Source organism: Dama dama, chromosome 11 (assembly GCF_033118175.1).
Source record: "Dama dama isolate Ldn47 chromosome 11, ASM3311817v1, whole genome shotgun sequence".
Taxonomy (NCBI): Eukaryota; Metazoa; Chordata; class Mammalia; order Artiodactyla; family Cervidae; genus Dama; species Dama dama.
Window position 1 is genome coordinate 88,062,103 of NC_083691.1, and position 249,103 is coordinate 88,311,205.

The 249,103-nt window shown below is 38.3% G+C and overlaps 4 protein-coding genes, 1 long non-coding RNA gene and 3 other non-coding genes across 12 annotated transcripts; 3 read left to right on the forward strand and 5 right to left on the reverse strand.

Moving 5' to 3' along the window:
• Window positions 1-429: 429 nt before the first annotated feature.
• LOC133065026 (uncharacterized) lies at window positions 430-21,966 on the forward strand. The gene is made up of 3 exons (XR_009694812.1): window positions 430-1,259; window positions 12,635-12,730; window positions 21,891-21,966. It is a non-coding gene; the product is annotated as an uncharacterized LOC133065026 (long non-coding RNA).
• A 1,227-nt stretch (window positions 21,967-23,193) lies between these two features.
• Window positions 23,194-57,998, reverse strand: YIPF4 (Yip1 domain family member 4). The gene is made up of 6 exons (XM_061155643.1): window positions 57,691-57,998; window positions 37,756-37,909; window positions 35,669-35,840; window positions 32,977-33,054; window positions 27,581-27,694; window positions 23,194-24,369 (listed from the first exon to the last, which is right to left on the reverse strand). The coding sequence occupies exons 1-6, from the start codon at window positions 57,767-57,769 to the stop codon at window positions 24,232-24,234; spliced, it is 735 nt and encodes a 244-aa protein (XP_061011626.1). The 5' UTR covers window positions 57,770-57,998; the 3' UTR covers window positions 23,194-24,231.
• On the forward strand, window positions 28,216-28,345 carry LOC133065716 (small nucleolar RNA SNORA31). The gene has a single exon (XR_009694975.1). It is a non-coding gene; the product is annotated as a small nucleolar RNA SNORA31 (small nucleolar RNA).
• Window positions 41,096-41,166, reverse strand: TRNAG-UCC (transfer RNA glycine (anticodon UCC)). The gene has a single exon. It is a non-coding gene; the product is annotated as a tRNA-Gly (tRNA).
• A 19,561-nt stretch (window positions 57,999-77,559) lies between the features above and the next one.
• On the forward strand, window positions 77,560-124,942 carry NLRC4 (NLR family CARD domain containing 4). The gene is made up of 9 exons (XM_061155644.1): window positions 77,560-77,701; window positions 88,008-88,134; window positions 90,008-90,268; window positions 91,172-93,166; window positions 102,044-102,136; window positions 102,288-102,458; window positions 105,221-105,313; window positions 105,967-106,134; window positions 121,270-124,942. Coding segments are annotated over exons 2-9 (3,075 nt in total). The 5' UTR covers window positions 77,560-77,701; window positions 88,008-88,133; the 3' UTR covers window positions 121,563-124,942.
• Window positions 108,566-108,672, reverse strand: LOC133065653 (U6 spliceosomal RNA). Its single transcript, XR_009694925.1, has one exon. It is a non-coding gene; the product is annotated as a U6 spliceosomal RNA (small nuclear RNA).
• Window positions 124,943-127,928: 2,986 nt separating the features above from the next.
• SLC30A6 (solute carrier family 30 member 6) lies at window positions 127,929-170,386 on the reverse strand. 2 transcript variants are annotated; one of them, XM_061155645.1, is made up of 14 exons: window positions 170,248-170,386; window positions 166,078-166,164; window positions 161,015-161,099; window positions 159,996-160,038; window positions 158,516-158,581; window positions 152,510-152,590; window positions 151,980-152,015; window positions 151,183-151,277; window positions 148,926-148,974; window positions 148,495-148,614; window positions 145,426-145,528; window positions 144,466-144,513; window positions 143,022-143,090; window positions 127,929-128,475 (listed from the first exon to the last, which is right to left on the reverse strand). In XM_061155645.1, the coding sequence occupies exons 1-14, from the start codon at window positions 170,248-170,250 to the stop codon at window positions 127,975-127,977; spliced, it is 1,386 nt and encodes a 461-aa protein (XP_061011628.1). In that variant the 5' UTR covers window positions 170,251-170,386; the 3' UTR covers window positions 127,929-127,974. The 2 variants fall into 2 exon arrangements, with proteins under 2 accessions (XP_061011628.1, XP_061011629.1); XM_061155646.1 differs by lacking the exons at window positions 158,516-158,581; window positions 159,996-160,038; window positions 161,015-161,099; window positions 166,078-166,164; window positions 170,248-170,386 and having other exon boundaries at window positions 151,980-152,010; window positions 152,510-152,586.
• Window positions 170,387-180,974: 10,588 nt separating this feature from the next.
• On the reverse strand, window positions 180,975-231,387 carry SPAST (spastin). Of its 4 annotated transcripts, none has more exons than XM_061155648.1 (17): window positions 230,669-231,386; window positions 216,157-216,240; window positions 214,357-214,440; window positions 208,100-208,195; window positions 205,053-205,240; window positions 203,884-204,017; window positions 203,510-203,603; window positions 198,036-198,110; window positions 197,025-197,096; window positions 194,782-194,857; window positions 194,404-194,495; window positions 194,183-194,262; window positions 192,145-192,187; window positions 190,903-190,982; window positions 188,243-188,313; window positions 186,801-186,841; window positions 180,975-181,272 (listed from the first exon to the last, which is right to left on the reverse strand). In XM_061155648.1, the coding sequence occupies exons 1-17, from the start codon at window positions 231,075-231,077 to the stop codon at window positions 181,150-181,152; spliced, it is 1,842 nt and encodes a 613-aa protein (XP_061011631.1). In that variant the 5' UTR covers window positions 231,078-231,386; the 3' UTR covers window positions 180,975-181,149. The 4 variants fall into 4 exon arrangements, with proteins under 4 accessions (XP_061011631.1, XP_061011630.1, XP_061011633.1 ...); XM_061155647.1 differs by having other exon boundaries at window positions 216,157-216,243; window positions 230,669-231,385; XM_061155650.1 differs by lacking the exon at window positions 208,100-208,195 and having other exon boundaries at window positions 230,669-231,387.
• Between the last annotated feature and the right edge of the window lie 17,716 nt (window positions 231,388-249,103).

The following is a 249,103-nucleotide window of genomic DNA, read 5'->3' on the forward strand; positions in this document are numbered from 1 at the left end:
GAAAAGCCTCAATCTTTACCTAGTCCCAGGTCTGGAATCAATCCTATGCTAAACTGTATTTATAAGAAAAAATTAACATTTTAAGAAACAGTATTTTTAAAACATTAAAATATGCTTGAACTCTTAAGACCAAACAAAAGTTGACTCATGAACATTATTTCAAAAATAAAATATTTGGTTATAACTTAGGTCTTCTCTTTAAATAGTAACAATGATTGTGTCCACACACTTGAGTTAACCTATGTTATTGGAAAATATTGTTAAAATCAAGACAGTTTGACAAAATTAGTCAGACTCACACTTGATTTGGCAACTTTTACACTGCAAAATACATATTAGGTTTTTCCACATTACTTAGATTATTATTTCACCCAACAGAGAAACAATGATTGCTTCAAGTTATAGAATTCATAATACACCTACCTTTTAAAGAAGGATATTCATGCTTCTCTTGTAAGGAACCTATGAAAGAAACTGGAAGGTAAGCTCACAAGGGATGTACAACTAAAGCAGAAGAAATTCAAATGGGTGCATATCACTTATGTTTTTCAGAAAGGAAAACCAAGGAAATGTCCTAAATTAGAAAACAAGAAATCTTTGTGAAGATGTATCGAGGTATGCCAGCAAATCAAAGGCAAAAATCATGAACGATGAAGACCTGGAATACAAGACAGCAGGCAACTAAATGTCCAGTGAAGAACAAGGCCAGGATGCAGCGGAGCTGGAAGATATGTGTCTCCGCAGGGGCTGAGTCTGTCACCGGGCCCAAGGAACATGTATTCAAGGCTGAGAACAGAATGCCTCTCATGCTGTAGGTGTATAAACAAGGTACACAGTTCCTCTTTTCAGTAAGGAAAAAGAAAGTCAATATGAATTTGTAGGAAAGACAGGAAAACTTCACAAGAAAGCCACAGATTAGTTATGAAGCAAATTAAAATGTGGCTTGATCTTGAACAGCTGATGGGATTCAAGGAAAGGGACATTCTCTTAGGTTGCAGAGAGGTCAAAAAGTGGACTCAGGAAGGAGGAAATGTCCTAAAACAGCACCTGCTGCACTGAGTAATATTTACACAGTGATAACAAAGCAAATGTTGCTTACTGCCGTTCAAAGTTTAGAATCAGTTATAGACAAAACATTGCATATTTATTTATAGCTACAGAACAGAGTGTAGTTGTCGTTAACCTCAATGTCATAAAACTAAAAGAAAGCAAAAGTGAAGCTGACAGAGGCTGGGTGGAAGAAGAAGAGAAAATGAAAGGTGGGTGTGATAATGGTTTCACCTTACATACAGGGGAGACAAAAGCTATTTTTTTTTTTAAGCTGATAAACAAGACATGGGAGTTTATCTCAAATTATGAAGACTTCCAGTAGAATAACTAAAGATAATATAACTACTACAAAGGGAGAGAAGGAAGAGTAGCTTAAGTTAAGTCCTTATCTTTCAAAGGTAGGAGTATATATGTCTACAACTGATACAGCGAGAAATATTGACATAGGAATATTATTGAGTTATAAAGAAGACTGCCTGGAAAACAAAACAAAACGAATTGCCCCAGAAAAGTAATACTGGGATGAGTGGTGAAGGAAAGGTAGAGAGGGCTGTGATGTTTCATTATAAGTCCTCTCAGCTGGGTAATTTTTTTAACTAAATAGCATAAGAGATTTGCACAGAACGTGAACCATTAACAGGCTGAATTCTTAACCATGTTTTTAATATTATTTGAATTTTTTGTTTTTGATGACATTTCCTAATAAATGTCTTTATGACACTTAAAATCCTTTCATAATTTATGTAGAAGCTACACAAATTGGTTCTCTTTCATATTCAATCTCTACTGAATACTGACTTTTGTCCAATTTCCTACAATCTAGTGTATCTATAATCTTGTATAAAAAATCTCTCCTTGCAGCTTCAGACTGATTGGTGGTAACTACTTGCTCTGAGCTCTTTTAATAAGTAATAACTCCAGAGAAGCAGCCTGTATATATTCCTAATACTTTGTTCACTTGCATTTGAGTTTAGACGCCCCAAGTAAAACAATGGAAATGTATATAGAACTATTAGTTCTTACTTACATGATTTAATTATATCAAGATACATGAATTTAACTTGCTTTAATGTAGGCAAACTTTCCATTTTTGTTCATTTTGATGTTTTTGTTGAAATAACACCCCTCTCCTACATTTCATTTTCTTGACTCAAATATCAACGTACGGTCAAGATGGGAGAGAGAAACAACTAAGATGAATGTCTTTACTAAAATACCAATAAATTTGTCAAACTCTAAAAAAAAAAAAAAAAAAAAATCTCTCCTTTGCTATATTATGAGACAAGGGTAGGATATTTATGAAGCAGATAGTAACAAAGTTCTGGTCCAGTTTTTGTGCCTACAAAATTGATGGGAAAACCATAAAAAGACTCCTAGAATAGATTGCATAAACAAATATATATTGAGTACATATTACCTCCCAGGCACAAGGCTAGCTGATAATATACTGTATACTGTATCAAGACAAGACCAGAAGCATTATTCTTATTATCATTTTATCCGAAATTTTAGAAAATGTGTTCATTTAGTGCAGGATTTCTCAACTTTGGCACTATTGACATGTTGGACCACATAATTTGTTGTTGAGTCTCTGTCCTGTGCTTTGTAGATATTTAGCAGCATCCCTGGTTTCTACCATTAGAGGTCAATAATATGTCCTCCCCTCTCCCCTTCTTCCAATAATGACAACCAAAGCTGTCTCCAGATTTTGTACCTGGTTGAGAACCATTGGGTGTGATCACATTTTTAAAGAACTAAAATTTAATTTTAGAGATACTACTACTGTGTCAACCTTATTTCTTTTGTGATGAATTTGTCTTACATATTGTTTCATTACATTTGACTTGAGAAATATAGCCACAATGGACTTTGATTCTTAGATAAGTGTAATCTTTAACACTGCAGTTGAGTGGCATTTTCAACTAACTTATGAATAGCAAAACAAATATGACTTGCTATTTTTAGCTTAGGGAGTCTATCTTAAACCATACATGCTGGTACAACTGTGAAATCTAAGCTTTTAGGATTTCTCCTGAGTTAACCAGATGGCATGCTTATGGTCTGCCTACAAAATCTTTCCTTTCTTTTCCGATAAGCTATTTTTCACTTTCCACTTTAAGATCATATGCTTTTAGATTCTTTCCAAGTGAGAAAAAAAGTCCAGGCTACATTAGACACTAAAGTAAATTATCACAGGTCCTGAGATTCCTGGGACTTATAAATCTAAGGAAAATGTCACTATCTCCATGTTTTTTACCCTCACCTTGTTGTATCTTCATGTAACCTTAGCTTCTAATCTATCCTTACAGTAACAGCAAATGCACATATACTCCTTATTTGCCAGGCATCATTCTAAGCCCCTTCACATTTATTTAAATTGCTTTTCACCTTACTGAGGCATAACTGATATACAAAACTGCACGTATTTAAAGTATATGATTCGCTAAGTCTGCACATGTGTACAACCGTAAAACCATCACCACAATCAGAGCAATAAACATATCTATTGAACTAAAATGTTTTATTTTGACTTAATTTCAGACAGAAAAATTACAAGAACAGTACAAAGAGCTTACTGAATATCTTTCACCAAGATTCAGTGGTTGTTCCCACTTTACTACATTTGATTCTCTCTTCCCCCTCTCTATATGTGTGTGTGTCTATAGTATATATTTTTTTCCTCAACCACTTCAGAATGTTAAATTATGCCATTTTACCTCTAAATACCTCAGTGTAGTGTTTTTCCTAAAACCAAGGAAATTGACATTATTATGACATTATCTAATTTACATTCAGATCTCACCATTTGTCCTAAAAATGTCCTTTAAATCAGAAGAAAATACAAGATGAATATGTGCATTCAATTGCTATGCTTCTTTGTCATCCTTTAGTATGGCACAGTCTCAGTCTTTCTCTGCAGAGAATGACATTGACATTTTTGACAAGTACAGGCCACTGGTGTTGTGGATTGTTTTTCTTTGAATTTGTGTGATAATTCCTCATGGGAATTGGATGTATTTATAGACATTTATACATACATATCTGTGTGCATATACACACATGTATACATATACATATACAGGAATACCTCATCTTATTGCACTTCACATTATTGTGCCTCGCAAATAATACATCAAATTGAAAATTGAATCAATGAAGACATCAAATTGAAAGTTTGTGGCAACACTGCAGCAAGCAAATCTATCACCACCATTTTTCCAACAGCACTTGTTTACTTCATGTCTCTGTGCCACATTTTGGTAATTCTCATAACATTTCAAATACTTTCATTATTATTATATTTGTTATGGTGATATTTGATCAGTGATCTTTGATGTTACTATTGTAAAAATATTACAACTTGCTGAAGACTCAAATGATGGTTAGCATTTCTTCCAAGAAAGTATTTTTAAATTAAAGAATGTATATTGTTTTGAGACATAATACTATTGCACACAATAGGCTGCATTATAGGGTAAACATAACTTTTATATGCACTGGGAAACAAAAAAGTTTGTGTGGATCACTTTATTGCAGTATTCGCTTTATTGTGGTGGTCTAGGATCAAACCTGAAGTATTCCCAAGGTCTGTATTAATTCCCAATGTCTGTATTAATATTTGCTCAACGTTACAATCCTATGAAGCATCTACAACTTTTATTATTTTCATTTTACAGCCAAAGAAACTAAGGCACAGAAAACATTAAATAACTTGCTAAGAATCTTCCAGTCAAGTTAGAAGGCTGAGATTGGAACTTAGGCAGTCTGGTTGCAGGCTTACCCTCTAAGCATAACTATTCAAAGACAAAAGTTTTTCCAGGGTTGAGAAGGAAGTTTATCCAACATGATCTAAAATTTTTACTGAGTTCTTTGACTTTAATGTCATATCCCATTTATTACTTGGGGGAAAGTAAAGGATGTCCTGCTCATCTGGGAATCAAATCCGAGCAACAGACTTGACACACAATTGCTTCTTCACTCAGAAAACTAAAGGTGTGCAACTGCATACTTCCTGTGCCTGGTTCTCTCTTTCCTAAAGCTGAGTCTACCCCTTCAAGAATTTTTAGACCTTTATGGAAATAGGCTTCTGGTGAGCCTGCCCAGCTATCCAGTGGATGTGATCAGACTTCCTTTCAGGCTAAGCTGAGGTTCCACCTCCTGCTACTTATTCACACTTTAAAGTACTCATGCAAAGCAAGGAAATTAGTGTGTTTTTTAAACAGAGGATGAAGACGTCTGTGGGGTTTTTCCTCTTATATGGTCAAAGGAAATTTATTATTTTAAATGTAATCAAGAAATACCTCATGGTGGGATATCGGAAAGTTTTAAAAACCTATCCAGAGAATACCTGCTTTGCTCAAGATTATGTTGCTCTGAAGGAAGCAAAAATTCTAAGAATGACTTAAAAAGCCAAATTTAAGACTGTGAAGATACCAGTATGAATTTATCCTTGGAAGATTTTATAAAAGCAAAAAGAAGGTTGAATATAAATTTGACATATACCTTATGTCTAATTTTGGGAGTGGTATCATGAAAATTTTAAAAATTCATGTGATACGAAGGCCAGTGATTCTTAAAGGAAATACAAAGGGATAGGGAAGTTTTTACAAAGATATTCCAACAAAGTAAGTGCCAGTGATTCCACAAAGCAACCAAAGTGCCATGAATGCAACTCTCAGATGAACTCAGACAAACTCAAAAATCAAGGATGAATAAAAAATACAAGACAAAAAAAAAAAAAAAAAAAAATACAAGACAAACCCTAAGGATACTGTAGTAGGGCACACCACAAATGAGCTCTGTATATACATACCTTGAAACCTGACACATTGCAGGTTAGTGGGGATATGTTGAATTATTTACTAAATACTGCTTGGATAATTAGTTATCTATATAGAAAAAAATAATATTTGTTCCTACTTCACACCATAAGCAAAAATAAGTACCAGGAGAATTAAAGTCCTCAATATGAAAAGCAGAAATTTTACACACAGGTATGCTGAGGCTAGGGAGAATATCCTTCTGACTTTAGGACAGAAGAGTTGTTTGTTGTTGTTTTTTTCTTTAAACAAAATTAAAGCATATATGCAAGGAAATGACATTTGATCATGTTAAAGTTTAGAAACTGTACATCTAAAACATCCCCAAAGTAAAAAGACAAGCTGAAGACTGAAAGACTGTATTTGCAAATGCAAATAAATGACAAGGAATTAAGTTTCTTGAATACATAAAGAACTTGTACAAATTAATACAAGAAAGACAACCCAATATTGTAAAATAGTAATATCGAGAATAATAATGACATATGGTATTAACACATGAGTCTTTTACAGAAAGCTGAATAGTGAACAAATATATGAAAAGATGCTCCACTTCAATGATAATCAGGGATTCAAACCATGATCAGGTACAATTAGGTTGGAAGGTTAAGAATTCTGAGAATGTTAAACATTAATGAAGATGGGAAGCAAGAGAAAGTTTTGCTAAGAGTATGGTACTGTATTCACTTTGGAGAACAATTTGGAAGCTTATATTGAGCTAGAAGACGCATGTGCCCTCAGTCAGTCAAAATTCAGTAGTTCAGTCGTGTCCAACTCATTGCGACCCCATGGACTGCAGCACGCCAGGCTTCCCTGTCCATCACCAACTCCTGGAGTCTACTCAAGCTCATGTCCATTGCGTCGGTGATACAATCCAACCATCTCATTCTCTGTTGTCCCCTTCTCCGCCAGCCTTCAATCTTTCCCAGAATCAGGGTCTTTTCCAATGAGTTGGTCTTCACATCAGGTGGCCAAAGTATTGGAGTTTCAGCTTAAGCATCAGGACTGATTTCCTTTACGATGGACTGGTTGGATCTCCTTGCAGTCCAAGGGACACTCAAGAGTCTTATCCAAGACTACACTTCAAAAGCATCAATTCTTCGGCACTCAGCTTTCTATATAGGCCAACTCTCACATCCGGACATGACTACTGGAAAAACCACAGGTTTGATCAGATGGACCTTTGTTGGCAAAGCAATGTCTCTGCTTTTGAATATGCTGTCTAGGTTGGTCATAGTTTTTCTTCCAAGGAGCAAGCATCTTTTAATTTCATGGCTGCAGTCACCATCTGTAGTGATTTTGGACCCCCCAAAAATAAAGTCTCTCACTGTTTCCATTCTTTCCCCATCTATTTGCGTGTAGTGATGGGGCCAGATGCCATGATCTTAGTTTTCTGAATGATGAGTTTTAAGCCAACTTTTTGACTCTCTTCTTTCACTTTCATCAAGAGGCTCTTTAGTTCTTCTTCGCTTTCTGCCATAAAGGTGGTGTCGTCTGCATATCTGAGGTTATTGACATTTCTCCAGGCAATCTTGATTTTAGCTTGTGCTTTCTCCAGCCCAGCATTTCGCATGATGTACTCTACACATAAGTTAAATAAGCAGAGTGAAAAAAAAAAAAGCAAGCAGAGTGACAATATACAGCCTTGATGTACTCCTTTCCTGATTTGGAACCAGTCGCTGTTGTTTCATATCCAGTTCTGTCACTTCTTGACCTACATACAGATTTCTGAGGAGGCAGGTCAGGTGGTCTGGTATTCCCATCTCTTTGAGAATTTTCCAAAGTTTGTTGTGATCCACACAGTCAAAAGCTTCAGTGTAATCAATAAAGCAAAAGTAGATATTTTTCTGGAATTCTCTTGCTTTTTCAATGATTCAGGTGATGTTGGCAATTTGATCTCTGGTTCCTCTGCCTTTTCTAAAACCAGCTTGAACATCTGGAAGTTCACAGTTCATGTACTGTTGAAGCCTGGCTTGGAGAATTTTGAGCATTACGTTGCTAGCATGTGAGATAAGTGCAACTGTGCGGTAGTTTGAGCATTCTTTAGCATTGCCTTTCTTTGGGATTGGAATGACAACTGACCTTTTCCAGTCCTGTGGCCACTGCTGAGCTTTCCACATTTGCTGGCATATTGACTGCAGCACTTTCACAGCATCATCTTTCAGGATTTGAAATAGCTCAACTGGAATTCCATCACATCCACTAGCTTTGTTCGTAGTGATGCTTCCTAAGGCCCACTTGATTTTGCATTCCAGGATGTCTGGCTCTAGGTGAGTGATCACACCATCATGGTTATCTGGGTCATGAAGATCTTTTTTGTAGAGTTCTGTGTATTCTTGCCACTTCTTAATATCTTCTGCTTCTGTTAGGTCCATACCATTTCTGTCCTTTATTATGCTCATCTTTGCATGAAATGTTTCCTTAGTATCTCTAATTTTCTTGAAGAGATCTCTAGTCTTTCCCACTGTGCCCTGGGACATCCTAATTCTACTCCTATGTAAAATTTCCTTTAGAAAAATGTTATATGCACAATGCACTGAGAGAAAGAATGTGCATAGCACATCCTATGTAATAGCAAATATTTGGCAACAACCTAAATGCCCCATCCACTGGAGAATGGGAAATAAATACTATATGGTATATTCAGTTGAACGAATTCTCTAAAGCAGTGGAAATGAATAAAATTGACAGCTATCTGCATCCCCACATATGGAGAATGCAAAGAATATATAAATACTCCATTGACATAAAATTTTTAAACATACAAAGAAATCCTACATATATTGCTTAAGAATACACACACATACACACAGAGTTAAATTATAAGAAAAGACAAGGAAATGAAAAATCACCAAATTTAGGAGTTGGCATTTTTGTTGGGGGGATGAAATAAATTATTAGTAAATTTTATTTAAGTTCTTTATTTAACACAGGTGCTGATTTTATTAATCTGCATACTTTTTATAAGTTTGAAACTTTTTGTAGTATATTTAAAGATGAAACACCTTGGTCTTATTGTCCTGACTGTAGGCTCACCATGATACAAACATAATTCTTCATATGATAGAAATGTATTACCCCTTTTCCAATCAAGCTTTTTTTTTTAAAAAAAAAAGAATTTTTTATTTTAATTGGAGGCTAATTACTTTATAATATTGTGGTGGTTTTTGCCATACATTCACATGAATCGGCCATGGGTGTACATGTGTTCCCCATCCTGAACCCACCTCCCACCTCCCTCCCCATCCCATCCCTCAGGGTCATCCCAGTGCACCAGCCCTGAGCACCCTGTCTCTTGCATCGAACCTGTACTGGCAATCTATTTCACGTATGATAATATACATGTTTCAATCCTATTCTCTCAAATCACCCCACCCTCGCCTTCTCCCACAGAGTCCAAACGTCTGCTCTTTACATCTGTGTCTCTTTTGCTGTCTCGCATATAGAGTCATTGTTACCATCTTTCTAAATTCTATATATATGCATTAATATACTGTATTGGTGTTTTTCTTTCTGACTTACTGCACTCTGTATAACAGACTCCAATTTCATCTAATTAGAACTGACTCAAATGCATTCCTTCTTATAGCTGAGTAATATTCTATTGTGTATATGTACCACAGCTTTCTTATCCATTCATCTGCCGATGGACGTCTAGGTTGCTTCCATGTCCTAGCTATTGTAATCAGTGCTGTGATGAACATTGTGGTACACGTGTCTCTTTCAATTCTGGTTTCCTTGGTGTGTATGCCCAGCAGTGGGACTTCTGGGTCATATGGCAGTTCTATTTCCAGTTTTTTAAGGAACCTTCACACTGTTCTCCATAGTGGCTGTACTAGTTTGCATTCCCACCAACAGTGTAAGAGGGTTCCCTTTTCTCCACATCCTCTCCAGCATTTGTTTGTAGACTTTTTGATAGTAACCATTGTGACCAGTATGAGATTGTACCTCCTTGTGGTTTTGATTTGCATTTCTCTGATATTGAGTGATGTTGAGCATCTTTTCATGTCTTTGAGTAAACTCCAGGAGTTGGTGATGGACAGGAAGGCCTGGCATGCTGTGATTCATGGGGTCGCAGAGTCGGACACGACCGAGTGACTGAATTGAACTGAATTGAACTGAGCCATCTGTATGTCTTCTTTGGAGAACTGTCTGTTTAGTTCTTTGGCCCATTTTTTGATTGGGTCGTTTATTTTTCTGGTATTGAGATGCATGAGCTGTTCGTATATTTTTGAGATTAATTATCAGTTGCTTCATTTGCTGTCATTTTATCCCATTCTGAAGGCTGTCTTTTCACCTTGCTTATAGTTTCCTTCATTGTGCAAAAGCTTTTATGTTTAATTAGGTCCCATTTGCTTATTTTTACTTTTATTTCTTTTACTCTGGGAGTTGGGTCATAGAGGAGCTTGCTGTGATTTATGTCAAGAGTGTTTTGCTTATGTTTTCCTCTAGGAGTTTTATAGTTTCTGGCCTTAACTTTAGATTTTAACCCATTCTGTGTTTATTTTTGTGTATGGTGTTAGAAAGTGTTCTAGCTTCATTCTTTTCCAGGTGTTTGACCAGCTTTCCCAGCCCCACTTGTTAAAGAGATGGTCTTTTCTCCGTTGTATTTTTGCCTCCTTTGTCAAAGATAAGGTGTCCATAGGTGCATGGATTTATCTCTGGGCTATTTTATTACGTTGATCTATATTTCTGTCTTTGTACCAGTACCATACTTTCTTGATGACTGTAGCTTTGTAGCAGTCTGAAGTCAGGCAGGTTGATTTCTCCAGTTCCATTCTTCTTGGTCAAGATTGCTTTGGCTATTCGAGATTTTTTGTATTTCCATACAAATTGTGAAATTATTTGTTCTAGGTCTGTGAAAAATACTGTTGGTAGCCTGATAGGGATTGCACTGAATCTAAAGATTGCTTTGGGTAGTATACTCGTTTTCACAATATTGATTCTTCCAATTCTTCCAAACCATGAACATGGTATATTTCTCCATCTATTTGTGTCCTCTTTAATTTCTTTCATCAGTGTTTAAAAATTTTCTATATATAGTTCTTTTGTTTCTTTATGTCGATTTATTCCTAAGTATTTTATTCTTTTCATCGCAATGGTTAATGGGATTGTTTTCTTAATTTCTGTTTTCTTATTGTCAGTGTGTAGGAAAGGATTGTTGTGTATTAATTTTATACCCTGCAACTTTATTATATTCATTGATTATTTCTAATAATTTTATGGTGGTGTCTTTAGGGTTTTCTATGTATAGGATCATGTCATCTGCAAACAGATGATCATGTCATCTACTTCTTCTTTTCCAATCTGATTCCTTTTTTCTTCTTTGATTGCTGTAGCTAAAACTTCCAAAACTATGTTGAACAGTAGTGCTGAGAGTTGGTACAATTGTCTTGCTCCTGACTTTAGGGGAAATGCTTTCAATTTTTCACCACTGAGGATGTTTATTGGCATTTATCATATATGGCTTTTATTATGTTGAGGTATTCCAATCAGGCCTTTATGTTCTAGAATTTGGACTCTTCTCCACTGGGGTGTGTGCAGGAAGTGGGGAGGTTCTGTTGTGGCTCCTTCGGTGGCTGTCACGGGGAAAAAAATTCTTCCAGGGTTTTGTTGCAAAGGAATTAATTTGGGTTGGGAAGATCTCCTGGAGAAGGAAATGGCAACCCACTCCAATATTCTTGCCTGGAAAATCCCACAGAGGGAGGAGCATGGTCGGCTACAGTCCATGGGGTCACAAAGAGTCGGACACCACTGAGCGACTTCACTTTCACTTTCAAGAATGGAAGAAGGATGTGGGAAATACTGGTACTGGGATGGAAAAGAAGCAGTCTGATTAGAGAAAATGGAGGCATCCTGGGGACTAAGTTTGGGGGATTTTCTTAAGACATTTAGATGAATCTCTCTTGGGTGGTCATACCAGGATGGTCAAGGCTGGTGTAACTGCAGGGACCTTGAGAGCAAAGCATAAGTCTCTGTGTTGTGTCAGCCTATGATTAGAGCAGAAATGGCAGCGAGGGCATCTCGGTGGCCCTCACAGAGCAACAGGGCCTACTAGAGAAAGGTGTGCCACCCCCAGCCAGCAACAGCATCCATTAGAAGGTGTGGAAACAATGAAGCACACCCAACCTTGGCGTGAGATAAGGCCAAGGGTTCTTTTAGGATTCAATGAAGGGGTTAGGGAACCCAGTTTCCCACCCACATTGGAAGTTCTTTCGCTAGCCCTGAGGAAGCTCAGGTTAGATTTAACTTACTTTAGAAAAACAGAGAAATGTGATGTTTCTTGTAACTGAAATATTACACATTAATGTCAGAAAACTACCACACAGAATAAGACTAGAGACTATTAGGAACAGGTCCAAATCCAAAGAAGAGAGTTCGTTGTCAGTAGATAATTGGAAGCAAACAGCTAGGGAGTCTCTTTTTCCCTTCTTCTCAAGGTAAAAAAATAAAAAAATAACTTTCAAACTAATGGGCCAGAACAATGGTAAAACAAGGAAACTCAGGTTCCCCAGTAAGTGAGTAACAGAAGCATTAGATGAACCACGTTGAGTCATCAGTGTGATTCAGCTTCCAAGAAAGCAAACCTCACAGCAGACTGCACTGACAGCTTGGAGGGTCAGATCATCAGAGGGAGAAAAATACCACCGAGTGCCAGTTAGACCACAGCCAGATTTGAGGAATAGCCTGAAACTACTCATAAGTGAGTGAAATTAGTTTTCAGGTAACCATATTCCTTTTTTCTCCCCGCCCCCACTGTGCAGCACATGAGATCTCTGTTCCCCAACCAGGGATCGAAACTGTGCCTTCTATATCAGAAGCATGGAGTATTAACCACTGGACTGCAAGGGAAGTCCCAGGTAACCATATTCTGGAACAAGTTGTTTATATATATGAAAACTCACCTACAGAAAAACTTTCATTCCTTATGCTTTAAAAGGTTAAGTTTTATAAAACTATTTTCTCTTACACAGGTTTCTGAAATTCAATGAGCACTAAAGTATGCTTAGAACAAGATTATACAAAATTTACTCACATAAAACGTCCATGTTTTAAGACTATGTATGAGGAACAACAACAAACAATAAAGTGTATTAGGGTTCTCCAGAGAAACAGAATAGGAAATATGTGTTTGTATATAATATTTTGCTCTTAATAAAAAAAGATGCCAGAGTGTTCTCTAGTCCCTTCAGCCACATGAAGGTACAATGTGAAGTCTGAACACCAAGAAACAATAGTTCTTAGGGACAAACACTTTTAAAAGCATACGTATGGTCCTAAGAAACCCAGAAGTCTAGGGATACTTACTGTAACAACAAAAAAATGAATACATCCTAATGACCTCTGAGAAAGGGCTAAGTTGTATTGTAAATTCTACTTAACAGTAGCGATAATAAAATTCCTCTACAAATATTTTTCTTTTAAAATGTGAGGCCTAAATGCTCACTGACACATGCATTTAGACATATGTGTGTGTGTGTGTGTGTGTGTGTGTGTGTATGCAAGTAGATTTATTAAAAGGAATTAGCTCACAAGCTTATAAAGGCTGACAAGTCCCAAGATATGGAGGGTAAGCAGGCAAGTTGGAGACCCAGGAGAGACAAAGGTGCACCTCCAGTCCAAAGGCTAGCAGGCTCAATCGAGGAGTTCTGAATCGAAGGTCAGGAAAAAAAGAGATGTCCTAGCCAGAGGCAGCTGGGCAGGAGGAATTCTTACTGGGCCAGGGAGAGGAGGGGCCGCCGTTTTGTCCTCCTCAGGCCCTTAAGTCCACCCCCTTGCTGTGTTAAGTCGCTTCAGTCGTGTCCATCTCTTTGTGACACTATGGACTGTAGCCCACCAGGCTCTTCTGTCCACGGGATTCTCCAGGCAAGAATACTGAGTGGGTTGCCATGCCCTCCTCCAGGGGACCTTCCCAACTCAGGGATTGACCCTGAGTCTCCTGCATTGCAGGAGGATTCTTTACCGTTGGGCGACCAGGGAAGCCCCCCACCCACCTTAGGCAAGGCAATCTATTTTACTCAGTCTGTATTTAAATGTTAATCTCATCCAAACAATATTCTCACAGAAACACCCTAATATCTGGGCTCCACATGGCCCAGACAAGTTTACATATAAAGTTAACCATCACAGAAGGGAATACATCAATATGTTATCAATTAATTGGGCAGTAATACTTTCACTTGCACTGGCCTTCTATTTTGTTATTTCAAATGGCATATTTCTGTATTTTAATTATTTTTAAATTTTTTACTGAGTTATAATTAACAATCAAGGGAACTTCTCTGGTGGTCCAGGGTTAAGAATCTGCCTTCTAATGCAGGAGATGTGGGTTCAATCCCTGGTCAGGGAACTAAGATGCTACAGGGCAACTAAGTCCACACACACTACTACTGAGCTAAGTGCCACAACTCGAGAGAAGCCCACTTGCCACAATGATTCCGAGTGCCACAACTAAGACTCGATGCAGCCAAAAATCAATGAATACTAAAAAACAATTAACAATCAGTATCACATATATTTCGGTATTTCAAATAATTTCTGCTTCTTTTTCAAGTTTTTAGTTTCAATTACGTTTAGTTCCTGTCAAATTAGTTTATAAACCTCAATTAATAAAACACTGCTCTCTGGAGAACCTAAATAAAGAATTGATATCTTCACTAAATACTTCTAGTAAGGATAACTTTCTAAAAATATTTTCATATTCTAAATGTTTGTTCTGGTATCAAAATCTCTAATGAAGAAAATACACAAGGCTTGATAAAATTCCCAAATTACTTTTGTAGTTCTAGCACTAGATTGCTACTGAAACCAGAATATAATTCCAATTCTCATTATCACAATTTATCACAAATTCTAAGCTCTTCAGGTATTAACTCAGAAAAATTTTACCTTTATTTGCTATCACAAATTTATCACAAAATTACAGTTTACTGGGGAAATACTTAAAAGTGATTCATTTATTTACATATTTATAATATCATTTGGAGATATTTTAATTGTGTCTTTGGGCCAAATTATTAATCTGGAAATATAAAACTTTGGCTAAATTTCCAGATTTTTTCCCCAAGCTTTCCATAGTACTGGTTGTTCAAAATCCAGTAAAGTTTCTATATAGTTCTTATTGGAATTATTTTCCTTGAACATCTGTAATACATTTTGGTATCTTCTCCCAGATAATATCTTTAGGTCCACAGCATCTAAGTTATGATGTTTTGCCTCTTAAGTAAATTATGAAGACACTTTCACGTGTAACAAGTGAGGCTGTGCAGTAATGACCAAATTTTTTCTCTTCTGTTTTTGTCAGATAGTGAGACCATAAATCTAAATTGCAACAAGTCTGCATTGATTATGTTTTATTAATAATGTTTTGAGCCTAAAAATCCTCGATTGTACTTAACAACGTAGTAGATGTATTAACAATTTGAAGGTATTTAAAAGTACTTTTATTTGAGCAATTGAAACTCTTAGATAAAATTTTTAGAACGTCACTTGCAATAAATCATGTTTTCATTTCAGAAATGAAAATCATTTATTTTATATTCTTAGGCAATATCAAAAGATGTTTCAGGACGTTTTTAAGAAACATTTCAAGCTATAGTTCATTATCATGTTCTTCCAGTTTTAGAATATGAACATTTACAGAACTTAAAAGGAATGTTAAGAAGCTTATCAACATTTTGCTAACACTCATTCTGGGTGTTTTTTCTCCCTCCAGTTCACAACTGTAAACTCAAACACAATAACTTCACAGAAAGGTATAAATGTTACATATGTAGAGTTTGGTAAATTTTCATAAACTGAACACACACACACGAATAGCACCCAAATAAAGAAAGAGATCACAGAACATACCAGCATCCCAAAAGTCTCAATACCCATACCTTCTTTCAGTTATTTCCTTCCCACTTAAGAGTAACCAACATCCTGTTTTTGTACTTCACATAAATAGAATCACAAAGTATGTATTCTTTTGTGTCTGGTTTCTTTTGTTCAACATTAGCTCTTTGAGATAATCCATAATCTTACACATGGTTATACATCTTTCAATATTATTGTATTCTATTGTGTGACAACACCATAATTTGCCTATCTGGGTTGTTTCCAAGTTTGGATATTAGTAATGGCACAGCTGTGGACACTCATTGCTCAGACCAATATGGTAGGTACTAGCCAAATGTAGCTCTCTAAGTCAGCTCCTCAGTTGCACTAACCACATTTCAAGTGGTCAGTAGCTACAATGCTAGCAGCTACTGTATGGATAGCACAGAATAGAGCACTTGCATCATTGCTGCAAGTTCCACTTCATAGTGCTCAATCCACAAGTTGGTGAACATATGAAATTGCTGGGTCAAAAGTTATGCTTATGTTCCACATTAATGGAAGATAGCATCAAATAGTTTTAGAGTGCCCATTACTATTTTGTTATAAGTTCTTCTATTTTAAAATATTAAAACACTGTATTTACTTTTCATCTAATAATCATAATACACTAAACAGGAAAACCAAATTAAAAAAATTAAACTATTTAGAAGCAACAGATACTGTTAGAACATGGAATGATTCACAGGTAATGAACAAGGCAGGAACATTATTTACCATAACACAGCTCAAGTTAACAGATGTTGCAAATGTTTCTCAGATGTCATTACAACAAAAGGTCCATTATCAATGGCTATCAAAAAAGAACTAATTAATCTATTAATTTTAGTGCTATTGAAGTTATAGTAAAATAATCTACCACTGGTACAAATTTCAGTATTTTAACTGAGACAGCCATGCTGGTGTCTATCAGCTAAACATCAGATCTCCTCATAATCCCAACCAATTAACACCAGATATTATCAATCATCTCAAGTTTTGGCAAACGGAGGCCAATGTTGTTCAAACTGTATTTAACCATGAATGAATTTGTGCACCTGTACATATATATGTTGGTCTTTATCATTTCTCCCCTCTCTAGTTGCTCATTTACATTCCTTGTCCATTTCAAATTATCAATTTATAAATTCTTTTACTATTATACATTATATACTATGATTGCCCATATATATCCTTTGCCCACTGAAAGTTACTAATTGCCAAATGTTATTTTTATATTAAGGAAATTAGCCCTCTGTACACATAAGGCTTACAAATATTTCCTCCAAGTAGTAGTTTATCTTTTTCCTATAAAATTGTTTTAAATGCTATGTAGTCAAGTTTCTTAACCTTTTTTAGCTTTTGTGTTTTACGTCATGTCTGAAAGTCTTATCTTCTCAAATATCTTATCTTCTCAACTTCACATGTCGATTTTTCTCCTATTTAAAAAAATACTTGATATATCTTTTTACATACTCTAGCATAAGAAGTGGAGTCATTTTTTAAAGTGGCCTATAACGTTTTTGTTAGACACTGCTGGTTACCTACTTGGCACCCATTCTTCCTTTCGAACAGAACGTAACTACTTTGTTTAGGGCAGTAAATGTGCCTAGCTTAAAATACTTTCCCAGGCTCTCTTACAGCAAGGGGTGGCCAAGTGTTTCTGTTCTCTGCTGAGATTGAGAGTAAGTCACTGAATGTGGCTTCCAGAGATTTTTAAAGGCAACTTTGACTGACATGCTCCATTTGACCTCTTAACCTTCACTTTCTTCCTGATTGGAATCTAGATGTACTACCTAGAGGTGAAACAGCTATTTTGAGACAACATGGATGAAAGCCATCAACCAAAAAAATAGCAGAGTACAAAGACAGAAGGAACCTGAGTCCCTGGCGACATTAAGTTGCTGTTAGTCCTAGATTATACACCTTTGGATTGCTTATATGAGAAAAATAAACTCTTTGTTTACTGAAAGATCATAGGGTACAATCATACAGTATGACCGTACTGATCATAGGGTTGTTTCTTGCAAACAAATACATTTCTATCTGATGCATTATCTCATGTATACCAATTTGGCATGTGACTTTTATCCCATACTTTCTATATATAATTGAGTGTATTTCTGGAAACCCTAGTTTCATTCATCTAAATATAAATAAATTCAGTTTAATAGGTTTTATTGAATATGGGACAGTTTTATATGCTTTACATTAACTAGCTCACTTAAGCCTCACAACAGCCCTTTGAACCTTCACTATTTAATATTAACGTGTAACACTTGTAAGCCTAAAGCTAATGGTAGATTTTTAAAAATGAAATGGAAAAAGATCAAAAAGGAAAGAAAAAGATGTTTCAATTATCTATATGATGGACTGCAGCAGAAGGCAATCATCTATGTTGCCCTCTATGTGGCAACACTGGTGTTCCACACTGTCATGGAAAGAGCAAGTAGACTGATGGTTTGAAGACAAGCTCTTATTCCAATTCTGTTGGTCAACAGTGTTTGACAACCCTTCCTTAGACTTTAGTTTCCTCATCTGTACAATGAGGTATGATTACACTCAGCAGGTGATCTCTAAAGCTTTGCCTAACTTTAATAATCTATGAAAGACTAATAATTAAGCTACTGGTTTTGAAATTCACTGGATCCAAATTTGAATTTGGGATTCAATGACCATGCTCCTGTATTCATTCAACAGAAGTACTGGGAATACATTAACAAACATGTCAGAAAATGTCCCTGCCCCAGTGGAGCTTACATTATAGTGGAAGAATTAAAAAAAGAAATCGAGACACTTACCAAGTAGTAGTACTACAAATGAAATAAGCAATGATGTAATAAAGATTTAACTGGGGCATATAGCTGGAGTGTTACAAGATTCAGGGAAGATTCCTCTGAAGTATGGTTATGAAGTTTGTATAACATGAAGATAGTTATGGCATAATACATGAAAGAGAGTAAAATGTGAACTGGCAATTTAACTATGTTAAAACAATTACAAAAATTAAGGATGCCCTGTAACACACATATAGAAAAGCACATAAACCATACAGCTTAATTATCAAGATTCTTTCCAAACACAACTCTTCTCCCTCCTCAATAAGGGTAAAGCATTAAAACATTTTGGTGGTCACTTTCTTGCACACGGCTCTAATTATTTTCATTGCATAAAATCCCACTATATAATTGTACCTATTTTATGTTGATGGACATGCTATGTCCAATTTTTTGCTATTATGAATCATTTTAATATATTCTTGTTTTTTTGTGGCATTATGTACATGCATTTCTGTTGGGGATATATCAAGAGTAGGACTACAGACCTTGGCCATGGTATTAAAAGCACCATTATATCTAATCAAAAGCTCTAGCAACTACTAACTTCAGCCAAACGAGTTTTCATTTCCTTCTACTCACCTGCTATCCCCTCTGTCTGTAATAGTCTTCCCTTCCTTCTTTGCTTAGTTAACTTTTACTTACCCAAGGATTTCAGCTTAAATATTGCCTCCGGAAGGCTTTTCATGTCTAATTCCTCTGTCATATACTGTCTTGTCACCAAAGGCCCCTCTTTCTTCATTTGTTGCAACTGTTTTACAATTTGTTAAACTAATCACTTTACCTCTCAAAAATACTGGCTCATTAGGGTCATGTGCGGTCTCTGTTGCGCATCATTTATTCCTAAACCTAGTGTAAAACCTGGCACATAGAAAGGGGTCAATAAACACTTGGATATCTGTTCTCTCATCACATTCAGGGTACCCAATTCAAATGCCCTTTCTTCTGAATGTTTCATTCTTGAAGCTACAACCAGTACCATTCTTTGAAAATAAATCTATATTAGGCAAAAGTTTCCTAGGTCTCATTTAGCAAAAAAATTGAGTATGAAGTACTTAGCATGTAGGCCCATCATCATCAACAAAAATATTTTCAGTTTTCTATGGTGACACTACAGTTATCAGAGTGTAATTTAGCCTAAGGATTACAAAACATATGGGTTGTTTCATTATCAAATGCTGCACACAATTTAAGTGATATTTACACAGCAACTGATTAATTTCCACAAAAGTAGAAAGAATCACTATAAAATCAAGAAAAATGTAGAATTTCAATCACTTATCACTGAGCATTTATGAATAGCAGTAATCTTTTATGCCAGCTTTTCCTCTTTATTACCAGATGACAAATTTCTCCCATAATCAGTCATTCCTTGAAATTTCATTTGATCCTGTCTAAATACTTTAGTAAGCTGTTTTTGCTTGTTTGGTTTTTAATAAAAATTGCTCAGTAGCAACTATTATAGAAAAACTATTGCCTCCATTCTTGATAAATCAAATTTACTTATATTTCAAGTATTAATTTAACAAACTTATTACAGGTAGGAGAGCGTACTTTCCCTGCCCCATAAGCATTAATAATCTTTATATACTCTAATTACAAGTTAAATTCAAAATATTTCATTAAAATGTTTTTCATATTAATATCTAACTTAAATCTCAGTGACAGTATTAGTACATCACTGAACTGTTCAAAAAGGATGTTTAAAGAATTTTTTCCAAGCATTTGCAAATTGTAAACTAAACACCTTCAAAGTAAAAACTTATAGATATCTTGCTGAAAATTAGAAAAGTTGAAACCAGGGTAATCACCAATACAGAATGTAAAATAGGGAGTTATTTTACTAATGCCGTCTTAATTATTCTGACATTCTTTCCCTAAATTAACCTCCAAAGTGCAACATCAGCATATCAAAAGAATTCAAATGAGCAACCTAACCCTGTAAAATGTCTGACTCTTTGCAAGTCCATGGACAGTAGCCTGCCAGGCTCCATGGTCCTAGAATTTTCCAGGCAAAAATACTGGATGGGTAGCCATTCCCTCCTCCAGAGGCTCTTCCCAATCCAGGGATTGGACACAAGTCTCCTGCACTACAGACAGATTCTTTACCAACAGGGAAGCTCCAACCTAACTCTAAGCTTTATGTTTAATAATATACACCTTGCACAGGGAATATTCTCTTAACCATTTCTCTTTAGACAACTATACCCACTAAGGCACAGCAGAACCTAAAACTGTCATAAAGTATATAGAAAATCTGTTAAAAGAAAACGTATTTCACAAACAGAACTTTCTTCAGAAACTACAATGATTTCTAGTGACAAGATATAAGAATGTCTAGTATTGACTGATGTCAAAAATCATATTTTGAAATTTATTTAAAAAGTGACAGCAGATTCTCAAACATACAAACTACTGTCAGATTATACAAAGCAGGAACAGAACACTTGTAATTCTGTTTCTAAAGGGAAATTACCATGTGGTACTAGGTAAAGCCCAAGATGTAATACAAGGGTTCAATTAAAGAAACTTTTTATGAAAGAGGATAATAAGATACTTATTTCATGTGACTAAAATATCAGAGAAGAGTATCAGAGGATGATTTTTTAGCTCTATTAAGACTTCTTTCAGACTGCCATGAATTATGTTAACTCCAGTCTAAATCCCGTAATAGGGCCTTTTAAACACTCTCAGACACTCTACAGTTCCCCGCGATGTGTGTTGTTCTCCTTTGCAGCAAAGAACAAAACAAGAAACCTAACTTGTAAATTATATATATAAAACAAAACTGTATGGAAGTAAGACATCTTAGCAAAAATTATCAAACGTGTCACAATTTCCTAAAACTTAACACTAGCTAAAATATGTTTTACTGACAAGGTAAAAGATAAATAACAATCACCTTAAAATATTCAGTTTTGTTGAATATGAAAAACATTGTTTTTATTAGTTTGCAGAAGTATTATTTTATTCAATGTTTTATTACATTAGAATTTTTTAAATGAACTAAATTTTAAACAATATATAAACAAAATGTCTACCTCACATTTTAAGTCAATGTAAATTTTCACTAATTTAGAAATATTAATATATTAGTATTTAGGGAATTTTGGGAAATAGATTATATAATATATAAAACTGCCTTACAGACCTTAGAAATTAGCAAGTTTAGTAATGGTTCATAAAACTTTACAAATCTTCCTAGACTGTATTTTAATATAAACAAAATTATATAGAGATTTTTATTTATAATCAAAATTTCAATTATTTTATAATCAATTTAAAACAGAAGTAAATGTCTCTAATTCTTTTTTTTTTTTTTGAGGATTAACATTCATCAGGATTACTACGACTGGAGACACTTAAAACATGTATACACACATACAACTAGAAGAGATTATCTGGGTAATTCTGTTTTAAAAATACTAATGAACTAATAATTAGGTTGTAAATCATTATTTTAAATCAATATGACATAAAATATTTTTATATATAAATTCAAGCAGAGGACATTATGGTCAACTTACCATTATTATCTGTAACAGTACTATATCTTGTACAAATTTACAAATCATGTTTCAAACTGACAATCTGTTTTAAGTGCTTTGCTCATTAGCCCACGAAGACAGTGGCTGAGCTTGAAACATTATGAAACATTATAAATTGTTTTTATAACTGGACTAGGCCCAAGATTAAATGCTATTATTTTTAAATACCTTTTTGGAATGCAAGTACTTTATTTTATATCAATAATAAATAAGATTCATACAAGTGAACTTTCATTCACATATTAAAGAAATGATAGCTTAAAAAAAGTTTAAACCACTTTTGGATGGAGTTGGTCCTTAAATCACTTGACTTATTGCTGAGTAAAATTCTACTGCCTGGTATGGACCCCCAAGCTTTTTGGGGAAGATTCTAGGGTCAGCACTATGAACATCAAATATAATAATCTACCAAAACAAAGTACTGCTCTCAGAAACCCCTAAAGTATGACAAACGTTTACTTTGTAGTTGCTGCTTCTGTAGCTATAGATCCTTCCTTACTATTCTGTATCATTTTAGGTTTTAGAAGTTTTATCCCTCTGTTGCTTCTAGTCTGTTTTCCTAAACTTGTTTAAATAATCAGCATCATGTAATTTTTCCACATTATTCTGGCCTAAAGATAGCTCTATACTTCTCACTTCTGCAGCTTAAAGTTTTTGGGTTTTATTTTAGGTAGGGGAGAGGAGAGGAGAAAAGAATGAGAGATGGGCTTGATATCTTGCTAATTTGTAGGCTTATTTCAGAGTTGCTGGATATTTCCTGACACATTAGGTTGCTCAAGGAATATATCCCAAGAGGTGGCCACGTTACCATACTGAAGACAGCAGTTAATTCTTCCAGCTGAGACTAGAAAGGATAATATAATAATTTGCTAATAGTTATTAGGCATTTGGTATTTTATGGATATCAAATATTTCACCTACTTTACAAACTAACATTAATTAAAGGTACATCTAGAGTCTATGAAATTATTTGCATAAAATTTCACTAGTTGGAATTTCTTAGTATCTCCTCTTAGCAAATATTGTATGTTTAAGAGTACCTGATACTTGTTAAAATATCAAGTAATATAAGACAAGGTGTTATAAAACAAAACACACAGCTGGGAAGCATTTTATTTTTTTTCTATTTCATATAACATTGCTCGGGACCACAAGACTCTAAAGGTCTCTTTTCAGCAACTTTTACGGCTTAGAAGTGCCGCTTAAAAATATTTACTGATGCTATAAATATTATTGTTTTCCTATATACTGACAGTTTTAATAAATGCCATATCCATCAAATGCCATAAGCAGAAACTTGAAATCAGATGTTTAGAATTCAAAAGTGGTTTGTAAAAAAAAGCACACCCAAACAAACCAAATCTACATCAGCAACTGTTATAATTAGTTTTAGTTGTTGCTATTAAGAATTCCGATGTATGGCAGAAACCAGCATAATATTATAAAGCAAATATCTTGCAATAAAAAATTAAAAAACAAAAGAAAAAAGAATTCTTAACAAGGACATACTGCCAGAAGCATGTACGAGACTTTAAAAATTATATATAATTTAAGAGCAAATTTAATTTCATAAATAAGATTAAAGGCCAAATTAAAGAAAGTGGAAGCATCAGATTTAAAATATCTTAATTTTTAAGCTATTCAGAAATATATTTTGTGAGTAAGAATTACTTCATAAATATATATGTATAAATATAAATATATATCTACAGGATCTGCAATGCAGGAGAAAACTCTTTAAAGGAAAAAAATTGCACTTTTAGATCATCAGAATGTTATTATATTTACCCTTCAAGTGAAATATAATTACCATTCCAGGTGCTTTTGGCACAGATCTGTAGGTGAATATTGACACAATCTTAAAAACACAATGCTTTTATATTTTATTCACTGGAATATGAAGAATCAAACAGAATTCAGAATTCTGACCAAAAATATTCAGATAACTGCAATTGCTTAATTAAATACAAAAAAAAAATTGTTTTAAAAAGATCTGAAACTGCCTTTACATCTGAACATGTAAAATTTTACCGTCAACAGGGTTTTTTTTAATATCCTCAAGCAAGAATTTCCAGCCTACACAGAAATGTAACATTGTCTTTTTCTATTTGACTTAGATCACACCCCAGTATATAAGGACAAAAAATAAATGTATAATAAAAAGATTGGATAAATCAGGAGAGGCTTTTTGGTCTTGAATTCTTCACCCACTAACAATGAAGCAGCACTGTAGGCAGCCCAAAACACACCAAAGAGCTTAAAAAAAAAAAAAAAAAAAGACAAAAGGCAGCATATTAGCAAGGCAATTAACATTTTGAGTATCATAGAATAAAAATAACATTTGCAGTATTTTTTTTAAAACAACCCTGGAAACCAATTAGAGAAACAGCAAAACTTATTGAGAATGTTGAAAATTTATTAAGAATATTCAGCCTTGCTCTGTTCCTTGACATATGGAAATGACATAGGTTTTATGTTATCAAACTTGTCTAATTATCAGAATCACCTGGGGTGACTATGAGCTTCCTGGGATTCATTCCAGTTCTACTGAATCAGAATCTCTAACGGAAGAAGGGTCTAATTATCAGTCATTTTAACAAGTGTCCTGGATGATTTAAGACAAGGCAACTTTTGGAAAAACTATTACGGGGATGAGATGCTGATAGCTATTTGTTTCCTAAGAAAACTGATTCTGTAAAAAACATTCTTTTCTTCCAAGAAGTAGAAAAACTGATTAAGTGAAAATTTCACACAATACTTGTAAGTATCAAGTCATTTTCCCAGGACTAGGTAGAAATATAGTGTTATAAGGGAAGGAGGGAAAAAAAATGATAACATTTTGGTTTAGAGTATACTGTGCACCTACTTAAGTTTAAATTATATCCACTAGAAATTTATATAATACTTCTTAATGTAGTCACTGAAGGCATTTTATAGAATAAAATGAGAGAATAACTTCAAGGATAGAAATCAGGGAAATTATGATAGAAACACTTGGCACAGAGCAGGGTTTCTCAGCCTTGCACTAATCAAATTTCTGGGCTGGATAACTGTTGTGGGAAGTTGTGCTGTGCACTGCAGGATGTTTAGCAGTATCCCTGGCTTCTAGCCACTATATACTAGTGCCACCCCATCCCTCCCCATCTGTGACACTCAAAAATGTCTCCAGACATCGCCAAACGTCCCAGGGGACAAAACTGCCATCAGCTGAGAACCACTGATACAGAGGTAAAACATAAATAGACTGACTGAAAATTATTTGAGATGATCCAATTTTCTACTGCACTTTTTAAAACTAAATGCAAACAAACAAGATATTTTAATCTTACAAAAAAGCACAGAGAAATAAAATTATAATCAAATTCTATTTGTACATGATTATTAAATGTTTGTTGTGAATAAATGGTTAAGATTGATAAAATTACAGACATTTAATGTTAAAAAAAATAGTGCTTGTAAACTGCATTCCAATGCTAGAGTTAAAGGATGAGAATTCTCATTATTTATTTCATTCTTTCATTATTTCTCAACAGACTTTGGACTAAAACAAGAAACATGCAAAACAGATTGCTACACAAAGAAGATTTAAGTGATTAGGGAAAGAAATGTAGCAAAGAAAAGTCAAAGTTCACAAAATTTTTATCCTAAAATTTTAATGATATTAAAAAAAGACTCTTCTATTTTATAATAACACATTCACTTGTTGTATAAAGAATATTAAAGACCAATTTTGAGTTGAACTCAATGACTAAAAATAACCAGAGGACACAGTTTTAGCAGTTTGGGGAGTAGTCTCAGAAGCATTCAAACAATCTTTAACCCAAGTAAAACAACACACAGGCAGTGATCCTGAATGACTCAGTAAAGTGGCATGATCACTAAGACTAAATAATTAAATGTCAGCGTGGGTGGGGCTAGCTTCTACACTGCAAGACTTTCAACCTAACCACTAACAATGGCAATTTTTTAAAAAATTGGGATTAGAGGAATGAAAGTGCTTCTTCTTGGTTTCTGGAGTGTTCCAACAGTTGAAACATACAAAAATGTTCTCAAAATATTCATTTAATATTTATAATAATAACAGCTACAGTTTGAGTGCCTACTGTGTGTCAAGCACTATACTAGTCATTATTTATTCTTCAAAATCTTCATAACAAATCCGAAAAAGTAGTTGCTAAGTTTCCATTTTACAGAGGAGAATAAGAAAAGATATCTCCCCAAGGCGGACAGCAAGAGGCAAAACCAGGATTTGAATTCAGAACTGACTGGTTCTAAAACCCAACTCTTCTCAATATCCAAGGCTTATATGTCAGTGTTAGCCTGGAGTTACTCAATTCTAAAAAGAATAATTTTTTTTACACTGGAATTAGTAGTAAACTTTAAGTGAAACCAAAAATCATACGTAACTCTACTTAAGTGAGTCTACTTAAATACTCTAGTATTTAAATACTCTAATATGGAGACCATATAATGGTAGTTCTAGTATTGAAAGTAGTGGTCTTAAGAAGTTCTATTTTCCATAAGGAAAAAAATTACACTCACTGTGTAATATACATACATGTGTGAAAGTAGTCATTTTTTTTTTCCAAAGTGGTTCAAAATTAATAAATACCAAAATTTGCTATATCACTATTAATAGTGTTTAATATTATCAGTAAATGTTTAAAGTGGGTACATTTTTAATAAGTTTAACACAGCATAAAGAAGTCCTGATTTCTGCAACATAGAAAACTCAGTTTATTAGAACTATGTATATCTTACTTGATCAGTAATTTACTATTCAAATAGGAGTAACAATTATTAAATAAACATCTAGTGGAATTTCAAATAAATATAATGAATTCATTTTATAAGCATAGAAAAGAAACTTTTAACTTTAATTAAAAAAATTTTCTGAGTGTAATATCCTGAGGCCAGATTTGCTCTTTGTTCTTTATTCTACCCTAGATATACATTATAATTTCTGGCAATTAAAAGGGGAAAATAAATACAATTGGTAAAGTCAGTGAGTAAGATCACTGTTCCAAAATACTACTAACTGCTTGATATAAACAGTTATAGATTACAAGATTCTTTAGGCAGAAAACCAGTACAGTCAGCTCTTATTACCTGTGGGTTCTGCATCCACAGATTCAACCAACTGTGGACTGAAAATATTTGGGGAAAAAAAAAAAAAATTCCAGAAAGTTTCAAAAAGCCAAACCTGGACTGCAGACAACAATTTATATTGTATTAGGTATCATAAGTAATCTGGAGATAATTTAAAGTAGATGGCCTTCCATCTACTTTGGATAGGTTATATGTAAACACTACACAATTTTATACTGGGGACTTGAACATCTGAAGATTTTCGTGTCTGTGGTGGTGGGGGGGAGTGGCGATCCTGGAATCAATCTCCCACGGATATGCAGGGGTAATTGTAGACTTTCCTGACCGGAAAACAGTAAACTTAACACACACTACTTACTTTTATAAGTGTAGACACGACTTCAAATGATCCAACCACCAAAAGTATAGGGGCTATTACAATGAGAGGAAGTAATGAATATCCTATAACTCCAAGAACTTGGCCATATGCAACCTGTGAATTTTCAAAATTTTAAATAAATATCATAGAAATCAAGTTACTTACTTTAACCACTATTAAACATCATACAAACTTTGTTGTACTTACATAAACGTGAGAATTAAGAAAATCATAAAAGTATCCTGTAGTAGTAGTAATACTATCCCCATTATGAAGAAACTGATTCTTAGAGAGACAAAGGTCTTTGTTCAAGAAAGACACAGCTAGCTGGTTAGAATTCAAAGTAAGATCTAGGTCTTTTAACTTCCTCGACAACAGTCTTTTTTTTTTTTTTTTTTTTTAATTTTTTACTTTTTAGTTGAAGGATAATTGCTTTACAGAATTTTGTTGTTTTCTGTCAAACCTCAACATGAATCAGCTACAGGTGTATATACGTCCCCTGCATCCTGAACTTCCCTCCCATCTCCCTCCCCATCCCACCCCTCTAGTTAATAAAGAGCCCCTGTGTGAGTCAACAACAGTCTTAAATTACCAAAACAATTAGTGATGCCTATCTTCACATAAAAATTGTATGAGTGCATCCACTGATAGACCTGAACAATCTGCCGTTGTTCCTTTGTTTGCACTAGGATGCAAAAGCAACATCCCCGCGCTTTCTGTCTGTCTGTGTGTGTGACAGCTCGGATTGAATAGGGGAGTACATCTGAAGCCTAGAAACGTGAGCTACTTTCATGCCAGAAAGGTGTGTTAATGGGCTCTTAAAAAAAAAAAATTGTATGAGATTTTGTCTAGAATATAAGAAATAATACACAAACAAATGTCATTTTAAGTCCCTGTTAAAATTATTTTAAATTTCCATAAGCAGAGTAAAAAGTTACACAGATAAATGTTACTCTAAACTTATTCAAGAGTTGTAGGGTAAGATGGTGAATTGAACACATATCTAATACTATTCCTTCTCGAAACTCCACTAAAAGGGAAGAAAAAAGAGACTCCTTTTTGTAAGAGGCATAAACAGGAGGCGAGAAGATGGAACAACACCAACTTAATTTTGGAAATTGGAAAGTAGAAGAACAAGAGCTAAGAATCAGACTTGGAGATCTTTCCCCCAAGTGTGAGAAAAAGACTCAAGAGTTAGACATTTATCATTCAGTGTTCATAGAGTAAGCCTAATATGAGTCAGTACCCATATGATAACTTTGCCTGGCATCCCTTCTGCTTTACTCTCTCCACAAACAGCTGAATTCCAGAGTGCTACAATTCCTAGGTTTATGGTAATTCATAAAGTCTAATTTAATGGGGCAGTGATTCTCAAGGTGTGGCCCATGATATTGTGGGGGTCCAGGAGGCTCTTCGAAAAGACTGGACATCAAAACTATTTTTTATAATAGTGATAAAACATTATCTGCCTTTTAAATTAGGTTGATATTGATATTAATAGAACAAAAGCAATGGGTAAAACATTATGCTGCTTTATTATGCCAAGGTGGTATGAACTGTACTAATAGTAACTATGTTCTTTACTACCATACACAGAAAAGGAAAAAAACCCTCCTGTTTCACTTAAAAACATCCTTAATGAAGCAGTTAAAATGACTGATTTTATTAAGCCTCAACCTTTGAATATGCCTTTTTAATATTCTGTATAACAAAATGTGAAGTACACAGAAAGCATTTCTTCTACCTTGATTCAATGGTTATCCCAAGGAAAGCATTTGTACAACTGCTTAAGTGAAGAGTTGAATTAGATGCTTTATCCATGGAACACCATTCTTACGTGAAAGAACAAATGAAAAACAACTACAATTATTCAAGAGTACTGACAGGCAACATGACTGAAAATGAATGAAACAAGCCTGCTGCTTCAAGAAAAACAACTCGCAGTATTTCTTTCAAATTACTAAATGCTATCTCTCAAGCAAAAAGTAGAATTTTGGTAAACTTACATCCAACACTGTAATCTTGACACTTTCTGCTGAGATAGGTGATCTTAATGAACGTGGTTTTCTGATATCGTAGAATAAAACATGTCAACATTTGGAAGTTCTGCAAACCTCAGTGAACTAGTGTTCTCTAGATGATCATGCGTAAGTTAAAAGATCCACTCAAAATGAATTTCAGTGAAACAGAATATAAAAAGTTCACTAATATGGTTTGAGATTCCTCACAAAAAAACCTGAAGAAACTATTTCCTGTTGAGGGCACCCAAAGCTGGTACTCTGGGAATACCCAGAGGGAGAGGGTTGGGAGGGAGGTGGGGGTTGTGTTTAGGATGGGAGGGACACATGTAGAACCGTAGCTGATTCGTGCTGATGTATGGCAAAAACTATCACAATACTGTAAAGTAATTATCCTCCAATTAAAATAAATTAATTAATTGAAAAAAGTGATGGTATAGGTCAGACAACATGTCTGATTTTTGACAAGAAAAAAAAACTAAAATACTATTATATTATCTCTTGAACGTTAATGTAGTATCAGAATAGAATAACCACAATCATCAAAAAAAAAATGTGTTAAAATATCCCTCCTTTTCAAATTATATACCTGTATGAGGCCTTATTTTTTATATATACTTTATCTAAAGCAATATATCCTGTAACAATTGAATTCAGAAAGCAGATATCAGAATCCAGATTCCACTAACCCAGATAATAAAGCTACTTCCAAGAATGTGTAACAATGCCTTTCCCTCAATTTGTTTTAAAAAAGTTTTCTTTAAAATCCATTATTTATGTTCAAATGTATTTGATTTGCTTTTAGTTTTAAATGAATAAACACACATTTAAAATTTTTATTTTAATTTCTAACATGGTCATTTTGTTTGCTTTAACTTTTTTGGTCACAAAATGAGGCATGTTTATTCCTGGAAGTGTGGCATCTTAAGCACTGGGCCACCAGGGAAGTCCCCATGATAAATATTGGCAAATACAACCTACATTAAGCTCTATGGTTAAGTTCAGTTCAGTCACTCAGTCATGTCCGACTCTTTGCGACTCCATGGACTGCAGCATGCCAGGCCTCCCTGTCCATCACCAACTCCCAGAATTTACCCATATTCATGTCCATTGAGTCGGAGATGCCATCCAACCATCTCATCCTCTGTTGTCCCCTTCTCCTGCCTTCAATCTTTCCCAGCATCAGTGTATTTTAAATTGAGACAGCTCTTCCCTTCAGGTGGCCAAAGTACCAGAGTTTCAGCTTCAACATCAGTCCTTCCAATGAATATTCAGGACTGATCTCCTTTAGAATGGACTGGTTGGATCTCCTTGCAGTCCAAGGGACTCTCAAGAGTCTTCTCCAACACCACAGTTCAAAAGCACCAATTCTTCGGTGCTCAGCTTTCTCCACAGTCCAACTCTCACATCCATACATGACCACTGGAAAAACCATAGCGTTGACTAGATGGACCTTTGTTGGCAAAGTAATATCTCTGCTTTTTAATATGCTGTCTAGGTTGGTCAAAACTTTCCTTTCAAGGAGTAAGTGCCTTTCAATTTCATGGCTGCAGTCACCATCTGCAGTGATTTTGGAGCCCCAACAAAGAAAGTCAGCCACTGTTTCCCCATCTATTTGCAATGAAGTGATAGGACCGGATGCCATGATCTTAGTTTTCTAAATGTAGAGCTTTAAGCCAACTTTTTCACTCTCCTCTTTCACTTTCATCAAGAGGCTCTTTAGTTCTTCTTTGCTTTCTGCCATAAGGGTGGTGTCATCTGCATATCTGAGGTTATTGATATTTCTCCTGACAATCTTGATTCCAGCTTGTGCTTCCTCCAGCCCAGCATTTCTCATGATGTACTCTGAATATAAGTTAAATAAACAGAGTGACAATATACAGCCTTGACATACTCCTTTCCTGATTTGGAACCAGTCCATTGTTCCATGTCCAGCTCTAACTATTGCTTCCTGACCTGCATACAGATTTCTCAGGAGGCAGGTCAGGTGGTCGGGTATTCCCATCTCTTTCAGAATTTTCCACAGTTTATTGTGATCCACACAGTCAAAGGCTTTGGTATAGTCAATAAAGCAGAAGTAGATGTTTTTCTGGAACTCTCTTGCTTTTTCGATGATCCAGCGGATATTGGCAATTTGATCTCTGGTTCCTCTGCCTTTTCTAAAACCAGCTTGAAGAAGTTCATGGTTCACGCATTGTTGAAGCCTGGCTTGGAGAATTTTGAGCATTACTTTGCTAGCGTGTGAGATGAGTGCAATTGTGCAGTAGTTTGAGCATTCTTTGGCATTGCTTTTCTTTGGGATTGGAATGAAAACTGACCTTTTCCAGTCCTGTGGCCACTGCCGAGTTTTCCAAATTTGCTGGCATATTGAGTGTAGCACTTTCACAGCATCATCTTTCAGGATTTGAAATAGCTGAACTGGAATTCCATCACCTCCTAGCTTTGCTCCTAGTGATGCTTCCTAAGGCCCACTTGACTTCACATTCCAGGAAGTCTGGCTCTAGGTCAGTGATCACACCATTGTGATTATATGGGTGATGAAGATATTTTTTGTACAGTTCTTCTGTGTATTCTTGCTACCTCTTCTTAATATCTTCTGCTTCTGTAGAAGCATTTCTGTCCTTTATTGAGCCCATCTTTGCATGAAATGCTCCATTGGTATATCTAATTTTCCCGAAGAGATCTAGTCTTTCCCATTCTATTATTTTCCTCTAATTCTTTGCATTGATCACTCAGGAAGGCTTTCTTATCTCTCCTTGTATTCTTTGGAACTCTGTATTCAAATGGGTATATCTTTCCTTTTTGCTTCTCTTCTTTTCACAGCTATTTGTAGGACCTCCTCAGACAGCCATTTTGTTTTTTTGCATTTCTTTTTCTTGGGGATGGTCTTGATCCCTGTCTCCTGAACAATGTCATGAACCTCTGTCCTTAGTTCATCAGGCGCTCTGTCTATCAGATCTAGTCCCTCAAATCTATTTCTCACTTCCACCATATAATTGTAAGGGATTTGATTTAGGGCATACCTGAATGGTCTAGTGGTTTTCTCTACCTTCTTCAGTTTAAGTCTGAATTTGGCAATAAGCTCTATGGACCTGAGATAAAAAGTTTGAGGACTAAACAGAGAATAAATTGTATGCTTCCCTATAAAGCTCTAAGTTATTTATTAAAAAATAGGATTTTTTCTTTCTTCTTTCTCATAACATTTATAGGATATGCATAATACTAATACATAGATCACCTTGAAAGCAGCAGCATAAATTAAAAGCAGTTCTGGGGCAACAAACAATTACAATGAACATAGTTATTAATAGTATCTGCAATATCAAAAATAAAGCTTACCATAAAAAACAAAGACTATTTTCAAAATTAACTACTTACTTCTCCACCAAGAACTCTAGCCAGTAAGAAAATCGTTAGTGAACCAAATATCCAAATGGTTATAATCCATGAGACCACCTTAAGAGAAAAAAATTCATGCAATTAATATCTGTGTTACCAAATAAGCTGAAAATTTCCCATGAGCTCAATTCTCTACCATATAAGGTATTTTGGTATCACTGACTTTAGGTCATAGGAAGTTTGGGTTCCCAGGTATCTTCCCAAAACCTAGTAAGAATATAACATGTAATATAATTTTACATCCAAACTGAAAATTTAGTAATGATCAGTTGCTTAAGGAAACGTCAGTATTTTAAGATCTATGATAAAAGATGACTGCAGAAAGACATCAAAGTGTTGACTTTCAACTCCTGCTTTACAGCATTCCACATGGTAAATTTATCCATGAAACAAATTACTAATCTCAGGAGGTCTCTAAAATGTACATTAATTACCATTTATCCAAGTAATAGAATGCAGACAACACTTCAGACACTTTTAGCTCCTGAGACTGACATGATAATGATACATGCACACACTTCCACGCTCTGTCCGCGTGAGGGGTCTAGAAGTAAAGACGCCCCGTGGCAACGGAAGGAGACTAACTGCCCGGTTACGGTGCATGACGTGTGTCCTCAGTAGCATCAGATTCTCTGCAACCCCAGGGACTTGGAGCCCACCAGGCTCTACCGTCCATTGGATTTCCAGACAAGAATACTGGAATGAGTTGCCATTTCCTTTTCCAGGGGATCTTCCTGACACAGGGATTGAACCCATGTCTCTTACATCTCCTGCACGGGCAGGTGGATTCTTTACCACTAATGCCATCTGGGAAGCCCAGATACTTACTGGTTTCTAAATATCCCCCTATAAAAGGAACTAGGACTCCCTAGAGAAATGACTGATTCCAGGGCTGGGACAGAGAAAATCAAAGATGAGTCCAGAACGCACTGTGAAGTCAAGAAGAAAGGAAGCACTCAAAAAAGGATGGGAATATGTCAAGAGGATACCAAAGCTAACCTGAAGGACCTTCCAATAGCTAAAACTGCAACAATCTAAGCAATAAAATACATGATTATACTGGATTATAGTCCACAAAGTAAAATAAATATCTGTCCATACTGCCAAAGATAAATAAATAAGTAATGACAAAGAAAGAATAGCTGTTCCAAAGAGAACACTAACTAATACATGTGGAAGAAAGGAGGAAAATCATATTCAGTAAACAATATAGTAATAATTATTGAAAGATCCATCAATAGATGCTAAAATTCATGGGCTAAAACTTGATGAGAAACAGAGTGCTTGCATAGTCACAAAGTATCTCCATAAGATATTTATTATATTAAAAAGGGAAAAATAGCAACGTTACAGTGGAGGAATTGGGCAGATACCACCCCCTTACCTTACCAAGTGATCAATAATAATAGCACTGGTAATAAGACATATCAGTATCATGTAATGCCTGATAGTATGTAGAGAAGGGCACAATGTCACTTCTGTGATATTCTTGCCAAAAATGTATTACTTCAATCCAGCATGAGAAAATATTAAACAAATTCAAATTAAGAAACATTCTATGGAGGTAAGAATTTTCTGTTTTTAGCCTTAGAACCCTCCGTTCAAATGAAAGATTATATAGATAAATTCACTTAGAGATGATCTACATGAAGGGTTGATGGTAGGCAAGAGACCAGAACCCCCATTCAACTTCTTCAATGGTCCTTGTCTGCAACAGAATACTTGATATAAACCTATCCAAGGTAAGTATTAATAGGACTAGTCTTACATAACATTAAGGATTTTGCTATGGAGAGAATACTCTGAATTATCAAGTAAGCACAAATTTAATCACAAATGTACTTTAGGAAAGGAGGCAGAAGGGTATCTGACTACAGTAGAGAAGACGATGTGACAACGGAGATTACAGTGATGCAGCCAGAAGTCAAGGAATGTTGCAGCCTCTGACTTGGAAAGAGGCAAGCAACAGACTGTCCTGGAGCCTCCAGAGGAACCAGCCCTGCTGACATTTTGATTCTAGCCCTTTAACACTCAACTTGGATTTCTGACTTCGAGAACTGTCAAAGAATAAATCTGCATTGTGTTAAGTCACTAAACTTATAGAAATGTGTTAGAGAACAAATGGAAACTAATTTATTTCCAAATCACTCTGTGATAAAGAATTATTTTTTACTCACCTAAAGCCTTAAACTAAAGATGAGGGAGTGATGTGTACATGCTGTGTCTTGATAATACAGATAAGGCCTCTGAGAATGGGACATAGTATTATGTAAAAACTAATACTGATGGAATCCTGTCATCATTAAAAAGTTTATTTTAAAAAACAGAACTAAAAATGAATAAAAGATAAAAACGTGAGTATTGTTTCCAACTCTTTATTCTTATGGAAAACCAGAAAGGGCATGGGCAGCTGGGAACAGTCCCAACCACTTACCCACTTGCCATACAAACACTAATATTTTTCATGTGAATGACGATGTAGAATAGTTTGGAAGCCATTAATCCAAGGAACCTCCCACTTATTTAAGAACAGTTGTAGGGATGGACAAGTGAGAAACAATGGGTAAAGCTAAAGCATTTTTCATAATCAAGTACTACAGTTAATATTTGTTATTTTAAATTTTAAAACTCTTAAACTATTTAGAATTTGTGTAAAGGAAGATGTACTTACCCTAAACTGTCCATATAATGATATCATGGAAAAGAAAAGAACAACAGCCAGGGGACCCCAGAAGTCAGGATTGTCTCTCACCACTTGTCTATTAAAACCAAGTGATGGCATTGGCATCAAAACACATCGAATTTTGTAGTAAATATCCTTTAGATCAATATCCAATTCTTCCCTATAATTTTAAAATAAGAATTCTTAGAAGGCACATACTTTTGAATATTGAGCCAGTTGTAGAAGAATTTAAGAAAAGTTTAAATATAACAGTACAGTCTCCACAGGTCAACAAAACATTTGCATTTGAAGTACATTTCCAAGATGTACATTTTCAACATCTCTAAAGTTGGGATACATCTCACAATAGCTGGTGTCTTAACAACTGTTGTCAGTCTGGCGTGAGGCCAAGTGCTTCCAAGATCTGCTTTTCCTTTTGCCAGTCTCCTGGAGGCACTACCAATTTGAGACTTTAAATAAAATTCTTCTCTTGAGAATTTTTGGGACCATAGACTGCAATTCTACATTCTCATAGGAACTTTTTCTTCCAACGCTTTACCTATTGCCAAACAGACAAGCAAACTTCCTTGGTTTCTCTTTCTGCATGGTTGATTATTTCTCATTTATCCTTACACTACGGAGATAAGATAGCCCTTTAATGTTCTAGCTTTATGCTGTCTTAGCCACTTTTTCTCTTTTATTAATAAATGTAAAATAACTGCACCTTATAATCTATGACATCTTAGATTTGATGAAATTCAGTATAGTAACATTAAGAAACAATGTTTTTAGTACTTGATCTACCAATAATTACTACAGAGAATAACTTAGTAATGCCTTGATTTTACAACGCTATAGGTTCTTCTTAGGGGATAAGGAAATGGCAACCCACTCCAGTATTCTTGTCAAGAGAATCCCGTGGACAGAGGAGCCTGGTGGGCTGCTGTCCATAGGGTCGCACAGAGTCAGACACGACTGAAGCAACTTGGCACGCATGCATGCACTGGAGAGGGAAATGGTGATGCACTCCAGTGTTCTTGCCTGGAGAACCCCAGGGACAGAGGAGCCTGGTGGGATGCCATCTGTGGGGTCGCACAGAGTCAGACACGACTGAAGCGACTTAGCAGCAGCAGCAGGTTCTTCTTTCCAAACTGTTAAATTCTTCACTTCCCCCCCCCCCCCCCCAAGTGATACATGTACATGCTATTGATCTTTACGTGTGCTAAGTTGCCTCAGTCGTGTCTGACTCTGCGACCCTATGGACTGTAGCCTGCCAGGCTCCTCTGTCCAGGGGGATTCTCCAGGCAAGAAAACTGGAGTGAGTTGCCATGCCCTCCTCCAGGAGATCTTCCCAACCTACAGGATCCAATGGGTGTCTCTTACGTCTCCTGCAATTGGCAGGCGAGTTCTTTACTACTAGCACCACCTGGGAAGTTCAAGGGATACATAATCGCTTAAAAATCTTCAAGTACTATGAAGAAGGTGAAAGTATCCCTGCAGTCCTCCCAGGATTAGCTCGAAAATTGCTATACGGGAGAGAGTTTGGAGAGGTCATCTTTTTGGAATTCTTAATTTGTCTTAAACTGAACTTTCAATGAGTTAAAAATATTATTTCATTATTCCAGTTTTACTAATTACAGGTGACCTTGAACAATGTGGGGATTATGGGTGCCACCCTCCATCAAAAATACATGTATAATTTTGACTCCCCCAAAACTTAACTACTAATAGCCTGCTGTTGACCAGAAGACTTAGCAATTACATAAAAAGTTGATTAACACATATTCTGCACACCCTTATTTTATGCATTCATGATATTTCTAGGCTACTCAGTTCACCTGCGAGTTTCTTTGCACTACTGCAAATCTCAAAAAAATTTTCCAATACAAGTGCTGAAAATAATCCAAATATAAGTAGACCTACACAGTTCAAACCTCAGTTGTTCAAGGGTCAAATGTACTAGCAAAATTGAAAATAGCTAAAACTTTTGACCAAAAAAGTTAAGGTTTTCCATACCTGTCTTAAACAATATGAAAGAATATAATCATTTCACAGACCAGCTCTAAAATCCAAAAATATACATTATTTTTACATACAGGAGTGGCTTGTTATCTTCAGGGTCATCATCTTCAACTTCCAAAAGCCAGCCATATCCTCTTTGTCTCAGAAATGTAGTGGCTGTAGATTCTTTGATAACATCTCCACCAAGGTTTAACTTGACATCTGGGGGTGCTATTGAACCACTGAGATCTTAGGAGAAAAGACGACAAAACTATAAATTAAGGTAAAATGTGTGAATCCTAACCAACATAAGCAAATATCCAACTAAAAATTATCATTTAAAGATCTCTAAGTATGAACACCTGCTAGTGCATAGAATTTTCATATTTTATAGTTGATAATATTAAAAGCAAGACAACAAACACAAAATGGGAGTCACTTATGCTAAGTCCCATGTCACCAAACCAAAAATTAATTACAATTTTGGCTTCTCCCAGAAACAGAATCTTAAAACTAGTGAGTCAGAAATCACCTGGTCATCACGAGTGAGGTAATCTGACTGAAACACCCTGCAATCTCCTAAAGCAAAGTGACTTTGCCATAACTAACCCACTTCCAGCTAATACAACTTCCCTTCCCTGCTTCCTTCTGCTTAAAGTCTTTCATTTTGTACAGCCCCTCAAAGCTCCTTTCTATCTGCTAAATGGGATACTGCCAAATTCATGAATCATTGAATACAGCAATAAAATCTTTAAAAGTTACTCAGTTGAATTTATTTTTTCACCAATAGATACCTAAAAACCACTTAAATTTTTACAGGAAAATGAAAATCGGAGTAGTGAAGATGCATGAAAGATTTCACATCTAATAAGCTAACCTTGTACCAGAATCTAGACTTATTAACTCTAACTTTAAATTTTAAATGGAAGATATATTAAAAAATGTACTACAGGATATCATTTTCTTTTTGTTTGGTTTCGTACATTGGTTGGTTTGGTTTTGGCCACACCTCAAGGCTTGTAGTATCTTAGTTCCCCTACCAGAGACTGAACCCTGGCTCTGGAAGCAAAAGCATCAAGTCCTAATCACTGGACTACCAGGGATTTTGAATTTCCTTCATTATTATGTACATTTTGTGCTTCAGAACAAAGTGACTGCATAAATTCTTTTTAAAGGCACTACATATTTATATATGCAAACCAACAGATATTATTATTTGCTAAAGGAAAACGACAGATAATTTCTCCTACTTTTTCATGTATTTACTAATATTCTTTTTTTTTAATCATCAACTGTCTATGCTAAGTGCTTTATGTATTAATGCTTAGTCCTGGATAAATCTAAGTAGTAAGAGTTCCCTGATATTTCAGCTAACTTTTTTTCTTTATATAATCATACCACTTATCTTTAGTTTCAGCAATTCGGGGAAATTCTAAAAAGCAGTGAAGAGATCCTGTTTATCCACATTACAAAATAAATCCATTCACAGTCTGTACCAGTGCCTCAGAGGTTACAGATAATCACAGCAGTTACATGTATCACATGTTCTGGTCAAAAAAAAATGGGAATAGTGAAGGACTTGCTTGAGGTCATCAAGGAATTAACTGAAAAACACATTTGTAGGACCAAACAACATGCACAAGTAAACAACCATCAATGCTGCTACCTAGTCATAAGACTGGAGTGGTCCATCAGAAAACAATTTTGGCAACAGCAAGTCAGAACACTCAACATAGACTCTCCTTCCTTGGAGATCATATATAGTAAAAAGAAGAGCTTAATTTTGCACATTACCCTAAATTTTCTAGGTTAGCTTTTGAAAAATGCTAAAAAAATCTGACTTAAACTTTAATCACTGAGGGGCTCAATTATGGGAACAGTGTGGGGATTACAGGTGCCACCTTCCGTCAAAGATACATGTATAATTTTGACTCCCCCAAAACTTAACTACTAATAGCCTTGTTGACCAGATGACTTACCAATTACATAAAAAGTTGATTATGTTAATATCATATTCCGTACATCTACATATATTTTATGCATTCATGATATTTCTGGTTCTGACAATTCCTGCAACTATCTGGTTCTGACAACTCCAGCAATTAATTATAATAAAGCTTGTATTCCAAAGCTAAGTTCTAACTTAGCTACTAATTAATACAGCAAATTATTAATGCTTCTAGTCTCCAGTTTCCTATTCAAAGTTCTTTCCATGTTTAACATTATATGACTCTAAGAAGCTTTTAAATGGGAGTTTATTCAGCTAGAGATAAAATCCAAGTACTTTTGAATGCACTGTCCTTCTCTGCTTAGGCTTAAAAAATAGTCTCTGTAGATGCTGCCATAGAATCTTTTGATTAAAATACTCTCTCAAAATTACTTTCTGCTTCATCTTACTCTGAGATCAAGATGAGAGAGTTGAAACTTAACTAAAATTCTACTTCCAACAGGTACAAAGAGTGCTTTTTTTTTTTTTGCTTTAACAAGAGGAAGATTTAGATGAAGAAGTCATTAGTACAACAGTGACATGAAAGGTTTTGGAATTATGAGACAGGAAGGACCTTAACAACTGTTTCCTGGCCTCTTGGGAAGACTGCACTTAAAGTCCTTTTCTAAACCAAAAAAAGATATATAAATCCTAGAGCTAAGGAGTGCTGTGAGAAAGAATTGTATATGTTTAGTAGTTTTTCATAGCGTGGCTGCAGAGCCTCAAAAAGGCACCTTTAGCTTACAATTTGGTAGTGTTTTCCATTCTAGGCAATGTAGAAAAACATCATGGACACATAAAGGACAATGCTAGAAACAGCAGTTTGACACATCACTCAGTTCTCCCAAGATACAAGTAGATGTGAGTACAAAAATAGCAACAGCAAAGTTAAAAAAAAAAAAAAAATTCAGTAATTATCCTAAAACGTGAGCAAGCTAGCACATAAAAAACATCGGAAAACAATGAGAAATATTCCAAATCACTCCAGGAACACAGCTGTCTTGCATTAAACCAGAATAGAAACAAGCTAGCTTGATCAACTCCAGCATAGGTATCCAGAATTACAGGGCTTCCCCAGGTGGTGCTGGTGGTAAAGAATCTGCCTGTCAATGCAGGATACACAGGGACACGGGTTCGGGAAGACCCCCTGAAGTAGGCAATGCCACCCCATTCCAGTATTCTTGTCTGGAAAATTCTATGGGCATAAGAGCCTGGTGGACACTACAGTACATGGGGCTGCAAAGAGTTGGACTCAACTGAGTGAGTGAGCACATCTACCAGAATTATAATACACTCATTTTAAGTTAATTTTTCTTTGTTGTTGTTAGTCGCTAAGTCATGCCTGACTCTTTGCAACCCCATGGACTGTAGCCCATCAGGCTCCTCTGTCCATGGGATTTCCCAGCCAAGAATACTAGAGTGGGTGCCATTTCCTTCTTCAAAGGATCTTCCCAGCCCAGGGATCGAACCTGTGTCTCCTGCTTGGAAGGCAGATTCTTTACCACTGAGCCACCTGGGAAGCCCAAATTCTCTCTTACTACGCTGTAACATTCTTGTCATTTTCTAAGTAAAAAGACAACAAGGATAATAATAAATATAAGTGGATTTAAGAGGAAATGATCTTTGAAAGAAATCTCAAAAATGTTTCCTTTGCTTGTCTGGGCTCAGAATGAAGAAGAATATCAATACATTTCAAATTTTATTGAAAGCCACCTGGAAAAATGGCAGAACAAAACTTAATGGTAATTCTCCCTCCTTTTCAATTCAAGTTGAGTTGAGGAATCCTTTCTCTGAATCTTCTACTCAGCCTGAGAACTTTACTTTGAAGAATTTGGTCAGTGTAGTATGATGGTATACTCAGGATGAAATTTACTGCTGATCTGCCCCTACAAAAGTTCTAATTTTATGAAAGAAGAGTAAACTGCAACGAACATGAACATTTTGTTGGTACTTGCCAACTTCTTATATACGTGAATAAGCATTTTCTTACTTAACAAGCAACAAGAGCAAGGACAAAAAAATTACTCCATTTTATTTGAATGAAAATGAAATGAAATCCATGTGAGCTTAAATCTAAACCAGAATGGACTATCTGTGCAGCAAAATAAAACAAGCACATGTTTCACACTTAAGGGATAAGTTCCACTGTTCTATTTTAGTTATAAAAACATTTTAATGCATATATAGTCCAATGAAAGAGCTCAAGAAACCAAGCAAGTACGTAATGGTTTTATAATAGCTAGACTTCTCAAGTAGCTCAGTGCTGAAGAATCCACCTGTAATGCAAGAGAAAGGTTCGAACCCTGGGTTAGAAAGATGCCCTGGAGAAAGAAATGGGAACCACTCCATTACTCTTGCCTTGGAAATCCCACAGGCAGAAAGGCTGGCGGGCTACAGGCCACAGGGTGGCGAACAGTTGGGCACAACTTAGGGACAACAGCAACAGACCTATATTGGAGCTTGATTATGTTACTCCATAAGAAAAAATTTTAAAGACTTGTATAAAATTATGTCCTAGGTAATATTTTTATTCATATCATTTTGGTTTACGATTTTAGCAGCTTTACTATGTGATTTACTATCTGAGGCAAGAGTACTGGAGTGGGTTGCCATTTCCTTCTCCAGGGGATCTTCCCGACCCAGGGACTGAACCCAGGTCTCCTGCATTGCAGGCAGACGCTTTACCGTCTGAGCCACCAGGGAAGCTCTTACTATTTGATACTACTAGCTAATTTTCATATTGCACATAACATTAATTAAAATAAATTAAATCTCCTGAACCTGCCTTTAGAAAAATTAAATCTCATCTTGGCACAAACCAGTTGTTGTTGTTCAGTCACTCAGTTGTATCTGACTCTTTGTGACCCCAGAAAAAAAGACTGCACCCAAGTACTGTATTTTGGACTCTTTTTGTTGACTATGAGGGCTACTCCACTTCTTCCAAGGGATTCCTGCCCATAGTATAATGGTCATCTGAATTAAATTCACCCATTCCAGCCCATTATAGTTCACTGATTCCTAAAATGTCAATGTTCATGCTTACCATCTCCTGTTTGATCAATTCATTCATGAACCTAACATTCCGGGTTCCTATGCAATACTGTTCTTTATAGCATCAGACTTTACTTTCACCACCAAACACATCCAAAACTGGGCATTGCTTCTGCTTTGGCTCAGACTCTTTATTCCCTCTAGAGCTATTTCTCCACTCTTCTCCAATAGCATACTGGGCACCTACCAATCTGGGGAGTTCATCCTTCAGTGTCATATCAGCCTTTTCATACTGTTCATGGTGTTCTCAAGGCAAAAATGCTGAAGTGGTTTGCCATTCATTCCCTTCTCCAGTGGACCACGTTTCTGTTAGAAAAATCAATTATCTAACAGAAATTTATTTTATTTGCTTTATGAGTCTTTTAACTCTTACTTTAAAATAATTATAGATTCACAGGAAGTTGCAAAAAGGTTTTATGTACCCTTCACCCTGTTTTCCCCCAACGGTACCATTACATATACTATCAAAACCAGGACACCTATGGCTGATTCATATCAATGTATGACAAAACCCACTGAAATGTTGTGAAGTAATTAGCCTCCAACTAAAAAAAAATAAAAAAAATAAAAAAATAAAAAAAAAACAAAACCAGGACACTGACATTGATACAGTCAATAGAACTTCCTGATTTTACCAGTTTAAAGCACACTTATTTGTCTATGTATATGTGTGTATTTGTCGTTGCTGTTTAGTTGATAAGTCACGTACAACTTTTTTGCAAGTCGGACTTTCGCCACCAGGCTCCTCTGTCCATGGGATCTCCCAGGCAAGAATACTAGAGTGAGTTGCCATTTTCTTCTCCAGGGGATCTTCCCGACCCAGGGATCAAACCCACATCATCAGCACTGGCAGGCAGATTCTTTACCACTGAGCCACCAGGGAAGCCCTGTATGTGTGTACAGTTCTATGCAATTTTACCACATTTTAGATTTGTCTAATACCTTACAAATTTAAAATTTATGAAAATAAATGTCAATTTTTTAAAAAAGTAAATCTTGCATAACTACCTTCTTTTCCTAAGAAAGGTTGAGTCATTTTCAATTTTCAAACAGGAAAGAAAAGCTAATTCTTGCATCCATTGTATATCGTATACTGTGTTTCATGAGCATATTGTATAAAGGATATTTGTGATAATAGCTACATGAATATAATGTTTTTAAAAATCAAGCAGGAAATTTTTAAAAAGGAAAAACTAAAGATTCCTCTATCAACACTACTAAATTGTATTAGAGGTGATATCTTTTCTGGAGAGGGGGAATATTACACAAAGTAGGCTAGTTACCTTAACAGATTAACAGGAAATTACTGTTTACTCAAAAAGAGCATATTAATACAAAATACTGCATCATTATGCCTGCAAATTACTGATCACAATCATGTCCTAACAGTTGTACTGTTTTTATGGGGAGTGTCTTAGTCTGTTTAGGCTGCTAGAACAAAATAAAATAGACTTGTAAACAATAGAAATTTGTTTCTCACAATCCTGGAGGTTGGAAAATAAAGTCAAGGTGTCAGCACGTTCAGGTAAGGGCTCTCTTCTAGCTGGCTGACTTCTCCTTGTGCATCCACATGGCAGAAGTGGGTCTAGAGCTCTAGAATCTTTTTTACAAGAGCACAAATCTCATTCATGAGAGCTACATCCTCATGATCTCAGTACCTCCCAAAGGCTCCACTTACTAACATCATCACTGGGCATTAGAACTTAAACATTATGAATTTTGGGGGACACAACTCTTCAGACCATAATGACGTAGAAACACTGAGGAGGTTGAGCTCACAAGGCAATATACTGAGCCCAGTTCTCTTCTGTAGACTTTAATCAATTGTCAGCTTAACATGTTAGCTTAACACTGTAGCTATTTCAAAAGCATCTAAAACTCAATATTCCAAAAGTGAATTCTGGATATTTAAGGTTTTCTTCTAGCTTCTTATATCAGTGAATAGTACCACTGTCCGATCCAGCACTGTAAACCAGAAAGAAGTCTGATTATCCTTGACAGTTTCCTTCATTCACATGCTTCCCATACCATTCAACCACCACTAAATTTTATCACATTTATCTCTTAATATTTTTTGAACCTGCCCACTTTTCTCCATTTCTACCACCAGCGCCAATCTAATACAAACTATCATCTCCTGCCTGCGTGACTATAATGGTCTGCTAACTGCTCTCCCTAATTATCCTTCTTTCAATCCATTCTTACCTACAGCCAGAACAGTCTTTCTTAAATACAAATCTTTCACTCTCAGTCTAAAATCCTTCGGTGGCCTCCCATTGCTTTTTCAGCTAAATCTAATAATCTCCACATGCCCCATCTACTTCTTCAGAACAATTCTCTGTCTCCCTCCCCACCATGACCCTATGCTCCAGTCACATTAAGCCGCTCAGTTTTCTGAATGAACCAAGATCCCTTTAACCCTAGGGACTTTGTACCTGGTTGTTTCCTCCAACTTCAGATAATTAAATACCACCCATTCTTCAGTTCTTAGGTATACTTATTTAAGAAATTTTCCATGGTTTCCCTGACTAGATAAAATTCCTTTCACAGTCCCCTTGCCTCTTCCTTCACAGCACTTATTGTATATAATAATATATTTATTTGGTTAATGTCTCTAATTCTCTGATGGGATAAGCTAAGTGTGTTTGCTATCCTTTTGCTTTGAACACATTAACTCCAATACCTGTTACAGTACCTGGTCCATAGTAGGCAGCCAACAAATGTGTGCAGGTTGGATGGATTAATTAATGGAAAGGCAAATAGCTGCAGAGACCTTGAAAGAAAGTAATAAGAATATAAACTGAAAGTTGGGGGAAGAAGACCTTTATCATTCTGCAGTGTATTTTGGTAACACTGTAACCTGCAATGAAGACTTACAAGACCTTTTAGAACAAACACCCAAAAAAGATGTCCTTTTCATTATAGGGGACTGGGGTGCAAAAGTAGGAAGTCAAGAAACACCTGGAGTAACAGGCAAATTTGGCGTTGCAGTATGGAATGAAGCAGGGCAAAGGCTAATAAGAGTTTTGCCAAGAGAACGCCCTGGTCATAGCAAACACCCTCTTCCAACAACACAAGAGAAAACTCTACACATGGACATCACCAGATGGTCAACACCGAAATCAAACTGATTATATTCTTTGCAGCCAAAGATGGAGAAGCTCTATACAGTCAGCAAAAACAAGACCTGGAGCTGACTGTGGCTCAGATCATGAACTCCTTACTGCCAAATTCAGACTTAAACTGAAGAAAGTAGGGAAAACCACTAGACCATTCAGGTATGACCTAAATCAAATCCCTTATGACTATACAGTGGAAGTGAGAAATAGATTTAAGGGACTAGATCTGATAGACAGAGTGAGTGATGAACTATGGACGGAGGTTCGTGTCATTGTACAGGAGACAGGGATCAAGACCATCCCCATGGAAAAGAAATACAAAAAGGCAAAATGGTTGTTTGTGGAGGCCTTACAAATAGCTGTGAAACAAAGAGAAGCAAAAAGCAAAGGAGAAAAGGAAAGACATTCCCATTTGAATGCAGAGTTCCAAAGAACAGCCAGGAGAGATAAGAAAGCCTTCCTCAGCGATCAATGCAAAGAAATAGAGGGAAACAACAGAATGAGAAAGACTAGAGATCTCTTCAAGAAAATTAGAGATATCAAGGGCACATTTCATGCAAAAATGGGATCAAAAAGGACAGAAATGGTATGGACCTAACAGAAGCAGAAGATATTAAGAAGAGGTGGTAAGAATACACAGAAGAACTGTACAAAAAAGATATTCATGACCCAGATAATCACAATGGTATGATAACTAACCTAGAGCCAGACATCCTGGAATGTGAAGTCAACTGGGCCTTAGAAAGCATCACTACGAACAAAGCTAGTGGATGTGATGGAATTCCAGTTCAGCTATTTCAAATCCTGAAAGATGATGCTGTGAAAGTGCTACACTCAATATGTCAGCAAATGTGGAAAACTCAGCAGTGGCCACAGGACTGGAAAAGGTCAGTTTTCATTCCAATCTCTAAGAAAGGCAATCCCAAAGAATGCTAAAAGTACTGCACAATTGCACTCATCTCACACACTAGTAAAGTAATGCTCAAAATTCTCCAAGCCAGGCTTCAGCAATACGTGAACTGTGAACTTAGAGATGTTCAAGCTGGATTTAGAAAAGGCAGAGGAACCAGAGATCAAATTGCCAATATCCGCTGTATCACTGAAAAAGCAAAAGAGTTCCAGAAAAACATCTATTTCTGCTTTATTGACTATGCCAAAGCCTTCGACTGTGTGGATCACAATAATGGAAAATTCTGAAAGAGATGGATATACCAGACCACCTGACCTGCCTCTTGAGAAACCTGTATGCAGATCAGGAAGCAACAGTTAGAACTGGACATGGAACAACAGACTGGTTCCAAATAGGAAAAGGAGTACGTTAAGGCTGTATATTGTCACCCTGCTTATTTAACTTATATGCAGAGTACATCATGAGAAATGCTGGGCTGGAAGAAGCACAAGCTGGAATCAAGATGGCCGGGAGAAATATCAATAACCTCAGATATGCAGGTGATAGCACCCTTATGGCAGAGAGTGAAGAGGAACTAAAAAGCCTCCTGATGAAAGTGAAAGAGAAAGAGTGAAAAAGTTGGCTTAAAACTCAACATTCAGAAAACTAAGATCATGGCATCTGGTCCCATCACTTCATGGGAAATAGATAGGGAGACAGTGGAAACAGTGGCTGACTTTATTTGTTTGGGCTCCAAAATCACTGCAGATGGTGACTGCAGCCATGAAATTAAAAGATGCTTACTCCTTGGAAGGAAAGTGATGACCAACCTAGTTGGCATATTAAAAAGCAGAGACATTACTTTGCCAACAAAGGTCCGTCTAGTCAAGACTATGGTTTTTCCAGTGGTCATGTATGGCTGTGAGAGTTGGACTGTGAAGAAAGCTGAGTGCCAAAAAATTGATGCTTTTGAACTATGGTGTTGGAGAATACTCTTGAGAGTCCCTTGGACTGCAAGGAAATCCCACCAGTCCATCCTAAAGGAGATCAGTCCTGGGTGTTCAATGGAAGGACTGATGCTGAAGCTGAAACTCCAATACTTCGGCCACCTCACGTGAAGAGTTGACTCACTGGAAAAGACCCTGATGCTGGGAGGGATTGGGGGCAGGAGGAGAAGGGGACAACAGAGGATGAGATGGCTGGAAAGCATCACCGACTTGATGGGCTTGAGTTTGAGTAAACTCCGGGAGTCTGTGATGGAGAGGGAGGCCTGGCGTGCTGCGATTCATGGGGTCGCAAAGAGTCGGACACGACTGAGTGACTGAACTGAACTGTAACCTGCAATAACATGAAAAATAAAATATGTATCTAATGAACTGGAATGTATTAAATTAAAAAAAAATAAGACGCTATATCAAGAAAAGACATTAGGGTTTCCTGGTGGCTCAGTGGTAAAGAATCCACCTGCCAAAGCAGGAAATGGGTTTGATCCCCAGTCCAAGAAGATCCACATGCTGTGGAGCAACTAAGCTCATGTGCCACAACTACTGAGTCCACTTGCTGCAACTACTGAAGTGTGTGCGCCCTTGAGCCCACGCCCCATCAGGAGAAGCCACTGCAGCGAGAAGCCCATGCACCGTAACCAGACAGTAGCCCCTGCTCACAGCAACTAAAGCCCCTGCAACAACAAAGACCCAGCACAGGCAAAAAAAAGAACATTTTTTTTAAAAAGGAAGAGACATTAGAGGCTTTTTAATAAAGCAGATATACAAAATTATATTTGCACTCTGTAAACATAGTCCTTGGAGAAGGAAATGGCAACTTATTCCAGTATTCTTGCCTGGGAAGTTCTATGAACAGAGGAGCCTGGCAGGCTACAGTCCATGGGGTCGCACAGAGTCAGACATGAGTTAACGACTAAACAACAATAAACATAATCTTACCTGCACTATGTGAAAGTGAAGTTGCTCAGTCATGTCCAACTCTGTGCGACCCCATAGACTGTAGCCTACCAGGCTCCTCTGTCCATGGGATTTTCAAGGCAAGAGTACTGCAGTGGGGTGCCATTGCCTTCTCCAGGGGATCTTCCCAAACCAGGGATCGAAAGCGGGTCTCCTGCATTGCAGACAGACGCTTTACCATCTGAGCCCCCAGAGGACTGATTTAAGTGGGGAGAGGCTGAGGAGGAAGTACTGTCAGTAAAGAAAAGAAGAGAAATGGAAAGGACTTGAACTAAGGCAACGGAGCTATTCTGAAATAACTGGATGATCAACTGACTATGAGAAGGTGAAAGAGACACTAGAGACAAGATTCTGGACAAGAAACTTGCCAAAGACAAGACTTTGGCAAGAGGAACTACATCACAAACATTAAGTCATTTTCTCTTTATTATTGGCCTCATTTTCAACATTGGTTAAGCAATCCACCAGTAAATATTTATGGCTCACTTATTTCTATAAGCCTTGACAGTGATATAAAGAAGTAAGATACTTCAAAGAGTTTAAAATCCAATTGGTCATATATCCAAACAATGGACTACTATTCAGCCAGAAAAGGAATGAGTTACTGATACATACTATAACATGAACAAACGTTGAAAGCATTATGCTGAGTGAAAAAAAAAAAAAAGACACAAAAGGTCACATATTGTATTATTCCATTTACAAGAAATATCAACAATATGCAAATCTCTAGAGTCAGAAAGTACATTACGAGAAAAAAAAAGAAACTAGATTAGTGGTTGCCAGGGACTGGAACACAGGGAGGGAAAGGAGAGTAACTGAAAATGAATACAGGGTTTCTTTTTAGAGTGCTGAATGTGATACAAAATCCTACTAGTACTGTAAAACACACTCTTCCCTAGGTAAAACACAATGCCTACTGCCAACAGATCATAGGTGCCAGAAGAGTAAAGAGGCCTAAGTTATCAAAGAGGGGGTCAGGAGGGCTATGCGGAAGCAGACCCTAAATCTGGCATGAGAGGTAAGTGCATGAGCAGAGAAGGAATAAGAAATCATTCTAAAGATGGGAGAAAATATTTCCAGGTGATGTGACCAACAGAGTAAGCCTGTAAAACATACAAACAGTTCACACAACTCAACAATAGAAAAACAAACAACCCAATTGAAAAATGGGCAGAAGACCTTACCTGACATTTCTCCAAAGAAGACATACACATGGCCAGCAGGCACATGAAAAGATGCTCAACATCACTAATTATTAGAGAAATACAAATCAAAGCTACAATGACATACCACCTCACCATGGTCAGAATGGCCATCATTAAGAAGCCCACAAATAACAAATATTGGGGAGGGTGTGGAGAAAAGGTTACCCTCCTGGACTGTTTGCAGGAATGTAACCTGGTGCAGCTACTATGTGAAGCTTCCTCAGAAAACTAAAAACAGAATTACTATATGATCCAGCAATCTCATTCCTGGGCACATACCGGACAAAACTATATAATTCAAGAAGATTCATGCACCCCTATGTTCATAGCAGCACTATTCACAATAGCCAAAACATGGTAACGACAGAAACATCCATCAACAGAGGAATGAATAAAGAAGTGGTATATATATACCATGAAATACCACACAGCCATAAAAAAGAACGCAATAAAGCCATTTGCAGCAACATGGATGCAACTAGAGATTATCATACTAAATGAAGTAAGTCAGAAAGAGAAAGACAAATATACCATACATTATCACTCACATGTGGAATCTAAAACAGCACAAATGAACCTATCTACAAAACAGAAACTGACTCACAGACATAGAGAACAGACTTTCAGTTGCCAGGAAGGCAGCAGTAAGAGGAGGAAGGACTGGGAGTTTGGGATCAGCAAATATAAACTACTGTATATAGGATGGATCAGCAACAAGGTCCTATATACAGCACAGGGAACTATGTTCAGTCTTCTGTGATAAACCATAATGGAAGAGAATATTTGAAAAAGAATGTCTAATGTGTATAACTGAGTCACTGCGCTGCACAGGAGAGACTGGCAGAACACTGTGAAACAAACTATACTTCAATAAAAAAATAAAATTTAAAAAAAAGAAATCATCCCAAGGAAAAGAAAGGGCAGAGACAAAGGCATGAACACCCAAGGCTAATGAAAGGCACAGAGTTTTAAAACTGTGGAAGGTAAACTGGAGACAAAGTGTTAAGAAAGTATCAGGTTAAAAAAAAAAAAAACAATTTTTAAAAACTTGTCTTTATCTTATAGGTGTTTCTTTATGCATGCTCTGTGAAATCTGGATCCTATATGATGCCCTCTACAAAAAGCTTTTGATACTAAATTTGTAAAACCCTACATACTACAACTCCACTCAGATTTTCAGAACTAATACTGTCGTATTAAAGACTCTGGGCATTACCTTTCCCCTTTGGGAAACACTGCTGAGGATCTACCTGTAGATGATAGGAAACAAGTACAGGTCCAGCAAAGTGGTAAGGACTACTGGATGCTGAGGAAACAGGGAGTAACAGAGATAGTTTAGCTGTGAAAGTAATGAAAAGCAGGAGGAGTAGAGTTAATTAAAAATTCTGTCAATTAGGAGGGGACCTGTGAGTGATAACAGAGCTGGAAGAAACAAGAGGAGAAATATTAATTTAAAAAAATGCTAGAAAGAAAAACAAAGAGCAAGAAAAGCTCCAAAACAGGCAACAAGATACGGGAATAAAAGCATATAGAGGCTTATCCTAGGAAAGGAAGAAACTTTTCCTTTAAGATTTGGAAGAAAGATAGATGTCTTAATATAGATACAAAGATATTTAGGGGTGGAAAAACATGAGGGCAGTAAAATGGTTACTGCTGGTTCAGACCATCTTTTTTGCTAAGCTGTCTCTGTTCATCCCCTTTCCAACCACATGTTGGACTTCCGTTCAATTTGTGTTGGCTTCAGTTCTAGTCGCACAACAGCCTTATCTTAATCAAAAAGTATCCTATAGTCATCAAACATTTATTAAGTTCCTGCTATAAACCAGGCACTGTGCTAGGCAGTGAGTATGGTACTGGTAGACAGTAAAACACAGCTTCTAACTCCAAGGAGCTCAAGCTATAAATCAGCATTGTTTTAGGTCTGCGAAGATTGGGAAGTATAAAACACAGGGGCTCCCGTGCTCAGTCACGTCTGACTCCTTGCAGCCCAATGGACTGTAGCCTGTCAGACTTCTCTGTCCAGAGAATTTTCCAGGCAAGAATACTGGAGTGAAAAAAAAAAAAAGAATACTGGAGTGGGTTGCCATTTCCTACTCCAGGAGATCTTCTCAACCCAGGGATCAAACCCTTGCATCTCCTTCATTGGCAGGCAGATTCTTTACCACTGAGCCACCTGGGAAGCAACATACAGGTGCTGCCTCAGCCAATTACTGCCTTTGCAATAATCACAAGGCTGTGATCAAGGAAGAGGTTAAAACTGAAAAAAAAAGCTCAGGCTTAAACTGAAGAAAAGTAGGGAAAACCACTAGGCCAATCAGGTATGACCTACATCAAATCTCTTATGATTATACAGTGGAGGTGATTAAGATTCAAGGGATGAGATTTGAGAGACAAAGTGCCTGAAGAACCATGGACACAGATGCTTTACACTGTACAGGAGGCAGTGACTAACATGAACCCAAAGAAAAACAAACCCAAGGAGGCAAAGCGGTTGTCTGAGGAGGCTTTATACACAGCTGAGGAAAGAAGAGAAGCAAAAAGCAAGGGACAAATGGAAAGATATACCCAACTGAACACAGAGTTCCAGAGAACAGCAAGGAGAGATAAGGAGGCCTTCTTAAATGAACAATGCAAAGAAACAGAGGAAAACAACAGAATGGGAAAGACTACAGATCTCTTCAAGAAAACTGGAGATACCAAGGAAGCATTTCATGCAGGGATGAGCATGATAAAGGATAGAAACGGTAAGGAGCTAACAAGCAGAAGAGATTAAAAAGAAGTGACAAGAATACACAAAAAGAACTACACAAAAAGGTCTTAATGACCCAGATAACATGATGGTGTGGTCACTCACTTAGAGCCTGATATCCAGGAGTCAGAAGTCAAGTGGCCCTTAGGTAGCATTACTACAAACAAGGCTAGTGGAAGTGACAGAATTCCAGCTAAGCTATTTAAAAATCCTAAAAGATGACACTGTTAAAGTGCTGCATTCAATATGCCAGTAAATTTGGAAAATTCAGCAATGGCACAGGACTGGAAAAGGTCAGTTTTCATTCCAATCCCAAAGAAGGGCAGTATCAAATAATGTACAAACTACCAGATAATTGCACTCATTTTGCATGCTAATAAGGTTATACTCCAAATCGTTCAAGCTAGGCTTCAGCAGTACATGAACTGAGCACTTCCAGATGTACAAGCTGGATTTAGAAAAGGCAAAGGAACCAGAGATCAATTTGCCAACAACTACTGGATCATATAAAAAGCAAGGGAATTCCAGAAAAACATCTACTTGTGCTTCATTAACTATGATAAAGCCTTTGTGCGGATCACAACAAACTGGAAAATTCTCAGAGATGGGAATACCAGACCACCTTATCTGCCTCCTGAGAAGCCTGTATGCAAGTCAAGAAGCAACAGTTAGAAATGGACATGGAACAACAAACTGGTTCAAAATTGGGAAAGGAGTATGTCAAGACTATATATTGTCACCTTGCTTATTTAACTTATATGTAGAGTGCATCATCTGAAATGCCAGGCTGGATGAATCACAAGCCTGAATCAAGACTGCTGGGAGAAATATCAATAACCTCAGATATGCAGATGACACCATCCTACTCACAGAAAGGGAAGAGGAATTAAAGAGCCTCGATCAAAGTGAAAGAGGAGAGTGAAAAGGCTGGATTAAGATTCAACATTCAAAACACGATGATCATGGCATCTGGTCCCATCACTTCATGGCAAATAGGTGGGGAAAAAATGGAAACCGTGAGAGACTTTATTTTCTTGGGCTCCACAATCACTGCGGATGGTGAATGTAGCCGCGAAATTAAAAGACACTTGCTCCGTGGAGAAAAGCTATGACAAACTTACGTATTAAAAAGCAGAGACATCACTTTGCTGACAAAGTCTACACAATCCAAGCTATGGTTTTTCCAGAAGTCATGTACGGACATGAGAGATGGATCATAAAGAAGGCTGAGTGCCAAAGAATTGATGCTTTTGAACTGTGGTGTTGGAAAAGACTCTTGAAAGTCCCTTAGGCAGCAAGGAGATCAAACCAGTCCATCCTAAATGAGATCAGTCCTGGGTGTTCATTGGAAGGACTGATGTTGAAGCTAAAACTCCAATACTTTGGCCACCTGATACGAAGAGCCTACTCACTGAAAAAGACCCTGATGCTGGGAAAGATTGAGGGCAGGAGAAGAGGGCAACAGAGGATAAGATGGTTGGATGGCATCACCAACTCAATGGACATGAATCTGAGCAAACTCCAAGGGATAGTGAAAGACAGCGAAGCCTGGTGCGCTGCAGCGAGGTCTCAAAGAGTTGGACACGACTTAGTGACTGAACAACATCATAGTTTTTAAAGAATGTTCTTCCCTCTTTTCCTTTAAACTGTACGTGAAGAACTTTTCCCTGAAGAACTTTTCCTTTAAACTGTACCTCATCTTTCTCTGAAGACCTCCTTGATCCCTTCCTGCACTTAACCACTTCTACCTTTCAACCTTCTTTTTATAGTATTTATTACGTATGATGAATTTTTAAAAATCCCTTTCTTATTAAGCCATTTCTTGGTGTTAGGGACTTCCTCATATGCAGTCCCTCGCATACGGACATACTCCCTTCATTCTACATAAAAAAAAAAAACATTACTTATCTTTAAAAATTTGGCAAAATATTACCTCTATCAAATTGTCCCTGATCTTTCAGCTAAAAAAAATGTCCTCCTCTCCTGATTGATCTTTCATAATACTCTAAATCAGAGCTTCTCAAGCTTTAATGTGCTACATGAATCACTGAAGGATGATCTTGTCAAAATGTATATTATAATTAAGCAGATTATTCTGCATTACTAGTGCCCAGCAATGCCAATGCTGCTGGTCTGTGGAAATGAAAAAGGCAAAGAATCACTTATTTGTGTGATAAAAAATAAAGTCAAAGGGTTGCTTTAAAGACTTCTATATATTTCACGTGTGTAACAGTAACATGTGTATAACATGTGTATATCATTGTTGTTCAGTCGCTAAGTCATTTCTGACTCTTTTGTGACCCTGTGGACCCTGCCAGGCTCCTCTACACTCTCGCACTTATACACATGCATTTCCTTACTGCTTTAGGACGTAGGTTTACACCACAGACTTGAATATTCAGTCTGGATTTCATTATTCACTTATTTATTCATTTACTGGCCATACATAGCCTATGTTCTTTTAACTTGTACTTATGGACTCTGCTTTTACACACATTATCTTAAGTAGTTTTCACAATATTCTTATAAATGTGCTTTTCATTTCACTTATTTAATATAAGTTTATAGGAGCTATGTGATTTGGCCAATATCACATGGCTACTGCCAGAGTCAGAACTTTAACTGAAGTCTTCCAGTTCTAAATTCAGTAATTTTTTAGTTATACCATCCAGATGTGCTAAGTTTTGTAGTCAAAAATGTCAATGTCATATGAGACAAAAGAAAGCAGAAATCATTTATTCCTTCAACAAACAATTATGTTGTGATGTTTATATTCTGGGTTCTGTGCTAAGTACTGGATACAGAAAAGATTAGGGAAGTTTCTGAGTAACAGTTAAGCAAAGTTTCAGCAAGGAAGGAGTATTTGATTTCATCCTAGTATAAGGAAGAGAAACTGCATTCTAAGCATGAGGACCAGGATACACACATATATGGATACAAACACCAAGGCACATTTTAGAACAAAAAACATGTACAATTAGTGATGATAAGTATTAAGAGACCTGAGCAGAATCTAGGACAGTATACATGAAAACATCTGTAAGCTGAAAACATTCATGCTTAGACAAAAAACATAAAAAAGGAAAGCAAGAATTTACATGGCATGCTTAGGAACCAGAGAAGAGACCTGGTGTCACAGAGTGAATGTTTATGTTAGAGAACAACAAAAAATAATTGTGGGGCCAGTTGATAATGAAACTCAAAGCAGCAGCAACACTGCTAACAAGTACTTAGTATTTAACTCTGCCAGATGTACTAAGTGCTTTGCATTTGCAAAATGTTTGAGCGCTTGGATACCATCATTCTCGTTTTAAGTATAGGAAAACTGAGGTTAAGAGAGATTGAGTAATTTGCCCAATATCACATAGACAGTAATTGGGAAAGACACAATGGAAATCCAGGATTTTATACTTTATAAACACTATCCAGTTTACAAAAATACATGAAAGCTGCATCATGATTTAGTGTAAAGAAATCTGAGGAGACAGAACATTAGATCTTAATTCCAGATCCTGCATGGAGGTTATTGAACTTTTTTAAGCCTGGGGTTCCCTAAAACTCGGGAATAATAAAGCTCAGCAAGATTCTTAAAAAGATCAAACAAGTCATTTGCTTAAAATAGTCTGCATATTCCAACTGTATAAGGTTATACACATGAGAATATTATAATACACATCTATCTTTGTCTCTATTTCCCTGGATATATACAGAGTCTATACAATCTTGGAGGATATGTGGACAAGTTTGAATAAAACATGGATTTTACTTATTCCAGGTTTCTTGGTTTTATGTACGGAGTCAATGAATTAGTTTGCTATATTATTATCAAGATTTCTTCAGTGTGTTTAAGAAAGGTAATTCCTGGGGGAAGGGAGGATATGAAAACTATCAACACAGATACATGAGTTTGAACAAACAGGCTGTGATACTAAATGACATAATTTTTTCTTAAAGTCTGGGAAATTAAGGTCGCTTATTCCTCCCCAAGCACTAGGCTACCAAATGTAGATGTAACAAATTAAAATATTTTGGGTGGCCATATTTCACCAAATTCCCGAATTACATTTAAATGTATCAGCTATGTTCTCTAAAATTTTTGTTTTACATTTTAAATTATAGCCAAAAGTACAGTACTTTTTTTTTTAAAAAAATGCCACTCAAAAAACAAAAACGAGGAAAGCAAAACAGAAAAAGGGAAAGCAAGTTGCATTAACCAAATATTACAAAACTAGTCTTCTCGGGAAACACACTATGTCCTTCCCGAGGATGAAATGTCTACAATTAAGAAAAATTTATTTTTTTCATATTGTGCAGGTAAGTCTCGTCACTGGAAAATTACTGGTTAACAAAGTCTAACGAAAGGAGCAGAGAAAGATTTCTGATACAAAGAGTTTGGTAAAGTACACAGAAAAGGAGGAAAACAAATTCTCGCCTACTGTAGAAAAATCTCTCTCGCTTCCTCAAAACAGTATCTGGCGAAAATCTGGAGAACCTACAGGGAACTCTACGCTGGATTACAAGAAGTTTCAAACACATCTGGGTTTACTTCTCTGAACACTGTCAAATACCATGAAATTGGAGGAAAACTAGGGACGTAGGCAAAATACCAGATTCCATAAAAACCACGAACTCTTCGAGGGAGGTTAGTATTCGTAGCGCCGAATCTACGCAAAAGCTATATACTGATGAACAACCTCATTCTCATTCTTTGACACCGATCCCGGCCCAGCTAACCATTCGTTTCTGAGTTACAGCAAGTCATTTTAGAAATAAAATCTTGGGTCCCGTGGGTGCACTCGAGGTAGGTGAGTCCGCCAGATAAACCTGACACCAGATGGTGTGGGGAGGGCCAGAAGCTGACCCGAGTCACTTGGAAAGCTCCCCACGCCCCACCCTCGGCCACTCGGCCCTCTCGGAAGGCCCGGCGAACGCAGAGGCTCGAGTCACCCGTAGGTCAGCTTCCTGTCCGTACCCACCAGGCCACAATCACCTCGGCATCAAAAAGACCCTGCCGTGTCCGCCCGGCGTCCCCCGGGGTGGCGGGCCCTTCGGGGGCCCAGTCTCACCTTCCGCGTCAGCTGAGGAGACAAAGGTGAAGTCCCCGTTAGTGGGGGTATACGCCGGGGGCGGGCCCGGCGGCTGCATCTCGCGGCCCCTCCGAGCCCGCGGCGGAGGAGGCGACTGCGGCTGCGCCCAGGCCCTCAGGCGGCCGCGGCGCCGACCCGCACCCGCACCCTACGGTGGGACCCGGGAACCGGGAGATGCAGGCTGGGAGCAAGGCCCGAGACGAACGCAGCTAGCCACGGAGCTATCCCCAAAGGTCCCCACCGAAGCACCCTCGGTGGCGACCGCCCAGGAACCACGACGCCGGCGCCCTGACAGGACCATAACAGTGACAGCGCCCCTGTGATTGGCTCTTTGTAATCTGCTCTTCCATTGGCTCCCGGAGAAAGGTTCTGATTGGCTCTCCCTCTTGTTGATTGCGGAAGTTTACCCGGGACAGGAAGTTAATTTGTAATTCGTGGAAAACTCCGGCGTCTCACTTTTTTCATTTGTTTCGGTCAAGTCTCCTGCCTTCTGCTTTTCTTTATATTCTCTACTTTTGTTAACTGGGCGGGGTAAAATTTTTGAGAATTGGGAGTGTTTTTACAGGTCAGCCCTGGAATATCCCTAGATTCCCTTTCTTTTAGTCATTAATTGTATCTCCCTTCTTTCTGTTTTTAACATTTTAATTTTGTATTGGGGTATAGCCAGTTAACAGTGTTGTGGTAGTTTCAGGCGAACAACAAAGGGACTCAGCCATACACATACAAGTATCCATTCTCCCCCAATATCTTGACTTAAATTGTACATGGTCCCTAAGACTTACTTTTCTCATCTGTGAAATGAAGGGCTGGATTGGATACTTTAAAAAAAAAAAAAAAAGCTATAAATTTCCACTCAAACATTAGGGCTCTTGTCTACCACATTCCTCAGTGAGCGAGGCAATTTCAGGCAATTAAGCCTGAAAAGGTAAGGAAGGAGCACAGTTAGAAGAGCACCTAAATCTTCTGAATTCTAGTCCAGTTCTGTTTTCACAAGGTTCTGTCTGCTGATAAACTTGTTCAGTGGCTAAGTCATGCCCAACTCTTTAAAACCCCATGAACTGCAGCATGGCCAGGCTCCCCTGTTCTTCACAATCTCCCAGAGTTTGCTCACATTCACGTCCATTCAGTCTATGATGCTGTCTAACCAGCTCATTCTCTGCCACCCCTTTCACTTTTTGCCTTCAATCTTTCCCAGCATCAGGGTCTTTTCCAATGAGTCTGCTCTTCCCCTCAGGTGGCTAGGTATTGGAGCTTCAGCATCAGTCCTTCCAATGAATATTGAGGATTGACTTCTTTTAGGAGTGACTGGCTTGATCTTGCTGTCCAAGGGACACTCAAGAGTTCTGCAGCACCACAGTTCAAAAGCATCAATTCTTTGGCTCTCAGCCTTCTCTATGATCCAACTCTCACATCTGTACATGACTTCTGGAAAAACCATAGCTTTGACTGCATAGACCTTTGTCAGCAAAGTGATGTCTCTGTTTTTTAATATATTGTCTAGGTTTGTCATAGCTTTTCTTCCTCGGAGCAAGTGTCTTTTAATTTTGTGGCTGCAGTCACTTAATTTTGGGCTACAGTAATTTTGGAGCCCAAGAAAACTCCAATACTTTGGCTGCCTGATGCAAAGAACTGACTCATTAGAAAAGACCCTGATGGAAAGATTGAAGGCAGCAGGAGAAGGGGACGACAGAGGATGAGATGGTTGAATGGCATCACCAACTCGATGGACATGAGTTTGAGCAAGCTCTGAGAGTTGGTGATAGACAGGGAAGCCTGGCATGCTGCAGTTCATGGGGTCACAAAGAGTCGGACACGACTGAGCAACTGAACTGAAGAAAGTAAAATCTGCTTCCAGTTTTTCCTCATCTACTTGCCATGAGGTGATGGAACCAGATGCCATGATCTTTGTTTTCTGAATGTTGAATTTTAATCCAGCTTTTCCACTTTCCTTTTTCACCTTCGTCAAGAGGATCTTTAGTTCCTCTTCACTTTCTGCCATAAGTGTGGTGTCATCTGCATATCCAAGGTTGTTGATATTTCTCCAGGAAATCTTGATTCCAGCTTGTGAGTCATCCAGACTGGCGTTTTGCATGATGTACCCTGCATATAAGTTAAATAAGCAGGGTAATAATATACAGCTGTGATGTACTCCATTCCCAATTTTGAACCAGTTCGTTGTTCCATTTCTGGTATTAACTGTTGCTTCTTGACCTGCATACAGGTTTCTCAGGAGGCAGGTCAGGTGGTCTGGTATTCCCACCTCTTAAGAATTTTCCACAGTTTGTTGTGATCCACACAGTCAAAGACTTTAGCATAGCCAGTGAAGCAGTAGTAGATGTTTTTCTGGAATTCTCTTGCTTTTTGTATGATCCAACGGATGTTGGCAATTTGATCTCTGGTTCTTCTGCCTTTTCTAAATCCAGTTTGTACATCTGGAAGTTCTTGGTTCATGTACTGATGAAGCCAAGCTTGAAGGATTTTGAACATTACCTGTTAGTATGTGAAATGAGTGCAATTGTAGCTTGAACATTGTTTGGCATTGCCTTTCTTTGTGATTGGAATGAAAACTGACCTTTTCCAGCCCTGTGCCATTGGTGAATTTTCCAAATTTGGTGGCATTTTGAGTCCAGCACTTTAACAGCTTCATCTTTTAGGATTTGAAATAGCTCAGATGGAATTGCATCACCTCCACTAGTCTTGTTTGTAGTAATGCTTCCTAAGGCCCACTTGACTTCACACTTCAGGATGTTTGGCTCTAGCTGAGTGATCACACCATCGTGATTATCTGGGTCATGAAGATCTTTTTTGTACAGCTCTTCTGTGTATTCTTGCCAGCTCTTCTTAATCTCTTCTGCTTCTGTTAGATCCTTGCTGTTTCTGTCCTTTATTGTGCTCATCTTTGTAAGAAATGTTCCCTTGGTATCTCAAATTTTCTTGAAGGGATCTGTAGTCGTTCCCATTCTGTTGTTTCCCCCAATTTCTTTGCACTGTTTTTTTAAACAAGGGTTTCTTATCGCTCCTTTCCAATCTCTGGAGTTCTGCATTCAGTTGGGTATCTTTCTCTCTCTCCTTTGCTTTTCACTTCTCTTCTTTTCTCAGCTATTCCTAAGACCTCCTCTGATAACCATTTTGCCTTTCTGTGTTTCTTTTTCTTTGGAGTGGTTTTGGCCACTGCCTCCTATACAGTGTTACAAATCTCTCTCCAGTGTTCTTCAAGCACTCTATACAAGCCACATTAATGTGATGTCCAATTTTTGAGAGAAGTTTTGAGGGTATAATGAGGACAGAGTTTGAGAGAGAGAAATGATAGATCAGCAGTAGAGCAATGGGAAGTCATGGCCATTAATGTGTAAAAGGAAATACTGAAAAATTTCTCACAGGAGGTAACAATTAACTTGGTACTTAAAGGGTGTATAAAAATTTTTGACCACGGAGGTATGTGGGGCTGGCAGCCTAGGTCATCACATTTCAAAGGTCTGGAAACTAGAAGTCATTTACTTTACTTGGGGATTAGGTTACATGAGAGAGGATGGCTACAGATGTGATTGCATGAATATGTAAAGAAATAATGAACAATATTTCATGCTAAAAAATGTTTTATGAATGTGTCAGGGGAGCCCTTAAAGGAATTAGAGCAAAGGAGTGGCATATTAGATATTCTTGTTAGAATAATTACTTAAGATTTCCACAGTAGTGGATGCTTTGATTTGGGGAGCAGAGACTTGTATTAGACTTTAGCAGAAATATAATGTCTTGGACTAAGGTTGCAGATTGGGAATGGGGAAGAAGAAACACTGAGACATATGAAGGATTAAGAATCCACAAGGGATTCCTGGTGGTCCAGTGGATAGGAATCCACCTGCTGGTGTGGGGGACACAGGTTCAATCCCTGGCCTGGGAAGATTCCATATGCCTCAGAACAGCTAAGCCCGTGCACCACAACTACTGAACATGTATGCCATAATTTCTGAAACCCGAGTATCCTAGAGCCTATGCTCTGCAAGAGAGAAGCCACTGCAGTGAGAAACCAGTGCATCACAACTAGAGAATAGCCCCTGCTCTCTGTAACTTGAGAAAGCCTGTGCATAGCAACCAAAACTCAGAGCCGCGATGAATAAATAAATACTTTAAAAAGTAGGCATTTGAAAAAATAGCCACCTGTCTCAGTCTATGAAGATTGGCTCTGTGTCATGGCGGTCCTTCACTGATTAGCTGGTTGTGCTCTGAGCCTAGGGTCTTCACAGCTTGCTCCTTTCAGCATGGAGTCCTCACTGTCATTCTTACCAAGGTTAAATAGATTTTTCTTAAATGAATGCTTCTCCATTTGTTGTGTATCCTGAGAACAATTTCTACAGACTTTAAATAATTGGCTTTTCAAATAATTTTCTCCAACTAAACTGTGTTGTTTTTGGGGTGAGAGTGCTGAACTCTTTAGTCCACTTTGCCATAATTTTGTGTGCCCATCCTTTTAACTTTTCTGTATCTTCAAAGTCTAGATATGTCTTTTTGTAAATAGCATTTTTTTCCTAGAGTAACAACCTTAGCTTTTAAACTTGAGCATTGAGTCCATCTACGTTCATTGTAGTTACTGGTGCCTTGCTTTTATTATTTTTCCATCTTGTTTTGTGCTTTCTATTTGTCTGCCTTTTAAATTTAACTGTGTTTGGCTTCTCTTCTTTCTTTATTTTGATTATTTTCTCTCACTGTATTTTTTAGTTTTACTAGTTTAGACGTTATACTTTCTATTTTCTTATCAGTTGTAATGCACTTCTTTAAATGTTTTTTAAAAATTTATTCTTTTTCAAAATTTTATTTATTTTTTAATTGAAGGATAATGGCTTTACAGAATTTTGTTGTTTTCTGTCAAACCTCAACATGAATCAACCATCAGTTCAGTTCAGTTCAGTCGCTCAGTCATGTCCAACTCTTTGCGACCCCATGAATCGCAGCACGCCAGGCCTCCCTGTCCATCACCAACTCCCGGAGTTTACTCAAATTCATGTCCATCTAGTCGGTGATGCCATCCAGCCATCTCATCCTCTGTCGTCCCCTTCTCCTCCTGCCCCCAATCCCTCCCGGCATCAGGGTCGTTTCCATTGAGTCAACTCTTCACATGATGTGGCTAAAGTATTGGAGTGATGCCATGATCTTAGTTTTCTGTATGTTGAGCTTTAAGCCAACTTTTTCACTCTCCTCTTTCACTTTCATCAAGAGGCTTTTTAGTTCCTCTTCACTTTCTGCCATAAGGGCGGTGTCAACTCTTTGCATGAAGTAGCCAAAGTATTGGAGTTTCAGCTTCAGCATCAGTCCTTCCAATGAACACCCATCACTGATCTCCTTTAGGATGGACTGGTTGGATCTCCTTGCAGTCCAAGGGACTCTCAAGAGTCTTCTCCAACACCACAGTTCAAAAGCATCAATTCTTCGGCGCTCAGCTTTCTTCACAGTCCAACTCTCACATCCACACATGACCACTGGAAAAACCACTAGCTTTGTTTGTAGTGATGCTTTCTAAGGCCCATTTGACTTCACATTCCAGGATATCTGGCTCTAGGTGAGTGATCACACCATCGTGATTATCTGGGTCGTGAAGATCTTTTTTGTACATAGGTATACATATGTATACCTCCCCATCCCACCCCATAATAGCAAGTCAAACAACCAACAAGGGATTAATTTCCAAAATACACATGCAATGCACTTTTAACATGTGTACTTAACTTATCAGGCTTCCCTGGTGGCTCAGACAGTGAAGAACCCGAACTTAACTTATCACAGTCTAAAGTTAATCAATATTGTTACTCTCTGGAGATAATACAAAAACTCTAGACCACAATAACTTTGATAAGCCCCAAACAACTTGGAAACTACTTCTGTTATAGATTTTGGTTCTGCTTCATGCTACTTTTTTACTCCACAAAAATTGATATTATGTTTTATATTGTCAGTGTTTATTTAGATTCCTTCCCCCAAATTTAATTTTCTTTAATCACCATTAGTTCTTTCACCTCTGACTTTCTACTTTTTTCTGCCTGAAGTACATACTTTAAGATTTCCTTTATTGAAGATACAGTGGTGGAAGAATATGTGTTTTTATATACAGATGTCTTTATTTTCCTTCTATTTTAAAAAATATTTGTATTGGGAACATCATTGTGTGTGTGTGTGTGTGTGTGTGTTTATGCCACTTAAGTTGTTTCCGACTCTTCAGTCGTGTCTAACTCCACGGACTGTAGTCCACCAGGCTCCTCTGTCCATGGGATTCTCCAGGCAAGAATACTGGAGTGGGTTGCTATTTCCTCCTCCAGGTAACACCATTATGGGTCAACAGTTATTATTTCTTAGCACATATTTCTCAAAAGATATCCCCCTGTCTTTTGTTTTCTGGTTGCTATTGAGAAAACAGCTTCATTTCTTTGAAGGTGTTTTCTCTGTCTTCTTTGGTTGCTTTTAATATGCCTTTGCCTTTCTATATGCAGAGAATGGATATTGAAATGAGTATGGTATGCATTTCTTTTTGTTTATATTACTTAGAACTTATTGCATAACCTGAACCTCAACATTTTGTCTTCAGTTCTTGAAATTTTTAGTTATTATCTTTTCCAATATTGTTCCTACTCTATTCTCTCTCTCGTCTCCTGAAACTCCAATGGGATGTATAACCATGATGGAGAACATCTGCATGTTACTTACAGCTAATGGTTTCATTACTAAGTGCTGAGCCTGATGGTAAGCGTTACATTAAATCATTTAATCCTCATGACAACCTCCTTAAATAGATACTGTTATTTTACCTACCTAATGGATAATGACTATGAGGCAAAAAAGAGTTTATCACTTGTCAAAAATCACAGAAATACTAAGTGGCAGAACTAAGATATGAACAGAGGTCCTCTAACTTCAGAGACCCAGTCTCAGTCTTCTGAAACTGCCTGTATTTTGCTTCTCCTCAGAGTTCATTACTCTTCCTCTGACGTTTAAGGATTTCTTTGTTTTTGTTCTTTTTTTTTTTTTTTTTTGCTTTTTGTTTTTTTTTCCCCACACAGCTCCGGTTGTCAACTGAATTTGGCACCTTAGCAATCAGTTTGCAGTAGTTACAACAAAATTTAAGAGAGCAGTTTTTGATGTCATTACCCAGGTGCTGCAACACACTCAGTAATCATTTTGTCAATGAGGATATAATCCTAATAAATTATAGACATTCGTTTCTCCAGTCATGATTTTGGGCAGCTGAGGTCAGGATATTTGTGGACTATGATTCCTGTTTCAGGAATTCATGTCCTGTTTTGTTTCTTTAAATAATGGGTTTGTTGACCTTCAGAAGTGGTACACATGCTATATTTAATTTGCTTTTTTGACTTTCATGTTTTAAATATTGTTTAAGAGGCTAGGCTTCAGGCTAAAAAACTTTAGTTGTGATGTTTATTGAAATTAACTCAAACTTAAGTGGGATACTCACGAATTTTTTTGTTTTGTTTTGTCTTCTAGTTTATCACTCTTCATCTTATCTTAAAATTATTACATGCTTATTGGAGAAAATTATATAGAAAAATCATCCTGTTATATTACCTATAGAGGTAACCACTATTAATGTCTTAAACTCTGACAATACTTTTTGAAGTATTTATATATAAGTATATATTGTATTCCATAACTTTAACATTTTCTAATGTCACCATGTTTTTTCTATAACATTTTAATGTTGCCTTTTATTCATTTACTGGATATATTATAATTTATAAACTGTTTTCATTGACTTTCTTTCCAAATGTTCATAATGATAAAACAGCACCATGATAAACAACCATATAGCTGTACTTCTGTATTAATACATATTCATGAGTGTTTCCTTAGGATATATTTTTAAAGAGGAATAACTCAGATCAAAGAGTACGAATGTCTGAGGTTTTAAAATCCATATTTGTAAATTGTCTTCCAAGAGATAGTAACAAATTGTATCTCCATTGACACAGTAAAAGACTTTCCCTACCTTCATCCTTGTTATTAATACTGGACATAATATTTTTTGAAACATGCCAATTTGATGGATTTTTTTGTTTCAATTTTCTTTCTCTCTTTTTTTGACCACACCACAGAGCATGAGGAATTTTAGGTCTAACCAGGGATCTAACCTTTGCTCCCTGCAGTGTAAGTGTGGACCACTGGACCACCAAGGAAGTCCTGAAACTATCATCTTAATGATTTCAATTAAATTATGACACTTCAGAGTGATTGAAAAGTAGAATCTAAAGAGTGAGTCCAAGAGACACTTTAGATGTGAATGGAAGGGAATGTTTTCTATTTTGAGTTAATACTAGTGAGAGAAGAATGTGATACAACAAACTGTAGCATAAAGGCAAATAAATCCAAAGTGAAAGTGAAGTGAAGTCGCTCAGTCGTGTCTGACTCTTTGCAGCCCCATGGACTGTAGCCTACCAGGATCCTCCGTCCATTGGATTTTCCAGGCAAGAGCACTAGAGTGGGTTGCCATTTCCTTCTCCAGGGGATCCTCCCGACCCAGGGATTGAACCCGGGCTTCTTGCATTGTAGACAGACGCTTTACCTTCTGAGCCACCAGACCTCAGTCAGTTGTCATATTTATAACCAAGGAAGCATACGTTTATCCTCTTGAAGGGACAATGACTCCAGAAAAAATGAATTGAAAGTTCAAGATTTATTTAAGCATATCTGGTGCCAGTACGTACCAGTGCTAACTCATTTTTATCTTGGTAAATGACACCTTCATTCACTGAAGCCGGAAACTTGAATGTCATTATTGACTCCTCCCTTTCACTCACCCCTCAGGTCCCATCCGGTCTTGCTTGTTCTATATCTCAAATAGAGCTTGGAAGAAATTCTATTCATCTTCACTACTGCCACTCTTATTCAAGTTACTGATATCTCTCACATGGAAATCTTTGAACACTTCTTAACTGGTTTTACAATGCAGCAGCTAAAGTGATCTTTTAAAACAAGAACACCATCATGCCTCTCTCAGTGTAGAACCTTTTCATGGATTCCCACTGTATTTAGGATAAAATCCAAACTCTCTTACCTTCTCCTGCTTACCTCACTGGCCTCATCTCTGCACTCTCCCACTTGCAGTCAATCACCCTGGACTTTTTTCAACTCTCTGTGCTTGCTCTTCTCTACCTGCTCTTCTCTTCCTTGGCATTTTCAGGGCTGGTTCCATCCATTCTTGAGAACTCAGCTTAAATATCACCTTCCTAGATTCCTTGACTGCCATATTAGTCTCAATGATAGTACCCTGGCTATTTCTAGAACTTATCACAAATATGTCATTATGCTATTTATCTGCTCATTTATTTTAAATTATTTATTTATTTGGCTGTGTCTGGTCTTTGTGGTGGCATGTGAACTCTTAGTTGTGGCTTGTGAGATCTTGTTCCCTGACCAGGGATTGGACTCAGGCCCCCTGCATTGGGAGAACGAAGTCTTAGCCACTGGACCACCACCAGGGAGGTCCCTGTTCATTTACTTTTTTAAAGGGCAAATAAATGAAAGTGTAAATGAATGCAAAAACCAATTTAGATACCACTTTTCACCCATAGGATGGCTATAACAAAAAAGACAATAGCAAGCGTTGACAAAGATGTAGAGGAATTAGAACCATCATAACACCACTCTCATTATTTAAAGTAAAATATTGCCACTACTTTGGAAAACAGTCTTTCAGTTTCTCAAATGGTAAAACATAGATGTACTGTATGATTTAGCAATTTTACTCCTAGGTATATACCCAAGAGAAATGGAAACTTATGACCACACAAAAACTTGTTCACAAACATTTATAGCATCATTATGCATAATAGCCAAAAGTGGAAATAGTCTAAATGTTTATCAGTTGATGACTGGATAACTAAAGTTGGTATATCTATACAATGGAATATTATTTGGTAATAAAAAGTAATTAGTTAATGCTACAGCATAGATGAATCTTGAAAATACTAAGAGAAAGAAACCAGTCACAAAAGAATGCATATTATGATTCCAATTATGTGAAATATCCAGAATAGGGAAGTCTCCAGAGACAGAAAGTAGACTAGTGATTGCCTAGGGCTAGAGGGTGTAGGGGTTAGGGATGACAGCTAAAGAGTACAAGTTTTCCTTTTGTGTAATGAAAATGTTCTAAAATTGACTGTATGTTGCATAAGTGGGTATACAACATTAAGAATATACTAAAAGCTACTGAATTGTACACTTTAAATAAGCAAAGTGGGAAGTATTTGAATTATATCTCAATAAAAGCGGTTTAAAAAGATAACTGAATGACCTTGTGCAGAAAGTGAATAATATCCAATCTGTATGTGTGTGTTAGTTGCTCAGTCATGTCCAACTCTTTTGCAACCCCATAGACTGTAGCCCACCAGGCTCCTCTATCTGTGGAATTCTCCAGGCAAGAATACTAGAGTGGGTTGCCGTTCCCTTCTCTAGGGTATCTTCCTGACCAGGGATCGAACCCAGGTCTCCTGCATTGCGGGCGGATTCTTTACCGTCTGAGCCACCAGGGAAGCCCAGTTTATTTTTAGCAGTTACTAAAAGATTGAACTTAAGTTTTAACATATTTCTGTTTAAATCTTATTCTGCCACTTATTGGTTATATGACACTGGGGAAGTTACTCATCTGTAAATTGAGGATGATAATCATGTCGTAGGTGAGGGTTAAATGACATAACCTGTATAAAACAATTAGCAGAGTGGTTGGCACTTAGTAAACACTCAATATGTGTCGTGATAAAAAACATTCAGCAAACTAGGAACAAAAGAGTAGCTCCTCATTCTGATAAAGGACATATGTGGTAGGCAGAATAATGTCCCCCCGCAAGAAAGAGTCAGACATGACTTAGCGAGCAAACAACCAACAACAACAAAGATGTCCACATTCTAATACCCAGAACCTGTGAATACATTATGTTATGTGGCAAAGGAAAATTAAGATTGCAGATGGAATCTTTGCCATCTTGTGGTAACAAACTTAAATGTGACGGAGAAACACAAAGCATGAAAAAAACAAATGGTGAATTGAACTTCATAAAAATTAAAAATGGTTGAAGATTTTGTTAAGTCACTGAAAAAACACACCACAAACTGGGAGAAAATAGTCACAATCCATATATCTGACAAATGATTTGCCTGTAGAATAATTAAATTGTTACAGCTCGTCATTAAAAACATGGACAAAAGATTTGAACAGATGTTTTCCCAAAGAAGATATTCTTTTGATCAGTAAGCATATTAAAAGTACCCAACATTGTTAGTCACAGTGGAAATGTAAACTATAACCACAATGAGATGCTACTGCAGGCTCATTAACCAGCTACATTGAAAAAGACTGATATGGGACTTCCCTGGTGATCCAGTGGTTAAGAATCTGCCTTCCAATGCAGGAGACACAGGTTCAATCCCTGGTTGGGGAACTATTGACAAGATCCCACACGCTGCAAGGCAACAAAGCCCGCATGCCCTAGAGATCGTGCATCGAAATTAGAGAAGCCTGCATCCTGCTATGAAGATTCTGTGTGCCACAACTAATAACCACACAGCCAAATAAAAATAAATATTTTTTTAAAAAGAAAAAGACTGATAATACTAAGCACTGGAGAGGATGTGTCTGTGAAACTCTCATACACAAAAACAAACTTCAGTAGTTACTTATAAAGCTGAAAACATATCATTAACATGGGATCCATGAATTCTAAGTACTTACCTAAAGAAAACCTATGTCTATGCAAAGATTTGTATGAAATGTTCATAGCAGATTTATTTTAATTAATTTATTTTTTTGAAGGATAATTGCTTTACAGAATTTGTTGTTTTCTGTCAAACCTCAACATGAGTCAGCCATAGGTATACATGTCCCCTCCCTTTTGAACCCCCCTCCCGTCTCCCTCCCCATCCCACCCCTCTACGTTAATACAGAGCCCCTGTTTGAGTTCCCTGGGCCGTACAGCAAGTTCCCATGGCATCTATTTTACAAATGGTAATAGAAGTTTCCATGTTACTCTCTCCCTACATCTCACCCTCCCCTCCCTCCCCCACCTCCCGTGTTCATAAGTCTGTTCTCTGTGTCTGCTTCTCCATTGCTGCCCTGCAAGTAAATTCATCGGTACCACCTTTCTAGATTCCGCATATATGTGTAAGTATATGATATTTATCTTTCTTTTTCTGACTTCACTGTATAATAGGCTCTAGGTTCATCCACCTCATTAGAACTGACTCAAATGCTTTCCTTTTTATGGCTCAGTAACATTTCATTGTATTCCATAGCAGATTTATTCATAACAACCTAAAACTGGAAGCAACCCAAATGTCCATCAATAGATTAGTAGATAAATGGATAAGTTGTGATACAGTCATACAATGGGATAGCACTCAGCGTAAGAAGGAATGATCTACTGATACACATAAGGATATGAGTGAATTCCAAAGCCTGATGCTGAGTGATAAAAAACAGACACAAAAATGTATATACTTTATGATTCCATTCATATGAAATTCTAAATAAGAGAAATTATGATCTATAGTGACAAAAAGCAGATTGGTGGCTGTCTGGGACCAAAGAGGCTTGAGGGAAATTTTAGAGTGAGAAAAAGGTTCTCTGTTATGTTCGTGGTGGTCTTTATCAAGACTCATCAGCTGAACAACTTTAAATGGGCACAATTTCATGTATGTAAACTGTAAATCAATAAAGTTGATTTGTAAAAAAGAGGCTATATCACACAGGGAACTCTATTCAACATCTCATAATAAGCTATAGTGAAAAATAATCATATACATATATGTATAAATAAATCATTTTGCTGTACACCTAAAACCAATACAATGCTGTAAATCAACTGTACTTCAAAAAAAAAAAAAGAGGCAAAAGACTTGAACAGATAATTCATAAAATAAGGACTCAGAATTGTCAGCAAAGATGAAAAGAACTCAACTTGACTAATAATCTAAAGAAAGGCATAAGCAAGTAATAGTGAGATACCATTTTATATTAATAAAGATTAGCAAAGATTAAGTGAATGATAATGCAGTGCCCAATGTTACGGGTTATGAATGGTTCATCTCTCAATAGTTACATAGATATATCTTTTCTAAAAAACAATTTGACAAATTGTATATCATACATTCATATGCATGAATATATAGTGCATCATTCATACTCATTCATATATCATACATATCATGCATTCATGTCATAAGAATGATTTTATTGCACCCAGACTCTTGCATCTCCCCATACATAGTGAAGTGCTAAAACTCATTAATTTGAGCTGTCTGATTTTTCTCTTGACAAATTTTATTTTAAAATCTTTAAAAAGTGTATTTTCTTTGACACCAAATTTCTGTTTTTTAGAATTTGTTCTGGGAGTTCCCTGGAGGATCAGTGATTAGGCCTTGGCACTTTCATTGCTAGGGTCTGGGTTCAATCCCTGGTTGGGGAACTAAGATCCCGTAAGTCATGCAATGCATCCAAAAAAGAAAAAAGAATTTATTTTTTAAAATGTGCACATTGAGGACATTTATTAAAGATTAATAAATGTGTCCAGTTTGGACACAATTAAATGTCCAGGAGAATGGGTAAGGAAATTGTGGGACATCCATTAATAAAATGATACACTGAATCATCTTCTTATTTCATGATATGGAGGAAAATCTCAAAATTCTTCATGAAGCAAAAAAAATCTGTTTGTAAAACAATCTAGCATGATCCCAATTTGCATATGGTCCTAATATTATATAGATACAGAGATATAAGAAAATATAACTGAAAGGATAACATCTCAAAGTGCCAAATGATTATTATTGTGAGTGACATCTACTTTTTTCTATATTAAGCTTTTCTATGTTTTCCAAATTTTCTGAAATTAATATGTATTACTTTTTTAATTTAAAAATATTTTATAAGGATAAAAGCAGTTTACTTTCAAACAGTAAAAAATATATCTCCAAAAAAAAATATCTCATTCAGTGCTTGCTGTATTTTCTTCATTGAACCAAAGGTAATCATCTCATTAATTACATACAAAAATGCTTTTGCAAAATCAATTTTTTAAAAACAGAAAACAGTATGTTCACTTTTCAAACAAATAGCCTAAACTAGGACCACCCTCAATAAAATCTGATGGATGAATTATTTTAGATACTAACCAGTTATTTCTGCTCATTTTTCCCTCTCAAGAAGTTTCTCAGTGGTCCTGAGTCCACTGATCCAGAAATCTAGAGCCTTCGTGGTTGGGAGGGGGAAGCCCCTCCCATCCAGCTTCTGGAGGCTTCCAGCATTCAGGAAGTCTGAAGTTCCCAGCCTTCCGTGAGGAGATGGGAGAAGCAGAGAGAGACCCAGTGTATCAGGCAGGGGTGGAAAACATGCATTCAAAGGCTGAGATGTAAACTGCTGACTTGGAGCAATAGGAGGAAGGAACCACACTTTAGCAGTCTCCTGGCATCAGGCAACCAGACAGAATGCACATCAGGAAATGGAACTTAAACACCCACGAGCCAAGCACCACACTCAAGATGAGCGCAGCAGCGACATGCTCCATCAGAGGGACTGAGTGGAGAGGAGGGTTCTGATCCTCCTTATTGCTGTTAGAGTCAGAACTTAGAATACCTCCCAGAAAGGAGAGAGAGGAAAAAATATCAACAGGAGTTTTAAGTTGGAATATGACTAAATTATAGATCTGGATAGATTGAGGGTATATTGAACTGGAGAAGCTTACCTCCGAATGAATAGATTAGTCTACCATCAACTGAAATGGAGACTGTATCAGAACAGCAGCTTGATTTATACAGAAACAAAGTTTGCATATGTTCTCACCTGAATTTGTTAACTGTGAGATTCATCACTAAATCAAACAAAGGAAGGTAGAGTCATCATAGACTTGTTGCAAAATATTTCCACTGTAAAAATGGACTGAGTGTTTAGGCCTGTGCTTTACCTAAAGGAATTGTTATATGACTGAGGGTGGACTATCAGGTAAGCCTTGGCCCAGCTGTCTTCTGTACACTCTTGCTTCAATTTTTAAGTCAGCTGTAGTGGAAAAGTAATTGCAAATTGTTTATGGGACACTGATCAAATGTATTTACCCGGATGTCCTGCTTCCCGTACCCTTACCACTCTAACTCCCAGAATCATAAGTTAGATAGAAATCAGAACTAACTCAACTTCCCACATAAAGCAAATGCCAACCTCCTAGAGAACTGATGCCAATCAATTGCTAAGACAGTACTTTACAGGACAAGTACAACAGAACCCACTTCAGAGAGTTTAAGCAAAAAAAGGAATTTATTGAAGAGATCAGAAAACTAACAGAATCGTTAGGAGGGTGCAGAGAACCAGGACTGGAAGGCTGTGTAGGCAAGAACAGGTAAGTTCAGTGCTGGGTCACTTGGAAACCCTCCTGTCTCTCCCTCTGGACTCAGGCTCTGCAGGACAGAGGTGGAGCAACTCTGCCACTGCTTTCCCCAGGTGGATGCCTCTCTGCTGTTTCACCAGGATGGCTTTCAAACTGTAACCCCTTGGCGCTCCAATTGTAGTCTTATGTTGGCTTCCAATCAGCAGACCCCTGAGGGTAGGTGTGTCCACACTAACTTCAAGGAACACGGTGAACAAGGATTTCTGCAGACATTTGGACACAGTGTGGGAAGGTGAGGGTGGGATGATTTGAGAGGATAGCATTGAAACATATACATTACCGTATGTAAAAGAGATAGCCAGTGGGAGTTTGATGTATGACTCAAGGAACCCAAAGCCGGTGCTCTGCAACAACCTAGAGGGGTAGGAAGGCGAGGGAGGTGGGAAGGGGGTTCAGGAGGGAGGGGACATATGTACACCTAATGTCAGTTCATACTGGTCTATGGCCAAAACCATCACAATATTGTAAAGTAAGTATCCTCTAATTAAAATAAATAACTTTTCAAGGACTTCCCTGGTGGTCCAGTGTTTGGGAGTCTGCCTGCCATAGGAGTCTTGAGTTCAATCCCTGGTCCGGGAAATCCCATATGCCACAGAGCAACTAAGCCTGTGTGCCACAACTACCGGTCTCACGTTCCAGAGCCATGTTCCACAGCAAGAGAAGCCCCTGCAAGGAGAGGACCCCGCTCACTGCAACTAGAGAAACCCGCATGGAGCAGCGAAGACCCAGTACAGCCATAAATAAATAAATACACAAAATAGGTAGAATATTCAAAAAAAGAAAAAACTATTTAAGAAATATATATATATAAATTTTTTTTTTTTTTTAGAAAAAAGGGTTTCTGGCTTCTGCTTTGTGAAAAGTGAATGTCGCTCAATTGTGTCTGACTCTTTGTGGCCCCATAGACTATATAGTCCATGGAATTCTCCAGATCAGAACACTGGAGTGGGTAGACTTTCCCTCCTCCATGGGATCTTCCCTTATCCGGGGATTGAACCTAGGTCTCCTGCATTGCAGGCAGATTCTTTACCAGCTGAGCCACCAGGGAAGGATTTAGGAATAAGGATTTCATAATTTGGGAAACTCTTCAATTATTGGAAGGGTATTTTAAAATTCAAGGAGAATTACCCTAAAGAAGTACATTACCCTAAAGAAATATCTTTGGGCTTCTTGGCATTTTGAATGAGATTCTGATTCCTTGTAAACAGCATTTATTTGTCATAAACATCTGAGACCTGCTCCCTCTTCCCTAGGCCACGCCCCTGTGGGCATCTGAACACAGCTGAATCATACCTCCTTAAGGTATTTTTTCCTTTTTGCAAAATACCTCCAGCTATTTCAAATGTTAATTTTAGGAGAGGATTTCAGTTGCCTTGAAAATCAACAATCCGTCCTCCCACATTTAGTTTCTCTCACTAAAGCCTTTCTTATATTAGTGCATCTGAATTATTAGGCCAGTTGTAAGGAGAAAGGATGGGGAATTATAGATTTTTAAAAAGTAGTTTATGTGTATATATAAAACAGAGAATAATAGACACAATATACCCCTACTTCCTAAAGGAGTTAGTCAAGAAGTTTTGACTCTCCTTTTTAAGGCATACTAGGAAGTTACCAACGGAGAAGGAAATGGCAACCCACTCCAGTACTCTTGCCTGGAGAATCCCAGGGACAGTGGAGCCTGGTGGGCTGCCGTCTATGGGGTCGCACAGAGTTGGACACGACTGAAGTGACTTAGCAGCAGCAGCAGGAAGTTTACCAAACATGAGTTGGCATAGTAACTTCCCCTGCCACTGACTTTCTGGGCAAGAAGACTAGCAAAATTCTAGAACAATTAGAATTATGAGTCACAGGCCCTCAGGGAGAAAAGTATTGTGACTTTTCCTCTCCTTTCCCATTAAACTGAGAGTAAAAGACATGAGTATCTATAAATGTTTAAAGTCACAGAATAGCACGCAGGTGATATTGTCAGATACAGTAGCTCAGATGATGTTCAAAAAATCCTGGAGCAAGCTGGCTAGCCACCATTTTACTGCTAAGAAGCTTACCTGACCTGTTTTAGAAGCAAGATAAAACCCACACTTGAATTTAGTTCTTAGCTCCAGATCCCTGGGCATTTCCATTTTACCACACTCCCCAGAAGAATAAAGGTTGGGGAGAGACTGGGAAGAAAAGTAAAAGGGCAAGGGATATAGCTCTTGGAACTTATTCAGGATGTCAAAATTTCTTAGTATATTATCCCTTCTAAATCTGAGCTTCCCAGGTGTCACAATGGCAAAGAATTTACCTGCCAGTGTAGGAGATGCAAGAGACACGGGTTTGATCTTCTCTGGGCTGGGAAGATCCCCTGGAATAGGAAATGGCAACCCACTCCAGTATTTTTGCCTGGAAAATTCCATGGACAGAGGAGGCTGGCGGGCTACATTCCACGGGGTCACAAAGAGTCAGACACGACTGAGTGAGCACACCAGAGCATCCATCCTAAATGTACTGAAAACACCTGACTGCAAATCTGTTTGCGAAGGACAGTGACGAGGCCACATGGAGGTTGTGCTTGAATGAGGGTGGATATCATTTCGCTCATTTTACCATGATAAACCACAGCATTAGTCTCCTGTGGCTGCTGTAACAAAATACCACATGCTGGGTGGCTCTAAACAACAGAAATTTACTCTCTCACACTCTGGAGGCCAGATGTCCCAAATCCGCATCACTGGGCTGATACCAAGTTGTCAGCAGGACCACACTCCCTCCAGAGGCTTTAGAGGAAAATCCATTTTTTTGCCTCTTCTAGCTTCAGGTGGCTGCCAGCATTCCTTGACTCACAGCCGGTCCAATCGCTGTCTCCACGGTCACATTGTCTTTTCCTTTTCTGCCTGTTTTGAGTCTCCTTCTTCCTCTCTTTTATGTGGACACTTTTTTTAATTGCATTTAGTGCTTACCCAGATAATCCAGAGTTATCCTCCTATCTCAAGAGCCTTAACCGTATTTACAAAGATACAACATTTACAGATCCCAGGGATTAAGACTTGATACATTAATATTTGGATGGCCCACTACAATCACATTTCCACATTCCCTCTTTCTATCCTGTTTTACATCATTTGTTACTATAAAAGTAATAGGTGTTTGTTAAAGAAAATCAGAATATATGGATAAACAAAAGAAGAAAATTTTAAATTATCCCCAAGAGATAAGTACTGTTAATATTGTCGGTGCCTATCTTTATAGTTTTTCTCTGTGAACATACATTTCCACATAGATTTCATTAACAGTTCAAAAATCCAGGTTGATAGCACAGTCCCTGGTCTCACTTCAGAGAAACCCTTCTCATAAGTTGGGATACACTGCTGTTAATACTATAGAAAACCAAGAATGTTGAATTTATTTAGGGTAAAACTTCAATATCCCTCTATATCAGATAAGTTAAGTTAGAAAGCTCTTTTTGAAATAAGTTTTGTAACATAAAAAGTTCCTGATTGTGCCAAGGTAGGGGGAAGAGTATGCAAAAACAGCATTCTAAAGACAAGTGCTGGGGGAAATGTCTCCATTCCTGAGGCCTGGTGCAAACCTGCTTCCTGGAACTTGTGGTTACGAGCTCTTAATGTGTATGTACAAGTGGAAGCCAGTGGCTCTTCAAAGTCAGGAGGATGCTCTGAATACCATCGTGGAATGGATCAACAGTGGTGGTCCATTTGCTCTGTGTTAATCTTGCTCAGGACTCTGGTGACTAACAGTATGCATTTGCTAAAGTCTCCTGGAATCTGAGGGCTTCTCAGGTGGTGCTGGTGGTAAAGAAGCCACCTGCCAATGCAAGAGACATAAGAGACACGGGTTCCATCCCTGGGTCGGGAAGATCCCCTGGAGCAGGACACAGTAACCCACTCCAGTATTCTTGCCTGGGGAACCCTATGGATGGAGGAGCCTGGCAGGCTTCAGTCCATGGGGTCATACAGAGTTGGACACAACTGAAGCGACTTAGCACACATGCACTCTGGGACCCAAGGTATAGATGATAAGGATGAATTTGGCTGCGGTAGCAATAAACTTTAACTAACCAAACCAGCTCATTTCATTTCTCTTGCTTTCTGTCTTGGCTAATAATAAAAATTAATATACATTAAATGTTCAAAACATGTTGTTTTCATTTTAAGCTATAGAATAATAAACTAACAGCAACAGAACTCATGTTTTGTGAATAAACAGGGGAAAAAATGAGTAATTCCTTTCCTGATGTGAATTTCCAGCTTTGCATCTTTTAAGCTCATTTCACTTGTACTTAACACTCATTTTCTCTTTTTGAACTGGAAGTTCATACTGTGTCCAAACCATTCTTTCTATGCTTTGAAGAAAAAGAGGAACTTGTCAGTGTTTGCCCTTCTCTTACAATCCCCTTCAGGGAATGGAGAGACTTCAGACTTACAAGAACACTGGATTTTGCTATGAAACAGAAAGCAAATGAAAAGAAATTTTATTTTCATTTTTAGCCCATGATGAGAAACCTTCATTTTAAAAGTGTGTTTTGATCCACCAAGAAGAGGACAACCGGATTGCTCAGCCAGGTACTGTGGGGACAGAGAATGGGGTATTAAGTGGGTTTTGGAACCAAATATTGACATTTGGATTTACATTCTTTTAAAGTTTGTTTCTGCTGGGTATGAAGCCTTAAGTCTAAAGAGGGCAGTGTTGCATGGCTGGTTGGATTTGCCAGCAGGGAGACTTTAGGGGTCATGAGTCTGGTCTGCTGGGGTTTCATCCAGTTTTTCAAAACTGAGGTTTAAACTAATGTTAAGTCAGAGGGGTGCATCTATGTTTACTGTGAGACAAAGTGAGGGGAAGGACTTAGAAAATACTTTGGGGCTTTATAGATACGAAACCTACTCTCATTCATGAGACTTCTGCTAGAGTTGCAGAAGTTCAGAGCTGAAAAGGCGTGGGGGCACTGCTCAGTCCATCTACTCTCCTGAATTAGGAGAAAGCTGCTGTCTAGACAGAGAAGTGAAGGATGCTTAGAGGACCCCTGTTATTGATAGGGTCTTTACCGACTTTATCTCAGTTAATCCTTATGACCCTGGAGGAGAGAGGGGGAAAATGCAGAGAGAGGTCAAGTGACTTGCTGCAGATTATGCAATAATTGTCTAAAGAATTGTCTAAAGATGGCATAGAACCCCATTTCTTGTCACGGTTCTCTTAACAGTTCAGCGACTTTCTATAACACTAATTGTATTAGCCTGCTCTGGCTACCGTAACAAAATACCACAGACTGGGTGACTTAAACAACAGAAAGTTATTTTCTCACAATCCTGGAGGCCAGAAGTCCAAGGTAGACAGAATGTTGGCAGGTCTGGCTTCTAAGGCTGCTCTCTTAACTTGCAGATGGCTGCCTTCTCCCTGTGTCCTCCTACGATCTCTCCTTGGGGCATGCATCTCTCAGGTCTCTTTTTGTGTGTCCAAATCTACTCTTCTTATAAGGACACCAGGAAGATTAGAACTTCAACATATGGATTTCAGGGGGGTGGGGTGAACACAATTAAGCCTGTGACATTAACAGTAACAATAATCTGTGAGATTGCTGGAGTCTATTGGAGATCTCAGTACATTCTAGACTAGAGCCTTTTTACTGGAAAGGGAGACAGATAATACCCACTGATCATCTCTGTCCCAACTGCTTTCCTGTTTAATCTTATTTATTTGTTTATGACGGTGCTGGGTCTCTGTTGCTGCGTGGGCTTTTCTCTATTTGTGGTGAGGGGGGCTACTCTCCAGTTGCGGTACACTGGCTTCTCATTGCTACGGCTTCTCTTGTTGTAGAGCACAGGCTCTAGGGCTCTCCGGCTTCAGTAGATGAAGCACGTGGGCTCAGTAGTTGTGGCTCCCGGGATCTGGAGCACAGGCTCAATAGTTATGGCTTAGTTGCTCTACGGCATGTGGAATCTTCCTGCAACAGGGATCTAACCCGTGTCTCCTGTATTAGCAGGCAGATTTCAATTCACTGTACCATCAGGGAAGTCCTAACAGCTTTTTTCTAATTTTATCTATAAACTGTAGAATGCCGCATAGACATGAGTTTTATGGGTCCTGAGGAAATTCAGTTCTCTAAGGAACTCATGTAACCATTCTGAAGAAAATACCTATTTATAGAATTAGTCTAAATAATATTTTCCAAAGCACAAATATAGGAAAAGGACATCTTCTATGTAATTCAATTATTCTCTGACATTTTGCTTCAGGGTGAGGGCTGGGGGTGTTCAGAGCCATAGCCAGGGTCCAGGGGAGCCAGCTGGTCAGTCATTCTTTATGCTGGTGGGTAACAGATTTGATGACCTGAGCTTTGGACTACAGGCAGAGTTTATTCTTGAGAGAAATAAGTAACAGGTCAACAGTCTCTGACTAGGTTTTCTGATCTAGTCACAGACTTCTCTGTGGGTAGGAAGACTCTCCAGTATCCAAACTGAATATGAATTTTTAACATCTTCAAAATCAGCTCAGATTCCTGCCTGATGATCCATGTAAAGTTTTAATCACTTTTGCAGACAAGGTGAATGGATGGCTAACTTTGGGTCTAGTTTATTCTGTTTATATGTGAATATAAAAAACTTCTTGGCTCTTTCCTCTATCTTCTTCCTCTTTTTTCTGTTCTCACTTAAACTCTGACTGATTCAACGGAGGTCTGACCCATGCTTTCTTCCAAGGGGCATGCAGGAAGGGAAGGAAGAAACTACAGCAGCTGTTATCCTTTCTGTGTACCAGTCACTATCCCTTGATTGAGGATTCCCAGCCTGTCAGTGCTAGAGCTGGAATTTACCTCAATCGAGGCATCAAAATACAAATTAGGCCCTTGCTCACACTCAGGAGTTGTCCCAATCCTTGTTCTCAGGCTCTTTCCCCCATAGTTCTTACCTTGTGCAGTTTCCTCTGCCTAGAAACAGCCTTTCCCTTTTACAGCCTCATAACTTTCGTTTCCTTTAAGAACAATTCCAAACTCGCCCCCTCCAGGCATATTTAAAAATCCTTCCATGGAAGCCCTACTGGCCTTCAAAATTTCAGTTCAGTTCAGTTCAGTCGCTCTGTAGTGTCCGACTCTGCGACCCCATGAATCGCAGCACACCAGGCCTCCCTGTCTATCACCAACTCCTGGAGTTTACTCAAACCCATGTCCATCGAGTTGGTGATGCCATCCAACCATCTCATCCTCTGTCGTCCCCTTCTCCTCCTGCCCCCAATCCCTCACAGCATCAGGGTCTTTTCCGGTGAGTCAACTCTTCTCATGAGGTGGCCAAAATACTGGAGTTTCAGCTTCAGCATCAGTCCTTCCAATGAACACCCAGGACTGATCTCCTTTAGGATGGACTGGTTGGATCTCCTTGCAGTCCAAGGGACTCTCAAGAGTATTCTCCAACACCATAGTTCAAAAACATCAATTTTTCAGTGCTCAGATTTCTTTATAGTCCAACTCTCACATCCATACATAACCACAGGAAGAGCCATAGCCTTGACCAGATGGACCTTTGTTGGCAAAGTAATGTCTCTGCTTTTTAATATGCTATCTAGGTTGGTCATCACTTTCCTTCCAAGCAGTAAGCATCTTTTAATTTCATGTCTGCAGTCACCATCTGCAGTGATTTTGGAGCCCAAACAAATAAAGTCTGACACTGTTTCCACTGTCTCCCTATCTATTTCCCATGAAGTGATGGGACCGGATGCCATGATCTTCGTTTTCTGAATGTTGAGCTTTAATCCAACTTTTTCACTCTCCTCTTTCACTTTTATCAAGAAGCTTTTTAGTTCACCTTCACTTTCTGCCATAAGGGTGGTATCACATGCATATCTGAGGTTATTGATATTTCTCTCGGCAATCTTGATTCCAGCTTGTCCTATTTCCAGCCCAGTGTTTCTCATGATGTACTCTGCATATAAGTTAAATAAGCAGGGTGACAATATACAGCCTTGATGTACTCTTTTCCCGATTTGGAACCAGTCTGTTGTTTCATGTCCAGTTCTAACTGTTGCTTCCTGACCTTCATATAGGTTTCTCAAGAGGCAGGTCAGGTGGTCTGGTATTCCCATCTCTTTCAGAATTTTCCATTATTGTGATCCACACAGTCGAAGGCTTTGGCTTAGTCAATAAAGCAGAAATAGATGTTTCTCTGGAACTCTCTTGCTTTTTCAATGATCCAGTGGATGTTGGCAATTTGATCTCTGGTTCCTCTGCCTTTTCTAAAACCCCCTTGAACATCTGGAAGTTCACGGTTCATGTATTGCTGAAGCCTGGCTTGGAGAATTTTGAGCATTACTTCACTAGTGTGTGAGATGAGTGCAATGGTGTGGTAGTTTGAGCATTCTTTGGGATTGCCTTTCATTGGGATTGGAATGAAAACTGACCTTTTCCAGTCCTGTGGCCACTGCTGAGTTTTCCAAATTTGCTGGCATATTGAGTGTAGCACTTTCACAGCATCATCTTTTAGGATTTGAAATAGCTCAACTGGAATTCCATCACATCCACTAGCTTTGTTCATAATGATGCTTTCTAAGGCCCACTTGACTTCACATTCCAGGATGTCTGACTCTAGGTGAGTGATCACACCATTGTGATTATCTGGGTCGTGAATATCTTTTTTGTACAGTTCTTCTGTGTATTCTTACCACCTCTTCTTAATATCTTCTGCTTCTATTAGGTCCACACCATTTCTGTCCTTTATTGAACCCATCTTTGTGTGAAATATTCCCTTGATATCTCTAATTTTCTTGAAGAGATCTCTAGTCTTTCCCATTCTGTTGTTTCCCTCTATTTCTTTGCACTGATCGCTGAGGAAGGCTTTCTTTTCTCTCCTGGTTATTCTTTGGGACTCTGCATTCAAGTGGGAATATCTTTCCTTTTCTCCTTTGCTTTTCACTTCTCTTCTTTTCACAGCTATTTGTAAGGCCTACTCAGACAACCATTTTGCCTTTTTGCATTTCTTTTCCATGGGGATGGTCTTGATCTCTGTCTCCTGTACAATGTCACGAACCTCCATCCACAGTTCATCAGGCTCTTTATCAGATCTAGTCCCTTAAATCTATTTCTCACTTCCACTGTATATTCATAAGGGATTTGATTTAGGTCATACCTGAATGGTCTATTGGTTTTCCCCACTTTCTTCAGTTTAAGTCTGAATTTGGCAGTAAGGAGTTCATGATCAGAGACATAGTCAGCTTCTGGTCTTGTTTTTGCTGACTGTATAGAGCTTCTCCATCTTTGGCTGCAAAGAATATAATCAATCTGTTTTTGGTGTTGACCATCTGGTGATGTCCATGTGTAGAGTCTTCTCTTGTGTTGTTGGAAGAGGGTGTTTACTGACCAGTGCGTTCTCTTGGCAAAACTCTATTAGCCTTTGCCCTGCTTCATTCTGTACTGCAAGGCCAAATTTGCCTGTTACTTCAGGAGTTTCTTAACTTCCTACTTTTGCATCCCAGTCCCCTATAATGAAAAGGACATCTTTTTTGGGTATTAGTTCTAGAAGGTCTTGTAGGTCTTCATAGAACCACTGTCCAACTTCACCTTCTTCAGCATTACTGGTCAGGGCTTAGACTTGGATTACTGTGATATTGAATGGTTTGCCTTGGAAATGAACAGAGATCATTCTGTTGTTCCTGAGACTGCATCCAAGTACTGCATTTCGGACTCTTGTTGACTATGATGGCTACTCCATTTCTTCTAAGGGATTCTTGCCCACAGTTGTAGATATAATGGTCATCTGACTTAAATTTGCCCATTCCAGTCCATTTTAGTTTGCTGAGTCCTAAAATTTCGACATTGACTCTTGACATCTCCTGTTTGAACACTTCCAATTTGCCTTGATTCATGGACCTAACATTCCAGGTGCCTATGCAATATTGCTCTTTACACCATCAGAGCTTGCTTCCATCACCAGTCACATCCACAACTGGGTGTTGTTTTTGCTTTGGCTCCATCTCTTCATTCTTTCTCAAGTTAGTTCTCCACTGATCTCCAGCAGCATATTGGGCACCTACCGACCTAGGGAGTTCTCTCAGTGTCCTATCTTTTTGCCTTTTCATACTGTTCATGGGGTTCTCAAGGCAAGAATACTGAAGTGGCTTGCCATTCCCTTCTCCAGTGGACCATGTTTTGTCAGAGCTCTCCACCATAACCCATCCATCTGGTCATGGCCCTACTCGGCATGGTTCATAGTTTCTTTGAGTTAGACAAGGCTGTGGTCCATGTGATTAGATTGGTTAGTTTTCTGTGACTGTGGTTTTCAATCTGTCTGCCTGCCCTCAGTTGATATCATGACCTGCTAATGAGTTCAGCAGCTTGAAAAATTGTCCTCAAGGACTCTGTTTCATCCTTTGTAGTTTTTCTTGCTTCTCTCATCTCCGAAAGCCTCAGATGCTTGGCACCTCACCCAGATGCACTGGGGTCCAGTTCTTTGGTGTCCCATACATTAGTCATCTAAGAAGTTCCATCTTAATCTCGTTTATATGTCCAGTGATGAAAAGTTTGGCCCTAAGAGCATAACTATTTGCATCTTAGTGGGGTGTTCCTCACATATTTGACATTTAAACAAATCATTTCAGACACCTCCCTCCTTTATATAATTTAATTTTTAATAATAGTCATATGACAGGATTAATAGTAATGGCCAAAAGGACTCAGTGACAATTTTCTCTTTTTAAAAAATTTAATGTGGCAAAATACATGTAATATGATATTTACCATCTTAACCATTTTAAAAAAAACAGACATTGGATTTTATTTTATTTGTTTACTTTTTGGCCACGCCACATGGATTGTAGGGTCTTAGTTCCTGGAACCAATGCCCCAGCTGTGGAATCAGAGTCTTGAACACTGGATCGCCAGGGAACTCCCCTATCTTAACCATTTTTAAGTGTACAGTTCAGTAGCAGTTATGTATATTCACACTGTGATAGAACCTACAGAACTTTTGCATATTGCAAATTGAAATTGCCTCCTTTAAGCAAGAATGCCCCATTTCCACCCTTCCAACAGCTCCTGTCAACCACCATTCTACTTCCTGTTTCTGTGAATGTTTTGGCTACTCTAGACATTTCATGTCAGTTAAAGCACACAGTTTTCATCTTTTTATGACTATTTTATTTCAGTTAGCATCATGTCCTCAAATTTCAGCAATATTGTAGTTTATGACAGTAGCCTCCTTCCTTTCCTTGGGACAGGATAATCTCTAAGTACATCCATGTTGCTGCAAATGGCATAATTTCATTCTTTTTAATGTCTGAGTAATATTCCATTGTGTATATGTACTACAACTTCTCCATCCATTCCTCTGTTGATGGACATTTAGTTTGCTTAAACCTAGGAATATTATTCAGCCATAAAGAAGAATGAAATGATGCCATTTGAAGCAATATGAATGGATCTAGAGATTATCAGAGTAAGTGAAATAAGTCAGACAGAGAAAGACAAATATCGTAAGATATTACCCATATGTGGAATCTAATTTTTTAAAAAGAGATACAAATGAACTTATTTACAAAACAGAAACAGACTTACAGATAATGACAACAAACTTATGGTTACCAAAAGGGAAATGTCGGGGTAGGAGGGAGGGATAAACCAAGAGCTTGAGATGAACATACACACCAGAGGATCTTCCCAACCCAGGGATCAAACCCAGGTCTCCCACATTGCAAGCCGATTCTTTACTGTCTGAACCACCAGGGAAGTCCCAAACATTCAATTCACGCACTACTGTATGTAAGATATATAACCACAAGGACCTACCGCATAGCACAGGAGATTCTATTCAGTATTCTACGATAACTTGTATGAGAAAAGAATCTAAAAAAGAATGAATATGTGTATATGTATAACTGAATCACTTAGCTGTAGACCTGAAACACAACATTGAAAGTAAACTATACTCCAATAAAATTATAATATTTAAAAATAAATAAATAAAATATGATTCCAGGTTTCCGGCATCAGTCCCAGTGTTCTGTGTCTTGCATAGCCCTTTCTGCCCTGAGAAACAGAAGTCATATAACTTGTTTTCTACTATGCAGACTAGGGAGGATTCACAAGTCTGGTCTGGTGAGCTTCCAGGAAATAAATTTTAAGTGTTTATATAAAGTTTATTCACACTTTCTTGATCTAGAAGTTATATAGGAAACAGCAGAGAACTGAAATAAACCAAGCTCTGAAGAGAGGGAACTCTTTTTTTTTTTTTTTTTATTTCTGCCCTTCCCTTCTCCCTCCTCCCCTACCTGTGAGAGGGAACTCTTAAGTGTAGGCAGAAGGGTTGAACTGTGACACCCTGTAGCATCCACAACTTGGAAAACAGGAGGTTTGATTCTAGGACTTAGGTGATTTAGAAGCTGCATTACTATTAATGTTCGCCATCATTTCCTGTTTCTCTGTTCTGATTGCTTTTGCTATGTGATAAACTGCCCTAACTTGTCATGGTAAAAATAAAATAAAACAAAATAAAATTAATATGGGAATGCAAACAATTCTCAAAAAGAAAAAAATTGAAGAGTTTACACTACCTTTTTTCAACACTTACTATAAGGATACAGTAATCAAGACAGTGTGATATTGGCATAAGAACAGACATAAACCAGTGGAACAGAATAGAGTCCAGAAATAGATTCACAAATTCAATGGGTAAAAGATATTCTCAACCAATCATGATGGAAACACTGTATATCCCTATGGGAAAAAAGTGAAACTCAACTCCTTATCTCACATCATAACCAAGAAAATTATCTCACAGGGGATCAATGGGGATTTCCCTGGTGGTCTAGCAGTTAAGAGTCTGTCTGCCAGTGTAGGGGACACAGGTTCAATCCCTGGTCCAGGAAATAAAATCACACATGCTGTGGAGCACTGAAGCCCATGCACCACAAGTACTAAACCCCCAAACTCTGGAGCCCATGTGCCCCAGAAACAGAAGTCACCGCACCAAGAAGCCCACGGATCACAACTAGAGTGCAGCCGCCACTTGTTAAAACGAGGGAACACCCAGGTGCAGCAATGAAGACCCAATGCAGCCAAAAATAAGCAGACAAACAAATAAATGGGACATAAATAAAATCTAAACTGACAAAACCTCTAGAAGAAAATAGGTGAAAATCTTTGTAGCTCAGGATGAGAATGATTTTGCTGATAGGACACAAAAAGCATGAATCAAAGAGGAAAAAATTAGTAAGCTGGGCTTCATAAATATAAAAATGTTTTGCTTTTCAAAAGATGCAGAGGAATAAAAGGCAAACCACTGCACTAATCATATTTTTTATTTTCCGTATTTTATGGAAATAGAAACATGTGTCTATAAAGATACTTGTCCAGGAATGTTCACAGAAGCTTCATTCATGACAGCCAAAAACTGGAAACAAACCAAATGTCTATCAACTGAACTAATAGGTAAATAGATCTTTTCCAACGTGAAATACCACTCAGCCATTTAAAAAGGTCTGAACTATCAACACCTGCAAAAAATGAGGCAAATTTTAACAGCACAATAGTAAGTGAAAGGAGCCAGACACAAAAGTAACACTACAACTGTCCATTTACATGAACTTCTAGAACAGGCAGGGGGTTCCCAGGTGGCTCAGTGGCAAAAGAATCTGCCTGCCAATGCAGGAGACTCAGGAGAAGTGGGTTCCAACCTTGGGTCGGGAAGGTCCCCTGGAGGAGGAAATGGCCATCCATCCTAGTATTCTTGCCTGGAAAATCCGACAGACAGAGGATATCGGTGGGCTACAGCCCACAGGGTCGCAAAAAATTGGACACAACTGAGCACACATGTTGCCCTAATGGTCCGGTAGCAAGCGATGAGAATGAAGACAGAACACAAAATCTGGAGCAATGGGCCAAGGGACCTGCAGCCTCTATTGGACTGAGGTGTAGAGTCCACTCTGAGTCCAGATTTTACTCCTAATTGCAGATTACAAGACTTTCTTAGATGTTATCTTTCTCAAGACACTACACTGGCATAGCCCAGATCTCCTTGTTTTTACCCCAGGCCTTTCCCTTCTGGGCTAGTCTTGGGAACACTTAGCAAGTGTGAAGGCAGCATTCATGCCTGATGCTGACCCGGTGTTCCAAGGTCCATGCTTTCATAATCCCAGTCATATTCCCTTCTGGGTCTGGTCTTGGGGTATGTAACAAGGCGATTATTCTAAGAAAAAACATGAAAGATAATCATTAACACAGTTTCTTAATATATGCTGTTTTTCCAGGTGCTATTTCTGTGAAATTTCTCAAGGCTGTGAAAGTACGTTATTAGGAATTCCCACTACACACACACACATGTGCTAGAACAGGCAGAAGTAATTTATAGTTAAAGAAATCAGATCAGTGGTTGCTTTGATGGGGACTATAAAGAGGCACAAGGGAACTTTCTGCACTGATGGGAATTTTCTAAATCTTGACTGGGGAAAAATTAACTTTGGTGTATACATTTGTGAAAGTTCCTTGTATTTTATTGTGTGTGAAGTATACGTCAATGAGATTGATTTTTAAAACGAGGCCGTTTGGGGACTCCCCTGGTGATCCAGTGGTTAAGATTTGCCTTCCAGTGCAGGGAGTATGGGTTCAACCCCTGGTCAGGGAGCTAAGACCCCATATGCCTCAAGGCCAAGGAACCAAAACATAAAACAGAAATGATGTTGTAACAAATTCAGTAAAGACTATAAAAATGGTCCAAATAAAAAAAAATCTTAAAAAAAAATGAAGCAGTTTAATACTTAACTGGTACAGGAAGGTCTCAAAAACTTTAGCAAATGAAAAAAACAGATGTCAAACATTATGTAATCTGTGTTCTTGGTGTGGAAAAAAAGAAAAGGAAAGTGACATAGGTTGCTTCCTGATAGTTTCTGTCTTGTTAGTTTTACAGAATGAGGAGCCATTTTACAGAAAGAAGAGGATAATATTGGAGTCATATTTGATTTCTCCCTTTGGAAATAATACTGTCTTTTGAGATACAGAAAGCTGGGAAGTTTTTATTCAGAAAAAGTAAGTATACTAGAAATCAAATCTGCCTGATTACACAGTGTGCTTTCAAATATGGGTGGTATTGAATAGAAAAATCAATTTATGCCTCCCTTTGATCAGTTATATATGGAATTCCCATCATATATTCTTCTGTGATTTGGAGAATTCAGTTATAAATATGGTGGCCCGTGATAAATGGCAGAACCACAGATAAGCCACAAAGAGTGATGGTTTTAAAACATTGGTCCCCTGCCATCACCTGCTCAGGCTTGCCCTCCTGGTAAGACAGCACAGAGGTCTGTCAAGATTATTGTGAAGAAACATGGTGTAGATCTAAGTGGCAACAAAGATGTAACTCTTTCCACCCTGATGACCAGGTCCAGAGTACGCTGTCCAATGTAGATAGTAGCAAGTAGCCATATGTGTCTATTTAAAATGTGAATTTAAATAAACAAAAATTAAATAAAATTTAAAATTCAGTCACACAGTCACACAGTCATGCGAGCCACATTTCAACTGCTCAATATAGAACATGTGTATCATCTCAGAAGATGTGGTGACATTCCAGCTGAGGTTAGCAATAGGGATCAGCGACAGAGACAAGGTGGGCCTGGGATGGGACTCTGGAGGTCTGAGCGCCTGACAATGCAGTTCAGATCAGAGAGGCCTTGGGGTCTTTGGGAGCAGATATCCAATTGGATCTGTCAAGAAAGATATGAAAAGCAGGAGCAGCCTAGCCGGGGAGAAAAGTAATACAGACAATGTCTGAGAGTACGACACCAGAGAGACATTTCTCAGAGCTGGCAGGGGCTGCCTGGGAGAGTTAGATCTTGGCAAGTCAGACATGAGACAGCTTTTCCAGGGAACCTCACCACGAGAGATGAGCGTTTTGCAGTGATACTCTTCAGAAAACACCAAATTTCACCACAGATGAAATGCGCTACTCCTTTGAGTGATGGCAACAGAATAATGGCTAACAATAGTAGCTAACATTTATTGAGCTATTACTTTCTATGAAATACTATACATGAATTCTCATTACAACTTCATAAGTAACTTCTCAACTCCATTGTACAGATAAGGAACCGATGGTATACCGGAGCTGGTTCTTACTGTTTTATGAGACCTGATTGCTGAATGTTTATGCTTTATGCTAGCCAGCTGACATACACTGTTAGCTTGAAATTGGCCACAGTGGAAATATTTATAATGTGCACTTTGGTAGGTGCTATGGATCTGGGCCTTTACCCTCAGAGAGGCAGTGTTTTCAACAGTTCGCAGCGCAGCACTGAAGCCGGCAGATGCTTAGCAACTTGCCAAGGCTGCCCTGCTGGCTCAGATGGTAAAGAATCTGTCTGCCAATGCAGGATACCTGGGTTTGACTCCTGGGTTGGGAAGATTCCCTGGAGAGGGAAATGACTACCCACTCCAGTATTCTTGACTGGAGAATTCCATGGACAGAGGAGCCTGACCGGCTACAGTCCATGGGGTCACAAAGAGTCAGACTTGACTGAGCAACTAACGCTTTCACTTTCTCAAGGTTACACAGATGGTAGCAACTGGCAGATTGTATGCTAGTTTCCTTGTTTGAAATCCCAACATCTTACCCCTCTGACCTTACTCTTGTACAGTGAGGACAAGATTACTCACTTTACTTTGTTATCAGAGAATAAAACATCTTGTTCACCAAGGACTCTGATGTTAAGAATGAGGGGCTTTACAGAGCTCTTCTTGAAGGCCTGGAATTCAAGCATTCAGCATTCCCATAATTCAAGATAGGTCCAAAGAAGGTGGTGGTGGGGGGATGAATAACACTAATACTCTGGCAACATGATGCTAGTATACATATTTTGTATAAATGAATAAATATGTATATTTCCCCTCACTCCCTCAGTGAATTTCATAAAGGAGAACAGTCAAGTTCTCATTCAAAGGATGGGAATGACTGTGATAAAGCAAATTTTGGATGAGCTATTTGTATGGAATGTTATGAATTACGAAGAAGTAGATGTCATTTGCTGCGAGAACTTTGAGCAGGATGCTGCAAGAGCGGTCATTCACATGATTTTGAAGAAGGGTTCAGAAGCCTGTAACCTCTTTCTTAAATCCCTTGAAAAGTGGAACTATCCTCTGTTTCAGGAATTGCATGGACTAAGTAAGTATCAGTTTGCTTTTATATGTTCTACAAACAGAATAAACCATGAAGAAGATCCATAATCCCCACCACAGAGCCTCTGCTCTCTTCCCTTTTCATATTCCTGGGCTGTGAGCTTTGGTCACATTCAGGAAAAGCTCAGACACTCTCAGGAAAAACACTCCCACTAGATTACTTGATGGTGAAGCCAAATAAGAAACTCCCAAGGTCAGGGAATAAACGATTTAGCATAGTCTGACTTCAGAATCAAACTGGATAATGAAGGTACTTAAGTAGTCAATGCAGGGACTCACCTGGCAGTTCAGTGGTTAAGACCTCACACTTCCACTGCAAGGGGCACAGGTTCGATCCCTGGTCAGGGAACTAAGATCCGTCATGCCAAGTGCCCCCCACCCCTAAAAAAGGGAAGTCAATGCAGTAGTAGTTTTCAACACTCCTCAATCTGATGAGGACCATCTTTGGACAAGTGGCCCCGTGACTACCTACTCTGATCCAAGCACCATGCTAAAGAGAGCCTGAGTGACTAAAGAAGCATGAATCTGCTTTTCATGAAATATTAATCAAGGTTAACTCTTGATTTGCTGAGCATCACCCCAGACCATCATTCTAAGCCATTTCCCCACTAGTCTCATGCACTTTCCTTATCCCAAACACTGGCTCATCTCCTTTCCAAACAGCTGCTACAAAGTCTGGTGGTGGAAAGGAAGAAACAGAAGAGGAATGAAGGTAAAGGGTGACAGGGAAAAGCAGGAGTAAATGTCTGGAACCCTTTCTGCCAGTTCGGAACTGGGGAAGGAAATTAAAGTCAGATTCTCAGCACCACCCCTCCTTCCTCCTCCTGAACACTAAGCTCTGGGGAAACACAGAACTGGGTCCTCTTTAACCTCACCTCTTCTCTAACAGGTCTTTTTCATCAGATGTCAGAAGAAGACTTAGATGATTTTGCTAAGGAATTAAAGTACTTCTATCAGAGCCCATCTTTTCTCAACTTCTATCCCCTGGGTGAAGATATTGACATCATGTTTAATTTGAAAAGCACCTTCACAGAACCGGTGCTATGGAAGAAGGACCAACACCATCACCGCCTGGAGCAGCTGACACTGAGTGGCCTGCTGGACACTCTTCAGAGCCCCTGCATCATCGAAGGGGAATCGGGCAAAGGGAAGTCCACTCTGCTGCAGCGCATCGCCATGCTCTGGGCCTCAGGAGAGTGCCAGGCTCTCACCAAGTTCAAATTAGTCTTCTTTCTTCGTCTGAGCAGGGTCCAGGGTGGACTCTTCGAAACCCTGTGTGACCAACTCCTGGATATACCCGATGTGATCAGTAAGCAGACTTTCATGGCCAGGCTGCTGAAGTTGCGGCAGAGGGTTCTTTTTCTCCTTGATGGCTATAATGAATTCAAGGCCCAGAACTGCCCAGAAATTGAAGCCCTGATAAAGGAAAACCACCGCTTCAAGAATATGGTTATCGTCAGCACCACCACAGAGAGCCTGAGGTACATCCGGCAGTTTGGGGCACTGGTTGCCGAGGTGGGGGATATGACTGAGAGCAGTGCCCAGACTCTCATCCAGGAAGTGCTGAGAAAGGAGTTCGCTGAAGGCTTGTTGCTCCAAATTCAGAAATCCAGGTGCCTGAGGAATCTGATGAAGACCCCTCTGTTTGTGGTCATCACTTGTGCAATTCAGATGGGAAAAAGTGAGTTCCACTCTCACACACAAACCACGCTGTTCTGTGCCTTCTATGATCTGCTAATAAATAAAAACAGGCATAAACGTAAAGGGCTGGCTCCAAGTGAAGTCACTCAGAGCTTGGACCACTGTGGAGACCTAGCTCTGGAGGGTGTATTCTCCCGCAGGTTTGATTTCGAACCAGATGACTTGTCCAATGTGAACGAGGATGTCCTGCTGACAACAGGACTCCTCTGTAAATACACAGCTCAACGGTTCAAGCCAAAGTATAAATTCTTTCATCAGTCATTCCAGGAGTACACCGCAGGACGCAGACTCAGCAGTTTACTGACATCTGGAGAACCAGCGGAGGTGACCAAGGGGAATGGTCACCTGCAGAAAATGGTTTCCATTTCAGACATTACATCCAAGTACAGCAACCTGCTCCTGTACACGTGTGGCTCCTCTGCCGAAGCCACCCGGGCTGTTCTGAAACACTTGTCAGCAGTGTATCAACATGGCAGTCTCCTTGGACTTTCCGTCACCAAGAGGCCTCTCTGGAGGCAGGAATCCATGCAAAATACGAAAAGCACCACTGTGCAAGAAATTCTGAAAGCCATAAACATCAATTCCTTTACAGAGTGTGGAATCAACTTATTCCATGAGAGTATATCCACATCTAGCCTGAGCAAAGAATTTGAAGGTTTCTTTCGTGGTAAAAGCTTATATATCAACTCAGAGAATATCCCTGACTACTTATTTGACTTCTTTGAAGATTTGCCTAACTGTGCAAGTGCTCTGGATTTCGTTAAACTGGACTTCTATGGAGGGGCTGTGGCTTCGTGGGACAAAACCACAGAAGACATAAGCAGGACCCAGGATCAAGAGTTCTCAGGAACCTACATTCCCAGCAGGGCTGTGTCTTTGTTCTTCAACGGGAAGCAGGAGTTCAAGACCTTGGAAGTCACACTCCGGGATTTCTGCAAGTTGAGTAAGAAAGATATCAAATATCTGGAGAAAATATTCAGCTCAGCTACAAGCCTCAGGTTGCACATTAAGAGATGTGTTGGAATGGCTGGAAGCCTCAGTTCAGTCCTCACCACCTGTAAGACCATTCATTCCCTCATAGTGGAAGCCAGTCCCCTCACCCTAGAAGACGAGCAGCGTATCACATCTGTGACAAACCTGCAGACCTTGGGTATTCATGACCTACAGATTCAACCGCCACCAGGTATTATGAACACCAGCAGCTTAAGCTATAATCCAACCTGGTTATTTATTGCAGAAATATTAGCTATCATTTGTTTTGTTTGAAATTTTCCAATAGTTTTGACCAGGAGTCAGGACTTAGAAGGGAAGTGGGAGGGCTTGGGAGAGAGTTCCTTGCTGGGGGAAGGCTGTCAGGTCGGGAGACCCTAGGGTGGATTCCCAGAACTGAAGCCCTATAGTCTGACTGCATAGCTATGCGGCAGTGTGTATGGTGGTGTGTGAGTGTGCGTGTGTATGTAGGTGTGTGTGTGCATGTGTTTGTATACAGTAGGTTAAGCTTGTTTTCTGTGAACCCTCCATCTTGTCAGCATCTCTGTCTCATCCCAACACTCACTGCTTTCCTACCAAGTAGCACCTGTCCTTCTTTGAAGTCTGTGAGGAAAACCACCCATTAAATGATCACCTGCAGAAGCTAGTAGCCAGTCGTGTCAGCATATACCCAGTCCCACCTCCACCCCAAGCATCATTCATTTTGAAAGAAAATTTTGGGAACAGGTTTTGCCTAACATGAAGAAATTCGAGACATCAGACACAATACATACAGGGTAAATCTTTCTGGGTAAAGGGGAGTTTTTCCCAAATTCAAAATAACACTAAAGGTGAGGGTTACCTGTGTAGACCCTTACCTGTGTAGACCAGCCACACCTGTGTAGATCCCTCCTGTTGACCAGAGCAAGGGCTGCCGAGTTCTCTGTAGTTATGGGTCGACAGGAGCCTTGCTTTATGTGACTGTAATCTGTGATTGGTTTTCATCCACAAATGATTTTCCTTTTGGCTCTGCCTCACTTGTCACCATGTAGGGGACATTTTCTATCATCTTGAGAACCTAGAATCTTTTGTACAGATAAGCTTTGCAACCTTCTACTTAATACAAGAATCCCTTCTATAAGGTTCTGGATAGTTACTCAGACTATTAGACTACCTTCTGTGTTAGAAGGCTTATTGTCTCCTCTTGATGGCAATTCCTTTGTGCCAATTTGGCAAACTGGTCACTTACAGGCTGAATTTGATCTACATATAATTAAAAATTTCCTTTTTAATGTTAGCCAATATTTTGTTCTTAATATTTTAAATTTATTTTTTTAGTAAGATATTCACATGGTCCAAATTATAAAATAATCTATAATGAAAAGTCTCCTTCCTTTCCCTCTCCCCTCACAATGATTCTTTTCCTTGAAGGAGCTGTCACCATTTTGAAGTTGGGAGATGTCATATGAAAATACAGGATTCTCATTTCTCTTTAAAATTACAGACTTGACAATTGCACTTGGTTTCAACTGGCTAGAGCTTCATGATCTGATCCTATGCTCTTTGGACAAGACACATAATCTCCAGTAAGACACAGAGGTCACCTATTCTACTTCTTGTAATAACATCATCTCCCTCATCCTCTCTGACATTTGAGTGTGTAATCAGCACTTATTTTTTCTTACAGCTATGATCTAGTCACTACTGAAGAGCATGTAGGTTATTTTCAGCTTGGGCAATTATAAGTAAAGCTACTATAAACATTATTATGCAAGTTTTTATTTAAAAATAAGCTTTCAATTCACTTGGGTAAATACCTAGTGCTGGAACTGCTGAGCCATATGACAAGTGCTTGTTTAACTTTTGAAGAAACTTCCCAGCTATTTTCCACTGTGTACCTTTTACATTTTCAATAGCAATACATGAGAATTTTAGTTGTTCTGCATTCTCACTAGCACTTAGTATTCTTCCTATTTTTCTCTTTTGTTTCATTTTATAATTAAAAAAAAAAAGGAAACAACAATACCAAGTGCTGCTGAGGATATGGAGAAACTAGAACTCTATGCATAGTGTTATCTCATCAGAGTTGGCTGATAAAAGTTGAAAATTTTTCATGCGCTTATTTGCCAACTTAGTGAAATGTCTGTTCAAGTTTTTACTCATTCTTAATTGGGTTAATTTGTTTTCTTAGTGTTGCGTTTTAAGTGTTTTTTTTTAATACATTCTGCATACAAGTCCTTTGTCAGAAAAGTGATTTGAAAATATTTTCTCCAATCTGTAGTCTTTTCATTCTTTAAAAGTGCCTTTCATAGGACAAAAGTTTTATTGCAGTCCACTTTTTCTCTTTGTGAATCATGCTTTTGGTGGCATGTCTAAGAACACTTTGCATAACCCCAGGTCAACATGATTTTTTCCATATTTTCTTTTGAAGCTTTACATTTTACATTTAGATCTGTGATGCATTTTGAGTTAACATTTGTATAAAGTGTTAAGTTTAGATCAAGGTTCATTTTCTTCCCTATGGATATCCAGTTATTCTGTTTATTGAAATGACAATTCTATCATGTTTGAATAACCTTTTAATCTTTGCCCAAATTATTTGGCTATAGTTGTATGGGTATAATTCTGAATACTATTTTCAATTGATCTTTCATGTACCAATATCCATGCCTATTTTTTGTCAATACTCCATTGTCTTAGTAACTTTTGCTTATAGTAAGTCACAAAATTGGGTAGTATTATTTCTTCAAATTACTTTTTCTTTTTCTAAAAATTACAAAATATTCCAGTTCCTTTGTTCTTCCATATAAATTTTAGAATCACTTTTTTTTTTTTGGCTAGGCCTCATAGCCTGTGGGATCTTGGGATCTTAGTTCCTCAACCAGGGACTGAATCTGAGCCCTCAGTAGTGAAAACACAGAGTTCTAACCACTAGATCAGCAGTGAATTCCAAAGAATCACATTTATATTGTCAAAAATTCTTCCTGAGATCTTGGTTGGAATTACATTGATCTACAGACTAATTTGGGCCTCTCCACGTGGGACAAGTGGTAAAGAACATGCCTGTCAATACAGGAGACGTAAAGAGACACTGGTTCGATCCTTGGATCCAGAAGACCCCCTGGAGGAGGGCATGGAACCCACTTTAGTCTTTTTACCTGGAGAATTCCATGAACAGAGGAGCTTGGAGGGCTACAGTCCATAGCTTCATGAAGAGTCAGATATGACTGAGGTAACTTGGCACACACACGCATAGACTAATTTAGAGAGAACTGACATAATTTTTATGTTGAATATTTCAACCTATGACCATGGTTTCTCTTTCTATTTATTTAGATTTTTCTTAATTTTTTTTCATTATTTTGAACTTTTCACCATGTTGATCCTGTATATGTTTTATTAGATTTATACCTTTTACATTCTTTTGGAACTGTCGTAAATGGTATTTTAAAAAATCTGGTTACTGGGATTTCCCTGGCAGTCCAGTGACTAAGACCTCTTGCTCCCAATGCAAGGGGCCTGGGTTCAATCCCAGGTCATGGAACTAGATCCCAAGTGCCACAACTAGGAGTCTGCAGGCTGCAGTGAAGATCAAGATCCCTTGTGCTGCAACTAAGACCTGGTGAAGCCAATATAAATAAATAAATATCTTTTAAAAATCTGGTTACCAATTATTTATTGCTACTAGAGAAATTCAGTTCAGTTCAGTCACTCATTCGTGTCCAGCTATTTACGACCCCATGGACTGTAGCACAGCAGGCTTCCCTGTCCATCACCAACTCCCAAAGCTTGCTCAAACCCATGTCCATTGAGTCAGTGATGCTATCCAACCATCTCATCCTCTGTCATCCCCACCTCCTCCTACCTTCAATCTTTTCCAGCATCAGGGTCTTTTCAAATGAGTCAGCTCTTCACATCAGGTGGCCACGGTATGGAAGCTTCTGTTTCAGCATCAGTCCTTCCAATGAATATTCAGGACTGATTTCCTTTAGGATGGACTGGTTGGATCTCCTTGCAGTCCAAGGGACTTTCAAGAGTCTTATCCAACACCACAGTTCAAAAGCATCAATTCTTCAGCGCTCACCTTTCTTTATAGTCCAACTCTCACATCCATACATGACTACTGGAAAAACCAAAGCTTTCACTAGATGGATCTTTGTGGGCAAAGTTATGTCTCTGCTCTTTAATATGCTGTCTAGGTTGGTCATAGCTTTTCTTCCAAGGAGCAAGCATCTTTTAATTTCATGGCTACAGTCACCATTTGCAGTGATTTTAGACCCCCCCAAAATAAAGTCTGTCACTGTTTCCACTGTTTCCCCATCCATTTGCCATGAAGTGATGGGACCTGATGCCAAGATCTTTGTTTTCTGAATGTTGAGTTTTAAGCCAACTTTTTTGCTCTCCTCTTTCATTAGGAGGCTCTTTAGTTATTCTTCACTTTCTGCCATAAGGGTGGTGTCATCTGCCTATCTGAGGTTATTGATATTTCTCCTGGCATCTTGATTCCAGCTTGTGCTTCATCCAGTCCGGCATTTCACATGATGTACTCTGCATGTAAGTTAAATAAACAGGGTGACAATATATAGTCTTGACATACTCCTTTCCCAGTTTGGAGCCAGTTTGTTGTTCCATGTACAGTTCCAACTATTGCTTCTTGACCTGCATACAGATTTCTCAGGAGGCAGATAAGGTGGTCTGGTATTCCCATCTCTTTCAGAATTTTTCAGTTTGTTGTGATTCACACAGCCAAAGGCTTAGACATAATCAATAAAGCAGAAGTAGATGTTTTTCAGGAACTCTCTTGCTTTTTCAATGATCCAATGGATGTTGGCAATTTGATCTCTGCCATTCCTCTGGCTTTTCTAAATCCACTTGAACATCTGGAAGTTCACAGTTCACGTATTGCTGAAGACTGGCTTGGAGAATTTTGAGCATTACTTTACTAGCGTGTGAGATGAGTGCAATTGTGTGGTAGTTTGAGCATTCTTTGGCATTGCCCTTCTTTGGGATTGGAATGAAAACTGACCTTTTCCAGTCCTGTGGCCATGCTGCATTTTCCAAATTTGCTGGCATATTGAGTGCAGCACTTTCACAGCATCATCTTTTAGGATTTCAAATAGCTCAACTGGAATTCCATCACCTCCACTAGCTTTGTTCCTAGTGATACTTCCTAAGGCCCACTTGACTTCACATTCCAGGATGTCTGGCTTTAGGTGAGTGATCACACCATCATGATTATCTGGGTTGTGAAGATCTTTCTTGTACAGTTCTTCTGTGTGTTCTTGCCACCTCTTCTTAATATCTTCTGCTTCTGTTAGGTCCATACCATTTCTGTCCTTTATTGTTCCCATCTTTGCATGAAATGTTTCCTTGGTATCTCTAATTTTCTTGAAGAGATCTCTAGTCTTTTTCATTCTAGTGTTTTCCTCTATTTCTTTCCATTGATCACTGAGGATGGCTTTCTTATCTCTCCTTGCTATTCCTTGGAACTCTCCATTCAAATGGGTATCGTTTTCCTTTTCTCCTTTGCCTTTAGCTTCTCTTCTTTTCTCAACTATTTGTAAAGCCTCCTCAGATGACCATTTTGCCTTTTTGCATTTCTTTTTCTTGGGGATGGTCTTGATCACTGCCTCCTGTACAGTGTCACCAACCTCCATCCATAATTCTTCAGGCACTCTGCCTATCAGATCTAATCCCTTGAATCTAGTTGTCACTCCCACTGTATAATCATAAGGGATTTGATTTAGGTCATACCTGAATGGTCTAGTGGTTTTCCCCACTTTCTTCAATTTAAGTAAGTCTGAATTTGGCAATAAGGAGTTCATGATCTGAGGCACAGTCAGCTCCAAGTTTTGTTTTTGCTTACTGTTTAGAGCTTCTCCATCTTTGGCTTCAAAGAATATAATCAATCTGATTTTGGTATTGACCATCTGGTGATGTCCATGTGTAGAGTCTTCTCTTGTGTTGTTGGAAGAGGGTGTTTACTATGACCAGTGCGTTCTCTTGGCAAAACTCTATTAGCCTTTGCCCTGCTTCATTCTGTACGCCAAGGCCAAATTTGCCTGTTACTCCAGGTGTTGCTTAACTTCCTACTTTTGCATCCCAGTCCCCTATAATGAAAAGGACATCTTTTTTGGGTGTTAGTTCTAGAAGGTCATGTAGGTCTTCATAGAACCACTGTTCAACTTCAGCTTCTTCAGCATTACTGGTCAGGGCATAGACTTGGATCACTGTGATATTGAATGGTTTGCCTTGGAAACGAACAGAGATCATTCTGTCATTTTTGAGACTGCACCCAAGAACTGCATTTTAGACTCTTGCTGACTATGATGGCTACTCCATTTCTTCTAAGGGATTCTTGCCCACAGTGGTAGATATAATGGTCATCTGAGTTAAATTTGCCCATCCCAGTCCATTTTAGTTCACTGATTCCTAAAATGTCGATATTTACTCTTGCCCTCTCCTGTTGGACCGCTTCCAATTTACCCTGATTCATGGACTTTTAACATTCTAGGTTCCTATGCAATATTGCTCTTTACAGTATCAGACTTTACTTCCATCACCAGTCACATCCACAACTGGGCGTTGTTTTTGCTTTGGCTCCATCTCTTCATTCTTTCTGGAGTTATTTCTCCACTCTTCTCCAGTAGCATATTGGGCATCTACCGACCTGGGGAGTTCATCTTTCAGCGTCCTATCTTTTTGCTTTTTCATACTGTTCATGGGGTTCTCGAGGCAAGAGTACTGAAGTGGCTTGCCATTCCCTTCTCCAGTGGACCATGTTTTGTCAGAACTGTCCACCATGACCCATCCATATTGGGTGGCCCTATACAGCATGGCTCATAGTTTCATTGAGTTAGACAAGGCTGTGGTCCATGGGATCAGTTTGATTAGTTTTCTGTGATAGTGATTTTCATTCTGTCTGCCCTCTGACAGATAAGGATAAGAGGCTTATGGAAGCTTCCTGATGGGAGAGACTGACTGTGGGGGAAACTGGATTTTGTTATGATAGGCGGGGCCATGCTCAGTAAATCTTTAACCCAATTTTTCATTGATGGGCAGGGCTGTGTTCCCTCCCTGTTGTTTGACCTGAGACCAAACTATGCTGGAGGTAATGAAGATAATAGGGACCTCCTTCAAAGGTCCCATGCTCGCACTGCCACAGTCAGTGCCCCCCGACCCTGCAGCAGAAATACAATTGATTTTTGTGTGTGTTGATATTGTACTCTGTATCTATGATAAACTTATTTCATGTCCCCTCCAAAAAGAATATTTTTATTCCTTCCATTCCAATTTGTATACTTTTTATTTCATTGTCTTGTCTTATTGCATTGATTATGACTTGCAGTACATAGTGTTGAACAGAAGAGATGAGAGTGAACATCCTCCCTTGTTTCTGATCTTAGCGAGAAAGCATTCAGACTTTCACTATTTTAAGTATGACATTCATTAATTGTCATTTTTTGTTTTTTTTTAAGATGCTTTTTATCAGGTTGAGGAAGTTTCCTTCTATTCCTAGGTGGCTGAAAGTTTTTCTCATGAATAATTATTAGATTATGACAAATATTTTTGCTGTATCAATTTATATGATCATTTCATTTTTCTTATCTAGAATGTTAATATAGTGAATTACATGGGTTGATTTTCAAATATCAAAACAATCGTGCATTCCTGTATGAAGCTTACTTGGTGGTAGTATAATATTCTTTTTATGTATGGCTGGACTCCTTGGTAATATTTTGTTGTGAATTTTGGCTTCTGTGTTCATGAGTGATATTGCTTCAAAGTTTTTTTTGTTTTATTTTCTTGGTCTTGGTTTCATGCTGGTTAATGGTAGCTTCATAAAATGAGTTGGGAAGTGTTGCCTGTGTTTCTGTTTCCTGATAGTTATTGTATAGAATTGATGTTATTTCTTCTTTGAATGTTTAGTAGAATTTGCAAGTTAAATTATCCGTGCTTGAAGCTTTCTTTTTTGAGAAAAATTTAAATTACAAATTCAATGTCCTCAGTTACATAGGACTATTCAGGTTATTTACGTAATGTTGGATAAATTTTAGTAGCTTGGAGCTTTCAAGAAATTGTGTAAATTTCAATGCAAGTTTGATGTATGAAGCAGGGTACTCAAAGTCGGTGCTCTGGGATGAGGTGGGGAGGGAGGTAGGAGGCAGCTTCAGGACGGGGAGACACATGTGCACCCATGGATGATTCATATCGATGGACGGCAAAAGCCACCACAGTATTGTAAAGAAATTATCCTCCAATTAAAATAAATTAATTAACTAAAAAAAAGAAATTGTGTAGTTTTATCTGTAAAGATCCTATGGACAGAAGAGCCTGATGGGCTACAGTCCACGAGGTCACAAGAGTCAGACACGACTGAGCAACTAAAACACACACATCTGTGTTGTCAAATTTACGCATATTTTTCTCTGTTCTTTTAACATCTGTGATTTCTGTATTGTTATCTTCCTTTTCATTTCTGATATTGGTAATTTGTTTTTCTTCATTTTTTATTTATCAGTCTTGCTAGAAATTTATCAAATTTATTGACCTTTTCATGGATACAGCTTTCAATTTCCATTGATTTCCCCCTATTGTTTATCTGTTTGCAATTTTTTTTTATTTCTGCCCTTTATTATCACATTTGCTTCTTCTTCCATTGGGTTTATGTTGCCCTTCTCTGTCTCGTTTCTTAAGTAAGCTTAGGTTACTGATTTGAAAACTTTCCTTATTTCTAATATAAGTATTCAATGCTCTAAATCTTCCTTTAAGCAACTGTTAACCTGTGATTTTGATATATTTTAGTTTTTTAAAATATTTTTTCAAAATATTATCAAATTTTCCTTGAGACTTATTTGATGCTTGTATAGAAGTGTGTTGTTTAATTTCCATCTGTTTGGAGATTTCCCAGTTACCTTTCCAGTATAATTCCATTATATTGGGAAGGCATGCTTCCATCTTTGACCAAAAACTATATATTTGTGTTTCAGTTTCATGAACATTTCTTGCCCATGGTAGAACAAAATTCTTTTGATTGGTCATAGAAATCTAGTAAATGACAGCTGAACACCAATCCCTTTTCTTTTGGCAGGTGGTCTGACTGACAGTTTAGGTAATTTGAAGAAGCTTACGAAGCTCATACTGGATAATATTAAGATGAATGAAGAAGATGCTTTAAAACTAGGTCAGATTTTTGTTTTCTCTAATATTTTTATTAATATAAGTTTAATAATAAGAACAGTAAAGACTCTGATACCGACTGTGTTTATACAATGCAAGAAGAAGGCCTTTATGTACTTGGTGTCCTAATGCATTTCCTTTCCATTGGTTTGCAGCTGAAGGTCTGAGAAATCTGAAAAAGATGTGCTTACTTCGTTTGACCCACTTGTCTGATATAGGGGAAGGAATGGATTACATAGTCAAGTCTCTATCAGCCGAACCCTGTGACCTTAAAGAAATTCAATTAGTCTCCTGCTGCCTGTCAGGAAATGCTGTGAAAACCCTAGGTAACTGCTGCCTACATTAACTGAATGAAAACAGTATAAGAAAACTTGACATATGTTTATACTAAGACATGCTAAGTCTCTCAAATGGAAATTTAGTCTTTAGAGAAATTGGAAAAGATAATAAAGACTTCTAGGCAACATCTAAGCTATTTTTATGATCTTCTCTGTGACTGGAATGAAAATTTATTATGGATGAATAATAAGAGAGAATTTGGGGATAATTGAAGATGTCATTTTAAGAGAGGGTAAGTGAAAGTGAAAGTCACTCAGTTCAGTTGTGCCCATGGAATTCTGACCTGTGTCCAGGTCAGAATACTGGAGTGGGTAGCTGTTCCCTTCTCCAGGGGATCTTCCCAACCCAGGGATTGAACCCAGGTCTCCCGTACTGTGGTGGATTCTTTATCAGCTGAGCCACCAGGGAAGCCCAACAGAGGGTAAAGAGGAAGAAAATAAGAAATGAGTGATTGAAACTTGGCACATTCTGTTATATAATAACTGCTTAATAAAATTTTGATTGAATGGATAAATAAGTGATTGAGAAGCAGAGAGAGAAGGATTTTCTTAAATGTTCTCTGTCCTAATTCTTACCTATTGCCCTGTTAAGATGGAGGCAATATGCATCAGTATAAGAGCTGACTTTTGAGTTCCTGAAGGGTGTATATACCAAGTATGGAGAAACTTTTGCATATTTCCGGATAAACTAGATATGGTCAATTTAGTGTTTTTTTTAAATTTAGGATTTTGGGGAAAAGATGGTCTAACCCTTTAAAAAACAGAATAAACAACTGCTAAGAATCTGTAAACTTTCCTAAGAAAATCATGTATATGCCAATGTAAACCAAAAGTTAGAGAAACCTAGGGATTAGAAAAGGCCAAACAATGAGAAGCATAAGAATGAGGAGCACACTCCTTTACTTCTTCACTTGCCCTGGGGAGAGACAGGTTTAGAACTGAAAATAGCAGCTGTACCCTTTTTAAGAGGAGCTCTGCAGGTTTTAAAAAATTATTTATTCATTTAGGCTCTGTTGGGTCTTTGTTGCTGCTTGGGCTTTTCTCTATTTGCCATGAGCAGGGACTACTCTCCAGTTGCTTTCTGACTGAAGTGGCTTCTCCTGTTGAGGAGTACAAGCTCTAGGGAACACAGGTTTCAGTAGTTGTGGCTCCAAGGCCCTAGAGCACAGGCTTAGTAGCTGTGGTGCACGGGCTTAGTAGTTCTGTGACATGTGGAATCAGCCTGGACCAGGGATGGAATCTATGTCTCTTGCATGGGCAGGCAGATTCTTTACCACTGAGCCACCAGGGAAGTCCCAGGCTTTGTATTTTAAACCAAATCAGAGAAGATACTTTACTCTAAGAAAAGGGTTCATATGATTGATTAAAAATAATAATAGCTAATATTATAACAAGGGCATGTATTCATTAAAAAACTGACTAATTTCTTCTTCTTCTTCAGTCTAACGCTCTCCCAACTGAGCTATTACAGCCACTCGCTAAAAAACTGACTAATTTCTAAAGGGGATACTTCCAATCAGTCTTGATAGGAAAAACTTCAACTAAGTTAAACAACCATGATAAATACCTGAAATGAAGAAAAGAATTAAGCAGTTCTTCACTAGAATGATAGTGTCAGAAGAGTGTAATTTCGTCAGTTCTGTCTCGCCACAACAAAAGATTTGAAACAGTGGACCTGTGTTACAGCTCGGTTACAGCTCAGAGTTTTATTCAGCAAACAAAGGATAGTACACCCTCGAGGCGTGAAGGCAGGCAGACCCCAAAGGAGAGGCCCCACCTGTCTTGACTCCCTCTTTTTTACGTTTTTGTCTCCTCCCCTCTGAGCCTGCCATATGCAAATTAGGGCTAGCCAGGAAGGGGGCGTGTTTGTCTCACCTGAGGTTCTCACTCCAGTCCTCAAAATTTTCCTTTGTTCCCTTTTCATGGGCTTTTCCCTTTTTTTGTCTTTTAGCCACTGCCATTTTGGACTCCTTTTTCCTATTTTAACTGCCTAACAATGGCATTTATGATTAATGTTTACATGTAATATAGTTTCCCAAAATTTTAATCTCAATATATTTGTATTTTTGTTATTAAAATACATCTCTTATAGATAGCATGGAGTTGGGTCTTGCTTTAAAAAAGAAAATTTAGTTTTATTCATCTTTGTCTTTAATTGGAATGTTTAATCCAGTTAATATAATTATTCATATGAATAGATTTCCAGCTGCCATTTTGCTGTTTGTTTTCTGTTTTTCTCATCTGTCTTCTCTTAATTTCTAAGTTTTTGTTATTAGCATCACAACTATGACATTAACAAAATTATCTAAACTGAGTACACAAAGAACAGCTCATCTTATCTGGTTTTTGTTCCTTTGTTTCTCCTGCATGATAGGGTATTTAGAATTGTAAGCAACCTCAGAGTTTATCCATTTCAACTTCCTCATTCTAAAGATGAAGCTGCTGAAGGCTAGAAAAGCAGAGTGATTTTACTAAAATGACATAAAAACTATCTTCCAGGCTGCCTTAGGCTTTTGGTGAATTGAAGTTTTTTAGTCAGAACTTAGGACCAGGAAATATATGTGCATCAATCATATTTGTGGCAACTGGGGGTTAAATCTTTCCAGAGACTTTTTTGGGATAATTATATTAATCAAGTGAAATAATGATTTGTATGCTACCAACAAAGAAAACAAGGACTCAGAATTCTTCTAAGGATATTTTAAAATGCATTTATAGTCTTGTTTTGGATTGAAATTTCTTTTTTCCAGCTCAGAATCTTCATAACTTGGCCAGACTGAATATTCTTGATTTATCTGAAAATCATCTGGAAAAGGATGGAAAAGAAGCTCTTCATCAACTAAGTAAGAATGACAATTTAGCCAAAATCAAATACTCAAAAGGTCAGAAAAGCAGAGCCTGACTCCTGTAGTTTCTTTTATCCACATATGCCTTACTATGGACCATAGTGCAAGTGAAAGTCATTACATAAGTCAATGTAGCCCTTTTTTTAAACTACTCTTCAAGAATACAGGCCAATGGCTTTTGAGTTATCAGTTTTCCCATATCATTGCACCTGAGATTCCCACTTGCTTGCCTCCTTCCAGGGAGCTAGGGTCTGAGAGTGACATTCAAGACAAATTTGCTTAAGAAGTTAGTGATAAGATTTTTAAGCTGTGATAACAATTCTGTGATTATGTTAAAATAAAATAACATAGTACTTACTGTCTGAGATTTGCTTCAAAATAATATAAAAGGGAAGGATTTAATGACAATGAAGCAAGATTATCCATGATTTGGTGTTTGTTGAAAGTTGGCATATTAGTACATATAGTTTTATATATTTTTGTATATTCTTGAACACTTCCCATAAAAATGTTAACAAAAAAACAAGTAGATTCTTATTGCACACTGAGCAGGCTTCAGAGATAATAGTCATTCCTTCTCTCACATCCCTTCATCCTTTATCAATTTTGAGATGGATCCAGTTTCTGAAACTGCTCCCTGGTTCTTCAAGTTGACAGGCTGCACGTCTTAGAAGAGCTGACTGTTCTGATGCTGCCCTGGTGTGGTGATGTACGAGTCAGTCTGGCCAGACTGTTGGAGAAACTGGAGAGGGTTCCACAGCTCGTCAAGCTTGGGCTGAAAAACTGGAGACTCACAGATGCAGAGATTAGAATTCTAGGTAGGTATACACACAGAGCTAAAAGAAAGGAAGTTAGCCCTCACAAAGTTCTTCAGTTGGTTTGTTCTATTTAGTTAGTTAGCTAGCATCTGATTTGTTTATTTATTTGACTCCTCTTTTTTATACAAACATATTGAAAGAGTGTTCACACATGTTAAAGAGTAAAATGATTGAAGACACTGGCCTGTCTTCAAGCATTTCACCTAAAGTGTTTAAAGGAAAAACATTCACATTATCTGATAAGGTATATTATGTTAGGAATTGCTCTTCCTGGCCTTAACTATCTGAAATTCAGCAAGGCCCCTCCAATCTTGGGAAATATGTTTAAGTCACTTGTTGGGTATTCAAAACAAGTAAGGAAAAGAAAGAAAGAATGTGTTAGTCGTTCAGTCGTGCCCAATTCTTTGTGACCCCATGGACTGGAACCCCAGCCTCCTCTGTCCATGGAATTCTCCAGGTGAGAATACTGGAATGAATAGCCATCCCCTTCTCCAGGGGATCTTTCCAACCCAGGGATTGAACCTGCATCTCTTATGTCTCCTGCATTGCAGGCAGATTCTTTACCATCTGAGCCATCAGGGAAGCCCAAGTACAATTTTAATGTAAATGGGATCATGGAATACATTTAAGTAGCTGCAAAATAATCCAGGGACAAATACAGATACATAGATGACCAAAGACACAACAGCCTCAGGCAGCTGAAGTGTTCCGACACTCTCTGTCTTACTTATCAAGTCTGTGTAAAATGACTCCAAAACTTTGTGGCTTAAACCAACTATAAAACAAACAACTATAAACATTACCTCTCATTCCTGTGGGTCAGGGATTTGGAAGCAGCTTAGCTGGGTGGTTCTGGCTTTGTGTCATGAGGTTGCAGTACAGATGTTGACTGGGGCTGCTGGAAGCCTACTTCCAAGGTGGCTCCTCACTTGGTTGGCAGGTTCATGCTGGCTGTTGGATGCGGCATTAGTTTCTCATCCCTGGACCTCTCCATATACCGCTTGCATGTCCTCAGAACATGGCAGCTCACTCTCTCCAGAGCAAGAGATCCAAGAGAGAAATCAGTTAAATGTTGCAATACCCTTTAGGACCTAGCCTGGGAAGATCATTTCTGGGGTTGTCTCTGCTGTATCCTATGGTTACTCATGTCAGCCCAACCCAGTGTGGGAGGGGACAACATGAAAGGATGGATACTAGGAGGTGAGGATCATTGGAGCCAGCTTGAAGGCTGACTACTATATTACCTAAGGCAAAGGATTGGTGACAACAGCCTTGACTGCCTTCATTTCCCTCACAGATTGTCTCGAAAGTATTTATAGGATACACATCATACAACTTACCATTTTAACCATTTTAAAATCTACAGTTTTGTGGATTCACATTCTTAAGCAACCACCATCACCATCCATCTCTAGAACTTTTTCATTTTCCCTGGCTGAAACTCTGTACTCATTAAAGACTAACTCCCGCTTTTAAAAATTTCTCTTTAGAGATGTGTATGTCTTTAAGTCCTTAGGCTGCCCAAAGGTTCTGCAATTCTTTTTTTTTTTTTTTATTAGTTGGAGGCTAATTACTTCACAACATTTCAGTGGGTTTTGTCATATATTGATATGAATCAGCCATGGATTTACACGTATTCCCCATCCCGATCCCCCCTCCCACCTCCCTCTCCACCCAATTCCTCTGGGTCTTCCCAGTGCACCAGGCCCGAGCACTTGTCTCATGCATCCCACCTGGGCTGGTGATCTGTTTCACTATAGATAGTATACATGCTGTTCTTTTGAAATATCCCACCCTCACATTCTCCCACAGAGTTCAAAAGTCTGTTCTGTATTTCTGTGTCTCTCTTTCTGTTTTGCATATAGGGTTATCGTTACCATCTTTCTAAATTCCATATATATGTGTTAGTATGCTGTAATGTTCTTTATCTTTCTGGCTTACTCAACTCTGTATAAGGGGCTCCAGCTTCATCCATCTCATTAGGACTGGTTCAAATGAATTCTTTTTAACGGCTGAGTAATATTCCATGGTGTATATGTACCACTGCTTCTTTATCCATTCATCTGCTGATGGGCATCTAGGTTGCATCCATGACCTGGCTATTATAAACAGTGCTGCGATGAACATTGGGGTGCACGTGTCTCTTTCAGATCTGGTTTCCTCAGTGTGTATGCCCAGAAGTGGGATTGCTGGGTCATATGGCAGTTCTATTTCCAGTTTTTTAAGAAATCTCCACACTGTTTTCCATAGCGGCTGTACTAGTTTGCATTCCCACCAACAGTGTAAGAGGGTTCCCTTTTCTCCACACCCTCTCCAGCATTTATTGCTTGTAGACTTTCGGATAGCAGCCATCCTGACTGGCGTGTAATGGTACCTCATTGTGGTTTTGATTTGCATTTCTCTAATAATGAGTGATGTTGAGCATCTTTTCAAAAATATGGAACGCTTCACAAATTAGCGTGTCATCCTTGCGCAAGGGCCATGCTAATCTTCTCTGTATCATTCCAATTTTAGTATATGTGCTGCCGAAGCGAGCACTGCAATTCTTAATGGTGCTGAGATTCTGGGTCTTTCCTTCCCTTAATTCTTTTATTTATTTTTGGTTGCATTGGGTCTCTGCTGCTGTGCTTGGACTCTGGGGCTACTCTTGGTTGCAGTGCATGGGTTTCTCATCATGGTGGCTTGTCTTGTTGTGGGACACAGGGTCTAGGGCACAGAAGCTTCAGTAGTTGCAGCTTGCAGGTTTAGTTGCTCTGCAGCATGTGGGATCTTCCTGGAGCAGGGATTGAACTGTGTGCTCTGCATTGGCAGGCAGATTCTTAACCCCTGGACCACCAGGGAAGTCCTCTCCTTCCTTTAATTTCCGACTCCACTTCCATCTCCTCCACCCGCTCCCTTAATCATCAAATCATATCAGCCTGGGTGTCATTCTTTCGGGACCTTCTGCTATTCTGGGTGATATTGGAAGCAGGTGGGGTTTCTGTGACAGGCTAATTAGCTAATAAATAATCCTTCTCAGGTAACCTCATACCTAAAGCCAGTTGGAAAGGATATCTCTTTTCAAGGAGGCTGTTGGGGAGTGTGAAGAATCAGAATTACAGGTGAGGGAAGGCATTTTTAGGTAGAGACCCTTTGTCATCTTCCAAATCTGTAAGTAGGTAGTTGCTTAACTTGCCCACTTCTGAGGCTGACTATGGAGACCAGAGAAGGAGATGGTGTGGTGTGTTTACTAAGAACTAAGCTAAGGGAGTAATTTGCCATTTCACTTTAATAGCCTAGTGCCTAACAGCATCCATGTGTAAATGAGAAATATAACAGAAGAAAGACAGCTGACTCTTGGGAATTTACCTGTAATGATGTACCCCAAGATGCAAGTGAAAAAAATGACAAAATGAAGAACTAATTTATTCTCAAAGTGCTTTTAAAAAAGAATTTGTGGAATTGCCATTATATACCTAATAAAACATAACTATTATCCCTGTTTTATAGACACACAGAGACATGGAGTCTCCTTGGCAGTCCAGTGGTTAGGACTCTGCACTTCCTCTGCAGGGGCCCCTGGTTCCATCCCTGGTCGGGGAACTAAGACACCTCATGCCATGCAGCAAAGCCAGATTTTTTTAAAAAAAGAAGCAGAGCCATAAGAAGGTTGTTAGACCAAAGCAGGGATAAGGCTAGAGACAGAAGAGCTGATGAAAGGAGCGAGAGAGTGCAGGTGCTGGCGTGGCTCCTCTCCAGCCATTTCCTCCACCCCCCAAAGATGTAAGGGCTTCCCAGGTGGCTCAGTGGTGAAGAATCCGCCTGCCAATGAAGGACACCCAGGTTTGATCCCTGGGTCAGGAAGATCCCCTGGAGTAGGAAATGGCAACCCACTCCAGATACTTGCCTGGAAAATCCCATGGACAGAGGAGCCTGGTGGGCTACAGTCCTTGAGGTCACAAAGAGTCAGACACAACTGAGTGTGCACACGCATGCAGCTAGAGGTATAAAAAGCAGTCTGCTTGAATGTGAGGCATTAGCTGAAGAGTGAGCCAAGCATTCTCTGCCTTTGGCCTCTAGCCAGGTGATGAGACTGCTGTCTGTGAGTCCCCTCCAGAGGCTCCATCATTATGAATGGTTAAGTGAATTAGCTTTAGAGTCAGACAGACCTACCCATCCCTTCCACTTGATAGATATATGGCCTGCAGCAGCTTCAAGCTGCTGAATCTCGGTTTGCTCATCTGTCAAATGGGGATAATTACAATGCCTACCATATGAGAGGTTATTATAATCCATAACTGAGCTAATGAATAGTAAGAAGTTCAATACTGATTCACTATATATGCTCAATAAATGGTACTGTGATCATTATTCTCTGGCAGCTTCAACAGGAACCAGATGCTAGGGTCATCTTCCTTTAAAAAAGAACTTCTTCAGCCTGCTCACTTCTGATGGATAAGATCCTTCACAATAGAACCCCAACCCACATTCCTCTCCACCTTCATCTTCTGCATGCTTCCCCACCTATGTGAGGCTTCATCCTCATGAACCTCTTCCTAGTCCTACAAAATGCTTTTGTACATGCACTCCCTCTAGGAAGTCCTTCACCTCCTCTACAGTCCTTTAAGACATAGCTGATGTATCTCTTTCTTGGTGAAATAGTCTCCTTTTTAAAAAAAAATTATTTATTTTTCATTGGACGATAATTGCTTTATAATGTTGTGTTGGTTTCTGCCGTACAGCCACATAAATCAGCTACAGGTATACATATGTCCCCTCCTTCTTGAACCTCCCTCCCACTCCATCTCACCCCTCTAGGTTGTCACAGAGCACCAGGGTGAGTTTCCTGTGCTATACATCAGCTTCCCACTAGCTACTCTTGGTGAAGTAGTCTCCTTATGCTCTCTCTTCCGCACCCCTAAGAGTAACCTAGATGGTTGTTTTAAGCCTCTTGTCCAGCATCTTTCAAAATTTTTTGACTATGACCCACATTTTAAAAGTACATTTTATCTTGTTATCCAATGCACACATACACATACATTTTTATAGTATTTATATATACTTTAAAGTATCCTTAAAACACCTAAAAAAAAAGATGTGGTACATATATACAATAGAATATTAGCCATAAAAAAGCATGAAATGCCACTTGTAGCAACATGGATGGACCCTGACATGATCATGTGAAGTGAAGTAAGTCAGACAAAGAAAGACAAATTTTATATGACACCACTTATAAGTGGAATCTATAAAAATGATGTAAATACTTATTTACAGACTCTCAGTCATAGAAAAAAATCTACGGTTACCAAAGAAAACAGCAGGATTGGGGGCAGGCGGAGAATTAAATTGGAAGTTTGGGATTAACATAAACACACTACTATATATAAAATAGATGGGCAACAGGACCCACTGTACAACACAGGGGACTTTCAATATCTTACAATAACCTGTAAAGGAAAAGGATCTGAACAGGAAAAATATACATACAGGACTAAATCACTTTGGCATACACTTGAAACTAACATATTATAAATTAACTATACTTCAATTTAAAAAATGATTTAAAAAAACCTGCTCTAATCCATACGCTAGATCCAGGGCTTCTGTTTCCATGGTCCCTCCTGGCTCTGCATTTATTTTTGTGTGACTCTGGATCCATGTCAACTCACCCCTTGTGGCGTTCCTTTCCCTGTTCTCCAAGTTACTCAGATGGGGAGAATTCACTTATCCCTAACATCTACAAAAAGGTCCCAGTATAATTACAGATGTAGCAGATTTACTGAATGCTTATAAGTATTTGTAAAGGGTGGGCTTACATGATAGCTCTTAATAGCACTTAAGTTTAATATTGGCACTTCCCCTTTCTCCAATAGATGCAAGACCATTTCTGCCAATTCAGGCTCCAGTTGCCTGTCAGTTGCCCTGCCCTATTTCATCACCATCTCTTACAATTCCCGAACAATTAAAAAAGAATCCTTCTATGTTATTATGAAGAGTAATTCAATTACATTTAGCCCCCTAATATCAAACTCAGTTCGGGACCTTCCTTCACATTGTTGTTCAGTCGCTAAGTCCTGTCCAATCTTTTACCACACTGTGGACTGTCTGCCAGGCTCCTCTGTCCGTTGGATTTCCCAGGCAAGAATACTGGAGAGGGTTGCTAGTTTCTTCTCCAGGGGATCTTCCTGATCCAGGGATTGAGCCTGGGTCTCCTGCATTGACAGGAGGATTCCTTAGCACTGCGCTACCAGGGAAGCCCTTCCTTCACATAGCCAGACTAATGTGCTCCATGAATAACAGGCTTCACGTTCAGGTCTCTCCTCTTCCCCTCTACTACTGGGCTCTGTTAACAGCAGAGAGAAGAATAGATTTATTTCCTCCAGAATATGAATCATGTTAAAAGGCAGAAGCAGCCAAAATCAGGGTCCTTTTGGTTTTGTTTTTTAATTGATGTGTAACATACCCACAGAAAAGTGTACAAATCTTAAGTAGATAGCACAATGAATTTTCATAAGATTCACATACCCCTGTAACTAGTACCCAGATCAAGACATGGAAGATTAAAAAAATAAAAAGAAAGAAAGAAACAGAAGAGTCTCAGCTTTGTAGCTCCCTTCTCCCAGCTCCCTGACTTTCTAACATCATAGATTAGTCTTGGCTGCTTTTTAATTTTACATAAATGGATCATATACTATATATTCTTTTGAGTTTTCTTTGGTTCAATATCATGTGTGTGAAATTCATCCACATTATTATGTGTAGTCAAGATTCATTCATTCTCATTGCTGTAAAATCTACTGTGTGAACATACTTCAACTGTTTTTTTCCATTCTACTGTTGATGTGTGAGTAATTTTAGCTTTTGAATACTACAAATAGTGCTGCTATGAACACCCTTGTGTACATCTTTTGGTGAACATATGGGCACATTTCTGCTGGGTGTCTACACAGGAGTGGGTTTGGGTTACAGATAAAGCATATGTTAAGCTTTGGGCCTCGCTGGTGGCTCAGATGGTAGAGTCTGCCTGCAATGTTGGAGACCCAGGTTTGATCCCTGGGTTGGGAAGATCCCCTGGAGAAGGAAATGGCTACCTATTCCAGTATTCTTGCCCCAAGAGTACCATGGACAGAGGAACCTGGTGGGCCACAAACTGTTGGATGCAACTAACTTTCACTTTTCATATGTTCAGCTTTAATATACATGTCAGTCTTCCAATGTACTTATATTCAATTCAGGTTTAAAAAAAAACTGTGGTTTTCATTATTACACACAGATAGCCACTTATTTTTGTTAGAGCACTTACCATTTGAACTTAGATGATGTATTCATGTACCTATCTGCCCCACTAAACTGTGAGATCTTAGAGAACAGGGCTCAGACCATTAGACTTGGTATTGAGTGTATATCCCACATTCAATAAATATGTTGTATGAAAGAACAAAAGACCTTATAGCACCTCCACAATTTGCCATGAGATATAGGCTAGCTTGGGTTCTTAGAAAACCCATTATAGTAAATGCTGTTTTCTTATATATAAAATCATCCCCAAACTCCAAAATACATTTGTATGATTTCACAAACTCTTTATGATATCTGAACCAACCAATTCTTCAAGCCTCTAGTGTAAGTTTCTTGACTCTGGTCCATAATACTTCTCCTGGGTCAGAACTGGCTTTGGGATTCCCATCCCTAGTTAGTGATGGTATATGTGATGGATGAGACACAATATGTCTTGAGATGGGATAACAAAATGCAGGCTGGTAATAAGAGATGGGGAGTCTAAGGAAACATAGGCTACATAGGAAGCAGCAGGGAGGAAATATGTCATAGGAAGTGTTTAATGAAATATGTGGTAGATAAGATGTGCTGGAGACATAGGGAGCATTTTCAGAAAAGTACCTTTTTAGCAAGGGTTTTAGACACCTCCTGGTCCTAACTGAAACCTTGCTCTCCCCTACAGCTCTCTTAGTCACTTTTTATTCTCTTGATCTTTATGCCTCTCAGAATCCAAAAGGCAAGGTCAATTTCTCCTTGATTTTCACTCTTCCTTCCAGTCCACTCCTCCAACCTCATGAAGGATTCCTACTTCCATGTGGCTTAGGCCATTTAACTGAACTATGGCTTGTCCTTATTGCTATGAACTCTGAATTTATTGTCATCTTTTCTTATGCACTGAAGCCTTTGACAACCATCTTGCAGAATTCCTCACCCTCTAATTTTGGTCATCAACTAAGACTTCACTTCTTATGTGAAACTACTCAGCCAACACTCAGGAACCTCCTCTTTGGTCCTTCCCTTCTATTATCCTTCACCCATCTGTGAGGATGGAATTATCAGATTATGATAACTCCACTTAAAACTGTTCTACCTCTAAGATATTAAATTCAGACAATTCATTCTCAAACAGCCTTCTAAATTTCCATCTTAGTTACTTAGTGACTGACTCATCACCAGTTCATTTCATTTCACTGGGACGTCCAGTCCATTGAGCCCACTACCACTTACCTACTAAATAGCTCCTATTTATTTTGACTTTTCTTCCCACCTAGTTTAAATTCCATCCTTCAGCCTGCAAACGTTCTTGTCAAAATAGCTGAAACTCTTATGGCCCATAGTATGACAAGTCAATTTAGTCAATGACACTTAGTGATGGCCTGTGTGTGTGATAGATGCAAAAGTGAAATGAAGAAAGTATAATGAGAGATGGAGTTTCTAAATAAAGACTACTTAATAAGATGTAGGGAGAAAATGAGATGTGGAGGTGAGGTGTGAAATCAGATACAGTGGTTAGGGCATATTTGCTGGCAAAACTCAAAGCCTGGATTATCCTCAATTTTCCACTTGTTCTGTACCTATACTCAGACCACTGGGAAAAATCACACAGTTTGGCAGATAGGTACACTTCAGGTTTATAATGACAAGGTTCAATGAAAATACTAGAGAAAATGGTAAGAAAGCATTATATATTGAAACATAGCATGCAGCAAGAGCAGGGCTTGAGCAAAATGCTCATAGTCTTAAATACTTATATTAGAAGAGAAGAAAGGCTGAAAATTATTGTTTCTAATTTAAGAAGCCAGAAAAAGAGTAAACTCAAGGTAATAAACATAAGAATATAAATCAATGAAATAGAAGACAAAAATAAATTTAAAGAAAGATTAGTAAAGCTTAAAATGGTTCTTTAAAGAGTAACAAAGGAATAAAAATTAAGCAAAACTGATCAAGAAAAAGCAGAGCAACATAAATAATTTCATTAATCAAAGCGGAGACACAGGGACATGAATGTTTGTAGTGGCTTTATTCATATCACATATCTTATAAAGGACTACTATCTAGAATATATAAAGAACTCCTACAACTCATTGATAAAAAGACAACTGGATAGAGTTTAGAGAAGACAAAAATCTAAATAGGCATTTCTCCAAAGAAGATATATAATGGCTAATAAACATCAGAAAAAATGCTCAGTACCATTAGCCATCAAAGAAATGAAAACCAAAGCCACAGTGAAATGCCTCTTACCATCCACTAGCATGGTTACAATAAAAAAAAAAAAGGACAGGTAATAAAAAGTGTTGACAAGGACACAGAAAAATAGGAGCCCTCATATGCTGGTGGTTGGACTGTTTCCTACTTAGGAAAACATTCTGGCACCTCTTCAAAAGGTTAAACATAGAGTTACCAATTCCACCCTGAAGAATCCAAGAGAAATGAAAATATGTGTCCATACAAAAACATGCACAGCAATGTTCATTGCATATTTTATAATCCCAAAGTGGAAACAACCCAAGTGTCCATCACTACTAAGTGGATAAACAAAATGTTATATATCTACAAAATAGAGTAATATTCAGCCATAAAAAGAAATGAAGTATTAGAACACACTATAACATGGATGAACCTTGAAAATATCATACTAAGTGAAAGAAGCCAGTCACAAAAGACCATATATAGTATGATTACATTTATATGAAATGTCCAAAATGGGCAAATCCATAGTGACGAAAAGTGGATTAATGGTTGCCAATGTTGGGGGGTGGGGTGAGAATGACTGCTAATGCTGTGGAGTTCAGTTTTGGGGGTGATGAAGATGTCCTGGAATTAGATAGTGGTGTACAACTTTGTGGCTATACTAAAACCCATTATGTTGTTGCTGTTTAGTTGCCCAGTCATGTCTCTTGAGACCCAAATCCCATGGATTGGGACTTTTCAGGCAATAATACTGGAGTGGGTTGCCATTTCCTTTTTCCAGGGGATCTTCCCAACCCAGGAACTGAACCCGAGTCTCCTGCCCGCATCTCCTGCATTGCAGGTGGATTCTTTACTGCTGAGCCCTTGGGGATGCCCAAAACCCACTATAGTTACACTTTTAAAGGTTGAATTTTATGGTATGTATATTATATATCAAAAAGACCCTAAAAGTATATCCTAAGCAACTGTATTTATACAGTACTTGTCAAAACTGTATTTTAAAAAATACAAAAGAGTGACAAACTCTAAATCAGAACAGTAGTTTCTGTGGGTCAGCAGGGACAGATGTGCACAACAGCAGGATACCACATAATAGATCCAAGTTTTTATCCATGTTCTAATTCTCAGGTTAAGTGATAGATTCATGAGTGAATAGGTGAAATTTGTGATCTATCCAATTCTGAATAAACAATAAAACACAACCTGTCAACATTTCCTGACAATCTTACTGTGCCTCTGTATGCAGCTCTCTCTACATAAACAATTTTAAACTTTATTCTCCTTAATCCACGTCTTTATCTATTTCACAATGAATGTGATTTTCCCCTCTCTCTCTACTTTTCTTATTACATTATAGTAGGTCTCTCCCCTTTTAAGAGCAGTCTCTCTGCTCCAGCCTTGATTGAGATCCCATCCCTGCCGTCATCCCTGTTCAAGATCATTTCACCAATTATGCCCTTTTTTACTCTTTCCTATCAGTTTTTAAAGGTGCTCAAATCTCTCTCATTTTATATAGAACTCTTCCTGACTCCTATCTTCCTCCTATGACTATCATCCTCTCCCTCCTTCCCTTCAAGGCAAAAATTTATGAACCCTCAACACATCTCCACGATCTGACCATCCTCTGCTTCTTACTTATTGCAGCTGACTCTACAGACGTGCATATGACTTAATGGCTATTTCCCCAAAGTGTTTGACTTACCTATGTAAAAGTTGATGCTGAACACTCTCTCCTTTTCAAAATGTTCTCTTGACTTCCATGCTACCTTGGTTACTTCTCAGTCTCCTTTGCCATGGCAGTTCCTCCACACAGACGTTAAATGCTCCCAGTTTTTCTTAGAACCTGGTCCTAGGCTCTCCGCTCTTCTTCCTTAAAGATTACACTTCATCTTAAAGCTGTAATTGCCATGTTTCAATTTTGACTTCCCAAATTTTGTTTCTTCCTGATCAGCAATCTGGGACTGTTGAATAGGAATCATTGTGAGCTCAGGGATCTACTGCACCTATTCTCACTTACTTCTTTAGATGCCATAGTTTGATTTAGATGTTTGAGGCTGAACTCACAATCTAGCATGTTCTCAAAAAGACAGTCATCACATCTGAACTCCATTATCCAACTTTTTTTCTCAAAAAAAGAACCACCACAGACCATACTTATGTTCTAGCTCAGCGGTAAGTTCTGGGCCAAATCCTGCTGCCACATGGATCCTCAGAATTTTCCAAGTGTTCTGCTTTGCTTTCTACTTGTAATTTTTTAAAAAAAATAGCATCTTATTTTTATTGTGTTAGACACAGTAACTTTTTGGGATCTCTGAAAAAAACTAAATTTATGAAGTGTGTTTTTCCTGTTCCCTATGTTGCCTCATTTCTTGGGAGCTTTTTGTTCGACTTTTTGTCTGTCTTTAGTTCCTTGTTGGAGGCTGCTCTCAACTGTCTGGTATTCCTGAACTGTTCTCTTCACATTTTAGAGTGCGGAACAAGTCGGTAGGAAGCTCCCTGCACCTGAGGGAGGGGCTTAGGTTCACAGCGGGTGGTCAGGAAAGAAAAATAGCTTTTCCTGTGTAGGGCCTTTCCTTGGAGGCAGTTCAATTTTCCCTGAGAAGGATCCTTGTCTTTCTCCTGGAGTATATAAGCCCAGTTGCCACTGCTCTGCAAAGTGGGGCTGGGAGGCCTTTGTGTGTTCCCCGGGCACCCGGACCTACCATCTTCCATCTGGTTACTTCACCATGTATGTTTTCATACCATGTGTAAGCCCAGGGAGACAGAGACCATATGTCCTTTTATGTTATCCCCAGCACCCAGCACAACCCAGGGTACATGGTAGGCACTCAAAAACGTTTGTTGAATGAACAAATGGTAAGAGCTCTGTCACACTAGAGCTTGGTTTAGGTTGTAGGAACCCTTCAAGGATCAGAATCCTTCTACCCAGAGAATCTGAGATTCTGCCTGGAATTAGGATCAAGCCACTTGCATTCTCCACAACCCACATACAGTCTACAGAGCTAAATGTCACTGATTCCTTTTCTCTCAGCAGTCTGCTCCTCATGACGACAAAAACACCAGATTCAATGAACAAAATGCGTGCCCTTGTGGATTACATTACTTATTCTTGGTTTGTGTGCTTGTGCACATTCTGGTAATTATCCAAAAATCTAACTGATACCATTCTTTAAGCCTGGCAGGTAGCCTGTATAAATAGCTTACCCTTAGAGGGTGGGATGGGCTTGAAATTCTTCTTCATTTAAGTTCCTTTCAGGTGGTGCAATCTGTTCTGATAATTGAGAAGGAGAAATGAAGTTGCTTTTTGCAGGCAAAGGAGCTTTATATACAGACATGCTAACTGGCAACCAGTATTTTGACTGGGCACATACTTTGCTGGGAAGAACCTGGGAAAGAGGCAGAGGCAGAAAGGACTTGAGAATGAGGTATAAGAAGAGAAGAGAGAAAGCTACCTATGAGGAAGAAAGAAGGGCTCATTATGGGAAAGAGGAAGAAAGGAGAAAGTGAGGCCCCATGTATGAGAGAGGCTGGGCACAGGCTAAGCAGGTAAAGGAGACCCAGCCACACCTTGGCTTACAGAGCACAGAGCTATATTCCCCTCTCTTGTAACACTCAGGAGTGCGCAGTCCAGGCAGGTGAAGTGGCTTTGCTCTGTGCAGTCTTTCAGACCCAGAAACCTACATGTTCTTCATTCCTCCCTTTCTTAGGGTGTTTAACCTTTGACTTCATGGTAATGGCTAGGATATTTACCTTTCCATTGTAGGAGTTTTTTTTTTTTTTTTAATAATTTTAAACATTTATTTATTTACAGTTGTGCTGGGTCTTTGTTGCTACACAGGCTTTTCTCCAATTGCAGAGAGCGGGGGCTACTCTCTAGTTGCAGTAAGCATTCTTCTTGCAGTAGCTTCTCTTGTTGCGGAGCACAGACTACAGGGTGTGTGGACTCAGTATTTGTAGCTGGCAGGCTCTTGAGCACAGGCTCAACAGTGGTGGCGTATGGGCTTAGTTGCTCCGAGGCATGTGGGATCTGCCTGGACCAGGGATTGAAACCCTGTCTCCTGCATTGGCATGTGGATTCTGACCCACTGAGCCACCAGGACAGCCCTGTTCAGTTCAGTCGCTCAGTCGTGTCCAACCCTTTGCAACACCATGGACTGCAGCACGCCAGGTCTCCCTGTCCATCACCAACTCCCAGAGTTTATTCATGTCCACTGAGTCAGTGATGCCATCCAACCATCTCATCCTCTGTCATCCCCTTCTCTCACCTTCCATCTTTCCCAGCATCAGGGTCTTTTCCAATGAGTCAGTTCTTCCCATCAAGTGGCCAAAGTATTGGAGTTTCAGCTTCAGCATCAGTCCTTCCAATGAATAATCAGGAATGATCACCTTTAGGATGGACTGGTTGGAATGCTTGCAGTCCAAGGAACTCTTAAGAAAAGCATCAGCTCTTCAGTGCTCAGCTTTCTTTATAGTCCAACTCTCACATCCATACGTGACTACTGGAAAAACCATAGCTTTGACTAGACAGACCTTTGTTGGCAAAGTAATGTCTCTGCTTTTTAATATGCTGTCTAGGTTTGTCATAACTTTTATTCCAAGGAGCAAGCGTCTTTTAATTTCATGGCTGCAGTCATCATCTGCAGTGATTTTGGAGCCCCCCAAAATAGTCTCTGTTTCCATTGTTTCCCCATCTATTTGCCATGAACTGATGGGACCAGATGCCATGATCTGTTTTCTGAATGTTGAGGTTTAAGCCAACTTTTTCAGTCTCCTCTTTCACTTTCATCAAGAGGCTCTTTAGTTCTTCTTTGCTTTCTGCCATAAGGATGGTACCCTAAGGGCAGTCCCTGGAGGAGGTACTTTAGAGTGCCCTATTCTGTAAGGAAATTCCTGAAGTTTCCTGCTGCTGCTAAGTCGCTTCAATTGTGTCTGACTCTGTGTGACCCCGCAGACGGCATCCCACCAGGCTCCCCGTCCCTGGGATTCTCCAGGCAAGAACACTGGAGTGGTTTGCCACTTCCTTCTCCAATACATGAAAGTGAAAAGTGAAAGTGAAGTCGCTCAGTTGTGTCCGACTCTTAGCAACCCCATTGACTGCAGCCTACTAGGCTGCTCCGTCCATGAGATTTTCGAGGCAAGAATACTGGAGTGGTAGCCATTGCCTTCTCCACCTGAAGAGTTTAAAGAAGGTTTAAAATAACAACCCCAAAACTCTTTATCTTGAGATACTGAAGGAGTTTACTTACTCAAGTTTACACTTTGGAACATTTCATACCCAAAGAAACAATCATTAAGTAGCATATGCTTCTCCAGAAGAGGAAATGACCTAATGTTGCCAAAGTCTGACTCCAGTTTTGAAAATAGGTACTGAATATTTCAATTGTATCGCCCACATCTCAATTTTTACAATCTTCCATTTCTTGGAAAAGTCAGGAAAACAGAAAAAGTATATAATTCATTTATATTGGTTTGCTATAATTGGTATTTATCAGATTCCCTTATACTTTAGGAAAAATATAATTTGTAAATATAATGAACCAGGTTTATAATCACTTTTCTAACTACACAGAGAATTCTAATTTCTTTCTTAAGCAAAGCCCTGGTCCAAACATAGCCATTTCTCTAAAATTTAAAACAAAAATTTTTTTTCCAGTTAATGAATTTATTTCTGTTTTTATTCAGGTGTATTTTTTGAAAAGAATCCTCTGGAAAACTTCCAGCAGTTGGATTTGGCGGGAAATTGTGTGAGCAGCGATGGATGGCTTGCCTTCATGAGTGGATTTGAGAATCTTAAGCAACTGGTGTTTTTTGACTTCAGTACGAAAGGACTCTTACCTGATGCATCATTAGTCAGGAAACTTAGCCACGTGTTATCCAAACTAACTTTTCTGCAAGAGGTTCAGCTTATTGGGTGGCAACTTGATGACTATGATGTCAGTGTTCTTAAAGGTGCTTTTAAACTAGTAATTGCTTAAATAAAGGGTACCCTAAGCCTCTGAATGCTCTGGGGACTCCATTACTTTCAGCCTGGTGATTTAAAAATCTTTGCTCAAAAGAACTGCCCCAGGTGCCCTGCAGACTTATAAGTAAGAAATGTATGCTTACTGTTGTAACTGAGATGTTTGAATTGTTTCTTAAATTGCATGATTGCAATAAAGGCCTGGCTAATGAAAAAACGAAACAAAAAACTTTGCTCATATACTTCAAGAGTCTGAAAGTAAACAGCAATCCACTATATATCTAAATATTATCCTTCTCAACAGTGTCTGACTAACTCACACCCCTTCTAAACGTTTTCTTCTTTTACTGATATCAGGACGATGTGGGGCATCATCTTCTTAGCTGGCCTCGTCCATGGAAATCAACTTTCTTAATTTCATCACTCAAATAAAAAGGAGACAGAAAAGAGGAGGATGCCAGGAAAATGAGGCCAAAGAAGAGGAGGAAGTGGAAGGGAGTTTAAATTGATGACAGGTATAAATGGGTGAATTTAACTCTAATGACCATTATATACACTACTGTGGGCAAGAATCCCTTAGAAGACATGGAGTAACCATCACAGTCAAGAGTCTGAAATGCAGTACTTGAATGCAATCTCAAAAATGACAGAATGATCTCTGTTCGTTCCCAAGGCAAACCATTCAATATTACAGTAATCCAAGTCTATGCCCCGACCAGTAATGCTGAAGCTGAAGGTAAACGGTTCTATGAAGACTTACAAGACATTCTAGAACTAATACCCAAGAAAGATGTCCTTTCCATTATAGGGGACTGGAATGCAAAAGTAGGAAGTCAAGAAACAGCTGGAGTAACAGGCAAATTTTGTCTTGGAGTACAACATGAAGCAGGGCAAAGGCTAATAGAGTTTTGTGAAGAGAATGCACTGGTCATAGCAAATACCCTCTTCCAACAACACAAGAGAAGACTCTACACATGGACATCACCAGACAGTCTATACCAAAATCAGACTGATTATATTCTTTGCAGCCAAAGATGGAGAAGCTCTATACAGTCAGCAAAAACAAGACCAGGAGCTGACTGTGGCTCAAGTCATGAATTCCTTACTGCCAAATTCAGACTTAAATTGAAAAAAGTGGGGAAAACCACTAGACCATTCAGGTATGACCTAAATCAAATCCCTTACGATTATACAGGGGGAGTGACAACTAGATTCAAGGGATTAGATCTGACAGGCAGAGTGCCTGAAGAACTATGGATGGAGGTTGGTGACACTGTACAGGAGGCAGTGATCAAGACCAAGAAAAAGAAATGCAAAAAGGCAAAATAGTTGTCTGAGGAGGCCTTACAAATAGCTGAGAAAAGAAAAGCTAAAGGCAAAGAATAGGAAAGATATACTTACTTGAATGGAGAGTTCCAAAGAATAGCCAGGAGAGATAAGCAAGCCGTCCCCTGTGAGCAATCCAAAGAAACAGAGGAAAACAATAGAATGGGAAAGACTAGAGATCTCTTCAAGAAAATCAGAGATAACATAGGAACATTTCATGAAAGATGGGATCAATAAAGGACAGAAATGGTATGGACCTAACAGAAGCAGAAGATAGTAAAAAGAGGTGGCAAGAATACACAGAAGAACTATAAAAAAAAGATCTTCATGACCCAGATAATCACGATGGTGTGATCACTTATCTAGAGCCAGACATCCTGGAATGCAAAGTCAAGTGGGCCTTAGGAAGCATCACTACAAACAAAGCTAGTGGAGGTGATGGAATTCCAGCTGAGCTATTTCAAATCCTAAGATGATGCTGGGAAAGTGCTGCACTCAATATGCCAGCAAATTTGGAAAACTCAGCATGGCCACAGGACTGGAAAAGGTCAGTTTAAAGGCCATGCCAAAGAATGCTCAAACTACTGCACAACTGTACTCATCTCACACACTAGCAAAGTGATGCTCAAAATTCTCCAAGCCAGGCTTCAACAGTATGTGAACTGTGAACTTCCAGATGTTTGAGTTGGATTTAGAAAAGGCAGAGGAAGCAGAGATCAAATTGCCAACATCCAATGGATCATCAAAAAAGTGAGAGTTCCAGAAAAACATCTACTTCTGCATTATTGGCTATGCCAAAGTCTTTGACTGTGTGGGTCACAACAAACTGTGGAAAATTCCTAAGAGATGGGAATACCAGACCACCTGACCTGCCTCCTGAGAAATCTGTATGCAGGTCAAGAAGCAATAGTTTGAACAACTAGACATGGAACATCAGACTGGTTCCAAATCAGGAAATGTACTGGTTTCAGTACGTCAAGGCTGTACATTGTCACCCTGATTATATAACTTATATGCAGAGTATATCATGAGAAATGTTGGACTGCATGAAGCACAAGCTGGAATCAAAGAGTGCCAGGAGAAATATCAATAACCTCTGATATGCAGATGACACCACACTTATGGCAGAAAGCAAAGAACTAAAGAGCCTCCTGATGAAAGTGAAAAAGTTTGCTTAAAACTCAACATGCAGAAAACTAAGATCATGTCATCAGGTCTCATCACTTCATGGCAAACAGATGGGGAAACAATGGAAACAGTGAGAGACTTTATTTTTTGTGGGTACAAAATCACTACAGATGGTGACTGCAGTCATGAAATTAAAATACGCTTGCTCCTTGGAAGAAATGTTATGACCAACCTAGACAGCATATTAAAAATCAGAGATACTACTTTGCGAACAATAGTCCGTCTAGTCAAAGCTATGGTTTTTCCAATAGTCATGAATGGATGTGAGTTGGACTACAGAGAAAGCTGAGCACTGAAGAATTGATGCTTTTGAACTGTGGAGTTGGAGAAGACTGTTGAGAGTCCCTTGAACTGCAAGGAGGTCCAACTAGTCTCTCCTAAAGGAAATCAGTCCTGAATATTCATTGGAAGGACTGATGCTGAAGTTGAAACTCCACTACTTTGGCCACTTGATGTGAAGAACTGACTCATTTGAAAAGACCCTGAAGATGAGAAAGAATGAAGGCAGGAGAAGACAGAGGATGAGATGGTTGGACGGCATCACCGACTCAATGGACATGAGTTTGAGTAAACTCCGGGAGTTGGTGATGGAGAGGGAGATCTGGCATGCTGCAGTCCATGGGGTTGCAAAGAGTCAGACTTGACTGAGTGAATGAACTGAATTGATAAATGGTTCTGGTGTCTGGTCACTTTTATCAGCTACTTGAAGGGGACTCCTGTTCATCCTTATATTCCCTTCAGTCTCAAGAATAGCAGGTCACCAAAATTTATATACTCTATATGCACATTTACTTTGTACAGTGCATGGCATGTACTATACTCCTGACAAGCATTTGCTAAATATGATACAAAGTTACCAATAAATAGCTATTGAAAGAAACAGGCCAAAATTATTTAAAAGTAGAGAGAAAAGTCCATGTATGTTCTTTATTCAAATAGTTTAATTCAAACAATGTGGAATGTAAAAGTATTTTCTTGTATAAAAAGCAGATCAGGCTCCCCGCCCCCCCCCAAAAAATCAGCAATCTTTAGTTAAGCAAAAAATTGGCAGTTTATGAGTAGCTCAATCAGATGCTTGAATGAGTAGTTAAACCAGTTGCTGATACATGTATGCAATTCCATCTGTGACTTCAGAGATTAAATAAGAAAAAATGGATCCCATTCTTTTGTACCCCGTGAAAGGTAAGAGTACCTTGTCCTAATCTTTTCCCCAACACCTCCAAAAATAATCCTTCCTCACAAAGAAAGAAGTCTAAGAAAAATCTGTTTAAGCTAAACAGATTTAACTTGAGGCAACTCTGAAATACACAAAAACCAAATCTCAGCCTGTAGTTTACCCTCTGTTCTCATGGCACCTCAAATTAATGGCTTGGGTGTTGGCGTAGGTAACACTTGGCCTGTACGTTGAGGTAGTCACTAAAAAGAAATTCTGGGTACAGTATTCTATTTCACAAATGGATATATTTTCTGCAGATTTAGTAATACAGTTTTAGAGCTGACAGTTTAAAGATCAACTACTTCATCCCCACCCTAACTTTACAGATGAGAAACCTCAGAGGAGTTAAATGACTTACCCATGGTTATAAAACTACTCACACAATGGCAGCATCAGGACTGGAATCCAAATCTCTTGCCTTCCAGCCCAGTGTTTTCCCCCATTATAATACAGTAATTTCTCAAACAAGATTAATCACACTCGATGGAACTTGCTCTTAATCACAAACCATGGGTCAAGTTTTTAACTCAAACTTCCTTCTTGGTCTAGCTTCATGTAACTCTGTGGCAAGGTTTACCAGTCGGGCTACTAAATCTAGGCTTATGCTGGCCAAGTTTCTTATTTTCATATCCAGAACCAAAGGTTGGCAAATAAGACTTCTTCATATAATAATGCCTAGAGCAATGTCACCTGCAGCAGTTGGCATTATCAAATTTCAGTAAGTAGAGCCAACCCTTTGAGAACCCATATGCAACCTCTCAAGTAGTGTAGTCGCGTATCAAAGCACCTTTGGAAGGACAACAGAACAGATGTAACCTCTGAATGAGTGTTGAGGAAACAGGAATTTAACCTTGCACAGAACTGTGTTTAGTACCCGGGCACTTTAAAAATCCCATGGAGACGGAGAAGACATGCATAGCATGGTAGCACATACCTCTTAATCATCATTCAGTACAAGGCAGTTCTTCAGATTTCACGCATGACCCAAATTCACATTTAGCTGAGATCAATGGAGAAAAAATCACCCTGTAATAGTAGACCAATAATAGGTATAGTAATAGTTGGAGGACAAAACACAAATGTCAAGGAACAGGTTGCCTTATCCCATTTACGTTTCACTTTCCCCAGCAGTCAAGGTGGTGTGGGCTCTATTTCTTCAGCAGGTCAAATGCCTGAACAGGGCTGCAAATGTCAAAGACAATGATCAACTCCTCATCAAGCAAAAGTTACTTGGGACATGGTTACTTATTATCACAGCATGACTACAATTCTATTTGACAGAGATGGCTTCTTAGGTGTTTATTACTTCACTATAAAGAAACAGGAATTTGGGAGGGTTGCTTATATTTAAAAGAGGATGAGTTGATTGAAGAAAGTTGCAAACTTAAAAAAAAACAGCCAAAACACTTCTCTAGATATTTGCTGATGGCTGGAAATGTCACAAATCTCCAGGAGTACTGGATTCTAGAAAAGCTGAATCCACTCTCAAAATCCATTTTAAAAACCTAAGTATAAAATGCATGCTAAAACGAGAAAAAAAAAAATCATAGGTAATTTGTGACTGTTGCTTGTTATACTTTTTATAAGTAATACTGGCCATGTTGGAAAGTCCTTAACATTTGCATTTGGAAAATAATTTAAAAATAAAATAATCTACATGATTCTCACACATCATTATAAAAAATGTTAAAAATTCACTATTTTCAATAAAGCAGAACAAAGTAAGTTAGAAACTGCCTACTGCAGATCTAACCAATACTACATTCTATAACCTAAGGTGCACTAGGTTTTGGCAAAATTATATAATTTAAATTCAAATTGTTCATGCAACTTTGAAAAAAGGATCAAAAGTACTATGTATGGAATTCCACATATTTTGGTAATATATGTGATACTTTGTTAATAAAATGAAAAATTGAAGTCAACCAATAAAAAGGTGACAAAAAGGATAAAAATCTACCATTATGTCAGTATTTAATTAAACGTAAAACTGAAAACTGGGATTCCTTCACTGCATATCACTTAAGGATAAGATGTTTATTTAACCAAAACAAGACATTGTGAGAATGATGGGTCACTTACAAATGTATTGAAATTTTTAATGAGAAAAACTATTAAAAAACTGATAATTAAAATTTTTTAACTGTGCCAGACAGTAAAATATGTTTCAAAATTTCTGATAAAAATGTTTGCTTTTACTTTGCATACTGCAGGAGGCCCTCAAAGAAAAATGTAGCAATTGAGTTTGGAAAATCTATAAAAGAGACTTTTACTTTTAGAATAAACATTTTTTTCCTTTCCTAAAATGTGTACTCAAGAAGCATGTTTATAAATTTCACTGAAGAAAGCATTATATTTTTAATAATGTGACAAATCTACTCCATCAAGTGGTTCTCTTATAAAGGCAAAGTTATATCACACTGCAGTCAACTACAAAACCAAAGATAGCAAAATTCAAATTTAGAGAACACGCTTTTAAAGGAAGCCTATTTAAAGTCTGTAACATTTAAAAGGTTTTCACTGCCCCAAATATGTTTTACAAAAATATAGTTTCATTGGTTTCATGAAATGTGAACAAGCCTACTACTCTCTAACATTTAGAGTAAATGGTTGAACAGTCAATGCAAAGTGGATTACTAAATAAACTGAAACTCAAGGAGTCAGTATTTCTCATAAAAATAAATTAAATTACAGTACATCATGGTCTTGGTTGTCCAATTCTATTGTTAGTTCCATATCTACTTGGGATATTTGTAAAACCAGTCCTGAATCCTTGGGTTGCTCCAATGCCTGGAACTCCAAGTCCTTGATTAAGTACGCTGCTATAAGGTGCGTGTCCATGATTAAGACCTAAACCATAAGGTCTTGTTTGCGTATTTAGAAGAATAACCGGGCTCACATTTTTTCCAGGGGTGTTAAATGAAAATTCTGGAGGTGGACTACTAGGTTTAGCTGGAGTTGATGTGACGGGGTTTGAATCATCAGTACCCTTCAGAGGCGGCATTGGGATTACGTGATGATCTGAAAAGTTTAGGACATTGGCTGCAACAGGCCCAGACAGTAAGGCAGGCCTGATCCAATCATCCTTGAAAATCTGAACAGTCAGAGTAGATACAAGCGTGTACAGCCTGTTGGTCACATGAGCAAGAACCATTTGTTCATTGGCATCTCGTCGAATTCTCACGTGAACTGATCCAGCCTAAAAGGGACAAAATCATAAGAAAAAGACTGCTTAGAATTATACTACTGAAAATTCCATTAGAAACAAACATTTTATTGATATTCCTTGAAAACTACTTTAGTAGTAATTGTTGATGCAAAGAGTTAATAACGTAATTTATGACTCTAAATAAAATATAAATTAAAATATTAAAAAAAGAAAGAAATCCATATAGGAGGAAGGCAGGTACATAGCAATAGAAGGCAGAACACAAATGAAGTATATGGAAAAATGCACTGAAAGGGCAGAGAAGATAGCTATTAATTCCAGTTGAGGAAGACTTCAAAAGAAGATGGCATCTGATCTAGGTCTGGTGATTAAATGAAATCTCAAAAGGTAGAGACAGGCATTCTAAGCTGGGGCAATAGCAGTTGAAAACATGGCATGTTTGGGCAAGAATAAGCAACATTACCATATAAAAGAAGTACAGTATTTCAGGGGGCAGAAAAGGAATGAAAGAGAAAAGACAGGAAGCAAAGGGGAGGAAAGGAGGAAGCAAATAAGGAAAGGAAGAACGTAAAGAAGAAAGAAAGTTTAGGTAATAAAGTTAAAAAGAAAGGCTAGCTGTGGGGTTCTAAAAATCATGAATAAGGAGTTTTAGTTGCAGCAATCCAACAGAAGTAAGATTATCAGAGTTCAGAAAAATTACAGTTATGGATAACTGCTAATTATTTAGGAATTTACTAAAACAGTCTAGGTTAACAATGGAGAGGCCAAGATATAGTAGGACTACAGAGGGACAAATGATTTCATGATATTCCAGGGGTTAGAAGTGGGAGACTTCGATTTTCAACTGGATATAATAATGAATGAGGGAGATGAACTTATCAAAAGACAATCTCAAGGTTTCTAGCCTAGGTTACCAGGAGGATAAAGAGCCCAGGCAGTAGAATGATGGTCAGAAGTATGTTTCCTAACTTGATAAAATGGTCATTACACATTTTGCTTTCAAAAGATAATAAAATAGTAGGTACAATAATGATCCTATTTTGATTAAAACAAACAAAACAAAAATATCAAGAATGGTATCATATGATCATCTCAATAGAAGCAGAAAAAGCATTTGACAAAATTCAACATCCATTCATGATAAAAACTCTCGACAGAGTTGGCATAGAGGGAACAGACATCAGCACAGTGAGGGCCATTCGTGACAAACAGGAGGGCTTCCCCGGCGGGTCAGCGGTAAAGAATCCACCTGCCAGCGCAGGGCAGAGGAGATGTCGGTTCAGTCCCTGGGCCTGCAAGATCCCCTGGAGAAGGAAATGGCCACCCACTCCAAAATTCTTGCCTGGGAAATTCCATGAACAGAAGAGCCTGGTGAGCTCTAGTTCTCAGGGTTGTAAAGAGTCTGACATGACTGAGTGACTGAGTATGCACACATGCATGAACATACAACTAACATATTCAATGATGAAAAGCTAAAAGCTTTTCCTCTAAGATCAGGAACAAGATGAGGATGTCCACTCTTGCCACTTATATTTAACATAGTACTGTAAGTTCTAGCCACAGCAGTCAGAGGAGAGTAAGAATAAGAGGCATCCAAAATGGAAGAGAAGTAAAAGATAAGAGAAGACATGATAATATATATAGAAAATCCTAAAGAGTACACAAAAAACTATTAGAACTAATAAATGAATTCAAAGTTTCATGATACAAAACTAATATATAGAAATCTGCTGCATTTCTATACACTAAAATGAACTATCAAAAAGAAAAATCAAGAAAATTGTATTTACAATGGAATCTAAAAGAGCAAAATATCTAGGAATTAATTTAACCAAGAAGGTAAAAGACACGTACTCTGAAACTACAAGACTGATGAAAGAAACTAAACATGATACTAATAAATGGAAAGATAGTTTGTGTTCATGGACTGGATGAATTAATATTGCTAAAATGTCCACACTACGCAAAGCACATTCAGCCATGACATTTTTCACAGAACTAGAAGAAATAATCCCATATTTTATGTGGAACCACAAAAGACCCCAAATAGCCAAAGCAATCTTGAGAAAGAAGAACAAAGGTATTATGCCCCCTGCCTTCAAACTGTTAAGTAGGTAGAATAGGAAAAAGGAGTCCAAAATAGCAGTGGCCAAAAAACAAAGAAAGGAAAAAGCCCACAAAAATAGAACAAAGGAAGGTCCAAGGACAGGAGTGAGAACCTCAGGCGAAACAAACAGCCCTCCCAGCTAGCCCAATTTACATAGGGCAGGCTCAGCAGGAAGAGAAAAAAACCTAAAAACAGGGGCCAGAATTGAGCCCCTTTCTTCTTTTGGGTCAGCCCGCCCTCACACCTCAAGGATGTGTTTTCCTTTGCTTGCCAAATAAAACTGAGCTGTAGCCAAGCTGTAACATTGGTCCGCCATTTAAACTGAGCTATAACTGAGCTGAAATACAGGTATGCTGCTTCAAATTTTTGCTGTGGCGAGACAGAACCGAGGAAATTATATACTCCTCCAACATATCTGGCTCCATGACTTGGATTTAACTCGGCTGAAACAATCTTGGCTAGGCCCCCGCAAGGCAGAGGCCAAGCACAGCAGAAGCCCAACTTGGCGAAAGCTCACGTGATGGAAGCTGAACAGGAAGAAAACCCAGCACAGTGGCAGTGACAACAAGCCTAGGGTGCTGGAGACCAGGACAGCAAAAGTAAGCTCGGCAGAAAGATCACGCAGCTTAGTCTCAGATTTCAGAAGACCTCCGGTTAAGGTAGGAGGGCTTTGCTCTGATGGCTGGAAGGACATATGGCTAACAAAATCTAAATTCCTTTACAATCTCTAATTTCTTGTTTCCCAGAACACCATGAATGGCAGTGGGTGCAACTGAGGGACTCTGGCAGGGGCTAGTCCCAGTGTGTCCCAAAGGCTCTACTATCTGCTGCACCTTAGTAGCTGTTGCCTAAGCAGGTGGGGGTTCTTCTGTCCTTAATCTTTTTTGTGCCAAAGATCAGGCCAATGAAAACTGTGAACGGAGGTCAGGTATTTACCAGATTTTCCAGCAGGTTATGAAGGGGATTCCTCGGCATGTTTTCCCCACTGCTTTTTTCTCCCGTCCTTCAGCTCCTCTCTCCATCTATGCCACTGCTTACAAAGTATTGGGCAGTTCATCATCTTTCCATTTCTGAAAGTTGTGTTTGAAACTGTTTACCTAAGATTGGGACTCAAACCCACATGGCAGGGACTCTGTGCTATGCTTAGTCACTCAGTCATATCCGACTGGGACTTCAGTTCAGTTCAGTCGCTCAGTCGTGTCCGACTCTTTGCGACCCCATGAATCACAGCATGCCAGGCCCCCCTGTCCATCACCAACTTCTGGAGCTGCCCATCGAATTGGTGATGCCATCCAGCCATCTCATCTTCTGTCATCCCCTTCTCCTCCTGCCCCCAATCCCTCCCAGCATCAGGGTCTTTTCCAATGAGTCAACCCTTCGCATGAGGTGGCCAAAGTACTGGAGTTTCAGCTTCAGCATCAGTCCTTCCAATGAATACCCAGGACTGGGACTTAAGTTCAGCCAAAACCCAGGGTGCCTGGTTTCAGGACCTAATGAAGCTCAGGCTCTTGATGTCTCATTGCAAAAAATTCAGAGAAAGACACAGCAATAGGTAAGAGGTAGATTTGTTCTGATTAGAGAGATGCACAGTCCAGAGTGTGTGATTTCTTATGCTGAAGAGGGAGGATCATTCCAACAATTGGAGAACCATCCACTCCTTGGTCTCTTGATAGTGCCTTGGAACTGTCCTGGTGCCTCTGGGTGTGTCATTAAGCTTGCAGATTGAGAATCAAGGTTTAGTTAAATTTGACTTGTCTTGGACCTATTTAATTTTAATCGGTTTATGTTATGCCCTTGGGCTACCTCATTCTTTCACATTTGTACCCTGCCCCCTTCAATCCTGTTTCTTGCTCTTTTCCTGAGCCCTGTCTGCGCCCACAATGTTGTTTCTACTACCTTCGGGAGAGACAACCAGAAAATAGCCGGCCCTCGGGAGAGAAATACTATATAATATCTAATCCCTGTAGATAGTTAGGCCTTCATCTTCCATGTTTCCTACAAAATGTGCAACAGCAGCATCTCTCAGTGAAACTGCTATGGCAGTGACAGGCACACAATGCCAGCTAGAAGTCCATCTGTTGGTGGTATCCCTTCCAGGGCAACTGGGCTTCCAAGGATAGTGTCTGCCACTTTGGGAGTTAGCCCTGCAGGCCATTTGGGCCCAAATCCTTACCACCCTTGTCCTAAAGTTACAAACATAACCCCAGATCAAATCTACACTCCACTTTTATGTAACGTCTAGTCTATTGCCTCTTATCAATTTGTTCTTAAACCACTTACTAACTCCTACAGCCAGACTCTGCCCCCTTGTAGACAACATAGCTCCACCCCACTTATTATTAAAATACTCTTAATGCCCCTAACAGGTCAAGATAATTCACTCCTTTGTCATTACTTCTTTAATTACCTAAAGTTAGTCTATGACAATGAATGTTTACCATTGGAAACACCCTAAACAGCTCTTATGGAGGACTGAGGGAAGAAATCAGGGACTTACATTCCCTCAGAGCAATAAGAGGATAAGGTTCAACAGGTTCCCAGTTTCAGGGCACAGGCTTGGATTGCTTTACATCATGATATCTATTCCTATCTGTGGTGGACAAACCAGCAGTGAGTTCAGATTACAACCCCTTAATCCTACCTAGCACTGGTCACGCTGGAGACCTTGGGGATGCCCAAGCCCAGCTAGGTGTCCCAGGAGGTTGACCTACCTCGACCTGCCTACTAGGGATTTGGTCCTTGGGAGGTTATCACGCCTCAACCTGCTTGGGGATCCACCAGTTCAGGGGTCCCAGGAGGTTGACACGTCTTGACCTGCCCAGGGACCAAATTCTCGGGAGGCCAACCTGCCTTGACCTGCCCAGGAATTCAATCTCCTGGAGTCTGTCACAATTCAGCCTGCAGGGGATCTGCACCCTGACCTGAGGACACCCAGTTCTCAGGTTGCAACAATACTGAGTAGGACAGGCTTCAGAAAGACTGTCCCCTAAGGAAGTCCACCCATAAAAATAGAAGAAGGCCTATTAGTTTTTTGTTTTTTTTTTTTCTTTTCCTCTCTGTCATCACTGTCTTTCAGATGGAAAATAACCAATTCACTTCCCAACAGATGCCCTTGAGATGCATTCTTGATAAATGGAAGCTGTTCGAATCCTCAAACTCTAAGGAGAAGTCACTTAAAATTCTTTTGTGCCACTGAGTGGCCACGGTATCATCTGGGGGATAAGGAACACTGGCCTGAGGATGGGAGTTTAAATTACAATGCCATCCTGCAGCTAGACTTACTCTGCAAAAGATAAGGGAAATGGACAGAGATCCCCTATGTCCAAATTTCCTTCTGATTAAGAGATATGAAGGAACTCTGTGTTAAGTATGGGATTGTTGTATTGCCTAAAAGTGAGCCTACCAGGCAAATGGTGTTAGGCACAGACAACCAAGAGAAGGAAGCCCCCTGTGAAGGCTCACCTCCCAAGGCTCCCAAGTTGCCTGGTGCTCCTTCCTTCTATCCAAATGTGCCCCCATATCCGGGACCATCCCCTCCACAAAAGCCAACTTGAGTATGTCCCTTAGTTGAAACTGGAAAATTCAGGCCAGTCCAGGTTCATAAGCCCTTCTCTCTCTCAGATCAAGTAAGACCTGGGAAGCTATACTGATGACCCAATAAATATATAGATATATTGGAATGTGATACATTCCAACACATTACCTTGGCCTTTGACTTGACGTGGAAGGACATCACGGTCATATTTAGTCAAACTTTATCTGACCCTAAGTATGCTAGGGTCTTAAAGGAAGCCCAAAGGTATGCTACAGGGCTTCACATGTCAAGCGATAAATACACAGTGGGGGAAACTGTGGTTCCCTCTTCAGATCCTAATTGGAATTATAATGACCCTGAGCACAACTGGGAAAGGGATCATTTTCTGATCTGTGTAAACACAGGACTAAAAGCAGCCCAGCCAAAAGTAATCAGCTATGCCCAGGGGTCAGCAATAACTCAGGAGCCCAATAAGAATCCCACTTACCAATCTGGACTTAGACTCTTACGAGGGACAGGTGATTTTAAAGGACAAATTCCTGTCCCAGTGTGCATCAGACATCAGGATAAAGTTACAACAGCTACAGCAAGAGGACCCTGCTGCCTCTTTAGATGAGATGGTCCAGACTCCAGCCACCAGACTCTAGCCCCCAATACATTTTATAACAGAGAACAACAGGAGAGGGAGGCCAAGGCCCAGGAAAGGGAGAAAAGGAAAGAGACAAGGCATGCCCAGATGCTGGCTGCCCTCCAGGGAAGTCCTATGGCAAACCCCAAATCCTTAAAGGACAAGGCACAAGGCAAATGCCTAATCTGTAGACAGGCAGGACACTGGGCCAAAGAGTGTCCAAATCTTGACAAGTCTCCTAAAATGGCTTGCTACAAATGCCATCAATCGGTACATTGGGTGGCACACTGCCCTTGAAACCCAAGAGCCTCAAGGTCAAGTGCCAAGCTTTCCCTCATGGTAGTTCAACAGGACTGAAGCAGCCCACTCCAGCCAGCCCGCCTGTCACAGATAACCATCACGGGGCTGGAGCCAAGGGTGCAACTCGATGTGGCAGATAGGTCCGAGAATTTCTTGGTTGACACAGGGGCTACCTGCTCTGTCCTGACCTCCTACTCTGGAGCCTTCTCCTCCCAAACCTGTACCATTTTGGGTGCTACAGGAAAAACAATTACAAAAAGATTCACTCGAGCACTTCTTTGTTGATGGGATAGACAAATATTTTCCCACCAGTTTCTGGTGGTCCCTGAGTGTCCTAACCCCTTACTGGGAAGAGATATACTCACTAAACTGGGGACCACCTTTGTGATGGGAAGCTTTTCAGCCCCCGAGCCCTACAGCTTCTGGTTACTACTGAGGAACCCATTACACCCTCTCCAATAGGGAGAGACCAAAAACCATGGGAGGACAAACTTAACCACCAGGTGTGGGACCAGGGGACTCCTGGATGAGCCCACCAAGCTGAACTGGTCATCACTGTCCTCCGAGATCCCACTCGGTTTCCAAACCAGAAACAACACCATCTCAGAAGAGAAGCTCAGGATGGACTATAGCCTCTAACAAATAAATTCCTTGCCTGTGGGCTATCGGTCCCCACCAATTCACCATGTAACATTCCAATCCTCCCTGTAAAGAAAAAGGATGGGACCTGGCAAACAGTTCAAGATCTCCAGATCATAAATGAAGCTATAGCCCCCCTCCATCCCACAGTACCCAATCCCAATGTAATCTTGGGAGAAATCCCACCCAGTGCCAAGTGGTTTACAGTCTTGGATCTCAAGGATGAATTCTTTTGCATACCACTGCCTAAAGAATCCCAGTATCTTTTTGCCTTTGAGTGGGAACCTCCAGGAGAAAAATACCAACAGATGACTTGGACAGTATTACCTAAGGGGTTCAGAGACAGCCCCTACCTGTTTGGGCAGGCTCTTTGCTGGGATCTCCTAAATCTGGACCTGGGACTTAATGAGAAAATACTACAATATATAGATGACCTACTAATCTGCTCTCCAGATGAGGAAAATGCCCAACAACCTGCAATTCAGGTCCTAAACTTTTTGGCAGAGAGGGGATATAAAGTCTCCTGTGCTAAGGCACAGATGATTGAGACAAAGGTCACTTACCTGGGAGTTCAGATTACACATGGGTCCAAGAGGCTGTCCTCTGATCGAGTACAAGGAATCCTCCAGCGGCCCTCCCCCACAACTCGAAAACAACTGTAAGCTTTCCTGGGGCTAACTGGGTATTGTAGAATCTGAATACCCAACTATGGTTTAATTGCCCAGCCCTTATATGAAAGCTTGAAGGAACAGGATGATTCAATCCCACTGATATGGGGAACTCCTCAAAAGAAGGCACAGACTACACTAAAACAAGCCTTAACTCAAGCACCCACCTTGAGGTTGCCAGAGCTAGAAAAAGCATTCCAACTTTATGTCCACAAAAAAGAAGAGCCTTGGAGTGTTAACTAAAAGGTTGGGACCTGAGCCCCAGCCTGTAGCTTGCTTATTCAAGAGGCTTGAACCAACTGCCCGAGGCTGGCCTCCCTGCCTTCGAAATCTTGCAGCTATTGCAGTCCTGACAGAAGATACTTTAAAACTCTCTTCTGGGGGAGAACTAACTATTTTTACCAGCCACCAAGTGAAACAACTCTTGAATGGAAAAGACCATTTATGGATGTCTGATCAAAGGATTCTCAAATATCAAGTAATGCTGATGGAAAATCCAGGCCTGACTACATCCCCTTGTGAGATTCTTAACCCAGCTACCCTCCTACCTACCCCTGAGGACTCTCTCCCTTTTCACTCTTGCCTGGAAACATTGGACCACTAGACAAAACCCTGAGAGGGATTGTCAGAAGGTCCTCTGACCAATCTTGAGGAAATTTGGTACAGTGATGGAAGCAGCTTTGTCTTGGATGGAAAAAGAAGAGCTGGATATGCAGTAGTCTCCAATTTTGAGACCACAGAAGCCAAACCTTTGCTACCAGGTACTTCAGTCCAATTAGCTGAGCTCATGGCCCTGACTCGAGCTTTAGAGCTGGGAAAAGGAAAAAGAGGAGCCATTTACACTGAGTCCAAGTATGCCTTTCTGGTGCTACACGCACATGTTGCTGTTTGGAAAGAAAGAGGCCACTTGACCACCCAAGTATCCCCTATCAAATATGGTGATAAAATCCTTAGGCTCTTGGAGGCAGTCCATCTGCCCACTGATGTTTCAGTCTCCCACTGTAAAGTACACCAAAAAAGGGAGCACAGAAGTGGCATGAGGGAACCGAGCAGCTGATCAGGCAGCAAAGAGAGCAGCGTTACAGAACCATGACCTAATAGGAGTGGCCACCTTAGTTCCACAGACTAGTTTGCCAGAAAATCTTTCATATACTGAAGGTGAGATTCTTAAAGCTAAGAGTGAGGGCTTTCAAGAAGATCATATGGGGTGGTTCCAAAAGGAAGGACTCCTTTTTCTGTCTGGGAACCTCCAATGGAAGTTGGTTAACTCCTTACATGCCACCACTCATTTAGGAGAGAAGGTCCTCCAAAGATTACTAGAAAGGTCCTTCAGAGGAATAGGCCTCCAAACAACTGTAAGGCAAATGGGTCTCCTCTTGTCCCACTGGCCAATTAAACAACCCCCAAGGAGCTTGAAGACCCCAACTGGCCCAGCCTGTCTAACAGCATAGGACCTACCCAGCAAAGGAGTGGCAGGTGGACTTCACCTAGATGCCAGTTTTTCAAGGGTATAAATACCTACTAGTCATGATAGATACAGTCGCAGGTTGGATTAAAGGCTGAGGAGGTGGTAAAAAAAAAACTGCTCCATGAAATCATTCTGAGATTTGGCCTTCCCGGGTCATTACAAAGTGACAATAGGACATCATTTACTTCTAAGGTCACCCAAGGGGTCTCTAAAACATTGGGCATTACTTATTATCTCCATTGTGCCTGGGAGCCTCAGTCTTCAAGAAAAGTAGAGAGAGCCAACCAATTCTTAAAATCAGTGATAAAGATAACCCAGGAGACCTCCCTGGGATGGAAGGAGGCTTTACCAATAGCTCTACTCTGCACCCGTATTGCCCCTAAGGGACAGGTTGGTCTTAGTCCTTATGAGATGCTATATGGGAAACCTTCTGTTTATGTCAGTGACCTCCTCCTAGATCCAGAGGCTCAAATCCTCCAGTCTTATACCATGGCCATTGGGCAATTCCAACAAGATATATGTTTTGTGGGGTGTCAACCAGGACCCAAAAGATTCTAAAGAGTCACCACTAAATGCTCCAGGGACTCAAGTCCTAATTAAAGTCTGGAAAGGTGGGTCCCCAAAGGCTCAACTCCAGCCCACATGGAAGGGCCCCTACCCTGTAATACTTTCTATCCCCACAGCAGTCAAGGTACCAGGACATGACTCCTGGATTCAACTACTCACGAGTCAAGTCATGGAAGAAAACAGAAGAGGATGCTCAATATACCTGTGAGCCCCTGGGAGATCTCAGATACCTATTCAGGACTACAAATGAGGGTCAGTCTAATAAACACCCCCAAAATCAAGTTTCTGGGGATAAGATTTCTCAAGATAGTTCTAAAGAGCCAACACAGCTTGGCAGAGGATGTACTCCAAAAAAGACAGGAGATAGATCTCCTGATCCCTCAACAAGGAGGGAATTGAGCCATCTTGAATGAGACATATTGTTTCTGGGTAAATACCTCCAGCTAAGTTAAAGAAAGTCTCACAGTCCTCAGGAAAAACACAGTCCTCAAAAAAACATCTTGTACAGGATCTCAAAGAATGAGCTAGAGAGTTCTTGGGGTGGCTCCAATCTCTCTTTGGGGGCTCCTTCTCCCGGCGAGGGGGAATTTGGAGTTGGTTAATGCTCCTACTAATCCCTGTTATCACCATATTGATGCTGCTCATGATTGCTCCATGTATTATCAATTGTCTGACCCATTTTGTCTCTGCCCAGGTCAACAAGCTACAACATGTGGTGCCAGTTCAACAAGGATATATAAAACTACACCTGAGCATGGAAAACATCACTCACCCTTAGATGGATACTGCTATAAGGACGCTGAGACTTGAGACTAGTGAGAGGGGGAGGCCCAATGCCCCTCACCATCCCAGCTCAGCAGCAAGTGGCCAAAGAGACCTTGATGCCCCTATTCCCAAAGAACTGGGCCTCCCATCTCTTGGGGCAATGTTAGGTAGCTAGAATAGGAAAAAGGAGTCCAAAATAGTGGTGGCTAAAAGACAAAGAAAGGAAAAAGCCCGCAAAAATAGAACAAGGGAAGGTCTGAGGACCAGAGTGAGAACCTCAGGTGAAACAAACAGCCCTCCTGGCTAGCCCAATTTACATAGGGCAGGTTCAGCGGGAGGAGAAAGAAGATTAAAAAAGGAGCCAAAATTGAGACCCTCTCTTCTTTTGAGTTGGCCCATCCTCCCACCTCAAGGATGTATTTTCCTTTGCTTGCCAAATAAAACTGAGCTGTAACTGAGCAGTAACACTGGTCCACTGCTTCAAATTTTTGCTGTGGTGAGACAGAACCAAGGAAATTACACATTCTCCCGACAAAACTATACTACAAAAATTATAGTAATCAAAATAGTACAGTACTGGCACAAACCAGACACACAGATCAATGGAACAGAACAAAGAACCCAGAAATAGATCCACACACATAAGGTCAATTAGTCTACAATGAAGGAGGCAGAAAATACAAAGGGGAAGAGACAGCTCCTTCAACAAGTGGTGCTGGGAAAGCTGGATAGCTACATGCAAAAGAACAAAACTAGAACATTTTCCCGTACCATGTACACGAGTAAACTTAAGAAAACACAAGCAGTAATAAGCTCCTTGACATCAGCCTTTGCAGTATTTTTTTGATCTGTCTCTTCAGGCAAGGGCCACAGAAGCAAAAATAAGCAAATGGGACCTCATCAAACTAAAAAGCTTTTGCAGTGAAGGAAACCATCAAAGGCAGCCTACTGAATGGGAGAAGATACTTGCAAACAGTATGTCTGATGAAGACACAAAAGAATTCATTCAACTCAACAACAAAACCCCCCCACCCCCAATTAAAAAATGTCCTCGGGGGACTTCCCTGTGCTCCAGTGGTTAAAACTCTATGCTTCTACTGCACTGGGTATGGGTTTGATCCCTGGTTGGGGAGCTAAGATCCTGTATGCCGTACAGCACAGCTAAGAAAAAAAAAACAACTTATATATTAGAGGACTGATTAAATAAAAAATGATATATTCATATATTGTAAAATTCTGCAGTCATTATGAATTATGCTAGGATTCTTGAAAGACAGAAGTATTGGTAGCATTTTTTGAAATGCCCCGAATATTCCCATAAAAACAGAAACTAAGATAACACATTCAAAAACCTATGGACAACACCTACCCCCCCGCCCCCAAAAAAGAGAGATAACACAACACCCTAAGAAAACCCAAATACAAACTGTAAGACCTCTAAGGTATCAGCGTCTGTGGAGGAGGGACACAATAGGGCATCTGATTGACCTAAAAACCTCACAACAGGTAACTAGCTCTTCATGGAAATCTAGGGCAGTGAATTTGAGAAAGGCAGCTGGGAACTGGAAGGTGTTTCGCACATTTCAATACCAGATAAATAAACTGGGTCTGCAATAAGATAGGAAGAACTGGAGTAGTATGACCCTGTGAGCTCTCAAAAGTAACCAAGCAAAGCTCTCTTCCAGCACAAAGCCCCACATTAAGAAGAAACAGCTGGGAAGAGAATCTAAATTGAGCAGCAGAGTAGAAACAGGCTAAAGAAGGAACCAGGAGGACCAAAAAAAAAAAACTTTCATTTCACAGACTCATCAGAAGAGGGAGCTCTAGAACCATGATTTAGACACACTACCTTAAACCACTTTTTATTTTAAAATTCAGGAAAACGAATTTCACATAAAAAGGAGCAAAAGAAAAGAACTGAATCCAAACCCCACACATAGTTATTATAAGAAAAAAGGAGAATACAGAATAGATTATAAAAGATCGGAAAGATTTACCTACAAAACTGATGAGAACTATGACTTTCTTTTTCAGATCAATTTTTGAATTGATTAAGAAGAATATAAATCAAAATTAAAAAACTAGAAATGGAGTGGCAATTAGAAATACATGAAAAAAAATTTTTTTTCAGGGAATTCCCTAGTGGTCCAGTGGTTAGGACTTGGCCCTTTCACTGCTGTGGGTGTGGGTTCGATCTCTGGTCAGGGAACCAAGATCTGGCAAGTCGTGCAGCATGCCCACTCCCCTAATTTCTGAAACAAAGATTAAGCTAGAAAAGCAATAAACATACAGGTATATTATGAAAAAAAAAAAAGATAAAAAGAGAAGTTTTAAAAATCAAAGGAAATTGAGTTAACAAGTAACTGAAAGACAATAACAAATATGAAAGAAAGGTAAAGCTCCACCATGCTTATAATAGGCATTTCCAAAGAAGAAAATCAAAGCAAGAGAAGAGAATATTAAGAACTTTAATTAAAGAAAACTTTCTTGAAAATTCTAAAGAACTGTTTTTGAAATAATATTATAGAAAGATATATTGCATCCCTGAAATAACTGACCATCAACACCAAGACACATTCTATTAAAATTACTGGACTTAAAAAAAAATACTTTAGGCATACAGGTAAAAAGATCAAGCCACATATCAAGGGGAAAAAATTAGACTATGAGTCATCAGGGCTTATCACAGTAATGCCTTATGCCAGAGGTAAGAAACTCAAGAAAATAAAATATCTGCTCAGGATGTTACATCCAGCCAAATGATTTTCAATAATGTTCACAACTGTTTTCAACATGCAAAAATTCAGGGAATATTGTTTGCAAGGGCCTTTTTCCTGAAGAATTTACTAGAGAATGAGTTTTAGATATCCAAAATAATGAGTGAGAGAGGGGAAGAGAAGGGGAAGGGAGAGATGAAGTAACCATTTTTCCACTAAAAGAGTATAAGTCTGAACTATAGACTGCAATGTAGTGATATCATTGAGCTGTTGGACCAACCCTAATCTGCCTCTAAAATCTATGTTACAAAAGTCAAATCCTATTTTTTTTTATACTGGTACTGTAGAAGAGTAATATTCAATAACAAGGAGAACTGTTTATGATATATTAAGTGAAAAGAACAAATTATAAAACAGCATGACCTCATTTTCTAAAGAGTTTAAGTATGTAAGTATTAACACCAAAAAATCAATGGCAGTTTTCTTCGCATGATAGGATTATGGTTGTTTCAATTTTTTTTTCTGGGTACTTTCTTGACATAGGAATAAAATCATGCCATAACAGAATCTCTGGTAATGAGGTCAAAAGTGGATTAGAAAAAGATGGAATTTTATGCTGAAGCAGCTATTATTATAACTCTTTAAGATATTCAGCAAAAATCTCCAAAATCAGAACTGCAATAAAAAAGAAAGTAATTGCACATTTTAGTTTTACAACATTTTCATATTTAGGAATGCCTGACTATAGATTTTTCTCTTTTGAACAGCCCAGTATTAAGATCATTTAATTTGAAAGGAAAAAAATGAAGAAAAACATCCCTTAATTAATCTCAATTAGGCTACTGAACACATCTACATATTTTACTCTATTGAAAAGAAATGGGAATCAAAGGATCTATAAAAATTTTAAAGAAACACTTTTTTCAGTTTTAAAAATTATAAACTATGTTTTAAATTATAACTAAAGTAATATATATAGTCCATGGAATTCTCCAGGCCAAAATACCAGAGTGGGTAGCCTTTCTCTTCTTCAGGGGATCTTCCCAACCCAGGGATCGAACCCATGTCTCCCACATTGCAGGCAGATTCTTTACTAGCTGAGCCATGAGGGAGCTGGTAAAGAGACTAAAAATTATAAACTATGGTTTAAAATATAACTAAAGTAATACATAGAAAGCATACCAATGAGCCAAAACCTAGGGTCCAAAAATGCTCATTTCGGACTTCCAAAACTCCATCCAAGGTAGATACCTAATCAAAAACATAGAAATAGGGTTTTTGTATTTGACATATCCAAAACAACTCAGTCAAATTATGGACTTGCTCTACACATAGGAATGACATGGTCAAACCCTGCATGAAGACACTCATTAGCCAAAAGAAGTGCCATACCATTCACTCAAGATATCATTTCTTCTTGTTCCATACTGAGCCAGGGTCTTTTTTTCTTTTCCCAGTTTCTTATCTGCACCAACCTCTCTAGAAGTAGGTCTTTACTTTCCTCACCCACACCTTGTTCAACAGTGTGTAGTTCTTTTCATTTTATTAATACAGTATGTTTATATCTAGTACTTGAGTATCAGAATTACTGTCTTCTCAATCATTTTTTTCTCTGGATTCTCTTTCAATACATTTCTGTACAACACAGGATGTTATTTGGATTTGAACCAAAAGGAAATTCCAAGGACAATGTGTAGCCCATTGGTACAGTGGCATAGACTGAGTAGCTGAGACAAGTAGTCAACTACATTGATCAAAGTGGCCTCTGTGATAGTGACAACCAATAGTTTTACTTACTCTCAACATTCAAATAATTTGATTATCTCATTCCTTCATTAGTTAACAGGTGGAATTTTATAACAATACAGAATCAAAACTTACTATGTAGTGAAGCAATCACCATGTAAACATGGCCTCTGACTTAATCAAAATCCTAAGTTTGAATATGCTTTGTGTGTGTGCGTGCTCAGTCTTGTCCGACTCTTTGTGACCCCATGGACTATAGCCTCCTCCGTCAATGGAATTTCCCCAGCAAGAATGGAGTGGGTTGCCACTTCCTCCTCCAGGGGATCCTCCCGACCCAGGGATCAAAGCTGCATCTCCTGTGTCTCCTGCATTGGCAGTTGGATTCTTTACCACTGAGTCACCTGGGAAGCCCAGGTTTGAATATAGACTCATACAACTCAGGCTTCCCTGGTGGTTCAGTTGGTAAAGCATCTGCCTACAATGCGGGAGACCTGAGTTTGACCCCTGGGTCGGGAAGATCCTCTGGAGAAGGAAATGGCAACCCACTCCAGTACTCTTGCCTAGAAAATCCCATGGACAGAGGAGCGTGGTAGGCTCTAGTCCATGGGGTCACAAAGAGTTGGACACAACTGAGCTACTTCACTTTCATACAATTCATAGCTCTTTATAACAAACAGTGTGGTCTTTAGACAATTACCTTCTACATTTATTTCAAGTGAATCTGGCTCCCAGACTGAGCAAGTGGTCAAATTTCTCTATTTTTGTCACTATGTTACATAAACTTCCCTAAAATTCTAGAAAGAGCTTGAAATTATTTGTACCCACTCTTTGAATTCTCTAATCATAAATTAAAATGATTTTATTTATTATTTCATCTTACCTCTCTGATAAGTTTGTCCAACTGACCAATAACATGGGGTGGTGTTGTCTGGGGGGGGAAAAAAGTAAAATAGAACATGAATTCTAGAGAGAGAAAAAACTTTTGCAACAGTGATCCTGACAGTAAAAAAAAAAACCCATGCATTTTATACCAGCCTTGGCTTTGTTTCACAAGTGCCTTCACATGGTTTAGGAAAGAGAGGTTTCAACTGACTCACTTATAAAGCAACATCAGGAATCCACCCTGGCTTATTTCTAATCTTACAAAGAAGCTGCTATTTCTGTAACCAAATAAGCCTTAAAGAACCAACAAATCAACAAAAAAATCTTTAAGAAAGTAAACTTTGTATAAGACATAGCACTAGTAAACTATTTTATTGTTATTGTTGCTTCTGGAGAGGGAGATACAACCCATATGTTTTAGAAAAGATATGTGGAAAAGGCATAGGGAGAAGCACTGCCTATATATTCACCTGTCCTGGGAAACCATCTTTCTAGTCAGGTGCTGTCTACAGGTGTTCCTATTGTTTCAATAAGGAGTGATTTCTTGTTTTTTAAGTTTGAAATTTAGAAGTCTCACTAATTCAAGGACAGGAAATAAGAAAACAATCATAACTGGATTATATAATAGCCAAAATACATTTATGAGGGGGAAATAAGTATCTAAAGAGATTATAACTAATATTGTTTTTACTTGAAATATTATTCGAGACGTTTCTCATTTATGCTCTTGTCTTATATATAAATATATGAAGACTCATTTGTATCTATTTTGTACACCAATATAATTTCATCTGGTTCTTACTACACAAATTTCAGAGGTTATTGTTTGGCTTCATCTCCAACAGGACCCTCCAGTAGCTAAAAATTTCATAATCTGGCAGAAGAACACATTTATTTTTATAATTTGGTAAAAGAACATAGCTAATTTTAAGCATGCATACTGAAAGACGACCATTACCTGGAGTAATACTTTCCCACTGTACACGCTCATGGGATACATGGTGCCAAATGTCATCAGAGCAATGGCAATGGCTGACGCAGTGTCTACAGCAAAATAATTACTAAAAAGAAAAGACAATTCTAAATCTTAAATGTATCCTTCACTAGGCTTCCTACAATTTAATCCACCAAACTTTAATTATCTCAAGCAACAGGACTATTTTACCACAGCTGACCACTACTGCAATGAGAGCATCTCAAAGGAAAAAAGAAAGTTTTCAGAATCCTCTCTTGCCAAAGTTTAAGGGAAAATAACTAATAATTATGTTAATCAGTGTGAAGAGAGATGATGAAGAAAAATATATATTTCCCCACAATGTACTTTTAATCTACTTGTCAAGTGCAAATATGTCGTATATATTTATTTGCTGCAACAAATAAAAACCTTTAACTAGTAATTTCTTTTTTTTTTTGACTAGTAATTTCTGATAAAGACCAATGGAATTCATCTGTGATTCTATCAATTTGCTGTAAACATTAACTTTCCAATAATTAGTATTAAAAAATTTCAAATTCCCCAGGAATTTCATAAGATGAGACTCTTAAGAATTTGTGACAGTAAACACTGGGGCTGAAGGACAATAGCTCATCAGTAGTTCCCAGGTCTACTAACAAGAGAGACCAAAAACGCCGAAGGTTACAAGCTCATCATGTCCTCTTTTTCACTTTTTCCTATAAGCTGGGAATAGAAACACAAGTAAAGACATAGTTCCTGCCTTTGAAATGGAAGGAAACACCCATGTGAAAAAGACAAGAAACGACTTTGAGTACAAAGGAGAAGTCCTACAGGGTATCATGGCTGCACAAAGGAGTGGTGAGCCTACAGGGGTAGGATAATCCAGAAAGGCTAAATAAAAAAGAGGTGACATCTGATCTGAAACTTCAAAGATGGCCAAGATGATGGGGGCAAGATATTGTAGACAGTGAAAGCAGAATGTGCAAGGGCATGAAAACCCTAATGCAGTGAAGAAACTATGAACAGTTAAGTATAAGCAGATGGATGGCTAGTAAGGTTGGTAGAGGCTTCGTCATATTAACAACTTTTAATTTTGTTAAGTATACAAAGGAGAGGATTTTGAAACAGGAAAATATTATGTCTAGATTTGCAACTTTTAATGATCACTTCAGTAGCAAAATAGCAGGTAACTAAAGATGTGTGAGAAGAAAAATTTTGAGATCAGAAGACTATTCTAATTAGGTCAAGGAAATGATGATGAAGGCCTCAATTTAGGGAACAGAATGGGAAGAAGGGAAAGATAAAAATTAAAAGGAAAGATTAAAGAAGAGCAGGAGACAAGACTATCATTTACAACAGCCAAGACATGGAAACAACCTACATGCTTGTTGACAAATGGATAAAGTAAAAATGTGGCACATAGAAAGTGAAAGTGCAAGTCGCTCAGTTGTGTCTGACTCTCTGCGACCCCAAGGACTATACAGTCCACGTAATTCTCCAGGCCAGAATACCGGAGTGGGTAGCCTTTCCCTTCTTCAGGGATCAAACCCAGGTCTCCTGCACTGCAGGTGGATTCTTTACCAGCTGAGCCACGAGGGAAGCCCAAGAATAATGGAGTGGGTAGCCTATCCCTTCTCCAGCAGATCTTCCCAATCCAGAAATTAAACTGGGGTCTCCTGCATTGCAGGTGGATTCTTTACCAACTGAGCTATCGGGGACGCCCCATGTGGCATATATATATATACATAAATATGTACACTAATGGAATATTATTCAGTCATAAGAAGGAAATCCTGCCATTTCTGACATGGATGGACCTTGAGGACATTATGCTAAGTGAAATAAGCCAGATACAAAAGGACAGATACATATTATTTCATTTAAATCAAATACTCAGAATACTTCATAGCCACAGAAAGTGGAATAGTGGTTGCCAGGGGCTGGAAGGAGGCTGAATGGGTCAAAGTTATTTAATGGGTACAGGTTCAGCTGGGGAAGATAAAAAAGTTCTGTAGATGAATCATGATGATGGTTGTACAATAAAGTGAATGTACCAAATGCCTGTGAAAATACTAAACTGTATGTTTGAAAATGGCTAAAATGGTAAATCTTATTTTATGTATGTTTTTTGTACAATTTAAAAGTGGAAAGCAGGGCTTCCCTGGTGGTTCAGGGGTAAAGAATCTGTCTGCCGATGCAGGAGACATGGGTTTGACCCCTGATCCAGGGTGATCCCACATGCTGCAGAAGAACTAAGACCATGCACCGCAACTGCTGAGCCTATGAGCCGCAACTACTGAAGCCCGTGCACCCTAGAGCCCATGCGCCACAACAAGAGACGCCACTGCAATGAGGCCTGAGCACCACAACTAGGCCCCACTCACCACAACCAGAGAAAAGCCTACGAAGCAATAAAAACCCAGTGCAGCCATACGTAAATAAATAAAATTGAAATGAGAAAAAAAAAAGGCAGAATGCAGAGTAGCAAGTGAATGGTAGTAGCATTCACTCTCACAGGAAATACAGATAAAAGCAGTTTAGGGGATGGGGAAAACAGGTTCAGTCAAGGTGGACATGAACAGAAGATTGCTTTTTGGAATTCAATAGAGATCTGGGCTAGAAATAAAGTGAAGGAATCACACAAAGGTAGAAAAAGGCAAAAGGGTAGGGAGTCAAAGAATAATGTTATAGCATTAAACTTAAGCTTGCTAAAGACTGTTTCTTAATAGGTTTGCTTTTTAAAAAAAATCGGTTCACATCTACTCCTCTTTCCTCATTCAGCAACAGTAGCTGTGATTGATGTGTCTCTTACTCTCCTCTTCTCTGTTTCACTCATCTGGCCAGCAGAAGGGAATTTAAATAGCTTTTCCATCTGCATTATAGATTGTAGTGAAGATTTCTTATTGAATCCAATCCCCTTAATTTTTCAGATGAAGACACTTGAGGACAAGACTTGACCAAAGTAGCATAGGTCATAAACATGCTATAAACTTAATCATCATGCATCCTGATGCCCTTAAATATCAGGCCCCAGGAATGGAAATCCATTTGAGAGCAATAAAAAATACTTACTTAATTTCAATTAGCATATAAGTAATACAAAGAGCAAATGCTCCAGCAAGATCAATCAAAACAAATGGATTCATTCGGGGAAGGAAGATACTGCTAAGTCCTGGAATAATTCCACACACGCTAAGAAAAAACAAAAAGAGTATTCATTAGTAAAACTTATGTAATAATAACGAAAACTGTATGAAAGATGACTTGTATTTTAGTATCATAAATTGTTTAACAAAGAGGATTTGGGAACAAATCTCTCACTTGTAAAGTTCTCTTTTGTATCATCAATTAAAAAATAAGAAAAAGTGAAGGAAAAAGAAGAATCTGATCTGTGAGATTCATTTAGTAATCTCGGCAATGAATAATGTTAAGTTCCCATAACAGATGTGCTTCCTGTGCATTCCTTTAACAATATGTATTTTATGAAACCCCAAACATCTCACCTCCGACTAAGATCTGCAACATGCTCTTGAAGCCAACTCGTACTAGCAGCTTTAAAAAGAAAATACTTAAATTATCAAAATTACCAGAAACAATTATTAGATTACCAGAAACACTTGATTCTTAAATTTAAAAAATAAATTTCATGATGACTATGTAACACTACAAAGGGATACATTATATTTAGAACTTTTTTCTTTTTTATGCCTTTAGGATACTAAATGAAAAGTAGTTTCAACTACAGTACATAGCTGATCTGATGCAATCAATGAACTTACATATGTCATCGTTACTATTAATTTGAAGCTTTAAAGGCTTATTATACTGCAAAGCACAGCTTCCTAACCAGTGTGTTGAGAATGAGTTGCAGGTTCACCAATTACTAACTCTCTTAGCTCTCAGAGAGGCCAGGTATCTGGCTACATGCAGATGCCAGTCAGGGACTGACCCGGGACATGTAGCCTCCAGGTGCAAGCATACTCTTACATTTACCCCAGGGTGCTACAGAAATTCTCATTTATATGCACCATGATGTAGAAAAGATTGGCAAGCCATATAAAAAGTGGCCCAGAACAGCAGTTAAAGCAGACTCTGATGCCAGAATACCTGGCTTCAACCTCAACCCTGCCCTTGACTAGATATATAGCCTGAGACAAGTGACTAAATCTCCCAGTGCCTCAGTGTAAAGTGAGGAGAGTAAAATGATTTACCTTATATGGTTATAGGAGGAATTAAATGGGTTCTGTATAAATATTGAGCACAGTGCCTGGCAGAAAGTGCTTTAAACTATTTTTCACTCAAATTTCAACTCATGTTGTAAATCTTGATGTTTCTGCAAACTTTTATTTCCAGCTAATAAAAATACAAACTAGATGACTTTTCTGGAAATAAACCTGGCAAAATATATCAAACACTTAAACAAATACTGTATCTTTAACCCATTTATAATTCTTTCTCTGAGAAGATTAGAAATGCATACAAGAAATTTGATAGAAAAAAGGTGGTTACAGCTAAAAGGAAAAGTTGAAAATGTACAGTAGACTACTTTTTTAAAATATTCATGACAAAATGTTATGCAAGCATTCAAATATTATTTTTCAAAGATTATTTAATGACAGGCAATATTCAAGATGAAAAGTTGAATGAAAAAAGCCAAACATAAAATTTTTAACTGATCCAATTCTAAGTATGTAAAAAAATATACATATGTGCACAGAACAAAAAATAAAGGAACAAAACAGACATGTTAATAGACATTATCTCTGGCTCATGAGATTACCAGTACTGTTTCCTTCTTGTATCTTTCTGCTCTTCAGGGAAACATAGTTTCTAAATCTTTGTACCATCTTAAAATTTAAAGAATGAGTATAATAGTATTTTAATAAAGTTTTTTCAAAATAACTCTGATGATCATAAATATCATTATTTAATTTTCTAGTTTATGCAGTAATTCTTAAACTCTAATTCATAAAATACAACTCATACTTCATGACACTTAGGAAGTTGTTTAAGCTTGAATGGGTATTTCAGAAAGCTTTCTTCCCCTGGTTATCTTGCTATTCAAGTCAGTGCGACTTAAGACCTTCCCCTATTTTTTCTTCAAAGTGTAGGTGTGTGTACACAGCCCACTTTTGTTTTTACCTCAGTGTAAAGTGAGGTAAAACTCCTCCAGCCATCCAACAGTGGTTAACCTGGTGTGGGGGAGTAGGATTCCAAAACACTGAAATTAGTGAAAAATGTCAATAATTTAGACCACTAAAATGAAAAATTCTATCTGAACTTTTAAAGACTCGAAAGTAATTTATCAAAAGGACTAAAATTTGGTTACTTTCAAATAAATGCCCACCCATCATCGTCCCAGAGTGTTCCTGGGAACGAAGTTAATTAACAAAATACAATTATTTGCAATGAGCACATCAACTAGTCTATGTACACTGATGCTTCTAAAATGCGTTCTTAGGTAGTTTATACACTTAAAATTTCATTCATGTTATCTGGTAAATATAATTTTTTATCTCATGTAATTTAATATGTCAGTTCTGCTTGTTTTTAAGGAATATGTTAAAGCTTAAAAAGTTAGATTCTATTTCTTAATTTTCTGCTTCATAATTTTCTGAAGACTTTAGAACTTTAGGGGTAGGTAGTCCTCTTTTCCTCAGGATACACTTTCTCACTGATTTATGAATTAATGAAACAAACAAAAGACTTGTTGTTATGAGAAATTAATTGGATTTTTATTAATAGTAAACAAAAACATACCTTCAGAAACATAAGCAAAAGGTTTATTCCGAATTGAAAGCATTGTGAACAAGTTGAAGGAAAGAGCCACAAAAGTACCAACTAATAATCTTCCCCTAAAAAGAATAACACTGTTATTTTTTTCTTGGTAATATTAAACTGTAATTTCAGCATGTAGGGAGACTAGGAGATGAGGAAGCAGAGTGGTCTGCTTCAGTATTTGCAGATTCAGAATTTGAACTTGGTTTCTAGCTCTATGACCCATGTTCTGCATGGTTGCTCCATCTTACATGGGATCCCCATCCCTCCAAAAAAGACCCTTAGCATTAACAGTATCTTCTTACAGGTAATTGCTGTTATAAATTTTTAGAAATGCTACAGATATTTGGTTTATAGTCTGCTGGTTAAGTCAAACTGCCCTGAATGAAACTGATCAGAATAGGTCCACAGAGTTAGCAACTATGTTATAGATAATAACATTTCCATCTCTTCTAGAGATGGTATTAAAAGATTGGGGGGATCCAAATTATAGAAGACAAGACAGGGCTGGTTTAGCATGTTCACCTGGGTTTGGAAATACTGAGCGACCCGACATCACACTGGAGAGGCCTTTCTGTTCAGTATAAAAACGCAGGGGCTTGGGAACAGTTAAGGGTGAAAAGGAGGAGTCTTTGGATTTGGGGAGTTTGCTTTTGAAATATATATTATGACACTCTGAACTCTAGTATGGGCCAAAGTAATCACTATTTCATAATACACCAATTAATCACTGGGAATCACACTTAATAGTATGTTATATGTCAAAAGCAGAATCTTACGTGTGTATCTCGGGCTGCTCCAAAAAGCGTTCTGCGCTAAAAGAAAGAAATAATGTTAATGTATTAAATAGTCAAGTTTAAAAAGTTTATTAAATACATAATTAATCTAATAAATTCACAAAACTTTTGAATATGACCTGTTGATTACTAGTTGAAGTGACTTAGCAGCAGCAGCAGAAGCAGTGATGAGACAAGCAGACCCACAAATTATCCTCAAGGTGCAATGTCTAATCTTTCTCTAACAAACCTGCTTTTGGGTTTATACTAAGCATTAAAACATGTCTGACTGAATCTCTTCCTTTTAGTCACATCTACTTATGACTGGATTTAGTAGTATCAAAGGTAATAAAAGAAGGGTATAAAGAGGGAGAAAAGTCTGAAACATGAAAAAACTGTATTATCAAATCTCCAGCATTGCTCATATTAATTTGTATACCCTTTTAACCAGAATGTCTCACTGGATTCTTTCATAGTTCCAAAGGTAGCGGAGGTAGAATTTGCAGTGACAGTTAAATCATACACGAATGTACCTTTCTTTTAAAATAAAGAGAGCTCCCAACTGTGCCAAGACTGTGGAGGCAAATACAGCCAGGACTTCTAATCTTTCAAATCTGAAATTGGAAAATTAATTAAATTAGCATAATTTTTTCAATTCACAAACTAGCATCTCTAAAACACATTTACTCACTCACTACAATTCTAACTACGATAAGCCAAACACTGTTTAAAAAGTCTAGTTTCTAGAATGATAATAAACAGTGAGTATCTTAGATTTTAGAAAGAGTGCCTATTTATACAACATATATTCTCTATGGCTTTTATTCTCTAGAAATATTCATTATCATAATAACAGCTAACACTTAATTGACCCATCTTATGTTAGATACCAGTCAAAGTACTTAACACATTACCTCATCTAAATCCTTATGAGGGTTATTCTATCCACTTTAAAAAAATAAATAAGTAAGAGATAAAGAACTTGAAGCCCAAGAGGAACAGTAACTGTTTACAGTCATATAGCTAGCAAGTGCAAGAGTCAGAGAGTTTCAAACTCAGACACTTTGGCTCTAGCATTCATGACTTTAACCACTATTGACTCTTTTTTATTTCTTCTAGGTCCTTATTAAACATTTCTTGCATCTTCTCAATCTTTGTCTCCAGGCTATTTATCTGTAACTCCATTTTGTTTTAACCACTATTATAAAGAGGAGAGTGAAAAAGCTGGCTTGAAGCTCAACATTCAGAAAACTAAGATCATGGCATCCGGTCCCATCACTTCATGGCAAATAGATGGGGAAACAGTGGAAACAGTGGCAGACTTTATTTTTCTGGGCTCCAAAATCACTGCAGATGGTGAATGTAGCCATGAAATTAAAAGACGCTTACTCCTTGGAAGGAAAGTTATGACCAACCTAAATAGCATATTAAAAAGCAGACATTACTTTGCCAACAAAGGTCCATCTAGTCAAGACTATGGTTTTTTTCAGTGGTCATGTATGGATGTGAGAGTTGGACTATAAAGAAAGCTGAGCGCCGAAGAATTGATGTTTTTTTATTTTTTTATTTTTTCAGTGGGTTTTGTCATACATTGACATGAATCAGCAATAGATTTACACGTATTCCCCATCCCGATCCCCCCTCCCACCTCCCTCTCCACCCGATTCCTCTGGGTCTTCCCAGTGCACCAGGCCCGAGCACTTGTCTCATGCATCCCACCTGGGCTGGTGACCTGTTTCACCATAGATAATATACATGCTGTTAGAATTGATGTTTTGAAACTGTGGTGGTGGAGAAGACTCTTGAGAGTCCCTTGGACTGCAAGGAGATCCAACCAGTCCATCCTAAAGGAGATCAGTTCTGGGTGTTCACTGGAAGGACTGATGTTGAAGCTGAAACTCCAATACTTTGGCCACCTCATGCGAAGAGCTGACTCCTTAGAAAAGACCCTGATGCTGGGAAAGATTGAAGGCAGGAGGAAAAGTGGACGACGGAGGATGAGATGGTTGGATGGCATCACCGACTCAATTGACATGGGTTTGAGTAAACTCCAGGAGTTGGTGATGGACAGGGAGGTCTGGTGTGCTGCGGTTCATGGGGTCGCAAAGAGTCAGACATGACTGAGCGACTGAACTGAACTGATACTGCCTGTCACATCTACATATAATTGCAGTTAATTGAATATGTCTTATTATCCCTAAACTATCAGCTAGAGGCCATGGACTGCTGTCTTACTTATCTTGGTTTTTACCACTATACATAGTTTAATGGCATTCAACACTTGTAGCATGTACATACACTAAAATTTCTCAAGGAAATAATTATGTTCAGAAAAGATAATAAATAATTAAGGATGTTCATCACATTACTTTTTTCTCCTCAAATCAGCTGGTTTAATTCCAGGAGGTACAAAATTCAGGAAATAATAAAATAATTAAGGACATACATCACATTGTTATTGGTAATAAAAAAAATGTTGGAATCAACAAAAAACCATTATGTATTACTAAAAATATAACAAATGTATTTACTGACATGAAAGGAAGTAAATGAAAAAAAACAGGGTTATAGGAGAGTATGAAAAAACTATGTAAATGCAGCAACGTTATCTGTAGATATTGATAAGCTGACACTAAAGTGCACACATGGAAATAAAAGGTGAAGGAAAGCAAAGGTCTAAAGAACAAAGTAGGAAGATTTCCACTACAGTATACCACTACAAGATTTCAAACTACAGTAATTAACACAGGATAGAACTAATGCAAAGACAGACAAATACACCTTGAAGAGAAAGGAAAATCCAGACACAGACCAACATATACATGGTTACTTGATTAATGAAAAAGTAGCACATAAAAGCAATAAAAAACTTGATTCAATTAATGTTTTATCAAATTGAATAGCTGTATAGAAACCAATGTGCCTTGACCTCTACTTCAAACCATATACAAAAACCAAATTCTAGTTTGATTTTTAAGCCTATATGTGAAAGGTCAAATTGTAAAACTTCTAATGACAGGGAAGAGTATCTCATGATCTTGGGCTAAGATTTCTTGACAAGTACACAAAAAGTACTAACCATAAAGGAAAAGACTGATAAACTGAATTGATCATTGAAATTAAAAACTTTCCATGCATCAGAAGATAGCTTTAAGAGAATGAAAGAGAAAGAACTATGGATCAGTAAGAAAAAATAAGCAACCCAGTCTAAAAATGGATAAAACACTTTAACAAGCATTTCAGCAAAGGGGTAATCTGTATGGCTAATAAACATAAGAAAAAGTGTTCCAATATTCATCAAGAAAATAACTTAAACCTACAATGAGATACCATTGCACATCCTAGAATGGCCTTTAAAAACAGGCAATACCAACAGTTGGTAAGGACATAAAGCGACTGGAACTCAGATACACTGCCAGCGGAAATGTATACTGCCAGCAGAAATGCAAAACCACTCTGGAAAACTGCTTGGTATTATCCTATCTTCTAATGATGAATATATGCAAGTCCTATGACAGTAATTTCACTCAAAGACATATGCCCAATATAAATAAGCACCCGTGTATACCCAAAAAAAGTACAAAATGAGCATATGTAGTTTTACTCATAATAACAAAAAGCTAAAAATTACCTAAATTTCTTTCAATAGTTGAACATATAAATGAATGTTGGCATATTGGAATATTAGAGCAAAGAACAAGAATGAATTACTGCTATATGATGATACATATTACAATCCCATTTATATGATTTCAAAACTGGCAACAAAAATCTGCAATGACAGCAATCAGAATACTGGTTACTTTTGTCGGCGTTTGACTCTGACTCAACCTTAAGTCATTAATGTAGGCTTTGGGGGAATTTATAATGGTTTATATCATGATTCAGATAGTAGTTATACAAGTGTATTTATCTGTTAAAATTCATCGAACTGTACAAGGATATAAGAATAGAATAAGATAACAGCCAATGCTACCAAGAAATTTATATTTTAAAGGCGAAGACAAAAAGCCAAATAACTGATAAGTTCTATACAGAGAATTATAGTAGTCTGATGCGTAGTGTTAGTCACTCAGTCGTGTCCGACTGTCTGCAACCCCATGGACTGGGTTGCAGCCTGCCAGGCTCCTCTGTCCATGGAATTCTCCAGGCAAGAAGACTGGGAGTGGGTGGCCATTGCCTTTTCTAGGGGATCTTCCCAACCTAGGGATTGAACCTGGGCCTCCTGCATTGCAGGCAGAATCTTTACCGTCTGAGCCACCAGGGAAGTCCAGTCTGATGCGACAAGAGACTAACTAGGTAATCTATTTTAGAATTCATTTTAAATTGGGCCCAGTCACTTAATGATATTAGCACTTGGTAATATTAAGACTGGAATAACAAAACTGGGCTTATCTTGAAACAGGTGAAGAGCAACTCAAGGAAAGAGAAGAGTCTGTATAAAGATCCTAAAGCAAGAATAAGTTATATTCAAATTATAGACACAAAGACAGTGGTAACTTGAAAAGAAATTGGCTGGGTCTAAGTCATACAAAGCCTTTATAAGCAAGGGAAAGGAGTCAGGATTTTATTCTCAATATGATAGGAAACAACTGGATGGTTTTAAGGAGTAGAATGATAGCATGACTTAGGCTTAAAAAAAAAAACAAACATTGGTTGCTTCACAGAGAATGGGCTACAAGGGTTGGTAAAAGCAGAAGTATGCGGACTAGTTAGGATTAGGATGCAGGATGTTGATGAAGGCAAGAAATGAAGGTAGCTTGGTTAGGATGGTAGTACTAGAGATAGAAATGGGGGCAGAGGCAGATTCTGGATGTGTTTGTAAATTATCCTGACATAATCCCCTGATGGATAAATGTGGGTGATGAGAGAATAATTGAGGATTTTGCCTGAGCAACTAAGTGGCTGTGTTATTTACTAAGATGGGAAAAACTGCAGAGGAACAGATTTTGGGGAAAGAAAACAAAACAGGAAATTTAGCTTGAATTTAAGACATCAATTAGGCATCCATGTGAAGCTGTCATGAAAAGAACACTGACATGAGATAAATCTCAGTGCTGCAGAACTGAATTCTGGAATTACCAGATATAGATGATACTTCAAGCTATGCAACTGACTAATTATATTTAATTGCTCTCTCGTTTCCTATTCTCTAAGCAATGAGACCAAAATGGAAGCTGTCATGTCTTTATTAAACCTTGTATCCTGGCCATAGGAGCTGAACTAAAAAGACTAACATCTATACCAAGGTGGACAAACCAACAGCTCTTTCTCATGATTTTCGGAACTAGAGCTGGGGAAAAGTCCTTTCCTCTCTAGGAGGAAGGTGAGAAGGTTCCAAGTCTTGCTAGAAGTTATCATTGCAGCAGAGTGGAGAAAAGTGGTCTGAGAACCCGAACCTGACGTGCAGAGAAAAGCAGGCCACTGAGGTGAGAGAAAGACAATGTCCTGAGTGTCCCTATGCCAGCTCACCTCGGTCTTCCCACACTTTGAAAAAGTACATTATCATTTCCCCCGCAAATTAGTTTGAGTTGGATTTCTGTCATCACCAAAAGCCTGACTCAAGAGTTAAGATTTCCATATACAGATATCTATTCCTTACAAATGATTATCATAGTAACAGTCCAACTCTATCAAATTTCAGTGACACATAAATATCTTCATTTTGCATTAAAATTTCATGTTCATTCTGTCCTATTATTTAAGTAAATAAAACCTGATTTTGTTCAAAAGAATATAATCCCAATGAATGGTATGGAAAAGAAAGGTTAAGTCTGGTTCAGCAGTTTCTTCACCAAGGTTAAGTTTTTCTTTCTAGTTCTTTCCTTGACTCTGAAGGGAATTCATTTCTTTTCCTAATATAATAAAAAAATCCAGGACTTCCCTGGTGGTTCAGTGGCTAAGACTCCACACTCCCAATGCAGGTGCCCTGAGTTCAATCCCTGGTCAGGGAACTAGATCCCAAATACTGCAACTAAGACTTGGCACAGCTAAATAAATGAATAAATATTTTTTAAAAAAAATCCTCTGATATAAAAGATCACTTTCCAGCTTTCAGCAATTTCTAAACTAGAGACACAGAAATCTCAAAATCTTTGTCAGTTTGTTGCTGTCACAAATCTAATCTTATGATAAAAATACATCTCTACCACTGCATTAATGTGAAAATGTATCCCACTTACTTTAACATCTAGAAGATATATACATGAAAATCCTTTGTACTTTCTCTAACTGAAATAAAAAATTACCAAAGTATCAAAGACCTTAAAATGAACATTTTATGTTAAAATTTGTTTTGTAAAATAGCAAAGAACCTAATGTGAACATTTTACTTCAATATGATTTAAATTTAAACACCTATGTTTCTTATCTAGAATCCTCTTAGAAGATGCTTTTTAAAATCTACTTTTACTATTTATTACTATCACACTAAACAGGCAATGTTTATTTTCTAGAAATATTCAAGCTAGCTCTTTAGTAGTTTAACTACTAATTTTAATAGCAATAAGTTAGCAGAAAATAAAGTAAATTGAACTTACCCAAATGAATACGCAGGGCTAGGTTTCCTCATCATCACCCAGTAACTTATTAAACAAGTTATCAAACTAAGTAAAAAGGCAAATAAATTCAGCATTAGAACGAGAGCTAGAGGACATACAGAAAGAAATTTAGCTTTCAGAATACCTAAGTTGCTAAAAGTTAAGTGTTCACAGACTAATAAATTATTCTAATAATTTATAATCTAATCACAATAAACACCCTAACTGTGAGTTTTAACATGGGGAGAAACAGAAGTTATGATACACCATTAAGACAGTTAAATAGAATACTTTAAACTCATACTTCCTCTACTCAGTAAGTTATCCAACCTAAATGGTAACTAAGCCTGCAAAAAACAACGCAGTAACAATATTTACTTGATTCTAGGCATAAACATTTCAACTTTGATAAACTTTATTTAATCTATGTTAAAAGCTAAACTAAATATTAATAAGACCTTGACAATATTCTAGATGAGGTAAAGTTACGGTTGCTTTCCAAGTATAGTGGAAATTCACTCTAAAACAATTTACTACAGTGTGAAATTCAGGTAACAACTATCTGTTTTAGATCCATCAAGAAGATTTAGTTATGTGACTGATGAAAACCTATGGCACAGATATTGGAGACATCATTGTCCAAGCACTTTGCAATCTTTATTGGAAACATGGGGCTTTCCTGGTGGCTCAGACGGTAAAGAATCCGCCTACAATGCGGGAGACCTGGGTTTGATCTCGGGTTGGAAAGATCCTCTGGAGGAGGGTATGGCAAACCTCTCCAGTATTCTTGCCTGGAGAATCCCCATGGACAGAGGAGCCTGGCAGGCTACAGTCCATGGGGTCTCAAAGAGTCGCTCGGTCACGTCTGTACACACACACACGGGAAATACGAAAGGTCCCCAAAAGCAGGAGCCGACAGGCTGTCTCTCGATCTCACAATCACATACATGCTTTGCAGTTATTAATATCCCTCATTTCTTTTCCCATCTACATAGTTCCAGTGGGAACTGGTATGCTCTTATATGTTCCTGCTCCCTGGTCACAGCTGACTCATCTATAGGTAGGCAACTGACCTAATGTCTGGGTATTTTTCTGTTGCTATGTAAATGGGATATCTTCTTCCAGCATATCTTCTAATTGTGTTTATTTGTATACATGATCCATGTTGATAATTTTACTTATTTCACAGACTATTTTCCTTTACTTAAAACTTCATAAATTCAGTGCAATAAACTCTTCTTTTATTTTTATTGTTTTATTCAAAATAGGACATTTATACAGAAATGTGCATAAAGCACATATGTACATTTTTAACAAATAGAAAAAAAAAAAAAAAACACCCATGTAACCATGAATTAAGGTCAGGAGTAAAACAACGGGGAAGTCTTCAGACATCTCTCTCTTTTTTTTTAAATGAAGTATAGTTGATGACAAATTCTGTATAAGCTTCAAAACATTAAGGAGAGTTTTTAAAACTTACCTAAAAAGATCAAAAATGGTCAGGTAAGTATAGGCAGTTAAAGCTGCAAAACAACAGAAAGACTGATTAAAATGTTACTGAATCCATAGTTAGAAAATACAACAAATAATGATACATAAAAATATAAGAGGTTTTTAAAAACACAAGAAAGATATTAAGAGGTTTTACTTTTTAAGGAAAACTCAATAAACCTCAAAATCTTATTTATACACTATATAAATTGAAGAACTAATCTATCACACTAAAAATACCTCATAAAAAGATACATGCACCCAATGTTCACAGCAGCAGTATTTAAAGTAGCCAAGATATGGAAGCAACCCAAGTGTCCATCAACAGACACATATGCTGGAAGGAATACTACTCATCCATAAAAAAGAATGAATTTTGCCATTTGCAGCAACATGGATGAACCCTAGAGTATATTCTGCTTGGGGAAATAAGTCAGAGAAAGACAAATACTATACGGTATCACTTATATATGAAATCAAATGCATTCATATATAGCTTCCTCACCAAGGGAAGTCCCTATAGTGATTCTGAGTGGAGTGTAATCTATAAAAATACTGAATCACTATGCTGTTCACCTGGAACTAACATAATAACATAAATCAACTACATCTCAATCAAAAAATAGAAAGAAATCTCCGTTTTTCAAATAGATTTAAATTTTTTGAAGAAGCTCATTTTAAATAATTCCTAGCAATTGAACCAAATTTTATAGTTTACAAGGTACTTTTGGGGGACTTCCCTGGCAGTCCCGGTTAAGACTCCACATTGCCACTGCAGGGAGCAGGGGATCAACCCCTGGTTGGGGAATTAACATCCCACATGCCAAGCGACATGGCCAAAACAGAACATAACAAGATACTTTTGGAATACATTCCCTCATTGAAATCTTTAAAGTTATATTTCAGAATAATATATTCTATGTTAAGGAAGACATACCTTTATTTAAAATGAGAACAATAAAAGTGAAATTAACAATTAACCCTATAAAAATAAGAACAGTGACATACCTATACTGTTAGTGGAGCTGCACCACATTAGCAGGAAGCCAGTACATGTTAAGTTTATTGCACCAAAGAGCAATATCTTCCAGGACTGTGAAAAGGAAAACCATTCTTATTTGTGCAACACTGATACACTTCTTTGGGTCCACTCAAGTTTTGTGATTCATACTCTAATATTCAAAGGAATAAGTACAACCTGTTTTTAAAAACTGAAGGGTTCCAGTTTCTAAAACTTCCAAAAAAAATCATCCACCAAGTTATTATTATAATATATAAACCTAAAAGGATAATTTGAGAAGGGGAATTATTCAAGAGAAAAAAAAATTCTGACATATAAATTCTCAAATAGTTGAGAAAATACAATGACATTTGAATATAATTTTGACTCTATAAACATGTATATGGAAACTGATAAAACAAATGGGGCAAAATATAAAGCAACTGATGAATCTGAATAAAGGGTATAAGGGAATTCCTTATACTAATCTTATAACTTTTCTGTAAGTTTGCAATTACATCAAAATAAAGTTACCCTGCCCATCCACCCACCAAAAACAGAACAATGCTTGGTTATTTACCAAATAAGTCATAAGAAACAGGACTGCTAAAGAAGGAGATTACCACAGTATAGAAGTTCAAAGAAAAGGGAGGATTTGAGATACACCTTGGAACAGCTAGGATTTAGTCAGAGGAAGGAAGAATAGCATTCTAAATAAAGGAAGACGAGATCAAGTGAATTGTTTTTTACTTTGTTCTGCTCCAATCCCTACATAGGGAGACCAACACTTGTTTCAAAGTAGAGATGAAATAGTGGAAAGGTTGTTATTTGGAGATTTTAAGTTTAAATATATAATTGCTAAGGTCAAGTAAGGTATGGGATAGGATGGTTTTAGAATACAGATGAAAGTTGTAGGTCTAGAAAGGAAGACCACCACCAGAAGTGAGAAGGATAAGAAGGTAACTCAGGAGACAGAAATCATAAGGCAGAGAAGAAGAACAATTACCAGCATGAATTTATGGGAGACACCATTCTCAAACTTGCTCCTCAAGGAGGAGCAAAACCAGAAGAGCAGGTGACATGGGGATGTTAGAAACTTGAGAACTGATATGACAGGTTAACAGGATGAGGGGCTGTAAGCCTAATGAGGACATGACTGGACATGGGGCCTAGTCAGGACAGGGATTCAGTAACAGTCAGAAAGGCAGATAAAGCATGTAACACACGCTGTTCTAATGCAGAGTCAAGCTGTTAGTCAACAAACATTTGAGTATCTATTTTGTAACAGATACTATTTGAGGCACAGGAGATACAGCAATGAATGAAACATGGACCTTATAATCCAGGTGGGGTGACAGACAAGAAGCAAATATATAAAGTCAGGCGGTGATGAGTGCTAGGAAGAAAAAGCATAGTCAGAACACAGTCAGGGAAGATTAAAGAGCTGCTCTTCAGATAGGGTGATCAGAAAAGAGCTCTCTGATGAGATGACATGTCACCAGAAATCTGAAAGAGGCCAAGATGCTAAGCATCCAGACATCTCAGAGAGAAAGCAGGAACCACAGTGCAAATACTTTGAGATAAAAGAGGGGCTGAGGACAGCTAGACAAGAGAGGTGAGTGGAAGTCTGGGGCTACATTAAGTAGTGTCATGTATGCCGGGAAAAGAGCTGGGATGTATTCCAGGTGAGATGGAACAGTGACTTAGCTTTCATTTTAAAAAGCTCATTCAGCTTCTCAACCTAGAAAATACTGCACAGGGGCAAGGATGAAAGTAGGAAGACCATTCAGAATGTGCTTGCAATAAACCATGTGGGGAATGATGGTAGCTTTGAAGGCGGGTGTTAGAAGAGTCAGATTCTGGGTATTATGAGGATAGAGCTGGCAAGAATTACTTATAACACAGCTGTGAGGAGTGAAGGAAAGAGAGGGGTAAAGGTGACTCTAAGGTTTCTGGCCTGAGCCATGTGGTGAAGAAGTGATAGAAAATCAAAGTTCAGGTTTGATCTTAACTAAATTTGAGATGGCTATTAGATATTTGGGTGAAAATGTTGAGAAGGCCATTATATATAGGAATTGAAGGTAGGAAGAAGGTAGAGGCTGAAATATAAATACAGGGTCATCAGCATATGGTAGTGAAACTGTCACCAAGATGGAATGAGGCAAACAAGAGAGGCCAGAGTTCTGTAAGTCCTGGGACACTCCAAACTCAGAAGTCAGAAAGATGGGAGGAGAGGAACAAAGGAGACTTAAAAATAAAGACTAATAAGTAAGTGCCCCTCCCCCCCGCCAGGTGGCACTAGTGGTAAAGAACCTGCCTGCCAATGCAGGAGACATAAGAGACGTGGGTTCGATCCCTGGGTCAGGAAGATCCCCTGGAGGAGGGCACAGCAACCCACTCTAGTATTCTTGCTCAGAGAATCCCATGGATAGAGGAGCCTGGCAGGCTACAGTCCATGGGGTCACAAAGAGTCGGACATGACTGAGTGTCTAATACATTCACACTTCCAAGAAGTAAGCAAGAGGAGAAACAAGGGTGGCACTTCAGAGTTCAAGTGAATAAAATGCTTTAAGGAGGAAGACTGATTCAAATGCCATTGAAGGCCAAATAAGATGGGAAATGAGGATGACCATTGCTTTTGGCAACACAGAGGTTATCAGGTACTTGTAAAAGCAGTTTCTGTGGATAAGTGGGGACTAGAGTTAGGCTGGTTTTGCTTAACAGAAACAGGGAGAAGAGAAACTAAACAAAGACAGTAAAAACAATTCTAAACAGTTTTGCTTCAAAAGCAAGCAGAGAAAGGAAGCAGCAGCTGAGAGTGGTATTTATGGCACGTAATTATGATGCAAGAAGGAGAAAGATTAAAGAAGGAACAACAATGCAAGAGAAGAAAGAATGGTTCTAGGAACACTGGCTCTGAGTAAGGCAACAACGGAGGGACTGGCCTTATGGAGCAGATCAGACAGTTCATTCGAAGAAATGGGAGGGAAGGCAGAGTGTTGGCAGATGTGCTAGCAGATGTGCTAATGACAGGATGCAGAAGTTTTCTGATTTCGTCTTTTCCTTCAGAGAAACAGGAAGCAAGATCCAACAGGTTAGAGTGAGGATGAACAAGGTTTGGGGAGTTTGAGGATAGAAGTGAAAGAAAATGGTATAAAACTGTCATTTAAGAACGTGGGAAACTGAAAAAACTAGGATACAGTACGGGCAGCACTAATGGCATACTTGATCATGAACTTAAAATGAGACCAGGGGATTCTCTGGTGGACCAGTGGTTAACAATCTGTGCTTCCACTGAAGGGGGCACAGGTTCAGTCTCTGGTCGGGGAACTAAGATCCCACACGTGGCATGGCATGGCAAAAAAAAAAAATACAAAGTAAGACCAGACAGTACGGTTTTGTGTTTAAGGCTACACTCAGTTGCTTTCATGAGGTACAGAGTAGACTGGACTTAATAAAGTTAAGGATTTACCAATAAAGTATGATAGACAGAAGATGGGAACAAAGGAGTTGAAGGCATGTGCAAGAAAATGAAAATGATAAACCAGAGAATCTAAATTGATCAGCAAGCAACTGACGATGGGATGTGAAAAACAGTGAAAACGCAGCAGAGTCAATGAACTGGAGGTCCCAGCAAGAGACGGGGCCTGGGAAGACGAGAGATGGTGACTGATGAGTAAAATGCTTATAACTGAGACAATGGGAGGACAGTTATTGTGAAGGATAAAGTGTATGGCATGATCGGGCTTCCTTAGTGGCTCAGTGGTAAAGAATCTGCCTGCCAAGCAGGAGTCGCGGGTTCGATCCCTGAGTCAGGAAGATTCCCTGGAGAAGGAAACGGCAATCCACTCCAGTATTTTTGCCTGGGAAATGTCTTGGACATAGGCATATAGTGGGCTTCACAGGGTCACAGAAGTGTCGGACATGACTTAGTGGGGGAACAGCAGCAGCAGCATGGTGTGATCACGGCAGTGGACAGTTGAGAGGGACACAGGACAAGATTTGTGGTGAGGAACTGAGAGGTAAGGATCTTTCACATGAAATATGAAATCACTAAGAACTAAGGCAGGAGAAGTAATGAACAGCAGTGAGCCAGGTGTATCTCTTCAGATTTAAATTATGATAGAGGTTATCTGTATAATCCAGGTGTTCCTGTATCAGTTTTGTTCCTACTACCTATTCTGTGGTATACTGTGCTTCACTGAAGCGTACTTAAAGAACTCCCTGCTTACTTATGCAATAGAGTTGTTTTCCATCAATATTATAACTATCTGTTCTCAAGAGAGCATCCTAAATGGACTAGATACATAAGAAGTAGGTGAGTTAGTTCCCTACCCTTGCCTCTTGAAGTTTAACATCTAGAGGTGAGAATATTTCCAAATACTAGAATTACTGACATCTGATTATATCCCAAGGTTTTATAAACAGGAGATAAAAGGGTAAAAAACAAAGAAAAGAAGTCTTTAGTTTAGTATCACAAGACATGGTCAATATCATTGCTTCTGCTTATTATGTTATATAAAGCGAGCATTATTTAAAATTTTATTTTATACTTTTATTAAAAATGTGAGCAAGAGACACATAGTCACTACCCTCAAGGAACTTACAGTATAAATGAGACAGTAATGAGAACAATGAAAACAGAATAATAACTAGAAAGCCTACATGGGTGACCAAAATGGGTACCGATTGTTTATTTATAGTCTCAAAGTTTAACTTAAAGAGAAAACTTGTTTTCTGCCTTACATTCAAAATGAGAAAACATGGCTTCAGACCACATCCACTTAATTTGTTAAAAAACTAACAACATAAGGCAATCACCAATTTTTCTTCAAAACTCTTTAAAATCAGGAAAAAAAACTAATCGAAGTCGAGTTTCCTCCCAGGCATAACAACTGTATCCTAAAGTGCTGTGATTTTACATTAACAAATTACTTATCCAACAAAAAAAATGAAAACACTGTGATGAATTGAGAGTGATTTATATCTGCCTTAAAAATTACCTTTTTCAACTTTATAATATTGTTGATACAGTAATTAAAATTAGGATTAAGAAATAAAAATAACTTACCCTTCGATCAGCTGCTACAAGTCTAAATTCCTGTAATAACTTGCCAAAAAAAGATCTTTGTGGTTTTCTAAAGAGATGAATTGTCCCCTTTAAAGTAAACAAAAAGTATACAAATCAGCATTTAAGTACCTAAGCTTCTGCACTCCTATGATATAGTAAATCACAACTAACACTTCTTCAATGCTTGATACATGCCAAGCAATTATTCTAGACACTTTACATGTATTTATCTATTTAAGATTCACAATAACCTATGTGGTGGAAATAATTTTTAGTAAACTAAGTACACAATGCTAGTAACATCTGAGCAAGAATTCATAACCTAGGAATTTTAGCTCAGGACCAAAAACTCTGCTTTAAAATAGACTGCCTAGGCAATTTTGAACCAGCAAAGCAGTTTCCAAGTAGCTCTAATTTCCAAGAAATTATACCATTTACCTAATTGAAGCTTTATATAGGAAAAGTTTGGCAACTATTATTAGAGTGAAACCTCTGAGTTTCTCTCTTAGGCATTCAAAGTATGTGACATCCTAGCTAGCTTCCATGGTCCCTGCTAGTATGCAGTCCTAGCAGAGAAAGAACAGGGCAGTGGTGACCACAGGGGGATTTGCCACTCAAGTTCAGGAAACAATGTAAGAAAGCCTTACCATAAAGAAGAGCTCAACCACATATAGGAAATTAGCCTGAAAGTAAGGTAGTATCCAACATCAGTAGGAGAAAGTATGGGTTATTCAATAAATGGTATTTGGAAAAATGCAAAGATGGGTCCTTACTATACGTCTCAATCTAAGTTTTCAAATATAAAACAATAGAATGTTGAAGAAACTCATGGATGTATAATTTTATAACCTTGGATGTGGAGAAGACTTTTGTTAATAGGACATAAAATGAAGAAGTTTTAAAGGAAAAATACTGATACATTTTCTATATACTTTCAAGATGGAAATAATCTACCAAAAGAAAGAAAACCCTAGAAAAATAAACTGAAAATCTTTGTTACTACAAAGGTAAAGTAATTGTTCCTAGAGAAAAAATATCCTTCAAAATCTTCAATGGGTCATACGCAATAACTTGATTACTAAGTGCCATGCACTTGAATATTTGGATTTCAACTTTAACAAAACATTATCCTAGATGGTAAAGGCCACAATCACTAGATCATACGGCATTTCTATCTCATTAAAGTTGGCCAATTTGACTCAAACACTGACTTTTCACAAACAGCAGAGGAAATGGGAGTTAACAGATTAAAAATGTGAAGTTTCAGATCCAATTCAAGCAGAAGTATGATTTGCCTACAGTTATCATTTAGAAACATCTCAGTAGCTATAAAATGACATATTCCATTTCTTTAAGTTTGATGTGTTATTAGTTGCATTATGTTGAGACTCAGCAAAGGCAGAAAATAGGGTGAGTGCTAGAAATGTGGCATAACAAAAACAGCAAAATGTTGGTAACTGTGGAGGCCAGGTTAAGGCTACATGGGGACTTTATGATATTCTCCCTAATTTTCTGCATGTTTGAAAGTTTACACAATAAAAAGTTAAGATATACTTTAAAACGTAAAAATAAAGCACCAAGGAAAAGGTATTATCAATTTTGATACCCAAATAAAGATCAGTGTATGTGAATAACCGAAGGCTCTGCTAAGCCAATTCAGTTGAAAAGGAACAATATGTTATTTTTTTATCTGAGATATTAATAAATGTTAATGTTAACAAACATACTTTATTCTTAAAGAATTATGTGTGGGATATTTTGGTCCCAAAGACAAATTTTGCTTACTACTGGTATCCTTGAATATCTTCTAACTTCTAGCTCATTTAAAGTTATTTCAGTTACTTTAAGTTTCAGGTTAAGACAATCAATAAGGTTTCTAAAAGGCAGACATCCATTTCTGATGCCATTCTGATAGTGGAGGAACAATTACAAATACCCTAATCTTAATGTCACGCTTTCTAAAATTATATTGGCTCTCCACTGCTATCGGAATAAATACCAAATTTTACAACCTGGAACTCAATGTGTTCGGTGAGTTAGCCTGTTTCTTTCATTTTTTCTCTTGCTCAATTTCCACTATTGAGGAAACTGCTCTCCTCAGAAAAACGGCTCTCCTCAATTTCCACTATACTGGTATACTCCTTGTCTCATGATCATATCGATAATTCTAGAGTGAAAAGGTCAGACTGGTCTAACCCAGGCACTAATAGCCCTGTAGCACTTAGCAAGTTATCTGACCTCTCTGTTTCCTCACACAGAAGAGAGTAATGAACAGCAGACTAAGAGACTGGGATAAAGGGACAAAGTACTCAGTTCACTGGTTCACTTCCTGCAAGAAGCCATATTAGGTTATTTAAACGACAGTTGGTTTTTTTTTTTTAATGCCACTTGCTTTGTAATTCACCACAGGCTAGCCTTCATGTTGTCATCTTGCATGGTAAGTTCATTTTCAGTAACTTCACCAATGACAAGGGCTATATTTCCCAACATTTTCTAAGATAGCACTATGCTTTCCACATAATATGTTGTTAATAATAAATAATGGGCAATTTTTAAAATAAAACTTAAATGCTAATATTTCCCTTATTACTAACGTTTCAAACATAAAAATTTACTGCCAAGGTTACTTATTCATCATTCTGTGAAACAGATATTTATTGAAAACTTCCTCTGGGCCAGGCACTGTACAAAAGACTCTGGGAAATGACAGTGAATACATAGGTTCTGCTCTTAAAGAGCTTATAGCCTAGGAAGTGAGAAAGACAAGCAAGTAAATACACAGTCATAACACAGTCTGGTAAGGGCTACAGATGTCACTGGTAAAAAGCAGCCTCATAGGAGCCTAAAGGAGGCACTTAATAGGACCTTGAGACATGACAGAAAGGCTCAGGGAAGAGATTAAAGGACACCTAAGGGATGGAGAACGATTCTGGCAGATAGAACAGCATATATTAATTCAGTGCAAAGGTGTAATTCTTAGAGCACAATCCGCAAGCTGTTCAGGATAGCTGGAATATGGATATTCGTATGTATGCGTGAAAAAAACCTGCAAACGTAAGAAGCTAGGTTACAGATGTCTTTGCTTGCCATACTAAACAGGTCTTTAGCTTGTGGGCTAAAGAAAAAAAAAAAAGGAAGAATTTTAAGCAAGGGACTGATATGGTCAAGTTTCAGAAACTTAACTCTGCTACAGAGTGGTGAATGTTCTGACGTTGAACACAGAGGCTATTTGGTCAGCCAAAAGAATAAACTTTTACCTACTTTCTGCATGTTTAAAGGAAACATTACAGGAAATTTAGAAAATATTTAAGTAGATAAATAAGACATCTTCCCACCATATCCACTCAAGGAAAAAACGGAATGACAATGTTTAGACACAGAAACATGGTCGTTCTGTCATATACAGGCTATCAATAAGAGATCCATAAATTTTTCTGATAAAATGGTATGTACCTCTTTTGACACTGAAATCACAATCCACTGCTTACCCTTAGATAAAATTCAGAAAGCTATATACTTGATTTATGAAAGAATAAAATAACTAACTTGTCTAACAAAATTTAAACACCACATTGCTAAAGCCCTAAGGTATACTGGGATCTACAAACGCACCAAAAAAGCTGCAGAAAGAGCAACGACCGACACCTTGACTTTCGCCAATGTTTGGCCTTCTGAAAGTTGTGCTGTACCCGGCTATCTGCACTCAATAAAACGAATTTGGAGAGTGAGGCGTCAGCTTCAATAGCCTATTAATCATGCTGTTCATTAATGCAACGTTATCATCATTGCTGTAAGCATCACTAATACGGTCGTTGCTGCTGTGGACTTGTTTTCAGATCTTTTGTCGGTGTTGTGGTTACTGACACCAGCAAAGACTTTTATTTCTATATCAAGAATATCACGGCAGGGAGGAGTCATACACTCATCAGAGCCGAAATGTCGGTCTGGAGCGATGCCGGGGTCCCGAGAGGCAAAGGAACCGGGTGAGGGAGCGAGGGGGCATCAGAGCTCTGAGGGCACTCTCTCGGACGCTAGAGACTCCTTCCGGGGACCTCGAGCATAATTCTGACGAACCCGCCTCTGGGCAGCTGAAGCATTTCTAGGCCGCTTCGGAACCAGAGAGGATAAGAGGAATCACAAAAGAAACCCTCACGCCCCTGGCCAACTCACCATGATAAGGAGCGGCACAGCTCCCACCGGAAGACGCTCTGGGAGCTGGTAGTTCCCTGGAGCGGAAGGGGCGTGGACATCAGAGGCCGATTGGTTGCAAGCGACACGGGGGGCGGAAGTGCGTGCACTGGCCTCCTGGTCCAGCGCCCCACTTCCCGGCTGCCCCTGCGTTCTATAGAGGCGAAGGCGGCGGCTAGAGCGACTCTTCCAAGCTGGCGGAGGTCTTGGTGCAGATTTGCCAACTGAGGTCTTTAGGTTTAAGGAGCAATTTGTTTGTTTGTAACTAGAAAAATTTCTTTGAGTCCTGAAGCGCTTTGATCTATGTTGTGTTTTTTAATTTTTGCAATACCTTATGAAATAGGTAGCATTCCCATTTTTCAAGTGAGGAAACAGGATCGAGAAACTTACCCAGAGACATACTTAGTTTGCCAAAGTAGCTGTTGCTCAGGCCGACTAACGACAGAGTATTATGTGGTAATCCCTAAAATACTACTTAAATTATATAGGATTGATTTTACTTTAAAAAGGAAAATAAAACACATTGAAATATAATTCATTCAGCAAAAATTGAATATGGAACACGTGTGTATCAGGTACCGCTCTCATGAAAAGGATACTCTTTAAAAAAAAAAAAGAAAAGGATACTCTTGTTGTCGTGGTTAAGTAGCTAAGTCGTGTCTAACTCTTGCGACCCCATGGACTGTAGCCCGCCAGCCTCATCTGTCCATGTGATTTTCCAGGCAAGAATTACTGGAGTGGGTTGCCATTTCCTTCTCCAGATTCTCTAGTAAGAAGAGGCAAAACGATTAGGGAGGAGGAGATTGTTTAACTATATGGGTAAGTAGTGCCATTTAGAAAACAAGTAATAGTAGAGAGTAACTGAGTCACTGATTTTAAAAGGTAGTCACACACACACACACACACAAAAGGTAGTCACAGAAAGCTCTAAGAAGATTAAATTTGACTTTCAAATGACAAGTCTTTTTGTGAAGATTTTTGCAGGCAGGGTAAGTAGTGCAAAACTCAAGTAAGTGTGTTTTAAGAGCTGAAAGAAGGTAGTGTGTCTGGAGCGTTGTCCTTGAGGGGAAGAAATGAGAATATAGAAGTGGTAAATAGGGGCCAGATCAAGCAGAAATTTCTAATCAGGGTTAAAGAGCTTGCTTTTTTTTTTTTCCCTTGAGTGAGACAGGAAGCCAGGGGACAGTGTTTACAATGGAGTGGCCTGCTACATTTTGGCTGTAGTATGCATAATGGATTGTAGTTGGAAGATAACAGCTAACATTTATTAAAGCACTTATGTAGTGGGCACTAAGGACTTAAAGTGTATTAGCTCATTTAATCCTTATATTATCCTTTTGGGCTTACTCAGTAGCTCAGTTGGTAAACAAACCGTCTGCAAATACAGGAGAGCCCTGTTCAATTCCTGTGTTGGCAAGTTCCGCCGGAAAAGGGATAGATTGCCGACTCCAGGATTCTTGGGCTTCCTTGGTGGCTCAGATGGTAAAGAATCTGCTGCAGTGCGGGAAACCTGGGTTCGATTCCCAGGTTGGGAAGATTCCCCTGGAGGAGGGCATGGCAACCCACTCAGTATTCTTGCCTGGAGAATCCCCATAGATGGAGGAGCCTGGTGGGCTACAGTGCATGGGGTCACAAAGAGTCCAACAGGACTGAACTGCTAAGCACAGCATCCTTTTGATACAGGTACTGTTACTAGCTCTTGCTTGGAAAATTGTGTCAGGGTCAAACAACTCGGGTGGAACTGGAATTCTGTACAACCTAGTTTTAAAGCCTTACCAGCTATCCTGTACTTGCTACTCTTGGATAAGATTAGCATGGAGAAGGCAAATTAGAATATTACTGCTTCACTTACACTGAGCAATTCATTTTTGATTCTTGACGTTTCTTTCCAGTCTTTTGTATTTTAACAAAACTGAAATCAGACAGTACCTATTCTTTATAGTTTTCCTACTTCATGTGAGGATGTACTGTGACTTTTTCTCATGTCTTAATTTTTCTAGATTATAGTTTTAGTGCCTTAGAGGATTCAGTCATAGGCATGTGCCTTAATATCAATTGTGTGTATGTGTTGTGCACATGTGTGGATGTGCACAGTCACTGTCAAGTTTGACTCTGCAAACACATGACTGTAACCCACCAGGCTCCTCTCTCCATGGAATTTTCCAGGCAAGAATACTGGAGCAGGTTTGCCATTTCCTCCTCCAGGGATATTCCCTACCCAGAGATCAAACCCATGTCTCCTGCATTGGCAGGTGGACTCTTTATCACTGTGCTACCTGGGTATCAATATAGTTAACTAACTCCTTATTGATGAGTGTAACATGGTTTAGAGGTAGTAAAAAGAAATTTCTCAAGCTATTTTAAGGAGAAAAGAAGACTCTAGTACAGGGAATCGAGTAATTGGTATAAAATCATAGGAAACAACTACACAAAAGATCACAGTGAAACTGAAGACTTGAACAACTCTATATACCTAGTAGATCTAACACATGTCTGGAACACACCATCCAATTTCCATCTGGTGGAAATTAAAAGAAGCATATTCTTAGTCAATGGGACAAAGAAGAAATCACAAGAGAACTTCGAAAATCCATTGAAATGAACGAAAATTAAAACAACATACTGAAACTTATTGGATGCAGCAGAAGCAGTCCTTGGAAGGAAATTTATAGCTGTAAATGCCTATGTTGAAAAAATAAGAAAAATCTCAATAACCTAACCTTCCACTTTAAGAAACTAGAAAAAGAGCAAACTAAACTAAAAGCAAGCACAAAGAAGGAAATAAAGGGACTTTCCTGGCAGTCTAGTTGTTAAGACTCCATGCTATCTCTGAAGGGGCTGTAGGTTTGATCCCTGCTCAGGGGCACTAAGATCCCACATGCCATGTACCAAAGAAAACACAAAAAAGACACCTAAAAATATGGCAGGTTGAACAGACTAAGACAGTGGAGAACTTACAAGACAGGAGTGATATGTGTGCTCATTGCTTTTGGGGTGTAATTACTCCAAGGCTTTCTCAATGCAAAGAAATAGAGAATATGTGTATACACACACAGACACATATTTACATCTACATTTCTTCATCTGCTTTTGTATGTCTTAAATTATGAATTCATATTCTTAAATCCAATTCCAACCCAACCATACATGTTTCATTCTTTTGTATTCATAACTCCTCTCTGCAACAGTGAGAGACATGGTTCCAGTAGGGTTAATGTACATTGACTTGTTTGATCAAGTCTCCTGTATGTAAGCAGTTTGTCATCTGTGCTGACACCGTTCCCCCATATAACACCTCTCTATTCTTGAGAATTTATTCCTCATTCCAGATTGCCCCCACCCATATGAATGACTTCCTCAGAATAAGTGTCCATTATTTGTAGACATCCTCCTCATCCCACTTGGTCTATGACACCCCACATATGTTGCTTTTCCTCATTGCAAAGCCTGCCCTGAACGACGGTGTAAAAAAGAACTAAAATAGCAGGGCTGGGATTGCTATCCTTTGAAAGGCCTTGCCAATTTGGCCCATAGTTGGCATCTGGGAACTTGGATTTGGGGGAGGGTTCCCACTATTCCCTAACTGATAATGGTTCACTGTGCCTAACGGGGATAGGCCTAATGTTTTCACAGATGTCATAACAAAGCTGGAGGAATTAAGCACATCCTGTGTAACTCCATTGGGAGAGGACTCTTCGGAGCCAGTCTTTGGTTTCCTCTGGACTTTGCCCCATACTCTTGTTCCCTTTGCTGGGTGAGAGATGCACGATCATCAGTCTGCCTTAATACTATACAACTTTATGTACAATAACCTTCTTTCAACATAATTCGATTTACTGTCCTCTCCCATTCTTTGTGCTATTACTTTTATATACTTTACTTCTACATATATTATAAATATCACACACTGTAAGCTTTTTTTTTTTAAACAATTGATAGGTATTTAGAAACATAAAGGAAAACTTATCTTTTGTATTTACTGACAGATATATCATTTCCAGGTGTGACCTAAATCAAATCCATTAAGATTATACAGTGGAAGTGACAAATAGATTGAAAGGATTAGAACTGATAGATATGGATGGGGGTTCATATTACTCTACGGGAGTGAAAGCGAAGTGAAAGTGAAAGTCGCTTAGTTGGGTCTGACTCTTTGTGACCCCATGATACAGTCCATGAAATTCTCCAGGCCAGAATACTGTAGTGGGTAGCCTTTCCTTTTTCAGGAGATCTTCCTAACCCAGGAATCAAACCCAGGTCTCCTGCATAGAAGGCAGATTCTTTACCAGCTGAGCCACAAGGGAAACCCCATTGTATAGGAGGCAGTGATCAAAACCATCCCCAAGAAAAAGAAATGCAAAAACACAAAATGGTTGTCTGAGGAGGCCTTACAAATACCTGAGAAAAGAAGAGACGCGAAAGGCAAAGGCGAAAAGGAAAGATATATCCATCTGAATGCAGAGTTCCAAAGAATAGCAAGGAGAAATGAGAAAGCCTTCCTAAGTGATCAATGTGAAGAAATAGAGAAAAACAATAGAGTGGGAAAGAAGATCTCTTCAAGAATACCAGAGATAGCAAGGGAACATTTCATGCAAAGATGGGCACAATAAAGGACAGAAATGGTATGAACCTAACAGAGGCAGAAGATATTAAGAAGAGGTGGCAAGAATACACAGAAGAACTATACAAGAGATAATGACCCAGATAACCAGGATGGTGTGATCAGTCACCTAGAATCAGACATCCTGAAGTGCGAAGTCAAGTGGGCCTTAGGAAGCATCACTATGAGCAAGCTGGTGGAAGGTGATAGAATTCCAGCTGAGCTAGTTCAAATCCTGAAAGATGATGCTGTGAAAGTGCTGCACTCAATATGCCAGCATATTTGGAAAACTCAGCAGTGGCCACAGGACTGTAAAAGGTCAGTTTTCATTCCAATACCAAAGAATGTTCAAACTACCACACAATTTCACTCATTTCACATGCTAGCAAAGTAATGCTCAAAATTCTCCAAGTGAGGTTTCAATGTACATGAACCAAGAACTTCTCGATGTTCAAACTGGATTTAGAAAAGGCAGAGGAGCCAAAGATCAAATTGCCAACAGCCACTGGATCATAGAAAGAGCAAGCAAATTCCAGAAAAACATCTACTTCTGTTTCAATGACTATGCTAAAGCCTTTGACTGTGTGGATCACAACAAATTGTGGAAAATTCTTAAAGAGATGGGAATACCAGACCACCTTATCTGCCTCCTGAGAAACCTGTATACAGGTCAAGAAGCAACAGTTAGAACTGGACATGGAACAACAGACTGGTTCCAAATAGGAAAAGGAGTACGTCAAGGCTGTATATTGTCACCCTGCTTATTTAACTTATATGCAGAGTACATCATGCGAAATGCCAGGCTAGATGAAGCACAAGCTGGAATAAAGATTGCCAGGAGAAATATCAATAACCTCAGATATGTAGATGATACCACCCTTATGGCAGAAAGTGAAGAACTAAAGAGCCTCTTGATGAAGGTGAAAGAGGAGAGTGAAAAAAGCTGGCTTAAAACAACATTCAAAAAACTAAGATCATGGCATCTGGTCCCATCACTTCATGGCAAATAGATGGGGAAACAATGGAAACAGTGACAGACTTTATTTTTTTGGGTCCCCAAGTCACTGCAGATGGTGATTGCAGCCATGAAATTAAGACACTTACTCCTTGGAAGGAAAGTTATGACCAACCTAGATAGCATATTAAAAAGCAGACATTACTTTGCCAACAAAGGTCCGTCTAGTCAAGGCTATGGTTTTTCCAGTGGTCATGTATGGATGTGAGTTGGACTGCAAAGAAAGCTGAGCGCCGAAGAATTGATGCTTTTGAACTGTGGTGTTGGAGAAGACTCTTGAGAGTCCCTTGGACTGCAAGGAGATCCAACCAGTCCATCCCAAAGGAGATCAGTCCTGGGTGTTCATTGGAAGGACTGATGCTGAAGCTGAAATTCCAATACTTTGGCCACCTCATGGGAAGAGTTGACTCATTGGAAAAGACCCTGATGCTGGGAGGGATTGGGGGCAGGAAGAGAAGGGGACGACAGAGAATGAGATGGCTGGATGGCATCACCAACTTGATAGACATGAGTTTGAGTAAGCTCCGGGAGTTGGTGTTGGACAGGGAGGCCTGGTGTGCTGCGATTCATGGGGTCGCAGAGTCAGACATGACTGAGCGAGTAAACTGAACACAAAATTTTAGGTTAACTTTTATTTTTGCACTTATTTTTTAAATTGATGTATAGTTGAGTTCCAGAGTTGTTGATGAGATGGTTGGAGGGCACCACCAACTCAATGGACATGAGTTTGAGCAAACTCTGGGAGATGGTGAAGTACAGGGAAGCCTATTGTGCTGCAGTCCATGGGGTTGCAATGAATCAGACACGATTAATCAACTGAACAACATCATGTTTCAGGTGTATAGTCAAGTGATTTCAGTTATATATTCTTTCAGATTCTTTTTGATGATATGTTATTGTAAGATATTGAATATAGTTTCCTATGCTACACAGTAGGTCCAGTGTTCACCTTTTTTTTTACATAGTATTGTATAGTTTTTACACTTTAAAAATGTCACTCCATCATTTCCTGGATTCCATTGTTTCAAATGAAGTTATGCACCATTTTTGCTTTATTCAAGTGTAATTCCCTTTGCTGGCTGCTTTTGATATTTATTTTAATTGATTTGGTTTTGTGCATGTGTGTGTGTTTTGCAAAGGATGTACTCAGATGTGATCTTTGTTGAATTGATTCTGCTTGGAGTTCACTGAACTTCTTGGACCTGTAAGTTCATGTCTTACAACAATTTTGGGAAATCCCAGGCATTACTGCTTCAAATATTTCTGTTGCCCCATTCTCTGCCTGTACTGTCCTTTTGGATGTCAAAGTACATGTACATTAGACTGACTCTGTCCCACAGGTCTGAAATGTTTCTTTCTTTCTCTGTGCTCCACTTTGATAATTATATTAACTGCCTTCCTGTTTTCTTATCTCTGATGCACCCAGTTTACTGTTAAGCCCACCCAGTGATTTTTAAAATTTCAGACACTGTCATTCATTTCATAATTTATAATCACAGACTTTCTACTTGGTTTTCAGTTTCTATTTTTCTGCTAAGAATCCTATCTATTAATCCATCCTTTTCCCTTGTAACTTTTTTAATGTATTTTAAAGCTGTTAAGAAATAATTTTCTGTTAATTCCAAGGTAGTCATCTGTGTTTCTGCTTCTATAGATTTTCTGTTGATTATGGATCATATCATTTTTCTTTGTATGTTTATTATTTTTGCTGGGCTTTGTGAAATTGACATGTTGTAAAGGCTCTGGATCCTGTTTTAACAATGTTTCATTCTGGCTAGCTGTTAAATTACTAAAGAATAACCTTGATGTTGTGAAAGCCTGATTTTAAGCTTTGTTTCAGCGAGTTTCTTCTAGCTATGCCCAGAGTTCTAAAGTACAGCCCTTAGTTCTAGGATGGACTGTCCTTCCTCCTCAGCCATGGCCCTTTTCGGGTGTCAATGGAGAACCAGAAGTGTTTACTAAAACCCCTCTTATTGGAATCTGAATTTCAAACTCTATTCGTCCAGCAACTGCTACAACTACTCTTTGGATTTCAACTACTGCTTTCTCCTGGATTCTTCCTGACTGTCACACTGCACAGATGTAATTTCAGAATCCAACAAGCATTTGAAAAGAATTTGCAGGCAGATTTGGGGACTTAGATCTCTCCTTTTCAAAATTTCCCTCCCAATTTCAAACTGTTCTAGAAGCACAAAATGACTCCTCAGCCCATTAAGACTGTCACATGCTCCTTGAATTCTATTTCGAAGCACACTGCAGATGTTGCAAGTTGCTCTCATGGTGAAACCTAGTTAATGTGGATCTCTTCTACTATATGATCTTGTGTTGTTTTTGCCCATTTTTGACTGCTCTCTAGTCTTCTAATCACAGCTTTTTATATTTTGTTCAGAGTTTGTAATTGTTATTGGCAAGAGTCAGTTCAATACAAGCTACTCCTTCAATACCAGACTACAACCTCTGAAATCTCAAAAAGTTTCAAATAAATTAAAGGCAAAATAAAGTTTATAATTTATTTCCAATCCATTAGGATAAAAACCCACTTATGCAGCTGAATCTTTTAATTCATTTCTTCTGAAGAAAAGTACAAAAGACCAGAGTAAAACTGAGACAAGCATTTAAAGGAAAATCCTTTGACTCAAAGCCCAAAAACAAACTGTAAATGGTTCATTCTACCAAAAGAATTAGTTTTTGTACAAAATATAATGAATTTTACACTATAAACAAAGACTGCTGTATATTAAATTAGAGTTCTAGTATCTCCTTTTCCTCCAATTCTTTCCAAGCACAAAGCATATTTACAAGTCAGAAACCTAATAACCTCATTTGGCAGACTGTCTTAGAATAAGCTTTTACCCTTAAGATATCTGGAAAGATAGTACTGATTCTTTCCATTGGCTCAAAGTCCAGTACATCAGAAAGGTTTCATTTAGTCTACAAAACTCTGCCATAGTAACATGAAGAGCACACAAAGGTTCAAACATTACCTTTCACTAAATAATATGGTACAGAGCTCAGTGCACAACCTACAAGGTCACAATCTGAGTCTAATATTCTTTCGGAAATCCTCAGCAACTTCTATCTTTATTGAAAAAGATCAAACCAAAACCTTACACGTCCTACCATATAATTACTCTACTTTTATGGCCCTTCTATGAGAGAAACACAGCTTAAAATAAAACTTAGGTAATGTAAGTCAAAGAAAATTGTTCTCTAGCACTAAGTTCAATTTCAGACTTGATCAGGAAATTAACTTCCATACATGGATGTGCATACAGTAATATAATTTTGACTCAATGTTTATGACAATATTAATTTTTTATGTAACATGTGAGGTCTGTTATCTAAAACTTTTCCCAATAAATGAGCTACAATTAATGTATATAATATTATGACAATTTTAAAGGAGTTTGTAGTTTAAAAGTTGTAAGTTTAAAGCACGTGGACTTTTAATACAACCTACCAGTTATCAATAATCTTTTTCCAAATGAAAATTAAAAAATGAAATTTTATGAGCTTTATTGAAAATGTTTTAATTTGGGATGTTCACCATTCTTATCGTGTATATTTTCATCATCTTTCATTATCAGTATTTTATAATGGATACTATAATGTTTGAGACCTTAAAAAGATCCTACTCATGACCTAAAATATCACGGTTTTGGCTTAAAAATTTTTTTTCTGTTTATCTCAACCCTCATTTTTATTATCCCGGGAGTTCTATGATTAGAGGAGACATGATTTAAGTTATTGCTACAAACAGCATGTAATCATACATCTTCTATATTTAGATAAATCTTTAAGATAAGAAAGAGTGAAGTTAAGAAGAATGTACGTCTTCATTATAAAATTCTTATCCAGTGAGGGCAAGTTAACTTTAATATATTTTCTCAAAACCAAAGATATTTTTCCTAAAAAAGAAATATTTGTTACCACTATAAAATTATTCTTTCCACTCATGACATTTTACATAAAAGCACCAAAGACGATTTCTGTAAACAAACTTTTAACCAGTAAACTAATGGCAAATATCCATTTGCCTTTATTACAATATTTAGAAGGCCATGATATGAGTCTCTACTTCCTACAAGGACATTTTTATAACAAAAACCCACACATACAAACAAGAAATGGAATTACTGTACATTTTTGGGGAACAAAAGGCAGATTAACAGACTAAAACTTTTTAGTTAACAAAGTGAGCACAAGAAACCTATAAAATGTATGCAATGTATAAAAATTCAGTAATTTTTTAAAGTTTCATTGGAAGGATTAATAAAACATGGTAGATCCACTGGCTTGTAATTATCCTGTAAACAGTAAGAAAGTAATAAGCAATAAATTAGAAATGTCTTCATTCCCAGTATTTCCCTTCTCTTGCACAGGAACCACTTTCACAGTGGTTAAAATTGGCTTTCTTAAATATTAGAATAATTCTAGCAGAAAATAAATTCCATTAGGAATAAGTTAACAGTCTACAATAGATCTCTGACAAACATATTAGAAAAAAAATACTACAGGTCACAGGAGGACTGGTCTACATGTTGTATGATGACAGAGTACCTGAAAACTTCAAAATTTCTCCTCCTTTCACTAGATTTGTTTTGTTTTGTTACTATCGTATTGCTTTCCAAATTGTTTGGTAGAAAGGTAGTAGAAAAAATAAAAAGTGAAAAGAAAACATTTTTAATGTCTGTAGATGTATGAAGAAGAAAAAAAACCTTCAAAATTCTTTTTCCTACTACTGTTACATAGGAAAAAGTTTCATTTGGCACACAATTTGTAAAAAGAAAAAAAAAAACAACAACAGTGTTCGGCATTCCAATCACCCATAGTAAAGACAACAGTAGGAAATGAAAACAGGAAAAATGACTATTTTAAGAAAAGATGTCAGAAGACAAACCACCAAAGGCTCTTGTGTCTTCTACCATTCACTGTCTCTGGAATACTTTCATCTGCAACATAATATACAAATTACTATTTACATTACGATTATGTTGGTAAAGATGACCAGATTCCGTTTTTGTTGTGTTTTGACTTACAGTGCCCATTGGGATATCCGTGACCATCAAGGCAAGAAGGCCTTAAACAAAAATATTCCATTTGCATTGTATACTTTATTTAAATTTATTTTATGGTTCATCTTCTGGGGTGCACAAGTAATTGTAAGACTCTGAAAAGTCCTGTAAACTTAGGCAGACTTTCCGTAGCTGATAAAACTATTCATCGAAGATGTTATGTTTTTCTCTTGAAAAGTAAACATTCTGCAGGCTTACACAGTGGTATCTCCAAAGTCCTTGTTCCAACGTATGTATGCTTCTAAGGTTTGAGGGCTCACACTGCGTTTTATCTTTTTTAAGGATTCGGTGAAGTCAGATAATCGAATATTTCTCATCTAGATATAAAAAAAAAGCACACAATACAAATGATTATCACATATACAATAGCCGACCCAATGGTGGCTAAAATTTATGCTTTGTTTGTTAATGCTAAAATATATGTAGATGTATTCTTAGAAAATCATGCCAATCATCTTATTTTACATATTATTATATATTAGGCAAGTTTCCTATTTAAGAAATCCTACCAAATAATATACTTTCATTTCATGTGTTTGGCTTCTTAGGTATTAACATTTTAAGTCACAGTATTTTCCCACTATAAAAACAAAACACAATCATTACAGAAAACCAGACAAAATATTCACAATTAGAAACACAATCCCACTACTCAGATATACAACCACTATTTGGGTTATCTCCTTCCAATTTTTCTTCTGCATGGTTTCAGGAAATTTTACATTCTCAAGTCTCACTCACCACAAGCATACTCTAGCTAAATTCATGTTTCTCAGAAAAGGAAAAAGAGTTTACAAGATGCACATGGGACTCTGAAGGAAATATTGCTCTTAATACAACATGGAGGATGCTTATGTCTAAAATTTTATTATTATTGCTTTTAATACATTTTTGTATTAATTTGATATTATTTTCTGAGATTTTTAATTGGTTTTGAGAATATAGAGTAAAACAAAAATGAGTTAATAAATGAGTTAATAAATACCTAAGTTTTTAAAAGATAAAATGGAATCTGGCACAAAGTGGTCAATTAAAAATTATCACATATTTACATGTATATTTTGCCCCCAAATAAGAAGAACTGGAGACAAAACTTCAACTGATACTTATCAGTATTTTTTTAAATTTACATTTAAAAATTTATTTTAAATTTTATTTATTTATGGCTGCGCTGGGTCTTCAGTGGTGCGTGAGGGCTTTCTCTAATTACGGAGAGTAGGGGCTACTCTTGCAGGCCCTGGAGCATGCAGATTTCAGTAGTTGTGACACACAGGCTTAGTTGCTCCGCAGCATGTGGAATCTTCCTGGGCCAGGAATCGAACCCATGTCCTCTGCACTGGCAGATGGATTCTCATCCACTGCGCCACCTGGGAAGTCCTAAAATTTACTTTTAATTGGAGGATAACTGCTTTGTAATGTTGTTAGTTTCTGCCATACACCAACATGAATCAGCCACAGGTGTACATATGTCCCTCCTCTTGAACCTCCTTCCCACCTCCCAGCCCACCAAATCGAGCTCCCTGCGTCATACGGCGCATTCCCACTGGCTACCATTTACGTGTGGTAATGAATATGTTTCAGTGCTACCCTCTCAATTTGTCCCATCCTCTCCTTCCCCTGCTGTGGTACACAAGTCTGTTCTCTATGTCTATGTCTCTATTACTGCCCTACAAATAGGTTCATCAGTACCATTTTTCTAGATTTCATACGTATGCATTAACACATGGTATTTGTTATTCTCTTTCTGACTTACTTAACTCTGTCAAACAGCCTCTAGGTTCATCTACCTCACTAGAACTGACTCAAATTCGTTTCTTTTTATGGCTGAGTAATATTCCATTGTATATATGTATACAACTTCTTTATCTATTCATTTGTTGATAGACATCTAGATTGCATATATTCTTTTTATTACTTATAAAAAACCCAATCTAACTTCTTCATATCCTCTCTAATATCAACATTGCATAGATTAAGAAAATTAGTAAGAAAACAGAATGGATTTCCTTGATCTCTGTAAAAGGTTGCCATTATTTAGTATTTATGTATTTTTAAATTAGGGCTTCCCTGGTGGCTCAGATGGTAAAGAATCTGCCTGCATTGCAGGAGACCCAGGTCAGTTATTTAATGGATACCTATACAGTAGAATTCCATGGACAGAGGAGCCTGATGAGCTACAGTCCATGGGGTTGCAAAGAGTCGACCATGACTAAGTGACTAACACTTTCACTTTTTTTATGCAGTATTCACTGTTGCCAGACTTTCAGTGCTTTATAAACATCAACTCATAAGCCAGGACTAATAACTAAAAGCTGTTACCAAATTATTAAGACCATTAGGTTAAAAATAAATTGCATAAAAGTATACAGTAGAAGCAAAAACTTTAACAGTGTAACAGTGTGTGTAACAATGACACACATTATTAGTGGAATGATCACAAAAAAGTACTTTCATGTTATTTTTTTTATAATTCAGTAGTTTTAAGTTTTAGTACTGCTATCTAAAATTTAGGGACTTCTCTGGTGGTCCAGAGGTTAAGAATCCACCTTTAAAGCAGGGGACACAGATTCGATCCCTGGTTAGGGAACTAAGATCCCATATGCTGCAGAGCAACTACTAAAGCCTGCGTAGTCTGGAGCCCATGTGCCACAACTAGAGAGCCCGCAAACCACAACTAGAGAGTCTGTGCACCACCATGCAGGATCCCACAGAATGCAAGGAAGATCCACGTGCCACCTCGAAGACCCAACACAGCCAAATAAATAGACAAAATTTAGTTTAAAATAATGAAATGGCTTACATATTTTTAAAATACAAGATACAATTCAAGTAGATATGTTACACTGTAATACTGAAATAAATGTAGTCTGTTAGAATGAATTCATGATACTTTAAAAAATTTGTATTTTTAGGCTGTCATTGGAATAGGCTAACTTAACATCCAAACTAATAAAAACAAAGCAGTGTGCATTTTGACACACAGTCTTTAAATTATTCTCCATTAAAATGAACCCAGGTTCCTAAAGTTGCTGATTCTATTCTTGGAATAGGCAATTTCAAGGTGTGCCTTGCTCCCAGAAAGCAACAACGTTTTTCAGAGTTCTAAAATAGAGTTGAGAGGGCTTATCTTAATACAAAAGCAGATTTTGCTGGCCAAGTGTGACCCATTAAACATAAAATTAAACTGATTTACAGACATGGCAGGTATCTCCTGCTATGTCTCCTAATGATTCCATCTCTTGTTATATATGCCCTTGTGTAATCCCCTCCCGAGTGTAGACTGGACCGAAGAACAGACTACAGCAAACGTGCTGAGATGTGACTTCCATGATTAGGTCATCAAGACTATGACTTCCATCCTGCTGGCACTCTCTATTCTCTTCCTGGCTCACTGGCTTTGATGAAGCAAACTACTATGTTGGAGAGGCCTATGTGACAAGGAACAGAAGGTGGCTTCCAGCCAATAAACAGAGAAAACTGAGGCTTTCAGGCCAACAACACAAGAGGAAATTAATCTGGCAAAAAAAAAAAAAAAAAAAACCCACAAAACACAAAAAAACACGTGAGCCTGGAAGCAGATCTTTCTAGTTTAAGCCTTATAATGACTATAGCCCCAGACAACATCCTGATTACAGCTTTGTAAGAAACCCTAGACCAATGCCTTGACTGCAGCCCTCAGAGAGTTTGAAGTGGAGGATTCAGCTAAACTGTGCCCATATTCCTTTCTCTGTGAAAATGTGAGATGATAAACACATGTGATTTAAGCTGCTAAATTTTGTGGGAAGTTTTGTTATATGGTAATAGATACCTACTGCCACAAAATTACCTTATTTTAAAATCATGACTCTAGAAGAGTTACTAAAAAAAGAAAACAGACTCAATTTATTCTTCAAGTAAAATGGGAACTATATTTAAGTTCAGTTTGTTCAATGAAGAAGAAAAATGTTAAAGTTTAGTTGTAGGTCTAATTCTCAGGATGGGTAAAACATAAAGCTTAATAAATCCACCATCAACAGAAAACAGGTTTCTTTCTCATGAAATAATTATGGACAGATTCCTAAGAATTTCTCCTATTCCCTAAGCCACCCACTTGCTTTCATAAAATTAGTATAAGGTACTAATGAAGGTATATCCAAGCATCCATTTATAGGTTTTTAGTGGGCTTCCGAATGGTTGAAAGTGAAAAAGTGAAAGTGTTAGTTGCTCAGTGGTGTCTGACTCTTTGTGACCCTATGGACTGGGGCCTGCCAGGCTCCTCTGTCTATGGAATTCTCCAAGCAAGAATACCGGAGTGGGTTTTCTTATTCACAGAAAATGCCAGGGCTGAGGCACTTGCGATAAAGTGAGGAATACTTGCAGACATGGGGCTCAGTGGATTTTGCAGAAGTTGATTAGGAATTAGTAGACAACTTCTTATTAAAAATCATTTGCCAGCTGATGGTTGTAGTTCATTACTTATGGCCTTGATTAGCTCCTTCATTCTTTATGGTCTGTTCACAGGACCAAGACAGAGGCCAAAAGTGTCACACAATAGACCTTTCTTCAATTTTCATCTAGGGGGGCCAGGGTATATATATGAAATACCAGGTCTTCCTGTCCTGAGTCCAAGGCAAGGGAGAGTGGTGTGTGGGAAAGAAATAATTCATGCACAGTGCTTACTTTTTGGATAGAAAAGCACATATTAGGTTTATGCTAAAAGAACATTTAAAAAATAATATATTGATGGGATAGTGTTAATAATTTATACATAAGCTAAAAAGCCCTCAAGACACTTAGTACTAATACTTTTTTTTAAGTTAGAAATATAGGGAATCAAAATAATGAGTCAGATAAGAGGAACATGAAACTATACTTTAAATGTGAATTTTAAAGGTAATCATAGCTAAACACCAAAGTATATGACATGTGGAATTCTTTATTCCTAAAAAGCTTCATTCATGTCACATACACTCCAGGTAAACTAGACTGTTGCAATGGAAAAGGGTGGTTGCAAGAAGTATGAAGGCTTTCTTAGCAATGCAGCTGGTTAACCACTATGCACAAGATGCCTGAAGATAATAACCTCAAATTTACCTGGAAGCTTGAAGAAAAAGGACTGCCAGAATGTACTCATACTCAAGTACACTCATTCTCTATATTAAGATTTCACTATTAATACTTGGACAGAATTGTCTGCAATGTGCAAAACCCTTGCCAGCCTCCAGTCCACGTCTCTGGGGGTTTTTGTTGGGTTTTTTTTTTTTTTTTTTTTTGAGTTCACACTTGAACTCCAGTGGAGTTCTATTCTCTATTCTATGCCAAGAATGAAGTCTCTTTGGTTAGTAATGTCTCAGGTGCTATCTGAGCTCCGAGAAGTAAGTTACATAATTTAAATCTGATTTAAAATGTATGATTACATAGTTATGATCATTCTGCATATCCAATTCTATATTTTTCAGGCAATTTTTTTTCAAAAGTAATGCTTCAGCATCTCATAAGGGGACCTACCATACTTTTAAGATGTAACAAATTATGTTATAATGGAAACTGTATTGCTTTTATAAGAAAGAAAACAAACATTACCTGTTATATGCCATCTTTACAGTGTATAAAATTCTCAAGTTGCCTATAAGTTTGTTTTGTTTAGTATTTATATAATGATTTGACAGAAAATGATTTAATGATTATGTATAATATATTTTGTGCATTACCAAAGGAGACCGTCATTTGACAGTCCTCCATATTTTGAAATGAAGCAAAAGTAAATTTTTTCCGGTTTCTAATCAAACTGGAAAAATCCAGACAAAAGATACATCTTACAATCTACAGGACCAGACAAAAGAAAGATAATTATAAAACAATTTACCTCACTGGCAGACATATTCTTCACTTGTTCTGGTTTCAGTTCTGTAAAATATAAAAATGAGCCACTTAGAGAAAAAAAGACTTCCAAGTTTAAATTAACAAAGTTCAATAATCTAAAAGTACATGTTCAATATAAATTATATTGAGAAAAACAGATTAATAATAAGACCACATACAATTTATAAATGCTTAGACTAATATTCTTTCCTAGGAAGGCATCGGTTTCTTCATATATTGCTCAAGAACAATAGAATCTATAAATCTAAAAGTAAACTTAAAATAATGCAACTTCTTTACAAAAGTCATTAGTTGTTTTAAGCCAACAACTTTTTTCTCCCCCAGAATAATAGCTAACATATCCCCCAAAATACAAACGATTTATACATTAGCTAATGTTTCTGAGTTCAGTATCTGAACAAGATGTTACGCCTCCAGCATAATGAAAGCTTGACTAAAATGCCTTACCCAGAGTTTCAAAATATATTCTCAAGGTTATATTTATTACTCTCTAAAGCAGCAGTTCTTAACTAGTAGTCTGTTTGACTGTGAGAGAGAGATTTGAAGTTGCATGTTCCATGTTCTATTTTGCCATCATAGCCAGTAATCGGAGTGCAAAGCTGGGAGCATCACCCGTCCACTTCCCATGCTGCCTGTGGAAAAGCAGCTGAGAACATCTACTCTAGAGTGATTATCACCCTGAGTTTAACATAACCCAGCAATGACAGATGTGGTACTTCAGAATCAAACAAAGCAATGAATGATATACTCTGCTGCAATTTTTCAAAAGACAACATATAATGATAAAAGTAAAAACATCTATTTATATAAGTTTCCTACACACATTAATTTCAAGTGACAGAATACTGAACTGAAAAGAACCATAAAATAGATAAGAACATTTTCCCTTTATTATTCTTTTTCACTTGCTTAAAAAAGCTCTCTTATTCTTGAGAGTTTTTTTTTTTTTTGCTGCTAACCTACTATCAAGTTGCAAAGTCTGCTGTCTAGAACAAGATTCATGGTACAATGATCCATGGACTGTCCTTATATGGTCTGTGAACTAAGAATGATTTCACATTTTCTGTGTTGTGGGAAAAAAAGTGGGGGGAGGGGCATGAAGGAGGAGGATGAGGAGAAGGAAGAGGAGGAAGGAGGAGAATGAAGAGCAGGAAAAGGAAGAGGAAGAAGAAACAGCAAAAGCAGTATCAACACAGGCAGCAGAATATGCTACAGAGAGCATATGTGGCCAATGAATCTAGAGCTTTTCTCAGAAAGGTTACTTAACCTTAAGTCTAGAAACTCTGTGTCAAGTTTAATGAAGTTTTCCACTGATTCAGCTTTACTGCTTTCCAAGGAATAAAAAAGACCTCTCAATAAGGACTTCTTAAACTTCTGAATGGTATAACAAACAGTTCTAAGTGTCTAAAGCTTTGGAATTCCTACCTCTGATAGGACCCAGTGCTGCATCCTTTGCCAAAGCTGTTAGGTCACTGCCTGAGTATCCATCAGTCATTCTGAGAATGAGAAGGAAGAAAGAGCAAGTTATTTTTACCTTTCCAGATTTAAAATCACCACATAATAAGAGGGTAAAACCCTAGCTTGCCTTTGTCATCAAGCAGACAGCTACGTGATTTGATTTTTAAGGGCACAGGAAGGCCCACTCACTAAAAACAAAACAACCTAGTGGTTCCTTATAATGCCTCAAATTTTCACCATTAGAACCATTCCCTTTTTATTTTTTAATTAATTTTAATTGAAGGATAATTGCTTTACAGAATTTTGTTCTCTGCCAAATATCAACATGAATCAGCCTTAGGTATACATATGTCCCCCCTCCCTCATGAAGCTCTCTCCCACCTCCCTCCCCATCCCACCCCTCTAGATTGCCACAGAGCCCCTGTTCGAGTTCCCCAAGTCATAGAGCAAATTCCCACTGGCTATCTATGTCCACATACGGCATTGTAAATTTCCATGTTACTCTTTCCATACATCTCACCCTCTCCTTCCTCCCCCACCCCATGTCCGTAAGTCTGTTCTCTATGTCTGTTTCTCCACTGCTGCCCTATAAATAAACTCATCAGTACCATCTTTCTAGACTCCATATGTATGCGTAGTATGTGATATTTATATTTCTCTGACTTACTTCACTCTGTATAGTAGGCTCTAGGTTCATCCACTTCATTAGAACTGACCCAAATGCATCCCCTTTTTATGGCTGAGTAATATTCCATTGTGTATATGTACCATAGATTCTTTATCCATTCATCTGTTGATGGACATCTAGGTTGCTTCCATGTTCTAGCTATTGTAAATAGTGCTGCAATGAACACTGGAGTACATGTGTCTTTTTCAATTTCTGTTTCCTCAGGGTATATGCCTAGGAGTGGGATTGCTGGGTCATATGGTGGTTTTATTCCTAGCTTTTTAAGGAACTGCCATACCATCTTCCATAGTGGCTGTATCAATTTACATTTCCACCAACAGTGCAAGAGACTTCCCTTTTCTCAACACCCTCTCCAGCATTTATTGTTTATAGACTTTTTGATGATAGCCATTCTGACCGGTGTCAGGGGGTATCTCATTGTGGTTTTGATTTGCATTTCTCTTAATAATGAGCAATGTTGAGCATTTTTTCATGGGTTTGTTAGCCATCTGTATGTCTTCTTTGGAGAAATGTCTGTTAAGGGACTTTTTCCCACTTTTTGATTGGGTTGTTTGTTTTTCTGGTATTGAGTTGTTTGAGCTTCTTGTATATTTTGGAAATTAATCCTTTTTCAGTTGTTTTATGTGCTATTATTTTCTCCCATTTTGAGGCTTTTCTTTTCACCATGTTTATAATTTCCTTTGCAGTGCAAAAGCTTTTAAATTTAATTAGGGCCCACTTGTTTATTTTTGCTTTTATTTCCATTACTCTAGGAGGTGGGTCATAGAGGATCTTGTTTTGATTTATTATGTCGTCAACTGTTCTGCCTATGTTTTCCTCTCAGAATTTTATAGTTTCTTGTCTTACACTTAGGTCTTTAATGCATTTTGAGTTTATCTTTGTGTATGGCACTAGGAAATAGAACCATTCCTTTAGATTAAGGTATGTTGCATCTCCAGGAGACTCCATTAAGTTGTAAATATGTGCCCGGGAAAGGTTACATCTATAAACCACTGCTGGCCAACTGACACATAACTGCAATTACTTCTCTATAGATTAATGAGTCTCTATCTAGACCAAGAACTGCCTTGATGGAATGAGGGGCAATCAAGGAAGATTTCTTCATCTGTAGGACACCCTATAGGACAGACAGGGTGAAGGAAGGGTCTGGGGTAGAAGACATTGGCAAAAAGAGGTACACCTGAATGGGATGCCAAGTGGGAACGCCTGGGCAGCCAAGAGATTATTAAAGGGAGCTAAGAACTAGGGAAATCAAGAGGAGGAGGAAAATAGAACAGGAAAAACACATTTACTTATCATGCACTCTGTTAAGTAACTGCAGAAACATTATTAGTGGATTTTTTACTGGAATAACAAAGGCAGCTCTCAATATTTCCAAGTACTGAATTTGTTCTTTTTTCATAGGTATCTGGGAACTCAAGAGTTTTTACTAATAATACTAGCTATTCACATTCTTGTTGAATATTTTAAATTACTTTTTCAGTTTTTTCCAATGACTAAAAATGCATGAGTGTATCTCCTATATTCAGTTTCTACTTAATACACCGCTTATAAAAAAAGTTGAAGATGTCAAAGTTTAAAAAAAATTATGTGTAATACAAAAGAACAAGTTTAAGTGAAAATACCTGTTGGTGTGGGCAAATATGCAATGTTTTACATCTGAACAATTATCTTAATACAACTTAAGTTTATAAAAAAAAATATAGTACCATCATTAGCAAATAGCTAATAGGTCATGTCTTCCAGAGGATTTAGAAAATGAAATTTAGGTATCATACATAAGAAAATGAGATAAGTGAGAAGATAAAGGAAGTAGAGAATGAAACAAGTTTTCAGATAAATTACTTGTTTCAGACATGAGCTTACTTTAAACAAAACAGAAAAAAGACTTCTTAAAAATAAAGAAAAGCTGCAGGATAGACGAAATCAAATCACTCACCTAGCAAGTTGAGCTAGTTCTTTTTGGGTCAATGGGCTTCCTTGTTTACATAATAGATTTTTTAATAAAAGCAGTCGTGTCTGAAAAGAAATATTAAAGAATTATCAGTCCTAAGAGTTAGCTTAATAAAATACCCAGGAGTTAGGTTCAAATCCTAACTCTCATTTAGAAGCTCTATGATTTTACACAAAACACTCTACCTCTTACAGTCTCACTTGTATCTATTAAAATGACAATTTTTTGACAGTTCCTAAAAGAGTAAAAGCTAATCCAAATAAAGCACTAATAAGCAAATAGCTGCTGCTACCACCAAGGATGTTAAGGGTCTGAGGTAGACAACCACAATTTAAAGCTATGGATTCATATAATATGGACTCTCACCCACTTTAAGTCTATAATTCAGTGACTTTTAATAAGATTAGAGTTGTGTAACCATCACTATAATCCAATTTTAGAACATTTCTATCACTCCAAAAAGCTCATCTGTGTCTGTTTGCAATTAATTCTGACTTCCACCCAAAGCCTTAGCTAACCACACTCTACTTTATGTTTCTAGGAATAGCCTTTTTTTAGACACTTCATATAAATGGAATCATATAATAGGTAATCTTTTGCATCTGGCATCCCTCACTTAATAAAATGTTTTTAAGGTCCATCCATATTACAGTATGTGAAAGTACCATATATGGAATGGTATGGTACCATTTAGCAATAAAAGGAATAACCACATTTGTTTATCTATTCACCAACTGATGACTAGATTTTTTGCAGTTCTTGGCTATTATTTATAATGCTGTTGTAAAAATCTTGTACATGTCTGTATAGACATATGTTTTCATTTCTTGAGTAGAATCTTATGAATAAAATTTTAGAGTCTTACATGCATGCTCAGTTGCTAAGTCGTGTCTGATTCTTTGCGACCCTATGGACTGCAGCCTTCCAGGCTCCTCTGTCCATGGGATTTCTCCAGGCAAGAATACTGGAGTGGGTTGCCATTTCCTCCTCCAGGGGATCTTCCTGACCCAGAAATTGAACTGCATCTTCTGCGTCTCCTGCGTTGGCAGGCAGATTCTTTAGCACTGCGCCACCTGGGAAGCCCACGGGGTCTTATGGTAAGTTTATCTTTTTAAGAAACTGCCAAACTTTCCAGTGCAGCTGTACCATGTACTAGAAGACGTAATAATGTTAAATGGTAGGTCTTGTTTCTGCCTAAAATTAAAAAGTTCAAACATGGATACATACCTCCTCATTTGGCAAAGACACATAAACCCGTTTGGTAAAACGCCTAAAAAAAGGATTCAAGCAATCTCAGAAATACAGTTTGAATTTAAATAGCAAATAACAAAAACAAAGCTTTAAGTATAATGCTCAAAGCATGTGAATATATTTTAGTAGTCATCAGTGTAAAAAGTCACCCCTTTAAAACATTCTGGTTAAATATATAAAATAGATAACTAATAAAGATCTACTGTGTATACCACAGGGAAGACTACCCAATACTCCGTAATGACCTACATGGGAAAAGCACCTAAAAGAGAGTGGATACATGTGTGTGTGTAACTGACGCACTCCGCCGTACACCTGGGCATGACAGAACACTGTACATCAACTAAACTCCAATAAAATTAAAAAAATCTAGTTACTGTCTAAAAATCCTCAGTATTGTCAGAACTAAGTTAACCATTCGTGTATCTGTATTTTTTAACAGTAGTTAACACTTTAAAACAAAATATCTGATATAAGAAGTTGCAGAAACAGATCTCTGCTATCTCCTTGAAACTGAAAACAACTAAAACCAACAAGAACAACAGAAACAGAAATGTAAACTCCATCATCAGTAAACTAGGCAATGCTTACGGAACTGAAACGTACGAAGAAGGCATGCCTAGGGCAGTGAAAATTACACTGACAAAAGTGAATACAGACAGGACCTGCCACTGCAAATTCCAGACTCGGTTGTCAGAGCAGTTTTCCAGAGGAGACAGAGAACACTCTGAGGGGCAATAAAACTAACCTCCCCACATTTAAACAAGCACATGAGGACTGGCTCTGCAGACCATGTGACCCTAGTCAGTAGTAAAGGAATGACAAGAGAGATGAGGCTGAAAAAAAGAAACTCAAAGACACAACATCTTTGTAAGAGGATATCAGTCAGTCTGGCAAGAGGACAAGCTGTCTTGAAATGGCCAATCTTTTTCAGTTGAAGAAGACTAAATCGGCCCAATCTCTTATTTACACACACGTACACATCTTTACCAGGTGGGGCTTTGTTGTGAGTCAAGGAGACTGCCCACCAGTCTAGGGTATATAGGACAACTCAAGATGTTTGCCTTGTTATCTTACTTTTCTAGCTCTTCTACAACATCCTTCCAAAATTAGGTTCTCCAAGAAAACTCCCCTTATTCAAATAAAATCGGCAAAACAGACAAAAGCATAGGACTGATTTTAAAAAATAGTACCAAAAAAATAGTGGAAAGAATACAGTAAACATAAAATAGATAAAATGAAGAACATTCACAAGAGGATTTTGCCATAAAGCAAATTAAAATTGTGACTAAATGTCTCTCCAAGAAAATAATTTAATGAAACAAAAAAAAAAAGGCTCCTATGAAATAAGAGCTCAATGAGATAGAAAGGTTCAAAGAAGAAAGACAACAGAAGATGAAAAATGGGATTGCAAAGAACAGGAAAGCAATAAAAAAGAAAACAAAAACCACCACAGAAACAAAGGTCACAAAAGTAACAGTAGTAGTAGAAAGGAGATTAGACACTAACCCTACTGAGTTAACCCATAAACGTGAATAAAAAGCAGGCTGGCTTCAGACTTTCACACTGCAACATCCAGTCCTAGAAACAACAGGCAATGCTACAAATTCCTCAGGAAAAGAATGGGAGGTCCAACAATTTTATGTTGAGTCAAACTGTCCTCCCAAGTAGAAACGGAACACATTTGCTCAAACACATGAGAAGAGAGAATGCAGCTCACATGAACTGTGTTAGCAGGGTAAAAATCAGTTTTGGAGTTTTAAGATACTTTAATCCAACTGAGAAGAAATAAGCAATTTGCCTAAAACCATAAAGTTAAAAATAGTTTTCCTGATATGCTGGTCCTGTCCTCAAAAGTTTTGTTTACTAACAAGAGGCCAGAAGATGGATATAGAGAGGAAAACAATGAATTCAGTCTTCACACTGAGAATGAACGAGACAAAAAATACGTGAGACGAATGAAGGAGAAAATAATCTGTAATAAATGCGTGCGTTTCCACATAAATTTCCCTACCTGAGGACAGCTTCATCAAGCTCTTGTGGCCTGTTAGTTGCACCCATTACAAGCACTCTGTCATCTCCAGCAGACTGTACCTATAAGTCAAATTTTTTTCAATACTTTTAAAGTAATAAAGAAAAACACAATGAAGTTGTCTATTTCTAATTTGGGCCATACAATTGGAAAATACATACACTAAAATGTTACCACATAAAAATATCATAATCAATACGTACACCATCAAATTCTATTAGAAATTCAGTTTTTAGACGTCTGCTAGCATCATGTTCTCCTTCTCTTCTTTCACACAAAAGGCTATCAACTTCATCTAGAGGAAATACAAGGATGAAACTTTAATTAAAACACAAGCTACATGAGTTATCTGAGATTAACCTAGTTTATTATTTAGGTTTTTAATATAATGTATCCTACTCAATTTGTTGGATAGTCTTTAACCTTGTGCTTTTTTAAAACTTTTTACTTCTGCAACTATACTTCAATAAAAATTTTAGAAAACTTTTTACTTCTGAATAATCTTTCCTATCATTCCCTCACATTTGGGAGAAGGAAATTTTATAAATGTTCAACTAAGCTGTTGGAAGACATGTTCTTACCTATAAAAATTATGGAAGGTTGAAGTTCTCGAGCCACGGCAAAAAGAGCTCTCACCAATTTCTCTCCTTCTCCCACCTAAAATAAGGCATTGTACACTGTTAAACCCATAAAATGCAAGATTGTTCCTTCCACTATAATTTCACTACTGAAAATCTAGCACCTAGGAATTTAACTTCTCTTTCTTTACAGCAACCAAAGATTTGGTTTAAAGAACAGGGGTGAGGGGGGTTATTGATTGTTCCTTATAATATTAGTAAATAGACTACTTATTTATTATTTAAGAGAATCTGGTGAGTACTTTAAAAAAACAAAATATATCTCTGTCTTGTTTCACTATGCATTCCTAAGACTTGAGATTGGGGTGTAACTACTGAGAAGAGGGAACACCAGAGGACAGAGGGATGCAGTAATATTCATTAGGCTGCAGGGTGTATTTATAGAAGCAAGTAAATTGGAACGTGCTCCAAAATCACTGCAGATGGTGATTGAAGCCATGAAATGAAAAGACGCTTACTCCTTGGAAGGAAAGTTATGACCAACCTAGACAGCATATTAAACAGCAGAGACATTACTTTGTCAACAAAGGTCCGTCTAGTCAAGGCTATGGTTTTTTCAGTGGTCATGTACGGATGTGAGAGTTGGACTATAAAGAAAGCTGAGCACCAAAGAATTGATGCTTTTGAACTGTGGTGTTGGAGAAGACTCTTGAGAGTCCCTTGGACTGCAAGGAGATCCAGCCAGTCCATCCTAAAAGAGATCAGTCCTGGGTGTTAATTGGAAGGACTGATGTTGAAGCTGAAACTTCAATACTTTGGTTACCTGATGTGAAGAGCCGACTCATTGGAAAAGACCCTGATCCTGGGAAAGATTGAGGGCAGGAGGAGAAGGGGACAAAAGAGGATGAGATGGTTGGATGGCATCACCGACTCAATGGACATGAGTTTGGGTGGACTCTGGGAGTTGGTGATGGACAGGGAGGCCTGGTGTGCTGCGGTTCATGGGGTCGCAAAGAGTCGGACACGACTGAGCGACTGAACTGAACTCCTAAACAAAACTTGCTCTACTAAAAACATCTTGAAAATCCATTCTCACAATACCACTGTCAATAAATGTCAAAGCATTTCTAGGTAGTCCAGGTGGTCTATGAACACTCCTTAAGACATTATCAGGGGCTTGAACACTATACTAAAGCCATTCTACACACCAAAGCATCTATGCTTCGAAAGGGTCATGAGGTTTGCAGTAATCTACTACAAAAAATACTTTGTCCTCTAGGTGGCATCTATTATTTCTATTGATAATTAAATTAAAAAAAAAAAAAAGGAAAAGCCTCAGATTTAAATTCTGCAAAACAAATATTCTCAGAGCCAGAAGGAACCGCAACAGATCACCTCTTATGACTTCAACATTGTAAGATTTCCCTGGTGATCCAGTAGGTGAGTCCACCTCTCAGTGCAGGGAACCTGGGTTCAAACCCTGATCTGGGAAGATCCCACATGCTGTGGGAACAACTAAGCCTGAGGGGCACAGCTACGAGCCCGTGCTCCGCAACGAGAGAAGCCACCACCATGGGAAGCCTGTGCCTCCCAACAAGAGAGCAGTGCCTGCTCACCACAACTAGAGAAAGCCTGCACGCGTCAATGAAGACCCAGCCTAGTCAAAAATAAGCAAATACATTTAAAAAAAAAAGCCACTTTATAAAGGAAGTAAAACCTAAAGTGATACTTTCTTAAGGCCAGTTCTGTATCTAAGTTAGGCTGGCATCCCCATCTCCTAACTTCCAGGACAGTGTTCTCTGCTCTGGTATGTGCATAATATAGGTAGCCTCCTGTAACAACAGTTTTACTTGTAAAATTTCACACAGGAAACAGAACTTAACTAGGAAAAGTATCACTATATAGTTACTTTTAATTACTTTACAAAACTGAGACCTCTGCCACTACCTGATCTTGTACTTCTAGCCTCCAAATTTCTATTGTTCAAGCCAGCTAGTCTGTGGTAGTTTAATACACAACCCCAACAAACAAATCTCACAGAAAAATTTCACTTTTAAACGAGCCTAACAAATGCACGTAACTTTCTACTTTGAAGAGTAAAAAATGGATATTTAAATAATATGTAAGTAATAGATATAAAACTCATAGAAAAACATCTTTGTGTAATGTTATTGCCATTTATTCTTAACACAGTAACATTTAGACAGTAACTTAAAGCATGACAATACTGGAAAAAGAACACTCACATATTTTGAAGTTAAACTTGCAGCACTTATATTAAAGAAGGTTGCATTAGATTCTGCAGCTACTGCTTTAGCCTTTAAAAATCAGAAGGGTAAATATATTAGTTCAATTGCTTTAAAAAGGTAACCACATGTGATCAACTTAACTTCTAGAAAACATTTCCTAAAAACATAAGGTATGACACAATTTTCAACAAATAGCAATCAATGTATTTCCTGCTCAGCAATGAGGAAAAGGTGCAGGAGGAGCTGTGCTTCTTCTCACTCTCCTTTCTCTAAGAGAGATGTCAAAGGGACAGGTTGAAAAAAAAAAAGAAGGTTGTGTTATTCTCTTCCCAGTTATAGAAGATAACTGGTTAGAGAAAGATAAACAGCTAAAGGAAAAAGTTACTCTTTCTCTATTTAGTTTCCCTGTAGCAGAGTCATGCAGGAAAAGAGGTATTCAGATCCTAGCAAAAACTTCTGGCAAAATGATACAGAAAAAACAATCAGTATGTCAGTTATGCCTCAATTAGAAAAAAAGAAAGGGAGAAATCTGTATCAGGCTGATTATTTTATTTAAATAAACCTGCTAAAAAAGAAAAAAAAAATCAGAGATTAGGAAGATACTCAATATAGTAAGGTAAGCTCTTCCAGGGCAAAATTTTAATATTTAACTTGGGAAAACAATGAAAATTACACTGTTCCCAGCATCAAACTATACTGGAGATAACATACATGGCTTTTCCCCTATCTTCATCAGTAAGAACTAGCTTAAAACCTGGGAGTCCCTGGCGGTTCAGTGGTTAGTACTGAGTGCTTTCACTCCCATGACCCTGGATTCAACCCTGATCTGAAAACTAAGATCCCGTGAGATGTGCAGTGTGGGCGGAGGGGAGGGACGGAGACGGAGAAGGTATATAACACAAAAAGCAAATCATAAATAACAGATTCAGTGACAATGAAATGCTTCTTTTATTCATATTATACTCTTAATATCTCAATAGAACATACCAATTTCAAAAGAATTCTTACCAGCATTGTTTTCCCATTTCCAGGTGGACCAAAGAGTAACAAGCCTCTGGCAGGAGCCCTAAGCCCTGTGAACAACTTAAAAATACATACTTTAGTTCACAACTGTGATTCTGGAGACACTTTTTCCAGACATATTGAGTATTAATTGTGATTTAAAAAGTATTATTTGTTATCAGTAGCATCCTCCCAAAGAGAGTTGCCCAGAGCTCTAAAGAGAACATATAATCAATAAATTACTATAATTACCAAAAACAGAAGAAAACAAAGGGAAATAAAACCAAATTCCTATTGATCAAATTTGAAAGCAACTGAGCTTCCCTGGTGGTCCGGTGGTTAAGAATCCGCCTGCCGATGCAGGGGACACAAGTTCAGACACAAGTCTGGGAAGACGCCACAGGCTGTGAGGCCACTGCCTGAGAAGCGCAACTCCTGAGCCCGCCGGCTGCAACTGCTGACCCTGTGCGCCCCAGAGCCCGTGCCCCACGGCAGGGGGCCGCCACCACGAGATGCCCGTGCCCCACGGCAGGGGGCCGCCACCACGAGATGCCCGTGCCCCACGGCAGGGGGCCTCCACCACGAGATGCCCGTGCCCCACGGCAGGGGGCCGCCACCACGAGATGCCCGTGCTCCACAACCAGAGAGTAGTCCCCGCACACTACAACCAGAAAGCCCCCTCGTGCAGCAACGGAGACCCAGTATGGCCAAGATAAAAATTAAACACATTTTTAAAATACAGTTAAAAAACAAAGCAGGCTGATTAAACAAGACATACTGAACAAAGAAAGTTTCTCCACTTCTTTTAGAAATCTCACCAAAATAACAGTAAATGAATGAAAAAAGAAATAAATCTTCAAAAAAAAAATTACAAAAGGAAACAGAGGACACAAATTTTGTAGATGGTAAATTGATAAAGTGTGGTAAATTATTTAATGGAGTTGAGGGAGCTAAACCTAAGCGCCTGCTTGTGAAGTGATACACAGATACCAGGAGCAAGCTGACATGAACAAAAACCCATGGAAAAGCTCTGGAATTGGAGGAATCAGGTATGGGAGAAAGCACTTGTAAGGCAGTTGGCCAAAAACAGGGAACTGACTGAAAGCCTGTGTGAGGAACCACGGAAACCACGTTCCTGCCCAGACCAAGAGCACGCGGCGGGCACTGCTCTTCCACAACAAAAGGAGGCAGATGCTTTCTTCTCTAGACACATTAAACCATAGTTGCCAAGCGCAAGGACACCAGGCAGGGCAGGCATGAAGGGTGAAGACCCACCTGATAACATTTTACTGAACAGTCAAAGTGTATGTACTTTTAAGCTGAACCATATGAAGTAACTGATATTCAACTTAGAGACAAAATTTTATTTGAGTGGGCTCAGGTTTACAGAAAATTTAATGGAAAGAACAGTTTCCATGTAACTCCTCACCTCCCCCACTTCCCCTATTATTAACATCTTGCATTGGTATGGTACATTTAATACAGCTGATGAATACTGATACATTATTATTAAGGTAACTTCATGGTTTACATTAGGGTCCACTATTTGTGTCAAATATTTACATTAGTTTCACATAGAACAGTTTCACTACCCTAAAAACTACCTTCTCCACCGTCTATTTAACCTTCCCGTCCTCCCCATGAATGCTTGGCAACCACTGATCTTTTTACTGTCTCCATAGTAATTCTAGTTGGAATAATACAGTATTAGCCTTTTAAGATTGTCTTGACTTAGCAATATGTACTTAATGTTCCTCTGTGTATTTTCACGGATTGATAGCTCATTTCTTTTTAGTGCTGAATAATATTTCATTATTACAGATATACCATAGCTTGCTTATACATTTAACTACTGAAAACCATCGTGAATGAACAAAGGTTAAAGTATTTGCTTTAAGTAATTCTGAGAAAAAATTAACTCAAGAATGTATTTTTAATATTATTTATCTCCTTCAAGCCACTTTTAGTGTTCATTAACTTAATTACTGTTGTTGAGAAGGACTTAAAAATAGCTGAGAAAAGAAGTGAAAGGAAAAGAAGAAAATGAAAGCTATATCCATATGAATGTAGTTACATCATGAAGTCAAGTGGACTTAGGAGGCAACACTAAGAACAAAGTTAGTCGAAGTGACAGAATTCAGTTGAGCTATTTCAAATCCTAAAAGATGATGCTGTTAAAGTGCTGCACTCAATACGCCAGCAAATATGGAAAATTCAGCAGTGGCCACAGGACTGGAAAAGGTCAGTGTTCATTCCAATCCCAAAGGGCAATGCCAAAGAATGTTCAAAGTACCGCACTACTGCACTCACTTCATATGATAGCAAGGTAATGCTCAAAAATCCTTCAAGCTAGCTTTCAACAGTATGTGAACCGAGAACTTCCAGATATACAGGCTGGATTTAGAAAATGCAGAGGAACCCGAGATCTAATTGCCAACGTCCATTAGATTATGGAAAAAGCAAGGCTATTCCAGAAAAACACCTACTTCTGCTTCACTGACTATGCTAAAGCCTTTGACTGTGTGGATCACAAAAAACTGTGGAAGATTCTTAATGAGATGGGAATACCAAACCACCTTAACCTACCTTCTGAGAAATCTGTATGCAGATCAAGAAGCAACAGTTAGAACTGGACACAGAACAATGGACTGGTTCAAAATTGGGGAAGGAGTACGTCAAGGCTATATACTGTCATGCTGCTTATTTAACTTACATGCAGAGTACATCATGCAAAATGCTGGGCTAGGTGAAGCACAAGTCAAAATCAAGATTGCTGGGAGAAATATCAATAACCTCACATATGCAGATGACACCACCCTAATAGCAGAAAGCGAAGAGGAAACGAAGAGCCTCTTGATGAAGGTGAAAGAGGAGAGTGAAAAAAGCCGGCTTCAAACTCAACATTCAAAAACTAAGATCATGGCATTGGGTCCCATCACTTCATGGGCAAATAGATGGCGAAACAATGGAATCAGTAACAGACTTTATTTTCTTGGGCTCCAAAACCACTGTAGATGGTGACTGCAGCCATGAAATTAAAAGACGCTTGCTCCTTGGAAGAGACGCTATGACAAACCTAGACAGTATATTAAAAAGCAGAGACATTACTTTGCCAACAACAGTCTGTATAGTAAAAACTATGGTTTTTCCAATATACAGATGTGAGAGCTGGACCATAAATAAGGCTGAGCACTGAAAAATTGATGCTTTTGAACTGTGGTGTTGGAGAAGACTCTTGAAAGTCCCTTGGACTGCAAGCAGATCTAACCAGTCTAATCTATAATCCTATATGAAATCAATCCTGAATATTCATGGGAAGGACTGATGCTGAAGCTCTAGCACTCTGGCCACCAGATGTGAAGAACTGACTCACTGGAAAAGACCCTGATGCTGGGAAAGACTGAAGGCAGGAGGAGTAGGGGATGACAAAGGTCGAGATGGGTGGATGGCATCACTGACTCAATGGACATGAGTTTGAACAAACTCTGGAAGATGGTGAAGGACAGGAAAGCCTGGTGTACTGTAGTCCACGGCGTCGAAAAGAGTCAGACGTAACTGAGTGACTGAACAAAAACAAAACTTAATTATGCTTCCGTGTTTTTATTTTTTATTTTTTTGCTTCCGTGTTTTTAAGATGAAATAAAAATTCTAGCACTGTAAAAAAATGAATAAATTCATCATGATGCCTGTCATACCCAACTTTCCAATCTAGCCTAACAATGTCCCCATTGTGATCCATGCAAGCTCCCCACTGTGGAGAATTAAGACTAAAGCTGATCTGTTGCACAATAAAGGTGCTTTATGAAATAAACTCTGACCCATGATCCATTTTACAGTCTACTGTGAAAAGATGAGCTAGGACAATCATATTCTCTTTCTTGGGAATCTTAACAAGAATTATAAAAATGTTCAAATTGGCAGGTGCAGAGATAAAGAGACAAATGGTCCAAATCCTGAGATCGGGCTCTACCTCAGATGCTGTTCCTCCTCAAGTTCCAATTTAGTACGTTTACTAAGGCTTCTGCCCCGCCCAAGCCTAGGTTATTCAACTTTTTGAAATCCCAGTTTTTTCAAATAGTATGGTCCTACCATGGAAATATTCCTAAACGTAAATTCATATGCTGTTTGACCTTACTCTCCACTTTAGATGTGCTCCTTAAAGTTAAGCATAGAGCAGAAGCTGAATGACTTCTAACACAGTTCAGATATTTCCTTACTATCTTTACAATTTTAGAAATATTTTTGTATCTTAAGAAGCACATCATTAATAATAAAGCCCAGACTTGAGACTGATCCACCACTTAACTAAAATGTAGAGAAAGAAATTTAGGTCTCAGGACTAGTTTCTCTGGCAACAAATGGACTAAATGACTGCTAAGATCCTTTTCAGGTCTACGGTTGCATGAATCCTTTCAACAAGCATTTTTTGGTCAATACTCAGTCTGCTGCATTTACTACTCTTATATATAACCCTAGGGAAAAAGTTAGCCCAAAATACAAACCATCGTATGTTTCCTCAAAGTGTGGCCTGAGGTGGTAGAAGAGACAAATGTGGCTACTATAAAGACAAATGCTTTCCACCTTAATAATTTATTTTATTGAGTATTAAGAATATTCAATTAGTATATTAAACCAGTGATTTCCTGCACACTGCTTCTTAGAATGAGCAAGAGGTAAAAGAAAGCAGAATCAACAAATAATAAATTTCAGTATAGTTGGTACTCACAAGTTACAAACACCATGAAGGTAGTACGAGAATGAGAGAGACTACAGAAAAATTGGGCTACACAACCTTTACACGTTCGTGTAAGAGTGTATTCACAATACCGTGCCACATAACATCTATGTTCACAAGATTTTGTAAACGAGTCCACAAAGACTTGAAAGCTCAGGAGGAAGAGAAATAGCTGGCCCAGACTGGATCCTCAGATTTATTTTTTGCAATTTTTTCAGAACAACATCAAATATGAAATCTGTGAATTGTGAAGATCCAAAACAATGCCAAATATGGAAAATTAAATATTTATTATCAACTGCAAGATTACCTAACTTCTTCAGTGAGTTAAAAAATATGGGATGGAAGGTTAGGCCCCTATCCATCACTTACCAGCTCTTCACTTACTTTGATAACTTAATATCTTCAAAATAATTCTTTTAAATAACTTTATCTTAATTTCTCTTTTCTCCAGTATGATTTCTGTGTCTTAATTTTAAATCTCTCTTACCTTAATATAAAATTATTGCCTGTTACCTATTTTTCCTATAAACTTAATTACAAATGGATTGGCAATTAGTTACCATTATCGTCAATCTCCTCTCCAGTATAGTCAACATCAATTGCTAATGATTTTTCCTTTAAAAAAAAAAAATCAAACCTACTGTTAAATGAATTAATCACTCTAGTGTAGCTCATTATTTACTGATACTATGGATTCAGTAATGGATGATGCTATAAAAAAATGACAATATAAAGTCCTTACCTCAGGCCTCAGAGAAGGAAGAATAACAATTTCTTGCAATGCTTGTTTTGCCAGCTCTTGACCAGCTATATCATCAAATTTAACAGCTGTTCCACTAAGAAACAGAATTTCAGTTAACTACACACAGAAATATTCTTCAGTTACTGTAATATTAATTTTAAACTCTAAGTAATGTAGACATTTTTATGTTAACTAAGAGTGAAACTATAGTTAAATCAGTAAAGCAATGGCTTCTCATTTACAGTAATTGAAAACCATCATAAAAATTAAATATGTAAATTAGACAAGGTAGTTATTATCCATTTTACTTATGATATATTTTGACAATAAAAAATGTTTAAACTCCATAAAACACTTTAGATGGCAATACTTACTTGTCCACAATTTCATTCATTATAAGGTTAGCAAGGTTGCTGTCCACATTCCTAAAATTCTTCAAGTCTTTCTTTTTACGAGCAGCAGTTGTAGGGGTAGAAGGTTTATTTGTTCTACTTGTTTTTGGTGTACTCTTGGAAGGACACAAAATTTTGATGTGAAAACACAACATAATGTTTGCAACTTTCACATGTGAGTTAACTTTAATGTTCACAGAATTAAAGGGATAAAAGTAGCAAAAAATGGACATAAAAATCCCCAAATTGTATATTTACTCTAAGATAAAATGGCATTCTCTATAGAACTACATTTGGCATGAAGTGGATTTATAGAAGATTTTATCCAGAGAGATTTACTTACTATGAAATAAAAAGGCTCTCTATGACAACACACTCACATAATTTTGATATTTGTTAGAACTGTAACAAAACTCTATGTATGTTTAATGTTATAAAACATTTATGTACATTTACATAATTATACAAAAACAAATTTAAAATGACCTATAGGGAATTTCCTGGCGGTCTAGTGCTTGGAACTCCCTGCTTTCACTGCTGAAGGCCTGGGTTCAGTTCCTGGTTCAGGAACTGATATGGTAAGCCACACTTCATGGCACAGTCAAATAAAGAAATAAAATAAAATTAGGGAAAAAAAGACTGGATAAAGAATACATAAAACAGACTGGATAAAGAAACTTACTGCTAAAAACACCTAGTTAGAGAGATTTCTTTCAAAGATAATAGAGAAAAAAAAAAAAGATTTGCTTCTTAGTAGCAAGTTGCCTCTGCTACTTAGATTTTATTTTTTATTCTTTTTACTTTATTTTTAAAAATTCTGTTTATTTACTGTTTGGCAGTACTGGGTTTTCACTGCAGCATGTAGTATCTTTTAGTTGCAGCATGCAGGATCTAGATCCCTAACCAGGGATCAAACCTAGGTCCCCTGGCTTGGCAGTGCAGAGATTTAGCCACTGGACCACCAGGGAAGTTCCTACTTAGATTTTTATAAATCTAAATTTAAAAAAAGAAAAGAAATCATTCAACTTTGTGGAAACTTATCAATTCTCTTAGGGTATTACAAAGTACTTATAATAAATTTAAGCAAGCATTATCATGTTAAAAATTTTGTTTGCAACAGCATAGCAACTGAAGTTACTGTCTCAAAATACCTTATGCGTGGCAGCTGCAGAACCAGGTCCTTGTCTCACTCCAGAAACCATGGATAAACCACTGCAACTAGGTGCTCTATGGTGGCCTGAAAGACCTGTGGGTCCAGTTTTCATAACTGTTTTTGAACGAGGCAGTGAATTACTAGCATGTGTTAACGGATCTTTTCTTTTTGGAACAGCTCCACTTTCTATCAAGGCAAAAATAAAGTCATCATGGTCAGAAAATTCTGGTTAAACATTACAAAAGTTAATGTAAGGACCAGTACAAATTTGAAAGCTAATAACATTATTTTTATTTCAGCAGTATCTCAAAATAAGACTTCAGTCAGAATATATACTAAAGTGTTCATAACGATTGTTACTGGGTGTGGACAAGATTATGAGTATTTAGCCTTTTCCTTTTCCTAGTGTATAATTTTCTTTTAAGAAATATGTACTTGTCATAAAAAGAAATAACTATTTGTGGGGGCAGGAGGAGGATACAAAAAAGGTACCAAGAAAATAAAGCTGCCAAAATTTTTTTCTTTTTTGTTTTGTTTTATTTAAAAGCTGCCAAAAATTAAAGAAACAAAATGTAGTAAAGGCACTAGGGGTGCCTTTAGGCTGTATGGGGGTGGGGGTGGGGACAAATAGCACATCATTCCAAACTTTTAAGACTACAAAACAGAATGAAAATACAATCTGTGCCACCAGATGAGTTTTAACAGGTAATTTTAATTTAAAGAGTAAAAAGCTGTGGTTAATATGCCAAGTATTTCGTGCTATATCTATGTTACCTGCCAATGCAAGGAGACACAGGAGATGTGGGTTCCATCCCTGGGTCGGGAAGACTACTCATTCAGTATTCCTGCCTAGAGAATCCTATGGTCAGAGGACCCTAGCAGGCTACAGTCCAAGGGGTGGCAAAGAGTCAGACATGACTGGGCATGCATGTGTGCACATATAAATAAACAAGTATAAGATATTTTCTATTAAGACTAAAAGGTCACATGACCTACCTACTCTGCTCTTCTACATCAATTATACATTTTAAATGTTCAAATCTCACGGCTTCTAAATAATATTTTCATATACTACATAACAAACATCAGTTTATTAACAGCAATGTTCACTGTTAAATCAGTCAGCAAATGGAGTAGCCTAGAGAAAAGACTAGCTTAAAGACAAAAGCCTTATCGTTGCTTTGTCATAATATCCCTTAATACGGCTTAAGGAAACTCCAAACAAGGGAACTTGCTTCCAGTGTAGGGGGCATTGGTTTAATCCCTGATTGGGAAACTAAGATCCCACATGCCACACAGTGCGGTGAAAAAAATAAAAAAATGTTTAAAGTACAGTAAAATAACCAAGGGTTCTTTTCCAATAAAAAAAACACAACGTTCTGTACCATTTGTTCAAGGAACTAAAGGATAATGACTCTACAGGAAAAACCAGGAAAGCAATCCAGAAGAGAATGACAATTAAAAGCCAAAGTGTGAATAAAAGCAAGATGTGTCTAGGGTGGTAAGTATTTATCACTCATTTCAAGCAGAAAAAAGGAGACTGGAGAAGAATTTCTACAAACAGAAAATGTACAGTCCTAAGATTATAAATGGATAAGGTTTTTACAAGGAACTGTGACGATGATAGCAGGCTTCTCATAAAAATAACAAAGATCAGCAGGCAACTGAGTTTGCTCAAAATGCTGGAGGAAAAAACAATGTTGATTTTCATCTATTCGATATTCGGGTGAACAGCCAAGTAAGAATGAGGGTATTTGCAGACACCAGGCTGAGAGAGTTTACTATCTACAAAACTTCATTAAAAGAAATATTAAAGCAGGTCTTTTAGTTAAAAAGCACAGAAAAGAGCAAGAACCTATAATGTGAAGCTAGAGAGCAAGGAAAAAAAAAAAAAATCAGACAGCTTGAGGGGAGGAAAAATGGAAATTGAGTTACAGATGTAGAAAGCAGACTTGTCCTCACCAGGCGGTAGGGGCGGGGAGGGATAAACAGAGACTGGGACTGACGCATACACACTGCTATGTATAAAGGAGACAGCTAATGAGAACTTAGTACGCAGCGTAGCGAACTCCATTCAATGTTCTGTAACGGCCTATACGGAAAAAGGATCTAAAAAAGAGTGGATATGTGTATAACTGATCCACTATGCTGCACACCTGGACCTAATATAATATTGTAGATCAGTTCCATATAAATGATTTAAATAAAAGTTTTAAATAAAAATTTAAAAAACAAGAAATCTTTAAACTTTTTATTACATATGCATGTAGAAAGCAGTTTTCTTATGGTCTCTACTGCAAGTTTTCCATTACAATTTGAACAAAGTAATATTTACTTTAATAAAGTTTAAGCACTGGACATAGAACTAATTCTTAAAAAGTTACCAATAAAACTAGACAAGATGTCAGAGAACCTAGGAAATGAAGATTCCTTCCACCCAAACAAAACAAGACAAAAAAACATACAATTTTCTAAAGGAGCTGATGTGATGCTCAAAGCTTATGGAGAACAAATTTAACTCATAGTAAATAATAGTACTCTAATGTTTCTCCTCACTGTGTGAACTCAGCTTCAAACTTTTTCCAACAGGGGTTATGATTAAATACTCATTCATTGTATAAAAGAAATGTATATGCATTGAAAACTGGTATATGATCAAAAAATTAAAATTACTGTCTCAAAAAACACTGGTTTATAAAAACCCTGGTATAGGTACCCATAGGAAAAAACACCAAAGCTCAAAATAAAATAGAAACAAAAGAACATCTTAATAATTTAGGAAAACGAACCTTCACATTTTATCATCTCAAAACTTGGAGGCTGTAAAATATGCAAATATAACATGTTGAGAATCTCTACACCTATTTGTTACATGTTTACATACCATGAATGACAAGGATGCTGTATTTTCTACACAGCCCTGTGCAAACAAAAACCAATCGAATCTATCACTGTAAAATGAAGTCAGCATTATCAGGTTAATAAGCAGGACTCTACTTTGCATGCAAGCTTTATTATTTGACATGTTAGTTAACCTAAACCCACCTGACTGGAGATGTCCATTACGGCATGTCAAGTTAGTACTGTCATTATAGACGTCCGTTTGTGACTTGGAAAATTGCAAACTTGGTTGCAGCTTCTCTATGCAACAGAGGGGGGTGTAAAAAAGAAAAAAATAAACAAACAGGGAACAACATAATAAAAAATGTTTATGTGAAAATTAAAAATGATTCAAGGTGTTAAAAAGTTATATAGCGAAGGATTTTGCATTTATATAAAATTATCTTTAACATAACTAATTAGCAAAAAACTCAGACATTAAAATAGCAACAGAAATAAACAAGTGAATGACTATGTTCAAAATATGCATTATTCAGGTCTGGTAACCCGAGGCAATTCTATAACACTACTATCACCAGTAAACATTTCCTGAATATCTAATACATCCAAATCATTGTATTTGGAGAACAGGATAGAGTTAGAAAGAGAACATCAAGAAGACTTTACAGAGAAATGGGCTGTGAGTTGGCTAGGATCTGGAAAGATTTAAAAAAAAAAAGACATCTCATCAGCAAAAAAGAAATGCAATAAAGCAGAAAGGAATAAGCAAGCTGCAGAACTGTGTGTACAGTACCCTATCACTTATTTAAACACACATGTATATTTGTATATATAAAAATTCTCTCTGAAAAACACCCAGAGAAACTGGTAAATACTAGCTGCCTCTGGGGAGGGGAAATGAGTAGCTGGAACATAGTATGGGATGGATGCTTTTCCAACTTCTCAAAATTTCTGGCATGTGCATATAGTATCTATTTTTAAATTAATCAAAGATTTTACAGGATTATTTCAACCCTACCCCTACCCTCCCAGTTCAAATAACAATGTAATCCTCTCAAGATCTGGCTCTCTATATCTAGGACCTGAACCCCAGAGTGTAGCGGTTTGAACTTTCTCGCCACCCTACGTCACGGCTGCCCTCTTTTCCCAGTCAAGTCACCCCATATTGCTAACTGATGACCACCTTGCTCCACCACTCATTCACTAGTATGAACTTGCTTCAGCATCAGTTTTCCAAGGGTCTCAAGGATTAAATAAAGTAATACATAAAGGACCTACCTGGGCTTCATTTATATGGGTGAAATTTTGACCATATTTATTTTATTTAAATACTCCAAGTTATCATTACTGATTCTTTTATCTATTTATTTATTTTTATTTACTTATTTGGCTCTGCAGGATCTTAGCTGCGGCATGTGAACTCTTAGTTGAGGCATGTGGGATCCAGTTCCCTGACCAGGGACTGAACCCAAGCCCTCCTCATTGGGAGCACAGAGTCTTAGCCACCGAACTGCCAGGGACATCTCTCATTACTGATTCTCATCTCCAGTACTAAGAAGTCAACGAAGCGTAGCACATATATACTAACTCTCTTAAACTTTCACTTCTAAGGTCAGACAAGCAGGCGCTATGCTTGGTTTATGGCACACACACACACACACACACACACACACACACACACACACACACACACGCACGCACGCCTTTGGGACAGGTTAAATAGCAGCTACCCTCTCTGCACAAAGCACAAAGCTTTTGTATCCTAGAACTGGTTGATACAATATACCTTGGAGCCCTTTTATTGTTGTTAGTTAACAGATAGGTCATCTGATTTTTCTCAAAGATAATACCCTTCAAATCACCATATTGAGAAAGAAACTATTTGTGTTGGTAAAGACATACATTAGAAAAAACTGATTTGTAAATGTCTTATTTATCAATTAACACTCTCTTCAACATTCTCTTCAATGTTAACAAAAAGGTCAGGTAAACATTTATTATATAGCAAAAAGAAACAGAAACAAATCCTTAGTTCTGATAACAAAGAATAAAAAAACCACAGAACTTGTTTGTAGGGTTTACATTTACATGTGTGAAAATGCACACATATACAATAGCAGGACACACTGATGCGGATCTGTTCCAGTTCATTTTTTTTTTTTTTTAAGAAAGTAAACTTAGTTTAATGCTTCCTTTTAAAATGACTAAAGGTCATACAGATTAACCACTGATGTAACATAAAACAAGTCACCTTGCTTCTTGATCCCCTTCATGGGCAACCCCCACATAATCATCTCAGTGATCTACTTAGAAAGGAAATCTTACCACGTAACTGGTGGACTTAAAACCCTTTAGCAGCCTCCTGCTGCCCACAGATCGGCACTGAAGCTCCTTGACGTGACCAGCAAGGTCTGCCACGACCTGTCTGCCAACACTTCTCATGCCTGAGCAATCCCAAATTCACATCTCCATCAGCACCATGGTTTGCCTGGTCCCTCAGTCTATGTTCATGCTGTTAGTTCCTCCCGGAATATCCTTACTCCCAAACATTAATAACTTTTATGTATCTTTTTAAAACGCCACTTCAGGTTTTACTTCTTCCACAAAGACTTCTCAGACATGTGTTTTCCCATCTCCACAAAATACATATGTATCTCCATCCTGCAGTGATGATTTATCTATTTATGCCTCCTCCACTATATCAACAAGAGCCTTAAACAGAAGAATATTTCATCCAATCTATTGGTAAATCTGTTTGCTCAACCTTCAAATACAATACTAATTCACCTGATGGTTACTGCTGGTATCACCCTAGTCCAAGACTCCATTTTCCCCCTGGCTTACCATAACAGTTGTCTTATTTATACTCTTGCAACATCACAACCAGGGATCCTTTTTATACTGAGGTCAAATGATGTTAGCCCTTTCCTAAAAATCCTTATAACTGCACCCCCACTTCACACGTGGTAAAAGCTCAAATCTTCACAGTGCCCTCTAAAGCCCTGCCTGTTGTCCAGACCCTCCCCTCCCCACCTCCACCATCAGCTCTTTGATCTCTACTATATTCTCCTTGCTCCGGCGCACTGGTCTCTGCTCTGTGCTCAGTCGTGTCCAACTCTTTGCCACCCCATGGACTGTAGCCTGCCAGGCTCCTCTGTCCATGAGGATTCTCCAGGCAGGAATACTGGAGTGGGTTGCCATTTCCTTCTCAAGGGGGTCTTCCCAACCCAGAGATTGAACCCAGGTCTCCTGCATTGCAGGCGGGTTCTTTACCGTCTGAGTCCAGGGAAACTCAAACATGTCAGATGTATTTTCTTAAGACTTTGCATCAGCTCTTACTTCTCCATAGACATTCTTCTCCCAGGCACTTGCAAGATTAACTGATGTCAGCTTCTCAAAGAGGCATACCCTGACCATCCTATTTAAAGCTAAAAATTCAGACCACCTCCCATCTACTCCTAAACCCTTGTACTGTATTTTATGCTTTCTTTTCTCCATGTATTTATCACCATCTAACACATGGTATAACTTGTTTATTCTGTATGTCTACTGCCTACTGTCATTATTCCTCCTGCTAGAACATAAACTCTATGACACAGGGATCCTTGTCTATATCCTATTACAATATGATAAGCACCCAATAAGTATTTCCCAAGTTAAGAAATAAATTGTTTATATCCCTTGGCACTGTATCTGGTACAGAGTAAGGATTCAATAACTGGACACTGAATAAAGCTAAATTTTTTTAAAAGGGCAACTGCCAAGTATACCAAGAAGCCAGTGCCAAAATCACCTTTCTGTTTATAGCAGGTTTTACACTTAACCTTTGCTCTAAGTTCACTTTGACTAAGTTAAAGATATATAACACATAGGAACTCTTCCCCATCTCTATCAGAGAAGATATATCCTCTCAAACCAGTCTGTATGGGGAACTCCCAATATCATTCTCCATCCTAATTGGATACCTATCAGCCATCCCACCTCTGAAAAGCTCCATTTTTTAAATAGCACACGATACTCAAATACACTCTATTGTGCACTTTTGCACACTTCATCTTTACTGTCTTTTGTATATAACTCCCAGACATTCTGCGTTCTCAGAAGACAGGAATATGTTGATGATGTCTTTTATTCCACCCTCTCATTTTTAAAGTAATGTCTTTCATGAATGGACATATCATATTTTTGATAATAGACAACAACAGCATTCAAATATTAATTCTATTAATACCTAGCTTCATGTTATATTATTATATATCCTTTATGTCCATTCTTCTAATAACACACAAAAAAATTACAAAGCTGCATTTAAAGACAGGTCTACAAACTGATGAGCTGCTTCTAATGTTTTACCATATCACAACTTACAATAAAAGATTAAAAACCAGCTATTGTTCAATTTGAAACAGGTTATAAAATGTTCCATAATCAAACAATCTACATCACATATATTGATACTCTGTATATATACTACAAGGTGTTACAGCTAAAACACATAGAAGGGACCAATTAGAACAACTAGGTAACTATTTTACCACAACAACCTTTGATATACTGTAACACAGTAACCCTCACTTAAGAAGGCGAACCCTGTCAGCCACAGGAGTCAGGGGAACACTGTCTTGTTAGCTATCTGAAAACAGTAAGGGCTTCTTTTTCAACAATGTGGGGGAAAAATTTATAAACACAACAGACCATGTAAGAATGAATGGATGAATGACTGAATGAGTAAAATACAAATATATATATATCTACTCAAAAGCAGGGGTGGTGATTACACACAGGTAAGGAGATGAACAAAACCCAGCATTTCTGAGCACTTGCTTACTCAACAATTCATTGGTCACAAATATAGTGAGACAATAATTATCTATCAGCCTCATGTTACAAATGAAATAAAAAAAGACTGAGACATGCTAAATAACTTATCACAGTCGCAGAGCAACAAGTAAAGTCTGCCTGTTTGCCAAGTTTCTATACTATCTATACCACTTCAAGCTATGGTAGAACCAACCATCCAAGAAGGGTGGGTTTTAGTTCCCCTTTGTTTGAAAGGTAGATTTACCGTAACATATTTTTAAAGCCTATACCATCAAATAGAAAATGAGAAGTTTCTCATTATAGTCCTTTTCCAACTGATAAACACAGAAAGAATGACAATTACAATGTCACTGGGCACAAATCATCAACTGCTACTAACATCATTAAGAACTACTGATGGATAAACACAAAACCACCTATCAAGCAGTCTTATCATTAAGAAATAAAAAGCTACTTTCAATCCAATTAAGGCTCTATATTCATATCAATTTATAGGGAGGACACAAATATATTAAAAGATAACATGAATACACATGCAGCAAAATACAGACTATAGGAAAAACTATGTGGCAAAGATTTGGTTCATAAATAAATTGCAAGAAAAAGAAAAAAACAGATGTGTATCTTAAAAAAGACATATAGTATGGATCTGCTTGAGATCTGGATTCAAACAATTAAATTATAAAAAATATAGTAGCAGTTATTAAATTATGAGATACTGACTGCATAGTATGTATTAAATCAAGAAACTGACCTTCTTCGGCTATTACTTTCACGTTTGTTACTAAAAGAACTATTTTTTTAGGTGTGATAATGGTATTTTGGCAATTTTTTACCCCCGGTGGTCATGTCCATGACCCCATTTAATACAGCTTCCTCAGAAGGAGGAATCATTACCTTCATTACCCATAATGAAATGAGTTTTCTTTTTGAAGGTTCCAAGTACAAAGTGAAAAATACAAATGGTACACAGGAGATAAGGGAAGAAGGGAAACATAAGAAGGTACATTCTTCTTCTCACTTTGGGAATTTCATTTTTAAAGCATCTTTATCTTTTGAGATACAATATAAGATATTTATAAATAAAATAAAAAGATATCAAGAAATAGTTTCAAAATAGTAATATGAAGCTGGGGGAAGTGGGCAGGGATATAAACTGGGGTTTACAAACATTTTTTGTAAAGAGCCAGAGAGTAAATATTAAAATATTTTCAAAAGTTATATATTAAGAGGCTTTGCAGGCTACATGATCTCTGTATCAACTCCTCAATTCTGTCACTGCAGCACAAAAGCAATCAGATATTATACAAAGAAATGAGAGTAGCTTTGTGCCAACTTATAAAAACAGGCAGTGAACTGACCTGAGTCCACAGGCTATAGTTTGCCAATCTTGAATCAAGGCCAATGATAAACTGATAATTACCAAAGTTGAGTGGTAGATAATTAGTTCAATATGTTCTTTTCTGTATTTTAGAAATTTTCATGAGTTTAAAAAAAGACTAGAACACATTTTCAAGTGTGTTCTCGTGTGATCATTGATCCAGTGTGATCACTGATTTATTTCTAACTACATTTAGAATTTCACTAAACACAGATTTCAAATGCATCTCATTGCAGTTACACAATTCATTAATTGATACCTAATAGTTGTAAACGGTCCTTGGCCATAACTAAATTAGTCATCATTTTAGCTTGAAGGCGTCTAGCTCTTTCACACTGTTCGCCTGAAAGAAAAAGCAGAAAAAAATAATTAAAATATCTATATTTACCTACTAATACTGCTTCAAGATAAGTTATCATAACAACTAATCTCAAGAGAAGTCATTGTCTTTATAAAGAAATTAAGAAAATATCATTTTCAAATAATATCTTTAAAAAAATCAGTTATAGTTCCTTATGATATTATCAGACTTAGTGTGGTATTTCATGGATTTCATGGGTGATGAGACATATTTTTTCCCCTACATTTAAAAATCTCTGAAGTTGGGAAGTGTTTTAACACCAGTGCCAACCTACTAATGCTATCAGCCAGACTGCAGTCACAACACAGCTTATCACTGCCTCTGCATAAAAAAATTTGGTTATGGATATTAATATTTATATTACAGCTATATCTAAATAAGATCAAGACGGCAAATTGAATAAGGTTAAAATTCAAATTCTATGTGATAAGAAGAGAATGTGTTAATAGTTTAACTGACATTTTTTTCTCAGTGGTACATTCGAAAGCATCTTCAATTCAATGAAATATTTTTCTCATAACTAACTCATTTTCTTTGACCTCTTCTTCTACACATTTGACAAAAAATAGTAAATATATTTTGTACATAATTTATAAAGTGATGCTCATAAACTCATGAAAGTCTCCAAGACCCAACCTCCCATGTTTACTTGTTCTGCTCTCTCATATATAGGAGACCAGTAGCTAGAGAAATAGTCAAAATAAAAAGGAGACAGAAAAAATCATGGTAAATATTGAACACATTGTAGTTATAGGAGATTACCTGATATAAATTACAGAATCAGTCAGCCAGATAAAATATCTATTGGGTGGATTGATCCCTAAGGCTAAGATTCTTAGCCCATGTATTATAATTTCTGCTTCTGAATTTATTAGAGCTATGATAGCCAAAGTACTTTACTTATTTAATAGTGTGACATATCACAAATATTCACATACAGTATTTAAGAATTCAGGTTTTGAAGCCAGACTGCCTGAGTTCAAATCCTGACTCTACCTCTTCATGCCTATGAGACCTCAGGCAAGTTACTTAACTTCTTCCCACTTAAGTTTTTAATCTGAAAAATAAGAATAACAGTAGCAGCTTCAGAGTGTAGGGCTGTGGTGAAATTAAAAGAGATGATAAGTATGAAGCACATAAAATGATGCTTCGGTACACAGTGTGTGTGCAAAAATTGTTTTCTATATATTTAACGACAATATTAGACTCTGATTTTTAATTTGATGTGACAGAAAAGATGAAAAATAACAACTTTCATTTCAAAAGGTCATGTGTAAATCAAAAAAACATTACATCTCATATTCTAACATGCAGTCAAGCATTACCCACAGTGCAAAAGGGGGATCTGTGGATTAACTACTCCTTCCCTGTCTTGACAGCGAGGAAAGGATGAGGTTTCAAAGACAGGGCTACAAATAGGGTTAAAATATCATGAATCATTGGTTCCAGGGAGGACACAAGTAATATACTATTTTTTATCTTACTGCTATAGGCAATCAAGTTTAAGCATATTTCATCATAACTTCATTTTTAGCACAGGTAATAAAGCATTAACTGTAAGTCTAGAAAGATTAACAGTAACATTTAAAAATCTGTTAAATACTTTTATTTAGATAAACATATCTGAAATCAGGGCAATCATGTGAATATAATTTGGGATGTAAATTATGTACTAAATAAATGTAAATACAACCTTACCTTGTCCTGTAACTACGACAGCTATTCCTTTTTCTAGTTCTTCAATACCTTTCTTATACCATTCCACAGCTTGGTCCTTTTGTCCTACTTTAAAATAAAAATAATAATTTGTATAAATCACATGTGTGTCTGTGTGCATGCGCTAACTTGCTTTAGTCGGGTCTGACTCTGTGTGACCCCACGGACTGTAGCACACCAGCCTCCTCTGTCCATGGGCTTCTCCAGGCAAGAATACTGAGGTGACTTGCCATTTCCTTCTGCAGGAGATCTTCCTGAACCAGAGGATCTGGGAAGATCTGCGTCTCCTGGACTGCAGACAGATTCTCTACTGTCTGAGCCACCAGGGAAGCCGAACCTAAGAATACACTAAACATTTCCGAAAGCGTGCTCTTTTCAGGAGATACACAGGAAAAAAAAGGCGGGGGGGGGTTGTGATCAAGTAAGCTTGAAAACTGTTACTCTGTGACTTCTTAGTCCTTTAGCATCCTAATGAATAAGTGGCTCTGCAAGAGAGGAATACATAGTCAATGTTTCTCAGTTTCAGAGCGGAGAGTCTTTTGTTGTTTATTATCTCATGATATTAATGCTTAAAACCACTGTAATAGCGTGTTAGGGAAATAAACTTGACTCCTCAAGATTTTACTTTAGATAAATGGTTTTTAAAATATATACTGTTAGAAAACATAAACATGATTTCAATAATAATGAGAAAAAATAAGCACTGTTTAACCTAACTGTATTCAAATATGATGTAACATGTTCATTGTTGGGCGATCCTTTCAAGAGTTAGTTTTTATTTAACAAATGACAGTACCATGAGAACTGGCATGAAAGGTCGCAAGTGTGGCCATTTAGTAACACATTTCTATTTTCTCTGAAACATGACATTTATTCTTGATTCAAAATTAAGCTCCAAAAGGACCTAAAAATTCAGCATGATCAAAATATGTGTAGAGTATTTCTTTAAAGTGGTAACAAGTATATGCAAATTTCATTGGTTTTTAAAATTAATTTCTTGGTCCTTAGAATCTGCAACACCTCATAAGTGGCTAATACAGAGACACAGTAAAGCAAAGGTGGAAATCATCCATAAGAACTGCTTTTCGTTTTTCCCAACTCATGTCCCTATTTAATTAAAAATTCCCATGCTATTCTTCAATATAATTTGAAATGTCATCATCAATAAAATACTAGGACTCTCTTGATAACAAAGAATAGATGAAGTCTTATTAAAAACATCACACACAATAACTAAGAAATGCTGCTGGGCCTCGCTGGTGGCTCAGTGGTGGGGAATCCCTCTGCCAGTTTAGGAGACACGGGTTTGATCCCTGACCCAGGAAGGTCCCACCTGCTGTGGAGCAACTAAGCCTGTAGCCACAGCTACTGAGCCTGTGTTCGAGAGCTCAGAAGCCTCAGCAACTGAGCCCAAGAGATGCAACTCCTGAAGCCCAGGCACCTAAACCCCGAGCTTCACAAGAGGAGCCTCCGCAGCGAGAAGTCCGCGCACCACACCTAGCGCGTGGCCCCCACTCACCGCAGCTAGAGAAAGGCCTGCTCAAGAATGAAGACCCAGTACAGCCATAAATAAGTCAAACACTTTTCAAAAAAAGAAACGCTGTCCCCTTATCAGTGTGTACCTCCGACCACCTGCCTCCGCCCACTCTCAAGTAAATCACTAACTAGATTCGGCCCCTCAGGGTACTTCCTTACTTAGGATGGTGCCATTAGTATTTTACAGTGCCTGATCCAGAATAAGTGCTCGATAAGTACTTGATAATGACACATGAAGAAATTATTAAGCACTTAAGTCAATTCAAACTATGTAGATGCTTACTTTCCAGGTTTTTGTTAAAAGAATCTGTTTACATTTTTAGTTTTATAATTTAAAAAAGCAGCAAATGACAAAAATCAGTAAAATAGCATTTGCATTCTGAGTGGTAGGAATATTGATAATAATGTCACATTTGCTTTAGAATTTTAAAAATAAAGTGCAATTTAACAGATACAACAGAAAAGTTCTTTGTTGCTCCTCTTCCCATTTCCATGCTCCTTTCCTTCCCAGAAATTAATATTACTGAGTGCCTATCTTACTTGCACATTTTTTCTATTGTTCCTATTTTATTTCTATCACTTTAATTTAAACATATACATTGTTTCTGAGATCTATGTGACTATATAGAGATCCCGTTCATTTATTTTGACTTCTGTATAGTATCCTATCCTATAGTTTAACTATTTCCTATGAAAAGATATGTAGGTTTCCAGTTTTCCAGTATTTCAAATAATGTTAGAGTAAACAGTCTTGTACCTGTCCCTTTATATACATGTGTCAGTTTCTCTAGAGTATATACACATATGCTTAAGAAGTAGAATTGATGAGTCACAGGTTCATCACATACTCTCCACTAACCGGAAATCAACAAAATGGTTTTTGAAAGTGCTTATACCAATTTATATTCCTATTAACAGTGTATGACTGTTCTCACTGGCAACATCTGAACAAAATCTTTTAAGAAATTTTACCACATTACACAGAGGCAAGTGAAATGACTAATTCTGTACAAATAAACTCACATGCTCAATAATTACTCAATTACCTAATAGTCTTTGGTTAATAGGAAGTTGATTTACTGCCTTATTTGAATCTCGGATGTCAGTATGATAGTAGAAAATGAAAATGCATAGATTATCTCTTATCTAAAAGCACAAGACCACTGGAGAAAGGAGAGATGTATAAATCAATGGGACAGAAATACAGAAATAGACCCATACAGACATTACTGATCTGACTTTGACAAAGATGACAAGGTAATTCAAAGGAGAAAGAACTTTTTAAAAAAAACGACATTGGAATAACAGGTATCTATAAGCAAAAAAACTTCACATGACATACAAAAATTAACTTAAAATGGGTTATAGACCTAAATGTAAAACCTAAAAATATAAAATTTATAAAAGAAAACAGACAAAATTCTTTGTGATCTTGGCTTTAGGCCAATTACAAACCTTAACAAGAAAAATTGATAAACCAGACTTCATAAAAATTAAAAGCTCCTGCCCGTCAAAAGACAGAGTTGACAATATAAAGACAAGCCACAAACCGACAGGGAGAAAATATTTGCAAACAATATGTCTAATAAAGGTCTTGTAACCAGAATATATACAGAACTCTTACAATGATATTTTAAAGTCATTAAAAAATAGTGTGCAAAAGATCAAAACATACACTTTACCAAAGAAAAGAGCACAAGAAATGATGTTCCACATCATTAGCTATTAGGGAACTACAAAACTATAAGATTTTAATTTTGAATGGGAAAAATTACAAGACAAAGTATAATGAATTTCTCATACATTTGCAGCAGTGACTACAAAATCAAATGGCCATTTTGGAAGAGTCTGGAAGTTCCTCACAACATTAACATATTCTTACCACGTGATTTAGCTCTTCTTCTACATATTTACCCTAAAAAATTAAAACATCAAAGACCTGTACATGAATGTTCACCAACTTTATTCATAAGAGCTAAAAACTGGAAAAAACCCAGATGTCCATCGTCTCGTGAACAGATTAACAAATTAGGGTGCAACCATACACAGAATACTACTCAGCAATAAAAAGGAACAAAATACTGATGCATGTAGGAACAGAGATGAATCTCAAAACATGCTAAGTGAAAAGAGCCTGACATAGAGGCTACACACCGCATGACGCCACCTACAGGACAAGCTCCAGTGACAGAGCAGACTGCTGATGGCCAGTGGCTGAGGGGAGGGCAAAGGGGCCTAGAAAGAGACCCAAGGGGGCTTCTGCGGCGACAGAACATTCCACAGGCTGACTGTAGTGACAGTTTACACAACTGTTTGTCAAAACTCACTGAACTACACAGATCCCTAAAAAAGGCAAGCTTTACTGTATGTAAATTATACCTCAATAATTAAAAGTGCAATACTCTAACATTTAGATACAAGAACAATTATTCTGAGTTGGATAGTAATACCAGAGCTAAAACTGTGATTGCAAGAATAAGATTAGAAAAGAAAAACTAGAAAAAATATTTTAAAAACATCCATTTGAAGGGATCAGAGAGTTTTCAAAACAGTGAACATTACCAAAATTTGGAAGGAGAGATCATTTTAGGCCCATCAGGATGGTTATTTTGAAAATTACCAAAACATGAAAAAGAGAAACGCTAAAGAGCTGAGTCTACCATCTGGGGCACGTCTCTGCTTTAAGTGAAGTGAAAGTCGCTCAGCCGTATCTGACTCTTTAAGATCCCATGGACTGTAGCCTGCTGGGCTTCTCTGTCCAAGGAATTCTCCAGGCAAGAACACTGGAGTGGGTAGTTGTTCCCTTCTCCAGGGGATCTCCCCAACCCAGGGACTGAACCCAAGTCTCCTGCATTGCAGGCGGATTCTTTACCAGCTGAGTCACCAGAGAGGCCCAAGAACACTGGAGCGGATAGCCTAGCCCTTCGCCAGATCCTCCAGACCCGGGAATCAAACCAGGGTCTTCCACATTTGCAGGCAGATTCTTTACTAGCTGAGCTACCGGGGAAGCCTGTCATCAATTCTGAATGCGAATGTGACCAGACTCGTGGAACTAAGTTGACAAAAAATGAATTCCAGGGCATGCCCAGGAGAATTAGTGGCAAAGATTCCTAGATTTTGATTGGGCCTTTACATCAATGAAAAAGGCTAGCTTGCATACAGACTGACACCAACACTCAAATCACTTAAATCCCTTAAGTTAGGGGAATCTACAGCCTATAACCTTCGATGACCACCCTACTGACTAAATTTTTTATATATATTTTTCTTTTTGGACACGTCACACAGCTTGTAGGATTTTAGTTCCCCAACCAGTGACTGAACTCAGGTCCCGGCAATGAAAGCATCAAGTCCCATCCATGGAACCGCCAGGGAATTCCCCCTTTTGACTAAATCACGGCAGAAAATTCAAAACTTACAATGATCTCCAGCACACAAAAGGCCTTCAGCAGTTCTTGGTTTCCCTTATACATCTCCCTCTCTCCTATATGGGCCCCAATAACATTCAAACTCAACCAACAAGACTACATCAAATCAAAAGAAGAATGGGATGGCAGAAGCTTACAATCAATGGTTGCAGTTGTAGCTGAAACTATTAGCCAATAATCTGAACTACACACACAGTATGGCTCATAATCTAGGAAGTACATAATCTATGAACAACAGTGGCCCAAGGGTCAAATACAGTCAGCTGCCTGTTTTTCTATATAAAGCTTTACTGGATCACACCCCCTATAAATGAGTGTTGAATAGTTGTGAAAGAGCACTTGAAGTATTTACTCAACACTTCAACAACAACAACAACAAATGAGGGCTTCCCTGGTGGTTCGGTGGTCAAGAATCCTCCTCCCAATGCAGGGGACACGGGTTCAGTCCCCACCCTGGAAAGATCCTACACCCTGAGGAGATCTAAGCCCATGCGCCACAACTACTGAGCCTGTGTTCCAGAGCCCGGGAGTCACAACAACCGAGCCCAAGTACTGCAACTACTCAAGTCCGAGCACCCAGAGCCCAGGCTCAGCAGCAAGAGAAACCACTGCAATGAGAAGCGCACCCACTCACAACTAGAGAGTGACTCCCGACTTGCTGCACCTAGAGAAAGCCCATGTGCAGCAACAAAGACCCTGCGAAGCCATTAATAAGTTCTTAAAAATGAATGCAAAAATGGGCAAAGAACTTTAATAGACATTTTTCCCAAGAAGATATGCAAATGGACAATAAGCACATGAAAAGACGCTCAACATCATAAGTCATTACAGAAATGCAAATCAAAACTATGATGTGATACCACTTCACATTAATTAGCATGGCCATTATTTTACAAAGTAAACAAACCTTGAAACTAACCAATGTGGAGAAATTAGAAACCCTTGTGCACTGGTGCTGGAAATGTAAAAATGCAAGGCTGCTGTGGAAAGCAATTTGGCAGTCCCTCAAAAAATTAAACATAATAATTAACATATGATCCCACAAGTCTACTCCTACGTGGATACTCAAAAGCACTGAAAAAGGGGCTCAGAAACTTGTATACCAATATTTATAATATTATTTTTTTTAGCTATGCCTTATAGCATACAAGCTCTTAATTCCCAGACCAGTGATCAAATCCATGCCACCTGCACAGGAAATATGGAACTTCAGCCGCTAGACCACCAGGGAAGTCCCTAGAGCAGCATTATCAACAATAGATAGAAACAACCCAAATATCCAGTAGCAAATGAATGGATAAACAAAACATGGCATACACATACAATGGAATATTATTCAGACTAAAAAAGGAATGAAATTTGTTACATGCCTCAGCATTGCTTATAGATGCCGAAATGCTACGTGAAGTGTCAGACACAAAAGGACAGATACTATGTGATTCCACTTATATGAGGTACCCAGAATTGGCGAAATCATAGACAGAAAGCAAAACAGAGGCTATCAGGGACTGGGACAAGGGAAGAATAGAGAAGGGGAAATGAGGAGTTATTGTTCAATGGGTACTGAGTTTTGGTTTGGGAGGATGTAAAGCTCTAGAAACGGATAGTGGTAATGGTTGCACAATACCGTGAATGTATTTTTCTTTTATTTTTTGGCCATGTGGCATGCAGGATCTCAGTTCCCCGACCAAGGATTGAACCATGCGTCCTGTAGTGGAAGCAAGGAGTCTTAACGACTGCCAGAGTCCCCTGTGAATGTATTTAATGCCACTGATTCCCACACTCTAAATCATTAAAATGGCAAGTTTTGTTATCTATGTTTTACCACAATAAAAAAAATTACTAAATGACCAATCACAGGCAGTTTGCTGACCCCTTGTACACAGCAATGAAAATGAGTAATTACTGCCAAAAGTAACTTCAAAGATTAATTGGACAAGCATGAAGTGAAGTGAAAGTCGCTTAGTAGTGTCTGACTCTTTGCAACCCCATGGACTGTAGCCCACCAGGCTCTTCTGTCCATGGAATTCTCCAGGCAAGAATACTGGAGTGGGTTGCCATTCCCTTCTCTAGGGATCCTCCCAACCTAGGGATGGGACCCAGGTCTCCTGCACTGCAGGTAGATTCTTAACCATCTGAGGCACCAGGGAAGCACCCTGACAAGCATAATATTCAGCAAAAGCAGCCATACACAAAAAGAATGTCAACTGTATGATTTCATTTATTAAGCTGATTTATGGTGTAAGAAGTTAGGAACCAAAGATAACTTTGTGCAGGGTGTGGAAAGGTGGTGAGCAGAAGGGAGGATGAGAAAGGCAGGCTTCCAGAGCAATATTCTATTTTTTGACCTGGTGAGGTTTCAAACTGCTATGTTCAGCTTAATAATTCATTAAGCAATACACAAAGTGTGTACTTCATGTACACTTTAATAAAAGTGTACTTAAAACTGAAAAAAAAATACAAGCTTTTTTTTGTATTTGAAGATTAAGTATTTTGAAATGGAGAGTCCCCACACATTAAGTAAAAAAGGTTACAGATCAGTTTCTAGGCAACATGATTCATTTTCTTCTAATGAATAAATATTTATGTAATAGACAAAGTCAGGAAACTTATCAGTAATCATCTAAGGATAAGATTACAGAAGATTTTCACTTTCTATATTCATGCATTATTTTAATTTTTGATGTGTGTTACTGTACAAGCAACAAAAATACTGATGATATCCATCTTTAAATAAAGATAAGAATACTGGACTAATTTGTGAATTATCTATTGCATCTTTTTCTTCACATGTTAGTAGTACCCAGACTGCCACTGAGAAGATCAAAACAAGAGCAGCTTGGGTAAAGAGGATGTCAGTTTGCAACTAGTTGGAAGTTGCAAACTTCTAACTAGTTAGAAGAGTTAGAAGGTAGAGATTTAAGTCCTTGCTCCATCATTTAAGAGCTCTCTGACTTTGGGAAAGTCAGGCAATCTCTCTGAGCTTTAGTCTCCTTACCTAAAAACAAGATGACACTTCTTCTACCTAACTCCGTGTGGCAAAGATCAAATGAAACAGGGCATGGGATAATATTTTAATAAAAGAGATACGTGAAAATTACTTTTGGCATACTTAGTAAACCTATTGATAAATATAAATCCTTCTACTGCAGAACTGTACGCACAGTTGTATTGTTGCTCTTAAAGCCCACTGTTTTTACTCATCTATTTAGTCCTTCTTAAGCAACATTCTACAAACAACTCCAGGAAATAAGTATATCCATTTTCCTACACAATTTTCTGCTAGCAGCTTGCAAGTGTCACATTTGAAAGTAACAGGAATCTTTAAAGACCTTACAGTAGATTTTAATGTGTGCTAATCCACAATAAACTATAGAGGCCATGAAGCATCAGACTGACAGCTACCAGGTTCATTCTCTCATAGTTCACTATTACAGAAAGGATTCTTTTTATTATTTTAATTCAGCAAAAAGGCCGTATTTGCTTTCATGTTCAAACATCAAGGTTTATTTCTGAAATGAAGGTTTATTTTTTTCCCTATTTAACTGGAAAGGTTTTCAACCCCATGTAAAGAAATCATTACAGTTTTGGACATTTTCTTTAACCTTAAGAATTTCAACTTATTTTCTTTAAAAATCTTTTGTATTTACTATGGATGGATGGTGGATAATTTTAACTTTTGTGCATTATTGGTATTTTCCAAATTGTCTATCAAAAGCTTGCATTTTGGGCTTCCCAGGTGGTTCAGCGGTGCAAAAAAAAAAAAAAAATTCCTTCTGTCAATGCAAGAGACACAGGTTCGATCCTTGATCCGGTGAGATACCACATGCCTTGGAGCAACTAAACCTCTGTACTGCAACTACTGAGCCTGTGCTTTAGAGCCTGGGAGACACAAATACTGAACCCATGTGCTCCAACTACTGAAGCCGGAGCTCCCTAGAGCCTGTGCTTTGCAACAAGAGAAGTCACCACAATGAGAAAAGCCCATGCACCACAACTAGAGAGTAGCCCCCACTGGCCACACTTAGAGAAAAGCCCATGCAGCAATGAAGATCCAGCATAACCAAAAATCAATCAAGCAATCCTAAAAAAAAGTATGCATTCATCTATGAGTACATACATAAGAACAAAAAATTCATTTTATCTCTTTTGTAATAAAAAGCTAGGATACTAAGTGAGGCTAAGAAGAGACTTCCATTTGTTTTTTCTGAACTAAGAGTCATAATTAACAAATATATTTTTATATCACTCTTTAGATAATTTTCCTTCTTCCCCAAATCACATTTAGACTGCTGTTTCCTAAAAGGAGGATAATAAAAACTAGATATCAAGGTTTAACAATGTTCAAGCATAACCTCTAGAGGCTGTAACCTTAAAAGAACTGTAAAATTAATAATAAAAGTAGCTCCTATTTTCTGAGGATCTACTATGCACAAGTACTGAGTATTTCACAAACATTATCTCAGTGTAATAGTAACTTGCCCAGGATCCTGTACAGTTAGAATTCAAATGTCAATTTGGGTAAGAGGCACTGCAATTTAAAAAGGATGAAATTAGACCCTCAAAGCTGAGACAACGAAAAGCAGCCCCTGACATCCAGGAGCTAGTACCATCAACTAAGCCTTAGTGTAACAAGGAAATGATCTGACATTACAACTGTGCCTTGGTGTTATATTGAATATAAACAATTTCATAGAATATCAGACAGGTCCACTCTGTAATCATGATGAATGAACATAAAAGCAAGACTACTTTGCAATCATGTCTAAACACACACAAAACATGAACACTGCCCTAGAAACATCAAATATCCTTCTCTTTGGGCTAATGAGTGCCTCTCAACCAACCATAGCTTCATCCTCACTCTAGTCTCCCCTTCTGTATCAAATTTTAAAAACTTGATTACAGAATGATCCACAATTCCTGAAAGCATCCAATCCAGAGCAAAACCTTGCTTCTGTAACTCCTCTTCAAAAATCACTGAGTACAAGCCCAAATTCTGTACATTCTTTCTAGTTGCCTTTTCCTGAGATAAGGGATGGTTCCCCACGGTGTGCGTTCTCTTGGCTACAATAAGTAATACGTCCCACTTTGTAAGCCACAGGTGTGTGTTCTAGTGATCGTTCACTGAAAGGCACTGGCATAATCACTTAAGAACAACAACAGTTAAGCACAAAATATCTCCACTTCAGCATAAAATATCTGCAAAAGAGCAGGAAAATGTGAATAAGCATAATCTGTCTATGCTATATCTATATGGCTATAAAACATTTATTAGTCCCAAGAAAACCTCGATTTTGACATTTTTCTTTCCTCATTTACCAGAACAAATTGCTGAGTTTGAGTGTGCTCAAAGATGTTTTATTCTACAGGGTATCGAGAATGAGCAGTTGTTAATTCACAAAGCAAGAGTTAAAAAAAAAAAAGCTAGGTCAGCTTATTAATACCTTCACTGCTATTATATAGGTCAAGAGAGAGGAAAATTAGTAGAAAAACAGAGAATCTATACTTTGCTAGATTGAAAAATCCAACTATTATTGGGTAGAGCACAGAGAATAAGCTAGTGGAAAAAAGGCAAGAAGGGTTAGGAAAGATCCTTCTTTGGTAATTTAATATTTATTTACTGACAACTGTCATCAGGATGAGTAACAATAATCTTAGGAATCTAGTTACCAGGTGAGTTTTACAGGGTGAACTGTATTTTACATGAGGAAGGATATAAACTATCATAAAAAAAAAAACCCTAAAAACAGAACAAGGGAGGAAGTTCCTAAGAATGGCTGCTTTTTGGTCTTTAGTGCAAATGTCACTCCCTATTCTTCCAAAGAAATATGAAATGTTTATTGCATATTTAATAAAAAGTAATGTTATTCTCTGGGAAAAGTATGATATTTTCAGAATGTCAATCCACCAGAATAATTCTTTCCTTGTTCTAATCATTTAAAGCAGAAATTAGGCACAAAAAAATTGCCTGAAATCAATCCTTTCAAAGTAAAAGAAAATATACCAGATCTCCAGATCTGATACTTCTGATTTCTACTCTCTAGCGTCACCTTCTGAAAATAGATGTGGATAAGCAAGTATTTTGTGTGTGTTTTAAATAAAGAACAGTGTTGGGCTATATGAAATTATAAAATTATACAGTAGTTTAAAAAAAAAAACCTCTTTTAAATATAAACTGACTAGAAATAAACAGAAAAGGATTTTATTTAGATAATTTCTATCCTTGTTGACAGATGTGGCATGCAGCCCTGTCTTATCTTGACAAACTGACTCTCTATCTCTCTCATAAAACACATTGGGCCCTTGCTATCTGTCAAGTCCTACATATCTGAGGTAATTGAACCACACCTAGAGCATCAGTACTACTCAGGAGACTGCAGGCGTGTCTACCTGTCTACCTGCAGAAGCCATATGCAAAGCATGTTAGTTCATGTTCTGGTTAATCCAAAGAACCACTATTACAACCTCCTTTTCTTCCCCAAGTATTCCAAGGGGGCCTTGGAATTACACAATAGAGAACCTGCTTAGAATAAAATAAAAGTATGAAATTATGAATCTGTTCACCTCAACTCTGCTCCTAATTCTACTACTGTGCGTTCACTCTTTAAATTCCAGTTTCTCCAGATATACAGTGGATATCATAGGTTATCAGTTTTCCAAAGATGTTCAACAATAAATAAAATATCCACAAATCATTTAACTTCTTGGGAAAAAATGAAGGATATATAATATATACGAAAGAATACACACCTTTTTTAAAGAATACACACATTTATTAATCACACAAGAAACGTCTTAACACATCTCACTGGAGAGGAAGTAATTTTCTCTCAAGTCAACAACTAGAATGCAGAGCTGAGCAAATTAACTGATATTCAATAAATGCTTTAATGAACAAACTTCACATAATCTTTTATTAGGTGAATAGAATTTGCTGTGCTATTCCTTTCTAATCAAAATAGCATAGTTTTAGATAACCTAGGCCTTTATGAAAGTTCAGCATCACAGTTAAGTATGCCATAAAAAAATAAAATTCAAAATAGTCACCACATAAATAACATTTACATATTACTTTGTTACAATAAGATTTAATTTGGCCTTTATTATTTAAAGGCACCAAATGTGTCAATTACCTAACATCATGACAGTCTGAAATAGCCCACTTCAGCTGCTGGACTAAAGTGGCTTTCAGTATATTTATAAACTAAGTCAAGTTATCAAGGGAAAGGGAATGCAGGACATTACTAGCTCCTTAATGATTCAGGGGCTAACCAGAGAGTCAGGAAACTTGTGAAGACTATCTATTCAATTCATTTCTATTTGTTCATATATATTTTGATGCAGGAGGAAAGAGAGAGAATGAAATTCTCCTGGAATTAAGTTCTGTATTGTCAAGGATGCCGGAGAGGCAAACAGACCTCAAATGTGAACTCTTGCATCTATGGAATTAAGGTTAAAATATAAAAAATTTCAATATGCTCAAGGGAAAACCTGAGATAAAAGAGAACCACAACAATGTAAACTCAGTTTTACTTCACTTTCAAAGGAAAATGAATATAACTAATTTGCTTCAGTTTGAACCGATTTCCTTTGGAATATAATGCAGCAGTTGTAGAACTCAAACTAAAGAGTTATCACTGCTTATTCTGATGTCCACTTTAGAAACTAAAATATAAATAAAGCAAAACTTTCAAATAGAAACATTATCTGTTGAAAGAGAGTGAAATATGTGGTACATAGATTGCTGAAAATATTTAAATATTTTAAGAGGACTTAAATATAATAGAGGCATATATGTGATGCCCAAAGATAAATCACCAGCATGAAACCCAAGGTCTGAATTCCACTTCCATCACTTACCCCTCACATGGAACTGATTTCTCTTTAAGAGTCTAGGCTTCTTTTAAAGCCTAAGTATTCGTTGATCTCTTTTGCTACCTCCCAACTCCCATCACTCAGTGTTAACAAAATTTCCTTGTGTGTACTGGCATTCTCTTTTCAAATACAACAAATGATCTACCCTCAAATTTATCCCTCTATTCAACTTTTGACCTAGATTAGTAAACTTCAGAGGACTCTATTATAATAAAATAGTGCAATAAAACAGTGCTTCTCTAGAAAGGGATAATGGTATATGCTTCTTCATCCTCCTAAGTGATCTTGGATCTTCCTTAGAGGTGGTAAATAAAGTAGTTAATAAAAAATTTCCCTCCAAAAACACACAGTATTCTTTTCTTAAATGTGCCTCCTGTATTCAACTTTCTGAAACCTCCTCTCTGTCCTTTCACTCCAAACCCATGAATACCGGCCTCCTCCCTCATATCCTACTTCCCAGTCCAAGGCCCCACAAAGGAAATAGATTTCAACGAAACAGAAAATCTATAAATTTGTGGAGTCAGCAGTGAAAACACTACAAATGAACTGTAGATTGCTTTTTTTAAATACTAATGAATGCAAATGAGGAGTTAGAGGCAAAAGATCTCAGCAAACTGGAGTTAGGGATGAGAGGAGGGATTTTCAAAATGTTATACTTTCATTTATTATCTTCCCCACAAAAATTTTTCATTAGCAATCAGCATAGATTTCAAACGACCTGCTTCAACCTTCTGAACCTCAGTTCGTTCATCTGTAAAATACTGAAACTAACAGTATCTTCACCCCAGGGGGGTAGTGGTGAGGATTAAACAGATTACACATGCAAAGCCAAGAAAATAGTGCCTGGCATATAAAAAGACTAAAAAACAAACAAACAAAAAAAAGAATGCTAGTTTAAAAGAAATCTGAAGACTGTGGTACCCTTGCTTTCATCCAGAAACGGAAATCTTTACATTTTACTGTAAACTAGTATGTATACACTAATCCTATCCACTCAATATTTCAATTTAGAAATTCTGAATGGAATATTTGGAATATTCATTTAGATGAGATCAAATCAACCATTAGCAAAAGTTTTATACTAACACAGAATTTTATTGAAAATACTTAGAAATTATACTGACAAAAATAATTGTCATGAAACTTAAAAAACAGTGCAAATTCAGCTGTAATCACATGCAGCTGTTCCTTTCAAAATTAAGTCACCATTTGTTCTTTTTCTGACACCACAGTACTCTGCTTTCACTAAAAGCCTGTAACAAGGAACAGCTTCTTCGATATCAAAACCTTTTGGAAACCTGGCTCAGAGCGAGCCACTCACTGTTTACAGCGCTAGAAAGGATCTGTGTGGTCACTCTAGGACAACTGTCAGCAGCACGTCTAGCTGTCTCACAGGGACTCGGGTCATGCAGAAATGTAGGTGTAGGCTAGTATCTGAAACAAAGTCGGCGGCTAGGGTGCCTGAAAGGGGAGAGGTTTTCAACTGGATGAAGGTGAAGGTCTAACCCCGAGCAAGCGGTCTCGCAGGGCAGATCAGTTCCGGGGGTGCCCGCTGGCTCCGGCAGGAAAGGGACGCAGGTGTTGCCCTCCCTCGAAGACCCCACCGCTTTCTTCCCGGCGCCGCCGCCCCCTCCCGCCAGCTCCCCATTCACCTTTCTCGTCCTCATCGATGCGCAGGGCGACGGAGATGTACTCGAAGGCCTGTTTGTGGAACGCTCGGACGCGCTCGGCCTCCCCGCCTGGCACCGGTGCCGGGGGCGAGGCCGAGGCCGGCGCGGCCCCGGAGCTCCTCTTGGCGGCCATGAGGGCGCGGGAGAAGCGCTGGCAGAGCCACACGAAGAGGAGCCCCAGGTGGAAGGCGACCAGACGCAGCAGCGCGAAGCCTACGAACAGCGGGTAAGAGAAGTAGTACAGGTTCCGCTTATGCGGCGATTGGGGCGGAGGGGCCGGCTTGGGGGCGGGACGGGAGCGGGCCAAGCAGGGGGGCGGAGGCCTGGGAGGCACCGGGCTGCTGGGGCCGCCGGAGCCTTTCTTCTTCCCTCGTCCACCCGGAGAATTCATTCACAGCTCCCACTGCCGCCGCCGCCATAACCCGCCTCCCGCAGACCGACGGCGGCCAAGCGACGGCGGCGGCCACTGGGACGGCAAGGGCCACAGACCCCCGCGCGCCCCGCGGTCCCAGGAGCTGTGCACCTCCGCGCGCTGCTCGCCGGCCCCGCCCCTTTCTCCTTGCTCGCCCGGGAGCACAGCCCTTCTCCTCCTCCGCCGGTCGGTGGCTCCTGCCCCTCCCTCTCTCTGTCCTCTCGGCCGCTCGGTAGCTCAGAGCGGCGGCCGGGAGCGCAAGCGCATCCCTCCCGACTCTCTCTCCGGCGCGTGCGCGCACGTCGCCGTCTTTGTTGCCCTGAGCTCCTTGTGCGCGTGTGCGCCGCTCGCCATTCCGTCCGTTCCCGCGCGGAACTACACTTCCCAGTGTGCAGTTCGGCCTACTTAGCCATTAGGGACCCGTAGCTCAATCGATTTCGCCGACCCTGGCAGCACGAAATCAGGGCACCTAGACCGTCAACTCAAGAAAGGGACCACTGCAGCTTGGGGGTCCCTCGGCTAGTTCGCAGGACTTGCGATGTCATCGTTTTCTTATATTTCTTTCAGCATTTACTGCCAGTCTTCCACAAGGAATGGTTGATCCCAGTTTCACCGCAAAAGTAATGGGTCCAATCTAGCAATTATTATCTGAGAAGATTGAGGTTGTTCAGTTCAGTTCAGTCCAGTCGCTCAGCCGTGTCAGACTCTTAGCGACCCCATGAACCGCAGCACACCAGGCCTCCTTGTCCACCACCAACTCCCTGAGTCCACCCAAACCCATGTCCATGAGTTGGTGATGCCATTCAACCATCTCATCCTCTGTCCTCCCCTTCTCCTCCTGCCCTCAATCTTTCCCAGCATCAGGGTCTTTTCAAATGAGTCAGCTCTTCGCTTCAGGTGGCCAAAGTATTGGAGTTTCAGCTTCAAAATCAGTCCTACCAATGAACTCCTTTAGGCTGGACTGGTTGGATCTCCTTGCAGTCCAAGAGTCTTCTCCAACACCACAGTTCAAAAGCATCGATTCTTCTGTGCTCAGCTTTCTTTATAGTCCAATTCTCACATCCATACATGAACACTGGAAAAACCATAGCCTTACTAGACAGACCTTTGTTGACAAAGTAATGTTTCTGCTTTTTAATATGCTATCTAGGTTGGTCATAAGTTTCCTTCCAAGGAGTAAGCATCTTTTAATTTCATGGCTGCAGTCACCATCTGCAGTGATTTTGGAGCCCAAACAAATAAAGTCTGACACTGTTTCCACTGTTTCCCCATCTATTTGCCATGAAGTGATGGGACTCGATGCCATGATCTTAGTTTTCTGAATGTTGAGCTTTAAGCCAACTTTTTCACTCTCCTCTTTCACTTTCATCAAGAGGCTCTTTAGTTCTTTTTCACCTTCTGCCATAAGGTGGTGTCATCTGCATATCTGAGGTTATTGATATTTCTCCCAGCAACCTTGATTCCAGCTTGTGCTTCTTCCAGCCCAGTGTTTCTCATTATGTAGTCTACATATAAGTTAAATAAGCAGGGTGACAATATACAGCCTTGACGTACTCCTTTTCCTATTTGGAACCAGTCTGTTGTTCCATGTCCAGTTCTAACTGTTGCTTCTTGACCTGTATACAGGTTTCTCAAGAGGCAGGTCAGGTGGTCTGCTATACCCATCTATTGAAGAATTTTCCACAGTTTATTGTGATTCACACAGTCAAAGGCTTTGGCATAGTCAATAAAGCAGAAACAGATGTTTTTCTGAAACTCTCTTGCTCTTTTGATGATCCAGCATTTGTTGGCAATTTGATCTCTGGTTCCTCTGCCTTTTCTAAATCCAGCTTGAACATCTGGAAGTTCACGGTTCACGTATTGCTGAAGCCTGGCTTGGAGAATTTAGGGCATTACTTTACTAGCATGTGAGATGAGTGTGATTGTGCAATAGTTTGAGCATTCTTTGGCATTGCCTTTCTTTGAGATTAGAATGAAAAATGACCTTTTCCAGTCCTCTGGCCATGCTGAGCTTTCCAAATTTGCTGGCATATTGAGTGCACCACTTTCACAGCATCCTCTTTTAGGATTTGAAATAGTTCAACTGGAATTCCATCACCTCCACTGGCTTTGTTCATAGTGATGCTTCCTAAGGGACACTTGACTTTGCATTCCAGGATGTCTGGCTCTAGGTGAGTGATCACATCATCATGATTATCTGTGTAATGAAGATCTTTTTTGTACAGTTCTTCTGTGTATTCTTGCCACCTCTTCTTAATATCTTCCGCTTCTGTTAGGTCCCTACCATTTCTGTCTTTTATTGAGCCCATATTTGCGTGAAATGCTCCCTTGGTATCTCTAATTATCTTGAAGAGATATCTAGTCTTTCCCATTCTTTTGTTTTCCTCTAGGGACACTCAAAACATCAGATCACTGAAAACGAAAATGTTAGTTCATTGGGATGAAATAATCGATTTGAGAGATTTAATTAATTTGGTACGTATTGATGACCAACCTAGACAGCATATTGGGCTTCCCTGGTGGCTGAGACAGTAAAAACGTCTGCCTACAATGCGGGAGACCCGGGTTCGATCCCTGGGTCGGGAAGATCCCCTGGAGAAGGAAATGGCAACCCATTCCAGTACTCTTGCCTGGAAAATCCCATGGACAGAGGAGCCTAGTAGGCTACAGTTCATGGAGTTGCAAAGAGTCGGACACAACTGAGCGACTTCACTTTCACTTTCAGACAGCATATTAAAAATCAGAGACATTACTTTGTCAACACAGGTCCCTCTGGTCAAAGCTATGGTTTTTCCAGTAATCATGTATGGATGTGAGAGTTGGACTATAAAGAAAGCTGAGCGCCAAAGAATTGATGCTTTTGAACTGTGGTGTTGAAGAAGACTCTTGAGAGTCCCTTGGACTGCAAGGGACTCCAGTCCATCCTAAAGGAGATCAGTACTGGGTGTTCATTGGAAGGACTGATGCTGAAGCTGATGATGAAATTCCAATACTTTGGCCACCTGATGCAGAGAGCTGACTGATTTGAAAAGACGCTGGTGCTGGGAAAGATGGAAGGCGGGAGGAGAAGAGGACGACAGAGGATGAGATGGTTGGATGGCATCACCGACTCAATGGGCATGAGTTTGAGTAAGCTCCGGGAGTTGGTGATGGACAGGGAGGCCTGGCGTGCTGCAATCCATGGGGTCGCAAAGAATCGTACATGACTAAGAGACTGAACTGAACTTAATTAGATATCTAATCTGAAGAATTAATTTCAATAAGGGAATTTTTAGGTTTTGCATAGTAGTCATTCCATACTTCCTCAGGAATCCGGACTGGACTTTTGTTTTTTTCTGTTTTTCAAAATCTGCTGGACGTCCCTTCCTTTGGAGAATGACCTCTGCTGCTAGTATTATCCTGAGCTGCAAGCACAGAACCTCGCCTCCTAGGTCACAGAGGGGAAACACTAGGGAAGAGCCAGGTTACCCATACTGTCCTAGAAACTGGAATCTTGCATGGAGATACACTGAGATAGGAAGTAAGTTAAGAACTGAGTGCTCTGAAGAGCTGCTCTATCAGTTCATATCATTGAGATGCTCAGAACTACCAGGTTCCTGGGCTGGTCACTTACCTGATAACCTATCTCAAAACTGTTGAATCTGTTTCTCTGTTTTTCTCTTCTCTTTCTCACACTCCCTTTCTCCTTCCCCTTGTCTCTCTTTTTCTCTCTCCATCTATCACCCTATTTTTTTTTTCTTTTTGTCTCTTCTCTTTCTCTTTTTACTTGGGTTAGCCGTAGTTGTTTCTTGTTGTCCCAAACTAAGGAATCCTGATTGATATAAAGACTTCATCATTTACAGTTAAAGGTTTACAAATACTTCCAAGAAACTCCACATTCTGGCCACATCTTTACCTAACTTTTGTGCACCACTACACTCTTGCAAATATAGGCTATTGCAAAAATGACCTACTCCCTGTTTTCCTCTTACTACTCCCCACCCCTTTTCCTGCCTCTGTGCCTCTGCCAGTTCCTCATTCTGAAATGCCCTCTCTCTTTCACATCTGATTAATTCAATTCCTGAAGTCTCTCTTTTGAACCCTGTGGTATGATTCTGTTGTGGGAAAATTGATTTATGCATTTATCATGTAATATATGATATATCCGTTGTTCTGCATCCAAATGCAACCAATAGCAGGTGGAAAATATTTGAAAAACCAGAAAGTTCCAGAAAGCAAAATTTGAATTTGCCACATGGCCTGCCACTATTTACATAATAATGACATTGTATTAGGTGTTGTAAGTGATCTAGAGATTATTTCAAGTATATGGTAGAATGTGAGTTGTTCAGTCATTCAGTCATGTCTGACTCTATGCAACCCCATGGACTGCAGATCGCCAGGCTTCCCTGTCCTCCACCATCTCGTAGAGTTTGCTCAAACTCATGTCCATTGAGTGGGTGATGCCATCCAACCATCTCCTCCTCTGTCCTCCCTTTCTCCTCCTTCCTTCAGTCTTTCCCAGCATCAGGGTCTTTTCCAATGAGTTAGCTCTTCACGTCAGTTGGCCAAAGTATTGGAGCTTCACATTCAACATCAGTTGTTCCAGTGAATATTCAGGGTTGATTTCCTTTAGGATTGACTGGTTTGATCTCCTTGCTATCCAAGGGACTTTCAAGAGTCTTCTCTAGCACCACAGTTCAAAAGCATCAGTGCTTCTGCATAGGAACCTGGAATGTTAGGTCCATGAATCAAGGTAAATTGGAAGTGGTCAAACAGGAGATGGCAAGAGTGAATACTGACATTTTAGGAATCAATGAACCAAAATGGACAGGAATGGGAGAATTTAATTCAAATGACCATTATATCTACTATTGTGGGCAAGAATCCCTTAGAAGGAATAATCATAGCCATAGTCATCATAGTCAACAAAAAAATCCAAAATGCAGTACTTGATTGCAGTCTGAAAAATGACAGAATGATCTCGGTTCATTTCCGAGACAAACCATTCAATATCACAGTAATCCAAGTCTATGCCCCCAACCACTAACGCTGAAGAAGCTAAAGTTGAATGGTCCTATGAAGACCTACAAGACCTTCTAGCACTAACACCAAAAAAAAAGATGTCCTTTTCTTCATAGGGGGCTGGCATGCAAGAGTAGGAAGTCAAGAGATACCTGGAGCAACAGGCAAGTTTGGCCTTGGAGTACAACGTGAAGCAGGACAAAGGCTAACAGAGTTTTACCAAGAGAACATACTGATCATAGCAAACACCCTCTTCCAACAACACAAGAATGTGATTATATTATATTAATAAACAAATACTATGTCATTTTATGTAATAGACTTGAGCATGCCTGGCTTTTGGTATTGGGGAACAGAGAAATGACTGTATAACATATATATTATTTAAAGAAAAAATAAACAGCTTCTATTTTAAGAAAAACTAATGTAACCTGTTCTTTGAATCACTCTGTGATTCCCCTCCCTAATTTCAATCTCTTTTCTTCCCTCCAGAGGAAGACACTAATCTGAATTTTGGGTTTTGTGGTTTTTTTAATGCCATATGACCTTTGGGATCTTAACTCCTTGGTCAGAAATCAAACCTGTGCCCCTTGCAGTGGAAGCATGGAGTCTTAACCACTGGAATGCCAGAGAACTTATCTGAATTTTGTTTATTTTCTTTCTTTTTTAAAAATTTTGTTTAAAAAAATGTTTCTTAAAAAAGAAAAGAATTCTTTTCCTCTAAAAAAAAAAGTAAAAAAAAAAAAAATCTCTTCACTTTTCACAAACCCTTGTGTCGAGAGCTGACTTTCAATAGATTGAAGCAAGGGAGCTGTTCTGCTATGTATGAAACCCTGACCCAGAAGCAGGTTGTCTGCGAATGGCTTAGCACCAGGTTCCCCAGGAACGTGCAGTGCGTGATGGGTAAGGGGGTATGCTGAATTTTGTACTCATCTTTTTTCTCCTTTTCATTTTAGTTTCATGTAAACATTAACATGTATAAACATGTTATGTAGTTGCCTGGCTTTTACCTAATACAAATGTAATCGTGTTGCACATATTCTTCTTAATTTGATTTTTCTGTTCAATATTAAGTGTTTGAGGACTTCCCTGGTGGTACAGTGGCTGAGAATTCGCCTGCCAATGCAGGGGGCACAGGTTCAATCCCGGATCCAGGACGATCCCATATCTACTGAGTCTGTGCTCTAGAGCCCTTGGACCACAATTACTGAAGCCTGCGTGCCTAGAGCCTGTGCTCCACAACAAGAGAAGCCACCACAAGGAGAAGAATGCGCACCACAGGAAGACTTGTTCCCACTTGCCGCAACTAGAGAATGCCCATGCACAGCAATAAAGACCCAGCACAGCCAAAAATATAAATAAATATTAAGTATTTGAGATTCCTTCTTGTTGGTTTGTATAGCTTTAGTGTATTTGTTTTCACTGCAACTGTTGAAGGGTATTTAGTTTGGTGCCAATTTTGTTTTTTTTCCCCCTAAGTAACTAACTTCTTAACTTAGCCAAGACACGGCACAGTAGTAGAGTGGTTCTGGAGTCAGACTACTTGCATTCAAATCCCTGTTCCGCCACCTTCTTGTACTAGTGGCTCGGCCGGCCTCCACATCTGTAGTTCAACTTCCACACCTGTTACGTAACAGGGTAGGAGCCAGTGCCTGGAATGAAGTTGCAGCTGGGTATTTGTTGAAGGAATTCTCCCACATCTATACATATATTATAATCCAAGTAAAATAAAATACTGACAAGTTTCTGAGCACTCTTTGCTCTTTCCCAGGACCACAGTTATCCTCAGGTCATTTTTATTTCTTTTAGAATTGATTTTCCTCCTACTTCCACGGACAAAATCCTTCAAGGCTAAGGCTCTAATGTTACCTTCTTGATAAATCCTCTCCTTACTACTTCCAGCAGAAATTATTTTTTTTTAATTCTTATAACAATATGGTTGTGTTACTCTGTGGTTCTTCTAATGAATAGTTTGTGTTATTTAAATACTTTATTACCTCCTGATATAGTTTATAAATGCTTTTCAAGGCAGTGGCCAAACTTTACACATTTTGGTTCACTTTCTGCACCTAGCCTGATGCCTTGCTTATGGTACTCATTTAATAAATATTAATATTTTGAAAAACAATTCAAATATGGTAATTGTTGTAGATATCTGTTGCTATGGGCTTCCCTGGTAGCTCAGCTGGTAAAGAATCCACCTGCAATGTGGGAGACCTGGGTTCGATCCCTGGATTGGGAAGATCCCCTGGAGAAGGAAATGATTACCCACTCCAGTATTCTTGCCTGGAGAATTCCATGGACTGTATAGTCTATGGAGTTGCAAAGAGTCGGACATGACTGAGCAACTTTCACTTTCTGTTGCTGTGTAATTAACCACTCCAAAACTTACTGACTTAAGATAACCATTTATTTACTCAGAGTTCTGTAAGTCAGCAACTTGGACTGAGTTTGGCGGGGTGGTTCTTCTGCTGGCCTTGCCTGGGTTCATATATATGAATGCAGTAGTCTACTACAGGCTTGACTGGGGCTGGATGGCGTAGCTATCTTCTTTCACATGTCCAGATGCTGGTGGTGGCTATTGGCTGGGGCATGTATCGCCAGCAGAATATTCCCTATCTCTCTTTTTTTCTTTGTAACTTTTTATTTATTTATTTTTAATTAATTTATTTATTTTGGCTACACTGGATTTTCCTTGCTTTGCATGGTCTTTCTCTAGTTGAAGTGAGAGGGGGCTACTCTTCATTTCAAAGTGCGCTTCTCATTGTAGTGGCTTCTTTTGTTGCCAACCACAGGCTCTAGGCACACAGGCTTAGTAGTTGCGGCTCATAGGCCCTAGAATGTGGGCTCAGTAGTTTTGTGGGCTTCCACAGCATGTGAAATCTTCCCGACCAGGGACTGAACCCATGTCGCCTGCATTGGCAGGCAGATTCTTATTCACTACACCACCTGGGAAGTCCCACCATACTTCTTTATATAGCATCTGGCTTCCAACAGAGCATGAAAGGAAGAAGTAAATCCTTTTTAAGCCTAAATTTCAAAGTTGCATAATGTAATTTCTGCTGCATTCTATTATCAAAGCAAGTCATATGGCCAACCTCAATGGAGGAGATGGGAAAATAAATTCCACATCTCAATGGAGTAGTAGCAAAGTCAGATTGCGAAGAAGTGTACATGTATGGATGAAAGGAATTATTGTGGCCATCTTTGCAGGTAATCTACCACAGTGATTGTAGGTAGAATTTCCTTTTACCTCGATTTCAGATTAGAGCTTAAGATGGATTGCTCATCTAAAAAAGCATTTCCCAGCCATTTTGCTGAGTCATCAAAACATTCCTAGTTTCAATCATGACGTACAGTAACATACTTAAGTTTAAGGAGATGACAAACAGTAATAATGATGATGACTACTACTACTAGCTAACATTTATTGAACCCATATTCTAGGCTAAGCAGGTTAACTTGACTGTTGTAGTCAATCACCACTATTTTAAGCCTTATTGCCTCCATTTTTCAAAATAAGGAATTTGAAGCTCCTAACAGCCTGTTAGTTGCCCAACATCACATATTAGTTAATGACACATGCTACTTTAGGGTTTTAAGTTTAAAATCTAGGCCTCCAAAGAAAAACATTTTTATATAGACTTTATATTTTATTAATCTTGAAATAAATATATCACTAGCCTCTGGAACAAGAGTGATCTTTCATTCCTGAGCCTCCAGGTATTGGGTTTTTGGCCTCTTGACTCCCACTTGCTAGATCTCTGCTATCCAGTTGTTCTTAACATTGACTGCTTTTCTATACCTTTCCCTTTTTTTTTTTTTTTTTTGGTTTGGTAAAAATATGGGCTTGAGAGAAAGACAGGTTGGTGTTTTGGTTCTGTCACTTATTGGTTGTGTGATATGGATCAAGTCCTTTAACTCATCTGTAAAATGGGTAGAATAAGAATTAAATTACAAAATAAAAGAATACATCTAAAACCTCCTGCATAATACCTGCAATGTAAGAAGGCTCAGTAAATTTTGTTTCTGTCTCTTACATGTACAATGCCATTCCAGAATTTATATTCTACTGGGATCTGAATTTTCAATAATCTCAGTCCACATCTTCTGCCTCTTGGAATTATATCCAAGTCAAATCCATTTTCTGAATTAACATCTTTTAAAACTTGTCTCAAGAAAAATAATGCCTGGATATTGCTGATGCTGTTTAGTTGTTAAGTCATGTCTGACTCTTTGTGACCCCGTGGGCTGTATCCACCAGTCTCCTCTGTCCATGGGATTTCCCAGGTAAGAATACTGGAATGGATTGCCATTTGCTTCTCCAGGGGATCTTCCTGACTCAGGGATTGAACCCAGGTCTCCTGCATTGGCAGGCAGATTCTTCACCACTGACCACCTGGGAAGCCCACCTAGCTATTACCCTGGCTTTATAATCATCCTGGACGGAAGATACTAACCTTCTCAGCCATTTACTCTATAGTGTGACAACTTCCCCATTTTCAGATGGCAAGAACTTGCAGGACACTTAATCTTGAAGGGAATCTGGGCCAGTTTCACCAGGACAAAAAGGAGAATCTGAGTACTGTGCGAACTAATCCAGGACATTTGGTCACTTTATCACTTTAACCCATTAATTTATTTAGAAAGAGATTACCACTTAATAGTTGTTTTTTTAGTATATATATTGTAAATCTCCTTCTAAGAAATTCCCCAACCTTCAGTTTGAATGATGCTGAATTATTTAAAGTAGGGACCTATGACACTTATTAAGGATTTCTTTTCAATTCATAATAAAAAAAATATAGTAAAATGAAGTGGTGCACCTAGAACCAAGAGAAGAGATAACTGATTTTGAAAAAGGCAGAAAATGTAAGAGAGAAACATTAAACACGGCTGGAGATAAGGAATGGCAAGAGTAGAGAAACAATTAGGGAATTTTTTTCCTATAGCTATGTTTATAAGCAAAAACATGAAAGAAAGAAAGTAAAATCACTCAGTCATGTCTGACTCCTTGTGACCCCATGGACTGTAGCCTACCAGGCTCCTCCATCCATGGGATTTTCCAGGCAAGAATATTGGAGTGGGTTGCCAAAACATAGTTATGGACAATTAATCATTTCCCCACATTGTGACATACATTTATTCATTCATTTGTTCAACAAACATATTAAACACAGACAACCTGCCAGGTGATGAGGAAGGTGCCAGGACACAGTAGGGAATAAGAGCAAGTTTACAGTCCAATACATGGCTAAAAAACTTCAATAGCAAGTAGCAACAGACACTTATATATATGGTCAGACACATATATATAAATTCCATGTGTGGATGTGGAATATAAAAATGTATATATGATGTGAACAATAAAGATTTTGAAAAATAAATAAATTCTTAAAAATATTTTGAGAAATTAAAGAGTAGCATTCCCTTATTAGATGTGACAGCTGTTGCTCAGCTCCAGCTCTTTGCCTTTCAGATATGTGTGCCTCTGTTGGCAAAGTTTTAAAACATTTAAAGAAAAACCAGAATTCTGAATTTTTATGTGAAATTTATTGCTCAGGAGATGTTGGCTCAAAATTTGAAAACAAACAAACCAAAACAAAACTGAGGCATCAGTTTGAGATTCTCTTGTTTGCAGAGGATTTGTTGCTAGGGAAAGTGTGGATGAGCTCATGGTTTTGAAATAGTAGTAGGTTTAACAGTATAATTTGTTACCTAATTTCCTCAGCTCAGTTTTTAAAGCTGTGAGGCTATGGAGGCAGAGCAGAGTCAGTTAGCACAGGATATTAAATGAATGTGGTAGAATGGCAGTTCAAGTTACAGAAGGTATATTCAGTCATCACTCTAAAGAAAATATTTGGGTATGTAAATATGTTACATTTCTATGTTTATGGTGGGCAAGGCATTTACTCTGACATACATGAAAAGGAGACTAATGGGAATTGTTAGCACTGGATGAATGTTAGGGCACATAAAAGAAGTTGTCTGTTTCCCAGAGTGGTTTCTATTGTAGTTTCAGAAATTCTTCATTATCCTTGAGATTCTTCTCCTCATCTTATCAGATAAGCTTGATTCCTATACTGTTTGTAAAATTATTTACTTATTTATTTTTGGCTGCAATGGGTCTTTGGTGCTGTGCACAGGCTTTTTCTAGTCACAGCAAGCAGGGGCTGTTCCCTAGCTGTGGTGCGAGGGTTTCAGTAGTTGTGGCACAGATGCTTAGCTGCCCAAGGCATGTGGAATCTTCCCAGAACAGGGACTGAACCCATGTTCCCTGCATTGGCAGGCAGACGCTTTAACTGCTGGACCACCAGGGAAGTCCTCAATTCCTATATTCTAGTATTTGTTGTTGTTCAGTCGCTTAGTTGTGTCCCACTCTTTGCCACCCCATGGACTGTGGCACACCAGGCTTCCCTGCCCTTCACCATCTCCCAGAACTTGCCCAAACTCATGTGCATTGAGTTGGTAATGGCATCCAACTATCTCGTCCTCTGTCATCCCCTTCTCCTGCTGCCTTCAAACTTTCCCAACGTCAGGATCTTTTCTGATGAGTCAGCTCTTCACATCAGGTGGCCAAAGTTTTGGAGCTTCACCTGCAACAACAGTCCTTCCAGTGAATATTCAGGATTGATTTCCTTTAGGATTGGCTGGTTTGATCTCCTTGCAGTCCTAAGGGACTCTCAAGTCTTCTCCAACACATATTCTTACAACATATTTTTGCAAGGATACCTGAGTTCCTCCATTTAATTTCTTCATCAGTGAAATTATGTTAGTTGGAATTATGTCCCCTTGGCCCCATTCCTCCCTGCTTTGCCTAAATAATTATTCTTTGGTCCAGCTTGTTCCAAGGATACCTGCTTGCATTTATCTCAACTTCATGTGAACGCCTTCAGAATTAATGCTAGCATTCATCTGTAATCAGTTATCTTATACTGATATGTAAATGTCTGATCCAGCTGAACTAGAATACAAATTTATGAGGGCAGGCACTGTACTTTATTATTTATCTTAAACTCTCCAAGAGTGGAAGATCTCCACGTTTACCCCCAGGTTTGGTGATTTACTAGAAGTACTCACACAATTCAATTTCTCTGATGGCTCAGATGGTAAAGAATCTGCCTGCAGTGCAGGAGACCTACATTCGATCCCTGGGTTAGGAAGATCCCTTGGAGAAGGGAATGGCTACCCACTCCAATATTCTTTCCTGGAGAACTCCGTGGACAGAGGAGCTTGTTGGGCTACAGTCCAACATGACTCAGTCGGACATGACTGAGAGACTTTCACTCACTCACTCATACAACTCAGAATAGAGTCTTACTTGCAGCTCTGATTTATTAAGCAGAAGGATACAAAGCAAAATCAGCAAGGGAAAAGGCACATGGGCAAAGTCTAGAGGAAACCCAACGTCAACTTCCAAGAGCCTTCTCTCAGTTGAGTCACACAGGGCACCGTTCCACCAGCAGTGAGATCTGACAGTATGTGTGAAGTGCTGTCTATCAGGTACACTCATCAGAAATTCAGTCCTGCTGATCATGTGGTCATCCTCTGCCTAACACATACCAGAAGTCCCGACTCCTCGAAGGAAAGCAGGTGCTTAACATAAACCAACATAAACCATGTTGTCTGCACAAACATTTTAGACTCAGTGAGCCACTCTCATCATACAGGGAAAGTTCTGTATCAGTGTTGTTGTTTAGTTGCTAAGTCATGTCTGACTGTTTTGCAAACCCATGGACTGTAGCCCACTAGGCTGCTTTGCCCATGGGGTTTCCCAGACAAGAATACTGGAGTGGGTTGCCATTTCCTGCTCTAGAGGATCTTCTTGACACAGGGATCAAACCCACGTCTCCTGCACTGGCACTGAGCCATTGTGACCCCGTTTATCAGTGTAGGAAACAGCTTACTATTCAAACGCCCAGACACAAGCCAGTCTTTCAAGCAGGCCTTTCTAAAGCCAGCAGTCTCAGGCCTACTGTGTTAACTCTTTCCTGCAGATGCCCCATAAATAGGAGGATAAAGGGAAGAATGAACTGGAAGTTTTTTTTTTTTTAGTGCTATCATATAACCAATGAGACTCATTACTCGTGTAAATATTCTCTCTCATTATTGCCTGTGGTGCATACAATAAAGTGACATATTTTCCAATTAAAAAAATTTATCTATTATTTTTGGCCTCTTTTTTTTTTTTTTCCATTTGTTCCCTGTGGCATGCGGGATCTTAGTTCCTATACCAGGGACTGAATCCGTGCTGCCTATAGTGGAAGTGCAGAGTCTTAACCACTGAACCACCAGGAAAATTCCTGGTCTTTTAATTTTTTTTCTGCTGGTGCATTTGTATATTTCCCTGTTGCTTACTTCTTGGAAGGAAAGTTATGACCAACCTAGACAGCATATTAAAATGCAGAGACGTTACTTTGTCAACAAAGGTCCATCTAGTCAAAGCTATGGTTTTTCCAGTGGTCATGTATGGATGTGAGAGTTGGACTATAAAGAAAGCTGAGCGCCGAAGAATTGATGCTTTTACCAGTAGTGTTGGAGAAGACTCCTGAAAGTCCCTTGGATTGCAAGGAGATCCAATCAGTCCATCCTAAAGGAGATCAGTCCTGGGTGTTCATTGGTAGGACTGATTTTGAAGCTGAAACTCCAAGACTTTGGCCACCTGATGTGAAGAGCTGACTCATTTGAAAAGATCCTGATGCTGGGAAAGATTGAGGGCAGGAGGAGAAGGGGATGACTGGGGATGAGTTGGTTGGATGGCCTCACCAACTCAATGGACATGAGTTTGAGTGGACTCTGGGAGTTGGTGATGGACAGGGAGGCCTGGCGTGCTGTGGTTCATGGGGTTGCAAAGAATTGGACACGACTGAGCGACTGAACTGACTGTTGCTGTTATTAGTGGTGTTTTACCTGTTTGCTATTCATAGGCGTGATGGGGCTTTCTCTTTCTCTTCTGCATCAGGTGGTCCTCAGTGTGATTGGAGATGGCAGGGGTGAACATGTTCCTGGCCTTTTAATTTTAAAACAAATTCATGCCTTTGGTTAAAAAAAAAAAAAAAAAAAACACCTCAAACAATATAAAAGTTTGTAGAAAAAAAAAAGTTTGTAGAAAGCAACGACTTATTTACCTTCCACATTTTCACTCTCCACAGGTAACCATTATTAATAGTCTATTGTATATCTCTCCAGGCTTTTTTCTATGCATATACAAGTATGTACATACAAAAAAAAAACCAGATCTCACTACACAGATTTCCTACAGCATGTGTTTTCAGATAAAATTATGTTGTGAATTTTTTTTGTTGTTGTGAATATTTTTAACATGCCAGTACCTATAGATATAGATGTATATAGCTATGACAAATCTAGACACCACATTAAAAAGCAGACATCACTTTGCCAAACAAGGTGCATATAGTCAAAGCTATGGTTTTTCCAGTAGTCACATACAGATATGAGAGTTGGACCATAAAGAAGACTGTGTGCTGAAGAATCGATGCTTTTAAATTATGATCCTGGAGAAGACTCTTGACAGTCCCTTGGACTGCAAGGAGATCAAAGTAGTCAATCCTAAAGGAAATCAACCCTGAATCTTTACTGGAAGCACTGACGCTCCAACACTTTGGCCACCTTATGTGAACAGTCGCATCACTGGAAAAGCCCCTGATGGTGGGAAAGATTGAGGGCAGGAGGAGAAGGGGATGACAGAGGATGAGACATTAGATAGCATCACTGACTCAATGGATGTGAAACTGAGCAAACCCCAGGAAACAGTGGAGGCCAGAGGAGCCTGGCAGGTGATAGTCCAAAAAGTCACAAAGAGTTGGACATGACTTAGCAATTGAACAACAACAGCAACGCAGATATACCTCACTCTTTTCAATGGCTGCACAGTTGTCCCCTGTATTGAGATATCATAATTTAATCTATTCCCAATCTTCTGCTACTAAAAACTGTGGTATAGGATCTTTGTATCCTTGTGTTCTATGGGATAAAATCCCAGACGTATAACTGCTGTGTCAGTCCTTTGTCATTCCATTGCTTTTGTCGTAAGCTTCTAATGAGTATGAACTCCTTTCTGAATATAGGATAGTGAATGTTTTTTGGCTAACTCTTCAAATTCATTCCCTTTCTTCTCTCTTCCTAGTCATTCTAAGGTTTTCCTTTGGGAAAACCTCTCCTGTCCCACTGCATAGCCGTCATGCAATTCAGGTGGGATTAACTACCACCAGCTTATATCTGGTGCAACCAGGTCATATCAGGTCTGGCCCAAGACGGACAGGTCATGGTGGAGAGTTCTGACAAAACGTGGTCCACTGGAGAAGCAAATGGGAAACCACTTCAGTATTCTTGCCTTGAGGATCCCATGAACAGTATGAAAAGGCAAAAAGATAGGACACTGAAAGATGAACTCCTCAGGTCAGTAGGTGCCCAATATGCTATTGGATATCAGTGTAGAACTAACTCCAGAAAGAATGAAGAGATGGAACCAAAGCAAAAATAACACCCAGTTGTGGATGTGACTGGTAATGGAAGTAAAGACCGATGCTGTAAAGAGCAATATTGCATAGGAACCTGGAATGTTAGGCCCATGAATCAAGGCAAACTGGAAGTGGTCAAACAGGAGATGGCAACAGTGAACATTGACATGTTAGGAATCAGCGAACTAAATGGACTGGAGTGGGTGAATTTAACTCAGATGACTATTATATCTACTACTGTGGGCAAAAATCCCTTAGAATAAATAGAGTAGCCATCATAGTCAACAAAAGAGTCTGAAATGAATAAATGGAGTAGCCATCATAGTCAACAAAAGAGTCTGAAATGCAGTACTTGGATGCAGTCTCAAAAACGACAGAATGATCTCTGTTCATTTCCAAGGCAAACCATTCAATATCACAGTAATCCAAGTCTATGCCCCAACCAGTAATGCTGAAGAAGCTGAAGTTGAATGGTTCTATGAAGACCTACAAGACCTTCTAGAACTAACACCCAAAAAAGATGTCCTTTTCATTATAGGGGACTGGGGTGCAAAAGTCAGAAGTCAAGAAATACCTGGAGTAACAGGCAAATTTGGCCTTGGAGTACAGAATGAAGCAGGGCAAAGGCTAATAGAGGTTTGTGAAGAGAATGCACTGGTCATAGCAAACACCCTCTTCCAACAACACAAGAGAAGACTCTACACATGGACATCACCAGATGTTCAATACCAAAATCAGATTGATTATATTCTTTGCAGACAAAGATGGAGAAGCTCTAAACAGTCAGCAAAAACAAGACTGGGAGCTGACTGTGGCTAGATCATGAACTCCTTATTGCCAAATTCAGACTTAAATTGAAGAAAGTGGGGAAAACCACTAGACCATTCAGGTATGATCTAAATCAAATCCTTTACGATTATACAGTGGGAGTGACAACTAGATTCAAGGGATTCGATCTGGTAGATAGAGTGCCTGAAGAACTATGGATGGAGGTTGGTGACATTGTACAGGAGGCAGTGATCAAGACTAAGAAAAAGAAATGCAAAAATGCAGAATTGTTGTCTGAGGAGCCCTTACAAATAGCGGAGAATTGGAGAAGGAAATGGCAACCCACTTCAGTATTCTTTCCTGGAAAAGTCCATGGACAGAGGAGCCTGGCAGGCTGCAGTCCATGGGGTTACATGACTGAGCATGTGTGCACAAGGGTGGAGGGAGATGGGTTGGTAGCAATAAAGTGGTAGAACTGAAAAAAAAAAAAAAAAGCGGAGAAAAGAAGAGAAGCTAAAGGCAAAGGAGAAAAGGAAAGATATACTTATTGAATGGAGAGTTCCAAAGAATAGCTAGGAAAGATTAGAAAGTCTTCCTCAGCGATCAATGCAAAGAAACAGGGGAAAACAATAGAATGGGAAAGACTAGCTATCGCTTCAGGAAAATTAGAGATACCAAGGGAACATTTCATGCAAAGATGGGCACAATAAAGGACAGAAATGATATGGACCTAACAGAAGCAGAAGATATTAAGAAGAGGTGGCAAGAATACACAGAAGAATTGTACAAAAAGATCTTCACAACCCAGTTAATCACGATGGTGTGATCATTCACCTAGAGCCAGACATCCTGGAATGCAAAGTCAAGTAGGCCTTAGGAAGCATCCCTATGAAGAAAGCCAGTGGAGGTGACGGAATTCCAGCTGAGGTATTTCAAATCCTAAAAGAGGATGCTGTGAAAGTGGTGCACTCAATATGCCAGCAAATTTGGAAAACTCAGCAGTGGCCACAGGACTGGAAAAGGTCATTTTTCATTCCAATCCCAAAGAACGGCAATGCCAAAGAATGCCCAGACTACCACACAGTTGCACTAATCTCACATGCCTTCAAAGTTCTCCAAGCTGAAAATTCTCGAAGCCAGGCTTCAGCAATACATGAACCGTGAACTTCCAGATGTTCAAGCTGGACTTAGAAAAGGCAGAGGAACAAGAAATCAAATTGCCAACATCTGCTGGATCATCAACAAAGCAAGAGAGTTCCAGAAAAACATCTACTTCTGCTTTATTGACTATACCAAAGTCTTTGACTGTGTGGACCACAACAAACTGTAGAAAATTCTTCAATAGATGGGAATACCAGATCACCTGACCTGCCTCTTGAGAAACCTATACGCAGGTCAGGAAGCAACAGTTAGAACTGGACATGGAACAACAGACTAGTTTCAAACTGGGAAAGGAGCACGTCAAGCCTGTATATTGTCACCCTGCTTATTTAACTTATTTGCAGTGTACATCATGAGAAACGCTGGGCTGGATGAAGCACAAACTGGAATCAAGATTGCCAGGAGAAGTATCAATAACCTCAGATATGCAGATGACACCACCCTTATGGCAGAAAGTGAAGAACTAAAGAGCCTCTTGATGAAAGTGAAAGAGGAGAGTGAAAAAGTTTGCTTAAAACTCAACATTCAGAAAAGAAAGTTCATGGCATCGGGTCCCATCACTTCATGGCAAATAGATGGGGAAACAGTGGA

Bases quoted from the DNA above. Each gene is read 5' to 3' on its own strand.
- YIPF4 (XM_061155643.1), bottom strand. From the start codon at position 57,769: ATGCAGCCGCCGGGCCCGCCCCCGGCGTATACCCCCACTAACGGGGAC. The intron at 37,910-57,690 runs GTGAGACTGGGC...TTTTCTCCTAAG, and splicing joins CTCCTCAGCTGACGCGGAAG to ATCTCAGTGGTTCAATAGCA. The intron at 35,841-37,755 runs GTATGTAAAAAT...TTAAAATTATAG, and splicing joins GAAGATAACAAGCCACTCCT to GGAAGAATTGGATATTGATC.
- NLRC4 (XM_061155644.1), top strand. The intron at 90,269-91,171 runs GTAAGTATCAGT...CTTCTCTAACAG, and splicing joins TCAGGAATTGCATGGACTAA to GTCTTTTTCATCAGATGTCA. The intron at 106,135-121,269 runs GTAGGTATACAC...GTTTTTATTCAG, and splicing joins TGCAGAGATTAGAATTCTAG to GTGTATTTTTTGAAAAGAAT.
- SLC30A6 (XM_061155645.1), bottom strand. The intron at 161,100-166,077 runs GTAAGTTATTTT...TCCTTTTCACAG, and splicing joins TTGTAGCAGCTGATCGAAGG to TCCTGGAAGATATTGCTCTT. The intron at 144,514-145,425 runs GTAATGGTCGTC...TTCCCCCCCCAG, and splicing joins GTGGGAAAGTATTACTCCAG to ACAACACCACCCCATGTTAT.
- SPAST (XM_061155647.1), bottom strand. From the start codon at position 231,077: ATGAATTCTCCGGGTGGACGAGGGAAGAAGAAAGGCTCCGGCGGCCCC. The intron at 205,241-208,099 runs GTGGGTTTAGGT...TTGCCTTGATAG, and splicing joins TAATGGACATCTCCAGTCAG to AAAGTGGAGCTGTTCCAAAA. The intron at 190,983-192,144 runs GTATGTATCCAT...ATTTCTTTTCAG, and splicing joins TGTCTTTGCCAAATGAGGAG to ACACGACTGCTTTTATTAAA.